Below are 202,137 nucleotides of genomic sequence, written 5' to 3' on the forward strand. Positions count from 1 at the left end.
GAGGCGTTAGAGCAGACACATACATACAAAGACTTCAAAATCCACAGAACAGGTTCCTAGCAGTATTGGTGAGTTTGCTGGTTTGAAAGTCCCTCTGGAACACATCCCCAGCTTGGATGGCTCATTCAGTCCTTTGTTCGGAGCTTCCTTTGTAGAAAGGTTACTCCAGAGGAAAGAAGATAAAATGGAGGAGATGCAGCTGCCTTTTATAGTCTTTGGTCATGTGGCTTGTGATTCCTTTGTCCTAAACACAACCTGGAAGCCTTAGCGTTCTGGCCATAGGCAGGCCCCTGCCTGCCTTGCTGAGTCATAAGGTGTATCCCTGACCGTTTCAATGGGTTCACTGTACCACTGATGTCCCTTGATGGGCCATCAAGCAACCTAGGCAGTACTGATGCCAATCTGTCTGTGGGTGTCACCCAGATGCACAGCACAAGCTGGAAATCCAGATATTCCCTACATGTCAACAACTCATAATACGAAGGTGATACAAACATAGGAACAAGATTATCATACTTGGCAAATCACAACATCTTCGCAGATACCCCACACGGAACACTTGGCTCTACTCATTGCATTTTACAATATTGGTATTCATAATATCCTAATGTGTCACACACGGTATGCCTTATGAGGTATCATTTGAAAACTCATAATTTGCTGGTCAGTATTGTTCTGGTAAAATATGGGTGGCAACATTGTACGTGAAATTATAGGAGTCCCCTGTCTGGTTTTAGTAACACATGCTACAAAGCCCACATAGCTGCCCAGACAGAAGTTGGCAAACAGGTCTGTCCTACACAAAGGATTGTGTGCTTACCTTAATGGGAAACAAAGGAAGCTCAAGCAGGTGAGAAAAAGCAGCAGGGAACATCCTTCCACATAGACTCTTGTCACCTGGTGCCCAGCTGGAAATGTTTTCCAAGTGAGGGACTGAAACTATAAAAAGAAGGGACAAGCATCCCAGGGCACACCGCTCCCCCACCCCCCATCGCATTCACTGCACCTGACGAGACAAAGAAAGCAGGCACTGGACTCTGGAGGAGGGGTCCTGGACAGAGAGTTTAGTCAGTAATCAGTTGGAGCATGTAATGAGAAGCTTTGCTTCAATCTAATATAGTTCATTAAGTTAGGCATTAATAAATGTTTTATCTTGCTTTTCTTGAAACCATTTCTGACTTTTATGGCTCATTACTTGTACTCACCTAAAATCTCTCTTTGTCATTAATCAGCTTTTTTTTAAATTGTTTTATCTAATCCAGTGTGTTTAAATTGAAGTGTTTGAATAACTATTTGAGCTAATAAATTGGCATATTATTCCCTTAAGGGAATAATAGATTTAAAACATGTGTCTTGTCCAGGAGAGTGCTGGGCAGAACAGCACATACATTGCTAGGGCAAAATCTGAGCCTGGGGGTGTGTTGGGGTCACCCTGCAGTCTAACCAAGGCTGGTGAGAGCCAGTTAATCCAAGTGTGGCTGGCAGGCTGCAGTTCACATAGACACTCCAGGTGTGATCTGCATGCTGGAATGTTGTCTGTGAGTGGCCCAGGCATTGTAAAGCACCCATGGCTGCATGGTAGGGGTGACACAGCCTCATGGGTCTGGACTTCACCTGAGTTTGTCACAGAAACTAAGGCCTGGTCTACACTTCAAAGTTATATTGACACAGTTACAGTGGTCGGTATGTGAAAGAACCACACCTATGACTGATGTCGCTCTGCTGACAAACCCTCCAGTGTAGACGCAGCCATGTTGGAGACGGCTCATGTCGACACAGCAACTCTTCACTCAGGCAGCTTGACCAGGTGTCCGGTTTTCGACTGGAACATCCGGTCAAAAAGGGACCCTGGTGGCTCTGGTCAGCACTGCTGACAGGGGCGTTAAAAGCCTGATCAGCGGTGCTGTAGAACTAAGGCAGCTAGTCTCTACCTGTCATGGCTTTGCACTGAGCCCCAGAAGTGGCCAGCAGGTCTTGCTCCTGGGCGGGGAGGCCACAGGGCTCCGCAGGCTGCTCCCACCATGAGCACCGGCTCCGCACTCCCATTGGCTGGGAACTGACCAATGGGAGCTGGGGGAGCGATGCCTGCTAGTGAGAGTAGCACGCGGAGCCTCCTGGACCTCCACCTAGGTGCCGGGCCTGCTGGGTGTGGTGCCAAGACAGGTAGGCAGCCTGCCTTAGCTCCGCTGTGCCGCTCACCAGGAGCCGCATGAGGTAAGGCCACACCCAACCCCCTTTCCCCAGCTCTGACCCCCCAGACCTGGACACCCCCTCCTGCACCCCAAACCCATCATCCCTGGCCCCACCCCAGAGCCCACACCCCCAGCCCATAGCTCTGACCCACTCCTGCACCCCAACCCTCTGCGTCAACCCACAGCTCCCTCCCACATTATGAATCCCTCAGCCCCACCTCCCAGCCTGGAGCCCCCTCCTGCACCCCAAACCCCTCATTCCCAGTCCCATCCCAGAGCCTGCACCCCCAGCCGGAGCCCAGGTTGGGGCCTTGGGGAAGGGGGTGGGGTCTAGGTGAAGGGGCAGAGCCTAAGTGAAGGGGGCAGGGCTTAGACTAATAGAAAATTAGGGTTGGAAGAAACCTCAAGAGGTCATCTAGTCCAACCCCCTGCTCAAAGCAGGACCAACCCCAACTAAATCATCCCAGCCAGGGCTTTGTCAAGCCAAGCCTTAAAAACCTCTAAGGATGGATATTCCACCACCTCCCTAAGGAACCCATTCCAGTGCTTCACCACCCTCCTGGTGAAATAGTTGTGGGTTGAGACCCCCTTGGGACTGTTACCGAGCCCATTTTCCCTGTCAGCTTGGGAGTTCCAGAACCGTGCCTTGTTGAGCCAGATGCTAGCAGCAGGCTTAATGGAAAAGTACCAGATTTAAGATGGATTCCAGTATCATGTGACATGGTCACATGCCCTGTGAGACCTCATTCTTCATTTCCCACAGGCTGGCCCACACATACACAGGAAGGCTTGCAGGTAAATAAATCCATTCACAACCAATTGTTCTAGTCAATGGGAGCCATCAAGATTCTAAGCCACATTAAGGGGTGGGGGGCGGCAAAACTGGACGCAATAATCCAGATGTGGTCTCACCGGTGCCGAATAGAGGGGAATAATCACTTCCCTCAATCTGCTGGCAACGCTCCTACTAATGCAGCCCAATATGCCAATAGCCTTCTTGGCAACAAGGGCACACTGCTGATTCATATCCAGCTTCTTGTCCACTGAAATCCCCATGTTATTTTCTGTAGAACTGCTGCTTAGCCAGTCAGTCCCCAGCCTGTAGCAGTGCATGAGATTCTTCTGTCTTAATTGCAGGACTCTGCACTTGTCCTTGTTGAACCTCATCAGATTTCTTTTGGCCCAATCCTCCCATTTGTCTAGGTCACTCTGGACTCTATCCCCACCCTCCAGTGTATCTACCATGAAGATGTTGGACAAAACCAGCCCCAGGACCGACCCTTGGGGCATTCCACTTGATACCAGCTGCCAGCTAGACATGGAGCCATTGATCACTACCCACTGGGTCTGACGATCTAGCCAGCTTTCTATCCATCTTAGAGTTTGCTCATCCAATCCATACTTCTTTAACTTGCTGGCAAGAATACTGTGGAAGACCATATCGAAAGCTTTGCTAAAGTCAAGATATATCACGCCTACCGCTTTACCCATATCCACAGAGACAGTTATCTCATCATAGAAGGCAATGAGAACTGAACCCAGCCCTCCTAAATCCCAGGTTAATGCCAGAACCACTGCCCAAACCTTCCCTTTTAGTTCAGATTCAGAAAACACAACATATAAAGAACAAACACAAAGTCTATGGGATGGAGAGAAAGCAGCAGGTGTTACTCACCCAGTTGGCAGCATCCTTTCTGCCAGCCCACCCCACACAGTCACACCCTAAACCACACTGTAGCTTTGCATGGCCATACACTGGGAACTGGGAACTTTCTAGTTGCATTCCCATTGCCATTTGCACGTGCTGGAACTGGCTGATGCAGGGGAGCCAGGTGCCGCAGCAAGAGAGGAACATACCAAGTGCAGATACATTTTCATCTCAGAGTGACAGACACTGACTTAAACAATTTAAAACCATTGAGTGCCCACTGGGATTTCCCTTTGTCTCCCACATTGAATGTCCTGGATTCTTCTCAGCTCCTCCAGGCCCGCTCCTCCCGGCTGAATGGGCTTTTGACAACGTGAGGGGAGGCCGGGTTGCTGCAATGCATGGCCCGATTCTGCACCATAGTGCTGGGCATTGCAGACCCCCAAGGGATTTGCCAGGGATGCCCACACTGCACTGGAGGAGCAGAAAAGCAAAGCCCCTGTTAGGATCCAGGGATGCGGGGGAACTGGGATGGGGCAGTCGACAAGTAACAAGAAACAATTAAAACAACAAGGAGTCCGGTGGCACCTCAAAGACTAACAGATTTATTTGGGCATAAGTAAAAAACCCACTTCTTCAGATGCATGGCGCCATAGGTGCCGACTCCATGGGTGCTCCGGGGCTGGAGCACCCCTGGGGAAAAATTGGTGGGTGCTTTGCACCCACTGGCAGCTCCCTGCCCCACCCCAGCTCACCTCCGCCTCCGCTCTGCCTCCTACGTTGAGCGCGTCGCTGCATCCTGCTTCTCCCCGCTCCCTCCCAGTGCTTGGTGCCGCAAAACAGCTATTTCATGTGGCAAGTCTGGGAGGGAGGGGGTAGGAGGGTGAACGCAGTGTGCTTGGGGGAGGAGGTGGGGCTGAGCTGGGAATTTTGGGAGGGATCCAATAGGGACAGGGAGGGGCGGAGTTGGGGTGGGGACTTTGGGGCAGTGAGGGCCCAAGCACTCACGGACACCAAAAAAAGTTGGCGCCTGTGCATGGAGCGAAAATTACAGTTGCAGGCATTATATACTGACACGTGAAGAGAAGGAGGTTACTTCACAAGTGGAGAACCAATGTTGACAGGGCCAATTCGATCAGGGTGGATGTAGTCCACTCCCAATAATTGATGAGAAGGTGTCAATTCCAGGAGAGGCAAAGCTGCTTTTGTAGTAAGGCAGCCACTCCCAGTCCCTATTTAAGCCCAAATTAATGGTGTAAAATTTGCAAACGGATTTTAGTTCTGCAGTTTCTCTTTGAAGTCTGTTTCTGAAGTTTTTTTGTTCAAGTATAGCTACTTTTAAATCTGGTATAGAATGTCCAGGAAGACTGAAGTGTTCTCCTACTGGCTTTTGTATGTTACCATTCCTGATGTCCGATTTGTGTCCATTTATTCTTTTACATAGAGACTGTCCGATTTGGCCAATGTACATGGCAGAGGGGCATTGCTGACACATGATGGCATATATCACATTGGTAGATGTGCAGGTGAATGAGTCCCTGATGTTGTGGCTGATGTGGTTGGGTCTTTGTTGGTGTCGCTAGAGTAGATATGGGAACAGAGTAGGCAATTAGATTTGTTACACGAATTTGTTCCTGCATTAGTGTTTCTGTGGTGTGGTGTGTAGTTGCTGGTGAATATTTGCTTCAGGTTGGGGGGCTGTCTGTAAGCGAGGACTGGCCTACCTCCCCAGGTCTGTGAGAGTGAGGGATCGTTTTCCAGGATAGGTTGTAGATCCTTTACGATGTTCTAGAGAGGTTTTAGCTGGGGGCTGTACGTGATGGCCAGTGGTGGTCTGTTATTTTCCTTATTGGGCCTGTCCTGTAGTAGGTGACTTCTGGGTACCCATCTCGCTCTGTCAATCTGTTTCCTCACTTCCTCAGGTGAGTATTGTAGTTTTAAGAATGCTTGATAAAGATCTTGTAGGTGCTTGTCTCTGTCTGAGGGATTGGAGCAAATTCGGTTGTGTCTTAGGGCTTGGCTGTAGACAATGGATCGTGTGATGTCTCCTGGATGGAAGCTGGAGGCATGTAGGTAAATATAGTGGTCAGTAGGTTTCCGGTATAGGGTGGTGTTAATGTGACCATCACTTATTTGCACTGTAGTGTCCAGGAAGTGGATCTCTTGTGTGGACTGGTCCAGGCTGAGGTTGATGGTGGGGTGCAAATTGTTGAAATCCAGGTGGAATTCTTCAAGGGCCTCCTTCCCATGGATCCACATGATGAAGATGTCATCAATGTAGTGCAAGTAGAGGAGGGGTACTAGGGAATGAGAGCTGAGGAAGCGTTGGTCTAAGTCAGCCATAGTTGGCATACTGTGGGGCCATGCGGGTAGCAGTGCCACTGACTTGAAGGTATAAGTTGTCCCCAAATCTGAAATGGTTGTGGGTGAGAACAAAGGCGCAAAGCTCAGCCACCAGGTGTGCCGTGGCCTCATCAGGGATTTTCACTCCATGCATCTGAAGAAGTGGGTTTTTTACCCATGAAGGTTTATGCCCAAATAAATCTGTTAATCTTTAAGGTGCCACTGAACTCCTTGTTGTTTTTGTGGATACAGACTAAAATGGCTTCCCCCCTGATAAGAAACAATCAGTTTGTCAGTTTCAGCTACAGCTTCTTGTGTGAGTGATGGCCTCGGAGCCCTGTGCAAACACTGACTGACATCTCAGGGTGAACTGCCCACAATAAATCACAGAGCACTAGCCAGGACATGGCCGAGAGAACTACCATGTCCTTGTTTGCCTCCAAAAAATGAGCGAATTGCATTTCACGCTCCCTGCCTCGCACAATGGTGACCGGCTTCAATGCAGCTTCTCCTTATGTACGTGCTACTCCATGGGAGTAACAGCCTGCAGCACTAGGACCTGAATCGTGTGTGCGCCGAATCAGGTCTGCTTAATGGGATCGTGAGGCACACAGATTGTGCTGACTCCCAGCTTTCATTAACAACAGAGCAAAAAAGTCCGTTCTTACCCCTGCAGTAGTGTTGAAAATCTTCCAGCCCTTCCCTCAGAGATCTGGATGTCAACATACAATCATGGCTGATTAACACAAAGACTGGCAGAGTGGGCAGTGATGAGGAGGACAGGGCTGTCTCATGGAGCTCTCCGGTTCACTTGATAAGCTTAGCTAGGTCCTTTCTAAGAAAATGCCCTTTAGTCCAGGCAAGGCAAGGTCACCGTCTCGGAACAGGGAGTGCAGCCCTTGCCTTCAGACAGGGGCCTGTGCCCTGGAAAGCGGTGACTGTAAACAGGATCTAGGGGCCAAGCAGCTGAACAGGAGTTCCCAGTGGGGGGCTGTGGTAAAAGGCTAGTGCAGTCCTTGGAGGCTAGTCCAGGGAAGCAATGAGGAGGAGCAGGGAGGTGATTTCACCTCTGAGCATGCCCTTGGTGTTGCAGATACTGGATACTGCAGCCAGGCTTGGTGTCCCCATTTTTAAGACGATGTTGAAAAGTTGGAACAAGATTTAATGAGCTCAATCTATTCAGTTCAGTGAAAAGAAGCTTGTGACGTACAAGTGCATTCCTAGGGAGGCACAGGGCCGCCCAGAGGAGGGGGGCAAGCGGGGTAATTTGCCCCACTTGCTCCAGGCCCCGCAGGGGAACCCATGAGACTATAGTATTCTATAATATTCCAACTTTTTTTAATGGAAGGGCCTCCCGAAATTTCTTTGCCCTGGGCCCCCTGAATCCTCTGGGCAGCCCTGGGAAGGCAACCCCAGGTACTAAAGGGCTCTGTATTCCAGCAGAGAAATGCAGAACAGCTGCCAGTGGCTGGAAGCTATAGGCAGCAGGCAAATTGTACTGGAAATAGGGTGCAGTTTTGTAACAGGGAGGGTGATTAACAATGGAACAAACTCTGGAGGGAAGGGCTGGAGTCTCCACCTCTTGCTCCCTTCAGATCCAGGCTGGAGGCCCTGCTGGAAAATGCATTAGTCAAACACAAGCTCTTGGGCTCCATCTAGGGGTGTGACAGTGCAGGGAATGAGTCCCTGAGCCTGCACACAGATCACTTGGAGGATAATTAGCACCCAAGGAGAAGCTGACTGGGGGTCATGTGTTTCTCACCGAGGTCACAGATCCTGTATCTTTACGTGACCTCTGTGACTTCTGCAGCAGCCCATGCAGATGGCCTGGGAGCCGCCTGAGCAGCTCAGGCAGCCCCTGGGCCAGTCACACCAGCTGCTGCTGGGGCAGTCTCAAGCCCCTCTGCCCCACAGCAGCAGAAGTTTGGGTGTGGGGGAGCTCAGGGCTGGAGATTGGGGTGCAGGAAATCTGGAGGGGGGGGCCTCCCTGGAAGGACGACAGGAACTCCCTTCCCTCAGCTCCTAGCTCCACCTGCTGCCTCCACCCACAGGCACCGCCCTCGCAGATCCCATTGGCTGCAGTTCCCAACCAATGGGAGCTGCAGAACTGGGGCTTGGGCAGAGTGGAGGGAGCACATGGAGCTAGGAGCTGGAGGTTGCGAGTTCCCAGGAGCTGGGCAGGGAACTTTCTCCAGCCTTGCCAACCCTCCTGCCCCGCGAGTACTCGTGGCACCCCCTGGGCTGTACCTCCCTGGTGCTCCCCAGGCCATGCCCCCTGAGTACCCCTGGTGCCCCCTGAACTGTTCCCCCCAGCATCCATGGCACCCCTTGAGCTGACCCCCTGAGCCACTCCCCCCACCCCCCATTTTAGTCAGGGGTATATAGAAAAAGTCATGGACAGGTCATAAGCCGTGAATTTTTGTTTACTGCCCGTGACCTGTCCATGACTTTTACTAAAAATACCCGTGACGGAAATGTAGCCTTAGTCAGACTAGTGGGCTGGGAGGGGTAAGAACTCAAGTAGCCCCATCAGCAGAGTCTGGCTTTACAAGCCATGATTGAGTCCATGAAGTATGAATGGAGCTTAACCAATGCAGTGACATCTGCCTGAGTCTGCAGAGAGCCAGCAGCAGTGATTCTGGGCGGGCTGAACAGCCTCCCTTGTCATTAATCTCATTCAATCAGCTCTCAAGGCCTCAGTCTGAATCTTTGAAGCAATGAACAGATTAAGCCGCAGACTGAATTTTGATCTATTGACAACCAGGACAGCTGTGGTCCTCTGGGACGGTGCAGATCACAGCATCCAGGAGAACTGGGGACCCAGCATTCCCAGTCGGGGGGGTCTGGCACTGGGATGCATTCCCAGAGGAGATCAGCTGAATCCGCTGTCTCATCAGCACTAGGACACACTGCTAGCCTTTCCTCTTTGATACAGCCCTTTCTACCATCCCACGAATGTCCCTCCGACACTGACATCCCCAGCCAGCCCCTCCCTCCAAAAACAAACTGAAAAACTAAAAACAAATCTACCAAATTCCAGCCCTCCTGCGTGGAGATTTTATACCCTCAAAAAGGGAGAAAAGCCAGCAGCTGTTAGGGATTTCACTCTTGCCCGTTGATTTTAAGTGCCAGCGCTGTAGCGATGGGTGGCAGTGTGTGCCAGCCAGCCAAGCAGATAGAAGGGCACGGATGGGGGCAAACAGCTGGATGGACAGATGCCCTGCAGGGAGCAGTTCAGAAGGTGCTGGAATGCAGTCCCCCGACAGGGAGAGGCGTGCGCAGTGCAGCAGCATGCAGGTGGAAGCTCATTCCAGCTCATCGGGCTGGGAGCCAGGGCCTTTGTGTTTAATCAGAAGCTCTTCAAGAAACAGGTGGAGGGACAGGCTCCCCTATTGTCCTGGTCCATATGGGTCCTTCTGACATACAAATTGCACTTATGGGCGGACGGCGCCATTGTGTCCCTCGGGGGACACTCTGCGGCAGCTGTACCTTTTCTCTGCATGTGAATGAAGGCGTGCGGCGAGCAGCAGCCAGAAATGTCACTGGATGTGGGGCCTGGAGTGGCTCCAGCCTCCACATGAGGATGCGGCAGCTGAACGCTCCTCCCACCCAGACATCGACTGTGATGCAGGTGGGCTACGCTCTGTGGTGGGCAGGGGCGAGGCTGGCCGATACCCTGGTGTCCGATACCCAGCGCCCGGAGAGAGGCAGCCACTGAGCGAGCTTCCCCCAAAGGCACCTCCAGCCTGTCTGGGCCTGGGGGCTGAGAGACGACTCCAGTGTCCACGTCCCCTCGAGTCTGTCACAAAATGGGGCTGAAGGAGCCAGCACAAGAATTGTTCAGCTCTTCTGTTGGTTTCAGAGCAGGATGTAAACCAGAGAGAAACACCCAGGGAGGGAATTTGTCATCGAGACATCTCTTCCCAGCTTGGTCTCTTGAGAGGGTTCCAGGGCTCCCTGTTCCATCCCAGCAGGATGCAGAGGCATCACAGCAACAGCATTGCTAGGGGTGTTTTGGTGCTTCCATCCAGTCCAGAAGCAAGGGCAAAAGGTGGAGAAGGATGGTCCTGTGATCAAGGCTGTGGCCTGGGACCCAGGAGAGTTGGAGTCTATTCCTGGCTCTGCTACAGGCTCCCTTTGTGGCCTCGGTCAAGTCACCTAATTGCTCTGTGCTTCAGTTTCCCTAGGGGGTAAATTGAGGTGCTAACTCTTGCTCTCTCTGTTTAGAGTGTGAGCTCTTTCGGGAAGGACTGTATGTGAGAGCGGTCATGAATAGGGGGGCTGATGGTGAAGTTATACAAATAATGGCTTGTTAAGAGCAAGCTAGTCAGGAACTGCTGTTCCCTCAGCTCATCCTCCAGCAACAAGGGGACACAAAGTGAAAGGCAGCACATGAAAAACTGATAAAAGGAAAAACCTTTTCACATAATCCATATTAACCTGTGGAACTCCCTGCCATGGGATTCCATTGAGGCCCAGAGTTTTTCAGGATTCCCAAAAGGCCTGGACATTTATATAGATAAGGAGATTATCCAGAGTATAATCACAGCCACGGTTAAGAAGTAGCAGGAGTTTGGGAAGGGCTAGAAATCCTCCTGTGTCAGAACATATATCAAGGGGGAGGGGGAGCAGAAAAGCATTTTCCTTGGAGGCAGTTTATTCCAGAGCTGGCAGTTCAGGAGTTTTTGCACCTTCCTCTGAAGCAGCTGGGGCTGGCCCATCAGAGACGGGATACCGGGCTAGATGGGTCCCTGGTCTGAGTGGGTTTGGAAGTTCATAACCTTAAGCACCATAGTCCAGAGCAGAGCAGATCCAGGTTCCAGGAATCCCAGTGTCTCTACTCAGGCAGTGGCCAGTTACTGGCTGCTTCACAGGAAGGTGCAAGAAATCCCCTAGCAGAGAATTGAGGGGGAGAGGGGCAGAGTTTCTTCCTATGGCCCACTCCCCTCAACTCATGTCAGTCTCATGCCCTGTCCATGCTGTCTTGGGGCAGGGAGTTCTGCAGGTTAGTTATGCATCATGTGACCCTCTGATCAGCTGTCAATGTGTTGCCTTTTGGTTTTGTCCAATGGCCATGAGAAGGAGGGATTGGGGGCACCTCACTTTTCTGCGCCCCATATTCTCCTGCTCCTCCTTCATCCTGGCCTCCTTTCTAAATTAAACACCCCCAACCTTGTCAATCTCGCCTGACCTCTAATCACTTCCATCCCCTTCACTGTCTGCTCTATACTTTGGCGATGGGGTGCGCAGAATACCCTACTCCAGTAACATCCCAACTCACTCTAAAACCTATTTGTTCGACCACCCGCCGTGGCGCACCGAGCAGTCTGCAGAGTCAGAGATTCCAAGGACAGAAGGGCCCACTGTGACCTCCTCCAAAACGTAGCCTATGGCCCTGCCCCCAAAGAATCCCCAGAGCAGAGCTTTAAGGAAAACATCCAATTTTGATTGAAAAACAGTCAGTGATGGAGAATGCACCATGACCCAGGTAAATCGTTCCAGTGCCTAATTACTCTCACCATTACAAATTTACACCTTATTTCCAGTCTGAATTTGCCTAGCTTCAACTTCCAGCCACTGGATCGCGTTAGACCTTTCCCTGCTAGACTACAGAGCCCAGTATTAAATATTGTTCCCCACCTAGGAACCTCTTCGTTAAGCTAAATAGATGGAGCTCCTGGAGTCTCTCACTATAAGGCAGGTTTTCTTTAATCAGTCTTGCGGCTCTTCTCTGAACCTTCCAATTGATCAACACCTTCCATGAGTTGTGGGCACCGGAACTGGATACAGGGAGCTCATGTTCAGCTGATTATCCAGCACCATCAATCTTAGCCCAGTCTAAGTTCATTGACCCTGGGCTTGTCCCAATGTAATGATATTGGTTGAAAAATCCTCTCCCAACAGTTTTCCCACCTGTGAAATGGGGGCGGTGATCCCACCTCCTGTGTAACGTGCAAGTGAGTTACGGATGAAAAGCACTTGGCAGGAGCAGGGGTTGTTATTATTCTTTATGTGAACTGACACCGCTGTACCAGTACAAAGGCTATGTGCTGCACAGGCTCTTATTCACACTGGCAGCTGCCTTCTGATTCCTAACAAAACGCCTAAGGCTAACATTGCCGAGGCAATGAGTGATTTGGGGGGACCTGATGGGATTTCCAGGGCAGGAGCTCAGCACTGGCTGCTTGTCAGCCCCTTCAAGGTATCTCAGGTTGGGCTCCCACAGTCTGAGCCTCCCTCCCAACCTCCCCGATCACTCATCACTTTGATAGACCTGGCCTGAGGCACTGAAATACTGGAATTCTCTCCCCACCACAAGCCTTGCCCAGACACTGACCAGGCCTCTCTCTTCAGCTTCACATTAAACTCAGATTCCTTAGCGAGCTTTGAACCATTATAAGACGGCCGCATCTTTGGAGTAGACCCGCCTTTGCCCTGGACCTTCTGCTCCCATTTACCCCAGGGCAAAGTGTTTTCTGATTTGGGAGCTGAGCTGATTTCAGAAGGCCGCCTTCTCTGTTCCTGTATGTCTTGAAGCAATTCCTCGGAAACTCTGCAGCTGCATGCCAATCATCCATCTAGTTTTGGGTCTTCCAACCCTTCTCTTACCCTTCACTTCTTCCGAAGAAGAGCTCTTTATAAGCTCAAAAACTGGTCTCTCTCAAATAAAGCTATCACCTCAGCCACCTTGTCTCTCTGATGACCACTTCCAAGTTTAATGGCCTGTTTCCTATATATTTTTCCACTCTTCTTTTCACATGCCCAATTTCAGATTTCAGAAAGCTGTGCCACAGAGATCTGGTTGATACAGGAACTCCTCACTTAAAGTCGTCCTGGTTAACGCTGTTTCAATGTTAAGTTGCTGACCAATTAGGGAACATGCTCGTTTAAAGTTGTGAAATGCTCCCTTCTAGTCGTTTGGCAGCCGCCTGTTTTGTCCACTGCTTGCAGGAAGAGCAGCTCATTGCAGCTAGCTGGTGGGTAGGTGGAACTAGGGGGACCAACAGCCCCCCCATCAGCTCCCCACTCCCCTAAGTTCCCTGTGCAGCAGCTGTCCCTTCCCTCACTGTCATTTGATGCTCCTGCCCCCTGCCTTGGAGCTGCTCCCAGAGACTCCTGCTTGCTGTACGGAAGGAAGGGGGGAAGAAGGGGGCTAATGTCAGGGTGTCTCCCCCTCCCTCCTGCTCCTGCACCCCGCTTACCCCATCTTCCATAGAGCAGGGGGTACACACGAGGGAGGGAGCTTCTAGGCAGTAGCTGTGGTCTCATGTCTCAGCAAGCTGATTTAATTAACAAGGCAGCGTACTTAAGCCTGAGGTCAGCTACTTAAAGGGAACTGTGCATTTTTTCTCTCATACTCAGGGTGTGTGTTTCTGTCTCTGTCTGCCCTCCCTCCTTTCCTGCTGCCTTGTAGAGTGTGAGAGTTAACCCTCGAGGGCTCAGTCAATTGCTAGTTCATTTAGCAGTAAGGCATTCCCTGGGAAATATCCCACCCCCTGACTCCTCCACCTCAATCAAGCTTCACAATCATCAGCACTGTGTACCAGTATTAAATTGTTTAAAGCTTATACTCGTGTGTGTGTGTGTATATATATTCTTGGAACCTAACACCCTCATTTACATTAATTCTTATGGGGAAATTGGATTCTCTTAACATTGTTTCACTTAAAGTCACATTTTTCAGGAACATAACTACAACATTAAGTGGGGAGTTCCTGTATTAGGAAGGTTTGACATTGCTGGATCATGGAAAGCCTCTCACTCGATGTTTATCCACCAGACCTGCACCCCCAACTCAGGGATTGAGGAGAATGGGAAGTACTTAACTTTAATGACTGTAATTTGACTGGACAATAGGTATGCTAAAGGGGTTTGCTTATGAAGGGAAAAGCTACCTCCTCCTCTGTCTGAAAGGAGGGGGGAAGTGGAAAGTTACAAAAACAGGGCAAAAACACAGGTTACCACCACGGAAAGGGGAGGGGAGATTTTTGGTATTATTTTTATGACTCCTATGAGTTTCCCCCTGTACTTTCCATTGCTACCCAGTGGGACTGAACTGCTTAAATCTGCTCTTGGGGGTAGAACAGGAGACCTGGGTGTTTGTCTCGGGTTGCTCTCTGGGGGGAATAAATGGTTCATTAAAGGACAGGCGCAGGCAGACCCATATCAGTGGAAAAGCTGAGGAAACCCCAATGTCCAGAACAATGGAAACCCCAATGTCCAGAACAATCACAGCTGGTAAACAGGAGCCAAGAAGATTCCACCCCCATACCCCTTCTCTGGGCAGGAAAGCGCAGCAAAGGCCCCAGCTCCAGAACAAAGGGAACAGTGTCAGGTGGCTGGGTTAAGAGCTGCCCTTTGGAGACACCCAGGGCTCTCACCTTACTGACAGTGCAGCTTGCCTGGGGGATGGTGCTGGCTTGGCCAGATGGAGGACTATGCTTTAACTTTTATTACTCTCTGGTAACTTGAGGACTCCCGATGCTGGGTTCCACGTGACTAATAAACCCAGCTCTGTTTTGAAAAGACCAACGAGGTCCCTGCAAATCTTTGCTGTGGTGCATTGCTCCCTGAGGGGTGTCTAAGTCTCTAACCAGGAGTCCACCTCCATTCAACTCATGGGGTGAAGCCGGCAGGCTGAAGACCAGCGGCTCAGTCTTGGAGGCAGTGAGGTTGCATGGCTTACCCTGAAGGAGTGGGTCCCCTTGGGGGACAGGCACACAGAATAGGGCTCCTCCAAGGGACTATTTCAAGTCTAGGCAATAGCACAGACCCTGTTGAGCTGTGACAGAGGAGACACACAGGGAGGCTGGGCAGGAGGAAGAAGGGCACAGACTGACAAAGGTCATCCTGCCCAAGGGATGAGGCTGCATTTTGCAGAACCCAAGCCATGCACTGGAGCAGAACTCTGGCTGGGCCTAAAGAATGCCCTGGAGGGGGAAGGAAACGCAGGCAGGGAAACGTGTGCAGGGTTTATTATTTTTTCTAGAGCTGGGTATTTTTCATGTGATTAAGTAAAGAGCAATAATGTGTCAGGTGCCTGCAACATGCCTGCGTGTTCTCTGCTACACCTGCCCTGCAGCCCTTGAGGGGGTGAAGCAGAAGGGTGGGATTCTGGGATAGGGGGTCTTTAAGCTACCAGGGTATGCTGGGGGTCAGTGCTGGTCCTGGGGGTCTACAGCAGGTGGGCTGAAGAGTCAGTGCCCAGGAAATGTGCCAGAGAGACCAACGGAGGAGTCAGGGCTGGAGTTTGCTTAGAGCACATGGGGATCTAGTTTCTGGAGCTCCTCACAGCAATCTGGTGAGCTGCCAGCAAGGGGAGCCCCACCAGAGCTGTGACAGTAGCATTTCACACCCACAATGCTCTGATTGAAACATGCAAAGTCCCTTGATATGTTTCTTAATGCCCCAGCTCCTGGCGTCCTATGATCTCAGGACTTTTATGCCAATCTCATGATTGGGGGGGGGCAGTCATGATATTGGACTATTGGGGGCTGCCAGTTGACTGCCCAGGGCTGTGCGAGGAAAAGCGGAGGGATGGACTGAAGTTAGCGGAGTTAGCTCAGGCATCAGTATGGCTTTTAAAGGGAGCCAGAGTTTAAACGGATTGAAGGTGGCAGAGCTGTGCAAAGGCAGGACAGGGCACAGCCTCAGACACAGGGAGTGAGCTCAGACTTGGAGCCTGTGCTATTTCACAGCATCCCCCACAAACATTATCGTCTCAGGGCTTTATAGGAGCAGCACAGGCTAAGTGTGAGCAGCTGAACTCTCCAGAGAAACAGCCAAGACTTGCCGCCAACGCATCAGTAACACAGTGAGCTCTGCTCTGGAAGACCCTGCTCCCCTGCCAGCTGGAGCACAGGTTAATGGATTCGCATAAAACAACATGCATCAGCTGGACTTTCTGACAGGTTCAGTTTTACTTGACATGCCTCTGCCAAGACAGGGAACAGCAGGGATCCGGGCAGGGCAGGCTCAGCATCTGTCAGCACACACAGCGGGTGCTAGGCATAGGGAAACAGCAACAGGAGATGCTGCTCAGTCTCTGGAGCAGGAGTGGGGCAGAGTGTGGTGAACGGAGCTGGTGCATGGTGTGTCACACAAGAGCAAACCTCTACCGAAGGGCTGCAGACCAAGCAGCTCAAACAAGTGATTAAGAGAAAGCAGAAAGTCTACAAGGAATGGAAGATGGAAAGGATCAGCAAGGAAAGTGACCTCTTGGAGGGCAGAAAGTGCAGGGGAGAAGTGAGACCTGCCAAAAGCCAAGCTGAGCTGGACCTTGCAAAAGAAATTAGCCAAATACATAAATAAATAAAACAAGGAAAGAAGAAGTGGAGCTGCTAAGCACTGCAGATGGGCTGGAGATTAAAGATAATCTAGGCACGGCCCAAGGCCTAAACAAATATTTTGCCTCTGATTCTAATAAGGGTAACAAGAAGCTTAGGGACAGTGGCAAGGTGGCTAATGGGAACGACAATATGGAAATAGAAATTACCACACCTGAGGTGGTAGTCAAACTTAGACAGCTTAATGGAACTAAATCAAGGGGCCCAGATAATCTCCATCCAAGAATATTATTAAAAACTGGCACATGAAGTTGCAAGCCCAATAGCAAGGATTTTTAATGAATCTGTAAAGTTGAGGGTTGTACCTCATGACTGGAGAATTGCTAATATAGTTTCTATTTTTAAGGAAGGGGAAAAAGGTGATCTGGGAAACTACAGGCCTGTTAGCTTGACCCCAATTGTATGTAAGGTCTTAGGACAAATTTTGAAAGAGAAAGTTAAGGACATAGAGGTAAATGGTGATTGGGATAAAATACAGCACAGTTTTATAGACCAACTGAGATGAGAACTGATTTTTTTAGACAAAGGAAATGCAGTTGATTTAATCTACCTGGATTTCAGTAAGGCCTTCGATAAAGTTCCAAATGGCAAATTAGTAGTTAAATTGGAGAAGACAGGGTTAATATGAGAATTGAAAGGTGGATAAGGAAACTAGTGAAAGATGAACAGTGAGACCAGAGGGAGGTTACTAGTGGAGTTCCTCAATCAGTCTTATTCAGCATTTTTATTAATGACCTTGGCAGAAAAAGTGGGTGGGCACTAATGAAATGTGCTGGTTACACAAAGCTGGGAGGGGGACCGGCATGTCACACAAAAAGATCTGGAGGACCTTGAAAACTGCAGTAATAGAAATGGGGTGAAATTCAATAGTGCAAAGTTCAAGATCCTGCATTTAGGGACTAACAACAATAATTTTTGCTGTAAGCTTGAGATGTGTCAGTTGGAAGTGACAGACGAGGAGAAAGACCGGGCTGTTTTGGTTGATCAGAGGACGACTATGAGCTGCCAGTGTGACGACGCTATGAAAAAGACTAATGCAGTCCTAGGATGCATCAGGCGAGGTATTTCCAGTAGAGACAGGGACATGTTAGTACCATTATACAAGGTACTGGTGAGACCTCATCGGGAATACTGTGTGCAGTTCTGGTCTCCCAGGTTTAAGAAAGATGAATTCAAGCTGGAACAGGTGCAGAGAAGGGCTACTAGGATATTTGAGGAATGGAAAATCTACCTTGTGAGAGGAGACTCCTAGGGCTTGGCTTGTTCAGCCTCCTCAAACGATGGCTGAGGGGAGATATTGCTCTTTATAAACATATCAGAGGGATAAATACCAGGGAGGGAGAGGAATTATTCAAGTGCCAATGGCTGTAAATTGGCCATCAACAACTTTAGGTTTGAAATTAGATGAAGGTTTCTAACCAGCAGAGAAGGGAAGGTCTGGAACAGCCTCCCAAGGGGAGCAGTGGGGGCAAAAAACAGAACTGGCTTGAAGACTGAGCTTGAGAAGTTTCCGGAAGGGATGATGTAACGTGCTTGGATGCTCTGCAAGAACGAGGCCCACACACACTGTGAGTTATTTGGCTTTAATGAAGGTAAAGTGACACATTTGCAACGGGGACCCCTGGCGTTGCTGTCACTTTGGCGGGGAACCCAGCACTGAAGCTCAGCTCGGCCTGGGTCGGAGTCCAAAAGCGGAACCGGGAGCATACAGCTATATAGACACAATACAAAAGCAACTCATACATATGCAAAAAGGGACTTCCCACGGGCTATGTCCGCCCCTTGGCCAAAGGCTAGGGACTGTCCATGGGCAGTGTATGCCCTTTGGCCTAAGGCCATACAAGCTAATTTCAACCAGTTAAAAGCAAGTTATAACTGGCATGCTGTGTCCTACAACGACCAGCCACTTAGCAAGCAGAGGCTTTCCACAAGGCCTCTGAGAAAGCGGAAATACGCTAGCTAGGCCGTGACATGGTCTTCCACAGATGGGATGATGGGACTGCCTACGATGGCATATAGCTGATCTGTGACTGCTAGCAGCAAATATCACCAATCGCCTGTGATAGGACACTAGATAGGGAGGGCTCTGAGTTACTATGGAGAATTCTCTCTCAGGTGTTTGGCTGGTGGGTCTTGCCCATTGTCTAACCGATCACGAGGTTTGGGGTTGGGAAGGAATTTCCCCCCATGTCAGATTGGCAGAGACCATGGGGGGGTTTCACTTTCCTCTGCAGCAGTGGGTCACTTGTTGGTTGAACTAGAGCAGTGGTCCCCAACCTTTTCATCTGGCGGGCGCCAGACGAAGGACCACTGCAGCGGTGGAGCACCCGCTGAAATGCTGCTGAATTTTGGTGGCATTTTGACGGGGACACGTCTCGATGATGCCACTTGCCATCGACAAGTGACATCATCGAGAGGCATCCCTGTCGAAATTCGGGAGCGACGCCTCTCGGTGACATCACTTGTCGACGGCAAGTGGTGTCATCGAGAGACGTCCCCACCGAAATACCGCTGAAATTCAGCGGCATTTCGGCGGGTGATCTCCCGGGGTCCAGGACACGGGCGCATTAAGATGCCTCCGTGGGCAGCATGGCGCCTGCGGGCACCGCATTGGGGACCACTGAACTAGAGTAAATGGTGGATTCTCTGTAACTTGAAGGCTTTACATCCCGATTTGAGAACGTGAGTAACTCAGCCAGAGGTTCAGGGTCTATTACAGGAGCGGGAGGGTGAGGTTCTGTGACCTGCAATGTGCAGACTAGATGATCATGATGATCCCTTCTGACCTTAAAGCCTATGAGAAGCCTGATCAGCTGGCTATGCCGCTTTCTGGCTCAGGTGTGGCAAAGCCAGCCTTGCTCTGTGCTGGGGGCAGGTACTCAACTCTATAGAGAGCAGCTCCATGTATTATCATTATTTATTGTGTGTGTTGTGGCAGCACCGAGCAGCCCCAGCCATGGCCTAGGACCCATGATGCCAGATGCTGTACAAATACGGAAGGGAAAGATGGTCCTGGCCCAAAAGGCACCTACCTAAGCAGTGTCATGTCCATGACATGCAGCAAGAGCTGTTATAACATCTAGTGCTCGACCTTCCTAGCAGCCCTAATTCAGGCAAAAATCCTGTTGAAGTTAATGGAGTTTCGACCGTGTAAGGACTGCAGGGGCAGGTTGTATGCTGCGTACCTAGAACTGGCCCTGAAATGCAGTCACCTCTTGGGTGGAATCATAGAACTGGAAGGTACCTTGAGAGGTAGGGTGACCAGATAGCAAGTGTGAAAAATTGGGACAGGAGGTGGGGGGGAGGGAGTAATAGGAGTCTAGATAAGTAAAAGCCCTATAAAATCAGGACATCTGGTCACCCTACTGAGAGGTCATCTAGTGCTGTTTAACGCACAAGTTAAACAATGCAATGATGAGCCCTGCAGAAATGCTGAGACAGGAGAGTGTAGTAGTAAGATCAGGGCAGGATCTGCAGAAGGATCCAGGTTAAACTACAGAGGAATGAAGGGCGGCAGAACACACTCACCTAGATGAGGATTTGGCCTGCTGGGTTCTCACCCTTAGTTTGAAGTCTGATCTTAAAGATGGTAACTCCAGTAACAGGCTCTGAACTGATCCACCGACTGAGCACAGCCAGCCTTGTCACTGTTGCTTACAGGTCTCCCATCTCCATAATAGGCCTGTTCAGCTTGTGAGCACTGCTATGATCACTTCATCTGACGGCATGTCCTTTGCAACAGCTCAGAACTGAATGGAAGGACCATTTTTCCTTCTTTCTAACAGAAAATCAATGACAATTTTCAAGACGGCATCTCCAGCTTTCTCAGCAAAACCATCAGTTGCACATTTCTACTTCAGTGGAGAACATGGGGAATCTGCCCCAAGAAGAATCAGCTGCTTAGCACTAGACCTGGCTGAAAAATCACATCAGGTTTCTCTGAGTGTTTGGCAAGCAGTTTCGTTGACTCAGAATGGGCCATTTTTTGTTTTGATTTTGTATTTTCTTCAGAGTATTCTTTGAATCCAGAAATGTTGAGGGAAGTTTCCAAACACTGTCACTTTCAAAATATCACAGCTCCAGATTCGGAAATAAAACATTTTTGTAAAAAACAATAATCAACATTTGGACAAAATTGGCAGTGGGTGAAAAATGGTAAATAAAAGCTGAAAATTAGGAAAAAAGGGGGAAGTTTACAAAGAAAAATTTCAAACTGTTCTGAAAAAAATCAACTTTTTTTTTGCACAATGTCCTTTTTTTGAAAAGCAATAAAAAAACATTGTCCAAAAATGTCTAGGAACAGAAAAATGTCAACATCTTTTCCTCAGATAAAACAATATATATCTCTGAATTCACTTTGGCCAAATTCCTACGTTTAATGATATTCTGCCAACCTCAAATTCCTTTCAGCTAATGGTAGCATTTGGCTTCACTTTGTGTCCTAAACTTCCTCCTGAGGTCACTGAGTGACGGCACAGCACAGTGCGAAGGAGAGTCTGGCATTTAAAGTGCAGGGTGCTTTGGGATCTCCTAGGGCACCGGCCCTGCAAAGAACTCAATAGGGATAGATGTCTCTATTGCGCCCCTCTCTGGGCTGCAGCAGAGCTGGTAGCACAAAGTCTCCCTCGTGCCTCCTTAGCCAGGGATGGCTTTGGCTGGTTCCCCTCTAACTGGAGCAGCAGGAGCACGGCCCTTTGAAGTCAGTTTCCTCTTTTAAAGCAGTTTTTGTTTGTGACATCTTGTCTTTGTGTAAAATAAAAGATAAGACAAAACAGGCAGGAGGGGAGCAGCATTCAGCGGGGAGACTGACAGTCCTACTGAGCTGGGGAACGTTGCATATTGCTGACAAGAAGAGAGGCTGCGTTGAAAGATTTGGTGGTAAAGAACGTTCATTCGTTCGTTTGTTCTTTTTGTCCTCTACGAGAATTTCTTTTACGTTCCCGTCTTCTCCTCTGAAATGAGGCCCGATGCTGCTCAGCTGAACAGCGAGATGGGGAGGGGGAAACAGGCAGTTTGTGTGGCTTCTGAGACACAGCCTTGGCTTTCATTCTGCTCACATCATGCATGCTCCGTACCTGGCAGATTGGAATGGAGATAGCAGAGCAGATTCCCCATGACCAGCTCCGAGAATGACTCACCGGAGGCTGGGGACATGCAGTGAAATTGTAGCTTGCCACCTCAAAGTCAAAGTTCCAATCCCTCCCCCTACATCTTCCCTTGAGCAGAACCAGCCTGATTCTCGCTGCCACACTGCTGAACAGGTGTCCGCTGACCTGACAGTACCAGCAGACAGCAACCTTTCCCCTCTGTGGCAGGGAGCTAATGTGGTTACCTGGTTACGTGCATGACTGTTCCACTTAGAGATGCGATTTGCGTCTCAGAAACAGGAGACTCAGGGTTCCAGATAAACCTGGTTCCAGCATCCGGTCATGTTCTGGTGGGAGATTTTCCATTCCCACCAGCGCAGCAGATCCACAATTGGCTCAGCCTCTCAAACAATCGCAACAGAAGCTTTTCTCTTAATTTTTTAATGTGTCATTTTGAAGCGTCACCTGTTACCTTCAGAGGTCAAGAAAATCCCAGTGCTCATGTCAAGAACGCCTAAGTCAAGCAGCCACAAGTGGCTGGGATCTGTGAGGAGCAGTAGTAATTCTTGTCCCCTATATGGGTGTCGAGATAAGAGCCCTTCTCCCAGAAGGATTCCAGCGTGTTTTACAAATAGAAACACTCACAGCACCAGCAAACTGCAGCCAGCTCTATGGGGCAGCACAGCAGAGCACCAGAGCACTGCCCAGCAGTGGGTGAAAGGAAGCTCCGGGTAGCAGAGCATCTCCTGGCCTGGCTGGTCTCAAATGTCCTGTGGGACCTTTAACAGATCCACGCTGCAGAGAAGACAGGATTTCGGCTCTTGACATCTCATACAGATGCCTCCTTCCAGAGAAAACTGCCTGGACTCAGTTTATCTACCACCCCTTCGGCCCTAGAGCGCTGGGCAGGTGAGCTCTTTCAAAGCTGAGCAGAGATGGGTCAGCCATCCCCACCCAACAGCAGGGTTCATTGCAGGGGCCAGTAGCTGGGTTTATGCAACACAGAAATGCCCCAGCACAACTGATACCAAATGGCCCTGCAGGTCAGAGCCCAGAGGCGCGTCCCCTGGTGCAGGTGCAGCACCATGGCACATAGGGGACTGTAAGTCAGTGCCTGCCACCAACACTGGTTAAAAAACAAGGGCCCAGGTCCTTAGCTGGGGTCACCTGGCAGAGCCTTGCCACAGCCAAGGGTGAGGCACCAAATGAGGCTTTGGACCAAAGTGTTTATTTTCAATCTCCTAGAGTTGCCACCTGAGACTTGGGACCGTTCCGCTCGGAGCTGCACAGACTCGTGGGGCCTGCACCAAAGCCCAGGGAAAGACACCTCCCCCACATACTGAACGGAAGAGCCCCTAGACGGCAGCCAGTGCCCTGAGGAGCTCAGGTTCTGAACAGCCACAGGCTGGGGGAGAGGAGGGAACCTCATCCCCATTTCACAGATGGGGACTGAGACCCAGAGCCATTGAATCGCTTGGCCAAGGCCATACAGCAGGACAGAGGCAGACGTAGGCATTGAACCCAGGTGTCCTCAGTCCCAGGCCCAGGCCATAAGCACACTGCCTTCTCCACAGCACTTTGTCATGGAGCTTCCCTGGGGAGATGACTGTCAGCTCTGAGCTATGCAGGGCACTGGGCTGAAGGGACCCCTTAGTCAGAGTTGGTCTATTCCTTGGCTGGGGCTGGGTGGCTCTAAGGCACCATTCTGGAGCATCTGGGGACCTGCCTGGCCCTTGGTGTCAGAGCAGCTTCAGGGCTGCTCTAAATGATGCTCTGCTGCCTAAGGCCCCTGGGAAAGCAGCTGACAGCAGTGCTATGCCCTCTTCCTGCCCCAGCACGTCCCCTATGCCCAGGGCTGGTGCACAGGCTGGGGAGGCCCTGGCACAGCAGGGATTCCTGCCAGTTCCACCTGATTAAGCTGCTGGAGCAGCACAAGGGGCCAGATCCTGAAGGCCAGGATATTTTTAATCAGTTCTCTATTTCAGAGCAAGATGCCAGGTGAGGGGCTCAGCCCAGAGCCCTTCCTCTTGGCTATTGTAACTGCAACACAGAGGGGCCATGCATGCTACTGCAGAGCGATGGACTGGGGATGCCGCTTGAGTTGGGCTTGGGGTGGGGAGTGGCTCTCCACGCCCCTCCAGCTCTGCTCAGAGCCTGATGGGGAAGCAAATCTCACTCTCAGTGAGGACGACAGACCCTAGAGGCTGAGGGTTTGGTTCACCATTGCCATGCAGCCTCTGGCACCAGTGAACCCCCAAACCCATTCTCATGCAGCAGCCTTGGTCAGGCGTGCAAATAAACATGTGAGGTGCAGAGCAGTGTGATTCCACAGCTGCCCAGGGCTCGCTGTCTGCATGCCTGTTGGGACCTTCTAGCCACTGCCCAAGGAACAGCGTCATGCGGCCTTCCTCTCCACTGCCTCCTCCTCCATGGAGTGCTAACGAGCTCTCTGTGCTGGGGCTTGTCATCAGCACACACCAGAATGAAAGGTGAGAACCTCATTACTAGTCTAGATTGATGCACACTTCTATTTTCGAGACCATCAATCATGCTATTAAATAATAATGAGATTCCAGTGCTCCCTGCTGGTGGAGTGGCTTTGTCTGGCAGCACGTTTATTACCCAGATTAGCTCCCACTCTTCCTGCAAGAAATCTGCCCAGCAAACAAGCCCCGTTGGAGCCACTTCGAGGCCCCGTAATCCTCCCCATCACAAATCAGATCGTGTGGCCAGACGTGGCGCATACTGGCCTGGCCTGTGGGACCTCAGACGGGCTTGCAGTGGGTCTGCCCTACCTGTGTGCACTGACTGAACCCTTCATGGCTGCCTGGCACTGCAGGCTGCTGAGGCCGTAGTGATTGGAAGGCGCCACACAAAGAAACACCCGGGCAGAAGAGCCGCAGAGCTCAGTTCACACAGTGAGTAGAAGCATGGAGGAGAGGCCAGAGATAGTTAAAAATGCTGCCACATCAGGGGGCTTGGCCTGTTCTCCCTCTTTTCTGCCATAAATCCAGTGTCTTCTAGGGCTTCAGGGTAGGACTCGGATCGATGCCCCACAGCGCTCAAGAGAAGCAGCTGGGAGAAGCCAACGCATAGCAGGAGCTGGGGAAAGGGACCAGAATGCAGCATAATCCACAACCACAATGGAAATTTCGTTTGTCTGACAGCAGGGAGTTGTGATGGGTATCTTCGAACTGGAAGGATGCTGCCCCACGCTGGGCACTGCTGGTGTGGGATAATACTAAGAGCCTTGGAGTTTTCTGAACTACCCCTCCCAGAGCCTCTGCCCCAGGTGTTGCCGCATGGGTGGGAGTTTTACGTTGAGGTTGCCCCATCGTGTTGAAGCCAAGCCCAGAGCTAATAGCCCCATTTTCACAGTCCCTGCTTGTAGATGTGCGGACTCACCCCTGCAGTGCCTCCTGCTGGTTGTCCTCCGCAGGCCGGTGATCCGCCTGTCCTCTTGGCCCCTGTGTCCCTCCCTGGACCCCAGTGCCCTTTTCACTGGGGTGCTGCCCCCTGGCAGTACCCCACCAATCTGGGTCTCCCCTCCCTGGGGAACCCCCACCCACTATCCCCACTTCTCCTCAGTCTTCGCTATTGCCCAGTCTCCACCTAGCCCCCATGCCCTGGGGCAGACTGCAGTATCAGCCACTCATCATAGGCAAAGGGGTTTGGACCTACTGCCTTTGCCTACCCCTGGGCTGCCCCCTGCAACCTCCAGTACCTCTTGGCCTAATGCTAGGCCACAGCCTGGGGCTTTCCAGGCAGGAGCTCCCCAGCTCCTCTGCCTTTCCCCAGCCCTGCTTCACCCAGGTAACCTGTTATTAGCTCCCTGCAGCCAGGCCCTTCTCCCTCTACAGCCAGAGGAAGACTAAGTGGGTTCCTGGCTCACTGCCTCTTATAGGGGCCAGCTGGGCCTGACTGGGACCTGGCCACAGCTGGGCCTGCTTTCTCCTAATCAGCCCACGCTTCTTGCCCCAGCCACAGCCCTCTCCTGGGCTGTTTCAAGCCCCACAGGGCAGGAGCGGGTAATCGTTCTGCTACACTGCTGAAATGCACATGCTCTGCAGCTTCACCTGGGAGGTTTCTCAGCTGGGCACAGGAGGCAGTGTTTCCTAGTGAGTAGGTCAGGGGTTCTGCAGACCTGGGCTCTAGTCCTGACTGTACACGGGTTTGATGGTTGACCTTGGATAGTATCAGAGGGGTAGCCACATTACTCTGGATCTGTAAAAAGCAACAACTTTGGACAAATCACTTTCCTGCCCCGTGCCTCAGTTTCCCCATCGGTAAAAAGGGGATAAAGCTACTGACCTACTTCATAAAGCAGCCCTAGAGCTGCTGATGAACAGTGCTCTATAAGAGCTGTAATATATGTAAAAACAGCCACACTAGATCAGGCGAAAAGTCCATCTAGCCCAGTATCTGTCTTCCAACAGTGGCCAGTGCCAGGTGCCCCAGAGGGAATGAACAGAACAGACAATCACCAAGTGATCCATCCCCTGTCACCCATTCCCAGCTTCCAGCATATCACTCCCTGATAACAGAAAGCCCCTTCCCCAAATAACCCAAACAGAACACAGTCCCCTGGGAAAAGCAAACAGCTAGGGTTCTAAGCCGAGCTCAGGGCAGGCTGCTGGCTTCAATTCCCCACTGCCCTGCACCGCATGTGGCTATTGACACCACAGTGAAGTGATGCAGTAAGGATTTACACCACCTCTCACTCTGCCCTGGGGGTGCTGCTGTGAGTGTCCCCATCAGATCAGAGACCCCAGCACTGCACCTCCCACAAACAGCAGCTCTTGGCATAGCTGTGAGCTCAAAAGGCACCGTGCACACCTACGACGTTACATAAGTGCTTATTAATAATACTTGGAGGCTGCAGAGTTTCCTGCACGTGGCTCCGCAGAGGGGAGCTGATGCCTCTTGCCCTCCAACACGATGCCCCTGCAGCCTCACTAGCCTTAAGGAGGCCGGAGGTAACAAACATGTAGCAGTGGCGGGAGGATCAGTGCCTGCCCGTTGCTTTGAAGACGCAAGCACTGAGTATAGGAATTAATGACAACATCTTATTCCCCACGTTCTGCCTCCTGCGACAAACCCACGTGCAAGTCGGTGTGACTGTGCTACAGCCGCTCACAGCTCCATGGCAGCACAGGGCTTAGAAATCAGATCCTCCTGAGCCCAGGCCCCTGCCTCCTCAGCTAAAGAACATCCATCAGCTGTTAGCAGTGCAGGGGCTATGACACACAGCTCAATTGTGCTAATACTGCCCAGTAGCTGGGGTTGAGAACCCAAGAGATACCAGATGGGCCATGACATAAAATAATTCAATGAAACTTTCTACTCAGATCCTTGCTGGCTCCCTGCATGCACTGACTGCAGGGGTCATCCCGTACAGGGCCAGGGGCTGGATCAGCACCTGGGATGGTTAGAATCAAGATTAGTGATTTTGGGGGCCCAACAGGAGACAGCTGAAAGGGGCCTTATCCTCAATGATGGGGGCGGTTCTCAGCACTCACTGTAATCAGGCCCCTTTGGGGTGTCTCAGGTCAGGCTCCCAAACTCCCTTGTCCTTTGGAAGACCTTGGCTTTTGTGTTGAGCAAACTCCAGCTGTCTCCCCATGTGAGCCCAGCTCCAGCCTGGGGGATCTTCTCCTTTTTAAGTGCAAAGCCAGAGGCACCAGCCCACCACTTCAAATTCCAGAGCGCAGGCTATAAAGGAGCAGTGGAAGGAGGAGGAAGCCGGTTGTTCAGCTCCCTCTGAGTCTAACAGCCCTGCCCCTTCTGGGGGGTCCCCCCCAGCCTCTCCGCCTCCACAGGAGCACCCCCTAGCTCCATAAACAAAGGGTGCAAGGGGAACTCATCAGGCTTGGACATTGGGGTTCTCAGCCAGCCCTGGGGAGCTACTCCCGGTGGCTGCGTGCATGGGCCCCACATTCTGTGCCACTCGGGTTAGGTAAACGTTTGGAGCTGGGTGCGTGAGGCCCGGCTTGGGGAGACACTACACATGCCGGCTTTCATTCGGCCAGCGCACTGACATAGCCACCATAGCACAGGCACCAGCTTGGACTAGTCACCCAGGTACGTCCCCACAGGGTCCGGATGGGTTTGTGTCCCTCCCACCATGTGCTGCTGTCATGCTACCACGTCTGCCCTCTGTTTGCAGCGCTCCAGCTGAACTAGCAGGAACACGTCTCCTCCAGCCGGCAGCCCAGCCCCAGCCCCCCTGCAGACATACCTCAGCGATGCCAGAGCAAACGAGGTGCTTTTTTTCCTGCTTCCCAACCCCCGGGTGGGACCCTGCTCCTGCTGGCTTGGGCCGTATGCCTGGAGACAAAGGGGTTGCAGGCCTGCTCATAGGGACCTTCTGCTGCTTTGCACAGGAGCAATCAGGTGGGATTTCATACACACTCCTGTCGGGATGCACAAGAGCCATCTCCCTCTCCGAGTGCTGGGCTGACTCCTGCAGGCTGGAGGGGAAGGGAAAGCAGCGAGGGCTGGTTTGCTGCTGGCACCAGCAGCTCCAACTCCGAGCATCTCAGGAGCAGACCTGCATAGGTGCTGGGACTAAGGGTGCTGCTGGACCCTCCCCCCGCCCTCCCCAGCTTGAAGTGGTTTCCATTATAACCAGGGTTTACAGTTTGATTCAGTGGCTATCAGCCCCCACCGCCCCATACACATTGTTCCAGCCCCCCTGCAGACCTGTGGGTGAGAAGGTGTTCAGTTTGCACAGTCAGGCCAGAGTCACACACTCATGAGCACGGCCTCCCTCCCCTCCCCACAGCTCCAGGAGCTCTCCCTTCATAAGCCAAAAGAAAGGTGGCCAGGTCATGTGTCTTGCAGTGGGGCACAGAACCACCCCTCTGCATTGGATCTCCCCTCAAGGGCACCTCCCTTTGCCCTGACCCCCTGGTGCTCTGCTCAAAGGTTGGTGACTAGCTTGGGAGGGGCCCCAGGACTGCTGGAAAGACCCGGCCAGCGCCACTGCTGTGGAGCCCTAGGATCCTGCCACCAATGAGGAGGCTTCCTGCAGATGGGGCCTGCGTCATAGCCACTGGTCATGCTGCAGGAGGGTCCCCCCACTTCCCCGATGGAACGATCTTAGGAAAGCTCCATGCAGGAGATTCTCACTGAGCTCTCTGCTACCCCAGATGCTTTGAGATGCCCAGGAGTGGATAATCACAGAGTTACTCACCCAGCGGAGAAGTTCCTTCCTAGTCCCCATCAGAGCAAGGGTGACTCATGCTAATAAATTGCAGGGCTTGTATCCCTCCTAGGCTCTTGACCTCCTATGATGTCATGTGGCAGAGAGTTCCGCTGGTTTATTACATGTGTAAAGTATTAGTTTCTAGCCGCTTGCCATTTCATTCCACGTGACGGTGAGTTATGAAAAGGTAAGAAAAACTACCAAGCTACCTTTGCTATTTGATAGTTGTTTGCAGTGTTGTTGTAGCTGTGTAGCTCCCAGGGTACGAGAGAGACAAGGTATCTTTTATTGGACCAACTTCTGTTGGTGGCAGGTACAAGGTTCCAAGCCACTCAGAGCTCTTCGTCACGCTGCTTCCTTCCCCAGCCCTGAAGAGGAGCTCTGTGTAGCTTGAAATCTTGGACCTTCCACCAGCAGACGTTGGTCCAGTAATAGATATTACTTCACCTACTTTCTCTTTCCCTTTGCTACTCTGTTCAGTCCCCTGGGTCCATGCCCTTCGGATGCATTTCCTTGCTAAACCAGCCAGTCCCAATCTTCCCATTGCTCTTCATATGGAAGTCTCTTGAGGCTCCATATTATTTTGGTCGCTCATATCTTAGCCTCCTCTATTCTGCTCTCTCTCTTTCAGTGACCCGTTTGCATGCTGTGTTCCAAGGAAGGGCATGCCATTGATCTGTACCATGGCTTTCCAATATTGGCAGGATTCTTCTCCATCCTATCCCTTAGGCAGCCTAACATCTTGTTTGCTTTTCTGGCTGTGGCTGCACCTTGAGGAGAAGTCTTCACTGAGCTGCACAGAGCTGCCATCAGAGAGATTAGTTAATTTATGACCCAGCAACGTCTCTGAGTAAATCAAACTATTCTTTCCAATGTGCTTTGCCTTGCATTGGTCTGCTGCCTGCTGACAGAATGCTCGGTTGCTAGTAACACCCTTTGAATAACAGCAGACTGTAGCTGGCCTACTTAGATATAAAAATCTTTCTGAAACTATTGTTTCGCTGTGTTAGGTACTTACGTGGTCCCTGTGGCCAGAGCATGTGAGCGCCTCGCAATCTTTAATGTTAACCTTCACCTACCCTGGCAGGCAGGGCAGCACTACAAGACCTGTTCTCTAGCTGCAGAACTCAGACACAGAGAAACGACAGGACTTGCCCAAGGTGGCCCAGACAACCTGTGTCAGACTGGGAACTGACTCTAGGGCTGCTGAGCTAGCCCCAGACCACTCGACTATGCTGCCTCTCCTTTTGTGTTATCCAGTGCGCTCCGTGTATCACACGGGACACTAGGTAGCTGCATATGACAATGTCACACCAACAGCCAGGAGACTCCCCCGGGAATGTATCTGTGCACTTACCTGTAAAACACAACATTGTCCACAACGCTGAATAGTCAGCTGGTTCCCTACTCTAGCAGACAATTGCACCTTCCACCCCTCAGCTAACCTAGTCATGGATTTGAATGGCAGGCAGGATTGTCTAGAGTGACCTCCCGTGTAACATAGACCAAGAGACAAACTTAGGCTCCTACCTCAGGAGCTGATGTTGCATCTGCTGGGACCTGAACAGTCACTCCCACCCCACCAGAAAGACTGAGGCCAGCTCTGTGCCTGATATTTGGGGTTTTTGGAAAGTCCCAACTCCTGGACTCAGGTGATTACAAGGGACTTGTGGCTTTCAATTTTTGTGAAAATACGTTTCTAGCCCTAATGGTGGGGTGAAAAGCTGGAGAAGGTAAGCCCTAAAGACACCAAAGCCCAGAAGCCAAACCGAAAATCCCCACAGTTGTTATTTTTAACCATCTCACGATTTCTGATCCGATCTCATGAGGGGCAACTGGCTCATGGGACTGGAATGTTCTGCACTCGCATCACTCAAGGGCTCAGAAAAGAGCTACAAGACCAATTTGGGGGATGGCCTAAGTGTTCTTGTCCCTGCCTCAGCTCAGGGCGCTGGGCTAGGTGGCCTCTTGAGGTCCCTTCCGGCCCTACACTTCTATGATTCTAGGAGGACTAGAAAACCTGATTTAGGGCGACAGACCACAGAAGTCCCATCTGTTTACCTTACCAACAAATTGATGGGTAAGAGGAGACTTGCTCACAGTCTGTGAGAACACACACAGGGTAAACTTTCTGAAAGCAGCAGGCTCTTTAATCTGTCAAAGACAGAACAAAATGCCGTGGCTGGAAGATGAAGCTCAACAAATTCAGGCTGGAAATAAGGTTCACATTTTTAACAATGAGGATCATTGACCGTAGGAGCAATGGACATAGGGAGCTGGCGGATTCACCATCCCCTGGAGTCCTTAAACCAAGATTGGGTGTCTTTTTCAAGATTCCCCCCAGCTCAGTGGCTCTCAGCCTTTCCAGGCTACTGTATCTCATTCTGGAGGCTGATTTGTCTTGTGTACCCCAAGTTTCTTCTCCCTTAAAAACTGTTGCTTACAAAATCAGACGTAAAAATACAAATGTGTCCCAGCCACACTATTACTGGCAAATTGCTTCCTGTCCCATTTTGTCTGTATGAAATTTTAGTTTGTACTGACTTGGCTAATGCTTTTTATGTAGCCTGTTGTAAAACTAGGCAAATATCTAGATGAGTTGATGTACCAGCAGAAGACCTTTGTGTACCCCTGAGGGTACATGTACCCCTGGTTGAGACCCACTGCTCAAGCTCATCTAGAAGTCCTCGGTTTGCTGCAGAGATCACTGGGTGAGGTTCTCTGGTCTGTGTGCGGAGATCACACGAGATAATCAGAAAGGTCCCTTACATGCTCTGCACCTACCAGTATGTCTGCACGTGGCACCGGGAGTGTGATTCCCAGCATGCAGAAATACTCGTGTTAGTTCTCATCCAGCTAGCATGCTAAAAATAGTCATGCAGCCACAATAGCAGTGGTGAGCAGTGGCAAGGTTTGCCATGCCAAGTGTGGACCCATGGGGTTCAGGTTGGTTAGTACCCAGCACAGCTAGTCATTGGTGTAGTTCTTCACATGGGAATTTGACCAGGACACTTTGACCATTGCAATATGGATGGTCTCTTTTTGATAACCATGTGCTCAGGATGGGGGCATCCCGGGTTGGGGTTTTGGTTCACCACTGGCCATCGACTTGACACCATTTTGCAGGGATCTGGGATTTCTGTGGAAGTGACTTAACCCATTGGTGGGCACTTCTGAGCCTGCTCATCGCAGCGCTCACAGCCTGGGCAGGCAGATCTGCAGCAGGGGGGCGTCCACCGACAAATTCAGTTTTTCCTACTGAGAATTCAGAAGCAATAGTTCTATTTTCTACTTTATCTAAGTTTGTATTCATGCCTTTCCACACCTCCCTTCCCCTCCGCAATCTCACCTGCCCTTCCCCCCACCCCCTTGCCCCCTGCAATCTCACCTGTCCTTCTCCCTTCCCCTGCCCCCTTAGCCCCCTGCCCCTCTGCAATCTCACCTGCCCTTCCCCTGCCCCCTTAACCCCCTGCCCCTCTGCAATATCACCTGCCCTTCCCCGCCCCCTTAACCCCCTGCCCCTCTGCAATCTCATCTGCCCTTTCCCCCACCCCTTTGTCCCCCGCTCCCTTAGCCCTCTGCCCCTCTGTAATCTCACCTGCCCTTCTCCACACCCCCTTGGCCACCTGCAATCTCACCTATCCTTCCCCTCCCTCCCTTCCCCCACCCATAGCCCCCTGCACCTCTGCAATCTCCCCTGCCCTTCCCCTCCCTCCTGCACCCTTAGCCCCGTGTCCCTCTGCCAGGACCGGCTCCAGGCACCACCACTCCAAGCATGTGCCTGGGACAGCAAGTAGTCGCCGTGAGGGCGGCAGTCAGGCGGCTTTCGGCGGCATGCCTGCGGGAGGTCCGCCGGTCCTGCAGTTTCAGTGGCAATTTGGTGCAGGGTACGCCGAAGGCACGGGACCAGTGGTCCTCCTGCAGGCATGCCGCTGAAAGCTGCCTGACTGCCGTGCTTGGGGAGGCAAAATACACAGAGACGCCCCTGCCCTCTGCAATCTCCCCTGCCCTTAGAATCAGAGAATCATAGAATATCAGGGTTGGAAGAGACCTCAGGAGGTCATCTAGTCCAACCCCCTGCTCAAAGCAGGACCAATCCCCAACTAAATCATCCCAGCCAGGACTTTGTCAAGCCTGACCTTAAAAACCTCTAAGGAAGGAGATTCCACCACCTCCCTAGGTAACCCATTCCAGTGCTTCACCACTCTCTGAGTGAAAAAGTTTTTCCTAATATCCAACCTAGACCTCCCCCACTGCAACTTGAGACCATTGCTCCTTGTTCTGCCATCTGCCACCACTGAGACCAGCCGAGCTCCATCCTCTTTGAAAACCCCTTCAGGTAGTTGAAGGCTGCTATCAAACCCTCCCTCACTCTTCTCTTCTGCAAACTAAATAAGCTCAGTTCCCTCAGCCTCTCCTCGTAAGTCATGTACCACAGTCCCCTAATCATTTTTGTTGCCCTCAGCTGGACTCTCTCCAATTTGTCCACATCCTTTCTGTAGTGGGGAAGCCCAAAACTGGACGCAATACTCCAGTTATGGCCTCACCAGTGCCAAATAGAGGGGGATAATAACTTCCCTCGATCTGCTGACAATGATCCTACTAATACAGCCCAATATGCTATTGGCCCGCTGCTGACTCATATCCAGCTTCTCATCCACTGTAATCCCCAGGTCCTTTGCTGCAGAACTACTGCTTTGCCAGTCGATCCCCAGCCTGTAGCAGTGCATGGGATTCTTCTGTCCTAAGGGCAGGATTCTGCATTTGTCCTTGTTGAACTTCATCAGATTTCTTTTGGCCCAATCCTCCAATTTCTCTAGGTCACTTTGGACTTTATCCCTACCCTCCAGCCTAACTACCCCTCCCCCCATCTTAGTGTCATCTGCGAACTTGCTGAGGGTGCAATCCATCCCATCATCCAGATCATTAATGAACAAAACCAGCCTCAGGACCAACCCCTGGGGTACTCCACTTGATACCAGCTGCCAACTAGACATCGAGCTGTTGATCACTACCCGTTGAGCCCGACAATCTAGCCAGCTTTCTATCCACCTTATAGTCCATTCATCCAATCCATACTTCTTTAACTTGCTGGCAAGAATACTGTGGGAGACCATATCAAAAGCTTTGCTAAAGTCAAGATATATCACATCCACCGCTTTCCCTACATCCACAAAGCCAGTTATCTCATCATAGAAGGCAATCAGGTTGGTCAGGCATTACTTGCCCTTGGTGAATCCATGTTGACTTCCTGATCACCTTCCTCTCCTCCAAGTGCTTCAAAATGGATTCCTTGAGGACCTGCTCCATGATTTTTCCGGGACTGAGGTGAGGCTGGCTGGTCTGTAGTCTGTGGTCACCTTCTTCCCTTTTTTAAAGATGTGCACTACATTTGCCTTTTTCCAATCGTCTGAGTCCTCTCCCCAATCACCTCTAGTTTTCAAAGATAATGGCCAGTGGCTCTGCAGTCACATCAGTCAACTCCCCCAGCACTCTTAGATGCATTACATTTGGCCCCTTGGACTTGTGCATGTCCAGCTTTTCTAAATAGTCCTTAACTTGTTCTTTCACCACTGAGGGCTGCTCACCTCCTCCCTATACTATACAGCAGTCTGGGAGCTGACCTTGTCTGTGAAGACAGAAAGGGGGGTGGGGGGAAAAGCATTAAGTACTTCAGCTTTTTCCATATCATCTGTCACTAGGTTGCCTCCCCTATTCAGTAAGGGTCTCACACTTTCCTTGACCTTCTTCTTGTTGCTAACATATCTGTAGAAACCCTTCTTGTTACCTTTCACATCCCTTGCTAGCTGCAACTCCAGCTGTGCTTTGGCCTTCCTGATTACACCCCTGCATGCACGAACATTATTTTTATACTCCTCTCTAGTCATCTGTCCAAGTTTCCACTTCTTGTAAGCTTCCTTTGTGTGTTTAAGCTTATCGAAGATTTCTCTGTTAAGCCAAGCTGGTCGCCTGCCATATTTGCTATTCTTTCTGCACATCAGGATGGTTTGTTCCTGCACTCTCAATAAGGCTTCCTTAAAATACTTCTTTCCCCCTCAAATTAGCCTCCCAGGGGATCCTGTCCATCAGTTCCCTGAGAGAGTCTAAGGGTATGTCTACATCTACAATTTTGCAGCGCTGGTTGTTACAGCTGTATTAGTACAGCTGTATAGGGCCAGCGCTGCAGAGTGGCCACACTTACAGCAACCAGCGCTGCAAGTGGTGTTAGATGTGGCCACACTGCAGCGCTGTTGGGCGGCTTTAAGGGGGGTTCGGGGAACGCGAGAGCAAACCGGGGAAGGAGACCAGCTTCGCCGCGGTTTGCTCTCGCGTTCCCCGAACCCCCCTGCAAACCGCAGGGAAGGAGACCTGCTTGCTCGGGGGTTCGGGGAACGCGAGAGCAAACCGGGGAAGGAGACCAGCTTCACCGCGGTTTGCTCTCGCGTTCCCCGAACCCCCCTGCAAACCGCAGGGAAGGAGACCTGCTTGCTCGGGGGTTCGGGGAACGCGAGAGCAAACCGGGGAAGGAGACCAGCTTCGCCGCGGTTTGCTCTCGCGTTCCCCGAACCACCCTGCAAACCGCAGGGAAGGAGACCTGCTTGCTCGGGGGTTCGGGGAACACGAGAGCAAACCGGGGAAGGAGACCAGCTTCGCCGCGGTTTGCTCTCGCGTTCCCCGGACCCCCCTGCAAACCGCAGGGAAGGAGACCTGCTTGCTCGGGGTTCGGGGAACGCGAGAGCAAACCGGGGAAGGAGACCAGCTTGATTACCAGAGGCTTCCTCAAGTATGCTGGGATACCTGCTTATTCCACGGAGGTCAAGAAAAGCGCTGGTAAGTGTCTACACTTGATTACCAGGGCTGGATCACCAGCGCTGGATCCTCTACACCCGAGACAAAACGGGAGTACGGCCAGCGCTGCAAACAGGGAGTTGCAGCGCTGGTGATGCCCTGCAGATGTGTACACCTCCTAAGTTGCAGCGCTGTAACCCCCTCACCAGCGCTGCAACTTTGTGATGTAGACAAGCCCTAAGTTTGCTTTTCGGATGTCCAGGGTCTGTATTCTGCTGCTCTCCTTTCTTCCTTGTGTCAGAATCCTGAACTCGACCATCTCATGGTCACTGCCCCCCCAGGTTCCCATCCACTTCTACTTCCCCTACCAATTCTTCCCTGTTCGTGAGCAGTAGGTCAAGAGGAGCACGGCCCCTAGTTGGTTCCTCCAGAACTTGCACCAGGAAGTTGTCCCCAATATTCTCCAAAAACTTCCTTGGATTGTCTGCACACTGCTGTATTGCTCTCCCTTCTCCCTCTCTCCCTCCCTTCCCCACGCCCTTAGCTCCCTGCCCCTCTGCAATCTGACCTGCCCTTCCCCTACCTCTGCATCCTCAACTCCCCTCTGCAACCTCGGCTTTGCATTCCAGGAGCCTCCAATCTGCCATCAGCTGCACTCAGCTCTTTCCATGCAATCAAATTCAGTTTCATGTTTGCTCATTTTATCTTTGCCCCGGCTTTCCTGCCCAGTGCCCTTCCGGGCTGGTTAGGTGCCAGAGAATTTGGACTGGCTGTTCTTATTTGCAAGAACAAATCCAGACTGGAATCTGTTGGATCCATCTGCATGAAGTTAATTACCTCAGGGCCAGCTATGCCAGGGAACATCGTAGATCCAGGAGAGATCCTAACAGCAAGCCCCCAGAGAGAGCCTGATCCTGCTTTAAAACTGCTGATCATTCTTGCACCAAACTGGCGCTGCGAAAAGAGGGGCAGAGTCAGAGACCAGGAGGGATCACCAGGTCATCTGGTCTCACCTCCTCCTCCAGCCCAGCCAGCACCTGCACACTACACCAGACAACTGAAATGAGTGCAAAGTATTTCAGCCCATGGGAGACTAGACTATTTTGTGCCACAGGCAGAGAACAGGATGGATCAAGGGGCACCAGTGCCAGAGGTTGATTAAATGAGATAAACCCAGATACTCATGGGAAGTAACCAGCACCCACATGTTGCAGAGGAAGGTGACACCCCTACTCCCCCATCCCTGAGTCACTGTCACTGACCTGGGGGAAAATCCCTTTGTGACAGGTTCCCTGGGGTACAGCGTGAAACTGGGTTACTGCTAATCCCTCTGTCTTGCCAACCTGGGCTCCCTCTCACACTGATGTGACAAACTGCAAACCCCTCCAGGTCCTACATTCAACACAAACATCCACGGGCAGGGACACACCCCGCTGTGTTACATGAATGCTTCTCCCAGCCACTCACGAGTAAGGCTACGTTTATGTCACAGAGCTCATGGAATCCGTGACTTCCAGAGACTTCCCTGACATTCTCTGCTTCAGCCCCAGGGGAAGCAGGACTCGAGCTGGCAGCCAGCCGGGCCCAGGCAGGGCTCCAGCAACAGGAGACAGCAGCAACAGGTGCCAGTGGGCCCCCTGAAAGGTTCCAGTAACAGGTGACGGACTTCTGAGAGGGCCCTTCTCAGGGTTCCAGCAACTGGCCACAGCCTCGCGTGGGTGAGTGGGGGTAAGAGGGTGACGCCTCAGGTGGGTGGCTGGGTGTGTGTGTGTGTGTCCCATTTTCTTTTGGGGAAACATGGGCACCCTGGAGCCTCCAGCTGCCGTGGGCGGAGGGGGAACCCCACAGCTCCCAGCTACCATGGTGGCAGGGGAAACCATGGAGCCACAGCAGCAAAAGTCACAGACAAGTCACGGCTTCCGTGAATTTTTGTTTATTGTCGGTGACCTGTACGTGACTTTTACTAAAAATAACCATGACATAAGCTTAGCCTTACTCATGAACCAACAGAGAGGCTCAAGCCAATTGCCCCCAGCTTCCCAGCCTTCCACCCCCATCTGTACCGTCCTGCCCTGCTCAGAAGCCTGACCAGTGTAAATTTATAATCCAGTCTGCGCCTCCCTCAGTGTGGAGAGGACAATGCGCCAGTTTTTGTACACTGAGCCAATCCCCTAAGCGCTTCAAGAAAAACACACTGTTTTAGGTAAATGATGAAATAGATTTATTAACTACAGAAAGATGGATTTTACGTGGTTATAAGTGGAAGCCACAAAAGGACAGAGATGGTTACCAAAGAAAATAAAAATAATCACACAATCTATATGCAATAAACTAAACAGGATTTGAATCAAACAATATTCTCACCCCCACAGTTCGTAATGCGCAGAGTTCCCTCCTGAAGTCTGGACCACTCTCCTCAGATTAGGGTTGCCAACTTTCTACTCACAAAACTGAACACCCTTGCCCGGCCCCTTCTCCAAAGCCATGCCCATGCCTATGTCCTGCCCCATTGCAAAGGCCCCACCCTTGCTCACTCCATCTCCCCTCCCTCTGTCGTTCACTCTCCCTACCCTCACTTGCTCATTTTCACCAGGCTGGGGCAGGGAGTTGGGTTCATGGGGTGAGGTCTCCGGCTGGGGGGGCAGGCTCTAGTGTGGGGCTGGAGGATGAGGGATTTGGGGTGCAGGAGGGAGCTCTGGACTGGGGCAGGGGTGCTGGGGGGGTGAGAGCTCTGGCTGGGGGTGCAGACTCTGGAGTGGGGTTGGGGATGAGGAGTTTGGAGTGCAGGAGGGTGCTCCAGGCTGGGACTGAGGGGTTCAGAAGGTGAGAGGCAGATCATGATTGGGGCAGGGGGTTGGGGCACAGGAGGGGGTCAGGGGTGCAGGCTCCAGGTGTTGCTTACCTCCTGGAAGCACCAGCATGTTCCCCCTCTGGCTTCTACACAGAGGCATGGCCAGGCATCTCTGTATGCTGCCCTGTCTGCAAGCGCCACCCCTGCAGCTCCCATTGGCCATGGTTTCCACCCAATGTCCCATCTCCAGCCATGGCCATCCCTGGTGCTTCAGAGGAAGGAGATAAAAAAATCCCACCCTGAATACATTGCGGGGGAGGATCACTTCCTGACCCCTGAAAGGGCCAACCAAAGCCCTGAAGCATGAGCAGTAGGGACATAAGACATAAATCAGCAGTGAGCTCTGCCCCACTATTCCTGGGGGCAAGAAAAGAATTGCAATAAACAATTAAAAATTCTGTACCAAAAGAAGAAAAATTCTGCACACAATTTTTTACAATTCTGCAATTTTTTTTGTCAACATAACATGACAGAATTACTCCAGTTTCATCTATTTTAGTCATTTATTTCAAAATACCTGTCAGCAAGTATGTCTTCAGCAGTACAGACACACACAAAAATTCCCCCAGGAGTAGAGAGTTAAAGAAACCCGTATGACAACCCAGTTCTTGTTTCTCTGCCCCTTCTCCCCCAGAGCCCAGCCAGGGGGGCAGACACCCACAATCCCTCCCCCACCGAGCCCAGGGATCCCGAGGAAGAAACAGCCTGATGCTCAGTACCAGGCTTTCAGGGAGTTCCCTGAGTGCCACCCTCTCCGTCCCTCAGGGCATGCTGGGAACTGCAGCTGCCAGGAACCCTCTAGCTCCCTCCACCCTCCCCCTCTCCCCAGTAGTGTCTTCTATGTGCGAGCTGTGCTGTGCTGGATCCAGTGGCCCCTAGCAGCACTGCAACCCATTTCTGTGGGGGAAAGGAAATTCTGCATGCACCTTTATTTCTGCAAAATTCTGCATTGCATAGTAGTGCAGAGTTTCTCCAGGAGTATACATTCTGTTCTGCATGAGGGGACAGAGCTGCCCCACTCCTACCTCCTCAGAAACACCCGCAAAACCCTGCCCCTCCACACCAAGCAATAGCGAAAAAAAGGGACCGAGTGTCACTCTCTCTCACACACATGACTTCCCATCCCCTCCCCCAGTGGTCATAGAATCATAGACTATCAGGGTTGGAAAGGACCTCAGGAGATCATCTAGTCCAACCCCCTGCTCAAAGCAGGACCAACCCCAACTAAATCATCCCAGCTAGGGCTTTGTCAAGACTGACCTTAAAAACCTCTAAGGCAGGCAGTTCCACCGCCTCCCTAGATAACCCATTCCAATGCTTCACCACCCTCCCAGTGAAAAAGTTTTTCCTAATATCCAACCTAGACCTCCCCTATTGCAACTTGAGACCGTTACTCCTTGTTCTGTCATCTGCTACCACTGCGAACAGTCTAGATCCATCCTCTTTGGAACCCCCTTTCAGGTACTTGAAAGCAGCTATCAAATTCCCCTTCATTCTTCTCTTCTACAGACTAAACAATCCCAGTTCCCTCAGTCTCTTCTCATAAATCATGTGCCCCAGCCCCCTAATCATTTTTGCTGTCCTCCGCTGGACTCTTTCCAATTTTTCCATATCCTTCTTGTAGTGTGGGGCCCAAAACTGGACACAGTACTCCAGATGAGGCCTCACCAATGCCAAATAGAGGGGAATGATCACGTCCCTCGATCTGCTGGCAGTGCCCCTACTTATACAGCCCAAAATGATGTTAGCCTTCTTGGCAACAAGGGCACACTATTGACTCATATCGAGCTTCTCATCCACTGTAACCCCTAGGTCCTTTTCTGCAGAACTGCTGCCTAGCCATTCGGTCCCTAGTCTGTAGCAGTGCATGGGATTCCTCCATCCTAAGTGCAAGACTCTGCACATGTCCTTGTCATCAGGTTTCTTTTGGCCCAATCCTCTAATTTGTCTAGGTCCCCCTGTATCCTATCCCTACCCTCCAACGTATCTACCAATCATCCCAGTTTAGTGGTGATTTGCGTTTCTACTAGCTGCTCTAGGTGCCCAGACTGACCTGCCGGTGCTGCCAGGGAGGGACATGTAGCTGCTCTTGTGGCTTTCCTTTGCTTCCCCGTCAGAAGTACTTTTTCTGTGGGGAAGCAAAGAAATCTGTGGGGGACATGAATTCTGGGCATGCACAGTGAGGCAGAATTAATCCCAGTAGTACCCCATGCCATAACAAGTAACCCATCATACAGTTACACTCACAAACATCTGGCTCTCTCACATTATGTGGTTTGCTCCGTGGCAGAGATGGCAATTCCCTGCAGTGTGCTTGGGAGGCCTTACTGAGGTACACTGACATATCTGTGGGTCCACTGGATTAAACAAATAGATTATGTATTATTGTGGGCCTGGAGGCTCAAAGGACTACACTGACCAGTGTGGCAGACAAAAATGGATGTTTGGGGCAATAGGAGTGAAGTGGATTTCCTGCAAAATATCTGGGAGGAGGTGAATGAAATTCCCTCCCACCCTGCCCCAGCTCGGGGGACCAATTATGCAAAACCTAGTGGTTGTGACACTTTTTCAGGGTTACTTGCGGTGTCCAGGGTGAATTACTGCCCCCTGCTGACAGCAGGAGGGAGCCGTGTCTGTCAGTGCCCACCAGGGGAAATTCTCTCTACCCACTGGCTACAGGCAACACAGGTGCTCTGCTCCAGGCTGTTTCCTGCTGCAGGTTAGCAACTGACACAGCTTACTTTGTTACCCCGAGCGCCTTGCCCCCTATCTTCCAGACAACTGCAAGATACCCTGACCACTGCCTCTGTAGAAAGAGGGCCCCCCAGTTCACTGGTTTCATCTCAGTCACACTCTCCTTTGCACAAGGCATGCAGGTTAGAGGAAAGCCAAACAGAAGTTTATTTAGCAGAGCTTGAGATAAGGGCTTGGAAACATAAGGTAAACTCCTCCCTCCTCCTCATGCAATCTACAGTCTGTACAGCATAAAAAGTGATTTTCCTGTCTAAGAAGATATTTCTCATTCTCACCTTCTCACCCACTGGTTAGTTTTTGCAGTGTGTATCCAGCTCAGAAACCTGGGACCACCTTTTCATGAGACACCTCCACTGGTCCAGTCACTCCACTGTACTGGATCATCTGTTTGGGCCATTTCTTCTCCTCTTACAGTCACAAGCTCTTGTCTCTTAGCCCAAGGGGCCCCCTCTCCCCAACCTCTCCTGGGTTTGTTTTTGTAAATCTCCAGCCTGCATCCTGTGCAGACAGTAAACACAGGCTGTCTCCAGGGCTGTTCATTGTTTTTACCTTGATTGGGTAAGCTCTCTCTCCTCAGGTGACAGGTTTCACTCCCAGCAGATTTGAATCTTAATACCCTACATGTCACATTGCTCTAAAATAGCTTCCTGTGCAAACAGCTGGCAATAACCATGACAATCAGCCAGCTCTTAGCTTTCTGCAGAACCTCACCCTCAGGCCCCTTGGTGAAGTACTGAGAAGCTAGTTGGTCATAGGGAGATATACCTGACTGGGTATGTCTGTGTTACCCAGCTGTACCCAGCGGAGCTTTTGAAGTCTTACCTGAGGTGAGCCTTGGTCTGCCAAGCACCTGTTCCCGGAATCTGAAGATCAAAGGCCCAAGCTGTGTAAAGGAGAGACTGACCCATCACTGTGCAGGGTTGTTCTGAACTTGTAAGCACAGGAAAACCCTGCATGTGGCTTAAAGGTCTGGCTCTTAGCAGAGCCCTGGCTGGAGTTGGTGCTTAGCAGCTGCACGTAGGTTCCTTGATTGTGTTTAATGCGTGTTCTCTGATATGCTTTCACTTTGAGAATCAATGCGCTTGCTTAGAAAGAGTGGGTGGTACCATCACTCTAGCAGTTACAACAGGTCACAGCCTCTGAGGCAACAAAAAGGGCAGACACAGGCCTGCTTAGATCTGCCTTGGTGGGGACATCACAATGTAGGCAGGGAGCTGTGCAGCCCATAAAACCCTGGCCAGGACGGAGATTAATCCAGGTCTCTGCCTAGGCGAGGTGATGGCTGAGAAGCTAGGAGCGGGTGCCATTGCTGGACCATGGAGGGGGAATACAGGTGCTCTGGACTATGAAACCCCCACAACTCCTATTGGAAGGTCGCTCCAGAACCTCACTGCTCTGACGGTTAGAAACCTTCTAATTTCCAGCCTGAATTTGCTGGTGGCCAGTTTGTACCCATTTGTCTTTTAGCTTCAATATCTTTTCACCCTCCCTGTTGCTTACTCCCCAATGTATTTCTAAAGACCAATCATATCCAGGGGAGTGGGAATAATTTGTATAGCCGGGGTGCGGAGAGCCATTGAATCAAAGTGTAAACTCTGTATCAGATGGAAGCCTCTTCAAGTCGTGTGTGTGTGTGTGTGTGTGTGTGTGTGAAAGCACTCCTAGTTCTAGCACCTATGATCAGACCCCCACTCAGCCTTCTTTCTGCCACACTACACAAGCTAAGCTCTGCCAGTCTCCTCTCCATCTTTCCTGTTGAATGGAAAAGATCTATCCCCCACTCTCCCCTTAGCTAACTCCTGCCATGTGTTTGGGAGGGGAGGGGGCGCTTGCGAGTGAGCAGTACGCAGGTATGTTTGCTGGGGCCAGGAAGTACCGTGCCCAGCTGTCATGGAGCCACCTGGCGATGCTCTGAAACTGCTCCCCACAAAGCCAGTCTGGACTTTGGGGAGCCTCCTCTCCCTTGGAGCAGAATTGTTCAGGGCAAGAAGCTCACATGTCTTCACCTCCTGGGTCTCTCCTTGGAACATTCAGCATTCTCTCCCCCTCCGTGCGCTTCCCACAGCGAGTCCACCCCAGCGGGGTCCTGGGGAAGCCACAGGGTCCTGCACCCCCACTTTGCAGTCAGACGTGACTCTCAGCCAGCCAGTAACACAGAGGTTTATTCGATGACAGGAACAGGGTCTAAAATGGAGCTTGTAGATACAGCGAACCGGGCCCCTCAGCCGGGTCCATTCTGGGGGGCAGTGAGCCAGACCCCCACGTCTGTGCTTCACTCACTCGTCCCCAGCCAGCTCTAGTCTAACCACCCCCTCCAGCCCCTGCTCTCTGCTCAGCTCCTTTCCCGGGCCAGGAGGTCACCTGATCCCTTTGTCTCCAACACCTTCAGCTGGCACCTTTGCAGAGGAGGGGTCCAGGCCATCAGTTGCTAGGAGACAGAGTGTCAGGCATTTAGGTGCACTGGCCCCTTGCTCTGCAGCAACCACACACCCTTATTCTACCACCTAGATACTTAAGAACTGCATAGGGGACACTGAGGCACCAGCACAGTATTCAGAGCAAACATTAAGAACATTCCCAGTTCGTCACACCAGCACAATGGGTTCCCGATCCCTGACTGGTGTCTTCTGGCACCACCACATTATAAAGCATAACAATGATAATGCCGCGTGTAGGGGGCTCAGGAGTGACTTGGTCATACATGGGTGAGGAGACGGGTACTTGCTTCCCTGCTGCTCTGCACAGGGCTCTTGCTGCTGGTGGAGAGTGGTGACCCCGCAGGCAGAGACAAAGGGATGGGAGGGGGATGATGCTGGCAGACAGGAGTCAGCTCATGCCAAAGTCCCCATGTCTTAACAGAACAATGACAAGTACACAGCTGGATCAGCCTTGCTCACCTGTGTGCTGTGCGCTAACAATGGGTATTGGGTGTTTAGTGTTTAGACTCTATTGTGAGCTGCTGCAGCATTAATCTCACTTAGAGCCTCTGGATCCCATATTGTAAGGTAATAGTTGAGCATTGGCATTGTGAGCCTCTGAACTGTGTAAATCACCAGCCAGGAGGGAGCCATTAACTAGTGCAAAGTGCTGGTCTCCAGCAGAAGGTGTCACATCCTGGCCAATAGGGAAGGCCCATCAGTGGACTATTGTGGAACATTAAAGAGCAAAAGACTTTGTTGCTCTGTTCTTCCCCTAGTGAAGATGAGTCATGCAAGTGGGTTCCTCCCATCAGCTGAGTTCACAGCTCAGGGTGTCTGTGGGGAGGAAATACAAGCCCCTAACATGAAGGGAACTGGTATCTATGCTGCTTGGACTCTGCAGGGGAAGGTTTTTAAGCATAAGCAAGAGATCCCCAGCTGCTTAGCCTGGGTTAGCACTAAAGGACATTAAGGGCATGTCTACACTGCAGTAAAACACCGCAGCTGGCCTTTGTCAGCTGACTCAGTCTCCCGGGGCTATAAAATTGCAGGATAGATGTTCAGGCTTGGGCTGGAGCCTGGACCCTGGGCCTTTCCTGCCCCTTCCCTGAAGGTCTACACTGGAATTTTACAGTCCCACAGCCCCAACCCAAGTCAGATGATATGGGTCAGCCGTGAGTGTTTTATTGCAGTGTAGCCATACCCATAGAGCTCGCTTATTATACAAGCTTCTATTACCTTTTGAAATTTAAGATTGTAATTCAGGGGTAGGCAACCTATGGCACGCGTACCAAAGGTGGCATGCAAGCTGATTTTCAGTGGCACTCACAATGACAGGGTCCTGGCCACCAGTCTGGGGGACTCTGCATTTTAATTTAATTTTAAATGAAGCTTCTTAAACATTTTAACAACCTTATTTACTTTACATACAACAATAATTTAGTTATATATTATAGACTTATAGAAAGAGACCTTCTAAAAATGTTAAAATGTATCACTGGCACACAAAACCTTAAATTAGAGTGAATAAATGAAGACTCGGCACAGCACTTCTGAAAGGTTGCCGACCCCTGTTGTTAACTCATTTGTGTATGTATGTTTACCTGCTTCACCTTGGTAAATAACTCTCTGGTCTCATTTTCCTATTTAGTATCAGAGGGGTAGCCCTGTTAGTCTGGATCTGTAAAAGCAGCAAAGAGTCCTGTGGCACCTTATAGACTAACAGATGTATTGGAGCATGAGCTTTCGTGGGTGAATACCCACTTCGTCAGGGAGCTCACGGTCCAATATGTCTGTTAGTCTATAAGGTGTCACAGGACTCTTTGCTGCTTTTACATTTTCCTACTTAGTAAATCTGTATGTAGTTTGTTATAGGATTGGCTACAAGCGTGGTCTTTGGTGTGAGGTGTCATTTGTTACCGTGTCTCCGTGGGTTACAACTGCGAATACCAAATTCAGGACACACTACTGAGAAAGAGGGCAGACGCCCCCTAAAGCTGGTGGTTATTCTCCCAGAAGGTATACCAAACCAGCAACACAAGTAAACTTCTGTCTCACCACACTGGCTAACAAGAAGTCAGAACTGCAGCATCCTTGGGTAATCCAGTTCTGGATTCAACACCCAGAAACTAGATGTAATGATGAGTGGTTATTTAAAACCAATTTCATCAGCCAAAGGATTCTTCTGATCCCAAAGGACCAGCCACATACCCGGCCAATGTATAACTGAGATCTTGCCCAATAATCATGCTGTTGCCAATCCTTTAGTATCTATTATCTAAAGATTTCTTATAAAAAGAAAGATGAGAGTTAAAACTGGTTAAAGGGCTCAAATACATACAATAAATGCAAGGTTCTTGGATCAGGCTTGTAGCCGTGATGGAATAAACTGCTGGTTTGTTAAGTCTCTGGTTGCTTCCAAATCATTGGAAGGTCCTCAGTCCCTTGGTCAGAATGCTCCCAATAATGCTCCCAGAGGTCTGAGCAGGAAAGAGGCAAAATGGAGATGTTTCCAGGGCCTTTTATAGCATCTGCCAAATGAAGGGAAACCCATTGTTCTAGTTTGTGGAAAATTACAGGTAACAAGATGGTATTTGGAGTCACATGTTCACGCATGCTTTGCTTAGTCATTGTAGAGGCCATTACCCCGACACCAGTTCAGCATTTCTCTCATGTGGCCACCAGAGACTTTTCTTGCGGCCACAGTCTACTGGCCTGGAGGGCAGGGGGGAAGAGCAAAGTAGCAGCCACTCCCACTCCCTGTTGATCCTGGATGCCCTGACTTGGTGTTGGTCACTGAGACCACCAGCAGGGGTTGGGCCTTGCCTCCCTTTGAAGACACCTGAGGCACAACACTGGAGGAACAGTTCTCCACCTTCCCCGGGGTGGTGGGGCTCAGGCTTTGGGGTTCAGCTCTGGGGTGGTGGGAGTGGTACAGGGCTTCAGGTTCCAGTCCCGGGCTCCAGCTGTGCTGTAGCAGGCCCCAGACTCCGGCAGCTGGGGTCAGGCTCTAGCCCCCCACTGCCTTCCCTGGCCTCCCATCCAGGGCTTCATTTGTCCCCAGGGGCAGAGTAGGTCTGCTGTGAAAAGTGATACTTGTATGTTGGTTAATATCGCTTTTCACAACAAACTTATCTGGCAATAAATAAATGACAATGACTTGGACATGGGTATGTGCATATTTATTTGTTTTTCCTAAAGCAAATTAATTATTTTAGGAACAAGTGCGAGACAGGAAGAGCTAGTGACCACACTCTGAGGCCACCAAAAAATTTGGGCTTGTCTACACTGACAATGCTAAAGTGCTTTAGCACTTTAACGTGGCTTGTGCGGTCACGGCACAGCACTGGAAGAGAGCTCTCCAAGAGCTTTAAAAAGCCCACCTCCACCAGGAGCATAGCTCTCAGTGCTGGGGCACTGTTTACACTGGCACTGTCCAGCGCTGAAACTTGCTGTGCTCAGGGGTGTGTTTTTTCACACCCTTGAGCGAGGAGGTTGCAGCACCATAAACATTGTGAGCTAAGTGTTCCTTGATGAGCCATTTAGCTTGAATAGTCCCTTCAGGATGTGCAGGCTAAATACTTTGTGGGTGTTACCACAGGAGCAAACATCTGAAATACAGGTACATAGTTAATATTCATAACTTCAGATACCAAAATGATACATGCATATAAATAGCATAATCATAACTTTTCCATAGACACCTTATTTTACATACTTTGTGCAAGATTTGTTGCAATTATATAACTGTGGTCGCAACAATGATCTACATGGTCACATTTTAATCAGATAACATCACACCATTGACTTGGGGTAAGTGGCTGGTCCTTTGGGATTGGAAGTAACCTGACTATTGCTGTGATCCCTGGTGTAAGGGACCATCTGTCACAAAGAGATGCTCACCTGGGTGGTGAAATAGATGGGAATACCCAGGGGGACTGCGTGTGACTCAAAGTTAAGGCTGGTACAGTGCCTGAGGAGTTTACACTTAATGGCTGGTTGCAGAAATCTCAGTATAGCCCTCACAGCCAATTTGGGGGTTGTGCCCTGCCTCCTAACAGCCTGCCCTGAGATTTGTACCATGCTCTTGAGTCACGGCAGGACAGCTTGATGGGAGGAGTTCCAGGTGGACAAGGCAACAGGACTTGGTGCTTGGTGCTTTTGACGCACCACCACCACCCCAGGGCTCTCCCAGACAGGTACTAAGGCACATGTTAAACCTGTTCTAAGCAGCACTGGAGTCTGCGGGCACCACGAATCAGTCTCATCCCCATGTGGAGGGGCAGTGCCAGGCCTCAGGACTCTTCTAAGTCACCCTTTAGCCTGGTGGTAATGGCCCACGACACCGGGATGGATTGTACCCCATGCACACACATTGAACAGCATCATTTCCACCCCTCTTCCCAGCGCTGCGCTGCTCTTGCTGCTCTCCCAGGTGCCTTTGCTCAGCCAGCAGAGAGCCATGCCACAGCCTGCAACTAGCTGGCACAGTGAGATGTATCTGCCACTGCGCTTTGAAGCAGGGTCCCATTCTGATCCCTGGCAGCAGGGGTATTCCATGACTCAGAGCCTGAGAACACCCCTCACCCCTGTGCTCTGTCTGCTGCAGCCATCCTCCTCTCACCGTAGGCTGCCCACTGCACCTTGAAACATGGGAACCAGCCAAGGCCTTGAAGTGGGTCTGGAGTTACATGGGGAGCCGGAGCACCAGCATGCCGGGCTCCCCCAGGGCAGCATTGCCTCACACGGGGCCAGTGAGTCCTCCATAGCCAAACCCACCAGAGCACATGTATAGCCAGGAATTGAAAGCTGTTCTTCCCTATTTTTCCATTGGAACCCCCATTGCACGGGACTCGCAGATGGGCACCCCCTCCTGTGTTCCCTGGGGCCGTGCCCAGCTGCCACTATCCCTGTCCCTCAGCAGAAAGGGCGTCCATGCAGGGCAGGGTCCTTTCCTCATGTGGAAGCTTGGATTTTCCTTGGGGCCTGCAGGACAGACAGTTCCTTGCCTGGGTCCTGGTCTCATGTGCAGAGCACTTTAGCTCTGGCTGTCACTGTATTTTGCCTTTGTTTCCTGGGTGTGCAGATAGCTCATTGTCTGAAGCCCAATACCCTTCAGGCTGAGGCTGTCTGAGCTGGGCTGGGATCTGTCCCATGTCCAACATGTCATCTAAGCACAGGGTAACTGAGGCTTGCCCCATGGGAGGCGTTTTCCTGGTCACTACGGCAATCTGAATATCGTTCTTAAACTCTGGCCACACATAACAGAAAAATAGCCATTGTAGTCTGAGGACTGACAATATTTTGTGCTCTGCTTCTGCATTTCCAGCTGAGGGAAAAGACATTGACAGAGCAGGCTGACACCACTAATAATATCCCTGCGTAAGCATGGAAGTGACCATGCTAATTTCAAGCTCCATTAGAAACCAGCTTTGCCAGTGAGGGGAGGCACAAGGCTTGAAGGATGGGTTAGGAGCCAGCTCTGAGGAAACAGCTGCAGCAGGCAGGAAAATAAAAGCCTCCCTTCTTAATCAAACTGGGTGGAGAACAGATGTTTTGGTTCTCTGGCGATTCCAGGGGTGGCTCGTCCAGGCTGAACCAAAATCAACATTTTTTTTAAAATTTCAGCTAGTTGAAAAGTCAAAAAATGTCAATTTGGTTCAAAGCTCAACATTGTGTGTCGACTGGATTCGCAGCGTTTCATGTTGATGTTGTTTGCAGTGTTTGTATGTAGCTGTGTTGGTCCCGGGATTATAAGAGAGACGAAGTAGCTAAGGTAATATCTTTACTGGACCAACTCCTGGTGTGGAAGGCACCAGCTTTCAGACTACACGGGGCCTTTCTTCAGGTCTGTGGAATGAATTTTGATCTTCCATTTGGTTTTGGGCATTTGACAAAAGTGGAGGAGGGGCAGAATGACAGAACATTGGTGGGGAGGGACCTTTCACTTGGTGATTAGGGCATTTACCTGAACTGTGGGAGACCCCGATTCAATTCCCCCAGACCCCTGGATATGAGGTGGAAAAGGGATTTGCAGTTGGGCTAAGGGGATAGTCTGGGGTAGGGCTGCCTCAGTCTCTCCTGTTGATGCTCTTTCACTTTGCATCAGATGAGTAGGGATTGGAGCAGGGACCTAAGTCTGGGTGTCCCATGTTCTAGGTGAGGGCCCTAACCCCTAGACTGCAGAGTCCTTCTCTCCTTCTTTGGCCCAGTAGGGTGACCAGATGTCCCGATTTTAAAGGGACTGTCCTGATTTTTGGGTCTTTTTCTTATATAAGCTCCTATTACTTCCCACCCCCATCCCGATTTTTCACACTTGCTGTCTAGTCATCCTATGGCCCAGTGACTATTCATTGCAATTCATAGTCATTTCTGCTGTGCCACAGGCAGAGAACAGGAGAAACTGAGGTGTCATGAATGGCAAGGAATTGATTAGGTAAGATGTGCCCAGCTGATCTCAGCAAGTGATCCATACCCCATGCTGCAGAGGACGGTGACCCCCCACCCCCGCCGCCGCCATCCCCCTCAAGGTTGCTGCCAATCTGACCTGGGGAAAATTCCTTCCCAACCCAAAAAATTGGCCATCAATGTGACCCAGAGTGTGTGAGTATGACCCACTAGCCAGGTGCCTAAGACAGGATTTTCTGTGCCACCCAAGAACCCCGATCCACCTCTGCTCCAGCGGGCATGCAGGGCAGGGGAGGACAGGGAAAGGTGACTTCTTAGCTCCTCTTCTGTTCTGGCCGGTTCTCAGGGCAGCTCGGACTTCCTCCCAACTGCCTAGCATCCAGGGGCTGATCCAACAGCCACTAGTAGCCGGAGCGTAGCCATGCTCTAGCCACGCCTCCTGCCCCTGGACTGTGTCCTGCTCCATGTGAGGAGCTGCACGAGGGCGGTGCCAAGTCCTTACACTGCATGGGGAATCACCAGGTGGCCAGATCTGCCAGCTCAACAGCCTGTTAGTGCCACCCAAGCAGCACAAAGGGGCTGTGATGGAGAGGCCAAAGACTGAACTCCGCTCTCTCCCACTGGCTTGGCTGGGCTAGGGCATGGAGAGAACTTGCACTGGGGTTGAATCCCCAAAAACTAATTCACAGACACCAAATCCCCTGAACCAGCCATTCCAAAAAAGACAATTCAAAGCCCTCGCGGAGCCCTGTTCAGCCCATGACTAGAACTCCACTGGGCATGGGGCCTCCTCCGGTGTCGGCTAATTAGCCCCGCACTAGACTAATTGCTTCAGTGGTGTGACACACATCACTGTTTTGCAATGGGGAATTTTCCATTTCTAATGTTTCACGCTGGGACTCCCTGACAGAATGCCACTGCTCCTGAGAAAACGTGAAAGGGAAACCAGAAAGAACAAATACACACATCATGACATAGCTGAAGGAAAACACCATCCCAGAAGCAACTGGAAATGCACTCACATCCCCTGTATGGAGCACAGTACGGCATGGGAACTGCCCGATGGGATCAGCCCCGGGCTTCATCTAGTCCAGAATCCTGTCTCCGGCAGCGGCCAGCATCAGATGCTGCAGAGGAAGGTGCAAAAGACCCTGAAGTTAACAGTTCTGGAATAATTTTCCTCCTAGCCCCATTAGGGAGAGGTTGGCTTGTGTGCAGATGCAGGAGGACATGGGCCTTTTCTTTAGCTGAGATTGAGGGCTTTACGCTTCCCTCAATGGCATTTCTGTTTGTCTGTAATGTGATAACGCTTGAATGCCTCCGTTGATTAATTTCAGCATTCCAGGGACCATTCCAGGCATCAGTGGGCAGAACCCCAATGATCTGGGGGAAAACTGAAAGGGGGGAGAATGGGGGACACCTTGGAGCCCCAGCCATCTGCTTATCACAGCCACAGCTTCCAGCACCTCTGCAAATGTCTATATATCAGGTGGATGACACCTTTTAACACCTTTCAGCATAACAATACCCCACCTCAGCACTGCTCATCCACCCAGTAGAGTTTTAACAAGTTAACATCCTGGGGAACCCTGGTATGGGGGAGTGGGGCACACAGAACTCCTAGCATGAGGGGCAGGAGGAAATGGGGGGGAAAGGGTGCACCAAAGCCCCTGGCCTAGGGCAGAGAATGGAAGATGTTGGCATAGAGTGAGGGGAATGGAACCCCTGGTGGGGAGAGTTGAAGACCTGCGGAGGGGTGGGGGAGAACAGGAAGGGGGACAAAGAAAGGAGTGGGGGCACACACAGAGGCTGTGCCATGTGGACAAGAATGGGGTACCCTGGTAGGGGAGGAAGGGAGGACAGAGGCACTCATTTGCAGGGGGGAGTCCAGATGGGAGGGTGGCACCCACAGAGCTGGTGGGGGAAAATGGGAGGGTGCAAGCAGCCCTGGTGTGTGCCATGAGCTTGTTCTTGTAGTACCTAGGGCTGAGTTACCTTGTTACACCCCCCGCCCCCACCCAGGCCCCAGTGAGAGGCAGACTTGCTTGTGCTGGACTGGATGTCAGCTCCCTGACACCACCGGCCTATCAGCCACCAAGCAACCTCCTCTGGGCTACGCTGGCCCCTGTTTGCAGTGCAGGTTAACAGTAGCTGGCCCCCAGTCCCTGTTCCCCTGTAGTGTCCAGCCCCTTCTCTGCTGAGCACTCCCAAAACACCAGCTCTGCTGTCCCCAAGCGGGACGGTCACACACCAACCTGTTCGATTCAGCGCAGGAGCGGTTCCTGGTGTCGCACCATCGCACTGAGATAACCGTGTGATCGTTTTCACACTAACTCATCCCTCAAAGGGGGAAAGGTGAGCACTAGTGAGTGTACCAGGCTACGTGTTCATCTCGCTGGTGTCCTTGCAGCCAAGCCTGTCTCAGACCCTGTCGTCATGAGTGTCACCGGGCTGCCGATGACTTGCTTGGTGCACGATGGGGAGGGCCTCCCTTGCCTTTTCCTGACAGTCCCCAAAGTTTAGTGTTTGTACCTCAAGGAGGCAGGATGACCCCGTAGTGCTGCCTTCAGGCTGCCTTCAAGCCCCCCCCCCCCCCGCCCCAACTTTGTATTTAAATAATGCTGCATTGTGTTAACTCACAATCTTAATTTACACATGGGCTGACAGAGACAGGCGAATAAACACTCTCTGTCTGGCAGAATCCTGTTTGTCAACTCTGCCTCGATACAGACTTCAGGACCAAATTATTAGCACATATACAGAACTCCTGACATAGTCTCTGTACATGCATCTCACAACAAAGCTAATGCCCAGGGTGCCCCTGGCTTTAAGACCTCACATGCCCCAGACTGTACACACCGGAATGAGGATGTTCTTGTAACCCCCTTGCCAGCTGGCCCCGAGGGGCTCTTAGGGTTGCAGTTTGGCCTGCGCAAAGTGCGAAGAGTGTGACTGTCTAGTGTAAATCACCCCTAGCTAATGTAAATGCAGAAGATGGGATTATCCCTATCAATGGCCAGCCTGGTCCTGAATGCTGCTAAACTCTTGGCCTCAATGCCCCCCTGTGGCAGTGAGTTCCGCAGGCTACTTTGTGGTTTGATCAAGAGGATTTCCTTTTGCTGAGTGTAAGTTTTGTGCCTTTCCACTTCATCCAGCACCCTCTTGTCTTTATGAGGGTGGGTGCAATTCACCTCCTCTAACCCCTCCCCAGTCATTTGCTGTCTTATTTGCCCCATCTAAACCAAACAGGCCCCATTGTCCTATGGAGGAGCTTTCCCGGCAGTAGCCCTTCCCATCGCTCACTGGCTGAACAAAAGCTGGGGGATGTCCTGCTGCCCTTTCTGGGGGGAGAAGGGTCTTCTGGCATCTCATCCTTTTTTTTTCAGAGCAGCCCCTCAGCCTGGCTGGAAGAGGCAAGTGTCTTCCTGAGCTCATGCAAATACCCCCCAGATTCCCTCCTGGAGAGCTGAGGCCATGGTATGGGGAGGGGGAAGAGGCTCTTCTGAGTTGGTCTCTCTTGCAGGCTATGTCTACACTGCAGGGGTGCCTCAGCTCCGTTAAGTCAGCGGCGGAGATGGGTTAACACCTGGGGTAAAACCTGGGGGGAGCTGGGTTCGGGACCCCTCTGCAGACCAGAGCTGTGGCGGGGGTCAGCTTCCCCTAGCAACAAGCAGAGGCCTCCACACTTATTCCATGTGGGGGCTGAGCTGACCCCAGCTCTCTGGGGAGGCGCACGGAGCGCACCTGCCCCAAAGCCCTGCTCTGGCGAGGCGGTCCCGATCCGAGGAGGAAGCGTGTGGGCCTGTAGCCCAGCCACCCCCCGGCTCTGTACCATTCGCGGGGTCCCACTTATTTAAAGTTGCAGCTTCGCTAATTTCCTCCGGGAAGTCGGGGAGGGGCCGGGGGTCGAGGAGCCCGCGCTTTCCAGGCAGCAGAATCGCCTGGGTGATAATGCAGCAGGTTCGGGTTTAAACGAGCTCTTCTTGCTCCCCTTCCTCTGGGCCAGGGTCCTGCTGCAGAGGAGCCCCGGGGCCCCGGCAGGCGCTGGTACCTTGGCACCCCCCGGATGCCATTTTAGCTTCCTCTCCAAACGCCAGGCGCTTGCAGCCCCCGGCGGAGCGGCGGTTGGCAGGGAAGGCGCAGCCGGAGCTCGCGTTCGCGGGGCCGGGGATGTCCTGCCCGGCCAGCCCCAGCTGCGGGGCGAGAGGCTGAGCGAGCTGCGTCTCCGCCGGTGCCTTGGCGGGGGGAGGCGCTCGCAGCTGCCCGGATTGGGGCGGGGAGCCCCTCCCGGCCGGGAGCGCTGGCAGAGGGGGTGGGCTCGCCCAGGCGCTCCGGAGAGAGGCCATTATCCGGGACCGGCGGCGCCAGGCTGCTCCGCTGCGCTCACGTTCCGGGCGCTGCTGCTCCGGCTCCCCGGCCCCTGCGCAGGCACCGGGCGGCAGGGTCGCCGGGGCTGAGCGCAGGACGCGCCCACCGACTCGGGTAACTGGCCGCAGGGAGCGGGGGCCAGGGGAGCCGGGGCACGCACGGGGAGCCGGGGCGGTGGGGTGGCAGCTGCCCGCCGGCTCTCACGGTCTCTCTCCCCCGCGCTGCAGAGGGAGCAGGAGATGGACGCCCCGCGGAGCCCCCCGCAGCTGGACCGGGACCTGCTGGAGTCCCCCGAGGGCTGCCCGTCCCCGCTGGAGCTCAAGTCCGCCCCCAGCAAGAAGATGTGGGTCAAGCTGCGGGCGCTGTGAGTAATCTCGGCCTGGCAGAGCAGGGACCCCTGCCCCCCACTGCTTCCTGCACCCGGAGACCCCTTCCCTCTCCCTGGGGCCCTGCCCCCCACTACTACCAGGGACGTCTTCCTTGCTCCCGGGGCTCCTACATCCCCTTCCTCACTGGATGTCATCCCATGCTCCTTTCTCCCTCTGCATTCCCCCCTCCTCTTACTCCTTCCCTGGAACCCCTGTGCCCCAGGGACCCCTACCCCATTTCCCTCTTCCCCCCGGGTTTTCCTGCTCCTGCTCTCCCCCGTGCCCCCCATGCAGCTAGTCTTCTTCCCTCCACCATGGGCATCTGGTCCCCCCTGGTGCTGACACTACATTTATATTGGGGGTGGTTTTTAGGGGGAAGATTTGTCGCCTTTCCTAGTTTAAGGACCCCTGTAAACATGGGCCTGTGTGGTGTGTGTGTCTGGGGGAGGGCTGTGATGAACTGAGCTGGGGGGGGGGGGATGAGTATGAGCACAGCAATGTGCTAACTGACAGAAGGGGCAATGCCAGTGCTTGGTTTATTGCAGAGCCATGTGCTTTGCCCAGTCTATTGAGTCAGTGCATCCAGTTCTCTATTGTCATCTGATGCGAGGCCCTAGATTCTGAGGCTAATTATTATGCAGCTCCTGTGCAGTTAATACCCTTGCTGAACATTCTTGTGCTGGCCTGGAGAGCCAGGTTTAAAGGGTCTCCAGCACTCTGTTAAGCCCAGCTTTGCATGGGAGCAGCTCTGTGTGTTGGCAGTTCAGGTATGAGGTATTATTGTCTTTAAACAACTGAGCAAATAGATCATCTTTGCTTTATGCCGCAAGCATTCTGTCCTGAGCATGGGGAGCATGCTCCTTAATGAGCATAGCACATATTAGCACCTAGATGAAAGAGGCTAACACCTGTAAGAACTTAATAAGAGATGCACCGTGTTCTCTGTCCTCAGCCCAGCTGTATACCTGAGAGAATACACACACATATTCCTTCTGCATGCGCTGAGCTCTTGGGTTTTTCGATAGAGTAAAATTCAGGGTCAAAAATATGTGCTTTTGAAAGGGCTAGTAAACAGTAAGATTCAAAAAGTACAGAGCAAAGCAGGAATTTCCAATGGAGGGTGTTCTCCTGTTCCCATATGAGACCAGGGGAGACTGTCAATGGGCAGAAAAACTCTGAAATATCTATGGGTGCAGAATGTCTTGGTAAGTGTGAGATGGAGGCGCTGAGCCTGAAGTGTGTTTGTTGCCCATGATCTAGAGCGATTAGCTGCATCCCACAAGTCCTCGTTAGGCATCCTGTTTACACTACAGAGGAGCAAAAATAATAGTTGCTCTCAGGAGCGGCGCCAGGGTTTTTGGCGCCCTAGGTGGGGGTCCTTCTGCGCTCCCGGTCTTCGGGGCACTTCGGCGGCGGGTCCCAGAGCGAGTGAATTGCCGCAGAATTGCTGACGACGACCCAGAGCGCGGAAGGACCCCCCACTGCTGAATTGCCGCTGAGGTTGGCAAAATGCCACCCCCCTAAATCCTGGCGCCCTAGGCGACTGCCTAGGTCGCCTAAATGGAAGCGCCAGCCCTGGTTGCTCTTTGTTATGCCATCTCTGAAACTGTAGAACCCTAGACATGTAGGGCTGGAAGGGACCTGGAGAGATTGTCTCACCCAGCCCCTGCATTGAGTGTTACGAGCTGTTTCAAGCGGCGATGTGACCAGAGTTTCTTTTAAGACACCCCTGGGCGGCCGGGCTCTTTCTATCTGATGATGGCTCAGGGCCCACCACCTGAAAGGAATATTTCCATAGCTGTGGAGAGGGGTGTCTGTGGCTCTCTTTACAGGCAGGCGGAAATGCTGGGTTCAGGCTGGTGTGGGTGTTGGTTTGGATTGTATGTTACATGTGAGTGTCTGCGTAGCCATGAGGGCTGCACTGAAGCTGGTCACGAATCCTGGCAATTACTGGTCTGAAGATGTGTCCCAGAAAGGGCTGATTCTGTCTTGTTCTTTAGGTTTAGAAAGCTCGTTGTCCAATGGGATGGGGAGGGGGAAATGATACCATGTGGTGAAGATGATGCAACGGGAATAAATTGTAGCCTGATCATTATTGTCTGCGTGTTTGGTGGCTATAACCTGATAACTTGCATGTGCCTGGGAAATCAGAAGAGCGACCTGAATTATCCAGCGAGGGGCACAGACCCTGGTGTGAGATCAAGGTGGGCCCCGGTCCTTACACCCTCCATATGGAGTCCAGTTAGAATCTGCACAGGTGCATGGGTCTGCATGCATGGGTAGGCTGGAGTAGAGGGTCTAGGCCAGTAATTTTAACAATTATGACTTGTAATGGGTAGATCTAGTTAAGAAATTCGAGAGACCTTTATTAGAGGTACAGCTGATGCAGAACTCCTGTAGCAAGTCCTTTAGCCTTGTTCAGTGACAGTAATTAAACCTGCCTGCACTGTGGCTGATTGTTGCTTACCACAAGGTCTTAAACTAGTTTCACTGTCGGAATTTCACCGTCCCAAGTGCCCCGTCTCGGGATACGTTTCCTAATGAACAACTTTCCAGACAGAGTTTTCATTTCCTTTGGCACATGGCACCTTCATGCAAAAAAGGCAGCCTCTAAGTCCGGAGAGGGTATCAGTAATTATACCAGCTGTCCGTAACCCTCCCAGGGGCTGTGGTGTTCTCACTGTTAATCTGGAACAAAGTTACCATTGGGATTGGAGAGGCCATATGGACAGTCTCCTGAAAACACGTCTTCTAGTCCTGGAGTAGTCAACGGCCAGACTGCGGACAAAGCCAGACCACCAGACACTTTTGGCTGAACTCAAAATCTTATTATTATCATTCTTCTTCTTTTTTTTATTATTTTCTCTGGAGCCTGGATCTTGACTGTACCTTGACCAAGACATTTGGACCTTGACAAAAAATAATTGACTATCCCAGTAGTCAGTTTCACTCCAGTCACTTCCGGTCTCCTGCTGGAGATCCGCTTTGAAGGGAATATTTTGGATCTTTGCCCATGGTTAGGCTCCTCCACTGCTGATACAGCATCCCACAGAGCCGTGCTGGGGCTGTGGGAAGCTTTTTTCTGTTCAGTGGCCAGCCCCAAGCTCAGTGCACCTTGGCTATCCCTAAAGTGCCAAGGCTAGGGCAGGGATGTGGCCCTTTCTTTGCTCCAGCCAGCCCAGCTGTGCCACTGGGGGAGCGCTGAGCTGAGTTGCTCCACTGGCGCATGCTCCCCCAGAGCTTAGCCACAGTCCCTGTAGGGGCTCCACTTCACCCAATCCCCATCTTCGGCAATGCAACCAGTTCTCAAAGCCAGCCTGGGCATGCACACGTGTGTGTGTTTAACCAGGGTGTGAAAAATTCCTTATATATCTTCTAGTCGAGAACTTAAATTGACTAGCCAGAGGCTGTGAAAAATTCCCTCCTGCTCCAGTATGTGCAGGGCCTGGTGAGAAACTAAGTGGGCCCACACTACCTCTTCATGGGTGTGTGTGTGTGGGTGTGTGTATGCTGCTGTTTCACTAGAGTGTCAGGACTCCTGGTGAATAAGTTCCATGTCTGAAGGTTCATAGGACACTTCCTTTGGATGCAAATCACTGGGGTTCACAGTCTCTTAGGTTTGGATAAAGTAAAAAATTAACTGGAGGTGACAAGTTTCTCTTTTTGTGCTGGGGACCTGTGGGCACCTGTGTGTAACTTTCAGAGGGTAGCTGTGTTGTTAGTCCAGGGGTCGGCAACAGGGCCGGCGCTTCCATTTAGGCGGCCTAGGCAATCACCTAGAGCGCCAGGATTATTGGTGAGCGGCATTTTGCCGGAGGGGGCGGCAGGTGGCTCCGGTTGACCTGCCGCAGTCGTGCCTGCGGAGGGTCCACTGGTCCGCGGCTCCGGTGGAGCTCCAGCAGTCGTGCCTGCGGATGGTCGGCTGCTTGCGCGGCTCCACTGGACCGCCCGCAGGCACGACTGCGGCAGCTCCATCAGAGCCGCGGACCAGCGGACCCTCCGCAGGCACCACTGCGGCAGCTCCACCGGAGCCGCAGGACCAGCGCGCGGGGCGGCAAAATTGCCGTGCGCCTAGGGCGCCAAAACCCGTAGTGCCGGTCCTGGTCGGCAACCTTTCAAAAGTGCTGTGCTGAGTCTTCATTTATTCACTCTAATTTAAGGTTTCTCGTGCCAGTAATACATTTTAACGTTTTTAGAACGACTCTCTCTATAAGTCTATAATATATAACTAAACTATTGTTGTATGTAAAGTAAATAAGGTTTTTAAAATGTTTAAGAAGTTTCATTTAAAATTAAATTAAAATGCAGAGCCCCCCCAGACTGGTGGCCAGGACCCTGGCAGTGTGAGTGCCACTGAAAATCAGCTCACGTGCCACCTTCGGCACACGTGCCATAGGTTGCCTACCCCTGTGTTAGTCTATCAGCAAAAACAACAAGGAGTTCTTGTAGCACCTTAGAGACTAACACATTTATTTGGGCATAAGCTTTCATGGGCTTATAACCCACTTCATCAGATGCATGGAGTGAAAAATTCTGTAGGCAGGTATAAATATACAGCACATGAAAAGATGGGAGTTGCCTTACCAAGTGAGGGGGTCAGTGCTAACGAGGCCAATTCAATCAGGGTGGATGTGGCCCATTCCCAATAGCTGACAAGAAGGGGTGAATATCAACAGAGGGAAAAATTACTTTTTGTAGTGGTAATGAGGCCAATTCAGTCAGGGTGGATTTGGGCACTGGCCATCACCTACAGCCCCCAACTAAAATCTTTCCAGCGCATCATCAAGGATCTACAACCTATCCTGGAGAATGATCCCTTACTCTCACAGATCTTGGGAGACAGGCCAGTCCTCGCTTACAGACAGCCCCTCAACCTAAGCAAATACTCACCAGCAACCTCACGCTACACAACGGAAACACTAACCCAGGAACCTATCCTTGCAATAAACCCTATTGCCAACTCTGTCCACATATCTATTCAAGTGACACCATCATAGGACCTAATTGCATCAGCCACACCATCAGGGGCTCGTTCACCTGCACATCTACCAATGTGATATATGGTATCTTCTGCCAGCAATACCCCTCTGCCATGTACATTGGCCAAACCAGACAGTCTCTATGCAAAAGAATAAATGGACACAAATCATTGTAACTTTCAAAAACCAGTAGGAGAGCACTTCAGTCTCCCTGGACACTCAATAACAGACTGAAAAGTGGCAGTTCCTCAACAAAAAACCTTCAAAAACAGACTTCAATGAGAAACTGCAGACCTGGAATTAATTTGCAAACTTGACACCATCAAATTAGGTCTGAATGAAGACTGGGAGTGGCTGGGTCACTACGAAAAGTAATTTTTTTTGCTCCGGGTTGCCCACCCAGCTTACACTCTGGGTTTGGCTGGTTGGTCGCCTGGGCTTGCCCTGGTGCGGGGACTCTCCCTGTGCTCTTCTGTTGCTTCTCGGCTCCACAGGAGAACAGTAATTGTTGGGGTTCCCAGAGTTCGGTAAAATCCATGTTGGCCACATTTAATTTGGGTGGGAGGGGGTTAAATAGAACTGTAAGAGTCAAGTTGACTTTCACCCTGTAGTGACAAGGGCCTGGCTAGGGTGACCAGATGTCTCAATTTTATAGGGACAGTCCTGATTTTTGGGTCTTTTTCTTATATAGGCTCCTATTACCCTCCACCCCATCCCGATTTTTCACACTTGCTGTCTGGTCACCCTAGGCCTGGCTCTCAGCTTTGATTCTCCCCTTCCCCTTCATTTGGAGTTAAATCCACTCAGGCTGTTCTATCCAGCCCAGCATCTCCTTAGAGGTGGGCCTGGGCTTGGATCTCTCTTCTGCTGGGATGAACCCCCAGCTCAGGCTGGTGCTCAGAGCCCTACAGCTCTCAGGTGATCAGTGAGTGGGAGCGTGAGACCTATTGTAGCACTCCTACTTGTGTTGCTCAGGCCCAGGGTCCCTACACCCAGCACGTGGCTGTGCTGAACCCTGACAGTGGCTCATGTGGGAGAGGGAGCATTCTGTATTCAAACCAGAAGTTGTTTGGGAAAAAACAACCACACTATCAGGGGCACAGCAGGTTCCCGTGTGGGCTGCTGGCTCAGGAGGCTGGTTAGCTGGGCCTAGGTCCAGGCAGTCTCAGTCACTCCTTATGTGGGGGGTTCAAAGCATTCCAATAAGGAGCATCCCCCTATTTTACTTCTCTTATGGTTTGTTGTTTTGCACATGGAGCTAAGACAGTAAAGTGCATGAACAGCATGTGCATCGCCATGCCAGGGATCATCGAGGCTGCTCCCGGTGTCCTGAGGGCAGCCTCTGAGCCCCAAGAGGGGGGCCAGCCATGTTCACGGCTCCTTGCACTTAGTCCCTGGCCAGGCGGGAACTGCATTCCTGAGCCCTGCAGTCCCACAGCTCTGTGCCACTTCTCTCCTCTCTGTTGGGGCTGGAAAGGAGCTGTTCCCGCTGCTCCAGCTGGACTGTTACAGCTGATCTAGTTGGTCCAGGTGTGCACAGTTGCGTGGCTCGACAGGCCCCCCTGGGTGCTCCAGCCCTGTGGGTGGGGAGGATGTTGGAATAGATCAGAGTCCCAGGGTGCACAGTGCTGCTGAGAACAGGGTCCTTGTCTATGTAGCTGCATGTGCTTCCGGTAGGGTGACCAGACAGCAAATGTGAAAAATAGGGATGGGGGTGGGGGTTAATAGGAGCCTATATAATAAAAAGACCCCAAAATCAGGATTGTCTCTATAAAATCAGGACATCTGGTTGCCCTAGCTTCCGCACAGGAGCAGGGCAGGGAGATCCTGCTCCCGGTACCTGGTGGCGAAGTGGGAATGCTTTTCAGGTTGCAGCTGTGGGGAGCTGAGATTTTTCCAGGTCAGACCAATTTCAATGAAAGCAACAAATGAGGTGTTAGGGTTAATCCCATCTCGCTGGAATGGGAGCCAGACAGAGAGCTGGAAACGGGTGCTGTTTATTCACCGGGAGTGGAGTTAGCCAGTGGAACGTTTTACCAAGGGATGTGGCAGATTCTCCATCTCTCGGAGTCTCTTTCTAAAAGCTCTGCCCTGGCTCTGTCAGACATTCTTTGGCTTAAAGCAGGAATTACGGGGTGCAATCTCATGGCTTGTGCTATACAGCAGGTCAGACCAGATTAATAGATTTTAAGGCCAGAAGGGACTGTTCTGATGATCTAATCCAACTTCCAAAGACTCTCAGCTAGTGACTCCTGCCCCTAGCTGCATAATGGGCTGATCACTGTAATTGCTTCTGGCTTTAACATTGATGACTCTCTCCTTTGTCTTAGTCCCTGGTTATTAGCCACCCTGGGGCATGATCCTAGAACTGGAAAGTGAAGTGCCCATCATTTAGTTACTGCAGCTCTAAAATTTGGTTGTAATGAACCTCTGGAGTGAGCATGTGTGAGTGCTCCACTGGAATTGGAGGGATGTGTCAAAGGCCCCATACTGCCATAGCTGATGGAGATTCTCCTTTAGCTCAGGTGGCCAGGTTGTGAGCTCCAGCAGCAGGAAAGCTTGAACTCTGTCCCTGAGGCTGTAAAGTTTCATGGAGCTGTGGTTTGTAGCACAGGGATGAACTGTGAAATGCAATGAAGCCATGGACAGGGGTGGCCTCAGGCACCAGCGCTCCAAGCGTGTGCCTGGGGTGGCAAGCTATTGGGGGCGGCCTGCCGGTCACCGTTAGGGCGGCAGTCAGGCTGCCTTTGGCGGCATGCCTGCAGGAGGTCTGCCGGTCCCACGGTTTCGGCGGCAATTTGGCGCCTGGTACACCGAATCCGCCTTACCGGCGGACCTCCCGCAGGCACGCCGCCAAATCCGCCTTAGCGGCGGACCTCCTGCAGGCGCGCCGCCGAATCCGCCTTACCGGCGGACCTCCCACAGCCATGCCGCTGAAAGCTTCCTGACTGCCACGCTCGGGGTGGCAAAATACATAGAGCCGCCCCTGGCCTTGGACTTCTTATGGAGTTGGCTCACTCAGTAGAGACTTGTGCATTTAGGGAGAGAAGTTGTAAGGTTGATCTCAGCTGACAACCTGCTGAGGAGGCTTTGGGTCTATATAACACCTGCTTCTGTTTTAAACAGTTGCGGGGTTTTAACCCTATCATTCCTAAAAGGTAACATGCCCTCAGCCCGGCGCCTATGCTGAACTTCCCCATAATGAAGCACTTTGCATGGGAATGTTTCTTGCTGCACTGTGTCTTTCTATCCCCACCAGAGTGCCTGAGAGCAGACCCCATTGGCATCAAGCCAAGATCACTAATGCACATGATGCTGGTGCCTCTTTTGGGGGAGCAGCCATGGTGCTGAGCCTCCCGGCAGGGGTAGCAGCTAATGGCATAGGCAGCACAGAGGGGTAGGAGACTTGCAAAGCTGTGCAATAATTTCCTTGCTCTTTTAATTAGCTTATTGACAAATGTAACAATATCTTTAATCCCTGGTAGCTCTGAGACATCCTGATCTGCTGCAAAACATAGATTCTGTGCTGCGTTCATTAGCCAGGGCACAAGACGACTAACACAGACTCTGCCCCTGCTATTAAAATGATACAGTGGCTGTAGCCTCCCCACGGTCGAGCAGAGGCAGGACTTGGCTGCGGTTACGATATTGGGGGTTCCATGCTGGACACCGATGCATCCTGTAACTTCCAGATTCCTGCCTGGGGTCCCTGCATGTTCTTCCTGTATCCTGGCCTGGATTCGGCAGACGTGGATCAGGCTGGTGGCTGCCTTACTGCCCATGTCGGAGACCTAACCACAGCCATCTGGTGTCGGGGCCAGTAACCCTCTCGGCTACCAAGAGACCAGCCATCCATTGGGAACAGCCCACTGCCTGGAGCGATCAGTCCCAAGAGCAGCCAGGCAAGTGCAACCCAGTGCCTTGCAACTGCTGTCCCAGGCCTGTAGCTTCCACTGGCTCCCACTGAAGCTGAGTGTAATATAGATGAGGCCGCTGTGAGCTCTGCGGTTAATTGCTCTCTAAATTACCTGCTTGTGGCATTCCTTCCCCCTGTGGACTGTGGGCCCGATTTTCCAAAGAGCTCAGCCAGGGGAGAGATTCCCCAGTGCTCTCGATGGGAGGGGAGCGGGTGGGCAGTTGGTGCTCCTGGCTCTGCTGTGTTAGAGTGTCGAGTTCTAGGGGTGCCAGAGCGGCTCCGGAGACCAGCGGGAGCTGCAGGTGCGCAGCTCCTCGGCGAACCAGGCCAGAGGCTTATTAATACACATCTGTCTGGCTCCATGCCTGTAGGATGTGCAATAAGGCCCAGTCCCGGCCCCAAAGAGCTGTGCGATGATACAGAACTGCTCTCAGCTGGGCTGGGTAACCCTTGTTCCTCCCACACCGCCCATGCTTCGGCCTGTAGGTGCCTTAAACAGGGCTGGACAAGATGGGCAGAATTACTTTGCTTGCCAAGTCCTGTCACGTTGATGTAATACAAATAGCAGCCTCTAGGTGGCGATTAGCCGCTTCATAGTTAAGGTTGCAACAGGGTTTGTGTTCAAACCCTAATTGTGAAAGTTCTGTGAAATGCACCTCCACAGTCAGATGGGGCTGCAAACCACCCTGCTAGTTCCGGGCCCAGGACGGAGTTTGTGATGCGCATTTTTGGTCAAGTGGTTTCTGAGATTTCCCCCGATGCTCCCATGGCCTATGTTAAACATTTCACCTTTCTTACCACTCTCTTTGCAGGGGGTGGTAGAGCTGTGGTCAGTTCCACTCACACCTCCTGCCAAGATCTGAGCCAGCTCCAAACCAACCCAAGTCATGCAGCAGTGACTGGACTTTGGGGGTGATACTGCAGAGCCATGTGCGGGGAGAGAGAGACTGACACCTGCCCCCACAAAATACCCTGTTGCCTAGGAGAAGGTGCACTGGGCTGGGTGCCAGCAGACCATGAGTTCAAAACTCCTCTTCTAATAACTGCTGTTAATAACTCTTCACAGCTCTGATTATTGACCAAAGTTGCCTCATTCTGCCCTGGGGGAAAGGGAGCCCTGCAACCCGATCCCGCAGGGAGGCAATCCAGTTAAGGGCATGGTTGAGCCTGCAGCCTTTGCTCCAGATTAACCAAACTTTCTGTATGAATAGCCGTGAATCAGTTTTCATTTCATAGTCTGGCGGGCAAGATGTGGAGGTGGGGGGCAGGGATTTGCTGGCCAGTCCTAAGTTCACAAGTGCAATGAAAAGCACTAGGGGAGGTGCTGGACATCAATGAAGTCCAGTTAAAGACTCTGATTGTGATTTGTAGTGTTAAGTAAAATCTAGCCAGTGCTGCCTGCTCAGAAGACACCAGGATTCGGAAGTTGTAGGTCAGCATCAGGGGAATAGTGTGTGTGGGGGGGACAGCCCAGGGCTGTGGGTGGGGGTTTGGGTGGCATCAGTAGAACTGTAGGTGGAACCCAGGGATGGGATAGCTGGGGCTGTGAGTCGCGCTTGAGGGGCACTGGCAGAGCTGTGAGTATGGGGAGTCCAGCACTGGGATAGCGGGGGAGGGGGTCGGGATTGAGGGGCAATGGCAAAGCTGCAGGTGGGGGAAGCCCAGGACTGGGGGAGGAGGGGGGCTGTGGGTCAGGGTTGAGGGGCACTGGCAGAGCTGCAGGAGCCCAGGGTTGGGGGAGAAGGGGGGCTGTGGGTCAGGGTTGAGGGGCACTGGCAGAGCTGCAGGAGCCCAGGGTTGGGGGAGAAGGGGGGCTGTGGGTCAGGGTTGAGGGGCACTGGCAGAGCTTCAGGTGGGGGGAGCCCAGGGCTGGAGGAGGAGGGGGACTGTGGGTCAGGGTTGAGGGGCACTGGCAGAGCTGGGGGTGTTGAGACAGTAGGGGGTTGGTGGTTCAGAACAAGGGGCACCAGAAGGGCAGTGTGTGTGTTACGGTGTGTGCAGAGCCCAGGGCTGGGATAGCTGGGGCTGTGGGTGGGGATTGAGGGGCATAGGCAGAACTGGGGGTGGGGGTTGGTTGGGGATTGAATGGAACTGGCAGACCTGTATTAGTGAAGCTTTTGTGGTACCCACTAGTGTGATCTGGCTGCAGCCTGTTACTGGATTTAAGCATAAAATAGCATTCACCACTATATATATATTTAAAGAGAGAAACTGAAGTTAACTGAGTGACAACGCAGGCAGCTGGGAGGTGAATTATTTTTTCCTTTTAATCTTTGCATGAATTTCCGCGCTCGTGATCTGCACTTGCCTTTGAAACGAGAGGAGAATTTCTGATTGTGTTTCAGCATTTCCCGCCTACTGATTTAACTCTAACTACAAAGCAGAGGCTGGTGCAGGAGCAGCCCTACAGGGGGTTTAAATGCCTGGATCTCGGGGACGGGAAGAAATCTCTGGCTTGTATTGAGGCTAGAAAACTGCGCTTTCTCTGGGGACGGGGCAGTCTGGAGGGGATGAGCCTTTGGTTTGTCAGTGCAGGTTCTTCTAGACATCCTGCGCCAAGTGGTGTCTGTGGGGTCGTCCTTTCTGAGATCCTGTTGACAGAACTGGGGAAGAGGAGACCAGCTGTTTATTGGTACTTGCTTCTCTGTCTGCTCTGCATCCCTTGCAAACATTTGCCTGCAGACTCCATATGTTGCCAAGGGTTAAGTACATGTAGGATGGGGGGGAGGGAGAGGAAGAGTGGGGTGGGGAGCTCTCAGTATAACAGATAGGTCACATCAAGGGGATATTGCTGGCCCCCTCCCCTAATATATTTCCATAAATCAAGTGGCCTGTCTGTGCCCAGTTTAGCGAGGCAGCGGCGCTCCACTCCCCTGCGCTGCACAGTACTTACAGCTCCTGCCTTCCTGCTCTCGTGTCCCTGGTTCCTTGCTACCAGTCTCTGCTGAGTCTGCCTCCTCCTTGCTGCACGGCTGGCTCCTGACAGCTCCGGGAGATGCGCTGCACTTGGCCGTTTTCTTTCTTTTCTAAAATGCCCCCTTCTTCCTCGCATAGGGACCAGTTTAGTGTATTTTCTGCTGGAAGTTGATTTCCTCAAAGCTTGGGGCGACGCTCTGAGTTCTGGAGTGTGGCGGTGGGAGGTGTTTGGACCAGGAATCATTGACTGTATTAAAATGGCGCCTCCCCAAGGACTGAATTTTCATCAGGGCTGTGGGTCCGGCCTCCCTTCTCTGGGGGCAAAGTTTGCAGGCACAGACCGGAATGGGACGCGCCAATGGGAGCGTGGTGCCCCTCACCCACTCAGGAGTCCCAGGCATTTGGGTTTGTACATCCCCATCGCAGCCCCCAGAAGGGCCCATTACGAGCAGAAGGCCTCAGAACTCCCCCCAGCAATCCCGACAGTGACGAATATTTCCTCTGCACCTGCAGCTGGGAGGCAGCATGGGGGGCTGTATTCCTGGGTGACCCATGCCTAAGAGCTAAAGGGTTGAGACCTCTGTTCCCATGGACCTTTCCGCCTTTCCTGGAGGCAGGCCAGGGCATGGCTGGTGCAAGGTCTCCTGGATCCTTCTCTTCGGGGCCATGCCCCACTTTGCTGTGCATGTGACCTCTCTCCCTGTCCTCCGAATGGCTTTTATTGCCCCCTTGGGAAGGGCTTTGAGTTCAGAGGTGGAAAGAAGCTGGACTGGGCCAGACTTTCAAAAGTGCTCAGCTCATATAGTTCTGAACTGAGAGATGGGGGAGGGGGAGTTCTCCATTGTTCTGAATGGCGGGGGAGGAGTTCTCCACGTGAGTGTGCTGTGAATATTCAGGTGCCAGCAATGGGAGGGAACATGTGAGGGATCTTCCACCCAACCAGCCTGTCTCTGGGTGTCAGCGTGGCATGACCCCCTCAGCTCTCAGACACCCTGACCATCTGTGGGCTGCTTTGCTGATCCGCTGGGCAGTCGCTCCTCTCCCAGACCCATGCTGCCTCCCCACCTCTCGCCTGGCGATGGCATCATGGCTCCCAACTTCTCTGAAACCCCTTCCCGGTGCCGTCTTCCCACGGTGGGCTGGCTGGGCTGCCGGGGTGAGGAGCTGGGGGTGGGATGGAGGGGATTCTGCGCAGCTGGGACAGCAGAGTGCTAGACCCAGTGCTGCTGCTCTGTCTCTACTTTGTTTCTTCTCCGTGTGGCTGTTGGGATGATAACTCCGGTTTAAACCACGCTCACTGAATACCCAGCAGTCTGCTGGCCCATGCTGCCAGGGAGACTGGCCATCTGGGGTGCCCCCTTGCCCACTGCCCCCCACACCCAGTGCACCCTCACATCTAGGGAGGCAGCTCTGGGGTCCACTGACCCATCTTAGCAAACACTCCTTGGAGGAGCTGAGGCAGGTGATTCCTGGCCCCGATCACTCCATCTGGGCACTGCTAGCAGAGGGGTGTGGCTATGTGCTGAGATGCACATTTTGAAACTCTTCTCTCGCTGAGTTTAGATCTAAATGAGGGCTGGAGGAGGGAGTGACCCACAGCAGATGGCAGCATGAATGATACGGGGAGGGGCTTGTGTGTGTGTCTGTCTGTCTGTATGAAGCTGTCTGGTTTTATGCCTTGGTTGTATGCGATTTGCTAGGTGCTGAGAGATTAAGTAAAACAATAGCCAGCCCCACACTGAGACACCAATTGCTCCCACTGTGGGTTTGGGAATGGATTGACACCCGCTATCTGCTGGCTGGCCTGAGGGTCGTTGAAATCTGTGCTAGAGAACGCAGTGCCTGGAACTGCCTGCCCATGGGGCTACCCTTCTGCATCTCGCTGGCTTTCCAGTCACAAGTTACCTCCCTGGGGCAAACTTGCCCCTGTCAAGTGGGCTTGGCTGTTTGGTGGCCTTGTACCCCAGCTGATATCAGACCCACCTTTGGGCCGTCACCAGCGCCGGGGCTGCTTCCCACTCCTGGGATATTTTTGAGAGTTCATGCATCTGACAAAGTGGAAATTCACCCACAAAAGCTCATGCTCCAATACGTCTATTAGTCTATAAGGTGCCACAGGGCTCTTTGCTGCTTTTTGAGAATTCAGTGTTTCTCCCTGTCTCAAACTGGGACAAAATGTACAAATCTTGAAAATATTTGCAAACCAAACCCCCCATTCACACAAAAGAATTCCCATTTGGGTGAATGGAAACATTTTGTTTTGATTTCAACCTTTTTTTCCTTTTATCTTTTTTGTCTAATAAGCCTAAATTTCAGAACAAAATGTCATTTTGAATCAGAAAAGTTCAGATTTTCTGTTTAGAAAATGTCAAATCGAAACATTTTAACATCAAAACTCTTTCCCCATCTCTCTGAGACGAGAGGTTCATCAGATCTGACCCTGTTTCAGCAACAATTTTGGTTTCAATCAACCAACCAACTATTTTCAATTAAAAACGTTTGACTGAAAAATTCACACGCAGCTCTAGCAGCGACCCTATGGAGTGGGACCCCTGCGCTCCCTTTGCCTTGGCAGGAGAGAGCAGCTGGTGAAATGGCTGGGCTGAAACCACTGCTGGTGACCTGTGGAGGGAGGAGGGAGAGGACCTGGATGCACTGCAAACAGAAAAGATTCGGTGGAAGAGCTGGTGGGTGCATTCTGGCTGACCTGAGTTGTGCTGTGAAAGGCCATTCACTTTATACAGAAACCCTCTTGCCCAGCTTGGCGCCCAGAGTGCGTCAGAGGTGGTGCTGCTTCCTGAGGTCATGAAAACAAGTGTGTGGTGCTTCTCCTCAGCTTTTTCCTCCTGTTAGCCCGGCCAGAGCAGCCCAGCCCAGGGGCGGGAGACGGGTGGGCAGCCATCGTCTCTTCCTCCTTTTGCGTCGTCCCTTGAAGGTGATGGGACTGAACTGGTGTCTAGGGCGGGATTTGGCCTGTGGAGCCGTTATTCCTGGTGGGGAAAGAGCCCAGTGCCTCTCACCTCACTGGCAGGGTTTGCAGGGCTGGTAGGTGGAACCCCGCCTTCTCTCTGGCAAGGGAAGCGTGTGTGCTCACGAGGGGACGGAGCCTCCTCCCAGGGTCATTTTCACAGTCGGGCAGTCTGCAGAGCAGAGCCGCACTCAAAAGCTTCCCGGAGCTTTGAAATCGACATCTCCGTTTCCTTGCCGGTCCCTGTCCAGCCTGTCTCACTCGTCCCTTGTATCACTGCTTGCAATCGAGGACGAACAAGGAGAACTGGGAATGCGACACATGTTGTGGCCAGAGGCCTTATGGGGCCTGGATGTGGTCCAGAGAGAGGGTCTGGGGATTCCACAGCCCGCAGTTGTCACACTGGGTGTGCTGCCTCCTAGCTACGTCCATCAGAACCCCAAGGCTTGACTGGCCAAGTGCCCTCAGCTCCAGCAGGGCCAGCGGGAGCTTGCACCTTTGGAAATGACACCCTAAGTGACTATATGGGTGGGGTTGTGGCAGGTTCTAGACTGGTGCTGAGCTGCTACCTGAACAATATTGGCTCTCCATCCTTGGGCTTTACAAAGGAGGAGGGAATGGTTAGCCCCCTGGGATGGATAGAGAAACTGAGGCACAGGGAGGCGAAGAGACTTGCCCAAGGTTGCCAAGCAGACTAGTGGCAGAGCTGGGACTAGAAGGCAGGTCTCCTGAATCTCAGTCCAGTGCTCTTTCCATTTGGCCACACCACCTTCCTTGGCCTGCTAGTACCATTGCTGTCCTTTGGACTGCTGGACCTGTCTGGCCGCCTTTAACCTGACTGGCTACGTACTGAGCCTATCGCACCTGCTGCTCCCATGGGCACTCAGCTGAGTCTCTGGCTTGGTGGAGCCTTGGCAGGTCAGATGCCCCTCCCCAAGCAGTTCAGCCCTGGATTTCTGCATGTCCAGAGCAGCCAGGACCATCTCTCTGGTGTTTCTAGCAGGGGGCACCAACTGGAGACAAACCCGCCCCATCCTTCCCCACAAGTGCATAACCCTCCGAGGAGTTGCAGTGTGAGACAGGCAGCCTGGGTTCCATGCTCAGCTCTGCCACCGATTTAGTGATGGGCCTGATATGGCTCCCACTGAGCCCACAGGGAGCTGGAGGAGCCAGGGATGGAGTTTCGGGCAGGTCCCTTCCCCATCTGTAAAATGGGGCTCTTGACACACACCCCACCCCCAATACCTGTGAAGTGCTGGGGAAAGGCTGAGGGGACATGTTCCACCTGCCTGTTCGTCGGAGATTCCCCCCTGCTTGGAGAGAGATGCGTGTACAACAATAGATCCTGGATGAGAACTCCCATGCAGGCTGGAGAGGGAACAAATAATAAGCCAAGGCAACGCTTCCGACTAATGCACCCTCCCCGTTAGGCCAACTCCCCTGCAGAGTCTACTGGAGATCTCCCCTGCACTCTGGAGGCTCCTACAGGACTAGGGCACATGTCCAGCGAGGTGCACCTGTCTGCAGAATTCCCTTGGGGCTCCATGCAGGTGCAGGGGGCTACAGGATCAGAGCTGCCACCTCCTGGGTAACTGTCACTGCGATGGAGGAAGTAGAATGGGTGCGAAGTCTCTGTGTCAGATTGCAAGGCACCTGCTTAGATTGTATTAACAAAATGCCCAGCCTGAGCAAAGGGACTGGCGAAGGGTGAGAGTGGGGGCTGGTTGGAAATAGAACATATGCTCCTGATTGGCTGTTTCATGATGGAGAAAAGCGACAGGTCAGTTTATATAGATGTGAGCTCTTTGGCGCAGGGAGCAGCTCTGTGCTCTGCATTTGTGCGGTACTTGGCACCATGTGGGGCCTGGTCCAAGAGTGGGGCTTCTAGCAGCTACAGTTATACAACTAAATAATAATATAGAACTTGCCTGTCACGTTTCTCCATCACGAAGTAGCAAGTAAGTACGTGAAGTACATGTTCACATGTGGGTGTTTTCTGCTTTTTCTTCTTTCTTTAGAAATACAAGGTGCTGGTTGATCCTGGATTTGCTAGAGGGTCCATTGGAAGTCTCATAGCTGTGGATTGTGAGCTGTGTAAAGGAAGGGGAGGATGGGTTTAATCTTTAACAAAGACCTCTTTTCTCCTAAATGTTTCTTAGCCATTTGAATTAAATTAATAATAATAACCCCCAACCAAACCCTGATCCAAAGATTTATAAAGGGAATAAAATAATAAAACCTGTCCTCTGAAATACCAGGGTTTTTTCTGATGTGTCTTATCATCTGTCGAACCTTTCATGAAAAATGAGACCTAAACTTCAACACAGGTGAGGGAGGTTCTGGTCTCCTTGGACAAGAGCAGAGCTATTGCTTTGTTGGTGTAGCAGCAAATGTAGAGTAACGCTTGCTTGTCATGGGTGACTTATTTCTGTTTAATTAAAAAACAAACATGGAAATGAATTGCCAAAATTGTCACATACACTTTCAATCTGCACTGTTAAAATTATGGAGCTGTGGGAACAGAAGCGAAAGTTCAAACAGAACTGTTTGTCAGGCTGTCCTGCAGGTAGGTAGCATTTGATGTTCTTGGGGCTTGGTTTAAATGTGTAGCTAATAATGCCTTGTTGTTCCTGGCATGCATCAGGTGTGGCTGAGTTAATGTTACCGCTGGAGCCTTATCGTTTGTGGCTCCTGAGTTCCTCTTTTGATCCTTGTTTTGTTTTCCAACCAGTGAGCCTGCTGCAGCGCCAAGCAGTGTTGTATGTGAATAGAGGTAATGTGAGAGCTGTGGACAAGAAGGGAGGTGAATGAGACCAGAGGCCCATCTCCAGTGAGTTACCTACTGGGCTGGGAAGGTGAAGCAGAGCACTGAAAGGAGATATTGAAATTAACCACACTGGGGCACCTGTGTAATCCATCCTGCAAAGGAGCTCTGCTCTCATCTTGGGGACCCTTCATCACTTCTTTTGGTTCTCCCTAATCTGAACTCGTTTACCAGGCACAGGGATTTTCTCAGTGCCTTCTGGCCCTCATTTAATATTCCCGTTAGGCTCAGTGGCGACTGGCTCAGAATGTCTCACTTATCTCCCTGTAACCCCCAGGGCGCAGACCCCTGCAGACGAGGGGCCCTGGCACAACAGCAGCAATGAAACAGAACCTTGGAAAGAGAAGTGAGGGATATTTAAACAGGCGTGAAATAAATGGGAAGAGAAATGGTGGCACTTGGGGGAGGGTGGGGAGCTGACTGGGGTTGGGGAAGGAGGGTGAGCTGAGCAGCATCTTACTGAGCTGCAAAAATATTACATAGCGACAATGCACTGGAAAGAGCTAGGTTCCTGTAGATGGGGGAGTATCCGGTGTGTATGAGCCTTGCAGGCAGCCTTAAGCCCTATTGTACAGGGTTCCTGCTTATTTCCTGGAAACCTCGGCCCTCCAGAGGAGAATCAGCTTCAGGCAAATTTGCAAACAGCCTCATCTTCTCCTTGGCCCTGGGGTAAAATCCTCTGCATGTTTCTGCCTCAGTCCCCGGCTGCCCGGTTGAGGGGCTGCAGGGAATGCTGGCCCCCGACGGGGCCTAGGGAAGGAGCAGATTCAGGGACCGCGGTGTGGTTCCAGATAGGAACTGGGAAGTGGACCTGTTCGGGTCAGGTGCTGTGCACAGCACAAAGGGCCGGGTTCAAAATCTTGGGGTTCCTCTTAAAATCTCAAAACAAAATGGGTGACTCTACGGGGATGGGGGAGGCAACATAGAATAAACTTGGGAGAGTGAGCGACTAATAAACCAATGCCATCTGTTAGGTCAGACACCCCACCTCCGGGGTATCTTAGCAATTGTGTGACTGTGATCCTCAGTGCTTCCCTCATGGTTGAGTGGCTAATGAGGTAATATGTTCTAGCATCAGCTCCTTCCCAACTCTCCATTCAGTTTGTCAAGGCAAGCTCCAACCCGCTGCGAAAGACTGGCTGGGTAGCCCTTAAGAGCTGACTGGAATCCCTCTGCTGTCTGCAGCTTCAGCCCAATTTGCCTCTGCATGGCCTGCTGCCTCCAGGCTATCTACTGTCTTGAAAGATCCCTCAGCCCTGTACTAAATCTTCACAAAGAAATCATTGGCTTATAGGAACCTAAAACAACCCTCGCTACCAAGCAGATCCTTTCCTGCGGGAGTTGTTACCGGGCTCCTGCACCCTAGCGTGCCAGGCTGCCACCCCACACACACTGGATGCAGTTCTCTGATCCTTTATTTTCCCCACGGGGCTAATAAAGCTTCATCAGCCCCAAACTTAAAACTGTACCGAACTTTTGCCCAGAATGACCGGAACAATCACATACCAGAAATGGAAATGAGTCCTGGCCCCTGCTCATCAACAGATGTCAGCAGAGAGCTCCCTTCCCTGTGATACCTCCATCCATCCATCCTGCATTCCAAACCCGCTCTAGGTCGCTCTTCTCCCTGTTCATCAATAGGGGTCAGTAGCAAGCTCCCTGCTATCAAGGGCTTCAGGCTACAGGGTTTATAAACGCTTGGGCTGATTTCTCTCAAAGCTGTAATGGCTCCACAGCAGCTGGATTTGGGGAAAGAAGTTTAGCATTGCAGTGGGCAGGCATGTGTATGTGGGGGGCACTGCTGCCTTCTTCTGGGTGGCATTAGAACTGTTCAGCCATGTGTCATGAGCCTGGTACTGTCGACAGCTGATGAGGATTCTCCTGTAGCCTGAGTGGTGAGGGGCTAGGCTTTTGAACCTGGAAGATCTTAGCTCTGTCACTGCAAAGTTCTGATTGTTCACGGTGAGCAGCAAAATGACAACTGTGAAGTCCTGCTTGGCCACAGATTTGTTACAGACTCGGGTTTCCTAGGTGCAGGATGACTCATTTCACCAGATGATGGAAGCTGAGGCTGTCACATGGCTGGGCTATTTCTGAGCCACCTCTCTGGGCACAGCAGTGCTGTTCTCTGTGCTCTAAGGCCATGTGGATTCAGGGAGACCCCTATTGCCCTCTTAGTATCACTGCCACTTCGCTGCTCACTTTCAGAACTTTCTTCTTAGGTTCAGTCTCTATGAGAAATTACTGTAGCTTCCCTGGCTTCAGGGAGTCCATTTAAAGGCTACTTTTCTGCTGAGATGCCATGGGCATTGCAGCTCTCCAGAGACACTGTCCTGCCCCTTCACAGCTGCCTCCATCCAACCCCAGCACCCCCAGCTCACGCTACCCCAACCACCAGGGTTGCACTCCTGGCTCTGGTTCCCACTTGGGACGTGACTGATCAGCTTCTGATGCCGATGCCCCTGCATTGGCTGACTTCTTGATACAGTAGGAGGGTCTGTTTGAAGATTGTTTCAACCATCAGCTGTCAATCAGGGTGTTTGATGGACAGGCCGGACCACTCACCCCAAGAGTTACTGAGGTAGGACTCCTGCCCGGAAGAGCTATTGAGGCAGGATTCCTCCCTGAGTCTGTTGTGTGAGTGGTGTCCGTGAATCGAGACTACAGTGCTGGTCTTGACTCTCATTCACCCCTTTTAGCTCCATGAAAAGGCTCCGAGAGCCAGTTGGCATGTGAAAGCAGCAAAGAGTCCTTTGGCACCTTATAGACTAACAGAGGTTTTGGAGCATGAGCTTTCGTGGGTGAATACCCACTTTGTCAGATGCATGCATGTGCTCCATGGGGAAGCCAGGTCTTGCAATTTACAGATTTATTAGAGCGTGGAGGCTGATAGGGAAAGAAATTAATCCATTATTTTAATTAGCTTGTCCATTGATCTACCAGTTAGATCATGCAGCTGGGAGGCCGGACTCTTGGGTTCTGTTCCTGGTTGTGCTGATGACTTGCTGTGGCCTTTACTGTTTTGTGGCTCAGTTTTCCCCTTTGTCTAATGTTATAGCCCCTGACTCCCAGGAGCGTGCTGTGTGTTGCTATGACAGATCCCGTTTCTGAATGGTGCTGGTTCTGCTGTGGCTAATCTGCTGCTTGGGTCAGGAGGTGGGAAGATGTATATGGGGCAGCTGGTGCTGAATGATATGGGCTCTGGCAGCCTTTGACAGGCTGCTGTAACGAATCCAGGAGCTGCTGCTGCACAAGGCTCTGGCTGTGACTGAAGCAGCCCTGTGCCTGTGCGTGGTGGAGCTGTGAGGGCTGGAGTCGATGATGAGCCTGGCTGGGATTTGTAGACTCCATTGAAAATGCTGTGGAGTGCAACCAGCAGCTCCATCTTCAGACTCCGCTGAATCCTTTTCTGTTTGGGTCCAGGGCAAACCCTGAAAGAGTTCATGGCCCTCCTTGGGCCCACCACAGCTCTCTGCCCACGGCCAGCCTTCACCTCCCCTGCCCACAGCCCTCCGTGGGCCCACCGCAGCCTCTGCCCACGGCCCGCCTTGGGCCTCCTGCAGCCCCTGCCCATGGCCCGCCTTGGGCCCACCACAGCTGTCTGCCCACAGCCAGCCTTCACCTCCCCTGCCCATGGCCCTCCTTGGGCCCACCGCAGCCCCTGCCCATGGCCTGCCTTGGGCCCACCGCAGCTGTCTGCCCACGGCCAGCCTTCACCTCCCCTGCCCATGGCCCTCCTTGGGCCCACCGCAGCCCCTGCCCATGGCCTGCCTTGGGCCCACCGCAGCTGTCTGCCCACGGCCAGCCTTCACCTCCCCTGCCCACAGCCCTCCTTGGGCCCTCTGCACCCCTGCCTATGGCCCTCCTTGGGCCAACCACAGCTGTTTGCCCATGGCCAGCCTTCACCTCCCCTGCCCACAGCCCTCCTTGGGCCCCCTGCAGCCCTCTGCCCACGACCCTCCTTGGGCCCCCTGCAGCCCCCTGCCCATGACCTGCCTTGGGCCCATCCCAGGCCCCCTTCCCCCAGTCCGCCTTTGTCTCCTCTGCTCACCCCCACCCAATTCCAGCTGGCCTGCAGCTGCAACCAGGGCAAGTGAGTTCAGCAGCAGCCTGTGGAGAGACTTGTGCACCCCTGCATGAGAAGACAGAGATGAGGGAGGAGGTTGCTGTTGCAGGAACAGGGCTGTCCAGGACCCAGAGGGTGGCTTTGTGGTTGAAGAGGGCACTGGCACTCAGGATATCTGCCTTCAATTCACTGCTCTGCTGCATACTCTCTGGGTGACCTTGGGCGAGTCACTGAGTCTCTATGTCTCGGCGTGATGCTCGCCCTGCCTTTCTGCCTTGTCTAGTTGCAGGGCCGGCTTTAGGAAGTGTGGGGCCCAATTCGAACATTTTCTGCGGGGCCCTGTCAGGGATGACTTAAAAAAAAAAAGTGTAAAAAAAAAAAAGCCTTTTATTTCTTCCATGTATTATTTACTTTCCATAACTATATAAATAATACAATTATATATTATGTACATTGCATCATATATGCTGTTGATTGCTTATTAATGACCGCCATTTCACATGTGTGGGTCCCTGCCACTCCCTGCGGGTGTGCACGTGTGTGGGTCCCAGCTGCTCCCTGCCCCCCTCATTGAAGCAGGTGTGCAAGGTTATTGCCCTGGGAACTGCAGGGCAGCAGTGGACATGGGGCTGGTTGGAGGCAGGGCAGGGGCTGGCTGGAGGTAGGGTCTAGCTGCAGGCAGGGCAAGGAGTACAGGGCTGGCTGGAGACAGGGGGATGTGGGGTGGGCTGGCTACAGGCAGGGCTGCAGGGGGACGCAGCAGGGGTTGAGAGGGCTGGAGACAGAGGAGTGCGGAACTGGCTGGCTTCAGGCAGGGGGTGCAGCAGGGATTGGCTGGAGACAGGGCAGGGGCTGCGGGGCTGGGTGTGGGCAGGGCTGGTGTGGGCAGGGCTGTGTGTGGGGCTGGCTGGCTTTGAGCAGGGCCACAGAGGTGTGTGGCAGGGGTTGGCTGGAGACAGGGCAGGGGGTTTGGCAGGGGCTGGCTGTGGGCAGGGGGTGCAGAGCTGGCTGCAGGCATGGGGGGCAGGGCTGGTGCGGGCAGGGCAGGGGGTGCAGCAGAGGCAGCTGGAGCCTCCGCTCTTTAAATAATCCCCAAGGCTCCCGCTATCCCAGGGCTCTGGGGGTTATTTAAAGGGCCTGGGGCACCCCTGCTTCTACCCACCCCCAGACCTTTTAAATAGCCACGGGAGCCCTGGGGAATGCATGGCGGCAGGGTGGCTCCGGTGGTTATTTAAAGGACGAGGTGGCAGAGGCAGCTGGATCCCGGCCCTTTAAATAGCCCCCAGAGCCCCCCGCTATCCCAGGGCTTTGGGGGCTATTTAAAGGGCCCAGAGCTCCAGCCAGGAGAGCAGGGCTGCAGGGTAGGGCTTGCGCTCCGGCCAGGGCTCCAGTTGGGGCCGCTTGCTGCGCTCCGGCCGGGGCTCCAGCCGGGAGAGCGGGGTTGCGGGGCAGCTTGCCGCGCTCTGGCCGGGAGAGCGGGGTTGCGGGGAGGCTTGCCGCGCTCCGGCCGGGAGAACGGGGCTGCGGGGCGGCTTGCCGCGCTCCGGCCGGGAGAACGGGGCTGCGGGGCGGCTTGCCGCGCTCCGGCCGGGAGAACGGGGCTGCGGGGCGGCTTGCCGCGCTCCGGCTGGGAGAACGGGGCTGCGGGGCGGCTTGCCGCGCTCCGGCCGGGAGAACGGGGCTGCGGGGCGGCTTGCCGCGCTCCGGCCGGGGCTCCGGCTAGGAGAGCGGGGTTGCGGGGCAGCTTTGCCCCGCTCCGGCCGGGGCGGAGGGGCTTGCTGCGCTCTGGCCGGGGCTCCAGCAGGGACCGCGGAGCGGCTTGTCCCGCTCCAGCCGAGGCTCCAGCCAGGAGAGCGGGGCTGCTGGGCAGACGCGCTCCCGCCAGCGCTTTGGTCAGGGGACCGGGGCCATGGAAGACCCCAGAGCAGACCGCAGCCAGGGTATGTAAAAAAATTTAAAAGGAGCTTAAGGCGCGGGGCCCGATTCCGGGGAATCGGCTGAATCGGCCTAAAGCCGGCCCTGTCTAGTTGGATTGTAAACCCTGGCTCCAGGCACCCAGCCCAATGCGTCCCCAATCCTGGAGGGGACCTCTCAGCGCTGCTCCAATCCAAGTCATACATGCTGCAGCCTGTTATGGGTTCACACCCATCACTCCAGCCCTAAGGCTCAGCATGGGCTGCCTTTGTGCTAGCAAAAGCAGCAGTGGTTTCAATAATGGAGGGGTGGGCAGAGCTGCCCTGTTCAGCACAGCCCCATATGACACTTTATGCAGATTTAATGCAAGGATTTACATATTTGTAACTAATTTGCATGTAGCCATGAACTCTGGTTTAAAGATACAGTGTGGATTTAGTGCAGGTGCAAGATGTTGGTGACCGAAACCCTCCATTTATCTCTGAGGCAGTAGCAGGGTCAGCTTACTCTCTGCACTGCCCGGCCAGCACAGCTGACCCTAATCCGGGGGACCCTTGTCTCAGTGTCATTCCAGCCATGCAGCTTTCTGCCTCTCTGCTTAGTTGCGGGGAGTGAGTATGTGATGGGGGAGCTGGAGCTGAAACTGCCCCCCTCAACTCATCATTAGAGCCACTGAACAGGTCTTAGATGGAAGCAGTTTATAACCCCTGCAGAGTTGCACTGGTTCAGACCAGTGACTCATAGGTCGTGGCTCTGTCACTCACTAGTGATGCCCTGAGGCAGCTAGTCCCTGTTGGTGCTGATGTTCCCACCTTCATGGAGCTGGTTTTATAGGTTCATGGGTTTCAAGGACAAAAGGGGGCACTGTGATAATCTGGTCTGCCCTCCTGCACTGCACAGGCCAGGGACCTGCCCCCAAATGATTCCTAGAGCTGAGCTTTCTGAAACACACCCTGTCTGGACTGAAAAATTGCCGTGACCTTGGTAATTTGTTCCAATGATTAATCATAGAAATGTGGGACTGGAAGGGACCTTGAGAGGTCATCAAGCCCAGCCCCCTGCACTGATGGAGGAGCAAGCAAACGTGGACCATCCTGACAGGTGTTTGTCCAACCTGTTCTTAAAAACCTCCAATGATGCGATTCCACAACTGCCCTGGGAACCTAGTCCAGAGCGCAACTCCCCTTAGAGTTTTCCCTAATATCTAACTTAAATCTCCCTCCCTGCAGACTTCTTGTCCACCTTCAGTGAACATGAAGAACAACTGCTCTCCATCCTCTTTGTAAGACTTAACAGCCTCCGCTCCAGCCCCGGCATCTTTTCTCAAGACTTAACAAGCCCACGTTTTTTAACCATTTCTTTTATAGGTCAGGTTTTCTAACCCTTTTATATATTTTGTTGCTTTCCTCTGGACTCTCTCCAGTTTCTCGACATCTTTTCTGAAGTGTGGGCCCAGAATTGGATACAGGACTCCAGCTGAGGCCTCACAATTACCTCCTGTGTCTTACATATGACACTCCCGTTAATACATCCTAGAATGATATTAGCCTTTTTCTCAATCGCATCCTATTATTGACTCATATTCACGTTATGATCAATGATGTGATGCAATTGTGGAAAAGGCTAATATCATTCTGGGGTGAATATAATATATAGCATATAATTACCCTCACTGTTAAAAAATTTATGCCTTATTTCCAGTCTGAAATTATCTAGCTTCAACTTCCAGCCGTTGGATTGTGTCATACATTTCTCTGCTAGATTGAAGAGCCCATTATCAAATATTTGTTCCTCATATAGGTACTTACAGACTACAATCAAGTCACCCCTTAACCTTCTCTTTGTTAAGCTAAATACACTGAGCTCCTTGAGTCTATCACGAGAAGGCAGGTTGTCTAATCTTCTAATAATTTTTGTGGCTCTTTTCTGAACCCTCCACTTTATCACCATCCGTCTTGACTTGTGAGCACCAGAACCGGACACAGGATTCCAGCAGTGGTGGCACTAGTGCCAAATAAAATAACCTCTCTACTGCTCTAGATTCCCCTGTTCATTGCATTAGCCCTTTTGCTCGCAGCATTGCAGTGGGAGCTTATGTTCAACTGATTATCCACTACAACCCCTGAATCTTTGTCAGAGTCACTGCTTCCCAGGATGGTCCCCCATCCTGTAAATCAGGCCGACATTCTCTGTTCTGAGATATATACATTTACATGTAACCGTTTTAAAACACACATTGTTTGCTTGTACCCAGCTTATCAAGAGATCTGGATCGCACTGTACAGGTGACCTGTCCCCTTTATTATTCACTACCCCCCAATTATTTGTCATCAGCAAACCTGATCAGTGATGATTTGGGGCTTTAATGAAATTGTTTGATTTCTGGGCTTAGATAAAAATGTTAAACAGTGTTGGGCCCAGATCTGATCCCTGCAAGACCTCACTAGAGCAGCGCTGCCCAGAGGATTCAGGGGGCTCAGGGCAAAGCAATTTCGGGGGCCCCTTCCATTAAAAAAAGTTGCAATACTATAGAATACTATACTCTTGTGGAGGCCTCTGCGGGGCCCGGGGCCTGGGGCAAATTGCCCCACTTGTCCCCCCTCCCCCCCGGCGGCCCTGCACTAGAAACACGCTGGATGGTTTACAATTACATTTTGAGACTTATCAGTTAGCCAGCATTTAATCCATTTAATATATGCCATGTTAATTTTATATTATTCTAGTTTTTTAATCAGAATGATGTGCAGTACCCACTCAGACACCTTCCAGAAGTCTAGTACATCAACATTTTTATCAACCAAACTTGTAATCTCATGAAAAAGGATAGCAAGCTAATTTGACAGGATCTCTTTTCCATAAATCCATCTTGATTGGCATTAATTGCATTGCCCTCTTTTAATTCTCTATTAACTGAGTCCCATAATGGCTGCTCCATTATGTTGCCTGGGATCGATATCAGAGTGACAGGTCATCCTGTTTATTCTTTTTAAATATTGGCATATTAGCTTTCTTCCAGTTTTCTGGAACTTCGCCAGCATTCCAACACTTATTGAAAATCAACATTAATTGTCCAGTATCAGAGGGGTAGCCATGTTAGTCTGGATCTGTAAAAGCAGCAAAGAGTCCTGTGGCACCTTATAGACTAACAGACGTTTTGGTCCAATACATCTGTTAGTCTATAAGGTGCCACAGGACTTTTTGCTGCCATTAATTGTCCAACGAGCCACTCAGCCAGCTCTCTTAAAACTCCTGGCTACAGGTTATCTGGGCCTGCTGATTTAAAAATGTCTAATGTCAGTAGCTGCTGTTTAACATCCTCCCTGAGATACTAGTTGAATGGAAAATATTTATTGACTACTTCTGCCTTTTTCATTATTATTGCTAATTCTACCATTTCATCTAGTAATGGACAAATACCATTATTAGGATTCTTTTTGTTCCCAATATACTTAAAAAACCTCCTCTTATTGTCCTTAACTCTGCTGGCCATAGAGTGCTCCTTATGTACCTTTGTTTCGCTTATCAATTTTCTACAATTCGTAATGTCTAATTTATGCTGTCAACTTCCTTTTTTCCATTTGTTATAGATTACTATTATTTAATTTTTTTATAGCTGCATTCACTTCTCCTTGAAACCATGTTGCTTTTTTTAACCAGTGCATCCTTCTTCCTCAATTGTGAGTCTAAGGGCTTGTCTACACTGGCAATTTACAGCACAGCAATTTTCTTGCTCAAGGGTGTGAAAAAACACCCCCCGATCTCAACAGGTTTCAGCTCTGTAAAGCACCAGTGTAGACAGGTTATGAACACTGGGAGCAACGCCTTTTGTGGAGGTGGTTTTTTAGAGCACTGGGAGAGCTCTCTACCTGCGCTGCACCACGACCACACAAGGCGAGTTAAAGTGCTGCTGCAGCAGGACTGCCACGGCAGCGCTTTAGCATTGCCGGTGTAGACTAGCCCTAAGGCTTTTGGGGCATCTAGTAAAGTGTTCTTAACCAATTCCCAATGATCATTCTCATTTTTCTGATTACATTTTTCCTCCTAGCTGATTTGGCTCTTAATTGGTCTCAGCTTTGTGAAATTATCTCTTTTAAAGCACCAACTGTATAAATTGCCGGTCTGGACTTTATTCCGTTTACACATTATAAAACAAGTCATGGATCACCTACCACTGTAGCTAAAGAACGCACGTTAGTAAGGAAGCAGTAGCAGCCTCATAAACCTGTCCGTGTGATCTAGCCACTAGAAAGGGACAAAGACTCATCCTGTGTTGGTGTGGGTTATACAGGCACATAATTTGACTCATTCCTTCTGAAAGGCAGAGTGGGAAAATGGACAAGACTTGGCTGTGCAGTACTGGTCACTTGTGTTCTATCACCAGCTCTGGTTGCAGTGACCTTGCCCAACTGCTGCAAGATGGGTGAACAATTGTGGCCTGCCCTCAGACTGGGGTCTGAGGCCTTGGTTAGTAATGGCTGTGAAGGGCATAGAAATATTAAGGTCAATAGGTAGAAGAGATGGGATTAGAACCCATGGGCTCTTGGTGGTAGCCTGGTACCATTCCCCCTTGGTTACGGCATGCTTGGGTATAGCTGAACTGCTTGTTTAATTCATCCCCCTTGACTTGTCAGCCTGTGGTATTTGGGGATTGGTCTCAAGTGGCCGTGGGGTGTTTCCAAGGCTGGGGCCCTGTTGAGGGTGGTTGCAGTGGTACTTGTGGTATAAACTGTGAGGGACTTTGCTCATATTAAATAAGGTTCATAGCATTAGGAATGGGAAATACTCCCCAGGGCTCACACCGAGTTTGCCTCTGCCCTGTAATGCTGCTGAGCTGTCAGATAATGCAGCTGCTGCTTCCACCCAGCAAGGGCATGGATGTGATGCCCAGAGAGAGGGCTCCAGGTCCACGTCCCACCAGCGCAATGTGGGTGTGTAAAACTGTTTTGTGCTAGTGTGAGTGGCTATGCAAGGGGCCGGGTGAATTGGAGCCATAAATGTCCAGTCCTTTTTAAGCATCATGCCAAGCTCTTGGCTTCGGTAATACCTTGAGACAGTGAGTTCCACAAGGTAATACTATTATGGCCTAGATTCTCTCCAAGCATTGCCTGGCAGAAGGCAGCATGTGTGTGTGGGGAACAGGCATGTGTGCCTAAGGGAGCTGATTATGGGCCCCTTATCTTGGATTCTGGTCTCTGCTGACCCTAGTGTAAACTAGAGCATCCGTGGGACTGCTCCAACCTATGCCACTGCTCTAAGATCCCTGAAAGACCCTGTAGCATTGTGTCTTCCCCTATGGCAGATGGAGGGTGTGGCTGGTGCAGCAGTTGGCTCTGCTAGGGAGATCCACTCTGCCAGGGGAATGATCTGCCACCTGATTGTGGCTCCTCTGCCCCATCGAAGCACTATAGGGCTGGGTAGCATTGGTGCGCCTGGCCCTGCATGTTTAAAGAGTCCCCTTGCACTGGTTCTCACTTCGCTGCCTCTAATTTCTGGGCTGAGCCATTGCTCTGATCTCCAGAGGGCACAAGAGACAGATGTCTTTCCCTGTGCTCAGCCTCCCTGGGAGCCGGCAGTATGTTTCAAGCAGGCATTGGCAGCCAGAGCTGTTCTGGGGCAGCTGCTCTGACACTGAGGGTGGATGAAAGTCTGAGCGCGTCCTTGTTCGGAGTGAGCCGCTTTCACCGTATTTGAAAAAGTGAAACTCTGAGAGCTCCTCAGAGGCTCCCTTGGCACAGGGCTCCCACTGACAGAGGGAAACAAGCCCCAGCCTCACAGCCTGTGCTCAATGCTGCGCTGTGTCTAATGACTCTGACTGCTCCCAGGAGCTGTGTGGGGAAGGCAGTGCAGGCTGCCTACAAATCCACCAGATCAGTAGCCCTGACTTGAAATCTGAATGCCTCAGATCCCGCATCTTGGGGTGGGAGTGAGCGCTGACTCCAGTCCCTGTGTAAACAAGGGGGAAGTGGGGCAGAGTCCTGAGCACGGGGGTAGAAATGGCATGTGGGTGCATGGCGGGGGGGGGGGGGGTAACTGAAAGCAGCAGGATCATTAGTGATTTCGCAGGCCAGGGACATGTGCTCTCTGGTACAGATCAGCAGCTCTGACTCGGGACAAGGGGTAGCCAATAGCACCAAGAGAGGGTGGGCCCAAAGGCATGGGCTGCGGGCAAAGCAACTGCCTCTTCTGCCACCGAGGCAAAGGCACTAGCAGGCTAGGAAGCACCTGCCCTCTCTGGAAAAAGCTGCAGCCTGTGAGCCCTGGGGGGCATGAAGCAGATCTGCATACGGGGGGCCAGTCCTCCATGGGTGCAGAGCCCTGGGAGTCAATGGGAGCTGATGTCCTTGCAGGATCATGTGTGTAGGTTTGGGGGTGAGTACCAGGCACATCCCAAGGGGTAGAGGCTCCAGGGCTGCTGGGTCTGATTCAGAGGTGGCATGGTGCTGTGATGATGTGGGGGTGGGAGCTCTAATGGGATAAGCCCTTGGCAATAGGACAAAAGGGTCGGCTTGTTCCAACCCATCATGTTCCAGTGTCAGCAGCTGGCTTCAGAGCTACGTCCAAGCATGACCAGTGGGTTTCTGTGGGGGCCCTGTACTATCTGGGAAGCTGGGCTGGCTAGAGTCAGAGTCACCCCCTGCCTGTTGGACTGAATCATACAGATCCTTGCCAGCGCAAGATTCCCCACTAGAGAAAACGCAAAGTGGTGGAGTCAAACCAAGGCCCCGACATTTGGGATGGAGTGGCTAGTTAATCTCCTTCCAAGCCTGGAGCTACCCTTTGCCCTGCAGGCCTCCACACTGGTCTTGCTGCCAAGGCACTGGTCTGGCATGTAGGGCATCCAGGTTCAGTTTCCAGCCCTGCTGCAGATGCCCTCTGTGTGCCCTTGGATGAGTCACTGCATTTTTCCAGGCATCAGTCCTCTGCTGTGGAATGATCCGTCATGTCTGGCATGGCCACCCAGCCTGGGATCTCCCTGGAGCAGGGACTGTCTCACTGTGTCTGTGCAGTGCCTGCTGCGACTGGGCCTCAGACACTGCTCAAATACAAACCCCAGTAAAACACCTACCTCTAGACGCAGAGCAGGGGACAATGGTGCTTATCAGGTCCCCATCACCACAGCAGATGGGCAGCTCCAGGCTCTTGTGTATTTATCCTTGCACCGCCTGTGCAGCTGGGCTGGGCTGGGCTGTTATCCAGGTAGTACTGACAGGAACTGAGGACCAGACAGCCCAAGTGACCTGCCTAGGGTCACACAGGAAGTCTGTGTCTCTGACTGACTCTCCTGAGCACCAGGCTAGTGTCCTGACAACTGGGGCCAAGATGCTCCTCTCCCAGCAGGTGACCTTGGACAAGTTGTTGCCCTGTTGCTCTCTGTGCTACTTTGCCTGGTCGAGCTCTGCTGGGCACCAGTTGAGGCTCCGTGCTCATGCTGTGGTGCTGCGTGCCATTCATAGGAGCATACAGTCCACGGGCCCAGATAGCATGTATCTATTGGGTGTCTGGGAAGTGGGTGGGCAAAGCCCGCCCACTGCTAAAGGATCCTCCCCCAGCCTAAGGGGAGGAACCACAGGGCCACAGAACCCACTGAGTTCGGGGGACAACTAATAAAAGAGCAGGGACAGGAGTGAGGTCAAAGGGTCAGAAGGAGGGAACCTAACGGGGACACCGAGCAGAGAACCCTGGACAGCGCCCACTGCTCCTCGAAGGCGTCAAGGGAGCCAGTGGACGCCGCCCAGAGGAACTCTGCCCGGATGTGTGATCGGACCATGGAGCGGAAGCAAGCCCCACAGTCACCGGAGTCTCCATCGGCCAACCTCCCCTCCCTGGTCGCGTGGATGGCCTTTTTCGCCAGGGCGAGGAGGAGGTTGACCAGGAGGTCCCGGGACTTCGTGGGGCCACGGATAGGGAGTGCATACAAAAGGAGGTGAGGGGAAAAGTGTAACCAGAAACGTAAGAGGATGGCTGTGAGGAGCTGGTGTAGGGGCTGCAACCTGGCGCACTCTAAGTAAACATGCGCCAGGGTCTCCCTCACGCCGCAGAAGGGGCAGGTGTCCGGGACAGGGGTAAACCGCGCCAAGTACACGCCCATGCTCACGGCCCCATGGAGGAGCCGCCAACTGATATCCCCAGTGGGCCTTGGGACCAGGGTGGAGTAGAGGCTGACCCACCGGGGCTCCTCACCCTCCAGAGGTGGCAGGAGGTCCCGCCACTTCGTATCAAGGCGGGACACGAGGGTGAGGAAGTGAAGGGTGTGGAGCACGAGCGTGTAGAGCTGTTTCCGCGGCGCGGTTTGGAAACGGACCGGCTGCAGGTCGTGCAGCCGGCTGGCGGAGAAGGGACGGGGGGGCCGGTCGGGCCTACGGGGCAGAGGCCCGATGAAAAGGTCCGGAGGGCTTGGGGTGGGGGGTGGGCGGGGCGTGCCCTCCCGCAGGACCCGGTCGAGATAGGCCCGAGCAGCGGGCGGCAAAGCGGCCTCCACCTCCTGGAGTACGCGCCGGGGAGTGCAAGGTCTGGAGAGCCCCATGCGGTGAGCGAGCGTCAGGGGATCCAGCCAGCCTCCCCGGTCGTAGTCCAGGAGGTCTCCGACCCTGGTGGCTCCCGCCAGGACCAGCCTCTGGCGCACCGCGGGGGACTCCGCCACCTGCACACGAAGCTGGGAATTGTGTAGCAGGGGCTCCGCGAGGAGGTCGGCCCCCTCGGTGGCCGCCACGGACCTGGTCGCAGAGAACAGATTCCAGGTCCGGAGGAGGTCCTGGTAGAAGACCGGCAGCCCGGAGAGGTCTCGCGGAAGACCCCTCGGTTCGAGATAAAGGAGCTGCCGGTCGTATCGGAGCCCTCGGAAGCGGCGCAGGAAGGCGTGCGCCAGGGCTCTCCACGCTGGACTACCCGCACCATAAAGGAGCCTCTGCAGTGCCTGGAGGCGGAAGACGTGGACCTGAGCGCGAAGGCACTTCAGGCCCTGCCCTCCCTCCTCCAGGGGCAGGTGGAGTACCCCTGCAGGGACCCAGTGCAGTCCTGGCCAAAAGAACTCCAGAACCACCTTCCGGAGGTCGGCCAGGAGACCCGGGGCCGGGACCAGGGTGTTGAGCCGGTACCAGAGCATGGACAGGACCAGTTGGTTGAGCACCAGTGCCCTCCCTCGAAGGGAAAGGCACCGGAGGAGTCCCGTCCATTTCCGGAGCCGCTCCGTCACCCTGACCTGCAAACTGTGCCAGTTCTCCGGCAGAGACGGATGCGTGGCGGAAAGGTAAACGCCAAGATAGAGCAGCGGACCCGCGCTCCACCGGATGGCCTGGAGCGCGGGTGGGAGGGAGCCTGCCTGCCACCCGTCCCCGACCACCAGGCCAGAGCTCTTGACCCAGTTGACCCGGGCGGAGGAGGCAGCCGAGTACACCGCCTGGCAAGCTTCCACCCGTGCCAAGTCGCCCGGGTCTTGGACCACGAGGAGCACATCGTCGGCGTACGCCGACAGGACCAGCCGCAGCTCTGGCTCCCGAAGCACCAACCCCGTCAACCTCCTGCGGAGGAGACAGAGGAAGGGCTCGATGGCCAGAGCGTACAGCTGGCCCGAGAGGGGGCACCCCTGCCGCACTCCCCGCCCGAAGCCGACCGGTTTGGTCAGAGTCCAGTTGAGCCTGACCAGACACTCTGCGGAAGCGTACAGCACCTGGAGAAAACCCACAAACTGGGACCCGAAGCCCAACGCTCGCAGAGTGCCCAGGAGGTACCCGTGGTCCACCCTGTCGAACGCCTTCTCCTGATCCAGGGACAGGAGGGCGAACGACAGACCATCCCTGCACCCAAGCTCTAAGAGATCCCGGACCAGATAGAGGTTATCGAAGATGCTACGGCCCGGGACGGTGTAGGTCTGGTCTGGGTGGATCACGTCCTCCAGCACGGACCTCAGCCGCCAGATAGCATGTAGCAGGTTGGTTACCCATGCCTGCCATGCAGGGCTTAAAACAGGTCAGGAGAGGGCTGTGGCTGGGGCAAGAAGCCTAGGCTGATTGAGGAAATCAGGCCCAGCTGTGGCCAAATCCTAGTCAGGCCCAGCTGGCCCCTATAAGAGGCAGTGAGCCAGGAGGCCATTCACTCTTCCTCTGCCTGTAGAGGGAGAGGGGCCTGGCTGTATGGAGCTAGACAAGGTACCTAGAGTGAAGCAGGGCTGGGGAAAGGCAGAGGAGCTGGGGAGCTCCTGCCTGGAAAGCCCCAGACTGCAGCCTAGCATTAGGCCAAGAGGTACTGGAGGTTGCAGGGGGCAGCCCAAGGCTAGGCAAAAGCAGCAGGTCCAAACCCCTTTGCTGATTATGAGTGGCTGATACTGAAGTCTGCCCCAGTAAATAGGGACTAGATGGAGATTGGGCAGTAGCCAATACTGAGGCAAAGTGGGGATAGTGGAGTGGGGGTTCCCCTGGGAGGGGGAGACCCAGTTAAAGAGGCACCAGGGTCCTGGGAGGGACACGGAGGCCAGTAGCTGGAAGGCAGATCACTGGCCTGCAGAGGGTGCTCCAGGCTGGATTGAACTAATTCCTGAAGATGACCATCAGGAGGTGCTGCAGGGGTGAGTGCAGCCTGTCTACACAGCTGCAGCCTGCATCCTCTCCCATGGCAACACACCATCAGCTGCTCCATGCCCTCTTCAAACCAGCTGTATCTGCTTGAGAAACCGCAGGGAGCTGCGGCTCTGCCCAGGCCTTGGACAAATTAACAAGTTCCTCGTTAGCACCTTGGACAGCTGCCACGAGCCCCAGCAGCTGCGTACAGGGGGGAGGTTGGACTGGCAGGCTGTTCTGTGCAGTGGGGAGAGAATGGGGCAGGATCTGTGCCACGCCAGCCTGGCCTCTGCCACGGGCTGACTCCCACACAAGGGGAATGTTTTGTGTTTCTGTAGCCTCCCTTGTGCACCCCAGACTTTGTCCAGGCAGCATGTGGTGTGCGGCCACCTCTAGGGAGTGTGAATGTGTGGGAGGGGAAGGCAAGGGTACTGGCCCTGGGGAATCTCCCACTCCATGGCACTTGTCTTGGCTCTTGGATGCCCATGCAGTGTGTGCGGGATGGTCTCACCACACGGAGTAAAGTTGGAGCTCGACTATCGGAGCGTCCGTCCGTGCCAGCCCCGGTGGGACTCGCAGCAGCTCCAGCTCTCCAGCCCCAGTTTGAGCTGTGAATTGTTTCTGTCACAACAGCATCAAGAGGCCCCAGCTGAGATCAAGGCCCCATCACAGCACTGCGCAGACTGAGGGAGACAGGCCCTGCCCTGGGGAGCTCACAGCCTAACCAGACAAGACAAAGGAAGGGTCCTTACCCCCACAGCACCGATTGATGCAAGGCCTTGCCCAAGGTCACCCAGGGAATCAGTGGTAGAGCCAGGAACTGAGCCCATTTCTTCTGAGCCCCAGGTCAGTGCCTCAGACACAAGTCCCGCCTTGCACAACTGCAGCAATAGTGAATGCAAATATACTTTCACACCCTGGCAGCCTGCTCAGCTCATTTCCCCCAGCAGCAGGAAGGGATGAGCAGTCATGTGGGGTCTGGTTTCAGAACATCTAGGTGTTTCTCATAGACTCTAGGACTGGAAGGGACCTCGAGAGGTCATAGAGTCCAGTCCCCTGCCCTCATGGCAGGACCAAATACTGTCTAGACCATCCCTAAAACACATTTATCTAACCTACTCTTAAATATCTCCAGAGATGGGGATTCCACAACCTCCCTAGGCAATCTATTCCAGTGTTTAACTACCCTGACAGTTAGGAATTTTTTCCTAATGTCCAACCTAAATCTCTCTTGCGCTTGTCGCTTGGGAAAGGACCCATTTTTCTGTGAGCATCGAAAAGGCCTGGATGCCCCTGCCCTGTGGATCATCCCCAGGAGATGGTGAGGGCTGTCGTGGAGCCACGGCTGCCGCGGGGGTGTCTGTGTACAGAGGTGATATGTGATACCTGCTCAGGTCCCATGGGGGCTGGATAGGGTAGCTGCTGCTACAGCACTTCACGGGGCAAAGCTTGTCGCTGATGTACCCCTTGCCACATGCACCAGCAGCCTCCGGTAGCAAGTGGGGAGGGGGGGTGGGGCTGTGCCTTGCCATATCCCCTATGGGTAGCCTACACTTGTTGCACTGGCCTGGATCCTGCACTCAAGGGGTCAGCAGGAGTGGCTCCCCCTAGTGCCAGGCCCTCGTGACAATAGTCATGCTTACAGTGAGTGGCGAGACACTGAGCCTGTGGGGTAGGGGCTTGTGTTCTTAGAGCTAAAGATCTGGGAGTTGATCCACATGTTGGGAGGCCAGGACTGAGACAGCAGGGGGCTGTGTGTAGGCACTGAGGGGTATCAGCAGAGCTGGGGTAGGGTGGGAGGTTGAGACCAGGACTGAGACAGCAGGGGGCTGTGTGTAGGCACTGAGGGGTATCAGCAGAGCTGGGGTAGGGTGGGAGGGGTAAGACCAGGACTGAGACAGCAGGGGGCTGTGTGTAGGCACTGAGGGGTATCAGCAGAGCTGGGGTGGGGTGGGAGGGGTGGGACCAGGACTGAGACGGCAGGGGGCTGTGTGTAGGCACTGAGGGGTATCAGCAGAGCTGGGGTTGGGGGGGTGAGGCCAGGACTGAGACAGCAGGGGGCTGTGTGTAGGCACTGAGGGGTATCAGCAGAGCTGGGGTTGGGGGGGTGAGACCAGGACTGAGACAGCAGGGGGCTGTGTGTAGGCACTGAGGGGTATCAGCAGAGCTGGGGTGGAGTGGGAGGGGTGGGACCAGGACTGAGACAGCAGGGGGCTGTGTGTAGGCACTGAGGGGTATCAGCAGAGCTGGGGTGGTGTGGGGGGGTGAGACCAGGACTGAGACAGTAGGGGGCTGTATTTAGGCAATGAGGGGTATCAGCAGAGCTGAGGTTGGGGAGCCCAGGAGTGCTATAGCAGGGGCTGTGTTTAGGCGCTGAGGGGTAACAGCAGATCAAGGGTGTTGGGACGCCCAGGGCTGGAATAACAGGTGGCTGCAGGTTGGGGGGCACCAGCAGAACTTGTGTGTGTGTGTAGGGGGGGAACAAGAGGAGCAGGTGGGGTGGGCAGGTTCTCACCTTAGACTTTGCACCAGCAGTGGCGAGATTCCTCATATGAATCTGGGGCAGGCGGCCAAGGCTGGGGAGTGCAGGGAGCCGAGAGGGTTTTGGTGAGAAGCAAGGTTGGCTGGGTCCTGAGCCTGGGCAGGACAGTTTTGGAGCAGGTCCTAAAGCAGTGGGGTGGCTGGTGGAACTGCCTGAGGATGGGGTGATATTTTCATACTTAACAGCAATTGCTTAGGATTCCTTTTTAAAGAAGAATGTAATCTTGCTTTTGACGTGAAATGGTTCTCTCTGAACTCGCTAACTGCCTCATAAATCTTTGAAGGGATCATTTTTTTAACATACTAAAGCCCCCAAAAATATTTTCCCAGTAAGGACGATGCAGGAAATTAAACCCCAGATAAATGGAGCGGTGCAGCAGCCTGCAGCACCCACGCGTGTGGAGCTAGTTCAGGCTGTGCTAGCCACAATTTACAGTGACAGGTCAGGGCAGCAATGAGTTGTAAGTAGGGTCAGAGGATTAAATGCACCCAGTGTCCGTTAGTCCATTTGCAGATCCTGGGGAAACGCTGCTGAAAGCAGAGCGGGGGCTCTGGGCCTGATCCTGAGAGGGGCTCAGGGTATGCCTGGTCTTCAGTGGACCTGTGGATGCACAGTCCCTCTGAGAATCCTGCCCAAGGGGTCTCAGATGGTGCCTCCGAAATCAGCAGCTGCTCTGGCCAATGTCACCCTCAATCTCTCAATAGCCACATTTCTAAAGCTTGGAGGGTGGGGGGAGGGGACGAATATGGTGCCATCCTGCTGCATAGGGAAAAGAATGCCAGGCTGAATTGCCTGTGACTGAAGTGGTGGTTTCTAGCGGCTAAAACACTGGTCTGCCAGATGGGAGGCTTGGTTTCTATTTCTGGCTTTGCACTGACATCCTGGGTCACCTTGGGGACATCTCTGCAACATTCAGTGCCTCAGTTTCCCTGTCAATCAAATGGTGATATTGAGAACTGCAGCTGGAAAGGGCTAGAGAAGAGCTTGAGGTTCTTCTGTACTGGTTGGAAGGCTCCTGAGATTGGCTAATTATTGCAGCATTGTCTGAATCCCCCGTGGTGTGTATAAAGTACATTCGAAAAGGCCTGCAGTGAACTGCCCAGCCAGGCAGTGTGCTCCTGGATGATACTCTGTGCATTCCGTCCCCATAGCGGCCTGGGGGCGCTGTCGCAGCTGGGGTTCAGCAAGAAACAGCTTGGTAAAGTACCGTCCTTTCTGTGCTGGGCTCTGGTAGCCTCTATGAGCAGATATTTGCTGTGAGAATGGAAAGCGCTGAGTGGCATTTCCCCGTTGTGCCTTAGTGTCTCCTGTGGTAGGAGAGGGGAGTCTGGGAACAGAATATTAACCATGGTTGTTCTCTGGGGCATGTTAGAGGGACACGGTGAGTCTGGAAATGGACCCAAAGTCTCCTGAATTCCTGGGAGTTGCCCCTGAGCTAATGCAGGAGCCGGGCCACTTCTCTTCCTGCTGATATTGCTCAGGGCCTTTCCTGGCCCAGGGAACCAGCTGGGACAGATCAGGAGAACTAACTGGGGTAAATTCCTCCTGCTCTAGGAGGCCTCTGGGTAGATTTATATTACAACAGCAAGGATGTAATTTTCAGGATGTGCCTTTTAGGTTAACTGAGTCCCTTTGACAGAGGCATGCGTGCGAGAGAGCGACAGAGAACGGGAACGCAGGGGCTCCTTGTAACAGTTTCGACACCACATGCCAGCGCACTAGCAATCTCTCTGAGCTTCGCTGTTTGCCATTAACGCCCCTGTCACATCTTCAAGCAATTTGATGCTTTTATCTCTGAAGCCTGCTTGTCTGAGGCCTATTTCTGGCACGGGTGGGCTGGGCGTGGGAGGCGCCTGTCCCACAAGTGGGACCCCGCCGCTCGAGGCAGCCTGTGTCTCCTTCGCAGACTGTGCGATAGGTGTGACAACTGAGCCAGCCGGGGCCTGGGACGAGCTGTTGGAGGTGCCATGTCCCTTCGTTGAGCCAGCACCCGCTCTGTGGACATCAGTCAATCAAGATGAAACATAACATCTGGGAGTGAGATGCATTTGGGTCCAATTCTGCTGTCAGCTGCAGATGTCAGCCCAGAGTTAATCTTGTCACCGCTGTTGGGGACATCCCAGTTCCCCTGCTCCTGCCTTGGCTGTGGAGGTCGCTGCAGGGGCACTGACCCCCACATGTGGGCAAGAGCAAGCCAGGCAGCAACTAACTGAGGACTGTGAGGCAGGGCTAAGGTAGGGGTTGGCAAAGGTTTGTGGCCTGTCTGCACCGGGGCTCCTATCCGCAGAGCTGGGCTACACCTAAGAGCAGGGCACAGCTTGTTCCTCAGGGGATTTTGCCCCATTTAAATCCAAGAGACACTAGAACAAGCAGCTTCCCCCTATAGCAGAGCTGTCCTGGTTCCCCTGAGGGCTGTGTCCAGCCCCTGCAGTGTGTGGGGTAGGGATGCTGTGGAGCAGGGACTTTCTCTGTTACATGTTTGTTCTGCACCTAGCGCAATGGGGCCTTCACCTCTAACTGGGCTCCTAGGTACTACCGTAATGCAGCTAGTACGTCTCTTTCGGTATTATTCTCCCCCAGCAGGCAGCACCCAGCCTATCCCCTCCTCCTGATAGGAAACCAGCTGCATTTGGGAAGCTGGGAGTTGTGGGGAAGGGGATCTGCATGGCCCAAACCTTACCAGTGCTGGGCTCTATGGGGATGTGCCAAGTCCCAGGCCCAGAGGCCCTGCAGCTTGGCTTGTTTCTCTCTCCTGCCCCAAGGAGCCTGCAGGCCTGATATGTGCTCCTGCCTCTTGGATCACACTGAGGGCATTGGTACCTTTTGCTTCCGAGGGGCCACGCAGCCACCTGGTCTCTCTCTCTGAACAGCCAGGCCAGGTGCAGCAGAGGCTGCCGGCCCCCCCCCGCCGCCGTAGGGACTTTCTCTGTTATATGTTTATTCCGCACCTAGCGCAATGGGGCCTTCACCCCCATTACCTGTAGCTGAGCTAAGACCCTGTAGCAGTGAGGGGGCCGTGGCCGAGGCCACCAAACTCCCAGCAAGGGCTTGAAACTGTTGGAGTGAGGAGGATTGGCGGGGGGAGAGCTGGAGAAATCCCTCCACACACACACCTCTAAGCCTATAGTCAGTACCAGGAGCCATTGGGGCTTTTCAAAGGATTTGGGATCAAGACCTAGTTCCTGGGGAGGGAATGCCCCTTTCCATCCCCCAGCCCTAACCCACTCCTCTCTGTGGTGTCCTGTATGCAGGAGAATCTGGCTGAAGCCCCCTTGGCTGGGGAGGCTGCTGATGTTGGTTAGAGGTGGCTGCGAGTCTTGTCTAGTTGGGGGGGGGGGTGTCTCTGGGTTTGACTCTGACCTACTGTCCTTGGCTCAGTGGTGCTGAGGCTCCTGCAGTCCCTGCCGGGATCCAGTCTGTGCTCCGGAGCTCCTGCTCTCCTTTCTGGCTTGTGATGGGTTGGGTCCCCCTCACCTTCAGGCTCCTGCTTTCCTGGGCTGAGCTGGCGCTGCCTGGTGCTCTCCAATGCATTTGTTGGGGCCAGGAGATATCATTTCTCTTGTTAAATTGTTAGCAGCTTGCCGGGTCTATAATTTAATGCCTGCTGGACTCCTGCCTTGCTGCTGTGCCCAGGCGGGGGCTGACGCAGTGGTGGGAGGTTCTGGCAGTACCCAGGCACTGAGTAGCGTGGGGTAACATACACTGGCACTAAACCCAGCCCAGCCCGACTGCCTTCAATAGCTCCCCTGAGCCAGCATCTGCCTCCTGTGCTCTTCAGGCTGGGGCACTCGGGGGAGCACAGTTAAAGGCTTGGAAGGGATGGGGGAAGGGGGAGGAAACGGACAATTTGTTGCTTGGTACAGCAGAAAGAGCTCTGGGTTCTCCAGTTCTCCTAGCAAGAGCTGTGGCTGCTCGAGTTGGGTACCCAAAATGAAGCTGCTTTTGGAAATGCGGCGGTGTGCACTGGGGTCAGTCCTTGCAAGTTGGGGGGAAGCACAGCTGGTGTGTGTAGGGGGGTGAGCGTGCCCGGCCGGTGCAGGGGTGTGAGTGTAAGCATTCTGGTGGGATGTGAATGTGCACAGTTGGCGGCAGTGGGTGGGTGTGCACAGCTGGGGGAAGGGAGGGGAGGGGGAGTGTGCACAGCTGGAGGTGTATACAGTGAGTGTGCCCAGATGCAGGGGTTGGGCGGGGGGAGTGTGCACAGCTGGGGAGCGGAGGAGGGACTGTTCAGACTTTGGGCTGCAGAGTAGGTGCTGTTACTTTCCCAGAGTAACAAGCATGGCTCACTCCTGCCCTGCGCAACACCGTGCACATGGCTTCCAGCTGCAGACCCTTCCTCCCCGTTGTCCTCGTGCAGAACAAGCCGCTCCCCCAGTCTTGTCCCCATGCCAGGCCCTGCACCTGTTCTGTGCCACAGGGACAAAGCCCGTTGTGTCTGGAGAGCTGTGTGAGTGGGCTGACAGGCCTTGATGGTCAGTGTGGGGTTTGTTCCTGTGGCCGCAGTGCAGTGGGCTGTGGGGCTGTTTGTGTGGTCTGCACCTTTACCTTTCTACAGAGCCTGCCTGTCTACAGATACTGCCGCGGTGCCGGGGGCAGAGCTGATGCAGGGCAGGTACACACACGGCACTCTCGTTCACACGCAGAGACTTTACTTTTGTTCTTCCTTAGCTATTTTTTTGTTTTCCTCTCAAATCTAAAATAAGTGCTGAGAGCATATGGCTGCGGTGTGTGTGTGTGTGCGAATTCATGACCCCTCTGCCTGCCATGGCCTGAGCAATTGGGGCACGGTAGAGCCATGCCCCCCCCCCGCCCCTTGGCTCCCACGTGGGAATGGTCATGGTGTGAGCCAGGATCTATGAATGGCTCCCCTTATCTGGCTTGCGTTGGGGCCCTCTGTTGCTCTCCTCCCCATCCATTTGTATCAGTTGTGTACTTGTCAAGAAGCAGATAAGCAGCTCCTTTCTGCAAAGCTCTGTTATCTCTTTAAAAGGGGAGGCGGGGGGAGCAGAAGAGAAGGAAGCCCTGACTGCATTAACCGGCCTGGAGATGTGTTAATCTCTGTGCTGCATGTCGGGGTCTTTAAAAAGTAATTAAAGAGGTTGTGTGGCAGGCGGCTGCAGCCTGTGAATATCTTGGTGCTAATGTCATCCCGCAGTCCCCCTTCCTGGCATTCGCCCCAGCCTCCGCCCTGAGCAGCAGCTTTGTCGTCTTCCTTTGGAGAGTCGGAATGTCTGTAGCCGCCTGTGAATGGGCAGTGCTGCAGCTCGGCAAGCGACTGGACCCTTAGCATGGGTGAGACCAGGCTGGATCCCAGCCCTGAATGACTACTGAGCCCTTTGACATGCCAGCCCAAGCTCTGAACGTTGAGGAGTCTGTATGAAGGTGACAGGTGCAGACACTCCTGAGTACGAGGGAACCTGTGCAATGCTAATTACACACAACGCTGGCTGTGAGCAGGCCTGGAGGCAATGGGGAAAGGAGGTGCAATGTCACAATTGTGCTGCAGCCTTTTGAGATTTTATCGTGAGTCTGAGTTTTTCTTAAATCCCCAGCTGCTGGAGTCCAGTGATTATAGGAGAATCTCTGCTTTCATCTAACCCCCAAATGTAATTTTCTAGCCCTCATCTCAGAAATGGGACCCCTTCAGGCTCAGAAACCAAATGGGGGGAAAAGAAACCTGAAAAGTTTATTCTTTTTAAAAAAATCTCATGACAGCTGGGGGGCCGGCCTCAGGATTTTTGACTGTTAGGGTTGGCCAGATTGCATATCTTAATTTTACAGAGGGTAACTGAGGCACAGAGCTCAGAAAGGACTTATCCAAGGTCCCATGATGTGTCAGAGGCAGAGCTGGAGGAAGCCCCGACCACTGTGACGGGTTGGATCACAGAGATCCCCTTGGGACTGTAACCTGATGTGCTGAGACTACCTCTAAATCCATTTTCTCTGACAGTCTGGGCCTCCAGAACCTGACTTGTTGAGCCAGACACACCATTCTGCTCCAGCACAGACTCAGGGTGTGAACCACGCACCCCAAAGCTGCAGGCTTTAACTGGAAACAGCTTAAGAAGTGCTCCTGTCACTAGCGCCCAGACACCCACCTCCCAATGGGATCCAAACCCCAAATAAATCCATTTTACTCTGTATAAAGCTTATACAGGGTAAACTCATAAATTGTCTGCCCTCTATAACACTGATAGAGAGATATGCACAGCTGTTTGCTCCCCCAGGTATTAGTTGCTAACTCTGGGCTCAATAATAAGCAAAAGTGATTTTATTAAATATAAAAAGTAGGATTTAACTGGTTCCAAGTAATAACAGACAGAACAAAGTAAGTTACCCAGCAAAATAAAACAAAAACACGCAAGTCTAAGCCTAATACAGTAGAAAACTGAATACAGGTAAATCTCACCCTCCGAGATGTTCCAATAAGCTTCTTTCACAGACTAGACTCCTTCCTAGTCTGGGCCCAGTCCTATCCCATGGTACAATCCTTGTTCCAGCTCAGGTAGTTGCTAGGGCATTTCTCATGACTGCAGCCTACTTTGTTCTGTTCCAACTCCTATAAAGCTTTGGCACAAGGCAGGAATCTTTTGTCTCTCTGAGTCCCCACTCCTCCTTCTAAATGGAAAAGCACCAGGTTTAAGATGGATTCCAGTACCAGGTGACCTGGTCACATGTCCTGTGGGACCCCAAGCCTTCATTCTTCCTGGCCTGACTCACAGGAAGACTTGCAAGTAAACAGAGCCATTTACAACCAATTGTCCTAGTTGATGGGCGCCATCAAGATTCAAAACCACTGTTAATAGCCCACACTTTGCATAATTACAATAGGAACTCAGAGTAAAATTTTATATTCCTAATTTCAGATACAAGAGTGATACATTTATACAAATAGGATGACCACACTCAGTAGATTATAAGCTTTGTAATGATACCTTACAAGAGACCTTTTGCATGAAGCATAGTCCAGTTACGTTATATTCATGCTCATTAGCATATTTTCATAAAATCATATGGAGTGCACTGTCACACCAAGGTCCCATGATGTGTCAGTGGCAGAGTTGAGGGAAGCCCCTGCCACGGTCTCTGTCGCTGTGTATGCGAGTGACTGTGGCTCTGAGTAGTGCTGGCAGGAAACATGGACAGAGGCACGTTCTGTCGGAAAGTGCTGTTCTGTCAAACTGGGGTCAATTTTGCTGGAGTTTCATTTTGGAAGAAACTTAGGGGGGTGGGGAGAGGAAGTCCCACAAAGGTAGACATGTTGTGTTTTGACATCTTTGAAATGAAATGTGTCAGTTTTTCATTTTGGAATGAAAGTATTATTGTACGTTACAAAATTTAAAAAGTCTAAATTGAAACGCAAATGTGATCAACCCACAATGACATTTCCCCCCAGAATTGTTCTTTGTGGAAAATTTTGTGATTTTCAGTTTTTGCTCAAAATCCTTCTTGAAACAGACCTGCCCTCCCCCCTGCAGCAGCAGTGAGGTGCTTGTGACTAGGCTGTGCAGCGCTCTTCCCATGCAGATAAATGCGTTAGCATCCCGTCCTGGGTCCCTGCTCTCCCCCAGGTCCTGTGTGCCGGCTTTCCATTCCCTTTGAGGCTGAGCCAAGCCAACAGGCTGCGTGTGTAGATTAGCCGGGCTCCCTGAGCCGTGCTGATGGTCTGTCCCCTGAAGCATACACTGGTCGCTCATATTGTTGCTTATCACAGGGCCTGGCTCGATGGAACCTAGCACTTTGCCAGGTAATTTCTCCCTCGTCCGAGCTGATCCAGATATACTGGAGACAGAGTCTGAACTGGTGTTGGTTTGTGAGGGCCGTGCCCCTTGGAGCGAGACGGGGACCACACTATAGACATTTAAAGGACACTCAGTGAATCTTCGTATTAAGCTTTCGCCTTGCTCCCCTGGGGACTTAACTTTCCCACAGTTCCTTCCAGTGCAGTTGCTGGTGGCCATGCACTAATGGGAGATGGGCAGGCTGGTTAGTTCCTGCAGGGTGCTCTGGAAGCCTAGGAGACAGATGGCTCCTTTCTTGGAAGATGTGAACTGTGTGTAATGATCTAGGGAAGGACTCCATGGAGTATAGGGTATTGTGAAGGGGTCTAGTGATTAAAGCAGATGAATGAGAGGCAGGACTTCTGTCTCTGGCTCTGCCACTGACACTATATGTGACCATGGGCAATTCAGGACCTCTCTCTGTGCCTCAGTTTTCCCATTTGCAATCAGGAGGCAGCACCTACCTTATGGAGTACTGATACTTATAAAGCAATTTGAGATCCCTGAATGAATCTGATGAAACGGCAAACCTTGTCTACTGGTCTCAGGCCTTTCGCAGCTTTCCCAGGTCTGTTGGATCCAGGTGCAATGTGTCCTTCTGGTGAGTTCTGTGCTGACTTACGACAAACTGCTGGAAAATAATAATAACGGAAGCATGATTTCCCCCAAACTGTCTCCGTCAACCCCTGGCACAGTGACCCCACGACAAGGACCTTTAGCAAGCAGTTAGGGTGCCCAGATCTTTCCTAGATTCATAGATTCTTAAGACAGCAGGGAGCACTGTGATCATCTCGTCTCACCTCTTGTGTTACCCAGGTCATAGACCTGTCCCAAAATAATCCCCAGAGCAGAGCTTTTAGAAAAACATCCAGTCGCGACTGAAAAATTGTAAGTGATGGAGAATTCATCACGACGACCCTTTGTAAATTGTTCCAGTGGTTAATTACACTCACTGTCAAATATTTATGCCTTATTTCCAGTCTGAATTTGTCTAGCTTCAACTTCCAGCCATTGGGCCATGTTCTGTATTTCTTTGGTAGACTGCAGAACCCGTTATTAAATATTTGTTCCCCATGTAGGTACTTATAGACTGTGACCAAGTCACCCCTTGACCTTCTGTTTCTTAGACTCATGGAGCTCAGTCTATTTAGCTCAGGGGTAGGCAACCTATGGCACGCGTGCCGAAGGCGGCACGCGAGCTGATTTTCAGTGGCACTCACACTGCCCAGGTCCTGGGCACCATTCCGGGGGACTCTGCATTTGAATTTAATATTAAATGAAGCTTCTTAAACATTTTAAAAACCTTATTTACTTTACATACAACAATAGTATAGTTATATATTATAGACTTATTGAAAGAGACCTTCTAAAAACATTAAAATGTATTACTGGCACATGAAACCTTAGATTAGAGTGAGTAAATGAACACTCGGCACAGCACTTCTGAAAGGTTGCTGACCCTTGATTTAGCTTATCATTATAAGGCCTGATCTCTAATCCTTTAATCATTCTCATTGTTCTTCTCTGAACCCTCCAATTAATCAACATCCTTCATGAATTGTGGGCATCGGAACTGGACACAGGATCCCAGGAACAGTCACACCAGGGCCAAATACAGAGGTAAAATAACCTCTCTGCTCCTACATGAGATTCCCCTGTTTATGTAGCCCAGAATTACATTAGTTCTTTTGGTCACAGTATCACACTTGGTGCTCATCTTCAGCTGATTATCCACCCTGATCCCCAGTGTCACTGATTCCTGGGAGAGAGGCTTCCTTCCTGGAAGTATGCCTTATAGTCTTTGTTCCCAGATGTGTACATTTACACTTAGCTGTATTAAAACGAAATTGTTTGCTTGTGCCTGGTTTGCCAAGTGATCTAGATCACCCTGAATCAATGACCTGTCCTCTTTGTTATTTACCTCACCCCAAATTTTTGTGTCACCTACAAACCTTGTCAGTGATTGATTTTTATATTTTCTTCCAGGTCCCTGAGAAATATGTTAAAGAGTGTAGAGCCAAGAACTGATCCCTTTGGGACCCCACTGGAAACAGAGCACTTGATGGCAATTCCCCATTTACAGTTACATTTAGAGACCTATCAGTTAGCCAGTTTTTAGTCCATTTAATATGTGTCATATTCATTTTGTATCATTCTAGTGTTTTAATCGAAACGTTGTGTGGTCCCGAATTAAATGCCTTACAGAAGTCTAAGTCTATTATGTCAACACTATTGCCTTTATCAATCCAACATGTAATCTCATCAAAAGAAGATAAGTTAATTAGACAGGAGCTATTTTCCATGGATCCATGTTGGTTTGTGCTAATTACATTACCCTTCTTTAGTTCTGTATTAATTAAGTCTGCTATCAGTTGCTCCGTTATCTTGCATGGGATCGATGTCGAGCTGACAGGCCTATAAATACCCAAGCCATCCCATTTACCCCTTAAACTGGCCCAACCTTAGCTTTCTTCCAGTCTTCTGGAACTTCCCCAGTGCTCCAAGACTTATTGAAAATCAACAGTAATATCTTGGGCCGGTCACCCTGGATACTGTCCCAAGATATTACCCTACAGTTTGTCATAGCACCATTAGGCGGGCCAAATATCCTGTTGGTTTGGTGTGCGATTTCCCCCTGCTGTGCTGTGGTTTGATCTTATCTGATTGATCATTGGCACAGATCCTGCTCCAAGCCAGAGCTGTGCAAACCCCTCACACATCCTGGGTAGCAGCTCACAGGTATGGTGTGAGCCATGGAGTGCCTCACCTGACCTAGGAACAGGGGGGTTTCTCCATCACTTGGCGTCTTTGAGTTGAGACTAGTGTCTTTGTAAATGACACATCTGGCTGAACTGCAAGTGCTAGCCTCAGGCCTGGAGCTCCAGCTGGGTTCTCTGGCCTGCGCAATGCTGGAGCTCAGACTGGATGGTTAGAATGGACCCTTCTGGCCTTGAAGTCTGAGAGTCTGTAGCTGTGGGAGTGTCCCTTTCATGATGGAGGGATGTAAGACTGGCCTGGCTGCCTTGATTCCCCCCGTGTTCCCATGTCAGGGGGGTTTGGTGTCCAAGGGTGGCAGTACGACCTAGTGGTGATACTCTGGGTTATGTCACCAAGTGGTGAGAGTCAGTGGCTGCCTTGCCTAGCGACTAAAGTCAGTGACAGCCTTGCCTAGCTGCGAAAGTCTGTGGCCACCTTCCCTAGCAGCAAGAGTCAGTGGCTGGGGGTAGGGGAACCCGGGCCCATCCTGCTCCATTGAGTTCCAATCCAGATCCTTCAAAATAATGGTCCCAATACGTGGCCTGGGGCAGGCGTCCGTATGCCTGTTTCCTGGGTCACTTCCCACGCCTGCTTCTGTTTCTCCATCTGCACCACGGCTCCGTATGGGGATCCCCTTTGGAGTGCTCTTGGGTCACTCCCCACAGTGTCTTCCCCTCTCGGCAGCACCTCATCGTCCTCGGACCCTGTGGTGGAGAGGCCGCTGGCAGCCTGACAGTGTGGCCCAGTCCTGGCACTTGGAGCCCCAGCAGCTTCTCTGCAGGAGGCTGCAGCTACTGAGTGCTCCCTGGTCCCTCTGCCTGAGCTGCTCCCTTTTGAACTCTTCCTCCAAGGGGAGCATGCCCAGCAGTGAGGTGGGGGTGTGGCCACCTGTATCCAGAGCAGTTCCTTAACTCTTGCCTCACCACTGCGGGGTTGGCACACGCCTTCATCCCCTACCTTGCAGGAGTGAGGCAGGCAGCTCTTGTTCCCCCCCACCCTGCAGCTCCCAGCATCTCCTGCAAAGCCAGATATGGGGCTGAAACTGCACCTGGCTTAGCATTGCATTATTGGGATTGTCAGCTCTTCAGGGCAGGTCCCATCCCTTGTTCTGTGGTTGCATAGAACTTAGCACCCTTGGGTCCTGGTCCATGATGGAGGTTCCTGGGCACTACCGTAATATACCTAATAATGTACAGCACCAAGTGCAATGGGACCTTGGACTATGCCTGCAGCGTCTAGGCACTCCCATAATACACAATATACAGCACCTCATACACTGGGTTCTGGTTCATAACTAGAGTGCTAATGCAACACAAACAATTTTTTGTTTCTTTAGCTACAGCAGTAGGGGTTAGAGGTGGTTTGGCTGGGGCTATCCAGGATAGTAGCAGGTTCAGGTCCTAGTGTGTGTGTTGGGGGAGGTGCATCACAGATGTGTTTTTAGAATGGGCTATTACTGAGCACTCTCTTACAGCTGTAACCATGGCATTGCTGCTGTGGGTTTGTGTACATGAAACGTGCTTTGCACAAGGCGACTGTGGCTGAAATTTCAAAGCCAGCCTGGACAAGGGGCAACAATCGGCTTCAGGCCTTTCTGCTAGGTGACAAAGGGCTGGGGGAGGGGAAGTGTCTTCTAACATAAGAACGGCCATATAGTATCAGCAGCAGGAGCAATGTGGAATCTTGTTGTCTGAGTCTTCCTGGAGCACCCAGAAATGTGGTGATTGAGATTTCCAGCCCTTTCATTAAAGAGGCTGGGCGTGGCATCTCCAAGGTCCAGGGGCTGAAAGTTGAAGTGCAAAAGTGGAAACATGGCATATCCTGGTAACAGGTTGTTTACCATTGGAGCAACTTGCCAAGGGTTGTGGTAAATATTCCAGCACTTGGAGCCTTAGGTCAAGACTGAAGCCTCTAAGGTTCATGCCATCTCCATGCATGAATCCTTGGATGAAAATCTCTGACATCACAGAGTAGGTGATCAGAATCTGTGCCTCAGTTTCCCCACATAAAATAAGGAGAATGATAGTTTGGACAAGTGCCTGCTCATGCTCAGCTGAGGAGTGCTATATAAGAGCTGAGTATTGTTAATGTTTATTGTAATGGTCCCTTCTGGCCTTAAATTCTCTTTATTGTTTTCTCCTGTGTGGGTGTTGGATGTCTGAGTTAATAGCTATTCATTAAAATAAAGCAACCAATAAAAGGGGAGGAAATAAAAATATAAACAGCCTAAATAAAAATCTCTTCCTCTCTCAATTAATCAGATCTCATTTTTTTTGCTATTGTGATTATAAAGCTATTAGCTCTCCAGTGAGTCATGCTGTCCCACGATAGAGCAGCCAAGAGCTGAATGTCAAATGGGTTTAAAAAAAATCAAAAGCTGTTTTTTAAAATCCCTCCCCCTCTCACCCATTTCCAGGCCCCCGTTATCTCCCCACCCCCCGCACTTCCCACATCATCTTCAACTCCAGAGTTGCCGCAGCACTTTTGCAGAGCAGCCAGCGTGTGTGTGAAATGAGCCTTGTATTATAGAGAGAAGGGCTTGAAATTAGCCTTCTCAATCCACAATTGTGGCTCCCCAAACACCTCTGGGAAAAATCCAGGCCTCTTAATTTAGGAAACACGCTCAGGCCCTCTGAAAATTTTGGCCCATGCGCTACATTTCAGTCCCTCCTGGCTCAATTTGTGCTCCAGACCTGCAGCAGCGTTTGGGGGCTCCCCACCCCTTGCTGGAGCACCTCGGCTGGTGTGGGGCAGTTAGCTTCCCCTGTGTGGTGGGCTTGACTTGTTCGAAGAGACGAGTGGCACTAAACTCGCTCAGTGCAGCCACCGTGGGGGGAACTAGGGATTTGGTTTAACTGGCTGCACAAGTGGAGCAATGAGAAGGACTCCGGGAACATCAGGGCCGAGTGTGACGGGGTTTGGCTGCTCCTAGCTCTGTGCAGTGGCTCAATGAGAGTCCCAGGTGCAGAAACGGCTGGTGCCCTGGGATGCAGTTAACGTGCTGCCCTTGTCTTGTTAGCGTGGGGAGAGAAGGGGCCAAGGTTTGAGCTTTGAAAGGAGGGAGCCAATCTAGTAATTGGAAAACTGGTGAGCCACTGAGAGAGCCCCGTGTCTTTCACACTTGACTCCCCACCTCGGGCTTTGTGACCTGGCCCCTGGTGCCCAGGGCTGCACGGCTGCTCAGGTTTGGCCTGGCCCTCCTGACAAGGGCGTGGCTGGGCTAAATCTGAATGAGTAGCATTGCAACCCGCTGCAGCTGCATGGGGTCGCGGCACCACTCACTCAAGTTTGGCCTGGCTGCCACCGCCATCATCATGAGAGGACTGTGCTGTGATCCCATGCGCCAGGGGCCAGGTTGCAATGCCCGGAGCAGGGAGCCGAGCCCAGCCAGCAAGCCAGCCAACCTGGTGGGACAAGAGCTGCCACTGTGGGATGAGTGTGGTGCAGGCTTGCTCTGGGACTCCCACCCCCAGGGCCTCCCACTCGACCCACCTCTCCAACCCACCACCTCCCAGAGGCAGGACCTACCTCCCCTGCTCCCAAGGGCCTCCCAACTCCTGGGGCAGGGACCCAACCCCTGCTTCTGGCTCCTCTCGTGGGGGCAGGACCCACCTCTGGGGTCTTCCACCCACTGGGAACAGGACAAAACCCCCCTTCCCAGGTCCTCCTACCACCCAGGGGCAGGACCAATGGGGATGGGGAATATATTAGGGGGATAGAGGAGGGGTCCCTGGTACTAACAGTTTGGGGGACTGGGGCTCATGGGGGAGGGTGAATGTGTAAGGGGGTAGGATAAGAGTTTCTGGGGGTAATGGGGAGTTTGGGGAGTGAGGTTCAATGGGAGAGGGGGAATATATAAGCGTGGATGTGGGCATCCAGGGAGGGTCCCTGGGAATATGGGGCGGTGGAGGAGTCTGGGACTGAGGAGCTGGAGAAGGAAGCAGTAGTGCTTGGGAAGACCCGTGGTGTCCTGTGGGGTATGTAGTTATTCAGGGGCTGCAGTACTAGGTACATGTCAACTGGAGAACCAAAAGGAGCTGTCTGGTGTTTTGGGGTGGCTACTTCAAATGACTGTATCTAAATAAAGAGTCTAAATCCCAGTTTGTCTCGATGGTACAGCTAGACTGGGCTTGATACTGTTTTTATTTATACATGCTCATTTGAGGTATTTTATTAATGTAAATGTAATAGAAATAAAACAAGATTTTAATGGATAAAACAAAATAAATGAAAAATTCCTGAAACATAAAATGAAAAAATATTAAAAAATAAAAATTGTTTCACAGAGCTTTACCCACTGGTCTGAGACAGGTGAAATGGCTGCAGAAATGATGTCTGCTTCCTTCATGGTGCTCGGCTGGTGCCACTCAGTCCCGACCCAGAGCTCCCCTGCTATCCTAGTCCTGGACTCCCCACATGCAGCTCTGCTGGGGCCCCTCAGTCCTGACTCTCACCTCCCTGCTATCCCAGTCCTAGCCCCCTTCCATGCCCCCCCACCTCCCCATACTTCCACTGAACTTCAGCTTCTTGGAGGTTAAATAAGTTGAGACAACTTCCTGTTTTGGTTTTAAGAAAAATGATTCTCATGCCTCTACCTGGGCGGGGTTGGGCGAGGAAGCAGAAGCACAGAGAGGGTGCAAGGGAAGATGTTAGTTTGGTCTGATCCAGTTCCAGCCTGAGTTCAGGCCAGCTTTTAGGGAGACTCCATGTGATGAAGGATACAGGCCGGCACTGGCTCAAGATAAAGAGCCAGAGAGACCCATCAGGTCTCTCTGGCTATGTCTACACTGCCCACTAAGCCTGGACTCTGATTCCTGTTTGAGCCCAAGCCTCAATTCCAGCCACCAACACACTCAGCCTGACTCGAGTCAGCAAGCAGCAGCATTCGGGTGCCAGGACACGGCTTAGCTGGGTCAGAGCCCAAGTTCTGCTGAGACTCAGGTCCAAGCATGGACAGAGCTCAAGCCACAGACCTGAGTCAGTGCAGTGTGGATGCCTTAGCACAGCTGAGAGACTTGACTCCAGCAATTGGAAACCCAGGTTTACACTGCAACATGGACATTGAAGCGTAGGCTTGGATACACCGCGTGTGCATGCTGGGGTCCCACAACCTCCGGTTTCGTGTGCAATGGAGACATAGCTTCTGTGTCCAGCAGCCTCTGAACGTCACACAACAGAACAATGGGCAGGAAGCACATGGGCTGGGCTGGTGCTCGGCATAGCCATGCCGAGAACGGGAATCCCGTTTCATGGGGGATTTGTTTTAGTTCTGATCAGCAGGAAAATCTGAAAATTTCAAAATTCTCCCTGAAAGAAAATTCCCCAAAAATGTTGTTTCAGGTTTCTGGAAATGTTCCAGCTTTGATTTTACAGGATTTGAGAGCTGCTGTGGAAGAGCTAATTAATACCCAACTTACAAATATTCAGATTGAGAATTCCTTTTGGAGCAATCGAAACGTTTCATTGTGAAAATCTCTAAACCGGCTGAGCTGGCATTGTCAGAATCCATCTCCTCACCCCCTAGTCCTTCCCCTACCCCGTTCCCCCAAACCAAACTTTGGTGCTCTCACCGTGACTTTGAGGAGGGTTTGGTTCAGGACAGAGCTGGATGTGCTGACGGCCGCTAGTTCTGTTGAAGTGTTTCCATTCAGGTTGAGTCCTAAGCCCTGGGCTTTGCTAGATTCCAGCCGGTGGCACACATGGCTGCCCTGCCTGGTTTTTGGTGGCTGCTGAACTTTACAAAATGGGCAATGCCACTCGAGGGCTTAGGGACTGCGTAAAGCAATATCAGGCTGATCCTATACACTGCCCACAGTATGGATTCTCCTTTTTCTCCATCTCAGCCAAACCCTGGCTCTGCTCTGCTGTGGGGGAGGCTCAGCACTGTCGCCGGGCGCTCTTCTTTCTGCCCCAGGGTGAGCAGTCTGACTCTGCCCTCCTCCCCTGTGCTGCACCCCCTTCACGGTCTCTCCACTGTACAAGCCAGAAGGCAGCTCCCCACAATGACACAGAGGGCACGTGCCCAGTGTGTGCCTGCCACGGCGTAAAGCTCTGTGGTACCTGATGCCCCTGCAGTGAGTGTAGGGTGACCAGATGAGAGAGATGAAACATCGAGACATGGAGGGGTGGGGGGTGTGTCATGGTATAATTCCCCACTCTGAACCTTAGCATCCAAAAGATGGGGTACCAGCATGAATTCCTCTAAGCTCAATTACCAGCTTAGTACTTGTAGCGCTGCCACCAACCAGGAATTCCAGTGCCTGGTACACTCTGGTCCCCTCAAAACCTTGCCCGGGGACCCCCAAGACCCAGACCCTCTGGATCTTAACACAAGGAAAGTAACCCCTTTCCCCCACCGTTGCCTCTCCCAGACTTCCCCTCCCTGGGTTACCCTGGAAGATCACTGTGATTCAAACTCCTTGAATCTTTAAACAGAGAGGAAAATTCACCTCCCTCCTCCTTCTCTCTCCCCCTCCCAGACTCTCCCTGAGAGAGAAAGTAATCCTAACACAGAGAGAAATTAACCTTTCTCTCCCCATTTCCTCCTTTCTCCCCACCAATTCCCTGGTGGATCCAGACCCAGTCCCCTGGGGTCTCACACCAGAATAAAAAAAGTCAGGTTCTTAAACAAGAAAAGCTTGTAATTAAAGAGAGAAAAACAGTAAAAATTATCTTTGTAAATTTAAAATGGAATATTTTACAGGGTCTTTCAGCTATAGACACTGGGAATACCCTCCCAGCCTAAGTATACAAGTACAAATTTGAACTCCTTCCAGCCAAATACACATTTGCAAATAAAGAAAACAAACATAAGCCTAACTCGCTTTATCTACCTAGTACTCACTATTCTGGACATATAAGAACCTGTGTCAGGGAGATTGGAGAGAAACCTGGTTGCACCTCTGGTCACTCTCAGAACCCAGAGAGAACAACCACCAAAAACTAACAGCACACACAAAAACTTCCCTCCCTCAAGATTTGAAAGTATCCTGTCCCCTAATTGGTCCTCTGGTCAGGTGATAGCCAGGCTCACTGAACTTGTTAACTCTTTACAGTCAAAAGAGACATGAAGTACTCCTGTTCTATTAACTCTTACTTATCTGTTTATGACGGGGGGGTCACCAGCAGAGCCAAAAAAAAAGGAGCATAGCTCCGCTCCCCACTGCACCAGCTCACCTGTGCCTCCCTGAGCGGGCTGCCCCATCCTGCTTCTCCCCCCTCCCTCCCAGCACTTGTGTCGCCATACAGCTGATTTGCACAAGCCTGGGAGGGAGGGGGAAGGAAGAGGAATGTGCGGAGTGCTTGGGGAAGAGGTGGGGCCAGGGCAGGGATTTGGGGAGGAATCCAATGGAGCAGGGAGGGGGCGGAGTCGGGGCGGGGTGGTCACGAGCCCCCTCCGCCTGTGCGCTGGTGTTCGGTCGGGATGTGAGACAAACAAGTAAGTATCGGGACAGTCCTGATAAAATCTGGACGTCTGGTCACCCTAAGCGAGTGCCGCCCTCCTCCCCATCCTGCCTTGGAGCTGGGAAGACACACTACAGAGTTGTCCCCCATGGTCTGAGTAGCGTCTCAGATTCCCAGGGGCAGAACGCTCCCTGCCTTGATGCCCACATCCCCCACTCTTCCAGCAGTGCTGCCTGCCCCTCCCCTGGTGTGCAAGAGCCTGCTCCTCTGCAGTGCTGCTGTCTGGAGCTGCCTCTGTCTCCATAGAGGGAATGTGTCTGCAAAACCACTCGTCCTTTGTCTCTCAACTCCTCCCCTTCCTGCTCTCATTTCCCAAGCCACAGCCTGTGTTCTCACTCCCTGCTATTCCAGCCTGCATAGACCTCTGGCCCTGCCCAGACTGCCCACCACATGGTGCTGCGCCACCCTTCCTATGGCTGTGCTGAAACTGTCTCTCCCAGCGCCCATACCAGTGCTTTGCCCATTCTCAGCTCCCTCCCTGGAGCACCTCGAGCCTGGTTGGGTGAGGCAAGAGTGTGATCCCTGTTTACAGATGGGGAAACTGAGGCGCAGGGCAGAGCTGGAACTTTTACCCATCTCTGATTGCTGCTGAGAGTACAGCCACTGCTGGCCTTCCATCACTTCTATGCAGCAACTCTATAGCAGAGCTGAGAATAGACTCCCGCCCCCTCCAGAGCAAACCACTAGACATACTCCCCTTCCACAGCTAAGCACAGACCCCAGATTTCTTGACTCCCAGACCCCTGCTACGATCACTATAACCAGCCAGAACCCAGGAGTCCTGACTCCCTTTCCTCTGCCCTGACCAACGTTCTCCATCTACCACTAACTGGCTTCCAAACCTTCCCCTTAATCATACTGCCAGCTCTCCTGCTAATTGAATGATTTTTATCAGCCATGTGACACATTGTGTGTTTGGGTTATTGACAAGAGCGTTGCCAGGGTTTTTGGCGCCCCAGGCGGGGGTCCTTCCGCGCTCCCGGTCGTTGGTGGCAATTCTGCAGCGGGCAGGGGGGTCCTTCCTCGCTCCTGGTCTCCGGGGCACTTTGGCGGCAGGTCCCAGAGCGAGTGAAGGACCCACCACAGAATTACCGACGACGACCCAGAGCGTGGAAGGACCCCCCACTGCTGAATTGCCGCCGAGGGCGGCAAAATGCCGCCCTCCCAAATCCTGGTGCCCTAGGTGACTGCCTAGGTCGCCTAAATGGAAGCGCTGGCCCTGGTTATTGACACCCTATTTGTCAACCTCCAGACACGACGCCTGTCGCCAAGCCAAGGTTGTTAAACCTTCCATCAGCTCAAGGCAAAGAGCTGTTATTTATTTATTTATTTATTTTCCAGACGATTGGGTTTTATTGCAAATTGCTTTGCAGACAGGGCTGGGCTCAGCAGGAGAGAGCCATTCCTCCTTCTCCAGAAAGCTCAGGCAGAGGCTGGAGCAAGACTAGCCGGCTAAGGCAGGACGTGGGGAGAATAGATGTATGGTGCAAATCATGATGCTGAGCTCCTCTCCCAGAAAGCAGAGACCTCAGAATAGCCCATTGCTTGGGACTGAGGCACTTACCTGGGATGGAGGTGGAAAAAGAGGGAAAAAATTGTTGGATGCTTTTTTATCAGTTCTAGCAGTGTTTGAACCTGGGCAGTTCACCCACACACTACAGACTGTGGCCACTTGAGCTGAAGGGTAACTCTGTTAAATGACTGCAGTAGTAGGCTGTTATTCTTTAGTGGACCGGCCACTAGAGGGGGAGATGACACTTGTTATCGGGGGGTTGCATAAGCATTGTGGCTGTGGTAGGGTTACCAACCCTCCAGAATTGGTCTGGAGTCTCCAGGAATTAAACATTGATCTTCAATTAAAGATTATGGCATGTGATGAAACCTCTAGGAATACATCCAACTAAAATCGGTGACCCTAGGCTGTGGTCTCTTGTGTCAAATGCAGACCATATTTACAGGAGGGGGACTCTATCCTGATGACTTTGAAAAATATTTGGGGGTTGTGGTGGATAATCAGCCGAACATGATCCCTCAGTGTGACCAAAAGGGCTAATGTGATCCTGGGATTCATAAGAAGATTAGGGGTGACTTGCTCCCAGTCTATGACAGGAGTTCCCAAATGTTTTGCCTGCACAATCCCATTTTAGTGAATTAGTTCCTTTTGGGACCCTAGACAGCATGGAGCAGACCATTTTGAAGAGCAAGCAGCATCTGCTGCACAGTGGGAACTTATACTTTTGGTGCATGTGAGATCCCACTGTACGGAGGATGCCATTTTGTAGAGCAAAATGGCGCCCTGCCTGCATCATGTCCTTGCATACACCATACATGCAATCACCCTGTGTGGAGCTAAGTGGCATCCTCTGCAAGTTGGGGATGGCTGTGACCCGTGACCCCATCTGCTGAGAGCATGACCCCATTTGGGGTTGCAACCCGTGGTTTGGGAACCGCTGGTCTAGAAATACCTGGGTAGGGAACAGAAATTTAGAAACCTCTTCAGTCTGGCAGAGCGAGCTCTGGCACCATCCCAAGGCTGGAAATTGAAGCTCGACAAGTTCAGACTGGAATAAGGGGCAGTTTTTTTAACAGTGAGGGGAATTAACCATCAGAACAACTTCCCAAGGGTTGTGGTGGATTCTCCATCACTGACAGTTTTAAAATCCCAATGGGATGTTTTCCTAAAAGCTCTGCTCTATTCAACCAGGAGTGAAGGCAGGTCAGGTCTCTGGCCTGTTACACAGGAGGTCGGGCTAGATGGCCACACAGTCCCTTCTGGCTTTATCTCCTGCCCCATTCAGAACCAGAGAGCAGTCTGGTGGAAGGGAAGCCACCCGTCGAGAAGAAACCAGAGCCCAGCCCCAGGTGTGAGGGAGGATGGAGAGTGTGAGCATTTCCCCTGCAATAAAACTGAGAGTGCAGCAGCTGTGAGCTCCACGAACAGGGAGTGGAACATGGATCTCGGCAGTTTCCTGGGCAGACTAGAGGAGAACCTGAGTGCTTGAGCCATGGACCACATCCAGCCCAGGGCTCTGGCTGAGCTGGGCACTTCACGTGCTCCTTGCTGTGGGGCACAGGGAAGTACTTGTTGTTCCAGTCTCCAGGATGGATCAGAACCAGAGGTGGCACAGACACAAACAGCAACAGTCTCTGATTTTCCTTGTAGGTCAGATGGGTAAGTTGCTGCCCCACTCTCTCCTGGGAGCCCTGGCTAAGGAGGGGGGAGGGGAGCTGTGTCTGGGGTTATTAAAAGGTAAATCCCCCTCAGCAGGTTTGAACCCCTTGCTGCCAGGTGCCTGCCCTCCAGGATCAAGGGAATCCCACCAGCAGAGCCCCAGCCCTTGCTGAGGAGGGGAGTGGGGTGCTCCCTGGGTCACCAGGATGATTGTGCTGGACCTGGGATGTCTGTCATGCAGAATCTGGGTGTGCTGGGCCCCTGCCGTTCTCTCCCAGTGCCCAGCCCACGCTGCAGGGGCCTCCCCAGTTCTGCTCCATGGGGTTGCAGTGGCTGACATCTCCTTGCACAGAGCCCAGGCTTCCCAATGCCATGTGGCCTTCCCTCCACAAAGGCTGCTACAGCTCGAGGTGGTCTTGCTGGGCCGGGCAGTGCTGTGATTTCACAGGCAGGGAGGAGGTTTCTTTTCCCTTTGGATTTGCCCTGTGGCCCAGTCCATTCCCGTGGCATATGCTCTTCTAGCCTCTCTGTGACGGTATCTGTGGGTGTGAAACACCTGGGTCCTGGCTTCCTCTGCCACACTAACAAGGGCTTTGAGCACCCCCTGGAGCTGCCCAGAGTGGAGCCCACCAAATACCCAGGCCTTGGCGAACAGCTCAGCGCCATCATCCACCTTCAGCTCCATTTATGGGAGAGGGTACGTGCCATCTCATTAAATGACAAGCAGCTGCGATGCTGGGCTTAGGGGGGTTTGGTTCCCGAGGGGTCTGTCCACTGCCTCCCTCCTTACTCTTATGTAGCTGCTGGCTGCTATAGCTGGTGAGGAACAAGGCTGCTTGTTTTTTTATTAATTCTTTTAGTTACAAAGACCAATTTGCAGCTTTGCAATCTTCACAGGAGAAAGCTGTTCTATCTCACACCATGTGAACTTTGCCAAGTCAAAAGGTCCTTACTTTTGCCCTGCCTCAGTTTCCCCATATATCAACTGGGAGTAAATGCCTTCCTTTCTGTTCACTGGAAGTGCCAGTAGAGCTGGGTTGTGGGATGCTGTCCTGTGCAGGATCAGTGTGTATCCTGGGCGGGGATGAAGGGCTCCCTCAATTGGTGACAGGGTGCACTCTGGTCCCTGCATCCCTGTCTCCTCTGGCCCCCGTAAAGAATGGTGCCCCCCCCCGGCTATCTGGGCAACCTGGTAGAAGCCTGATTAATTTTTGCGCACTAGCTCTCATGGTCCAGGCCCAGACATCTCTTTCCCTGGCGTACCAGGTCTCATGATTTTATCACAACTCTCATAATCTTTTCTTAAATCTGTGATGAGATAACTGGCTCTGTGGATATGAGGAAAGCGGTGGACGTGATCCTGACTTTAGCAAAGCTTATGATACAGTCTCTCACAGTATTCTTGCCAGCAAGTTAAAGAAGTATGGATTGGCTGAATGGACTATAAAGTGGATAGAAAGCTGGCTAGATTGTTGGGCTCAACGGGTAGTGATCAGTGGCTCGATGTCTAGTTGACAACTGGTATCAAGCAGAGTGCCCCAGGGGTCAGTCCTGGGGCCAGCTTTGTTCAACATCTTCATTTATGATCTGGATGACGGGATGGATTGCCCCCTCAACAAGTTTGCAGATATCACTAAGCTGGGAGGAGAGGTATATACGCTGGAGGGTAGGGATAGGGTCCAGAGTGACCTAGACAAATTGGAGGATTGAGCCAAAAGAAATCTGATGAGGTTCAACAAGGACAAGTGCAGAGTCCTGCACTTAGGAAGAAGGAATCCCATGCACTGCTACGGCTGGGGACCAACTGGCTAAGCAGCAGTTCTGCAGAAAAGGACCTGGGAATTACAGTGAACGAGAAGCTGGATATGAGTCAGCAGTGGGCCCTTGTTGCCAAGAAGGCTAATGGCATATTGGGCTGTATTAATAGGAGCGTTGCCAGCAGATCAAGGAAGTGATTATTCCCCTCTATTCAGCACTGGTGAGGCCACACCTGGAGTATTGCGTCCAGTTTTGATCCCCCCACTGCAGAAGGGATGTGGACAAATTGGAGAGAGTCTAGCGGAGGGCAACGAAAATGACTAAGGGGTTGGGGCACATGATTTATGAGGAGAGGCTGAGGGAACTGGGGTTATTTAGTCTGCAGAAGAGAAGAGTGAGTGGGGATTTGATACCTGAAGGAGGGTTCCAAAGAGGCTGGAGCTAGGTTGTTCTCAGTGGTGACAGATGACTGAACAAAAAGCAATGGTCTCAAGTTGCAGTGGGGGAGGTCCCGGTTGGATGTTAGGAAACACTATTTCACTAAGAGGGTGGTGAAGCGATGGAATGGGTTACATAGGGAGGGGGTGGAATCTCCATCCTTAGAGGTTTTTAAGGTCAGGCTTGACAAAGCCCTGGCTGGGATGATCTAGTTGGGGATTGGTCCTGCTTTGAGCGGGGAGTTGGACTAGATGACCTCCTGAGGTCTCTTCCAACCCTAATAGTCTATGATTCTATAAAGCACCAGCTCCTGGAGTCGTGGCATGAGAAGAGACTCTTGGCTTTCAATTAAGAAAATAACAGTACATTTCCAGCCCTCCTGGGTGCTGAGAAAAGTTTGAAAATGTGCCCCATGAGGCAACAGAAAAGAGCCTGTTTGTTATTTTTTAAAATCTCCTGATTTTCAAGCTGGTCTCGGGGTGTTTTCTGCCTGGGGGTTGGCAACAGAGACTGCAGTAGGAGTTGGCTGTGTGAGCTCTGCTGGACAAGTAATCTCTGGGACTGCATAGCTGGATGCCAGGGCATGTGCTGGCCCAGTCTGGACTTGAGCTGATCTCCAGGGGTGTTGTGATTGCGTAGAACTCTTCTATGGTTTCCTCTCTTGTTCTCTGCCTGTACTCGCCAGCTTGCCGGGCGTGGGTACAGCCGGCACTATGGCATGTTCCGCAGCTCTGCCTGCTGCTCCCATCTGCCTGTCTGTCCATCTTCCTTCTGCACCAGCTGGCTGGATGTAGGTGGGTGTCTATGGGAACGAGCAAGATTGTAGTGTAGGGGAAGGTATGTCTACATGGCAAAGACCTCACGGCAATGAATCTCGGCGTCCTGGTCTGTAGCCTGGAGCTTGTGGGGCTCATGCTGTGGTGCAAGAAATAGCCATGTAGATGTTCCTGCCCAGGCTGGAGCTGAGTCCACATGGCTATCATAGTGTGAGCCCTGCGAGCCTCAGTCCGGAGCCGTGGGCTCCGAGACTCGCTGCCACGGGGGGGAGGGGTTGCCATGGAGCCATCCCCTATAGAGCAGAATGGGAGGCAGCTGGGCATAGCTGCACCTTGTGAGTCCCAACGGGCTCCCAAAGGCCAGGGCTATGCTAGAAGCTTTTGCCAGCATGCTCATGTCAGCTGGGGTTGATTTTTTTCATGGCATTTTTATGCCATGTAGATGCCGTGATAATGGCAAAAGGTCCTTCTGGCTGGTGTAAGCTGGCTCTCCACCAGAAGGAGGGTTTGCCCAGATCCCTGAATCAGGGTAGCCAACATGACAACGCTCTTTGACTATAGCCGCTGCCCACCCGGGCCAGGGTTATGGTGGTATGGAAGGAGCTGTTGGCTGCTCTACAGGATTCGCTCCTCTGCTGCTGTCGTTCACTTCCCAGACCTGGTTCCTGGTTGCCTTGCTAGCAGTGTTGACAAACTCCAATCTGTTCTCTGCTGGAGCCCCTGGGAGACATGCTATGCAAATAATTCAGTCAGCAGGAGTTTTGTCTTCTACACACACTCACACTCACTGTCCCCCATATGTGTATTCCACTCCCCCCTTGCCCCCCGCCCCACATGCAGTGTTTATTACAAATATAGCAGTAGCTCCCAGGAGCCCCAGTCATGGCCCAGGACCCCACTGTGCCAGGCGCGGCACAAACCCGGAACAAAGAGATCAGCCCTGCCCCAGGGAGCTGACAAGCTAAGCATAAGACAAGAGAGAGCCCTGGACACAGACAGATGGAGCGTACAAGGAAACAATGCAAGCACCTTGTCTAATAGACAAGGCAGACACAGGGTGGGGGAAGGGGTAGAACTCACCAGCAGATTGATGAGTGATGACAGCAAACAGCATGTTCACGCGACGGTTTATTTTTTGGGTGGGTTCAGTTAGGAGGGGATCAGCTAACTGGACAGAAAAGGGAAGGGAAGAGGGAGGGAGGGAGGGGGCTAATAGGGGCAGGTGTGGAAGGAAGCTTAGGGAAGAGACTGAGGAGGGGGAGAGTTGGAGCAGGGCAGAGCAAACTAGAGCATGGGTTGCAGTTTTGACTGAATGTCCCAAGATCCCAGCTTTGTCCTACCAACTGGAGTGTCTGTCTGGCTTTTCTGCAGTTCTCCCCCAGAATCACATGGTGCGGAGGTGGGGGAGGCACCACCAGTGTCATCCAGCCCCTGGGAGGGGATGGACTCCCCAGAACGGTTCAGGGTCCAGGGGTCTGCTGGAGGCCCCAATCCCTCCTACCCTCCGTGCAGCAGTCCCTGCTTTGCCTGCTTCTGCTCCTGCCCTCTGGTGTCTCTTGGTGAGAACAGAGTGGGTCCGTCTGTGGTGGGTCCGTCCACAGTGGAGCTGGAGGGGTAATGCCCAGCTCGGGTGGACATACATGTGCTAGCTCTGGGCAAGCCAGTGTACTCAAAATCACAGTGTAGCTGCGGCAGCATGGGCAGCGGGACGGGCTAGCTGCCTCGGTCTGGACCGGCAGGAGTGGCCTGAGCTGTTTTGCTGGGCAGGAGGAAACATTTTTAGTGCCCTCACTTCCCAGCTTGGGCGGCAGAGAGAAAAAAAACCCGCTGACCAGTCAGCACAGCAAAACGGGACAGCCAATCAGAGCAACGCAGCACCCTCTGGAAGCTGGCGCCCAGAGCGAATGCCCAGCTCACCCACTCTTGAACTAGCCCTGAGTCCCAAGTGGGATTGCACTTGGGTTGGCGACCCTTCCTATGTCCCATGGACCACAGCACCCATCCAGCGACCCCTCCTATGTCCCACGGGTCATGGCACCCACCCAGCGGCCCCTCCTGTGTCCCATGGACCACAGCACCCATCCAGCGACCCTTCCTATGTCCCACGGGTCATGGCACCCACCCAGTGACCCCTCCTGCATCCCACGGGCCACGGCACCCACCCAGCAACACCTCCTCAGTCCCACAGGCCACTGTACCCACCTAGCGACCCCTCCTGTGTCCCATGGGTCATGGCACCCACCCAGTGACCCCTTTTGCCTTGAGTCCACAACTGGTTGAATTTGAAAGTGATGCCCTCCGCGGGGGAAGAGGGGGACATCTTTCATTTCCTTTTGTTACTTCCAGCCATTCCTAGACTTGCCTCCTCGTCCTGAATTCCCTTGTTCATGGTGTATTACTGCCATAGGGCAGGATGAGGCAGCCCAGTTCAGTCTCCACTGGAACAAAACAATAGTTGTGTCAACTGAGGAGAAAGGTCTGTCACAGCAAGCTTGAGCCCCCCTTCCTGCCCCCCATCCTCTACACTCGCACAGGGAAAGCAACTCTCCTCCCATCTGTCCTGGAATGCAAAGAGCAGTGTCGCTTGTTCTGTACAGAGCCTCTGCTGCCATAAAATCCATTCCAATTCCGCAGCGCTGGAAGCTATTGATGGGCCAGCAGGGTGATAACGACGAGGCAGTGAGACTCCAGAATCAGCTCTTTGTCAAGGTTGCCTTTTGTTTTGCAATGCGCAGGCTTCTCTGTAATCAAACCCAGGAGCTGTAGTCACCATTGCGCACACAGGGACCCCATAGGGCCAGAGGACTCTGCCCCCCCTTGCACTGACAGTCACTTCTCCCAGCTGAGCTGATCCTCTCTGGGTCCAGGCACTAGGGGCTAGACCCATAAAGAGACTGAGATGTTGCAGCGCCTATATCTGCTGCTCTGCTGCCTAGTGGAATCCTGAACCTGAGTGAGCCCCCCCGGCCCCCCTGTACCATGCACCCGAGTGAGGGCCCAGGCCCCCCTGTACCATGCATCCAAGTGAGGCCCCCTGTACCATGCATCTGAGTGAGGCCCCAGGCTCCCCTGTACCATGCACCCGAGTGGGGCCCCAGGCCCCACTATACCTTGCACAGACAGTTAGGGGTGTCCACAGTGCACAGCCGCTACTGCTGTAGCAGAAAGGCTCAGAACTCAGGTCAGCTGACTCAGGTCTGTGCTGTGGGGCTACAAATAGCAGTGTCAATGTTCCCACTGGGGCTGAAGCCCGTGGTCTGAGATCTACCCCTTCGGCAGGTTTCCTAGGCCTGTAGCATGAGCCTGAGTCAGCAGGCCTGGGCTCTGAGACTAGCCACAGTAGGGTTTGTTTTGTAGGCACCTAAGAAGGGGCTTCACAGAAGCCAGCACTCTGTGGGGGGTGAGGCCTAAGGAGAGAGGTCCTCCACCCACCAAAGGGGTTTAGTGCCTAGCTCTGCTCTGCTCAGGATTCACAGCCATGGACCTTTGCCTGGAACTGGGTGCTTAGGCCAGTGTAGAGCAAGGACATCCCCCACTGTAGCTGACAGCCCAGTGGTTCGGGCACTCTCCTGGGGTGTGGGAAAGCTGTGTTCAAATTCCTGCTCTGCCTCCTTTGGAGCAGGGACTTGGATCTCCCAGCTGAGTGCCTCAGCCCCCAGGCCAGTGGCTGTTCCAGAGTGGGGTACCCACCAGCTCTCCTGAAGCTGTTCCCCTTTGTATGAAACATTTAATAGTCACTGGAGCAGGGGTTTGAAAGGGGTCTCCTACATCCCGAGGGCTTGCCCTAACCACAAGGCTCTGCTGTTCAACTTCTAGGGCACACCCTTGCCTTGAACAATTCCTGATCTGGTCACCTCTGACTGTCTTTTGTGCAGGTTAGGTGTGCTCAGAGCATGCGTACCAGACCATACCCTATAGGAGAGACCAGCAGGGGAACACCTAGTTGAAGGACCCTGCTGGGGTTTAGGTGGCAGCCAGGGCTCCAGGCAGCTTGGCAGTGCCAGGACTTAGGCAGTTTTGCATATGCCCACCCATGGAAACTCAGGTGCTGGGGGAGTTGAGGTGCCTCCAGGATTAGGAGACAGGAGAGCAGGGGCTTTGAGGATCTTAGCGTGCCTAAATGTTGGATGTAGGCACCTAAGTCCCTTTGTGGATCTCACCCTAAGCGCCAACATGAGTGAAAGCGGGTGGTCACCAAAGGGCATTGCAGTGACTGCCAGCTTCTTAGATTCTGGTGGCAGAAGAGATCACTGTGATCACCTAGTCTGACCTCCGATATAGCACAAGCCCTGGGACTTTGCTGAATTAACTCCTGTTTGAACCTGAGCAGACCTTTTAGAAAAGCATCCAGTCTCCTTTAAAAGCTCCCAGCATGGAGAGTCTGCCATTGCCCTCAGTAAATTATTCCAGTGGTTAATTATTCTCACAATTAATGTGGTCCTGAGTGGGATTGAACCAGGAACCTGTTGAGCAAAACCCAGAAGGTGCTACTGGCTTGAGCTAAGGGTGCAAGTCTTGTGTTCTGTGGCCACACCAGACTCCTGTGTTCTGGAGCAGGCTCCAAACAGGCCATGTGACATACATGGATCAATGTGTCATGTAATGACATTGGGTTGTGCCCTGAGCACTCAGAGCAAAGGGATGGGAGGGATCTGTGCTTCCAGTTGGCAGGGGAGTCCTCTCTTGCCAGAGGCTTTGGTGTTGCAGTGTGTTTTTGCTGAGTGATGCTATTAGCCGCCAGTTGGGTTTGAACCGCAGTTAACTAAATAGCATTGCAAGTTTATTGTGCTCATCTGACAATTCTTATTAGTGCTAATGAGGTGGAGCAGTGCCAGGGAGCACCAGACCGGAGGAGCCGGCGGGAAACTGGTTTTCAAAAACTCTGTCTTTATTTTTCAATAATCTCTTCATTAGGTTTTAAATATCCCCTTTACCCAGGACTCCTTTTTTGCCTATGATACACCTGGTACCTCAGGAGCCCAGGAAAGGTCTATCACATCAGCTCTATTTTACAATAGGGAAACTGAGGTACAGAGAGGGGAAGCAACTCGCCCAGCAGGTGCATAGAAGTGCCAGAACTGGGATCCATATCTTCTGAGCTCCAGGTCACCACTATCCCCCATAAAAAGTTGTGTGTCATTCAGTAGAACCTCTCTCTGTATATGGCACCATCTGCCTGGCCCCAGATGTAGTCCTTGGGTAGCATTGTCAAAAGTGATTTACAGGCTGGTGTTCTGCTGACTTTCAGTTACATGTAGGCTCTTAAGTGCCTAGAAGTTGTCTACACACAAGTTGTAGTGCTTTAACTATCCTGGTATAATTAAAATGGCACAACGCCCAGCCCTCTCTTCCTGGTGTAGACGCAGTTATATCGGTATAAAGGGGCATCATATTGGTCCAGCTATTCCTGTTAGCCTGGGGTTGTACCAGTATAACACAGTAAAAGAATCCCTCCGCAACCATCAGAGTTAGACCAGTAAAATGCTGAGCAGGCCTAAGTCCCATTCTCAAAAGGGACTCGGGCACTTCAAACCTGAAAGATCATTGAAAGTCACTGGGACTTAGGCCTGGTCCCCACTTTAAAGCTTTGCCAGTAGCTCTGTGAGTTACAACCATGAGAAATCCTCCTTGACATGGCTGTGCCCGCGAAAGCCCTAACACAGCCACACTGATACCAGCCCGCCCCCCAAAATAAAATAATCCTTGTTGAGTGTTGTGGGGAGGCCTCAGCTGGAGTCCTGTGCCCAGTTTTGAGCACCAGACTTTAAGAAAGATGTGGACAAATTGTAGCGAGTCCAGAGAAGAGCAACACAAATGATCCCAGCGGTTTAGAAAACCTGACCTCTGAGGAGGGGTTGAAAGAATTGGGCATGTTGAGTCTAGAGAAGAGAAGGCCAAGGTGGGACATTGTAACAGTCTTCAGCTATAATAAGGGCTGCTATAAAGAAGATGGTGATTAATTGTTCTCCATGTCCATTGAGGATAGGGCAAGAAGGAGTCAGCTTGGTTTTCAGCAAGGGAGATTTAGGTTAGATATTAGAAAACCTTTTCTAACCAAAAGGATAGTCAAGCTCTGGGATGGGCTTCCAAGGGAGGTTGTAAAATTCTTGTCATTGAAGGGTTAGACAAACCCGTTTGGTGCACTTGGTCCTGCCTCGGCATGAGGGGCTGGGCAAGATGCCCTCTCGAGATCTTTTCCAACCCTACATTTTTATAATATTATGTTCCCCTTGTGTATTTGGCCAGGGTACCTCTAGGCCCCTGGATGCAAAGGCTGTGCTTTTTAAACCATGCCAGCTAACACACCTTCAGTATTTTCAAACCCCATTTTGCACTAGTCTGGACTAGGTTTAACACCTAAAAAGATTTAGTAATGAGTCTTCTGGTCTTGGTTAACCCTATGCTTCCTGCTAGGGTCTCCCTAACTAGCTAGCACATTTGCAAGCTGTTATACCCAGTCTACATTAGTTCTGCTCCCATGTTTTTAAGCATGAACTTTTCTCCCAGTCCAGGCTGTGCTGTGGGAAGAGGGATGGTTGAAAATGTGTTAACTTGCATGGTTTAAATAAGATGCCCTTAAACAACAACAAACTCATTGTATTGGTCTTCACTGCAGAGGACGAGAGGGAGATTCCCACACCTGAGCTGTTCTTTTTAGGTGACAAATCTGAGGTGCTGTCCCAGACTGAGGTATTAATAGATGAGGTTTGGAACAAATTGCTAAATTAAACAGTAATATGGTACCAGGACCAGCTGGTATTCACCCAAGACTCCTCAAGGAACTCAAATATGAAACTGCAGAACCACTAACTGTGGTATGTAATCTATTGCTTAAATCAGCCTCTGTAGCAGATGATTGGATGGTAGGTTATGTAATGCTAATTAAACAAAAACGGCTCTAGAGGTGATCCTGGCAATTACAGACCAGTAAATCTAACTTCAGTACCAGAAATTGGCTGAGACTATAGTAAAGAACAGAATTATCAGACACATAAAGGAACACAATATATTGGGGAAGAGTCAACACAGCTTTTGTAAAGGGAAATCATGCCTAAAATTCTTTGAGGGTGTCTCCAAACAAGGGTGATCCAGCGGATGAAGTGAATTTAGACTTTCAGAAAGCCTTTCACAAGGTCCCTCACCAAAGTTAAGCAAAGAAAACTGTCACGGAATACGAGGGAAGGTCCTCTCATGGGTCAGTTACTGGTTGAAAGACAGGAAACAAAGAGTAGGAATAAATGGTCAGTTTTCACTATGGAGAGGGGTAAATAGCGAGGTCCCCTAAGGATCTGGAGGGGGACCAGTGCTGTTCAACATATTCATGAATGGTCAGAAAAAGGGGTAAACAGTGAGGTGGCAAAGTTTGCAGACGATTACCGAATTACTCGAGATAGTTGAGTCCAAAGCAGACTGAGGATTTACAAAGGGATCTCACAAAACTGGGTGATTGGGCAACAAAATGGCAGATGAAATTCAGTGCTGAATGGAGAGTTATGCACATTGGAAAACATAATCCCAACTATACATAAAAATGATGGGGTTTAAATTAGCTGTTACCACTTAAGAACATAACGGATAGTTGCCTGAAAATATCTGCTCAATGTACAGCGGCAGTCAAAAAAGTGAACAGAATGTTAGGAACCATTAAGAAAGGGGGAGATAATAGAAGAGAAAATATCATATTGTCACTATATAAATGCAGTTCTGGTCATCCCATCTCAAAAAAATATGTCAGAAGTGGAAAAAGTACAGAGAAGGGCAACAAAAATGATTAAGAGGATGAAACAGCTTCTATATGAGGAGAAATAAAAAGGCTTGGACTATTCAGCTTGGAAAAGAGACAATGGAGAGGATATGATAGAAGTCTATAAAATCATATATGGTGTGGAGAAAGCAAATAAGAAAGTGTTGTTTACCCCTTCATATACCACACGAATCAGAGGTCAGCCATTGAAATTAACAGGCAGCAGGTTTAAACCTAACATAAGGAAGTCCTTCTTCACACTATGCACAGTCAACCTGTGGAACTCATTGCCAGGGGATGCTGTGAAGGCCAAAAATATAACTGGGTTAAAAAAAGAATGCGATAAGTTCATGGAGGACAGATCCATCAATGACTACTGGCCAAGATGGTCAGGGACTCAGCCCCATGCTCCGGGTGTCCCTAAACCTCTGACTTCTAGAAGCTGGGATTGGACAACATGGGATGGATCACTCGATAACTGCCCTCTCCTGTTTGTTCCCCCTGAAGCATCTGGCATTGGCCACTGTCGGAAGGCAGGAAGGCTATTGGTCTGAGCCAGTGCAGCCATTCTTATGTTCTTAACCTATAGGTTGGCAGAAATAGCATTAAATACATGTTCACTGGACTTAAAATGTATTAACCGCATGTGGCCAGTTGTATTGAGGTTAACCACAGTCAGCTAACGTGTCTTCAAATGTAGCTTGTTACTCAGGCTAGACAGTGTTGCTCAGTGAGGTTCTGGCTATCCCCTACTCTGTCCCTACCCTGCCGATGCTAGCAGCAGATGGACCCTGAGCTCTCTGCTCTGAGGTCAGCTCCCTCCATGAGAAAACTGTGAAAACCACTGCCACAGGAAGTGGCCACTGCAAACGTCTCAGCACAGCTGTTCTAAGCAAGCAGCAACTGCAGACCAGTTCCCAAGAGTGTCCTTGAGCTGATTCCAGCACCCCACACTGTCTCAGAGGAAGCAAGCCCAGCACGGTCATTCCATAGATGTCTAGGCAGGGAGGAATGAGAGGAATTTCCTGCAACCTCTCCTTCTCCAGGAATGTCCAGTGTGGTGGGTGCTTCCCCACCCACTTCTCCCTGACTCAGGCTCTGCTTCCCAGAGGAAGCTGAATCAGAGGGAAGCAGGACACAGGCTGCTGACTGAGGCTGACACAGGCTGGGAAAAGGCATTAGCATCCTTCTAAATTGGGCAACATTCAGGGCATGGATCATCACTGCGGTCCTGTTCCATATAAACCTGCTTTAGTGGAGAAGTGAAGACAGCTGTAAAAAGTAATATGTAACAAATGGAAGAAAGGGGATAGTTGATAGTAATGAATATAAATCAGAAGCTAGGAACTGTAGAAAATTGATAAGGGAATCAAAGGGACACAAGGAGAAATCTATGATCAGCAGAGTTAGGGACAATAAAAAGGAGGTATTTTTTTTTAATATGTATTAGGAACAACAAGAATCCTGACAATTGTATTGGTCCATTATTAGATGGAAATGATAAAATTATCAATAATAAAGCAGAAGTGTTCAATACATATTTCGGTGGTGTATTTTGCGGGGGTGGGGAACGTTGTAGTCATATCATATGACACCACTCTTTCCATTGCACTAGTATCTCAGGAGGATGTTAAACAGCAACTACTAAAGTTAGATATTTTTAAATCAGTAGGTCCTGATAACTTGCATCCATTAGTTTTAAAAGAGGTGGATGAGAAGGTCTTTCGACCATTAATGCTTATTTTCAATAAGTCTTGAACCACTGGGGAATTTCCAGGAGACTGGAAGAAAGCTAATGTTGTGCCAATATTTTAAAGGAGTAAATGTGATGACCTGGGTAATGATAGGCCTGTCAGTCTGGCATCGATCCTAGGCAAAATAATGGAGCAGTTGATATGGGACCTGATTTATAAGGAATTAAAGGTGAGTAATATAATTAATGTCAGTCAACATGGGTTTATGGAAAACAGAGCCTGGCAAACTAAATTGATGTCTTTTTTTTTTTTCATGAGCTTACAAGTTTGGTTGATAAATTTAATAGTGTTGATGTAATGCATTTGACTTGGTACCACATGATGTTTTGATCAAAAAACTAGAACTATATAAAATTAACTTGGCACACATTAAAAACTGGCTAACTGATAGGTCTCAACATGTAGTTGCAAACAGGGAATCATAGAATGACCGTGTTTCAAGTGGGGTCCCACAGGAATTAGATCTTCGCCATACATTATTTAATATTTTTAAATGACATTATGATCATCACTGATAAAGTTTGCAGATGATACAAAAATTGGGGAATGGTAAATAATGAAGAGGATACAGAGTGGTCTGGATCTCTGCGTAATCTGGGTGCAAGCAAACAGTATGTGATTTAATATGGGTAAATGTATATTGTGATAGTCCCAGGCCAGTTGGGTACAGAGCAGAATAGCAGAAGCTGGATTAACAGTTTTCTGTTCCCTGACTGACCAGAGCAGGGGCTGCTCCAGGCTAATGAGAACACCTGACTCTAATTAACCTGCAAAGAGTCAGGTGAGGTGTCATAACATTTTTTTCCAGATCTAGACCTTAGCGTCCAAAATATGGGTGTTAGCATGAAAATCTCCAAGCTTAGTTACCAGCTTGTACCTGATAACGCTGCCACCAGCCAGGGATTTATACAGTGCCTAGCTCACTGTGGTCTCCCCAAAACCTTCCCTGGGGGACCCCCAGACTCAGATGCCTTGAGTCTTACAACAAAGGGAAATAACCCCCTCCCCTTGTTTCCTGGTTACTTCCTCCCAGGCTCCCCTCCCTGGATGACCCTAGGAGATTCCCTGCTTCCAGTCCTGGAAACACAAGTACCGAGAGAGCTAATCTCTCTACCCCCTTACCCAGAGGGTATGCAAAGTCAGGCTTAGTAAATCTAACACAAGGAGATTTTCCCTCTGACTTCTTCCTCCCACCAATTCCCTGGTGAGCTGTAGACTCAATTCCCTGGAGTCCCCACTAAAGAAAAACTCCAACAGGTCTTAAAAAGAAAGCTTTATAAAAAGAAAGAAAAATACATTAAAAATAGTCTCTGTATAAGGTGAAAATATACAGGGTCAATTGCTTAAGAAAAAAAGTGAATAAACAGCCTTATCCAAAAAGAATACAATTTAAAACACTCCAGCAACTACACACATGTAAATACAAAAAAAACAATATAAACTTATTGTCTTACTATCCTTGTACTTACAACTTGGAAACAGAAGATTAGAAAGCCAGGAGACAGAAAGATCACTCTCAGAGCCGAGAGGGCACAGACACAAGACAAAGAACAAATAACTTACACACAAACTTCCCTCCACCCAGATTTGAAAAAGTTTTGTTTCCTGATTGGTCCTCTGGTCAGGTGTTTCAGGTTACTGGTGTTACCCCTTTACAGGTAAAAGAACATTAACCCTTAGCTATCTGTTTATGACATGAGGCCATTAAGTTAATGTGACCACCTGACTCTAATTAAGGCCCTGGAGGTACTATAAAAAGGGCTCACTCCAGTCAGGCAGAGGAGAGCCAGGGAGCCAGAGGAGAGGAAGTGTGGCTGAAGGGCTGGTTAATGAAAACACCCCCAAACCATTGTTAAGGGAACCCTAAAGTAAGAGTGAAGAAGGGAGAAGCAGGAGATCTGTGGGGAAGTGGCCCAGGGAAATGTAGCAAGTCTGGCAGTGAAAGGTCGGCTGCCAACAGCTGCTACCATTAGCAGGGCTGGTGCAACCATTTAGGCGCCCTAGGCAGTCGCCTAGGGCACTGGCATTTGGGGGGCGCCATTTTCTTCAGCAGCGACCGCGGTGGCTGGATCTTCAGCCGCCCTAGTTGCCTCCGGCATTTAGGCGGAGGGAGCTGGGGCAGGGGAGCACGGGGAGGCCGCCTGCAGCAAGTAAGGCGGGGGGGGGGCACTCAGGAGAACTCCCTGCCCCGCCTCCTCCCCAAGCATGCCGTGGCTGCTTCACTTCTCTCACTTCCCAGGCTTGCGGCGCCAATCAGCTTAGGTACCGCAAGCCTGGGAAGCGGGAGAAGTGAAGCAGCCACAGCATGCTTGGGGTGCTCGTGCACGGAGCAGGGGTGAGCTGGGGCAGGGGGAGGGGTGCCTCAGGGCGGAGGGTGGGAGCTCCGCAGGGGGGGTGCCTCAGGGTGGGGGCATGGGGGGGAGGGCGCAAGGTGGAAGTTTTGCCTAGGGCGCGAAACATCCTTGCAGAGGCTCTGACCATTAGGGTCCCTGGCCCGGAACCCAGAGTAGAGGGTGGGCCCGGGTTCCCCCCAACCCACCACTACAGTAACATCTCCTGGGAGGAGAAGTCAGGCCCCTGTCAGGACAGGAGGCTAAACAGTTCTGAAATAAGCTCCCAGGGACAACAGAGGCTGTGGGAGTTCTCTTACCAACCTCCTTGCAGGCCTATGATGAAAAGGGCTCAGAAGACTGTAACCCTGGCCCTAGAGAGAGAATAGCTACATGGAGGGTCACAGTGAGCCACTGAGGCTAGCGTAAACCGCCTAGAAGAGCAGGACCCACGGGAGCAAGGTCAGAGCGCTGCCATAATATGTATACATCCAGGAACAAAGAGTGCAAATCATACTTACCATCAGCCCCGATTCTATGGGTGCTCCAGGGCTCAAACACCCACTATAAAAAATAGGGAGTGCTCAGCACCCATGAGGCTGGATTAATCTTTTGTGGGTCCTGGCTCCCGGACTATGTCCCCGCCCCCTGTTCTGCCTGTGCTCCACTCGGGGGGCTCCACTTGCCACTCGCATGGTGGGGAGGGGGCAGAGAGGAGCACCCACCGGCAAAAACAAAAGTCAGCACCTGTGATACTTACACAGTGGGGAGCTCTATCCTGGGAAGCAGTGACTTTGAAAATGAGGTGGGGGTCATGGTACCTAATCAACTGAAGTTACGCTCCCAGTGCTGTGAACAAGAGCGCTAATGCCATCCTTGCACCTAAGTTGCAGTAGGACCTCAGCGTTACGAACACCTTGGGAATGGAAGTTGGTCGTAACTCTGAACAGAACATTATGGTGGTTTTTTCAAAAGTTTACAGCTGAACATTGACTTACTACAGCTTTAAAACTTTACTATGCAGAAGAAAAATGCTGCTTTCCCTTTTTTTTAGTAGTTTACGTTTAACACGGCACCATACTGCATTTGCTTTTTTGTTTCTGTCTCTGCTGCTGCCTGATTGTGTACTTCCGGTTCCAAAGGATGCATGTGGTTGACTGGTCAGTTCATAAATCTTGGTGTTTGTAACTCTGGGGTTCTACTGTACTATTAAGTTTTAGTTCTGTGATCAGTTCCTCTTTATTTGTCAAGATGTCTGTCACGGGGCAGATGGGCTGTCGGCCCAGGTGGAATTGGGGATCGGATACCCTAGCTGGCTGCTTCGTAGTTCATCCTGTTTACTAAAGACCTTGTGCACCTGTTGTGGTTGTGTGGGAGGCATCATAGGCTGGTTTCAACCTCTGTAGTGAGCAACCATGTCTCTGGCTCTGGCTCAATGCAGGTAGCGAGCACTGGGGTGAGGTGGGATCATAGGAGATGGAGAAGATTCATGTTGACATCTGCCCACACAAGGTGAATGGCATCTGGGGAGCAACTCTGGCCAGTAAGGGGCAGGCTGCTTTCCACACACTCACTGGGCACATGCAGCATTTCTGGCTTTTAACCATCTTATGTGCAGCTCTCGGAAGAGCTTGAAGTAATGGAATCAGAGTGTGATAAATGTTCCATAGTTACTTTGCCCATCTAACAACCCCCTCTGCTGGGAGACAGGGACTGTATTAGATCTGTTTTCCAGATGGGTAAACTGAGGCACAGAGGGCTTGGACTTAGCTTGTGTCAGCAGAGAGTGGGGAATGGAACCCAGGAGCCTGGCATTCCATAACCTCTGCTGTCTGAGACAGAACACAGTGCGTTGGCAATTGAAGGTACTTCAAATTTCAAGACACAAACTTGAAGCCACCAAGAGACCACTGAATCGAAATGTGCCTCAGCTGGGTGCATAACTGCGCAGGGAAGAAATGAAACTAATTAAATAGCTTTGTCACCTAAATGTCCCTGCAGCTGCTGCTGCCTGCAGCTGCAGAATGGCTCCATTACCCTCAATGGTACAAATCCATTGAGTTCAGCGCCTGACAAGAGCCAAAGGATTGGGCACCTTGCGAGATCAGACATGAGGCAGATTCCCCCCAAAGGGCTCAGGTCCCACTGAAATGAAGCAGCCGGGTTTTCACTGCTCATCAGCTCTTAGTGTTTCCAATTAGCAGGGAGGAGAATTCTTCCTTCTTTTCAATGGGAGCTGAGTGCCTGGGAAAATCAGGCCCCAAACTTATTTTTGCAGAGATGCTACTGGGCACCCACCAATGGTGCTGAAGCCACTGGCTATCATGGGTGCCCTCTCCAGCACTCCAAATTACAGCCAGGTTTTCCAGAAAGCCCAGACACCAGCTTCAAAACAATCATGTATTACAGCAACAAAGAGTCCTGTGGCACCTTATAGACTAACAGACCTATTGGATGCATGTATATTACAGTTGTGCCTAGGGACCCAGTGGGATCGGGGGTCCCCCATGCCAGGCGCTGCATAGTCAGCCCTTGCCTCAAAGAGGTCATGGTCTAAAAAGTCAGGCTGAAGCTGAGTCTTGGACTGGAGCAAAACTGGCTCCCGACACTGCAGGGCCTCCACCCTCCACATGCTGGTTTGGTTAGTTGTGGAAGTCATATGCTATTATAAACTTCCTTTTCTGTACTTGAAAACTGTGATCATGTCCCCTCGCAGTCTTCTCTTCTCCAGACTAAACAAACCCAACTTTTTCAATCTTCCCTCATAGGTTGTGTTTTCTAGCCCTTTAATCGTTTTTGTTGCTCTTCTCTGGAGTTTTTCCACTGTCCACAGCTTTCCTGAAATCTGGCACCCAGAACGGGATACAATACTCCAGCTGAGGACTAATCAGCATGGAGTAGAGCGGAAGAATTACTTCTCGTGTCTTGTTTACAACATTCCTGCTAATACATCCCAGAATGATGTTTACTTTTTTTGCAGCAGTGTTACACTGACTCATATTTAGCTTGTCATCCACCATGACCCCCAGATCCCTTTCTGCAGTTCTCCTTCCTAGGCAGTCATTTCCCAGTTTGTATGTGTGCAACTGATTGTTCCTTCCTAAGTGGAGCACTTTGCATTTGCCCTTATTGAATTCCATCCTATTTACTTCAGATCATTTCTCCAGTTTGTCCAGATCATTTTGAATTTTAATCCCCAGCATCGAGCTCTGAAGGCAGCGCCATGCCCGTAGCAGCGTAGACGGAAGAGTGGCAATTTAAAGTGTTATTTGTCAAAGCAGAGTTAGTGCCCCCTTGCCACCCTCACGTTTGCTCTGCTGCTGCTATCCCTGGGCTGACAGCTTGAGCCTCGCCGCCAGGGGTTGATAGCCTGAGTTGTCAGACCTGCTGCTGCCTCCAGGTGCGGGATTCGGTCGGGGGGAAACCCAGGCTGCCTCCTAGTGAGGGATGGAGGATGGAGGGAAGAGAGCCCGGGTGGTGGGACTCCAGCTGTCAGCCCCAGGAGGGGGGGCTCTGGTTGTCCCCTTTATTCCCTCCCCCCACCTCCGGGGTGTGCACAGCCCTTCTCCACAAGCCCCAGATGCCCAGGGCTGACAGCTGGAGCTCTTAAAAAAATAGCACAGAGCTTATGTCTCCCTTGGCACAACAAACCCTGCATCTTGAGAGTTAGACTAAGCTTGTTAAGTTTATGGAGGGGATGGTATGATGAGATAGCCTAATTTTGGCAATTAATTGATCCTTTGACTATTAGCGGTAGTGATGGCCTGTGATGGGATGTTAGATGGGATCTGAGTTACTACAGAGAATTCTTTGCTGGGTGCTGGCTGGTGAGTCTTGCCCAAATGCTCAGGGTTTAACTGATTGCCATATTTGGAGTTAGGAAGAAATTTTCCTCCAGGGCAGATTGGCAGAGGCCTTGGCGGATTTTCATCTTCCTCTGCAGAGTGGGGCATGGGTCATTTGCTGGAGGATTCTCTGCATCTTCAAGTCTTTAAACCACGATTTGAGGACTTCAATAACTCAGACATAGGTTAGGGGTTTGTTACAGGAGGGGGTGGGTGAGATTCTGTGGCCTGCATTGTGCAGGAGGTCAGGCTAGATGATCATAATGGTCCCTTCTGACCTTAAAGTCTGAGTCCCTTCTAACCCTATGGGTCTAGGATATGAGTCTAAGATGCTCTGCTGTGGCTAATTAATTAAGAATTGGACCAAGGACTTGCACTTAGGTCACCTCCAGCTCAGATGATGGGCCAAACTGGGCTAAAACTGGGCCAAAACAGCCCATGTGGGTGATTCGCAGTTTCTCCTGGTGCAGCTCTTCAACTTTGGATAAACTACTTGACTAATCATTGGGCCAAAGAGATGGCGCGGCTGATGAGCAGGGTGCTCACCCGGAAGGTGCTCATTAGTGAATCGTTTTCTTTGCGATTTTAAAAGGGCCCAGAAATGAGGTGACACATTTTGTTCTGGGCTGAACTGGATGTTTCTTTGACACAAGCCACATTTTTTGGTGAATTTTTCAAAATTTTTCATTTCGGTTCAGCCCAAATCAATTTTTTTTTAATGTTTTGGAGCTGCTAGTGAACCGAAAGATGAGTTATTGCCCCATTCTCACACATTCGTCACCAGGACCTGCCAATAACAGATTGAAGAACCCAGCCCTGCTTTGGGCAGCAAGGTGGACTTCTGGGGCAATACAGCCCCATGCAGAGGGCAGCAGGAGACCTGGGCACTCACAGCTAGACCCCCAGTGTCTGGATCCCACACCCCAACCACTAGACTCCAGTCAGTTTCACTTCTTGCATCTCCTTCACTGGAACAATGCAGTCATTAACTGGGTTTGTTTTTAACACAAAAACTTTCTTTCACTGAAGCTACGTCCAGACTACCCGCCGTATCGGCGGGTTAAAATCGATTGCTTGGGGATCGATATATCGTGTCTCATCTAGACGAGATATATCGATCCCCGAGCGCGCTTATATCGATTCCAGAACTCCATCAACCCCAACGGAGTTCCGGAATTGACAGGGAGAGCCACGAACATCGATCCTGCGCAGTGTGGACGGGTGAGTAATCCGATCTTAGATATTCGACTTCAGCTACGTTATTCACGTAGCTGAAGTTGCATATCTAAGATCGATTTCCCCCCCGTAGTGTGGACCAGCCCTGAGGTTGGAAAGAATAAAATCACACAATCATTTCTGTGCCTGGTTTGGGTCAAATGTCAAACAGTCTGGATTGGAGGCTGAGGCTGGCAGTGTCACTGAACTGGGAAAATCTTGATTAAGGTTTTTTCCCCCTCAATGGCCGCCTCCCCACCCCGCGGAACATGGGGCATTGTTTACATTAGCCGACCCCGCCTTGTTACTAACAGGCTCACTGGGACCTCTTTTCCTAGTCTAGACCAGTGGCTCTCAACCTTTCCGGGCTACTGTGCCCCTTTCAGGCATCTGATTTGTCTTGGGTACCCCCAAGTTTTACGTCACTTAAAAACTTACAATATCAGACATAAAAATACGAAAGTGTCAGAGCCACATTGTTACTGAAAACATGCTCACTGTCTCATATTTACCATATCATTATAAAATAAAAAAACTGGAATATTAATATTGTACTTACATTTCAGTGTACAGGCTATAGAACAGTATAAACAAATCATTGCCTGTATGAAATTTTAGTCTGTACTGACTTTGCTAGTGCTTTTTATGTAGCCTGTTGTAAAACTGGACAAATATCTAGATGAGTTGATGTCCCCCCTGAAAGACCTCTGTGTACCCCCCAGGGTATGTGTACCCCTGATTGAGAACCACTGATGTAGACAAACCCCACATGCTAAGTGCTGTGTGGGGTGTGACCAGTATATTGCGTACAAGTGCTAGATACAAGCACTATATGGGGTGCTGTATGGGGTATGAGGGCTGTAGGGGGTATGAGACTGTAGGGGGTCTGAGTGCTAGATACAAGCACCATATGGCACACAGGTGTTGTATGAGGATAAGCATTGTGTTAGGTACAAAGGCTGTGTGGGGTGCAAGGCTGTAGGTGGAATGAGACTGTAGGGGGTCTGAGTGATAGATACAAGCACTATATGGGGGGCTGTATGGGGTATGAGGGCTGTAGGGGGTATGAGACTGTAGGGGGTCTGAGTGCTAGATACAAGCACCATATGGCGCACAGGTGTTACATGGGGATGAACATTGTGTTAGGTACGAGGGCTGTGTGGGGTGCGAGGGGTGTAGGTGCTTGGAAGGCTGCAGGGGGTCTGAGTGCCACAGTGACTATGGGGCTCAATTCACCACTGCCCTGGGTGCAGGGACAGGCAGTGTCGTTTGTACTAATGACCTGAAAGAAAACATAAAATCATCACAGATGAAGTTTGCAAATGATACACAACTTGGGGAATCGGTAGATAATGATGAAGAACGTCACAGCTACACAGCAATCACTTGGTAGATGGCACAAGTAAATAATATGCATATGAATATGGCTAAATGTATACATCTGGGAGCCCAGAACGTAGGCCACAGTTACAGGATTGGGTACGTTATACGGGGAAGCAGTGACTCTGAAAAAGATTTGAGGGTCAGGATGAATAAGCAGCTGAACGTGTGCTCCAAATGCGATGCTGTGGCCAAAGGAGCTAATGCGATCCTGGGATTCATAACCAGGAGAATCTTCAGCAGGAGTAGAGAGGTAATTTTACCTCTGTATTTGGCTCTCATGTGATCCCTGCTGGAATTCTACATCCAAGTCTGGTGTCCACAGTTCATGAAGGATGCTGATAAATTGGAGAGGGTTCAGAGAATAGCCATGAGAACGATTAAAAGATTAGGTGCCTTATAGTGATAGAGTCACAGAGCTCTACTACTTAGCTTAACAAAGAGAAGATTAAGGGGTGACTTGATCACAGACTATAAGCACCTTCACGAGGAACAAATATTTTATAATTATAATACTTGTAATCTAGCAGAGAAAAGTCTAACATGATCCAATGGCTGGAATTTGAAACTAGACAAATTCAGACTGGAAATCAGATGTAAATTGTTTACAGTGAGAGTAATTAACCATTGGAACAACTTCCCAAGGGACATGGTGGATTCTCCATCATCAATAATTTTTAAATCAAGACTGGATGTTTTTCTAATAGATCTGCTCTAGGAATTCTCTTGGGGGACATTCTCTGGCCTGAGTTACACAGGAGGTCAGACTAGATGATCACAATGGTCCCTGCTGATCTGTGAATCTATGACCTGGGGCTGTCTACTTTAGCCAAGTTTTGGCCCCTTGCAGTGCAGAAAGTGGCTGTGCACCACCAGCAGCAGAAGCAAATGGTCCGTGGAGTTTCCTTAGAGATCACCAGGCTGGCTTGTGGTTTAGATTCCCATCATTCATGTGGCTGAGTCCTAGCCCCCGACGCACAAAGCCTAGAAATGCAGGGAGTAACAGAAGTTTAAATGCACTGTTCACACCCATATGGCTCCCCTGCAAATGCTGTTGTGAGTGCCAACTGGGCAGACCCAAGGCCATCAGTGACTTTGTATGGGGTAGAGGGGCAGAGACTGCTGGAATCTCAGCTTACATTTTCATCTAGATGACTTAGGAACCTCAGTGCCATTTTCCAAAGTGACTCAGGCACTCTGGGGCCAAAATCGCATTGAGAGTCCCTGGAACTCAGGAGCCCAAGTGTCCACATCACTTTTGACAATGGGATTTAGGAGCCTTCGTCGCTGGGTGTTTTTGAAAATTGTCCTCCTAGTAACCAACTCAAGTGACGCACCAGAGGGGCAAGAGCTCAGCTTCCTACCCCCAGTGACTGGGCTGATGACACTCGGCCAACAGGAGCAAAAAGCATCCAATCCAACCCCGGAGCCTTGCTTCTGACCTTAGCCCTGACACTGCTGAGCAAGAGAGAGCTTTGCTTTATTTTGTTTTAAATGCACACACACAACTTGCCTAAAATAGCGAGGCCGCTCCAAGCCCCGCCCCCTCGCAGTACACAGCCTTCCCAAAAGGACAGCAGAGGAGGCAGCCTGCAAACTCAGACTGGAACCGCACTAACTGAGGACTTTGTAGAGAGGCTTCAGCTCCGGGGTGTCTCTTGAGAACATCGCTGCAGCTCCGTGAGCCAAACCCTGGGGATGTTGGACACTGCACTCCTGGCTGGACACAGCACCCCCTGCTCCTTTCTGGGGTGCATCTATTGCAGGGCCCGTTCCATTGCATGGCAGAGGGCGTTTCTGGATTTCTGGGCAGCAACAGGCTGTCCCCCAAGCAGCCTGTGCTGCTGCTCAGTCCCCTTCGCGTGTGAAGATGAGTCCTCCCAAGAATATCTGGGAAATCGTTCTTTACAAGGCTAGAGCCAAGGGCGGGAATGGAGTAAACTCACACAGGCAGAACTGGGCAGAGGTTACAGGCTGTTTGCTTGTTTTACGGCAAACCTTCCCCCACAGCCGCCTGACAGTTCCTGTGGGGTTATTTTCTTCATCGCTCCTCTCTGAGCCCCTACAACCCCCGCCCTCCTGGCCACAACACTCCCACGCCACTGCTGCAGCTGCCAAAGTTAGTTCTTCTGAAGAAAACAGCTTCCCCGCAGCCCCGGCCAGTGGTGAGCGACCTATGGTGCTGGGGTGAGGGGGGCCTGCTTCCCCTGAAATTTACACCATTCGCAGGAGGGAGAACCCCAGCACTTTGCCCTGGCACTCAACTAGCTGGCACTTGTCCACCATGGCACGGTTCTTGACAGTGCAGAGAGCCCATCTGAAGGGGCCTATCCTAAGGTAAGAAGTGTGGAGTTCCCCACATAACCTTTGCCCAGCTTAACTCTGGTCTGCCAGTGCTGTGTTTCTGGGCACTTGGGGGCTGGTTCTGGAATTGAGTGCCACCTGCGGGCTCCACAAGGCACCGATGCCTTGACTGCATGGGCTACCCAGGGTTGTTTAGAGGGACGGTGCACCATGTTGACTAGGCTTTAAATCTTGCTTTGTTGCTCCAGTGTCAGGAGCACTAGACAGGGGAACAACAGTCAGAGTCTGGAGGCGAACAGCCCACAAGCCAAGCTCCTCTTTTCTCAGCAGAGACGTCATCTGTTCCCTGGCACTTGGTAACATCAGGGGCTTGGCCATAATTCTTTCCCTGCTCATACTTTTCCATCCACCCATCCCATTGGGTAGCATTGCTTTGTGCTATTAAACAGCTGCTGCGTTCCATCGCAGAGGTGGCTGCATTTCAGTGGCAGGGGTATTGTTTTGCACTTCTGTTGCTCCTTATGTCTGAGGCTGCCTAGGCCTTGGCAGAGGGAGGTTGGAGGGGTGCTCACCATTGTGCAGGGAAGGTGCAGAAAGGCAGCGTGGCCTTCCTGAGGTCACCAACCTGGCTGGTGGCAAAAAATCCAGAGTAGAAGCTGGGAATCCAGACTCCCATGTAAAGTGCATTGGAATCCTTGGGAGAGAACAAGACTCACGGAAGATATCACAAAATCGTTCACTGACAAAGGCACCAGGGCAAACCAAACAGAGCTTAAAACTTAGGCAAAGAGCAAAATAAACAGTATCTATTTTAGGGTTAGAGTTTTGCCCTTGCCCCCAAACAGAGCAAATGTGCACATCACGTCCTAAATCCAGGCAGTAGCAGGGCAGAGGTTTGGGGTGCGAAGTTTTGCTGTGCTGACCTCTAGCTTAACAAGCTCATTTACTCAGGAAGGGCCAGATCCCGTGGCCTGTCTGTATGGAACGAATCGTGTATCAGGGTCGGGGGGCGCAGGGTTCTGCCTATGAGGATCCGGCCTTTTGTTCCCAGGAGAGTTAGTTTCAAGGCCTGGGCTGCACTGAGGAAGCCTCCTCACATGCTCTCGCCAGCTGCAGCTAGGGTGTTGAGCAGATGCTGAGATCCTGGGCCAGTGTCATCAGCTCCAGTCCTGCTGAAAGGAGGATCTGAACCTGGGTGGGATTTGGAGGATGTTTCCCCCAGTGGAGAGAAAAAGGGATCTGGGTGTTTCCCATTTGGAAGGATCTGTGGGGCTGCCACAGCCAGCACAGTATGGTTCTGCTAGCTCAGACTAGGGGGCAGTGACCCCACTCTGCTGCCTCATCCACATCTCTCCGCCCATACTCCCTTGCTGCACCCCATACCTCCTGCCCCCACTGTCTCCCAGTTCTGAGCTCCCCCGAGACTAGATTGACAGGCTGGGAGTACTTTGAGGGGTCTGTGAGGGCACCTGTGGCTGATGGAGAGTACAGAGGGCAGGGTAGGGCCCCCCTAGAGAAACCCAGCCCACTTGGTCTGAGTGGGCCCCAGCTCTCAAGCCTGGTATTGTCTTTGTTGCCTTGTATTCTCCTGTCTGCCTATCTGCACTTGGTGTGTCTTGTCGTATATTGCTCTCTTGGGGCAGCAGCCATCTCTGGCCTGTGTTTGTGCAGCCAGGGCTGGCTCCAAGTTTTTTGCCACCCCAAGCAAAAATATTTTCCCGTGCCCCCTAGCCCCGCCCCATTCCAACCCCTCCCCCAAATCCCCGGCCCCGCCTCCTCCCCCGGGCACGCGGTATTTCCCCTCCTACCCTCCCTTCCTCCTGGGCAAGCCTGGGAGGGAGAGGGGAGAAGCAGAGCAGTAGCGCACTTGGGGGAGCAGGTGGCAGCGGAGAGGAGGTGAGCTGCGGGTGGGGGGGAGCGGTTCCTCTGCGCCCCCCCCCAGGGTTACTTCCTGCGGCTCTCCCCGCATCCCCCACTGCCGCAGCTCACCTCCGCTCCACCTACTCCCGAGTGCACCACCGCTGCTCTGCTTCTTCCCCGTCCCTCCCAGGCTTGCCGCAAAACAGCTGATTCCCGTGGCAAGCCTGGGAGGGAGGGGGGAGAAGCGGAGTGGCGGCGTGCTTGGGGGAGCAGGCGGCAGTGGAGTGGAGGTGAGCTGGGGGGGAACGGTCCTCTGCCCCCCGCCCCGGGTTACTTCCTGCAGCCCTCCCCGCACCATCCACCTCTACAGCTCGCCTCCGCTCAGGGCCGGCTCCCAGCTTTTTGCGCCCCAAGCAAATAAAAAAAAAAAGGAGCCGGAGTGACGCCCCTTGGAAAGTGCAGCCCCAAGCACGTGCTTGGAGCGCTGGTGCCTAGAGCCGGCCCTGTGTGCAGCACCTGGCGCCAGGGTGTCCTGGGCACTATAGTTACAATCCAGCTAGAGTCTGAGGATGTCCTCCCCCAACTCTGCTGGGACCGAGTTCATGAACAGCTGAGAGTCCTGCCCTGCCGGGTCCAGCAGGTGCAAGTTCGGCGGAGGCTGGGGACTGGTTCTTGCAGAGATCTCTTGGGGCTCCGGCAGTCACAGCCCTGGTGCCCAGCCTATCAGAGCAGGCACAGCTACCCAGCGCAGCTGTATGAGCAAGGACGGCTTTGCTATACACGAGTTAGGCCTTATCACTGGCTGGGCCTCATGATAGGGGGTCAGTTCAGGGAACCTCGTGTCCATCGATGTCCCTGCAGGCAGGAGGTTTCTGCCTGGTGTAGGCCTGAGCTTCTGGCTGTAAGGCCAATGCCTCGGAGGGGGCTTAGCTGAGGGGAGGAGCATCAGAGCTGGGTTTGTGATGGAAACTTTGTGCCCAACACTGACTGGGACTGTCCCATCCCAGCTGGGCCCAGCAGGAGACTTCAATCCATAGCCTACCCCCTCCCTTTCTGCCTGGCCTAGCCAGGGCCTGCCCTCTCCATTTTCTTGCCTGACAGGTTGTGCAGCCTCTCTGGCCCAGCACTGGCAGGGGGTCGATAGCCATTCTCCCCGGGCATCCAGAAGGCAGTTTGGACACTGCATTGAGGCTCTCACGCCAGCCTTCGAGGCCTGCACGTCCCTGTGTCCGCCCACTCGGTCTGGGGGAAGGGAGTCCCTGGAATTAATCAAAGTGCTTTGTTTCTGCAAACAAACAAACAAACCCAACCTAAGGGAGCCTGATATTATTTTGGTCTAACTAGAGTTTCTGGGCTCAGTATGGAGGTAACTGGGTGATATTTTCTGGCCTGGCTGTCCAGGAGGTCAGACTAGCTGAGCTATCAGTCCCTCTGGCCTTAACGTCTGTGAACCTATGAAAATCAGCCCAGCCTGTCATACTCCCCTGCTCTCCACTTCCTTTCAGTTGGGGTAAGGAGCCTGCTGTGTGAAAGAGTTGGCACTGAATCAGATCCAGCAGCAAAGTCCCTGCCATATGCAGGGCAGTGCTGTCCATCTATTGCACACAGCTGGACAGGATAACCAGATAGCAAGTGTGAAAAATCATGGCACTTTTATTTTCATAGAATATCAAGGTTGGCAGGGTCCTCAGGAGATCATCTAATCCAACCCCCTGCTCAAAGCAGGACCAATCCCCAGACAGATCTTTACCCCAGTTCCCTAAATGGCCCCCTCAAGGACTGGGCTCACAATTTCAAGTTTAGCAGGCCAATGCTCAAACCACTGAGCTATCCCTCCCCCCGGGAGGAGGAAGGGTATAGTTGCCTATATAAGACAAAGCCCCTAATATGGGGATATCTGGTCACCCTACACCCGAGTTGGACAGGGCCCTGCCTGAGCCAGATGAGGAGGGGACAGAAACACAACAGGGACTCACCAGCTGCAAAGAGTATTAGCAGTGCTCCTGAGAGCAAGGTTGGCATTAGGGCCATTTGCAGTGGGGAAACCGAGGCACAATCAGGGAAGAGAGTTGCCCAAGGCCAAAAGAGAAGTTGGTTTCAGAGCCAGGATTAGGCACTGGAATGACAAGGCATTTGTGCTGGGTGCTGCACAAACATAGACCAGGATATGCTCCCTGCCCCAGAGAGCTCACAATCTAAACAGGACCTTGTTGTGTTCCTGTGTGTTGTGGGGGATGTGACCAGAAATGAGGAGTGGAGGTGGCTTTGTGCTCTCTATATTCTGGGGCAGCTGAGGGCCTGTCCTAATGCTCATGTAAATTAGAGCAGCCTCAAGGCTACTCTCTTATACTAGGTTCCTTGTGCTACTGTGCCGTCCCTCCCATGGGATGCGGGAAACAGAGAACAGCCATGCCACAGGCACTGGGGGACTCAAGGCGGGGTGGCTAGGAGCAGGGCTGGCACAGAGCCCTTGAACGAGCTACACACCAGAGAGGGGGGATTCTCAGGGGCCATTTGCACCTTCTCCAGTGCTCTCTAATGCTTCCAGTGCAGGGCATGTTACAGAGAATCAGGCCCCAAAGCAGTGCAAAGCTGGGGAGGATCAGGCCCCCTGCAATGGATTTCTCTAGATGTCATTGTCGTCTGTGCGCTGTTTTTCTTCTAACATTTGTTGAGAGAGTCTCGAGCAAGAGATTTCTGTTTCCCTGCCGTGTTCTGAAATGGCCCCATTAGTGCCACTGTGCTGGGCCATCGATCTGCAGAGTAGCAGTGTAATGTCATGTCAATGCTAATCCCAGCGTTTGTGCTGTCTGCAGCCATGAAGCTCGGGAGGGGGAACGAGAGCGCAGGATACACCAGGAGTGGGAGCTGCTGTGACCTTTCCCTTCCCAGGCTGAGGGTGCGTGAGATGGGAGGGGAGTACTGGGCAGCGCTGGGCTGGGCAGAGGAATTCTTTACTCCAGGATGCAGCATCTTCTCTGAACTCAGTGAGAGAGAAAACGTGCCGGGGACAGAAGTGACTGAACAGGGGAACTGAAATGCTCTGTGAAAATACAAAAGTAAGGAAAGATTCCATAGATTTCATAGAGTATAAGACCAAAAAGGACCATTAGATCATCTAGACTGACCTCCTGTAGGCCACCGCCAGCATCCACATACGCTTGTACTGAGCCCAGTGATGGGTTAGGCTAAAGCATTTCAGTCCGCGGAGATTAAACTGTTGTGAGCCAGAGGCAGAGAACAGGAGAGACCGAGGTGCCATCGGTGGCCCAGGCCCTGCAATGGAAGGAATTGATTAAATGGGCGAAGCAGTGAGGGTCCCAACGGGTGATCCCTGCTCTATATGCTGCAGAGAAGTTGAAGAAAACCCAAGGTCCCTGCCAATCTGACCTGGGGGAAAAGTCCTTTCCGACCCAAAACCTGACCATCAGTTGGACCCTGAGCTGAGCATGTGAGCAATTAAGCACCTAAGACAAAGGATTCTCTGTGCCACCTCAGACCACGGTTCTACCCTGTCCAGTGTCCTGTCTCCAGCGGTGACCAATCCCAGATGCTTCAGAAGAAGGTGGGGAAAAAAACCCAGAATGCATCTGTGCATTGGGGAAGAATATTCCTTCCTGAACCTGTAGGAAGTGGATGGAGCCCTGGAGCACCCCCCGCCTTCCCTCCTCCCCAAAGAGTTGGGGCTGAGCTGAACACAGCCTGGTTTGACTTTACCTCTCTCTTACACACACTCCCACACACGCAAAGTGGCAGTAAGTTTCCCATAGTTACACTGAGCTGCCGCTGGTTCCAGTGGGGTTGGAATAAGACCCCCGTAATTTTACCCCAGTGTAACTGCATTGAGTTCACGACTAGCACCTGCATCGATGAACGGAGAATCAGACCCGGGGTATATCTACACTCATGCAGCATCATATCCCATGTGGTTCCCAGGAACTTCTGGCCATAGTCATCTGCTCCACAGGGCTGGGGCCATAGCCTTTCCAAAGCGCTGTGTGCTGCTTCCTGGACCCAGGGGCCGGGACGGCTCAGGGGGATTTCAGTAGAGCCGTGTGGATGAGCTGAGAGCTGGTACATGGGGATAACTGATCTTACAGGTACAACAAGGGGCAGAGCAGGCTGGTGAAGGGCCAAGAACACTGCCACAGCTGTGCCGGTGCCCCAGTGTTGCAGAGGCTACATGTGTCTGTGGCAGGGCAGGAGCCAGCATCCCCCACAGCTTTGCTGGCGTCCCAGTGTGACTGTGTCCAAGTCTGAACTCTCACCTGCTATGGTGGCAGCATAAGCCAGGCCATGCATGTGGTGCTGCATCCCAGATAACAGCCCTACGCAGGAAAGGGGGGGTTGACTCTCACTGACAGGTCATCACTGAGCGTCATCCTGGAGCAATCTGGAGGGATGTCTGTCCTGTCGCTCAACTCCCAGCCCACCCCCTTGTAGCAAATGATATTTACCCAGTGACCTAGGGGGACACAAGGTTCTGTCACTTCTGAGCACATGGGTCAGAGATGGAGTCCTGCTCTGTGGGCCTCTACTCTTGGTGCCATGTTTGTGCAGGGCCCCATCCTGGCTGGGTCTGAGACATTGCTGGAATATAAATAATAATCAATACCTCATTCCCACTGCCCTGAGCCATCGACTGGCCTGGGCCCTCTCTGCTCCCCCACACCCCCTTTCAGTTAGCCCCCCATTTTCCCCCTGCTGCTGAGCACCCCAGTCTGGATTCAGGCTGTGGCCATTCTCTGTGATGCTGGATTGGAAACACCACCAGAGCAAGTAGCTTCCCTCTTGCAGCTTCCTTCCTCAAGCGAACCCTGGAGCCCGTGGCTCCCCCTGCTAGCCATTAGCTGCCAGGATTCACAAGTGGTTGTGGCAAATCTGTCTGGTGGCCTGACTTAGCAGTTGATGTTCCTGACAGCTGCCAGAGAATGGAGTGTGGCTGAGGGACCAAAGCCAGGTAGAGGGAAAGGGAGAGAGGGGCTATATGCCAGTCTCTGCCACCTGCTCTCATGGGTGAGTCCCCTCAACACTCTGTACTTCAGTAGCCCCATCTGTTAAAGCAGGGTCAAATACGAGCCCCGGGCTGAAAGGGGCTGCCTACCACTCAGTGATTCCAAGGCCAGCAGGGACCACTGGGATCATCTCTACTCTGCCTTCCTGTGTGACACAGGCCATAGAGAGCTGGCCTGGCATGAACCAGACCAGTTCCACAGCCCACTGATTTGAAAATTGCCCATGATGGAGAATCCACCGGAAGCTGTTCCAAGATTAATTACCAATGCGGCCTTCTTCCTCGACTGTAGGATTGTGGCTTTTGGAGCATCTAGTAAAATGTGCTTAAACAATTCCCAATTATCCAACTCATTTTTCTGATTAAATTCTTCCTCCCAGCTGATTTGGCTCATAATTGTGTTTCAGCTTTGTGAAACTGTCTCTTTTCAAGCACCAAGTATACGTATCACTGATCTGGACTATCCTGTTCACACATAACCGATGTGATCAAGTCACAATCACTTGTACCTAAGCTACCACTTATTTTTAGTTCTGTGGTCAGTTCTTCTTTAGCTGTTAAGATGTGGTCTAATGCAGAATTCCCCCATGTGACTTGTGAGTTAGAAAATTGTCATCTATAATGTTTAGCAATTCTGAGGCTGTTTTAATACTAGGCAGCATGAGATCTGCAGCATGTGCCACTCAGATCGAAGGGGCCCAAGATAACAAATCAGATAAGTGCTTAAGGAGCCAGTCATCTCATTCCTTAGTTTGATCTGATGGTCTGTGGCAGTCAGCAGCTAGTACCCCATCTTGTGATTTATCAGTTTGGCTGTTGATCCATAAGCCATCTGTCCTCCGTCCTGAAGCACCCCTGATGCTGGTTGCATGGGAAGGATGGAGCCAGCTCTTTGCATAGGTGATCTCTCCACTAGGGGTGTTGCCCAGGGTAGCTGTATACCTGCATTGTGGCTCTTAGGTGGCAGCCTTGCTGATGTTAAGGGACTGCAGAGCAATGATAACTAGGGTCCATGGTGCCAGGACTCCTGGGTTCTGTTCTTGGCCCTACTACTGACTCATTGTGTGCTCTTGGTTAGGCAAGAAGATTCATACAGTTCCCAAGGGGAGTTGTTTTTCTAATCCTTGGACTTCAGAGTGAGTCTGCGAGAGACTGACCCCTGCAATCCTGACTCCAAACTCCCCTGTTCTAACTATTAGACACCACTTCCCTGCCAGAACCAAGGAAAGAACCCAGGAGTCCTGACTCCCAGCCCCAGATCCAACCACTAGCTCCCACTCCTCTCCCAGAGCTGGGGAATAGAGCCAGGAGTCCCAGCTCCCAGCCCTGCTGCTGTATCCGCTAGCCCACATTGCCTGTTCTATGCTAATTGATAAGGGCGCCCTTTTCATGCTCTGTTATCTCTGTAACCGTGTGGTTAATGATTTCTGGAGTGGTGTGAAGGGGGATGATCACACGATTTGGGGGCGCAGGATGGGCTGGGGGGGTGGGTGCTGCCATCAGTCCCTCACTGGCTCTTGGAAGGGGAACAAGTGCCCGGTAGTATCTCCTTAGTGTCCTGCAGCACCAACCAAGCGTTCGTTATGCAAAGCGGGGAGAAAAACTTAATCTGCATAATTACATAATTCCTGGGGGAGGGGGGAGTGGCTCAGATACTAAAGGGAGCCACATGCAGGAATACTGGAGCAGTATTTACCATCATTAATTCCCTAAGTCTTTGCGGATCCCTGAGGGGATATGTGTACTCCTGCCCTGGGCAGGCTCTGATACGTGCCTCTGGGTGCACCAGCATGCGCCTGCTCTGCCTTAGCACGACTCTGTGTGACAGGGCTCAGACTCAGCCACCCCGACCTCTGACTTCTCACATTTCCCTCCTCAGCGCAGGCATCTGTGTCTCACACCCCTCCTTGACCCCCAGCGTCGCAGCACACATGCCCCAGCCCTACGGTGTCTTCGTGCTGCACTCTCCCCAGTGTCTCACAGCCCCAGGCCTTATGGCATCTCCTGGCTGTACCCTGGCCCTCACATCCCCACTAGGTCTCCATCTCATGGCAACCTCTCTCCCCTATCCTCCCACCCTGCCATGTCTCCGAGCCTTGTGGCCTCGTCCCCCCACCCCGTATGTAGCGGCTGCCAGGTTGGAGCTGGGGCTTGGCTTGCTCCATGGACCATTAGCCCAATTGCAGGAGTGCTGAGCTTGTATTTAAACCTGATCTTTGCCTGCTTCATTTCTCTCTCTGAGCCACAACTAGCCATCGGTGCCAGTGCCATGTGTCACAATCAATGAGAACATCAATATCTCAGGAAATGAATGGTCCCTGGGCCTCGGCTGGACCCTGGTTGCTGCAGGAAGGGGATGCATACTGAGTCAGCCCCTCCATCGCAGGGCATGGGAACATGCAGGCATTCTTCCAGCTGGGCCCGGGCAGGCCGCCAGAACCGGGGGAGGGGGCAAGGTCACTAACAGGGCAGAACCCTCCCAGCCTGAGGCCCAGGGAACCAGCCCCCAGGGACTTGGCAGGGCAGAGGGGCCTGGCAGAGGGGGGGCATTAGTGATACCACTGTAGGGGCTGGCTGTTGTGAGGGGACACAGGAGATGAGTGTGTGGAGGGAGGTTCCTAGCAGGAGGGGTGAGGGGCTCAGCGAGGATGGGTGGTGCAGCCCAGAGGGTAATGGGGGAGGGTCAGGGTGGGGACAATCAGAACCAGGTCACATTTCATGAATCCCCCCTTGCCCCGCGTTAAGACCATTGGCAGCTACGTTATTGTCCCTCTCCCTCAGTGACTCCAAAGAGCCCAGGAGCTTCTCTGCCCACACTCGGGCTCCAATGACCCTAGCATCTGCCATCTTGGAAAATGGCCACCAAGCATTCTCAACGCACTTGGCCAAAGCTTTCAAAGTGCTGAGGGGATTGGGGATTCTGGCCTGTGTCAGCTGGGGGTGTTACGAGGGGCCAGACTTTCCAAAGTCTGAGCTCATAGAGGAGTCCCCTGCACGGAGAGCACTAATTGGGACTGAGCACCTGGGACGCTGCGGTTGTTAATCTCTCTGGGGGTCAGTTCCCCACTGGTAACGGGGGGGGGATTATTAGGGTGACCATATTTTCCCAAAGGGAAAACGGGACCCTGCACAGTGGGATGGCCCAGGGCCCCCATCCCTGCCCCCCTGTGCAGGTCTGTCCTGAGCTATCCCTGCCTCCTGCCCTCAGGGTGCTGGTCCGAGGTCCCCTCCACCATCCCCCCCGCCTGTCTGGGGCCAGCCTGAGGCACCCCCTCTCCTCCGTGCATGAGGTGGCCCAGGGCCAAAGCTGCCTGCCTATACAAGGCCAGCCCGAGGCCCCCTCTCACCTCCCCACATGCAGGGAGGCCTGAGCCCCCTGCCACCAGTTTAAGGTGACCAGACAGCAAGTGTAAAAAATCAGGACGGGGGTGGGAGGGTAATAGGTGCCTATATAAGAAAAAGCTCCCAAAATCAGGACTGTCCCTATAAAATCGGGACATCTGGTCACCTTACATCAGTGGGGCCAGCCCAGCCAGAGTCAGTCTCCTGAGCCCTCCCTCTCATGAGGGGCTGGTGTTGCTGCTGCCCCCTCCAAGTTCCTCTGTGCCCCCTACGGGTCGGATCCCCCTTTTTTGGCAAAACTGGGCATTTGTCCCATTTGCTCTTCCCCACTGATGACCACACAAATGCCCAGTTTTGCCAAAAAAGTCAGTACAACCAGGACAGGGCTTAAAAAAGGGACTGTTCTGTCCAAAACGGGATGGATGGTCACTCTAGGGATTATGGTCCTGGCTTTCTACCACCCTGTGGGCTGTGTGCACAAGGGGCCCCAAATCTGCACTGCGGTTTCTAGAGGGAAATCGAGGCATGCATAGGAATCCTACTGATATTACAGAAAATTTCCTCTTTGTCACCCCGCTGCAATGCAACAACAAAATAGTAATGTCCAGAGGGCTCTGGGACTGTAGAGGTACAGTACCAGGGTAGGTCCGGCACAGCCCCTCTGCATGCATAGGTGCTGAGAGTAGGGGTGCTGCCACACCCCCTGGTTTGAAGTGGGTTTATAGTTTGATTCAATGGCTCTCAGAACCCCCACTATACAGATTGTTCCAGCACCCCTGTCTGCATGACTGAAACAGTCCCTTGGGGTCAAATACCAAGAGCCCGGCTGGCTAGCCCAGAGAGAGATGCAAATGTTCACGGAGATGCACTGAGCTGAATCAGGGCTGTCGCTCCACGTGGCTGGGGGTGAAATCACACTCCAACCTGCTCCCACCATCTCCATTTGGTTCTCAATTTAGTCGTCCCCCCCCCCCCGGGGCCCCACCCCATGCCCGCAGCCAAGCCAAGTGGCAAGACTTTGTCCAAGGCTCCCTGGGGCCTGGAGGGGCTGTCTGTCTGGATCCTTAGCTCCAGGTAGGCTGCAGCCATTTTCCAAATCCAGGGTTAATATCACTCAATGGCTCCCATGAATGCTGCGTGGAGACTGAAAGCCGTGGCTGGAATCAGAGGGTCCTGGGCTGGCAGGGAGCAGTGGAGGAGAAAATGCTCCTGCTTGTTCAGGAGCAAAACTCGCTGCAAGTAAATGTGTGTTCAGCTGCTCCTGCAAAGCAAGAGCTAATGGATCTGGATCCATCAGCAAAGAGGAGGTGTGGGGGCGGGGGGGTGCAGCAAGGGTGGAGAGTGTGGGTGTGTTGGGGGGAGGCAGGGTGTAGTGAAAGAGGTGGCCCCCATCCAACATTGGAAAGACACCAGCACAAATTGGAATGGTGAAACAGGAGATTCTGCGTGTGGGAGGGAAGATCGTAACCCTGGGAAGTCAAATCCACCATCCACAGAGTGAGTTGCTGCAGCAACTGTTGGGGATAGGGAGCTGTGGGGGAGAGAGAGAGAGGGAATTCAGATTTAATCGTAGGAGGCCCGTTTCCTTCAGAATGCCAGCCCAGTGGACTCCCAGGAGGAGGCATTGTGCTCATACCGCATAATGTGGGGGGTCTGTCCCCCGCAAATTGAGTCTCCCCATGCTTTGCTGGGCTACAGCAGAATCAGAGACGCACAGTGAGTGCAGGCAGTGGGAGGAAAGGGGTGATTGTTTACACCTGAGATTTGGGAAGCAACAGTGAGTCTGTGTGTGTGTGCGGGGGGCGGGGGGGAGGCACTGTTCCACAGACTGCAGAGGGACAGCTTGTGTCATCCTCTGCTGGTTTTTATGGACACAGCACGAGGGGGCCAGTCCGAGATGGCGAGAGAAGAGCATGGAGTGGGGCAAGGTCCAGAAGCCTCGGGCAGTTCTAAACTCCAGAGAGTCTGTATCAGGTGTAGCACGCTCCCAGGCTGATAAATGTTAGGGAACTCAATCTCGCAACACTCTTGTGCAGTGAGTGAGAGTCTTCCCCCTTATTTTACACCTGGGGAAACTGAGGCACAGAGACTTGTCTGTGGAGCCACACCGACACCATGATGGAGCTGCAAAGAGAACCCAGGAGTCCAGACACTCAAGCCCGCTCTTGAACCACAAAACCCCACAAGCCTCTAGCCTGGTAAATTCCATTAATCTCAAGAATAGAAAAGTTTGTAACACAAGTCACTTGGCAAGTGTCAGATCCTGAGAATCCCAAGGGCTCCATGGTATGACTATGGCAGCTTCACATGGGCCAGCTAAAGGAGCTCTGCTTTAGCTCCATGTCTGGGGACTGTGCTACCTCTGCAGGCAGTCACAGGTTCAGTCGTGTGGTGTGGTGGAATGTGCAGCGGTGGTCAAGCACCTAGCACTAGGGCTACTGGGTAGCCAAGATGAATGGTAGGAAAAGTGTTTCGCAATAGAGCTTTGCTCCCTCTTTGTTCCCTGCCTGGGAACACCCCTGATTTTATGAATGTCAGTGAAAGCCAGTTGAGGACCCAGAGCCAACAGCAGATTGATGTCACCATGAGATCCATTTACCAACGACAAAAACGTAATCTTGGGTAAAAGCAGCTCAGAGAGGGAGTGTTAAAGCACTGGGCTGAATTGGGTTCAAATCTCAGCTCTGCAGGAGTGGCTCGAGTGAGTCACGTAGTCTTCTTGTGCCTCAGTGCCTCAGCTGTAAAATAGGGATAATAATCTGTCCTCTGCTTTGCTTTGTCTCTCTGAGGCAGTGATTGTCTCTCGCTGGGTCTGTGCAGTTCCTGGTGTGACAGGGCCCTGATCTGGGGCACAGCCTTTAGGATGGAAGGTGATCTGAATAAGAAAGATTAGTGTGTCCAGTCAGCGAATGGGAACAGCAGGAATTTAGGTGCCTAAAGCTTAGGCACTTCAAGTTTCTTACAAATGCTTCTGAGCTAGTTAAGTACCTAAGTCCCCTGGAAAGTCATTAGGCATCAAGCACCCAACTCGCCTAGGCATTTTGATAGTGCACCTCTCTGCTCTTGAGTATTGGCCTGCTAAACCTAGGGCTGTGAGTTCAATCCTTGAGGGGGCCATTTAGGGATCTGGGGCAAAATCAGTACTTGGTCCTGCTAGTGAAGGCAGGGGACTGGACTGGACTTGATGACCTTTCCGGGTCCCTTCCAGTTCTATGAGATAGGTATATCTCCTTATTAATTAATTAAATCTTGGTATATTGGGCCCCATGTGGGCAGTTCAGCTGACTTACTGCCCTGGAAACATGTTTTTGTAACAGTTTTCCATGAGGAAACCCTGCCATGATGAACCTACCCATTCTTACAAAATCGTATTGAGTCTGATGAAATTTTCCATGAAAAACAAGTGTTGAAACAAAAAATTTTCTGCAACAAATCCTGCGAACTTCTGTTTCATGGGATATGCTGCAAATATTTGGGTTGAGTCAGAAACGGAATGAAGACAATCTTGGACGTGCTGAAATTTCCCATGAAATGGACTGTGCAAGGTTCGGGCAGCTCGGAGAGCAATGCCAAGCAAGCAAGCTTCCACTCATGAGAAACCCCCTGGGGTTAGAATTGCTGAGTGCTTCCTGTGAGCCCAGAAATGTCTCAGAACTGCAGATGCAGCATGAGCAGAGTTGGGGGTCTGATTACATGGGTCCGACATGGGCATTGGGCAGGTCCCCCAGCAGGAGCATCTCAGAGACAAGAGTGTTCTCTTGCAAAGTGTCTCCTTGAGTTTGCCCTTGCTTCTGGCTTTGAACGCTGATGATGTTTTTCTTCTTCCTCCGCGTTGCCTCTCAGCAGCCACCTTCCTGGCTAATTGAAAAGATAGTTGGGCAAGATTATAGTGTTGCTGTTTAAATTGCCCAGGGGAGAGGCTGAATCGACAGCCAGCGAGGGATATTTTCAGGCCAGCGAGTCTAGATAACAGGGCTGTCAAGCTGAAATGTGGTCATTCAAGCAGCATTACCCGTGTCCCCGCCTCCATGAGCAGTGGGACACCACTGGCCCAGATTGTTTATTCACATGCACGGGTGCCTGGCTGGCAAGGGTGCTAATGCACCCCCAGCTCCACTAATATTTGCTCCCCTCTGTGTGTGCAGAGGGTTAATCCAGGCATAATTAGACACTGCCTTGTAGACACAGAGAGCCATTAAGGTTCACTCCAGATGTGGGCTGTCCACACACCCAGAGGTGTTTGGATCCAGGGGGTTGTCATTGGCCCTGGAGGAACAAAACTAGTTCCTCACTCAGTCCCCTAAAAGAGCCAGGGAGCAAATTCAGAACTTTACTAGACACTACAAATCCTGGACTGACGAGAGACGCTGGATTTATGGCATATTACAACAATCTATAACCCACTAATACCCCCACCCCATATGACTGGAGAGGTGTTAACAGGCCATTTCACCTTGAATGATCTCTTGAAATATGTGTTAACTACTTGTGCTAAACAATCTGTTCCACCTTGTATTTAGCTGTGACACCCTGGGCACGTTTCCCAGCCCTGAAGAAGAGCTCTATACAGCTTGAAAGCTTCTCTCTCACCAACAGAAGTTGGTGCAATAAGATATTACCTCCCACACCTTGGGTATGGCTACATTTGGAATTTCAAAGCGCTGCCCTGGCAGCGCTGCGGGAGCGCTGCCGCGGCAGCGCTTTGAAGTGTGAGTGTAGTCGGAGCGGCAGCGCTGGGAGAGAGCTCCATGTAAGCCACATCCCTTACGGGTGTAGTGTGCAGCGCTGGGAGCCGCGCTCCCAGCGCTGCTGCCCTGATTACACTGACGCTTTACAGCGCTGTATTTTGCAGCGCTCAGGGGGGTGTTTTTTCACACCCCAGTTGCAGCGCTGTAAAGTGTGAGTGTAGCCAAGGCCCTTGTCTCTCAAGGAGCCCAGTCTATTTAGTTTAAGGAAGAGAAGGTTAAGGGGTGACGTGATTACAGTCTATAAGTACCTACATGGGGAACAATATGTAATAGTGGGCTCTTCAATGTAGCAAAGAAAGGTTTAACACAATTCCTATGGATAGAAGTTAATGCTTACCTAAGGCTGTGGAGAAGTCTCCATCACTGGCAATTTTTAAATCCAGCTGGGCCCCAGGGATTATTTTGGGGTTATTCTCTGGCCTGTGCTATACAGGAGGTCAGACTAGGGATCATAATGGTTCCTTCTGGCCTGTGAATCTATCAACAGCAGCCAAGCTGTGTCTCTCGGGCTGAGCTGGGGGGTATCTCCTTGCAGACCTAGGCAGAGTGAACTATGGAGTTCTGAGCATGGCATTCCTGCTCCAGTCTCTGCTCAGCTGTGCCTTAGCCGGATGCGCACAGCAATGTTGGGCTACATCTCAGCAATTGCGCTGCGTGACTCATGCTCAAGCTGCCAGCTCAGACCAGGACAAACCACATTCAGCATTGCACCAGTGAATGTGACCATGATGCCTGGTGGGGCTGCAGGTGGCCAGATCATAGAATATTGGGGTTGGAAGGGACCTCAGGAGGTCATCTAGTCCAACCCCCTGCTCAAAGCAGGACCAATCCCCAGACAGATTTTTGCCCCAGGTCCCTAAGTGGCATCCTCAAGGACTGAACTTACAACCCTGGGTTTAGCTGGCAAATGCTTACACTACTGAGCTATCCCTCCCCCTCTGCTACCCCTCCTTTAGGTTGATCCCATTTTCATATTGTAAAACTAGGGTGCCACATGCGTGTGTTTGTGTGGTGTGTTTGTGTGTGTCAAGGGAAGTGTTTTGCTTGGACACGGGAGGCTGGTTGGAGCTGGGCAGAGGGGGGCTCCCCCACCCCCTTCAGAAAGGAAAACTGGGACACTTGCTTGTACCGCAAACATGGATCCCTGCTGTCACCCTTCACTGCTCATTCCTAGTCCCAATCTTCCCTCTCCAATCCAGCTCTTACACCATCATCCCCCCCAGCTCTCCCACATCCACCCTCATTCCCCAATTGACTCCACTCCTCCCTGTCACTCTCCCCCCCCAGCTCAGAGTCCCACAGGATCCCTCATCCTTCTGCATCCCAACCCCTGCTGGCTCAGACACATCTCCCTTCCATGCACACACCTAGCCCCCAGGCTCTTCAATGGGGCAGAGATATTCTGAGCACGGTGGCCCAATGCTCTAAGCCCTGTCTAACCCTGCAGCTTCCACCACTGGGGAATCTCAGGTAGGGCTGAATTCTCCTACTGTAGTAGATCCATCAAGCATAGGCGCTGACTCTGTGGGTGCTCCGGTGCTGGACACAAGTACCTGAGACCCAAGCTGTACCCGAGACCACTCAGAACAGCACCTGCGGGTGAGATCAATCTAGCCATCTACTGTGCTATTGTTCTTATTTGTTATCTGTATGGTGGTAGTGCCTAGGAGCCCAGCCTCACCTGACAAACATGGCCTCTGCCTCTAAGACAGTGGTCCCCAACGTGGTGCCTGCGGGTGCCATGGTGCCTGCTGGGGCATCTATGCACGCCTGTGTACTGTCTGGCAGACACGCATCCACCGAAATGCTGCTGAGAAGCAGCGTCATCCAGCAGCGTTGCCGCCGAAATGCCGCTGTTTTTCACTAAGCAGCCTGGGATGCTGTCTGGATGGCAGCAGAATTTCCTGCTCTGGGCCTGCAGGCTGGCAGGGAAGCAGTAACATTGCTTGGCACTAAACAGCCCTTCCCTTTGCTCCTGTAATTGTTTTATGAGCTTGTTTACTTCCAATCATCCTGGTTAAGCTGTGCAGGGCTGCCTTCTGTTCCCGGAGAGGCCTTGCTGGCTGCTGGGAGTCTGCAGCACAGGGGAGGTTACGGAGACCTGGACACTTCTACCATTTGTGAATTCTCTGTGGGCAGACCTGGATCCTCGTGATTCTGTTCATTGTGGGTTGGGTCACAGAAACCCCCTTGGGACTGCCACCTGATGTGCTGAGACTATTTCTGAGTCCATTTTCCCTGCCAGCTTGGGACTTCAGGACCCTGTCTTGTTGAGCCAGACACGCTAGCCTGCTGCAAACACAGACCCAGGTCTGAACCACATCCCCCCAAAACTGCAGACTTAACTGAAAACAGCTTAAGAAGTGCTCCTGTCTCTAGCACTGAGACACTCAGCACCCAGTGGGATCCAAACCCCAAATAAATCCGTTTACACTCGTAAATTGTCCGCCCTCTATAACACTTATAGGATCCTCAAGGAATCAATTCTGAAGCACTTAGAGGAGAGGAAAGTGATCAGGAACAGTCAGCATGGATTCACCAAGGGCAAGTCATGCCTGATTAACCTAATTGCCTTCTGTGATGAGATAACTGGCTCTGTGGATGTTATTCCTTGACTTTAGCAAAGCTTTTGAGACAGTCTCCCACAGCAAGTTAAAGAAGTATGGGCTGGATGAATGGACTCTAAGGTGGATAGAAAGCTGGCTAGATCGTCGGGCTCAACGGGTAGTGATCAATGGCTCCATGTCTAGTTGGCAGCAGGTATCAAGCGGAGTGCCCCAAGAGTCGGTCCTGGGGCCGGTTTTGTTCAATATCTTCATTAATGATCTGGAGGTTGGCATGGATTGCACCCTCAGCAAGTTTGCAGATGACACTAAACTAGGAGGAGTGGTTGATATGCTGGAGGGTAGGGATAGGATAGAGAGGGACCTAGACATATTAGAGGACTGGGCCAAAAGAAAACTGATGAGTTTCAACAAGGACAAGTGCAGAGTCCTGCACTTAGGATGGAAGAATCCCATGCACTGCTACAGACTAGGGACTGAATGGCTAGGCAGCAGTTCTGCAGAAAAGGACCTGGGGGTTACAGTGGAGGAGAAGCTGGATATGAGTCAACAGTGGGCCCTTGTTGCCAGGAAGGTTAATAACATTTTGAGCTGTATAAGTAGGGGCATTGCCAGCTGATTGAGGGACATGATCGTTCCCCTCTATTTAACATTGCTGAAGCCTCATCTGGAGTCCTGTGTCCAGCTTTGGGCCCCACACTACAAGAAGGATGTGGAAAAACTGGAAAGAGTCGAGCAGAGGGTAACAAAAATGATTAGGGAACTGGGGCACATGACTTATGAGGAGAGGCTGAGGGAACTGGGATTGTTTAGTCTGCAGAAGAGAAGAATGAGGGGGGATTTGATAGCTGCTTTCAAGTACCTGAAAGGGGGTTCCAAAGAGGATGGATCTAGACAGTTCCCAGTGGTAGCAGATGACAGAACAAGGAGTAATGGTCTCAAGTTGCAGTGGGGGAGGTCTAGGTTGGATATTAGGAAACACTATTTCACTAGGAGGGTGGTGAAGCACTGCAATGGGTTACCTAGGGAGGTGGTGGAATCTCCTTCCTTAGAGGTTTTTAAGGTCAGGCTTGACAAAGCCCAGGCTGGGATGATTTAGTTGGGAATTGGTCCTGCTTTGAGTAGGGGATTGGACTAGATGACCTCCTGAGGTCCCTTCCAACCCTGATAGACTATGATTCTATGATAGAGATATATGCACAACTGTTTGCTCCCCCAAGTATTAGTCAATAACTCTGGGTTCAATAATAAGCAAAAAGTGATTTTATTAAGTATAAAAATTAGGGATTAAGTGGTTCCAAGTAATAACAGACAGAACAAAGTAAGTTACCCAGCAAAATAAAACAAAAACATGCAAGTCTAAGCCTAATACAGTAGGAAACTGAATACAGATAAATCTCACCCTCCGAGATGTTCCAATAAGTTTCTTTCAGAGACTAGACTCCTTTCCAGTCTGGGCGCAATCCTTTCCCCTGGTACAATCCTTGTTCCAAATCAGGTAGTTGCTAGGGGATTTCTTATGACTGCAGCCCCCTTTGTTCTGTTTCACCCCCTTATATAGCTTTAGCACAAGGCGGGAATCTTTTGTCTCTCTGGGTCCCCACTCCTTCTAAATGGAAAAGCGCCAGTTTAAGATGGATTCCAGTACCAGGAACCTGGTCACATGTCCTGTGAGACCCCAAGCCTTCATTCTTCCTGGCCTGACTCACAGGAAGGCTTGCAAGTAAACAGAGCCATCTACAGTCAATTGTCCTAGTTGATGGGAGCCATCAAGATTCTAAACCACCATTAATGGCCCACCCTTTGCATAACTACAATAGGAGCACAGATTTATATTTTATATTCCTAGTTTGAGATACAAGAATGATACATTCATATAAATAGGATGACCACACTCAGTAGATTATAAGCATTTTAATTATACCTTACAAGAGACCTTTTGCATGAATCATAGTCCAGTTACATTATATTTACACTCATTAGCATATTTTCATAAAATCATATGGAATGCAATGTCACACTGACCCCAGCCCCCTGTGGGTGGCAGCTCCAGTCAGGGCCGGCCCTAGACAAACAAGGAGCGGCTTCCGCCCCTTTCCCCCCACCAATTTGGTAAAGTTTTGAATACCTTATTTCTTATTGCATTTGTAGCTCATTTCATGACTTTGATGCACAATTCACATGCATGATTGATACCTGTCATATAAGATGATAAATTTGCACACTAGGAGCTCTACATCTGTTTATTCATGCCATATATAAGCATATAAAAACAAGGAAAATGTCATTCTCAAAGTCTGGAAGGTTCTACGAGATTCTACAAAGGTCAGGAAAATTCTAGGAAGTTAGTGGAAAAGGAATTCACATAGGAAATACCTGAAACATTTTACCTCAGACATTCTATTTTCTCTTTTGTCACTAACAACAAAAACAGCCCTCCAAGCCCGGCGCCCCCCAAGCCCAGCATGCCAGTCAGTCACCTGGGTCTCCTGTCCCTAAATCCAGCCCTTGCTCCAGGCCATGGCACCATGTAACCCAGAGGACTCAAGTGATGTTCAGGCCTCTGCCCAGGTGTCACGGGGTTGCTTCACTCACGGCTGAGGCGCTTTCTTGTGGCTCATCCAGGGATTAGCTCATCACTGCTTTGACGCAGTGTCTTGTGGCTTCTCCGCCCCTTGTCCCAATCGCTCACTCTGTGGCAGCAGGGCTTCCTCTGCGTACCTTGGCCCTCTGGAAGACCACTAGAGTTTCCCCCTTTCCAGGGTGTCAAAGTCTCTCAAAACAAGTGACAGCAGACAGCCTTCAAAGTCCACCACCCTGTCCGTTCCAGCCCCCAGTGGCCAGGACGGAAACCCAGGCCTGCCTTCTACAGTGGGTTCCAGCTAGGGATCCTACATTAGGCAGCTCTGGCCCCTGCGGTCTCACCCTTTCCGCTGTTTCCCCAGGCTTCTTCCTGCTCCTTTCTCTCCATGTGGAGAGTCTGTGCAGACCCGTTCTGCTCTCCTCTCCCTGGCTTTGTACATGCCTAGCTGGGCCTCAGATCCAGTTAGGGCTGTATAGCCAGCCCGCACCTCACTCAGGTGTAGCACATCCTGTCAAGCAGCCCATTTTGAGCCATTTTACCAGGGCCGCCCAGAGGATTCAGGGGGCCTGGGGCAAAGTGGGGGAGCTGCGGCACTTGTACTCACCCGGCGGCGGCCCGGGTCTTTGGCGTCATTTCAGCGGCGGGGGGCCCTTCAGTTGTTCCGCGTCTTCGGCAGCACTGAAGGTGCCCCAGTTGCCAAAATGCCGCTGAAGACCCAGAGTGACTGAAGGGCCCCCCGCCGCCGAAATGCTGCCAAAGACCCAGACTGCCGCTGGGCCAGGGCTCGCGGGGCCCCTGTGAGGCCCGGCGCCTGGGGCAATTGCCCCACTTTCCCCCCATCCCCGGGCAGCCCTGCATTTTACCCCTTCAGGGACGGTGTGGGGTGAACACCCCCATCACATCCACATATAGATGCAATTCCACCCTATGGGAATTTGCCTACACATATTTCAGCTGGTTCACAGTGCGGGAATGGCCATCACATCAACTGGCCGATTGCGGAGTAGGGTTACCAGGTGTCCAGTTTTGCACTGGAACATCTGGGCCAGAAGGGATCCTGGGGGCTATGGTCAGCAGCGCTGACCGGGCCGTTGAATTTCTGGTTCACACGGTGCCACAGCAGGGCTGGCAGGCTCCCTGCTAGCCACCGGGCCGCAGCCTGCACGGCTCCCAGGTCGGGAAGCAGATGGCATGTCCAGCTCCTAGCCTTAGAGCACGGGTAGGCAACCTATGGCACGAGTGCTGAAGGCAGCACACGAACTGATTTCAGTGGCACTCACGCTGCCTGGGTCCTGGCCACCAGTCTGGGACGCTCTGCATTTTAATTTAATTTTAAATGAAGCTTCTTAAACGTTTTAAAAACCTTATTTACTTTACATACAACAATAGTTTAGTTATATATTATAGATTTACAGGAAGAGACCTTCTAAAAATGCTGAAATTTATTACTGGCATGTGAAACCTTAAATTAAAGTGAATAAATGAAGACTCGGCACAGCACTGCTGAAAGGTTGCTGATCCCTGCCTTAGAGGCTGCCGTGTGTGTGTGTGTGTGTGTGTGTGTGTTTGTGTGTGACCGCGACCACATGCTGCCCCAGCCCCTGCCCTCAGGTGCAGCTCCTATTGGCTGGGTCAGGGCAGGAGAGGAGCTAGTGCCACTCGAGTGTGCAGCTGGTGGCTGTTGAGGGGTCGCATGTCGCGTGCCTCCCCCGCTATTGCCTGGCCTCTTCTCCTCGCGTGGTCGAGCTGTGGTGTGTGCTCTGCGGCGAACCACAGTCTGTTGTCCCATCACCGGCACCCAGGAGTTGGAGGTATGTGTAACCCCGTCTCTGAGTGCTGAGAATGGGCTGCACCCCATCTCGCTCACAGCGTCCCTCCCCATCCCAATCCCCTCGCACTCCCATCCCCCTCACAGCATCTATCCCCGTCCCAACCCCCCACACCCCTTCCCCTTCACTGCATCCCTCCCATCCCATCCCTCATACCCCCCATTCCCCTCAGTGCAACTAAATACCTTTTAAAAAAAATCTGTCTTTGCTGTCTGAGATCAGACACCCCTCCCTGTGTGCGCACACAGCCATCGACATGTGCTCACACATACCTGCCAGCAGCCTGGAGCCTTGCAAATCACGAGGCCAGCCCTGCCAAAGTCATGAAGAGCCGTTGTCATTTCTTCCTCTCGGCTGTCATGCAGCATTGCAGTGTGCTGTTAAACAGCTGATGATCCACCCCAGAAGTAGTTGTAGTTTAGTGCTGGGTAAAGTATTTTCTGTGTCTAGAATTTGCAGTGAGTGTGCAAAGTGCCCGTGGGACTCTGGGTGAAAGACACTATGGGCCAGATTTTCAAAAGTGCTCAGCACCCGGCAGCTCCCATGGTTCGCAGTTGGGCGGGGCAGGGGAATTCTCCATTGCTTTCAGCCAGAGCTTCTGGCTCATTTAGAGCTTAACGAGAATGCCACGCCTGTGACATGTAATGGAATGTAAATAAGTATTCCGGTAATTATTGTGATTGCTATTGTAATAGGCGACATGGCCACAGTGAGGTACAAAACAGCCAGGCTGGAGAAGCAGACTGACTTCTAGCTGCCCTCAACTTGCAAGAGGCTGTTAGTGTGGCAGATATCCTGCTCCCTAAGAAACATCTGTCTCACCCATCGCTGTGGTACCTGGCTGTTTGGACACCTATACAGCCCTGTGCTCTGACCACTAGACAGCACTCTCCAAGCTCTGCTCTGCCTGTGCTATGAAGTCAGGTATTTCTGTTGGCTGTCATGGGAAGCCTGCAGGGCCATGGTGCTGCTAGGATTGTCTGGGGCTGGTTACAGACAATCCCCTGTATCATTTGCCGGACGTGTGAATGCCCAAGTGCAGCGAAGGATCCCAGTCTGTTCTGGAGAATCCATGCCGTCCATTCCCAGCCCGAAGCTCCCAGCCCTTATGCAGTTCCAGAGGAGAGGGGGCAGGTGCTAGCTGGGGCTCTGTAGACAGCAGAGCAGGGAGAGACCTGGGAAGCAGCAGAAAGTGGAATAGATGCCTTATTGTCAGTCTGATAGTGCCTTCCCCCACGGTGGGGCTTCCTTGGGGCGAGCGGGTTTCTAGCACCAGTGTCATTTCCCAAGGAGCAGTGATGGATGCTGCAGGGTGTGGGACTCGCGTGGTGACCCTGCTGCTTTCAAGGTTCCTCCTTCGCCAGCAGAGTCCGGGCACTCCCTGCCCCAGAGGACAGTGCAAGTGGTGCTGCTGTCCTCTCCACGCCTCACGTTCTTCTGCATGATCGCTTTCAAACTGACCCCACGTGACTGGAGAGCAAAATAAGTGTGTGTGTGTGTGTGTGTGTGCGTGTGCGCCTCTTGTGTACAGTGTGCATGCACATGTGCACGTGTGCGCCTTGTCAGGGCACAGTGGATTTCTGATTGAATACGGAGGCGTTAATCCAATTGCCAGCAACTGAAAAGCCATCAGAGGCTGTTCATCATATAAATGGCATTAAGAGGGCTCCTCAATCAGATTCCAGCCTTGTATTCGAATGGCAGCCAGGTCTCATTTCCCTCTATCAGGATTATTATGTTGCCTCTGAATGACTCCAGGTGGACTCAGTTCTGGGATCCCATTAGCGGCCAGCGTGCGACGGGTGTGTGTGTTGGTTCACAGCTTTCTGCGGCACGGTGTCCGTGCGCGATTCACCAGGTGCCTGGTCACAAAGGGGGCCAGTATTCTCAGGGGCAGCTCATGGGCCAGGCACCATCACACAAATCCAGCCCAGTTTGGGACTGACCGGTGAAATGAGCTGGTGAGTTTTTGTCCCCATCACGAAGCCATGCCTACTGCTGGCTGTCTCAACAGAGGAGCTAAGATTCAAATAGGACCCCAGAGGCAGAGCTACCACCAACCCTGGATCTGTGGGGGTCAGGTTGGATCAGCCATCCTGCCCATGTTCTGTGGGTTCAGTCCCTAGGACTGAAAATCAGGCCATGGGGAAAACCCCAGCAGAGACCCTGGGACTAGGACTGCCACTTCCAAGAGGCAGAAAAAATGGCCACAGGCCACCCCCACACCACCAAAAAGGATCCTAGTGTCGACTATAGCTAATTTTCCCCCAAGAGCCCCTGTGCCCACCGGCTCCTAGGAGCCCCCTACCATCCTCTCTCAGGAGCTCCTGCCTCCACAACCCCAGTCCCCACTCGTCACTCCTCCCTGCTGGTGAGCCTCGGTCCGTCCTGTGTCCTGGACCCCAACTCCAAGAGGAGCTGCAGAGGTTTTGGCAGGTTGAGGGCCTGGCCCTCAGGGCAGGACCCAGCAGGTGCTAGCCCTGCTCCCAGCAGTAGCTGCACAGCACATTAAATCTTGTCACTGGTAGCCAGCATGGCAGTGTGAAAACCAGGCAGGTAGCAGCCCTACCTGGGATGCTGGGGGTCTTTGGGGAGCGGGTTTGCTCTGGGGCCTCACTGAGCTCCAAGATAGACTGTGCTGCTGCCCGCTGAGCTGCGCTGACCTGCTGGCTGCAGCCTGTTCTGATGGGGCCCTGGCTGTGTGTGCCCGTCCCTCCAAGAGGCCACTTGTCCCCACGGCTTCAGGTACCATCATTGCCTCAGTGTGAGGAAGAGGGTTGTGAGCAGCAGACATGGAACATGGCACCTCTAAAAGCACAGGCCACTAACTGCCTGGGCTCTGCTCCGATAACCAAGGCTGCAGCTGGCTCCCCAGCCTCTATGTGGCCCAGCCATACCAGGGGAAGTGCCATCCTGAGTGGTGGGTTAGATAAGCACAAATCCTGCCTGCAGTGGAGCCTGATGCTCTGATGGCAGGAGCAGAGTCGTCCAGGCTTGCACTGTACTGAGACTGTTGGCTGCAGACAGAACCTATGGTTCCCTCTAGCCCAAGGGTAGGCACCCTATGGCACACGTGCCAAGGCGGCACACAAGCTGATTTTCAGTGGTACTCACACTGCTTGGGTCCTGGCCACCAGTCCGGGGGGCTTTGCATTTTAATTTAATTTTAAATGAAGCTTCTTAAACATTTTTAAAACCTTATTTACTTTACATACAACAATAGTTTAGTTATATATTATAGACTTATAGAAAGAGACCTTCTAAAAACATTAAAATGTATTACTGGCACGTGAAACCTTAAATTAGAGTGAATAAATGAAGACTCGGCACAGCACTTCTGAACGGTTGCAGACTGCTGCTCTAGCCCAATCCAAGATGCAAGTTCTCAGCAACATGCTGGCTGGGCCTGCCTCGACGCCTCACTGCATCACTCTTGTAAATGTAACAGCAAAGGAGAAAACTCCAGCCCCGTTGGGATGGATTTGCCCGTGGGCCTGCTGCATCGGGAGCCTTAGCCCTATGGCTCCAGCTAGAACAGTGAACTGAACAGCAATTTAGAGAGCAGCTGGCAAGGAGTCTGCACCCCTCCCTCCTCCAGTCCCAGCAGGGTAGATGCCTCGCTGGGAGCGCAGACCCACTGGCCTTTGAGCACAGAGCTGGGAATTCTTTCAGTGTGTAATTCCAGTTCCCTTGGTAGTCAGGGCATGGATGACTTCCTTAGATAAGCACTCAAACCAGTCCCTTCCTGCCTGTGAAATACAAACCAGAGAGGCAGCCCCGTTCTTTGGGAAACTCAATTAGCACAAGAAAGGAGCTTTGATTTAAAGAAACTCCAAGTGAGTGACAACTCCTAATCTGAGAGAGTAATTTAGGGAGGTAGGGGAGTGTGTGCGTGTGTGAGAGAGACAGAGAGAGCTTCACTGCCATCCATCAAAGGATCACGGTGGTTTAAAGAGCCACTGCAAAGATAAAGATCTGTTCCTATTTTTCCTAGCTCTCAGGTTGCCCATCAAGGAAATACCTCGATCGGACTATTGGATCAAGCTGCAGAGTAACACTATCACCAGAGAGACTGAGTAGGAAATAAAAGAACTGCACAAAACCCAAGACCATATGGGGCCCAGAGTATAACCTCTGCATGTCATTTGAACTGGCACATCCTGGGTGTGAAATGCACCATCTCAGAACGTCTTTCGCTCTGGTGTTAATCACTGCACGGGGTGTAGGCAGTAATCAACGGGGGCCACCCCACCCTGTGAGGCATTTCACAGTGAATGCCAAACAGTTAAAAAGGGGCTGCTGGTTTAGAAGGCCGCACCTCGGGGTCTGATTTGTAGGGATGCTCTGCTCAACCCCCAAATCTCCAGCTGAAGCCAAGGGGAACTGGGGGTTCCTAGTTTCATGTGTAAATCAGGCCCCAGGTGTTTCAAGTCAGGCTCTGAAAAAGGGAATCACCCCAAATCCATGGCAATTTAAGCCTGATGTTATAACCCAGGTGACCTCGAAGTCTGAATCTGATGTTTGTGAGTGTAATTAGCTGGATGGGAATCCTATTTAAAACAATTTCAACCTGAGATAGTTAAACAGGATGAATTTGAGGAGTTTAATTTACTTCGCTGCTGATTAACTTTGCTTCAGTTTGCACTTCACTCAGCTGGGAAAGTGAAACAAAATTGGTACTGCCAATGCAAGTGATTTTATCTTGAGTCTCATGGTATTCATTGTTCTTCCTAAAGTTCCAGCTGCTGGAGTCAAGTGATCATGTGAGACTATCAGCTTTTATTTTTAAAAAATATTTCTCACCCTCATGATTGAGAAAATCTTGAAACTGTGACCTGAGAGTGATCTAAATGTCCTCAACCAGCAGACAAAAAAAATCTCAAAATTTCATTTTTTTAAAATCTCAGGCTTGTAAAGCCAGTCTTGTGATTTTTGAGAGCTGACTTATGAATGCTGGAGGCTTGGCCATTCTGCAGCATTGCTCTGATTCACTTTGGCCCAGATTTTTAAAGGTGTTTAGACAGCCAACTCCCGTTCTAAGTTTCACTTCCATTATTCCCGTGCACTAGCCCAGCAGTTCTCAGAATTCACTGCACTGCGATCCCCTTCTGACAACAAAAATGACTATATGACCCCACACCACAAGGGGTTCCACCAAGCTAAATTGCTCAGCTTAGGCTGCGGGGTTCAGGCTTTGGTTTTCTGCCCTGGGCCCCACCAAGTCTAACGCTAGCCCTGGTGACCCCATTAAAATGAACTCACGACCCACTTTGGGGTCTTGATCCACAGTTTGAGAACTGCTGCACTGGCCCAAATGACAAGGGATTTCTAGGTTCTTGACTCGGCCGGGGCAAAGCTCTCACTTTGCCAAAACAAAGATCCCGACTGCTCCCACTGCAAACAAAATCCATTGCATGGGAATTTTCCAATCTGTTAACTTTGTTTCCCCTTCAAACCACCCCTAAAATTTGGGCAGAAGCTATTTGTATTTCCAATTGGAATCACCTTCATTTTAGATCAAAGGAAAGTAACAAAATCAGAGAACAAAACACAAAAGTAAAGTCCTCAGACGCCTGCTCTTTCTGTCAGAACACTTGTGCATGTGTGCTTGCAATTTCTGTAACAGTCTGCACTGATCAGAGCACAGAATGGCAGCTGGCTCTCCAGCAGGTGGCAAGAAGTGCCAGAAAATTTTAAAGGGGCGGCATACAGAAAGACAGAACCCCATTGAGCATGTGGTTCCCAAACTGCCAGGCTTTGTGCTGATGCAAACAGTGTTTGAAGGGAGATAAACCTCCTGTTTCAGGGCATTAGCTGATCTGTAACTGGTTAGAATTGGGATGGGCACTCCATTGGGGCAGATTACCCCACATCTGCCTGCTTCAGGATTCTTGCACCTTCCTCTGCTGCACATGTGGGTGAGGGGTCACTGCACTCGAAAAGCAAGCCCCCCTGAGGTTTATACGGCTGAACATAGGGAAAGCAGTGTGCTAGTAGCTGATAGTGCTGGAGAGCTAGGTGAGACAAGCTGGTGGGTTCTCAGCCCAGCACCCACGCTTAGCCCTAGGGCAAAGCCCAGGCATCTGGGTCCAGGAATGAACCTCTGTGCAGCATCTAGACACGCATCTATGCTAGCAGCAGTAGCAGGACAACGGGCCTCCGGGGTGGGAGCTGGCTGCTAACTGCCCATCCTGGCAGAGCGACTCCCCAGTTCGCTGGGCCCTGGAGTTGAAGCTCCAGGGTCTAGCCCCACTGCTGATTCTGGTGTGTGTGCAGCAATTGGGAGTCCGTTGCTCCTGTTGCAGCCAATGTGGCTCAGACATTAGCTCCAAGGGCCTCCCCTTCAGCAGGCGAGCAGGGCTTTTGCTGTCCCTGTGTGGGCTGGCAGGAGTCAGTGAGTGCCAGGGCCATGACAGGGTGTGTGTGTGTGCTGGGGAAAGGGCAGTGCACAAGCCCTGACGGATCCATGCAGCAGTTCCCCCCGCGGCAGGCAGGGGATGCTGGCACAGGCAAGGGGCGACCCAGATCTGTCCTTTTTTGCAGGCTGAGGTACATGGTGAAGCAGCTGGAGAATGGCGAGGTGAACATCGTGGAGCTGAAGAAGAACCTGGAGTACACAGCTTCACTGCTAGAGGCCGTCTACATTGATGAGACCAGGTAGGCTGGGGTGTGCCTGCCCCATAGTGCCCCCTTGGGATGCTAGAGGGTGCATGGGGGACATTCCCTCCTGGGGAGGATGTATAGGGGATTGGGTGCCATGCTGACAGGGGTGGGTGGGGGTGCATAGGGGATGAGATGCTGTGCTGGTGGGGCATATGGAGGGAGAGTGCATAGGGGACGGGGTGCTGTGCTGACAGGGGTTTGAGGGGTGTATAGGGGACATGGTGCTGTTCTGATAGGGGTGTATATAGGAAACAGGATGCTGTGCTGCCTGGGAGATGGAGGGGAAGTGTATAGGGTGTCAAGCTGTCCTGCGGGGGCTCAAGAGCATGAGTACCAGCCCGTGGGCAGATTGTTAAGAACCAGGACATGATCCCCAAATTATTTGTGAGTTCTGTGCTTAGATTTCACCAGTCAATTATCAAGTATAAACTCCTCAGGCAATATTACAGCCTAACCACAGAGTCACAGACAGTCCCCCTGCGTACTCTGATCTGTCTTGCCACGCAGGTGAGCCCGTCTCTGTGACAGATGGTCCCTTACACCAAGGATCACAGCAATAGTCAGATTACTCCCAGTCCCAAAGAACCAGCCACTTACCCTAGGTCAGTAGCACCTTAGATCTCACACGAAAGACAAGACTTGTAGCCAATCCTATAATAAACTATATACAGATTTATAAACTGGGAAAGGAAATGAGTTATTTACAAGGTTAAAGCAGGTAAACATACACAAATGAGTTCCGATCTTAAATTTCAAAAGGTAATAGACATTTCTATAATATGCAAGCTCGTGTGTCCTTTTGGGCTAACCCACACTAAGAAGCTGGGCATCTTTTGCCTACCAATCCTTGCCTCTCAGAGTCCAAGCAGTATAAAAGTTACAGGTCCTCCTTGTTAGCGCTTTTTATTTCTTTCCCCCTTCTACATCGAGTTGTACACTAAGCTATTGGGAGGAATTCACTTACATGGCTCCTCTTCATGGTGGGGGACAGCGAGCAGCAAAGCCTTTTGTCTTCTGATGTTCGGTGTTGATGGGTCTCTGTCAAGGCTGATCCCCCACTCTGGCACTTCGAGTGCAGAAGGTGAGGGCCCACAAGGATTCTAAAAATGAATACTAGCTACTCCAGGCTTGTATTAAACTCCCAAGGTTATAGCTCCTCTCTGACCTTGGATAGGTAGATGCTGCCACCACCCAAGTACAAAAAACCCCTTGGGACCCAGAAAGGCGCACTTGGGAATTCCTCCCTGTGGGGTACCCTCAAGCCCTTTCACCCCACCTCCGGGGAAGAGCTGAGAAAGAAAACAAAGGAATTCAGCTGTTGCCACCAGCTAATCAAATAACACAAACACAAACCTCTTAGGGACATGAAAATCCAATCCTGTTCTTAAAAAATGTAAATTTTATTAAATACAAAAAGAAAGAAAATACATCTTGAACTAAGCACCCAAAATAGCTTTCCTGCGGGGTTCACCTTAAATGTTACAAGCAAACAAAAGCATCTGGGGTTAGCACAGAGGAGTCCACTAGCCATAAGAAATAAACAGAAATAAACCTAATTGCGTCTTTCTAAACGTTCCTGATCTACTTACACATCTGGGGGTTCCGAATAAGTAGTTCTAGGTATGATCTGATGATCTATGACAGGGGTAGGCAACCTATGGCACATATGTCGAAAGCGGCACACAAGCTGATTTTCAGTGGCACTCACACTGCCTGGGTCATAGCCACCGGTCCGGGGGGCTCTACATTTTAATTTAATTTTAAATGAAGCTTCTTAAACATTTAAAAAACCTTATTTACTTTACATACAATAGTTTAGTTACATATTACAGACTTATAGAAAGAGACCTTCTAAAAACGTTAACATTTATTACTGGCACGCGAAACCTTAAATTAGAGTGAATAAATGAACACTCGGCACAGCACTTCTGAAAGGTTGCCGACCCCTGAGCTATGATCATATCCCGCTTAAAGCTTCTCATAGCATAACTGTTCTCTGTTCCCCTCCTTCCCGGAGAACAATACCAGAGACAAATGGAAAGTTTTCCCCCCATTTAAAAAAGTTCTAGCCTGCCCATTGGCTCTTTTGGTCAGGTGCCCACTCCCTTTCCTTTACCTGGGGGACTCTGTTAACCCTTTACAGGTAAAGCAAGCAGAGAACAGCCACCAAGAGGGACTTTATAGCTAACTGGCTGGCTGGGTGTCCATAAAAGGGAGCAACCCGCTCCCCCCTTCATTTATCACAGCCTCCTCAGCTGGGCAGGAGCTAACACCTCCTGTTAGAGACTTGTATTTACACTCTCCTTAGTGCTTCTCTCCTGTCTGGTGATTTACAGTTACAGACCAAATGGGATACAGAGGCTGTAAGTGAGATTAATGCTGCAGCAACTCACAAGCATTTCATAAAGTCTAAACATTCTTACCATTCCAACACCTATTGTAATAATCCAACACACAAGTGAGCCAGACTGGTTCCAGCTACATTGTTGTCAGTGTTCAGTTGAGTCATGAGGGCCTTGACATGTGCTGGCATGAGATATGCCAGCATCACATAGGGGATGGGATGCCATGCTGACAGGGGTATATGGGAGGAGGACACACAGGAGATGGGATGCCATGCTGACAGGGGTATATGGGAGGAGGACACACGGGATGGGATGCCATGCTGACAGGGGTATATGGGAGGAGGACACACAGGGGATGGGATGCCATGCTGACGGGTATATGGGAGAAGGACACACAGGAGATGGGATGCCATGCTGACAGGGGTATATGGGAGGAGGACATCTAGGGGATGAGATGCCATGCTGACAGGGGTATATGGGAGAAGGATACACAGGAGATGGGATGCCATGCTGACGGGTATATGGGAGAAGGACACACAGGAGATGGGATGCCATGCTGACAGGGGTATATGGGAGGAGGACATATAGGGGATGAGATGCCATGCTGACAGGGGTATACGGGAGAAGGACACACAGGAGATGGGATGCCATGCTGACAGGGGTATATGGGAGGAGGACATATAGGGGATGGGATGCCATGCTGACAGGGGTATACGGGAGAAGGACACACAGGAGATGGGATGCCATGCTGACAGGGGTATATGGGAGGAGGACATATAGGGGATGAGATGCCATGCTGACAGGGGTATACGGGAGAAGGACACACAGGAGATGGGATGCCATGCTGACAGAGGTATATGGGAGGAGGACATATAGGGGATGGGATGCCATGCTGACAGGGGTATATGGGAGAAGGACACACAGGAGATGGGATTCCATGCTGACAAGATGCTGTGCTGATAGGGGCATATGAGGGGTGAGTGTCCAGAGATGGAGTGTGTCAAAGGGGTGCAGGTCTATTCCTGGTTCACTGGCAATTTCTGTTTCAGGCAAATTCTGGACACAGAGGATGAGCTGCAGGAGATCAAGTCGGATGCGGTGCCGTCGGAGGTGCGGGACTGGCTGGCCTCCACCTTCACCCAGCAGACCCGCGCTAAGGGCCGGCGCTCCGAGGAGAAGCCCAAGTTCCGCAGCATCGTCCACGCTGTTCAGGCCGGCATCTTCGTCGAGAGGTTCGGAGCTGGGGGCAGGGGAAGCATGGCGGGGGCTGTCTATGGGGAGTTTGCAGGGTGCTGTATTGGCATGTAGGGAGAAAGCTCCCTGCCTGGTAGAGGGGGCTGGGAGCCTGGACTTCTAGGTTCTATTCCTGGATATGGGAGGCGACTGGGATCTGGTGGTTTCAGCGTGGGGACTGGGAGCCAGGACTCTATGGGATGGGAGTGGTGTCTAGTGGTTAGAGGGGGGAGCAGGAAGTCAGATTCTTGGGTTCTATTCCTGGCTCTGGGAAGGGAGATAGTCCAGTCATCACCCCTCTCTGTGCCTCAGTTTCCCATATTGTGCCCAGGGATGCTCCCTACACTGGGTGTGGGAATGGAGAATGAGGCTGAACATCTGCTGAGTGCTCTTGAGACTCTGGGGAAGGGTGGACCAGGATCACACCCCTCCTCCCCTCACATGGCAGGGGATCTGCCTCACTGGGCTGGCTACTTGCCTTAGTGGCCTCTTCTGGCAAATGGGGAGCAGGGCCACAGTCTCACCTGCTGCTCCCTTTCCTTGCAGGATGTTCCGCCGGACGTACACAGCTGTGGGGCCTAACTACTCCACCTCTGTCATCAACTGCCTGAAGGTAATGGCAGGGAGGAGAGGTGCCTGCTGCTCCCCATGCCCCTGACCCCATGAGGGATGATGGCTCCCATGGGGGCAGAGGCTGCAGCCAGCGGCACCTGGCTTCCTCTGTGCTGCTTGCCTGTTCCCTGTGGCCATCAGACCCAAGCATGACTCTGCCCCATGCTGGCAGGCTGCATCACTATGCCCATCCTTTGGGACGGGTCACCCAGCCCTGCCCTGCCATGTCACACTAGCGCTGTCCCCTCCCAGCTCCTGAAAATCCCCATCACCTCTTCCTGCGACATGCCCACTAGGGGCCTGCTTGTATTGGCTGGGCAGGGCTGTGCCAGGCTGATGGACAGAGCCCCCACAACCACAGGCACAACCCCATCCTACCCTTAGCTGGGGTGTTGGTGCCCCTCCTCTTCCTGCTTCTCTAGCTCATACACATTGCCGCTGCACCCATTCACAGCTCATGCTAGGCTGGGTCCCTGGAATGGGACCCAGCCTAGCCCTGTGCCAGCTCCTCCAAGCCTAGTTCAGGCTGTGTGCCCCCTGCCTGCCACAGCCCTGCTCTGAGCCAAGCTGCCTGTTCCTCGTCCGCCTTGCTGCACGGGGTGGAGGTGTGACTTCCGCTCTGCCTTCCTCCCACAGACCCTGGACCTGTGGTGCTTTGACGTGTTTGCGTTGAACAGAGTATCGGAGGACCATGCCCTGCGCACCATTGTCTTCGAGCTGCTCACCAGACACAACCTCAACAGCCGCTTCAAGGTCGGCAGCCTGCCACCTACCCCCTCCCCGTCCCCCACGAGCCTTCTGCTCCCCACCATGTCCCATCACCAGCTCTCTGCCCCCACCATGCCCCATTAGCAGCCCCCTCTTCCCATAAGCCCTATCAGCAGCCCCCAACCCCATCCCAATCTCCTGCCCCCTATCATGCCCCATCAGCCGACTCCTGCCCCCTCAGATCCAATGGGCAGTGGAACAGGAGACCATGAGTGATACCAGGATCTCCAACCCTCTACAGCGCCCAGATCTGTCCCCAGTGCTCAGCTGGAGAGGAGGTTTGTGGGACACAGTGTAGGGGAGGGGCCAGCAGAGTCACCACCCGAACAGGCCCGGTGGGGTCACAGCAGCCCTGGACCCATTCCTGGGGCTGGGTGCTGGCCTCTGTGTGTTGATGAAGGGCTGGGCCTTGCAGGGGAGAAATCCCCTGAGTTCTTTTCTAAGCTAGCTGAACGGAGTGGTCACACCGACCTTCCCGGCTCTGCAAAGGCTTAGGTAGGGATCATGTGCACATCTGTGGGTATGTGTGTGTATGTGTAATGCCCACAGACACCGGGCAGGATCGAACCTGGGACCTCTGGAGCTGAATGCAGGAGTCTCTACTGCATGAGCTAAAAACCATCCGGCTCTTAGCCAAGGCTGTAGCAGACTCATCAATCGCTAGCTGGGCTAGCTACCACTAGAGGGGGACAGAGCGCCACATCCAGCAGGCCTGGGTTACATATGCACGATGTATGTGTATGAGTTTGCACATATGTGTGCATGAGTATGGATGTGCATGCATGTGTGGCGTAGGAGCATGCATGCCTGTGAGTCTGCATGTGCATGTCTGTGTGTGTATGTGATGGGTGTGCATGTCTGTGTGTCTCTGTGTGCGGGTGTGCATGTCTGTGTGTGTATGTGCCCGGGTGTGCATGTCTGTGTGTGTGTGTGATGGATGTGCATGTCTGTGTGTGTATGTGATGGATGTGCATGTCTGTGTGTGTATGTGACTGGTGTGCATGTCTGTGCCCGGCTGTACATGTCTGTGTGTGTATGTGATGGGTGTGCATGTCTGTGCCCAGGTGTGCATGTCTGTGTGTGTATGTGATGGGTGTGCATGTCTGTGTGTGTGTGTGTGTATGTGTGCCCGGGTGTGCATGTCTGTGTATATGTGTGTATGTGACTGATGTGCATGTCTGTTCCCAGTGTGTGTGTGTGTGTGTGTGTGTGTGTGTGTGTGTGTGTGTGTGTGTGTGTGTGTGTGTGTGTGTGTGTGTGTGCGCGCGCGTGCAAGCATTGACTGTTTTTCTTCCCTCCCTTGCTGGGCCGGTTGCGTTCACCCATTGACAGTAACTGATGGGAATGAGGTCTGTGTGAACAGCCCCGCTTGCTTTTCCTGTTCTCTCCAACACTCCCCGTTGTCCAGGAGTGACACAGACACCTGTCTTGCTCACGTGCTTGGAGTCACACTATTGCCAGCTTTGGGGTTGGGGAGGAATTTTCTCCCCAGGTCAGATTGGCAGGAACCTGGGTGGTTTTCGCCTTCCTCTGCAGCAGGGAGCAGGGATCACCTGCTGGGATCATAGAATCATAGAAAATTAGGGTTGGAAGAGACCTCAGGAGGTATCTAGTCCAATCCTCTGCTCAAAGCAGGACCAATACCGACTAAATCATCCCAGCCAGGGCTTTGTCAAGCCTGATCTTAAAAACCTCTAAGGATGGAGAAGCAGCAAAGAGTCTTGTGGCACATTATAGATTAATAGACATTTTGGAGCATGAACTTTCGTGGGTGAATACCCACTTCGTCGGATGCATGTAGTGGAAATTTCCAGGGGCAGGTATATATAAGCTATCATAACCTTAGTCCCAGATTTGGACCTTAGCGTCCAAAATATGGGGGTTAGCATGAAAACCTCCAAGCTTAGTTACCAACTTGGACCTGGTACTTGCTGCCACCACCCAAAAAATTAGAGTGTTTTGGGGCACTCTGGTCCCCCTGAAAAACCTTCCCTGGGGACCCCAAGACCCAAATCCCTTGAGTCTCACAACAAAGGGAAATAATCCTTTTTCCCTTCCCCCCCTCCAAGTGCTCCTGGAGAGATACACAGACACAAGCTCTGTGAATCCAAACAGAGTGACTCCCCCTCTCCGTTCCCAGTCCTGGAAACAAAAAGCACTTTCCTCTTCACCCAGAGGGAATGCAAAATCAGGCTAACAAATCCAACACACACAGATCTCCCCTGATTTCTTCCTCCCACCAATTCCCTGGTGAGTACAGACTCAATTTCCCTGAAGTAAAGAAAAATTCCAACAGGTCTTAAAAGAAAGCTTTATATAAAAAGAAAGAAAAATACATACAAATGGTCTTTCTGTATTAAGGTGACGAAATACAGGGTCAATTGCTTAAAAGAATATTGAATAAACAGCCTTATTCAAAAAGAATACAAATCAAAGCACTCCAGCACTTATATTCATGCAAATACCAAAGAAAAGAAACCATATAACTTACTATCTGATCTCTTTGTCCTTACACTTAGAAACAGAAGATTAGAAGCAGAACTACTTCTCCAAAGCTCAGAGAAAGCAGGCAGACAGAAAACAAAGACTCAGACACAAAATTCCCTCCACCCAAAGTTGAAAAAATCTGGTTTCCTGATTGGTCCTCTGGTCAGGTGCTTCAGGTGAAAGAGACATTAACCCTTAGCTATCTGTTTATGACACGCCCCCCAAATTGCAGACAGTGGGGAAGCTCACTGGCGGCAATTTCCTTCTAGAACTTTAAAATAAACAGATTACTACAACACATGCACCTTTACATATACTACTAAATATATAACTAACAGACTTCTGCATTTTAAGAACACTTTTTAACTACTGAATTCTGGGAAACTCTCACGGGAGAGTGCATCAGCAACTTTGTTAGAAGCTCCTGTGATGTGTTGAATTTTAAAATTAAAATCTTGGAGAGCTAAACTCCAACGAAGAAGTTTCTTGTTGTTCCCCTTGGCAGTATGAAGCCACTTTAGTGCAGCATGGTCAGTTTGTAGTTGGAACCGCCGTCCCCAAACATATGGGCGTAGCTTTTCCAGGGCGTACACAATGGCATAGCATTCCTTTTCACTGACTGACCAGTGACTTTCCCTCTGAGACAGTTTCTTGCTGAGAAACACGACAGGATGGAAGTTGTGATCTGTTGCTTCCTGCATGAGCACTGCTCCTATACCACGCTCAGATGCATCTGTGGTTACTAGGAATGGCTTGTCAAAGTCCGGGACCCTGAGCACAGGGTCAGACATGAGCATCACCTTAAGCTGGGTAAAGGCCTTTTGACACTCATCAGTCCACTTAACGGCATTTGGCTGGGTCTTTTTGGTCAGGTCGGTCAATGGGGCAGCGATTTGGCTGTAGTGTGGTACAAATCGCCTGTAGTATCCGGCCAAGCCTAAGAAGGATTGGACCTGCTTCTTGGACCGTGGGACAGGCCACTTTTGGATAGCATCCACCTTGGCCTGTAGGGGGTTTATGGTTCCTCGACCCACCTGGTGCCCCAGGTAAGTCACTCTGTTTTGGCCTATTTGACACTTTTTGGCCTTAACAGTTAGTCCTGCCTGCCTGATGCGCTCAAAGACCTTTTCCAGGTGTAGTAGGTGTTCGGGCCAGGAGTCTGAAAAAATGGCCACATGATCGAGGTAGGCAACTGCAAATTCTCCCAGTCCAGCTAGTAGACCATCTACCAGCCTCTGGAAGGTGGCGGGTGCATTTCGAAGGCCGAAAGGAAGGACATTGAATTCATACACCCCCGCATGGGTGACGAATGCTGACCTCTCCTTGGCAGGTTCATCTAGCGGTACTTGCCAGTACCCCTTGGTTAAGTCTATTGTAGAGATGAACTGGGCACGTCCCAACTTCTTGAATAGCTCATCGGTGCGTGGCATTGGATAGTTGTCCGGACGAGTTACCGCATTTAGCTTACGGTAGTCCACGCAAAAGCATATTTCCCCATCTGGTTTGGGTACCAGAACCACTGGAGATGCCCATGCACTGGTAGATGAGCGGATTATACCCATCTGTAGCATGTTCTGGATCTCCCGTTCTATAGCAGCTTGGGCATGAGGAGACACCCAGTAGGGTGGGGTTCTGATTGGGTGAGCATTACCTGTATCAATGGAGTGGTATGCCCGTTCAGTCCGTCCTGGGGTGGCTGAGAACAATGGGGCGAAGCTAGTGCACAGCTCCTTGATTTGTTGCCGCTGCAGACGTTCCAGGGTGGTTGAGAGGTTCACCTCTTCCACGCCACCGTCTTTTTTTTCCGTCGTAGTAGACACCGTCAGGCCACTCAGCCTCATCTCTCTGGACTGTAAACTGACAAACCTGTAAGTCTCTGGAATAGAAAGGCTTGAGAGAATTAACATGGTACACTTTAGGCTTTAGTGAGGAATTGGGAAATGCTATGAGGTAGTTTACAGTTCCCAGGCGCTCTTGGACCGTGAACGGCCCTTCCCATGATGCTTCCATCTTATGGGCCTGTTGTGCCTTCAAGACCATAACCTGGTCTCCTACCTTGAAGGAACGTTCTCTGGCATGTCTGTCATACCAGGCCTTTTGCTCTTCCTGAGCATTCTTTAGGTTTTCTCTAGCAAGGGCTAAAGAGTGTTGGAGGGTGCATTGTAGGTTGCTTACAAAGTCCAGAATGTTAGTTCCTGGAGAAGGCGTAAACCCCTCCCATTGCTGCTTCACCAGCTGTAATGGTCCCTTAACCTCGTGACCATACACAAGTTCAAATGGTGAAAACCCTAAACTGGGATGTGGTACAGCCCTGTAGGCAAACAGCAACTGCTGCAACACTAGGTCCCAATTATTGGAGAATTCGTTGATGAATTTTTGTATCATGGCCCCCAAAGTTCCATTGAACCTTTCCACCAGGCCATTGGTTTGATGGTGGTACGGGGTGGCAACCAAGTGATTCACCCCATGAGTTTCCCACAGTTTTTCCATGGTCCCTGCCAGGAAATTAGACCCTGAATCTGTAAGGATGTCGGAGGGCCAACCTACCCTGGCAAAGATGTCTGTTAGGGCCAGGCACACAGTGTTAGCCCTGGTGTTGCCTAGAGCTACTGCTTCCGGCCATCGGGTAGCAAAGTCCACTAAAGTCAGTACGTACTGCTTTCCTCTGGGCGTCTTTTTTGGGAAAGGGCCCAGAATATCCACAGCTACTCGCTGAAATGGGACCTCAATTATGGGGAGTGGCTGGAGAGGGGCCTTGACCTGGTCTTGAGGCTTACCCACTCTTTGGCATACCTCACAAGACCGGACATACTTGGCAACATCCTTGCCCATCCCCTCCCAGTGGAAGGACTTCCCCAACCGGTCCTTGGTTCTGTTCACCCCAGCATGGCCACTGGGATGATCATGGGCTAAGCTTAAGAGCTTCCCCCGGTACTTAGTTGGAACCACCAACTGTTTTTGCGGCTGCCATTCTTCCCGGTGTCCACCAGAAAGAATTTCCTTGTATAAAAGTCCTTGGTCTATAACAAACCGGGATCGATTAGAAGAGCTGAGAGGCGGTGGGGTGCTCCGTGCCGCCGCCCAAGCTTTCTGAAGGCTGTCATCCGCTTCCTGCTCAGCCTGGAACTGTTCCCTTGAGGCTGGGGTCACCAGTTCTTCCTCAGACTGTGGACTTGGGCTTGGTCCCTCAGGAAGCGATGTAGGTGATGGGGTTGTTTCCGTTGCTGGTGAACCGCTCTCCGCTGGTGCACCTGAGGGTATTTCAGGCTCTGGCTGAGCCTTTTGGGTATGGCTGTCTGTTGCTTCTGCCAGTTTTGGCTCGCTGGCGCCCTCTGGCGTTGAGTTTGAAGCTGGGGTTGCAATTGCTGGTGCTGGTTCCTGTTCCAGTTCCGGGCCTGGGACTGGAGGTGCTGTGGCTGTTTCAGTGGTTGGCATGGAATCTGGATCCACTACTTTTATCTGGATCTCTGGTAACACAGACGGGGCCTCTGTGGACGGCTCAGGAACAGGAAGGGGTCTGGAAGCTTGCCTGGTTTGGCTACATGTAACCATTCCCACTCTCTTGGCCCGCCTCACCTGGTTGGCCAAGTCTTCCCCCAGTAGCATGGGGATAGGATAATTGTCATAGACTGCAAAAGTCCACATTCCTGACCAGCCTTTGTACTGGACAGGCTGTTCAGCTGTAGGCAAGTCTACAGCTTGTGACATGAAGGGGTAAATTGTAACTTTGGCCTTTGGGTTGATGAATTTGGGGTCGATGAAGGATTGGTGGATAGCTGACACTTGTGCCCCCGTGTCTCTCCACGCAGTAACCTTCTTTCCGCCCACTCTCAAATTTTCCCTTCGCTCCAAGGGTATTTGAGAGGCATCCGGGCCTGGGGATCTTTGGTGTGATGGTGGTGTAATGAATTGCACTCACATGGTGTTCTTTGGACAGTTGGCCTTGATATGTCCCAGTTCATTACACTTAAAGCATCTTCCATCTGATGGGTCACTGGGCCGAGGTGAGTTACTGGAGACTGGTGAGGTGGAAGGGTAGGGTATCCGTGGCTTTACTTGGGTGGTATGTGGGGTCTTTGGCTGTCCTCGGTTGTAGGGTTTATGGTCTGTGTGCCCCCTGGGGTAATCGTTCCCCTTGACAGTAGCTTTTTTGCTTTCTGCCAGTTCCATCCATTTGGCTCCAATCTCCCCCGCCTCAGCGAGATCTTTGGGTTTTCCATCTTGTATGTACCGTGTGATGTTTTCAGGAACACCATCCAAGAACTGCTCCATTTGTATGAGGAGGTGCAGTTCTTCCAAGGTTTGAACGTTGTTTCCTGTTATCCAGGCCTCATAGTTTTTTGCAATGTAGTAGGCGTGTTTGGGAAATGACACCTCTGGTTTCCACTTTTGGGTTCTGAAGCGCCGACGGGCATGATCTGGGGTTATCCCCATTCTGTATCTGGCCTTGGTTTGAAAAAGTTTATAGTCATTCATTTGCTGCTTAGGCATTTCAGCTGCCACCTCTGCTAAAGGTCCACTGAGCTGTGGCCTCAATTCTACCATGTACTGGTCTTCGGGGATGTTGTACCCAAGACAGGCTCTTTCAAAATTTTCCAAGAAGGCCTCGGTGTCATCACCTGCCTTGTAGGTGGGAAATTTCCTGTGCTGTGGAGCAATAATTGGCGCCGGGTTGTTAGGGTTGGCTGGCACATGCAGCCCAGCTTTTGCCAAGTCCAGTTCATGTTTTCTCTGTTTTTCCTTCTCTTCATTCTCTTTTTGTTGTTTTTCCATGTCTCGGCGGTGGGCCGCCTCTTCTTCTGCTTGTTTCCTTCGGTAGGCCACCTCTTCTTCTTCTAGTTTTCTTTTGTGTGCTGCCTCTTTGATTTGTTCTTCTCTTTCTTTCATCTCCATTTGTCGCCTGTGTTCAGCTTCTTTGAATTGCTCTTCGGCCTTAATTATTGCCTTAGAAGTCATGATTCCTGTTTTCTTGTGTTGGGGTGCCCTCCGGTGTTTATCTTCTGAACTGCAGGTTCTCTGTTGCCTCCTGAAGTCTGCCTAGCAACAGTGCCTTTAGCTAATCTTCAATGTTAAGTAAACCTGAAAAACCACTTTATTTGCATGTATATAGTGCTGGTAATGACTCCTAATGGGAGTGATATTGCATGGCAAAAGACCTGTAACAGCTCCTTAATGGCTTCTTGCTTAACATGCAAGCCACAAACTGCCAGAGAGAGCAGAAAAAAAAAATTCTCTCTGGTTCCCTTTTAAAACCAAACTGTTTCTCTCTGCTAAAAAGCCCTTAGCAGAGAAAAGAAAAATATAATATTCCTACTGGCTTCTGGATTCTGTCTATCATCCCACCGCTGCCACCATATCATAACCTTAGTCCCAGATTTGGACCTTAGCATCCAAAATATGGGGGTTAGCATGAAAACCTCCAAGCTTAGTTACCAACTTGGACCTGGTACTTGCTGCCACCACCCAAAAAATTAGAGTGTTTTGGGGCACTCTGGTCCCCCTGAAAAACCTTCCCTGGGGACCCCAAGACCCAAATCCCTTGAGTCTCACAACAAAGGGAAATAATCCTTTTTCCCTTCCCCCCTCCAAGTGCTCCTGGAGAGATACACAGACACAAGCTCTGTGAATCCAAACAGAGTGACTCCCCCTCTCCGTTCCCAGTCCTGGAAACAAAAAGCACTTTCCTCTTCACCCAGAGGGAATGCAAAATCAGGCTAACAAATCCAACACACACAGATCTCCCCTGATTTCTTCCTCCCACCAATTCCTTGGTGAGTACAGACTCAATTTCCCTGAAGTAAAGAAAAATTCCAACAGGTCTTAAAAGAAAGCTTTATATAAAAAGAAAGAAAAATACATACAAATGGTCTTTCTGTATTAAGGTGACGAAATACAGGGTCAATTGCTTAAAAGAATATTGAATAAACAGCCTTATTCAAAAAGAATACAAATCAAAGCACTCCAGCACTTATATTCATGCAAATACCAAAGAAAAGAAACCATATAACTTACTATCTGATCTCTTTGTCCTTACACTTAGAAACAGAAGATTAGAAGCAGAACTACTTCTCCAAAGCTCAGAGAAAGCAGGCAGACAGAAAACAAAGACTCAGACACAAAATTCCCTCCACCCAAAGTTGAAAAAATCCGGTTTCCTGATTGGTCCTCTGGTCAGGTGCTTCAGGTGAAAGAGACATTAACTCTTAGCTATCTGTTTATGACATAAGCAAGCAAGAAGCAGGCTAGAGATAACGAGGTTAGTTCAATCAGGGAGGATGAGGCCCTCTTCTAGCAGCTGAGGTGTGAAAACCAAGAGAGGAGAAACTGCTTTTGTAGTTGGCAAGCCATTCACAGTCTTTGTTTAATCCTGAGCTGATGGTGTCAAATTTGCAAATGAACTGAAGCTCAGCAGTTTCTCTTTGAAGTCTGGACGTTTTTTTGCTGCAGGATGGCCACCTTAAGATCTGCTATTGTGTGGCCAGGGAGGTTGAAGTGTTTTCCTACAGGTCGGTAGGCTTTCGGTATAACACCACCCTATACCGAAAACCTACCGACCGCTATGCCTACCTTCATGCCTCCAGCTTCCACCCCCGGGCACACCACATGATCCATTGTCTACAGCCAAGCACTGAGGTACAACCGCATCTGCTCTAACCCCTCAGACAGAGACCAAAACCTACAAAATCTCCATCAAGCATTCTCAAAACTACAATACCCACATGAGGAAATAAGGAAACAGATCAACAGAGCCAGACATGTACCCAGAAGCCTCCTGCTGCAAGACAAACCCAGGAAAGAAACCAACAGGACTCCACTGGTCATCACATACAGTCCCCAGCTAAAACCCCTCAAACGCATCATCAGGGATCTACAACCCATCCTGGACAATGATCCCACACTTTCACAGAGCTTGGGTGGCAGGCCAGTCCTCACCCACAGACAACCTGCCAGTCTGAAGCATATTCTCACCAGTAACTGCACACTGCATCACAGTAACTCCAACTCAGGAACCAATCCATGCAACAAACTTCTATGCCAACTCTGCCCACATGTCTACACCAGCGACACCATCACAGGACCTAACCAGATCAGCCACACCATCACCGGTTCATTCACCAGCACGTCCACCAATGTAATATACGCCATCATATGCCAGCAATGCCCCTCTGCTATGTTCATCGGCCAAACTGGACAGTCTCTACGGAAAAGGATAAATGGACACAAATCAGATATTAGGAATGGCAATATACAAAAACCTGTAGGAGAACACTTCAACCTCCCTGGCCACACAATAGCAGATCTTAAGGTGGCCATCCTGCAGCAAAAAAACATCAGGACCAGACTTCAAAGAGAAACTGCTGAGCTTCAGTTCATCTGCAAATTTGACACCATCAGCTCAGGATTGAACAAAGGCTGTGAATGGCTTGCCAACTACAAAAGCAGTTTCTCCTCTCTTGGTTTTCACACCTCAGCTGCTAGAAGAGGGCCTCATCCTCCCTGATTGAACTAACCTCGTTATCTCTAGCCTGCTTCTTGCTTGCTTATATATACCTGCCCCTGGAAATTTCCACTACATGCATCCAACGAAGTGGATATTCACCCACGAAAGCTCATGCTCCAAAACATCTATTAGTCTATAATGTGCCACAAGACTCTTTGCTGCTTTTACAGATCCAGACTAACACGGCTACCCCTCTGATACTTAAGGATGGAGATTCCATCACCTCCTCAGGTAACCCATTCCAGTGCTTCACCACCCTCCTAGTGAAATAATGTTTCCTAATATCCAACCTGGACCTCCCCACTGCAACTTGAGACCATTGCTCCTTGTTCTGTCATCTGCCACTGCGGAGAACAGCCTAGCTCCATCCTCTTTGGAACCCCCCTTCAGGTAGTTGATGGCTGCTATCAAATACCCCCTCACTCTTCTCTTCTGCAGACTAAACAATCCCAGTTCCCTCAGCCTCTCCTCATAAGTCATGTGCCCCAGCTCCCTAATCATTTTCGTTGCCTTCCACTGGACTCTCTCCAGTTTGTCCACATCCCTTCTGTAGTAGGGGGACCAAAACTGGACGCAATACTCCAGGTATGGCCTCACCACTGCTGATTAGAGGGGAATAATCCCTTCCCTCGATTTGCTGGCAATGCTCCTACTAATACAGCCCAATATGCTGTTGGCCTTCTTGGCAACAAGGGCACACTGCTGACTTATATCCAGCTTCTCACCCTACTGTAATCCCCAGGTCCTTTTCTGCAAAACTGCTTCTTAGCCAGTTGGTCCCCAGCCTGTAGCAGTGCATGGGATTCTTCCTTCCTAAGTGAAGGGCTCTGCACTTGTCCTTGTTGAACCTCATCAGATTTCTTTTGGCCCAATCCTCCAATTTATCTAGGTCACTCTGGACCCTATCCCCACCCTCCAACATATCTATCTCTCCCCCCAGCTTAGTGTCATCTGTGAACTTGCTGAGGGTGCAAACCATCCCATCATCCAGATCATTAATAAAAATCTTGAACAAAACCAGCCCCAGGACTGACCCTTGGGGCACTCTGCTTGATACCAGCTGCCAGCTAGACATCGAGCTGTTGATCACTACCCGTTGAGCCTGACAATCTAGCCAGCTTTCTATCCACCTTATAGTCCATCCATCCAATCCATATTCTTTTACTTGCTGGCAAGAATACTGTGGGAGACCATATCAAAAGCTTTGCTAAAGTCAAGATATATCCCATCCACCGCTTTTCCCATACCCACAGAGCCAGTTATCTCATCACAGAAGGCAATCAGGTTGGTCAGGCATAACTTGCCCTTGATGAATCCATGCTGACTGTTCCTGATCACCTTCCTCTCCTCCAAGTGCCTCAAAATGGATTCCTTGAGGATCTGCTCCATGATTTTGCCGGGGACTGAAGTGAGGCTGACCAGTCTGTAGTTCTCCAGGTTCTCCCCTTTTTTAAATATGGGCACTATATTTGCCTTTTTCCAATCGTCTGGGATCTCCCCCAATTGCCATGAATTATCAAAAATAATGGCCAGTGGCTCTGCAATCACATCCACCAATTCCCTCAGCACCCTCGGATCCATTTGCTCATCTGGGCAGATCCTACTTAATCAACTCCCTGTCATGGCAGGGGCTTTGGGCTTGGTGGCAGCCCAGTCTCTTCTCTTCTCTGCTAGTTGGCTCCTGGGGCCTGACCTGCTTTGGTTAAAGGAAAGTCTTTAGGGTCAGTACCGGGTATCTGGGTGAAATCCCCTGCCCTGTGCTGCCCAGATGGTGAGACTAGATGATCCAATGATCCTGTCTGTGAAATGATAAAACAAGGTGCCAGCAGAAACACATGTATCTCACATAGTGGAACAAACCGTAAGAGCTGGGGGCTCCGTCAGCATCCTGCCTGTGGAGCGTGGGGAGGGGTGTGTGAGCCAGCTCCCCAGGTCAGTGCCCCAGCCCTTTGACACAGGGTGGGGGCAGCTCTCTGGTCCCCTGGACAAGCTGTCGTCGCTGCCTGGGGCAGAGCTATGGTGCCCACACCAAGGAGTTTTCCCACCCACTCCCCTCCCACATGCTGGTGACTGATGGGGGGATTGTGAGCTCCTGGGCTCTAGCAGGAAGGAGATGCTAATGGGCTCCCTGGGACTTCTCCAGGCAGAGACGCGGAGCAAGGGGAAGGCAGGGGCTGTGGTTCCCAAGATCGCATCCCCTGGCAGCTTTTCAGTGTGGCTGAAAGGGGCCATCTCAGGCACTGGCCCATTCATGCAAACAGCCAGAGCCCAACTCCTCTGAGAAGGTGGCACCAATGTGTCTGAACCATGTCCCTGCTGCAGCATGACCATGCATCCACCCTAGATATACTGCCTCAGTGCATGCTGGGAAAATCCAGGCAGCTATCGCGTGGTGCTTCAACAGGGACAGCGCACCCAGGAGATTTACACAGAATGGCACCATGGAGTGATGCATGCTGGGATGCCTTCCACACAGGGACCTGGGAGGAGAAGACGGTCCACATCAATGACCCAGGCTTTCTCAGGGGTCCTGGCTGCTCAGTGCCAAGCTGGGTACAGGGAGCTGCCCTGAGGTGAAATGGCTTCTGGCAGGGGTCACACGCCAAGAACTGCCACGGTTACTGTCCGAGTATTGATCACGTGGGACAGAATATATGTTAGAGTCATAGACTCATAGACTTTAAGGTCAGAAGGGACCATTATAATCGTCTTGTCTAACCTCCTGCACCAACGCAGGCCACGGAATCTCACCCACCCACTCCTGTAATAAACTCCAAACCTGAGCTATTGAAGTCCTCAAATTATGGTGTAAAGACTTCAAGATGCAGAGACTCCTCCAGCAAGTGACCCATGCCCCAAGCTGCAGAGGAAGGCGAAAAACCTCCAGGGCCTCTGCCAATCTGCCCTGGAGGAAAATTCTTTCCCGATCCCAAATATGGTGATCAGCTAAACCCTGAGCATGTGGGCAAGACTCACCAGCCAGCACCCAGGAAAGAATTCTCCGTAATAACTGAAATCCCACCCCATCTAACATCCCATCACAGGCCATTGGGCATATTTACCGCCAACAGTCAAAGATCAATTAATTGCCAAAATTAGGCTATCCCATCATACCAACCCCTCCATAAACTTATTGAGCTTAGTCTTGAAGCCAGATATGTCTTTTGCCCCCACTACTCCCCTTGGAAGGCTGTTCCAGAACTTCACTCCTCTGATAAGTATCAGAGGGGTAGCTGTGTTAGTCTGGATCTGTAAAAGCAGCAAAGAATCCATGTCATGCATCTGACGAAGTGGGTATTCACCCACGAAAGCTCATGCTCCAAAACGTCTGTTAGTCTATAAGGTGCCACAGGATTCTTTACTCCTCTGATAGTTAGAAACCTTTGTCTAATTTCAAGTCTAAATTTCCTGATGGTCAGTTTATATCCATTTGTTCTTGTGTCCACATTGGTACTGAGCTTAAGTAATTCCTCTCCGTCCCTAATATTTAACCCTCTGATATATTTATAGAGGGCAATCATATCTCCCCTCAGCCTTCTTTTGGTTAGGCTAAACAAGCCAAGCTCTTTGATTCTCCTTTCATAAGACAGGTTTTCCATTCCTCGGATCATCCTAGTAGCCCTTCTCTGTACTTGTTCCAGTTTGAATTCATCCTTCTTAAACATGGGACACCAGAACTGCACACAGTATTCCAGATGAGGTCTCACCAGTGCCTTGTATAACGGTACTAACACCTCCTTACCTCTACTGGAAATACCTCACCTGATGCATCCCAAGACCACGTTAGCTCTTTTCATGGCCATATCACATTGACGGCTCATAGTCATCCTGTGATCAACCAATATTCCGAGGTCCTTCTCCTCCTCTGTTACTTCCAACTGATGCACTAGACTCTGAGCCAGCCCTGCCTGGGTGGGAAGGGTGGAGTGGGCACAGGGCTGCATGGGCAAGGGAGTCAGTGGTGCTGCGTTGAGCAGCATGAATGCCCTGCAGGGCCTGATTTCCAGGGCCCGTCTCTGCTCTTTGCCATACATCTGCTGGGATTCACTGGCGCTGCTCCAAATTGTTGAGAGCAGAATCGAGCCCCAGTCCCAGAGACCTTCCCACGGGCTCCACAGTCATGGCATGTCCGTCAAGGTTTAGCAGATTGGGGCTTCCCTTCTGCAGCCACAATGGGTGCGGGGGCCCAAGAGGGCTGAAAGCCTGATAGTGTGTTGGTCTAGATCATTGTTGATTTCCCAAATGGTAGCACCAAGGAACCCAGTCCGGGGTCAGGGCCCTTTGTGCTGGGTGCTGCACTGGCTGCCCCTGCCTGGACAGCAGAGGTGTTGGACAGGCTGTGCTGGGGCGAGGGGGAGCAGAAGAAGCACAGGCTGTCTCCACATACCAGTCTCTGGAGCAGACTCCCCTTTGCCCCTGGCCCCTGAAGGAACGGACTCGGGTGTGATGCTCCTCTCTCCACTGACTGCAGGGTCGGGACTTGACAGACAAAATCTCCACCCCCTGTCTCCTCTCTGCCCTCTGCGTATGGCAGGGCTCTGGCAACGTGGCACTGTCACTCCAGGGCTGGCAGCGTGGTGTCCCCTGGACCATGCAGCTCCCAGGCAGGGCAGAGCAGGGCAGGGCTGCCCCTGTCTGTGGGCCACAGCCTCAGCCTGGCCCCACTGAGCCCCTCAATGGCTGGGAGAGTCCTGGAGCCCATTCACTCCCTGGCCTCTTTGCAGGTACTGCTCAAAGACACATGTGGCTTTACCCGCAGGAGCAGCAGCAGTTACTCCACTGAGTAAGTCCCTGGAGGATGGGGCCTGAGCCAGTCTGACATCAGCAAATAGAACAAGATCCCCCAAAATCACAGTGGGAAACAGGCCATTGCCCTGGGGGGTTGGGGGGGGGGGACTCGGAGATCTGTGGCCTAGTGGCCAGAGCACAGGTCTGGGAGCCAGGAGTGCTTAAGTCCTTTTCCCACCTTTGGCAAGTCACTTGGCTGTCTCTGTGCCTCAATTTCCCCATCAGTCCTTCCTGGCTGCCCCTAGGTTTATTACGTGGTGAGATTTCTGGCTACAGGACAGGTTGGAAGCCCTCTCTGGCATGCAGATACCCCCACAGTGTGCAAGGGGCGCCCGGCTTGCATGCTGCTGGCTCAGGGCTCTAGTGCTGCAGCCTGACCCCCGTCTCCTTGCTCCGCAGATTCCCACTGTGTTTTTAATGACCTTACTGGACGCACTGGAGGCTGGTTATGGGAAATACAAGAACCCCTACCACAATCAGATCCACGCGGCTGACGTGACCCAGACTGTACACTGCTTTCTGCTGCGCACTGGCATGGTGGTACGTGGGCGCTGCGCCAGCTGGCTGTGTCCAGGGCCCCTCACCTGGGTTCATGCTGAGGGGTCACGGTCTGGCCTCTCCACTGGCTGATGGCTAATGGAGGTGGGAATATCAAGGCATGCGACTGCTCCCTCCCTGGTGCCAATGGGTGCAGGGTAGGGGATCTCCCACAGCACTCACCAGCAGCTGCTCCAAGCTCCTTGTTGCACAAGCCGGGGAGGGGGAAGCTCCATTCTGGCGCTTTCCCAGGTTTGGGGGGATCCAGTTTGGTTCAGCCAGTTTTAGAGTCAGGGCCCAGCCTGGGGGTGGGTTAGCTCCAGCCCCGCTGTTGTGATCTGGGTCTTGGTCCAAGCCCATGTAAGAGCTGCCTGGTTCCAGTGCAAGGGGCTGCATTGTTACCAAGGAGCACAGCGCCCCCTAGTGGCCTCTCCACCTTCACAGAAATGGCCAGGTGGAAAAACCAGCCCAGGGTCTGGAGGGTGAATGGAGCTGAGTGGCCTCCCTCTCCCAGCTCCCTGGGCAGGCCCTGGCTGCTTCCTCCTGCCCAGCCCAGCCATCTCCTGCACCTGGCACCTGTGCTTGCCCTGCTGCCAGTATAGTCTGGGCCCCGGCCCATGAGAAGGAGTCAGGAACAGGCTGGAAGGACACAAGTTTTCGGGGTCACTATGTTAAGGTGCCTGCTCCCAACCTCCCCCTCTCCAGGTTATGTAAAAGCAGTGATTCCTGCACCTCTGCCCAGGGACAGGACAGGGTGCTGAGCTGGGCAGCGTCCCTCCTGGGCACTAACAGCCTCTTTGCCCCCCAGCACTGTCTGACGGAGATTGAGGTCCTGGCCGTCATCTTCGCAGCTGCCATCCATGACTATGAGCACACGGGCACTACCAATAGCTTCCACATTCAGACCAAGTGAGTGCCCAGGCGGCAGCGCATGGCACGGCCCCTCCAGCCCGGGATCCCATGGGCTCTCCTGGAGAGGAACTGTGCTTCACCGAGTGCTGCAGGGTGGGCAGGGTGCCCATTGGCTGGGTAGCAGGGGAGGAGCAGGGTGCCCAGGGGCCAAGCAGTGGGAGGAGGGGCAGCGTGCCATGGCCCAGGCAGTGTGGATAAGGCAGGTGGCCTTTGGGCTGGGCAGTGGGAAAGGGGCAGGGTGACTATGGACTGGGCTGTGGGGAAGGGGCAGGGTGCCTATGGGCCAGGCAGTGAGGGAGGGATAGGATGCCTATGGACCAGGTATAGATATGCGGTGGAGATGGGGACCACTCTGGGCTGGGCACAATACAAAGGTTTCCACTGGTTGTGGCTGAGCTGCAGATATCATGAGAATCACCCCACCCCCATCTCTCTGGGGGAGGATTTGGCTCGCTCATGTCTGCACTCTGTGGGAGTCAGCCCCGCTCTGGCTTGTGCTCTGGGGGAGGATCGGGCTTGCTCCAGCCTGTGCTGTGGGGGGATCGGGCCCGCTCCAGCCTATGCTCTGAGGAAGGATCGGGCCCACTGTGGCCTGCACTCTGGGGGAGGATCGGGTCTGCTCCAGCCTGTGCTCCTAGGGGAGGATCAGGCCTATTCCAGCCTGAGCTCTGTGGAGGATTGGGCCCATTCCAGCCTGTGCTCTGGGGGAGGATTGGGCCCACTGTGGCCTGCGCTCTGGGGGAGAATCAGGTCCACTCTGGCCTACGCTCTGGGTGGATCGGGCCCGCTCTGGCCTGCACTCTGGGGGAGGATCAGGCCCGCTCTGGCCTGTGCCCTGGCCTGCACTCCGGTGAAGAATTGGGCTCGCTTCAGCATGGGCTCTGGGTCAGAATCAGGCCCAATCTGGCCTATGCTGTGCTGGTTTACTCATCTCTCAGTGACATGGTTGTGATAGCGGCTGGCTGCCTACCTGGGGGGCCTCTCCCCAGCCCCAAATCTGAGCCACAGCTCCTCTGGTCCCAGGTCTGACTGTGCCATCCTGTACAACGACCGCTCGGTACTGGAGAACCACCACATCAGCGCTGTCTTCCGCATGATGCAGGAGGATGAGATGAACATCTTCATCAATCTGGCCAAGGATGAGTTTGGGTAAGGTCCTGCCCTCCCACCCCCCTGCAGAACCCCCAGAACCCGTGTCCCCCTCATTTCTGCCAGCCATGGGGTTGCAAATAAGTGGCTAATTGTGCTGCTCATCTGGCCAGAAGGGGACAAATCACAGGCTTCTGCCTATGATCATATGTGTCCACTCAGAGCAGAGACACTGGGCAGCAGATACAGACATTGGACCTGTCCCAAATTGCAATGCAGGCAGAGAGGGGACCTGCCTCCCTTCCATGTTTATGATTTATCATTTGAGTTACTGTGTTGCTTCGGGACCCTAATCCTGGAGCAGGACCCTGGTGTGCTAGCACTGTACAGACACAGCACAAAAAGACAGTCCCCAGGATGCCTAGTTAGTGAGTTGCTGATGGGATTTTTAGCACTGAGCGACAGTAAAACACCCCATCATGGTGGTGGAAGTGGTTAATTATGGGAGTCCGTCTCTCTGACATTCATGCCTGGAGCACATCAGTCCCTCTGCACCAGGTCGGGAGTGGGGCAGGGAGCTCATTCAGCCTGAGTCTCTGTTAATTGTATTTCTGAGCCTTCTGTGTGTGGGGGACCCCTTAATGGGGAGCCCTGGGGGCAGCTGCCAAGTTGGGTTCATTGTGTTGTGCTGACAGAGCAGCCACAAAGGGGTCAGTTCATAAAATTGGGGAGAGGGATAGCTCAGTGGTTTGAGCATTGGTCTGCTAAACCCAGGGTTGTGAGTTCAATCCTTGAGGGGGCCACTTAGGGAACTGGGGTAAAAATCTGTCTGGGGATTGATCCTGCTTTGAGTAGGGGGTTGGACTAGATGACCTTCTGAGGTCCCTTCCAACCCTAATCTTCTATAATTCTAAATGCATGGGTGGGGTGTGTGCAACAGGCTGAGTTGCTGGCTGTACAGGAGTGATCACATATCTGTTTCTCTACATGGGGCAGGGAGCTGCGGTCCCTGGTGATTGAGATGGTCCTGGCCACAGACATGTCCTGTCACTTCCAGCAGGTCAAGTCCATGAAAACCTCCCTCCAGCAGCTGGAGAGGTGAGTGCGGGGGTGGAGGTGTTGCACAGGGTGTCTTTCTGGGCTGCTGAAGGAAAGTGCTGCTTCAAGGGGAAGCAAGAGGTGGTGCGGGCAGGGGGAAGATGCTTTGTGCACATAGGAAGTTTATGAGCACGTGTGGCTTTGTGTGCAGCTGCAGTGGGTGTAACACGTGGATTTTGGGAGTGGAATGTGTGCTGGGAGGGGGTGCGCATTGTATGACTGTGTGTGTGTGTGTTTGTGCGCACATGCATGATTTGGCTGTGCAGGTCTGTGTGCATATGTGCACACATATGTCTACACATGCCTGCATGTCTGCACATATGTGCCTGTGCATGTACATGTGTCTGCATGCATCATGTTGACAAATTGGAGAGTGTTCAGGGAAGAGCCATGAGGGCAATTCAATGCCTGGAGAAGCTGCTTGCCAGGGAGAGACTGAAGAAGCTCCATCTACTTAGCTTATCAAACAGCAGGGTAAGAGCTGACTTGATCCTGGTCTGTAAATCCCTACACAGGAGCAGATTTCTGAGAGCAGAGAGCTCTTTAATCTCGCACTCAAAGGCAGAGCGCGATCCAATGGCTTGAAGCAGAAGCTCAACAAATTCAGGCTAGAAATAAGGTGCCAAAAGTTAAGTGAAGAAAATTAACCCTGGGAACAACTGGTCCCGGAGTGCAGTGGATTCTCTGTCACGTGGGGTCAATCTGTCCTGCAGCTGGAGCTGTAATTCCCAGCTCGGGTGTACGGACACTCGCTAGCTTTGATGGAGGTGACATGCTACAAAGAGCAGTGTGGCTGCGGTGGCGTGGGTGGTGGTGCAGGCTAAACTCCCATGTGAAATCTTGGGTGTGTATTCAGGCAGCCAGCCCGTCTCGCTGCCATGACGCTGTGGCCACACTGCTGTGTTCAGCGCACTAGCTCCATCGCAGTTAGTGTGTGTACCATCTGCCAGAGCCAGGAATTACAGCTCCTGCTGCAGCCCAGATGGACCCTTGGAGTTTGGCTCTAAAAGCTTCGCTCTGGCTCGGCTGGATGCTGGAATCCCTGGCGCTGGCCGGGGAGATTCAGACAGCAGAGCAGATGATCGTAATGGCCTGAACACGGTTGAGCTGAATTGTATCTGTGCATGGTGGTGTGTGAACGTGCCTGTGTGCTGAGCTGTGTCCGGGCGTCAGGGATGAACAGTGGTGGGCCCAGGCCATGCTTGGGTGGAGGCTGGTTAGAGAGCAGGGCCCCTCCCTCACAATGCCTCTTGCGCCTCCCTCTGCAGGATCGATAAATCGAAAGCGCTGTCGCTGCTGCTGCATGCAGCCGACATCAGCCACCCCACCAAGCAATGGAGCGTTCACAGCCGCTGGACCAAGGCTCTGATGGAGGAGTTCTTCAGACAGGTACCACGGGGAGGCTCAGCTGGTCCTAAGGCCTGTGGCTCTTCCCAATGCCCTTGAAAACCAGATGAGACCATGGGGTTCCAGGTCTTGGCCGGAAGCAGCTCAGGGGACCCAGGAGCTTGCAGCCTCAGGCAACCTTCACCTTGGGAACCTGTCCCAGGGGGCGAGAGATCCCCAGTGATTTCAGTGTCACCCTCTGCCAGAGAGAGTCCATACCCAGGCTGCTGTGGAGAGTGGGATCAGCCTTGCCAGGGCTTCCCCTGAACCGGCTCCTCTTGGCCAGGGGAGGGTGATTCCCTTACGCAGCCTCACAGCCCCAGGTGAGGCATTGGAGCTCAGCCATCCCTGCTGTGACCCCCCTCGGTCCGCTCCCAACTGTGGGCCTGCCCCAGTGTCGCCCTGTTGGTGGCACAATCTTCCCTATGACTCTCCATTACCAACCAGCCTTTCTGAGGCTTTGCTGAGCTGGGTATTGCTGGCTGGGGCAGTGATTCCGAACCCAGCCCCGTGACAGCAGAGAGCCCAGCCCAGAGCCTCTTCCAGCCAAGGAGGTCGGGGCTGCACAAAACTAATGGAGCTTCCCAGCAGCAAGGGCGGGGCACAGAGAGAGAAAGGAACATGGCTCAAAGCCAGCAGCAGAGCTGAGAACAGAACCCTGGAGTCCTGACTCCCTGCCTGCCCCCGCTCGATCCCACTACACCCAAGTCCCCTTCAGAGTTGGGGAGAGAACCCTGGAGTCCTGACTCCCTGCCCCGCCCCCGCTCGATCCCACTACACCCCAGTCCCCTCCAGAGCTGGGAAGAGAACACCGGAGTCCTAACTCCCAGCCCCCCCCCACTTGATCCCACTAGACCCCACTCCCCACTCTCTGGGGAGAGATCCCCAGAGTCCTGACTCCCTGGCTGTAACCACCAGACCCCACTCCCCTCCAAGAGCTGGGAAGAGAACCCCGGAGTCCTAACTCCCAGCCCTTCCCCCGCTCGATCCCACTAGACCCCACTCCCCTCCAGAGCTGGGAAGAGAACCCCAGAGTCCTGCATCTCTGCCTCCCTGGCTCTAACTTCTAGACCCGCTCCCCTCCCAGAGCTGGGGAGAGAACCCTGGAGTCCTGACTCTCCGACTGCAGTTAGACACAACTTTGGTTGCCACCCACCAAGGAAACAGCACAAACCCCATTTTACAGATGAGGAAGCTGAGGCCTGGTGAGGAGGGCTTGCCCCGGGTCACACGGTGGGGCTGGATATGGAAACCAGCAGATCATGGCCCCAAGCCCAGCGCTCTGTGAACTTGCTCATGCAGCCTCTGGGTCTGGGGTGGGCGATAGGAGACATTGGCTGGTTGGAATGGATTTTAGGAATGGGACCCAGCCATAATAGGGAACATTCCCGAGGCAGCTCAGCCACCCAATTAACTGCCAAAGAGCCACTGAACCACCCCAGGTGCCTCCAGAAGCCTTTGACAGGGAGTGGTGTTCCTTCCCTGCTCTGAGCACGGGGCGCGATAGCCATGTGGTGACTGCGATGCCCTGCGGCCATGGGGGGATGGGGCGTGACAGCCGTGTGGTACCGTGTGGCCTCAGAGCGTAACAGCAGCATGGTGACTGCAATGCCACGCAGTCATGGGGTGCAGCAGGCATGTGGTGACTGCGATGCCACGCAGTCATGGGGCGCGACAGCCGCGAGGTGACTGCGATGCCGCGTGGCCTCGGGGCGCAACAGCCGCGAGGTGACTGCAATGCAGCGTGGCCTCGGGGCGTGACAGCCGCGAGGTGACTGCGATGCAGCGTGGCCTCGGGGCATGACAGCCGCGAGGTGACTGCGATGCAGCGTGGCCTCGGGGCGTGACAGCCGCGTGGTGACTGCGATGCAGCGTGGCCTCGGGGCACGACAGCCACAAGGTGACTGCAATGCAGCGTGGCCTCAGGGCGCGACAGCCGCAAGGTGACTGCGATGCAGCATGGCCTCGGGGCGCGACAGCCGCAAGGTGACTGCGATGCAGCGTGGCCTCGGGGTGTGACAGCTGCGTGGTGACTGCGATGCAGCGTGGCCTCGGGGCACGACAGCCGCGAGGTGACTGCGATGCAGCATGGCCTCGGGGCGCGACAGCCGCAAGGTGACTGCGATGCAGCGTGGCCTCGGGGTGTGACAGCTGCGTGGTGACTGCGATACCATGCCACCGTGGGGTGTCACTACAGACTTGTCCCCGCTGGTGTGTGAAAACAGGCATTTGCAGCTACAAACACTCACTGCGTGAACTAAACTCGCTCCCGGAGACGCAGACGGGTGCAGATCCAGTAGGTTGGGCCTCACACCTGCTGTCCTACCCCGGGGGCTGGGCTGCTCAGTGGCAGGTAGAGTGAGCCTCATGCCCAGGAACAGTTTGAATCCTGTGTTTTGGACAAGCTGAGGATAGAACCCAGGTGTCCTGGCTTGTATCTCCCACATTCAGAGCAGTAGCTGAGTCCACTGACTCCCTCTCTTGTGCTCAGGCTGCTCTTGCGTCACCCTGGGGCCGGGCGCCCCGGGCATTTGACAGGGTTAACGGTTCTCTTTGTCTTGTTTCCCACAGGGGGACAAGGAGGCTGAGCTGGGCCTGCCCTTCTCTCCGCTCTGTGATCGCAAGTCCACGCTGGTGGCCCAGTCCCAGATCGGTGAGTCGCTGCCTCCCTCCCACCCACCCACCCACACCTGCCCTGATACATTTGGTGACTTGCCTGCCTGTTGGGCCAGGCCATGCCCTCGTGTCTGTGCTTGCAGCCCTGCCAGCTCAGAGACACGTGGCCCAGTGGAGCTCTGGATGCATCACACTCTAATGTCGCCTCCTTCTGCCTCCGCAGGTTTCATTGATTTCATCGTGGAGCCCACTTTCTCGGTGCTGACAGACGTGGCGGAGAAGATCGTCCTCCCGCTGGTGGAGGAAGGCTCCAAGTCTAAGTCCTCCTCCAGCCAGCAGAGCAGGTGAGCACAGCATGGGGGGCTCACAGCAGCTAGAAAGCTCAGGGGAGTGTTACTAGCACTGATTTTCCAGCGTGCTCAGGAATGCAGGGGTCATATCACTATCCCTACATTGCAGGTGGGGAAATTGAGGCCTGACACAGGGAAGGGACTCAGAGCAAGCATACAATAGATTTGGGATTGGAACCCAGGAGTCTTGGCTCCCAGGCTGCACACTCGGTACATAGGCCCAGTCCAGTCCATACCTCTTGTGCCATTTGTCCCATGGGGGAGTTTGCCCCAAGGGAAGTACCGGTGCTGTGTTCACCTCTGTCTTCAGAGATCTTCAGGGCACGGCAAACTGCAAGGCCTGGTCAAAGTCTGGTCAGTGGGAGCTGCCTGGGCACGTCATTGACTCCCTCCCAGCCAGCGCCACAGAGTTCTGGGGTGTCACTGGCTGGGCGGCTCCAGGCCTCCTGGCGCAGGGAAGCTGTTGGCGCCTTGTGTTGCCTCAGTCCTCCCTCCAGGAGGTGGTTACACTGCTGGGGGCCTGGGGCCTGGATCTCATGGGCAGGGCCCAGAGTCCTAGGGCCAGGTTGTCCCAGCAGCTCTCATTATTCTGGGGGGGGAGGGGAATTCTTCATTGTGCTCAAGGATGAGGAAGGGGGGAGGGGAGGATCCCAATTGTTCTCCGTGGGAGCAGGGGTTCAAAATAGGCCTGGCATGAAAACAAGAATTTCATAGTGTGAAAACTGGCCAGGTTTTGGCATTTGGTTTAGTTCCACACTGACAAAGGACTGAGACCTTGACAAATACCCAGAGAGAAAGCGAGAGAGATGCACCCCAAAGTACTCAGTGGGCCAGGTGCTCACTGGGGCTGGGGAGACCAGGGCCTGCTCCAGCTTTTTTGCTCCCCCAAGTGACAAAAAAAAAAAAAAGCCCCAATTGGCAGCACTTCAGCGGCAGCTCTACCACGCCGCTTCATTCTTTGGCGGCAATTTGGTGGCCGGTCCTTCCCTCCGAGAGGGACCGAGGGACCCGCTGCAGAATTGCCGCCGAAGACCCGTATGTGCCGCCTCTTTCCATTGGCCGCCCCAAGCACCTGCTTCCTGTGCTGGTGCCTGGAGCCGGCCCTGGTGGGGAGGCACAGGGCCCAGGTCCTACTTAGCCCAATTCAGAGCAGGGATGTGACCCTAGGTGTCCCAGAGCCCAAGGATCAGCAAAACCTTTGCTGGTGTCTCCGTTGTTCCGGCTGCAGGATGGTCATTCGGTCTAGAGGCAATTATCTTAATTGTTTCCGAGATGCTCAGATCTGCAGGGCTGGGCTAGCTCCTCACTCAGGCAGTGCTGTGAGCCAGGTGGGCCCGTGTCCTCTGACCCTGCCCTCAGGGGCACTCCCTGTCCAGAAATAGAATTTGACTGAAACAGTAGCCAGGCTAGTAAAGTGAGGCAGCCCCCAATGCTGTCCAGAGGGGCCAGACCCCCCTGTAGGCGGGTGCTGCTGTGATCCCCCGTTCCTCGAGCCAGCAGAGCACAGAAGAATGCCTGAGACTGGACAGTAGGATGCCTGGGTTCTGGTCCCATCTCTGCTACTGGTTCATGATGCAGCTGTAGGTAAAGCAGGTCTCCCAATCCCTCAGTTTTCCCATATGTAAAATGCTGACACTTGTGAATGAGCCTGATTCTCCTCTTGCTCCATAGTTTAAGGCCAGAATGGACCATCAGCACATTGAACCTGGCCTCCTCTCCAACACGGGCCACTGATTATCAGCCAGCCTCCCCTATGTTGAGCTCAATGACTTCAGTCAGACCAACGTATTTCAGGCCTCAGAGAGATAAGCTGTTGTGGGCCACAGGCAGAGAAGAGGAGAGACCGAGGTGCTGCCAGTGCCCAAGGCCTCTGCCAGGGCAGGGAATTGATTAGGTAGGATCTGCCCAGATTATCACAGCAAACCGATCCATGCTGCAGAAGAAGGCGAACCCCTGCCCCCAAGGTCCCTGCCAATCTGACCTTGGGGAAAATTCCTTCCTGTCCCCAAATCTGGCCACAAGCGTGACCCTGAGCGTGTGAACAGGACCCACCAGCCAGCATCTGGACAGAGGAGTCCCAGCTCCAGGACCAGCTCAGAGAAATGGGCCACTTACCCAGTGGAACTTCATTGACCTCAGTGAGGTTCCCCACACCCAACCCCTGGTGTGCTGACTAGCCCTAGTATCCCCATGAGCCCTGTATGTTCCCCCGGGCATCCTTCCCCACCTCCCAGAGATTCCCTTGGCTGCAGTCCGACATGGCCATGAAAGGAAAGATGCTGGAAGCTTTGGGACCTGCCTGAACATCCAGCTCTGGCAATACCGTCAGCTGGGCCTTATGCAAATGAGATGCTAATCTCTCTGCTCCAGATAAGACTTCGAATAGTCTCCTGATAACAGACACCCCCCCCCCACCTCAGAGCAGCAGGAATATGTAAAACAACCACCACGGAGACTTCCTCAGATTGCCAAAAAAGTGCTGGTTCAGCCTGAGTTTGGGCTGCAGCTCCAGCCCAGTCTGCCCCTGCCATGCTGTAAAGGCAGGTTCCCAGCTGCGCTGCCTGCCTGAGTCCCTGCTGAGCCCTGCAGGAGTTACAGGCCATGATTTTTCTCTATGGAAACAAAGCAGAATGTCAAGGTGTTGCTTCCAAAGGTCTTTATCTCCGCATGGCTCTGGGAAGCTGGGGAGCCGGGGCAGGCGTGGCCTTGGGCAAAGTCAGGCTCTGTGTAAACGGCTCCTTATTGTAGCTGGGAGTCACAGCCCAACTTCAGAGCTTCACAGCTGCTCTGTATGCACCTGCCAGCTTCTCTGCAGCGTGAGAGCCGAGGGCCAGGGCCCAGCTGGGACCCTGCCGATGGCTCCAGGCTGCAGTGCCTGAGCCTCACAGACATGAATTAACAGAGCCTCACCATTAGCTTATGTTCATTGTTAGCACCATTTCACCAGGGGGGACGGAGGGTCAGACTGAGCCCAAAGGCAGAAGACCTGATCCAGAGTCGTTCCACTGACTTGAATACATTTTGGATCAGGCCCCAAACAAGTAAGTGGCAGAACTGGGGATTGAACCCCAGAGTCCTGACTCAGCCCCCCCTGCTCTAACTCACTAGAGCCCACTCCCCCAGAGCAGGGGATAGAACCCAGGAGTCCTTAGCCACAAGACTTATGAAGTGGCCAAAGACCATGGGGTTTGTCATGCTGGTGGCAGGTGCCCCTCTAGACACGCGGTGCCCGTGAACACCAACACCATGAAGGGATAACCGAGCCTGGACAAGTTTTGCATGACATTCACGTGGTTGTGTTTGCCAGTGCAGACCCTACAGCCACATGCAAATGCCACACCCCTGGGGTGTTGCTAGGAAAGGTTTGCCCAGCTCCGGTTCCCAGCTGCCTCGTGTGTGATCTGTGCTCGCCCCCTCCTGGCCATGTGCATAACAGCATCGCTGAGGATGGAACAGGTCTGAGGGGAGTCAGTGGGGAGCGCCGAAGGAGGACGGAGCCGTCAGAGGGAGCAGGGGGGTCCAACAGAGCTCCTTCACTAGGTCAGCGCCAGCAGAGCCTCCCTATTGGCAGCTGTTCCTGTCCTCAGGCCAGCAGCATTACTGCTCCCCATGCTCCTGCCATCCACTTCACACCCTCAGGGAGCAGGCGCTCCCAGGAGGCAGTGGGCTCTCAGTGTAAGGGACTGGGAACTGCAAGGCAAGGGTCATGGGGTCTCGTCTCAGCTCTGCCCGTTTGTGAACACTGGGCAGGTCACTTCACCTCCTAGACGTCAGTTTCTCCTCTGTGCCAGGAGGGCAATGCTGATGCTGTGGGGTGCCCAGGGAGCAGGTGCATCCAGGGTTATTTGTTACTCCAGCTGAGGGGCTGATTTGCTGAGCTGTTGGGTGCAGGCAGCTCCCAGGTCCATAGGCTGGAGTGGAGGAGATCAAGCCCTCAGTGTCCTCGCCCCAGCCCAGTCCTGACTGCCGTGCCTCCCAGCCTTTGTGTGGTTCCCACACTACCCTGCACTGTCCCTTCTGGTTTCCCTGCAGTTCCCAGTGGAAGCAGCCATCCCTAGACGAGCATTCAGAGCTGGGCGACATCAACGCTGACATCACCAGCTTCCGCTCCACATGGACCAAGTACATCCAGGAGAACAAGCAGAAGTGGAAGGACCGAGCGGCCAGCGGTACGTACTGCCCAGGACCTGGGGCCCTTTGAGGAGAATCCCTCCCCTCCATATCTGAAAAACTCTCAGGGTGATCCCACTGTGCCCCCCGCGCCCTCCAGATCGAGTCATCCCTCCTCGCTGGTCCCAGCGAGGGGCAGTGGTGGCACAGGAGGAAGGACCTGGCTGTGTGAACCTTGCCCCTGCACTGGGGAGTGAGGGAACCAGGTGGGCTCTGGGCAGTAGTTGTGGCTGTGGCAGCATAGCCCATAGGGCTGAGGGTTGCAGGTGCTCCTGGGAGCAGGGCAGATGGGGGTCAGCGGAAGCTGTTCATCTAATTCCAAAACCAAACCAACGCAGGGAAGTGGAGTGAGGTGGAGAAAGACCAGACACTCCAGCCCACGCCGGCTGCATGGTGGCCGAATGGCAACCCCCTGGAGGCTGGGTCTGCGGCCCTGCATGAGACAAGTTGGCAGGTCTCAGCTCAGTCTGCATGCCTGCCTATTACAGGTGGTGTGAAGCAGCCCCCTCATGGCACCCTGCAGCAAGACCATGGAGCCAATGAGCCACATTCAGTAGCTCCATCCTGAGCCCAGTCTCATGAGCAAGCCCTAGTGCCCCACATGCCCTGTCTCCCCAGGGATCACTAACCAGACATCCATTGATGAGCTGTCACCGTGCGAGGAGGAGCCACATGTGCCCGAAAACCAGCACAATCAGAACGGCGACGTGGAATAGCACAGTCTGCGAGGGAGAGAGGTGAGCACCGGTCACCATGAACCTGGAGTCAGTGCAGTCTGGCGCTGTCTCCTGGCACTGGTCACCACAAACCTGGAGTCAGTGCAGCCTGGTGCTCTCCCCTGGCACCAGTCACCATGAACCCGGAGTCAGTGCGGCCTGGCACTGTGCCCTGGCACCAGTCACCACAAACACAGCATCAGTGCGGCCTGACACTTTGCCCTGGCACCGGTCACCACGAGCCCAGAGTAAGTGTGGCTTGGTGCTGTCCCCTGGCACTGGTCACCATGCACCTGGAGTCAGTGTGTCCTGGTGCTGTGCTCTGGCAGCAGTCACCACGAACACAGTGTCAGTGTGGCCTGACACTGTGCCCTGGCACCGGTCACCGCGACGCCAGAGTCAGTGCAGCCTGGTGCCATCACCCTGGCACAGGTCACCATGAACCTGGAGTCAGTGAGGTCTGGCGCTGTCCCCTAGAACCAGTCACCGCAATGCCAGAGTCAGTGCAGCCTGGTGCCATCACTCTGGCACCAGTCACCACGAACCCAGAGTCAGTGTGGTCTGGTGTTGTGCCCTGGCACTGGTCACCACGAACCCAGAGTCAGTGCAGCCTGGTGCCATCACTCTGGCACCGGTCACCACAAATCCGGAGTCAGTGTGGCCTTGTTCCATCATCTTGCTGCCTCTCACTGTGAACCCAGAGTCAGTGCAGCTTGGTGCCTTCCCCTGATGCTGGTCACTGCAACGCTGGAGTCAGTGGCCTGGTGCCTTCGCCTGGCTGCCTGTCGTTGCGAACCCAGAGTCAGTGCACCTTGGCGCAATAGGCCATCCCAGTTGGGTGGCATTCCAGTCCTGCTCTGCCCTGGTGTAAATGGCACCCAAAGAACTGAGCTTGGCAGGTTCAGAGCTCACCCGGTGATCCTGATGACTGTCCACCCTCCCTTCTCAGTGGATACGTCAGAACCTGCAGCAGGGTCTGGCCCTTCCTGGCGTGGTGCAGTTAGGGTTGTGGAAATCGCAGTGCTGGCCTTCCCTGGGCTAGCCGCACACCTGCAGGAGCAAGACTCCCTCGCCTCGCATGGGCACAGAGACCCCTGGCCTGGGTGACAGAGCCTTTAGGGCAGCGATTCCAAATGGCCCCCGCTCCTGTAGTGACCACACGTTATTGCCCTCTCAGCTATTGTGGGCCAGGGTGTCAGATACATTTGGGGCATCTCAGCCCAGATCCTATGGCTGTCTCAGCAGAGACGCCAAGCAGTGGTTGGGCTGGGGAGACCACACTCCCCTCTCAGCCCCAGCAGAGTTGTCCCTCTAGGGCGACGCTGGAGCTTGCTGTGCTGCTGGGGTGTGAGTATGCAGAGCGCCTGCCCTCAGCCCCACTCTGGTACAGCCAGCTCTGACTTTGACTGGAGCAGCTCATCGCTGGGAGGTGGAGCGCAGTGGGACGCACTGTCCTGCTCAGGGGGGGCTGTGCACCAAGACACTCTCTGGCTGGCACTATGCAGGGGGTGCCCTGGCTCAGCAGGGCCCAGGGGAGAGAGACTGTGGGCCATGCTGTCCTGCAGAGGGGCATCTGTGAACCAGTGCTCTCTAGGTTGGCACAATGCAGGGGTGCCCTGACTCAGCGGGGCCTGGCGGGAGGGTGGATCCCACTGTCAAGGCCTTGACTCTCCCGCTCTGACCCAGCAGGTCCCTTTTCCAACTGAATGATGCAGTTTAGTCCAAAGTCTTCGATGCCATCGAAATCAGCACCATTGCAGGAGGAGCCGCCCCAGGCCAGAGAGCGAGTGGGAACAACCATTGCCAAGATATAAAACTTAATGTAAACCTTAGAGTCAAGGGAAATCCTGATGTCACTGAGCACATGGCCTGAACCCATCAAAGTCCTCCTTCACCGCCACCACCCTGGAGCCCTGGCCTGGCCAGGCCAGTCACCCGCCCCACCAAGCAGGTACTACAGGGTACTACCCTGTTCCATCTGCCTCCCTGCCCCACCAGTCCAACTGGGACTATAAGAGACGTCTCACTGCCCAGCCAGCAAATACCCGGGGCTGCGGGGCCAGGGCTCTGCCTGTGTCTTTTTAAAGGATTTGTTCTCTGGAATCCCAATGTGTCAGACACTGGGATGAGTGAGGAGCAGAGGCTTCAAAATGATCCACGGGGCTGTGGGAGGAGTTCGGGGGAGAATGGGGGGCCAGACTGGTCACTTGGGGAATTGTGGGCTCCAGCAGTGCCCCCAGGGCGTGTCACAGCTGCTTACCTGCCCACTGGAGCCAGGATGGATGACTGCTACCCAATACCTGTCTGGGGTGATGTCTACATCCCCCAAACTCAGAGCCCCAGGGCCTACTCTTAGCACAGAGCGTGGGCTGGGACGCCCCTCATACCCCCAGACAAACACACCCACTCCTCGCAGGCCAGAATCTCCTCCTCGTCTGCAGTGAGGTTCCTGCAGAGAAGGGTCTGGCCTCCAGTGGCAAACCCTCTAGACTTGCAGCCCCAATATGTATCTGTCCTTGCCCAACCCCCTTTCCCAGGGTTCCCCTCCAATTTGATTGGGTCAGGGCCCACTGTCTTTCCCCCGGGGAACCCAGGAGCTCCCTGCAGATGTCATGGGGCTGGCAGTTACAGAGCGTTTGTTGTGTGTCACCTTGCAGCGTGACGGACGGGTCCACTGGTCACAGGGCAGGCAGTGTACACTCTTTTGCCTGGATAAACCCTTGTTAAGCAGTAAAGGAGCCAGGTACATGCTCCACAGTAAGACCAGGTGAAGCCACGTCTCCCTGACGTGCAGGATAATAAACGGAACTGAGACAAGGGCTTCCCAAGGTCTCGTCACCCCCCACCACTCCATCTTGTGTCTCTCCCTAGGCCGCGGAGCCAGACATGTCACTGCTCCCAAGTGCCCCTGAGCGACATGCGTGGAAGGATGAGCAGGGGCAGGTGCATTCACCCTCCACCCTGTGGGGTGGAATGACCATAACAGAGCAGAGTGTTACTCTGATTCATGTCCGTGGCGCCAGAGCAGGCCCCTTTGCACACTTGGCTGTTAACAGGACTTGGCTCCCAAGCGCAGGGTGCCGTGGAGCAAACTCCACAGCCCCACTCCCACCTTGCAGCACAGGGACGGGTTTTTTGGAAGGGGGCATGTTTGAACCCTGCGCTCTGGGCTTGGTCTAGTCCCACATGCAACAACTGTGGCAGTCTCAGCTTACAACTGTTAACTCTGCTGAGTTGCCGTGGGCTGTGGTGCAGCAGGATTCAGCAAGCGCCACAGGAACCAGCAGCTCTAAGGGCAGGGGGCAGGATGGGGATAACAGGAGCTGGGGGGTTGGGGGCCCTAGAGGGGCTGGAAAGGGAATGAAGAGTAGGTTGTGATAGACAAGCATTGGCAGAGCTGTGTGTGGGGAGCCCAGGGCTCAGAGAGCAGGGGGCTGCAAGTTGCGATTGAGGGGCACCGGTAGAGCAGTGACTGGGGAGCCCAGGGCTGAGATACCAGGGGGCTGCAGGTTGGGATTGAGGGGCACCGGTAGAGCAGTGACTGGGGTCAGAACTTAGGGGTATCAGTGGAGCGCTGGTGGGGACACATGCATGAAGCCTGTCGCTATCCAGCCCGCTCCAGATCTAATAGTAAATATTAAGTCCCCCCTGATTCCCAGGGCTACAGGAACTCTTCCAGCCGGCTCTGCGGTGGGTTTGTTCGGGAGCTGTCCAATGCTGGACTTCCCAAGGGTTCCTGGGTCAGGAAAAGCCGGAAGGTTTGTCTAGATGAGAAAAGACCAGCGCTCCGGGTGAGCCTGCTCCCGTCAGCTACCTCGGCCTGACCTCCTGTGACCTCTGTCAGAGCTATGCAATCCCAGCAATAGGGAGCATCACTGTCTGTGCGTAGCCAATGGATGTGAGCTAGGATACCAGGGTTCTTTTCCTGGCTCCAGGGCGAGCTGGGGGGAGATAAATACACATTTAGCGTATGTGTAGTAGTACAGGCTGGGAGTCAGGACTCCTGGGTTCTATCTGCAGCTCTGGGAGGGGAGTGGGTTCTTATGGATTAGAGCAGCTGTGGGTGGGGAAATCAGGTTGTATTTCCAGCTCTGCTACTTGGAGGGTGACTGGGGCCAAGTTACTCTCTGCCTCAGTTTCCCCTGTTGTCTAAGGGGTTACTGACACGTCCCCAGGGGGGTTGCCAGGCTAAAGTCACTGCTGGTGGTCAAGTGTTTTGAGATGTGTAGATGGGGGAGGGGAAAGGGTGTGTGAGTGGGTTGCTGGGCTCCACACCTGGTGCTTCCCGGGCGTCAGATCCAAGAAACCCTTCCGCTAAAGTGGCAGCCTGTCCTGCAGTGCATGCTGGAGGCGGCATGCTCAGGGGGCTGACAGGTGCACTCCCTATAGGGGCTGGCTGCCCTGTGCTGGGGGCGGGGGTGCTGGAAGCTGCATGCTGAGGGGCCAGAGTGCATGCTGCGGGGTGGAGGGGGGACTGGGCCTGTATTCACTCTAGACTCTGGGAGCCGCATGCTTTGAAGAGCAGGGAGCCACGGACTTGTGTGCGGGGGGTGAGGCTGAAGTACATTTGCTATAGGGGCCAGGCACCCTGGGGGGGTGGCTGGGAGGTACACTTGCTATAGGGGCCAGGAGCTGCACTGTCGGGGAGGGGTTGGGAGCCAGGTGCTCAGGAGGGTCCCTGAGGAGCTGGACACTTGGGAGGGAGGGGAAGGTGCACCGCTGTAGGGGCTGGGAGCTTCTGCTTGGGGAGG

General features: G+C 52.3%; 1 protein-coding gene across 5 annotated transcripts; it reads left to right on the forward strand.

The window, feature by feature from the left end:
* The first annotated feature begins 53,979 nt into the window (after positions 1–53,979).
* Positions 53,980–199,218, forward strand: PDE1B (phosphodiesterase 1B). Of its 5 annotated transcripts, none has more exons than XM_050925897.1 (16): positions 53,980–54,002; positions 54,638–54,774; positions 164,659–164,772; positions 168,173–168,355; positions 168,903–168,969; positions 169,605–169,721; positions 184,912–185,052; positions 185,858–185,958; positions 186,985–187,110; positions 188,047–188,148; positions 189,417–189,537; positions 192,106–192,187; positions 192,374–192,494; positions 196,533–196,669; positions 197,289–197,407; positions 199,073–199,218. In XM_050925897.1, exons 1-15 carry the CDS (start codon positions 53,994–53,996, stop codon positions 197,384–197,386), a joined length of 1,656 nt encoding a protein of 551 aa, XP_050781854.1. In that variant the 5' UTR covers positions 53,980–53,993; the 3' UTR covers positions 197,387–197,407; positions 199,073–199,218. The 5 variants fall into 5 exon arrangements, with proteins under 5 accessions (XP_050781854.1, XP_050781853.1, XP_050781856.1 ...); XM_050925896.1 differs by having other exon boundaries at positions 53,981–54,002; positions 199,076–199,218; XM_050925899.1 differs by lacking the exon at positions 53,980–54,002 and adding an exon at positions 54,068–54,089 and having other exon boundaries at positions 199,076–199,218.
* Positions 199,219–202,137: the final 2,919 nt, after the last annotated feature.

Source organism: Gopherus flavomarginatus, chromosome 16 (assembly GCF_025201925.1).
Source record: "Gopherus flavomarginatus isolate rGopFla2 chromosome 16, rGopFla2.mat.asm, whole genome shotgun sequence".
NCBI lineage: Eukaryota > Metazoa > Chordata > Testudines > Testudinidae > Gopherus > Gopherus flavomarginatus.

Bases quoted from the DNA above. Each gene is read 5' to 3' on its own strand.
- PDE1B (XM_050925897.1), top strand. The intron at 185,053-185,857 runs GTACGTGGGCGC...TTTGCCCCCCAG, and splicing joins TGCTGCGCACTGGCATGGTG to CACTGTCTGACGGAGATTGA. The intron at 188,149-189,416 runs GTGAGTGCGGGG...CTCCCTCTGCAG, and splicing joins TCCCTCCAGCAGCTGGAGAG to GATCGATAAATCGAAAGCGC.